General features: G+C 41.8%; 20 protein-coding genes and 1 long non-coding RNA gene across 37 annotated transcripts; 10 read left to right on the forward strand and 11 right to left on the reverse strand.

Moving 5' to 3' along the window:
- Positions 1-287: 287 nt before the first annotated feature.
- On the forward strand, positions 288-1,701 carry alkbh6 (alkB homolog 6, nucleotide demethylase). The gene is made up of 2 exons (XM_086091883.1): positions 288-384; positions 574-1,701. Exon 2 carries the CDS (start codon positions 579-581, stop codon positions 1,293-1,295), a length of 717 nt encoding a protein of 238 aa, XP_085948009.1. The 5' UTR covers positions 288-384; positions 574-578; the 3' UTR covers positions 1,296-1,701.
- On the forward strand, positions 305-3,183 carry adat3 (adenosine deaminase tRNA specific 3). The gene is made up of 2 exons (XM_086091882.1): positions 305-384; positions 2,043-3,183. The coding sequence occupies exon 2, from the start codon at positions 2,078-2,080 to the stop codon at positions 3,056-3,058; it is 981 nt and encodes a 326-aa protein (XP_085948008.1). The 5' UTR covers positions 305-384; positions 2,043-2,077; the 3' UTR covers positions 3,059-3,183.
- Positions 325-25,203, forward strand: pms1 (PMS1 homolog 1, mismatch repair system component). Of its 5 annotated transcripts, none has more exons than XM_086091879.1 (13): positions 325-384; positions 10,443-10,581; positions 10,867-11,049; positions 11,719-11,821; positions 12,097-12,260; positions 14,937-15,053; positions 17,453-17,575; positions 17,682-17,828; positions 17,903-18,621; positions 19,482-19,946; positions 21,141-21,271; positions 22,029-22,189; positions 23,892-25,203. In XM_086091879.1, exons 2-13 carry the CDS (start codon positions 10,450-10,452, stop codon positions 24,090-24,092), a joined length of 2,646 nt encoding a protein of 881 aa, XP_085948005.1. In that variant the 5' UTR covers positions 325-384; positions 10,443-10,449; the 3' UTR covers positions 24,093-25,203. The 5 variants fall into 5 exon arrangements, with proteins under 5 accessions (XP_085948005.1, XP_085948007.1, XP_085948006.1 ...); XM_086091881.1 differs by lacking the exon at positions 325-384 and adding an exon at positions 1,706-1,719; XM_086091880.1 differs by lacking the exon at positions 325-384 and adding an exon at positions 3,839-3,855.
- Positions 4,664-9,871, reverse strand: ormdl1 (ORMDL sphingolipid biosynthesis regulator 1). Its single transcript, XM_086092062.1, has 4 exons — positions 9,741-9,871; positions 7,942-8,121; positions 6,156-6,307; positions 4,664-6,021 (listed from the first exon to the last, which is right to left on the reverse strand). The coding sequence occupies exons 2-4, from the start codon at positions 8,113-8,115 to the stop codon at positions 5,886-5,888; spliced, it is 462 nt and encodes a 153-aa protein (XP_085948188.1). The 5' UTR covers positions 8,116-8,121; positions 9,741-9,871; the 3' UTR covers positions 4,664-5,885.
- An 11,023-nt stretch (positions 25,204-36,226) lies between the features above and the next one.
- mstnb (myostatin b) lies at positions 36,227-42,307 on the reverse strand. The gene is made up of 3 exons (XM_086092136.1): positions 41,809-42,307; positions 39,355-39,728; positions 36,227-36,743 (listed from the first exon to the last, which is right to left on the reverse strand). The coding sequence occupies exons 1-3, from the start codon at positions 42,215-42,217 to the stop codon at positions 36,363-36,365; spliced, it is 1,164 nt and encodes a 387-aa protein (XP_085948262.1). The 5' UTR covers positions 42,218-42,307; the 3' UTR covers positions 36,227-36,362.
- Positions 42,308-43,732: 1,425 nt separating this feature from the next.
- akap19 (A-kinase anchoring protein 19) lies at positions 43,733-46,438 on the forward strand. The gene is made up of 2 exons (XM_086092140.1): positions 43,733-43,949; positions 45,786-46,438. The coding sequence occupies exon 2, from the start codon at positions 45,917-45,919 to the stop codon at positions 46,151-46,153; it is 237 nt and encodes a 78-aa protein (XP_085948266.1). The 5' UTR covers positions 43,733-43,949; positions 45,786-45,916; the 3' UTR covers positions 46,154-46,438.
- A 2,321-nt stretch (positions 46,439-48,759) lies between these two features.
- hibch (3-hydroxyisobutyryl-CoA hydrolase) lies at positions 48,760-58,167 on the reverse strand. 2 transcript variants are annotated; one of them, XM_086092138.1, is made up of 15 exons: positions 58,047-58,167; positions 57,800-57,842; positions 57,310-57,441; positions 57,143-57,227; positions 56,858-56,938; positions 56,744-56,796; positions 55,127-55,205; positions 53,976-54,121; positions 53,499-53,585; positions 53,362-53,420; positions 53,160-53,241; positions 51,615-51,734; positions 51,490-51,523; positions 51,253-51,416; positions 48,760-49,775 (listed from the first exon to the last, which is right to left on the reverse strand). In XM_086092138.1, the coding sequence occupies exons 1-14, from the start codon at positions 58,076-58,078 to the stop codon at positions 51,301-51,303; spliced, it is 1,149 nt and encodes a 382-aa protein (XP_085948264.1). In that variant the 5' UTR covers positions 58,079-58,167; the 3' UTR covers positions 48,760-49,775; positions 51,253-51,300. The 2 variants fall into 2 exon arrangements, with proteins under 2 accessions (XP_085948264.1, XP_085948263.1); XM_086092137.1 differs by having other exon boundaries at positions 48,760-51,416.
- A 709-nt stretch (positions 58,168-58,876) lies between these two features.
- Positions 58,877-60,699, reverse strand: LOC147165031 (uncharacterized). 2 transcript variants are annotated; one of them, XM_086091616.1, is made up of 5 exons: positions 60,629-60,699; positions 60,484-60,513; positions 59,633-59,749; positions 59,277-59,596; positions 58,877-59,192 (listed from the first exon to the last, which is right to left on the reverse strand). In XM_086091616.1, exons 2-5 carry the CDS (start codon positions 60,500-60,502, stop codon positions 59,157-59,159), a joined length of 492 nt encoding a protein of 163 aa, XP_085947742.1. In that variant the 5' UTR covers positions 60,503-60,513; positions 60,629-60,699; the 3' UTR covers positions 58,877-59,156. The 2 variants fall into 2 exon arrangements, with proteins under 2 accessions (XP_085947742.1, XP_085947741.1); XM_086091615.1 differs by having other exon boundaries at positions 59,277-59,749.
- Positions 60,700-62,245: 1,546 nt separating this feature from the next.
- On the reverse strand, positions 62,246-64,278 carry LOC147165032 (uncharacterized). 2 transcript variants are annotated; one of them, XR_015096765.1, is made up of 3 exons: positions 64,185-64,278; positions 64,002-64,042; positions 62,246-62,591 (listed from the first exon to the last, which is right to left on the reverse strand). It is a non-coding gene; the product is annotated as an uncharacterized LOC147165032 (long non-coding RNA). The 2 variants fall into 2 exon arrangements; XR_015096764.1 differs by having other exon boundaries at positions 64,157-64,233.
- Positions 64,279-65,851: 1,573 nt separating this feature from the next.
- Positions 65,852-68,068, reverse strand: LOC147165033 (uncharacterized). The gene is made up of 4 exons (XM_086092095.1): positions 67,929-68,068; positions 67,815-67,839; positions 67,542-67,741; positions 65,852-66,014 (listed from the first exon to the last, which is right to left on the reverse strand). Exons 1-4 carry the CDS (start codon positions 67,959-67,961, stop codon positions 65,940-65,942), a joined length of 333 nt encoding a protein of 110 aa, XP_085948221.1. The 5' UTR covers positions 67,962-68,068; the 3' UTR covers positions 65,852-65,939.
- Positions 68,069-71,561: 3,493 nt separating this feature from the next.
- On the reverse strand, positions 71,562-82,291 carry lss (lanosterol synthase (2,3-oxidosqualene-lanosterol cyclase)). Of its 2 annotated transcripts, none has more exons than XM_086091040.1 (22): positions 82,221-82,291; positions 81,498-81,666; positions 80,217-80,355; positions 80,034-80,142; positions 79,818-79,939; positions 79,515-79,611; positions 78,997-79,132; positions 78,348-78,456; positions 78,156-78,274; positions 77,901-77,998; positions 77,697-77,724; positions 77,561-77,617; positions 76,804-76,875; positions 76,591-76,641; positions 76,360-76,509; positions 76,152-76,248; positions 75,620-75,725; positions 73,765-73,830; positions 73,625-73,702; positions 73,393-73,563; positions 72,333-72,411; positions 71,562-72,223 (listed from the first exon to the last, which is right to left on the reverse strand). In XM_086091040.1, the coding sequence occupies exons 1-22, from the start codon at positions 82,232-82,234 to the stop codon at positions 72,086-72,088; spliced, it is 2,205 nt and encodes a 734-aa protein (XP_085947166.1). In that variant the 5' UTR covers positions 82,235-82,291; the 3' UTR covers positions 71,562-72,085. The 2 variants fall into 2 exon arrangements, with proteins under 2 accessions (XP_085947166.1, XP_085947167.1); XM_086091041.1 differs by having other exon boundaries at positions 72,079-72,223; positions 73,393-73,559.
- A 609-nt stretch (positions 82,292-82,900) lies between these two features.
- ybey (ybeY metalloendoribonuclease) lies at positions 82,901-84,790 on the forward strand. The gene is made up of 4 exons (XM_086091042.1): positions 82,901-83,602; positions 84,046-84,177; positions 84,257-84,325; positions 84,655-84,790. Exons 1-4 carry the CDS (start codon positions 83,393-83,395, stop codon positions 84,748-84,750), a joined length of 507 nt encoding a protein of 168 aa, XP_085947168.1. The 5' UTR covers positions 82,901-83,392; the 3' UTR covers positions 84,751-84,790.
- A 2-nt stretch (positions 84,791-84,792) lies between these two features.
- LOC147165036 (ubiquitin carboxyl-terminal hydrolase 37-like) lies at positions 84,793-92,749 on the reverse strand. Of its 6 annotated transcripts, none has more exons than XR_015096674.1 (7): positions 92,589-92,749; positions 91,758-91,981; positions 91,005-91,143; positions 88,105-90,223; positions 87,270-87,493; positions 86,512-86,718; positions 84,793-85,736 (listed from the first exon to the last, which is right to left on the reverse strand). XR_015096674.1 is itself a non-coding variant. In XM_086091044.1 (7 exons), exons 5-7 carry the CDS (start codon positions 87,310-87,312, stop codon positions 85,652-85,654), a joined length of 267 nt encoding a protein of 88 aa, XP_085947170.1. In that variant the 5' UTR covers positions 87,313-87,493; positions 88,105-90,223; positions 91,005-91,143; positions 91,758-91,981; positions 92,589-92,749; the 3' UTR covers positions 84,793-85,651. The 6 variants fall into 6 exon arrangements, 2 of the variants coding, with proteins under 2 accessions (XP_085947170.1, XP_085947169.1); XR_015096673.1 differs by having other exon boundaries at positions 86,512-86,650; positions 91,005-91,211; XM_086091044.1 differs by having other exon boundaries at positions 86,512-86,650.
- A 1,011-nt stretch (positions 92,750-93,760) lies between these two features.
- On the reverse strand, positions 93,761-107,542 carry usp37 (ubiquitin specific peptidase 37). The gene is made up of 24 exons (XM_086091541.1): positions 107,195-107,542; positions 106,358-106,581; positions 105,151-105,301; positions 104,885-104,976; positions 104,150-104,262; positions 103,938-104,015; positions 103,651-103,739; positions 103,434-103,530; positions 102,347-102,502; positions 102,126-102,257; positions 101,215-101,338; positions 100,873-101,129; positions 100,674-100,791; positions 100,248-100,327; positions 99,966-100,124; positions 99,818-99,871; positions 99,049-99,202; positions 98,751-98,970; positions 97,174-97,343; positions 97,021-97,081; positions 96,206-96,321; positions 96,057-96,126; positions 95,477-95,615; positions 93,761-94,702 (listed from the first exon to the last, which is right to left on the reverse strand). The coding sequence occupies exons 2-24, from the start codon at positions 106,529-106,531 to the stop codon at positions 94,618-94,620; spliced, it is 2,889 nt and encodes a 962-aa protein (XP_085947667.1). The 5' UTR covers positions 106,532-106,581; positions 107,195-107,542; the 3' UTR covers positions 93,761-94,617.
- On the forward strand, positions 107,399-111,620 carry cnot9 (CCR4-NOT transcription complex subunit 9). The gene is made up of 8 exons (XM_086091542.1): positions 107,399-107,760; positions 108,313-108,498; positions 108,577-108,692; positions 109,107-109,216; positions 109,296-109,405; positions 109,657-109,755; positions 109,832-109,923; positions 110,737-111,620. The coding sequence occupies exons 1-8, from the start codon at positions 107,743-107,745 to the stop codon at positions 110,903-110,905; spliced, it is 900 nt and encodes a 299-aa protein (XP_085947668.1). The 5' UTR covers positions 107,399-107,742; the 3' UTR covers positions 110,906-111,620.
- A 1,909-nt stretch (positions 111,621-113,529) lies between these two features.
- Positions 113,530-125,403, forward strand: LOC147165039 (1-phosphatidylinositol 4,5-bisphosphate phosphodiesterase delta-4-like). 4 transcript variants are annotated; one of them, XM_086090568.1, is made up of 16 exons: positions 113,530-113,861; positions 118,031-118,086; positions 118,164-118,322; positions 119,155-119,383; positions 119,682-119,811; positions 119,888-120,119; positions 120,202-120,403; positions 121,053-121,197; positions 121,276-121,431; positions 122,176-122,334; positions 122,698-122,860; positions 122,940-123,056; positions 123,150-123,328; positions 123,589-123,721; positions 123,802-123,951; positions 124,029-125,403. In XM_086090568.1, exons 2-16 carry the CDS (start codon positions 118,068-118,070, stop codon positions 124,118-124,120), a joined length of 2,265 nt encoding a protein of 754 aa, XP_085946694.1. In that variant the 5' UTR covers positions 113,530-113,861; positions 118,031-118,067; the 3' UTR covers positions 124,121-125,403. The 4 variants fall into 4 exon arrangements, with proteins under 4 accessions (XP_085946694.1, XP_085946695.1, XP_085946693.1 ...); XM_086090569.1 differs by having other exon boundaries at positions 118,034-118,086; XM_086090567.1 differs by lacking the exons at positions 113,530-113,861; positions 118,031-118,086 and having other exon boundaries at positions 118,142-118,322.
- znf142 (zinc finger protein 142) lies at positions 125,078-137,926 on the reverse strand. Its single transcript, XM_086090566.1, has 9 exons — positions 137,672-137,926; positions 137,069-137,243; positions 136,861-136,966; positions 136,181-136,429; positions 134,793-135,617; positions 133,322-133,499; positions 127,186-129,475; positions 126,921-127,026; positions 125,078-126,147 (listed from the first exon to the last, which is right to left on the reverse strand). The coding sequence occupies exons 2-9, from the start codon at positions 137,240-137,242 to the stop codon at positions 125,660-125,662; spliced, it is 4,416 nt and encodes a 1,471-aa protein (XP_085946692.1). The 5' UTR covers position 137,243; positions 137,672-137,926; the 3' UTR covers positions 125,078-125,659.
- A 384-nt stretch (positions 137,927-138,310) lies between these two features.
- bcs1l (BCS1 ubiquinol-cytochrome c reductase complex chaperone) lies at positions 138,311-142,195 on the forward strand. Its single transcript, XM_086090571.1, has 7 exons — positions 138,311-138,831; positions 139,187-139,326; positions 139,395-139,589; positions 140,465-140,528; positions 140,601-140,773; positions 140,893-141,010; positions 141,092-142,195. The coding sequence occupies exons 1-7, from the start codon at positions 138,512-138,514 to the stop codon at positions 141,342-141,344; spliced, it is 1,263 nt and encodes a 420-aa protein (XP_085946697.1). The 5' UTR covers positions 138,311-138,511; the 3' UTR covers positions 141,345-142,195.
- Positions 142,196-142,700: 505 nt separating this feature from the next.
- cyp27a1.1 (cytochrome P450, family 27, subfamily A, polypeptide 1.1) lies at positions 142,701-149,388 on the forward strand. The gene is made up of 9 exons (XM_086091362.1): positions 142,701-142,898; positions 143,445-143,626; positions 143,924-144,123; positions 145,742-145,939; positions 146,414-146,577; positions 147,413-147,585; positions 147,823-147,904; positions 148,751-148,951; positions 149,078-149,388. The coding sequence occupies exons 1-9, from the start codon at positions 142,701-142,703 to the stop codon at positions 149,189-149,191; spliced, it is 1,512 nt and encodes a 503-aa protein (XP_085947488.1). The 3' UTR covers positions 149,192-149,388.
- Positions 149,389-150,608: 1,220 nt separating this feature from the next.
- dnah7 (dynein, axonemal, heavy chain 7) lies at positions 150,609-211,907 on the forward strand. The gene is made up of 67 exons (XM_086090513.1): positions 150,609-150,705; positions 151,412-151,484; positions 151,553-151,682; positions 151,988-152,051; positions 152,252-152,435; positions 152,663-152,735; positions 152,820-152,945; positions 153,016-153,135; positions 153,267-153,450; positions 153,534-153,719; positions 155,178-155,447; positions 155,936-156,063; positions 156,870-156,948; positions 157,111-157,335; positions 158,226-158,372; positions 159,937-160,116; positions 160,196-160,336; positions 161,798-162,168; positions 163,382-163,568; positions 166,972-167,165; positions 167,708-167,906; positions 168,011-168,151; positions 168,636-168,848; positions 168,938-169,047; positions 170,054-170,222; positions 171,066-171,168; positions 171,342-171,469; positions 171,999-172,211; positions 173,014-173,112; positions 174,146-174,394; positions 178,181-178,330; positions 180,212-180,394; positions 180,517-180,693; positions 180,909-181,040; positions 182,760-182,981; positions 183,210-183,407; positions 183,591-183,746; positions 183,829-183,997; positions 184,844-184,970; positions 185,714-185,933; positions 186,038-186,664; positions 186,792-187,037; positions 188,521-188,750; positions 188,930-189,260; positions 189,825-190,168; positions 190,475-190,655; positions 190,741-190,926; positions 192,092-192,255; positions 192,373-192,527; positions 193,878-194,068; positions 194,420-194,553; positions 195,180-195,515; positions 195,638-195,764; positions 196,550-196,744; positions 198,960-199,052; positions 199,165-199,341; positions 199,542-199,703; positions 200,386-200,586; positions 201,375-201,536; positions 202,951-203,136; positions 203,479-203,616; positions 207,497-207,727; positions 207,799-207,951; positions 208,994-209,171; positions 209,422-209,525; positions 211,187-211,414; positions 211,684-211,907. Exons 2-66 carry the CDS (start codon positions 151,427-151,429, stop codon positions 211,391-211,393), a joined length of 11,844 nt encoding a protein of 3,947 aa, XP_085946639.1. The 5' UTR covers positions 150,609-150,705; positions 151,412-151,426; the 3' UTR covers positions 211,394-211,414; positions 211,684-211,907.
- A 1,948-nt stretch (positions 211,908-213,855) lies between these two features.
- slc39a10 (solute carrier family 39 member 10) lies at positions 213,856-242,178 on the reverse strand. Its single transcript, XM_086090514.1, has 11 exons — positions 242,115-242,178; positions 234,728-234,813; positions 229,999-231,023; positions 229,229-229,406; positions 222,158-222,333; positions 220,949-221,107; positions 220,764-220,872; positions 220,394-220,687; positions 219,329-219,409; positions 216,224-216,414; positions 213,856-214,158 (listed from the first exon to the last, which is right to left on the reverse strand). Exons 3-11 carry the CDS (start codon positions 231,001-231,003, stop codon positions 214,006-214,008), a joined length of 2,346 nt encoding a protein of 781 aa, XP_085946640.1. The 5' UTR covers positions 231,004-231,023; positions 234,728-234,813; positions 242,115-242,178; the 3' UTR covers positions 213,856-214,005.
- Between the last annotated feature and the right edge of the window lie 29,796 nt (positions 242,179-271,974).

Consider the following 271,974-nt stretch of genomic DNA (forward strand, 5'->3'; position numbering starts at 1 on the left):
ATGTTAGTTGTTATAACCTAGGAAAGCAATTATTAGAAATACGATATATTTGTTTACCTTAAATTAATTATATTTGTTTGAGGCCCCAATGTTGTCACGTGTAAATAATTCCGTGTATCCCCAAAAAATATACTAAATATTTTAAACAAGAAAGAATACAAAAAAAAGCAATCTATCGTTGCACACCACACATCTAAAATATATCTATCGGTTATAACATTAAAACATTTAGAGAAGTAATCGTTCAAGAGTGACGGGTCACAATAAAGTTATTTCCGTTTTTGGGGGGACACTTTAGTCAGCTGCACTAAGCTGTCACCACAAGAGCCACCTTTTAATTGGCTCTTTTTTACACCGAAGGAGCCCAGTTTTGTCCAAAAGAAGGTAAAGCTGCATATCAGTGACTTTTTTCATTTTATATATCGATGCAATGTTATGATTATATTTTGTGCAGTGTTGTTGGCTTGTTTCAACGTGGTGTTTAAGTCTTGGGTTTGTGCTTCCTGCTCACTCGTGTGACACCGTACGCTCGTTTTTAAATCCCCACACTTTTCCATATAATTTCTCCTCAAGGAGACATGGAACACCCGCCATGTATTTCCGAGGAATTGAGGCAATTTGTCGTGCGTGGCGCTTCCCCGACAGTCTATTACGTCCCAGCGTTCATATCTGAAGAAGAGGAGGCCCACCTCCTGCAGCAGGTCTATCAGTCCCCCAAACCTAAGTGGACCCAGTTGTCCGGCAGGAGGCTGCAGAACTGGGGAGGCTTGCCGCATCCCAAAGGCATGCTGGAGGAGAAGATGCCCGCCTGGCTTCACGCATACTGCCAGAAAGTTTCATCTCACGGGGCGTTCAGTGGCAAAACGGCCAACCACGTGCTGGTGAACGAGTACAAACCAGGAGAGGGGATCATGCCCCACGAGGACGGACCCCTGTACCACCCGACCGTAACCACAATCACCCTGGGCTCCTACACGCTCCTGGACTTTTACACGCCCGTCGGCCGGCCGGCGGGCGATGATGACGTCGCGGTTTCGTCGTCGGAAGACGATCGTCATCTTTTCTCGCTGCTCCTGAGGCCGCGCAGCTTGTTGGTGCTGCAGGACGACTCGTACCGGAACCTTCTCCACGGCATCGGAGCACGCGAGTTGGACCTTTTGACAGACCAGGTGGTGAACCTGGACGCCGCCGGGGCCCGGCCGGGCGAGACGCTCACCCGAGGGACCAGAGTGTCGTTGACCATTCGACACGTGCCCAAAGTCTTGAAGACCAAACTTCTTTTCGGGAGGAAGTGATTCGGGGGACGAGTCCAGTGTTTCACAACCTTAATTGAGTCATATAGTATAATCTATTTTGATGATTAAACATGAAACTTATTTTGAAGATGTAAAAGAAACAATACAAACGGAACTGTCAATGTGCACATCAAAGTCTTTATGCGCAAAATGACAGATAAAGAGATCCATTGTCTTTTTGAACACAAGGATTAAATGTGCACGCAAGTGTGAAATAAAGCAAGCAAGTCTTGGAGTTGCCTATTTCTGTAAATGTGTCTGAGCGAGGCATTCTGATTTTGGCGAAATTGTATGACATGCAAATATAAATAAGACTGGAAGCGAGACTGGGCAAAGGTCCTCCATTTTTAAGCAACTGAGATGTTTTTACCCTGCACAAATTCAAGACTTCCCTGTACCAGATGTAGCAAAGCAGCCCCGGAAGGTAAGCGCACCTCTCGTTAGTGTTCTTTTGTGTACGTGCAGCACAGGCAATAAATATTTGGGGTATCTTGAAATTTCATAAAGTCCAAGAAAATTGGCGTATTAGAGAAAAATTTGCTGGTCAGTGTCAGAAAGCTTGGTATCGATTATGTTCTGGGGCTGCTCTGCTACATCCGGACACGTGTTGTTGTTTTTTTGCTCTCCCCTGAAAATGTCACGTAGCATTTTTATATCAATGAATTTGGGAGAATAGAATTTGGCCACTCTGACTGCCGTGCACAGACATTAACTTTGCCCCAATTTGGTGTGAATCCCATCCGACAGGAGTGCTGTAAAAAAACAAAAAACAAAAAACAAAAATGGAGCCAGCGAGCAAGCGACGGAAAGACGCGCCACGCGACCCCGACTCCTGGGCGGCGTACCCTGTCCTGTCGGACGAGCAGACGCACGCCATAGAGCTGATCGACGTCTTCGCCGCGCCCGTCCTCGACAAGCGGGCGACGTCCCGACTGCTCCAAGAGCTCAACGAACTTTACCCCTTGACGGGCCTTCAGCACATCAAGAGGGTTCGGGCGACCAAGACGGAGGACGGCCGCCCTCGCGCTCTGGAGGTCCTCCTGTGTCCGGTCAGTAAAGTCCCAGACTCAGAATTGGACTTGAGCGTTGGTTGCGACGGGTTGGGGAAACCCTTCGTGGTCAAGGTCCCCGTTCGCCCCCCTTTGACAAGACCCCAATTTGAGCTGGCGAGCAAGCACTGGCCCACCTCCTTCCACGAAGACAAGCAGGTGACCGACGCCCTCCGAGGAGAATCCTTCAGCCCGGCTCAGAAAGCCCGAATGCACGCGTACATGTCGGCGGCGTTGGCTGCCGCCCAAGAAGGGAAGGCCTTGGGGATGGAGGCCGTGGGGGCTGTGGTGGTGAACCCGGTCTCCGAGAGGATGGTCGCAGTGGGCCACGACTGTCGAGGACGACACCCGCTGTGCCACGCCGTCATGGTGTGCATCGACTTGGTGGCCCGAGGGCAAGGTGGCGGCTGCTACCACTCGGACGCGTACGCCGCCTGCCGCTCCATTCGGACACCCGTCTCGGACTCGGCGCAGCAGCCGTACATCTGCACTGGGTACGACCTGTACGTGACCAGAGAGCCGTGCGTCATGTGCGCCATGGCGCTGGTCCATTCGCGGATCGCTCGCGTTTTCTACGGGGCGGCCTTTTCTGACGGCGCCCTGGGGACGAAGTACAAGATCCATACGCAGAAAGACCTGAATCATCGCTTTGAAGTTTACAAAGGAGTCATGAGGCAACGGTGCGAGGACGAGCTCAACAGTGTGTCGCTTTGAAACGGATTTGATCACTTTTATACTATATTCGTTTTAATTAAATGATGTTTAAAATCACCATTGCAGATTTCTTATTAATATGAAGTTTGAAAATACTGGTTCATATAATTGTGAATTTAATATACATGTAGGAGGCTCTGCTCTAGCAAAGCGGCCCCAGAACGTAACCAAGTGTTCTGACACCAGATTGGTCTTGAGATTTCAAATGGCAAATTTAAGACATCCTGTACCAAGAATTCTGCCTGAGAAATGGAGCCTTGTAGCACCCTATTGTGTAATCGTTTTCTGAAAATGTCATAACGCCTGAAAATGTCATAACATTTGCATTTAACTCGGTCAAAAAATTAAATTAAATCATAGATTGATTAAAGCCCAACTGATTATAATCAGCTGATTGCCCTTCAAACATCGGCCAAAACGATAATTTTGAAGTTTCCGACGCTGTGAAAGTACCCTGAATGCACCATTTTGTTTGCGTAGCATGAGCAACTAGCAAGTGTGTAGCATATGTTATTTTGGTTATTCTCTTGTCCTTAAGCATCCTTTCAGATGTTTAATGACACCACAGTTGGAGTTAACTGTAAAACTAAACAAACGACGCTAAGAATTACACCCACTGCATATTTAAATACGAAACATTCTTCCTTTTAAAAATATCGCTAGCCTAGCGCTCATGCTAAAAGCAAAGAGAGGATCCCATTCAAATGCTAACAGGAAGTTAGCATCGACTTCGGGAGTGTTTTTCCTTCAAATAACCAATACTCACACACAAATGCTGTGGGAACACATACCCACAGGTAAGATAACACTACACAAAGGCACATATTCTAACTAATGTGTGAAAATTTTGTTATTTTAATATAATTAAATCGCAACGCTCTTCTGTACTGTGTACACCATGGATGCATTAAATCAATTTTATGCATTAAATATATATTTTTTTTAATCGGCAATCAGTATAAATGCATATCGGTCGGCCTAATATTTTTTTGTCATATCCAGAAGTCTTTGCGACAGAGCATTTCTAATCATGTGGGCGGAGTTTACTTTAACTCTGCAGAGTTGGTTTAGCGCTAAAAAATGTCAAATAACTCCCAACACTGATTTCCATCTAAATCAGACTGTTAAAAATACACTTAACTACTTTTAACATCGACATTTTATGACTGCCATTTCTGTGAATTTATATAATTAGTCTTTGATTCTAAAAACACAAAATGTAGAACGTTTGACTGAAAATGAACATATTTCACATTATATGTCAAGTTTTACATGATCAGTTTTGAGATGAAGAAAAAAAGACCCACTGAAATAATAAATACCCTGTAATATAATAAGGTATTACCTTATTGTTAAAAATGTGTTTACAATTTTTGATCAAGTTAAATGCAAATTTGACGACATTTTCAGCAAATTATGAGATTACAGGCTGCTACGAGGCTCGATTATGTTCTGGGGCTGCTCTGCTACATCTGACGCGGTGTGACAAATCAGTGCAGGGTAAAATGAGTCCTCCGACAGGAGAATGACCCAAAACAAGATGTTTGTATACTTTAAATAATTCTGTTGGACAACAACATCAAATAGAGCCACACATAGCACCAGTTTTGGATCACATGGAAAGGCAAAAACAATTTAATAGGACACAATAAACTTGACTTTCCTCAATCAATATTAACATTTCACTCACATCCACAAGACCATTTTTTTACACCACTAAAATATTTCACATTCACAAAAGAAATGCACAAAATACCTGCCCAGTGATTGACTTATAAAGTATTCATAGAATATATACAGATGTAGATTTTATTTGTAAATAAGGGAGGGTTCCATTCAATTACTCGATGGTGAAACTATTTGACAGCCTTTCGGAAATCAGTGTACCGATAACAGAGACACAGGCTCCTAAGGAAGTAAACATTTTTTGTTTGTTCGGGGGGGAAAAAAGTATAGATTTTGGGCATCGCCGTGGCTAAAAAAACAAACATCATAGCCATTAGTGTCACCATGTGAATTAATTCAAGTCGGATAATAAAGACAAAACAAACAAACAATCAAAAGCCTCACTGATACCCGGGCCAGCCCGGGTCAGACCAAACTGAAACTCATCATTTACCCTCCAGTTATGTACAGCAATAATGTTCCTTGGGTCAATTTGACCCAAGGAACGTTTCATTATATTGGAACGTCTACACTATGTTGATTACATAGATTGAACTTTTTGTGAAACTTTCAAATGCAATGTCATTTATTGAGAACAGCAATAATGCTTCTGGGTCCGTTTGAACCGAGGCGTGTTTAATTATCCAGAAAAGTGTCAGAAATGTGTGTGTGTTTTATTTTTTAACTAACAATTTAAAACGGGTCCATTTTGTGTCTTGGTTAATTTGATATGGGGAATGTTTAGTCAACTGCAAAAGTTGAGCTAAATTTTAAATATTACATGAACTCGACTCGCAAATATGTGAAGTCAAATATATTCATTGCAGATGTTGATTCTTGGGTCAATTTGACCCAGTGCAAGAAAAGTGTTTGAACCCTCTCAATATCATCTCATTATTAATAGCTCACCTTGCAAATATGTGAACAGAAACACAGATTCAGATGTTTTTTCCGATGATAATTTTTTTGAAACTTCAAAACGGGTCAATTTGACCCGGCGCCATAACAGGAGGGTTCAACATTCACACAAGTTAGAAATGCACATGGCATCCAGTCTGCTACAAAAGTTTCTTCTGCCACTAATTGCACCACGTACTGCATTTCACACAAGAGAAAACACGACAAGTGGACGTGGTGGCGGCGGCGGGCGTTCGAGAACAATTTAGTACTTGTTAATCCCAAAGATTCTCACGCCGTGCAGTTGCGGTAATTTGGGGATGAGCACGCTGAGAAGCGAGGCTGTGTTTATGAAGAAGTGCGTTGCGTCGTATTTGGTGTAGAAACTCGCCAAGAAATATCTGGAACAAAACAAAAAAAGACAGTCGGGTATGTTTGAAGTACGACAACTCGCTATAAATTCAACTTGATGCCAATAATTCATTCTCAGCATTCACTGAATGCGCAAAACAAAAAAAGGACGTCCGTGACTTACAGGATGATGGGGGAAATGGTGAAGAACTTTCGCGAGGACGTGAACTGTATGCCGTAATCGAGCTGTTCCCAATGCGTGAGAAGTCTGGCCTTGCCCTGGTCGGGGGTCTCGAAAGGCGTCCCTTTCACCGCATGCATGAACACGTACATTCCCTGGAGAGACAAAATGGCGTTTCACAATCATGTACATTCCGTAGTATTTCCGTTTGTTTCGTTTTCGACTGAAGATGACGTCAAATATCGCTCAGGTCTCACAGCTCAGCTTCGGGAAAACAGGTGAGCTGTGATTGGTCGTTGCCTGAGCCCTGAGTGACATTGATGTCATCTTCAAGTCGACAGCAAGTGGCAAAATGGCCGCCCCCCTGACATGGATAAAAATGGCTGGATTTTGCTTCATAACTCAATAGTCCACAAATGTAAGATTAATCAGAATACCATATTTAGACTAGTCAGGCCACATATAACATATTATTGTCAAGAAATGTTTAAGGTTGACTTCCTCTTTAAAATAAGCATTAAAAAATACTACACAGTATGGTTTATTTTTCTTTAAAAAAAATTGCATTGTCATATTTTTTTGATAATTAAATCAAGCGTTTCACACTGAGCCATGAATATTGTTTGTTTTATTTTATTTCTCAACTCTATTTTGAACATTTAAAATGACAATAAAACAAAAAAAAGGCATCATTTGACAATTGTGTCAAAAACAAATAAGAAACAGAGACATTTAAGTTATTCCACAAAACAAGAATGAAATATAACTGTTTTCCTTCCCCCTTAAATAAAAATGACTTCCAAAGAAACTCATTTACAAAAGTAAAAAAAGAAAAGACGCACTGTTCGAAATGGTCAAGGATGAAGCAACTGCTTGTCTAGTCCTATCCTGATTTTTCCTCACTTATTACTTTAACTCTTTATTCGTACATGCCTTAACAAAAATTGTACTTTCAACCACTGATTTATTATTCTTCCCTAGTTAGTATATTTAGCAAAAATGATTTTTGTATACAATTTCTTAAATTGACAAATACTTTTACTTCTTTTAATGTTTTCCTCAAGCCCATTCCACAGATTGAAATGCACGTTTCAATTTCAATTCCTCTCTCAAATAATAACCCCCCCCCCCACACCACCTTTCTGTAAATTTTTGTTAGTAAAAAAATTAATAAAAAAATGCCGCATGTCAAATTGACTCACTTAAAAATATTTTTTAAATATTTAAAATAATAATACATGTATTTTGATGGCCTGATTAATGTTTTTTTTTTGTGACTTTAATTTGTTCCATAACCACGGTCATACCTCAAATCATCTTTACCCATTGAAATGAATGTAAATGCAATTAATATGTTCCAGCCTCCAACCACAAACGTGAACTGTCCGCTTCTCTTGCCCAAAGTCAGTTAGGGTTCGGCTCCATTTCATCCACGCCCTAAAGCAGACTTGTACTATAGAAAATGGCGGATGTCTGTGGAGCCTGTTTTGTCTACAGGCTCTTATCAGTAACAAGAACAGGCTGGCGTCCTAAACAAAAGAGGTCAGACTACTGAAGATAGACGAATGCCTCCATGTCAGTCGTTCTCATTGGGTAATCTCCACAGACCCTGCATCAAAATGGCTTCCTTGGTTATTGCTTGTACAGAGATACGTGGTCTTCGAATTTCCAGTTCTGTGACCAAATTCATTTTCCCCATTTAAAAGGAACCCCCACCCCTAAAAACACCACAATTATTTCCCTCCGAATTTGAGAACAGCCGGTGAACAGGCATCTGTGTTGTACTTACCAAATTGTGTATGACGTTGGTGAGCGTCCACACCACCGGCACGCTGAAGAAGGGAATGCTCAGCAGCACAATGTGAAGGATTCCCACGCCGAGCGCGTAGGTCAGCCAGATGCCTCGACTGTTCATAACACGGGTGTTGGGGTTCACCTCGCTGTGTGCCACACCCACGTTCATTCTGGTCTGGAAGATATCAAAATACAAAATCACGACGCGACGCGACAAGGGCCGAAGAACGGGGGCCTTCACAGTCGTGGCAAATTCACAACATGATCAAACTTTGAGGTCCAAATTAAATGATGTAGGCAAAAAAATAATAATTGGGCAAATGAGTTGGACGAATTCCTTAGTAGGAGTTCATGTCGATTGAAACTGGTACCGGGCACTGATCCGATGCAAGTTTTATGACATGTTGAGGCACCCAAAAAAGGTGATTCATTCACCCAAACGCAGTGATTCAAGATGTGTTGGTTTTAAATACAAATGTTTTGAATTCGACATAGACGACACTAAGAATTCCCTTCCATGACTCTACCTTTGCCCAATGGACCTAAATGTGATACCAAGAAAATATATTACTCAATCTTGTTGAACTTTGTTCCCCTGGCGCACTTTCAGCTTCCAGCTTGGAGGAATGCTTGCACTGTTTAAAAGGCCACAAAGTACAAGAGTGCTCTTCTTCCCTTAGGACATTAACAATGTAGAAATCTTTTTTTCCCCCTGTTTTCTTTACATTCCTATTGTTTGTTTATTTTGTATCCCAAAAAAATGCTAATGGTCCATATGACTTGCTACATGCTTAGAAATTAAATAAATAAAAATTATATAGGTAGAATAAATTAAAAACCAAACCAAAAATGAGATCAGCTGAAGAAGTTTCCCCCTCAAAACATTTATTTTATTTTTGGTTCATTTTGACCTAAAATATAAAATATTTAATGCTCACAGTGTTTAAAAACAGAAAAATAGAAGCATGATCTCCTCCTTTATAGCTTTGTTTGTTTCTTTGGTAAAGCTGAAATGTTATTGGGAGAGTGTAATCCACTGTATGTTTACTCTTCTTTTTTTTTTAAAGTCATGTAAAAAGATGTAAATAACGAAATAAATAAAGTGCAAGGATGCTATTATTTTATAATGCAAAAATAAAGAAAAAAAACAATATAATTAACAACCTTGTATGTGGTTAACAGACGACACCAGTTGCTGATGCTCTTCAGTCGCTTTATTCCCACAAGCAATAAGAGAATGCGCGTTCATTTACGAGCTGCTATCGACCACAGCTCACGCCAAGTCACTTCGCACACGGATTGCCTTAAATCAACTTTCACGCTTACTATACTGCAGCACTCCAATACATCACAGACACACTTGTGACAAAGAAAATAATGAGCAAATACAAATAAGAGAAAATAATACAACTTTTTAAACGCATACCGGGAGGTGCGTGGTTTCTCCATCGCTACAAGAAAAAAAAAAAAGAAGGTCCACAACATTCTTGTGGACAAACTCATCGGGGCAACAGATGTTAGATAAGATCAGAAGAATCTCTGATGTGCACCACCACCGTGTCACTTATACTGACACAACTAGAAAGGCAACTGCTGAAACCGAACCCCATTACAGTTACTTTTCATTGATTATTACTGATTGGAAAGTGTTGCGCTGTGAAGTGTGTTTCATATCTAACAGTGCACACAATCTTGATGGAGTTGTGTAGCAGATGGCGCAGAATATGCGTGAAAATGATCTACTTTACATTCGGTTAGTTGGGAGCTGGACATCAGAAGGCCCCGGAGACTTACAGCTTATAGCAGCGAGTCGTTGAAGTGCCCGGAGAGCCGATCTGCTGCAATGAGAAAGAGAAAATAACCTTGTTGTTGTTGATGTGCTTCACTTAGCCGACGGGCGCAGTGAGACACAAAGCGGAAGTAGGTGAAAGCCGAATGTGTGACGTCACTAAGCCCTTTTGAATACGCTTCACCTATGTAAGGTGTTATCTAAGGGCAATACTTTAATATTGCATTGAATTTATGTGTACTGTACAGTATTTTGTACTGCAAAAAATTGTGTTTTGAGATGAATTCAGTTTTAACGCCGAGAGAGGTTGAATATGTAATGATGATGTGCCTGGCAGTTTGCAATCAGGGCGAAGAATTAGACATTGTAATGCGTACTTCTCACTTCCAGCCAATCAGCGCTTAGTAGACAGGGCGGGAATTTCCCTATTTGTTTACGACGTAGTCGCAGACGAGACATTGAGACAAGATTAGACAGTTTTCTTTACGTAACATTCAGCGTTGGTATGAACGAGTAAATCTTTTTGTAAGTATTTATTAATTCTCTAGTCGGTTTCAAACAGACTCGCTATTTAACGTTACCAGTCGACATTTAGCGTCGAAATGGCAACAATATTTGACGTCATCTTTTTGCGACTCTGCGAGTCCCCCTCCACTCACAATTCTTTTCATGGTATTTCCTTCTTTTGTTTTAGATTTTTTTTTTAGATCCGTCATGAAGCAGCTGCCCGCAGACACCGTGCGGCTGTTGTCCAGCTCACAGGTCATCACTTCAATGACGAATGTTGTGAAAGAGCTGCTTGAAAACGCACTCGATGCAGGGGCTTCAACCATCGACGTCAAACTGGTACTGTTGACAACTTGACATCATTTTTCACTCCTATCTTTTGTCTCGATTAGACCCACAGACGTGTGAAATTGCACAACCAAGTAAATCTTCAGTGAACCTTTTGTTTCCCCCTAAATTAAGTCAAGTGTATGAAGTTCTGCTTTCACAAGTGAAAATACTTTATTGCCTTCTTCCGCATGTAGAAACAGCTTGTCTCTTTGCAACCCAGTAGCTCCATCCCTGGTCAGCACGATAACAGAAGCCATGCAAAAAACTCAGCTTTCCTTTGATTTGCCACTGCAGGAGAACTACGGTCTGGATCGGATAGAAGTACGCGACAACGGCTGCGGAATCAAAGCCGCTGATGCGCCAGTAATGGCTGTACGCCATTTCACCTCCAAGATCCACAGCCACGAGGACCTGGAGCGCCTCCAGACGTACGGCTTCAGGGGCGAGGCGCTTGGCTCCGTTTGCGCCATGGCGGAGGTCAGTCCATCTCTTAGCTGCCAGAAAGTCACAGGGCTTCAATTTAAATATTATTGGTTGTGATAAGGGCAATTTTATTTTACATTTAAGTGTATTACAAAGTCATGTTTGACTTACAGTAATTTCTGGACTACAAGACGCACCTGACTATAAGCCACGCTAGCTAAATTTGGGCAATACTCGAGTTTGTTAGACATATAATCCGCACCCGACAGTAAACAGCAGGTGTTTGAATGTTACCGCACCGGGTTCACGCTACTTTATTTTCCATAATGAGGGCGCAAATTGTCTCGCTCTCGTTCTCACTTGGTTTGGTTTGCTCTGCCTGACTCTCTTGCACTTCTTTCATAGTGTGCCCCCTTGTGATTTGATGGATAAGCCGCACCTTTGCATTAGCCGCAGGTTCGAATGCAAGTGAAAGAAGTAGCGTCTTATAGTCCAGAAATTACTGTAATTACTTTTTATTAAACAATTATTGTTACCTTTTTTAGTAAACAACAATTAAGCTATATCACACTTGGCGTTGTACTCACAAATCTTTTTGAAACTGTTTCAGTTACTCGTTGGGTCACGTTCACGAAGACCCAAAAATTACTCATAAGTGTGTATATCAGTGTGTATGTTTGTTTGTAATACAGTATGTGTTTTGTGTTTATTGTTCCTCTGCAGGTGGCCATCACCACCAAGACCGAGGACGATGACATCAGCACCCAGTACACGCTCAACGCCCAAGGGAGCATCGTAGCCCAGAAGCCGACTCACTTGGGCCAAGGCAAGGCCTCATCAAATATTGCCGTAAGCGGCAAAATCAAAGAATAGCGTTTTGCTAGCATAATGAATACATGTTTACATTTGCCAACCGCAACATGCGATGCAAAACCTAAACTATAAAGGACACATACAGTATTATGCATTTTTATCACATTTCCAAAGTGTTTAAATAATTTGAATAGACACCCAGCTGTTTGTTTGAAAGCTATTAAAATGTCATTTTTTTTGATGATGCGTTTTTAAATTAATTAAAAATGTGCTTGGCGTATCTTACAGGTACAACAGTTTGCGTACTGAAGCTTTTCAAGACTCTTCCCGTGAGACGACAATACTACGCGTCGGCTAAGAGGTGCAAAGAAGAGGTGAAAAAAATCCAGGACTTGCTGGTGGCCTACGCCATCATAAAACCCCAATTGAGACTCACACTTACTCACAATAAGGTAAGCCTTCCTCTTTTATTACCTTTTAACATTGTGTTCATAGAACGATTGGCATACCTCTGTCATTTGTATGCCCAGTTTTTTTAAAACGTTTTTTTTTTTTATCGTCAATGTTTAGTGTAACCCAGCTGGTAGAAAGTTTAAAAGTCTAGCAAAAATACATTTGAAAGATTCACTCCATATTCAATATTCATAAAACACACATAATGGATATTTTTTGGTGTACCAAAAAACAAGCACAAGCTTAACGGCAATAATTCATGTTGCAACCGAGTACAGCCACAAGGTGTCCTCAGCAGCCTTCTCATGGTTTTGATTGTGTTCACTGAGGATGTCAATATTGGTCATTTACTATGTGTAACAAAATATTCGTCATACACTGAATTTCTTTAATCCCCTCATTTTATTGAGCATCCCGATGATTTGAAAATTTATAAAAAAGAAAAAAAAAGAAATAAATATAAAGACTATATTTTTTAAGCTTAGGATGTGGGTCAAACGGAGCCGTTTTAAAAGTTGTAGTGAAGTGCAACATACAATGCAAATGGTTGATGTCACATATTTGCAACTAAGTTGAGTTATGAGATATAAAGACTTTTATTTATTTATTTTTGTCTTCATGTTTTTTCTTATTTTTTCCCCCCACTTTTGGATTATCAAACATGCCCCGGGATCATACTGACCCGGTAACATTATTTCTGTTTCCGAAAAGCGATTGTAACAGAGAAAGATGAAATTCTTCCCCAATTGCTTTTTTTTTTTTTAATGTTTTTAATTAAATTAAAAAAAAAAAAAATTTTTTACTGTCCAATATCCTACTGACTATAAAGAACTAGATTTGTATAGAATACAACTAATAATACAACTATTCAATTGAGTTAACTCTCCTGTTAGCTTTGTTTGTTACCAAATGTTCATGGGTCAATTTGACCCATTCTACATCTATTCATCAAAAAACATGTACCGGTAATAGCACAATGCAAATTCTATTTTGTTTAGTTTTGTTAGATTTTCACGTGTGACCAACTTAACAGAAGGGCCAAATTAGCCGTACTGTATTTTGTTGAGTGCAAAATCTTTTATTAATTTTTTTAAATAAAAATTTCAAACAGGTTAGTTTCACCCACTATTTAACAGCAAAGATTAATCAGCTGTATTTTGGTTGGTTGCAAATTCTCTCTCTTTTTTTTTCCCCCAAATAACCGAATGTTAACTTATCCATATTTTCCTTCATTTGTTTTTAAACATCTGTTCATTTGCATAGGAGTAGTTTTACTTTTGTAATGACCACTAAAAATAAAAGTCAATAATTTGAGTCCATTTGAAATCTTTATATAAGATTATCGCAATCAGCCGTGCAAGTATTGAGCAACTCGACATTTCCATCACAGCCGTCAGGTGCTCCAAACCCAAATGTGACTGACTGTGAACTCGGATTTAGCTGATTATGATGCTTGAGTAAGTTGCTGAACTCAGCTGCAGTTTCAATTTCAGGCGGCGGAACGCGTTGCGTGCGTGCGTGTGCGTGCGCGCGTGTGCGTGTATGTAGGCTATGTGGGTCAGGGAGAGGGCGCACCACCACTGCGCCACTGTATATGACGTTCCTAGAAATCAGTTTCAAGGTTGTTAACGGTGAGTAATGAATGCCCCCATTTTGTACATTCAGCTCTCGCTTGCCCCTATCCTTTACAACGGGCGCTGCTATTCGGGCCCGTGTGTCGCGTTTCACAGCTTCTTTACGAGCTGTTTACAGGAGCGATCCGTTTTCATGCGCTAACTGTACGTCAAATAACTGCAAAAAAAAAGAAGCAATAGAAATATTACAGTGATTAAAAAAACAAAAAAAATTTTCACATGTGATTTCTGGCATGGGTTATTGTACTTAATACATTTTTGCGCTTGGTAGAGGTATTGATTTGATCATTGTTTAACACTGCTTGCTGTTCCATTCGTTACTGGGTCAATTTGACCCCGGCCTCTTTAATCATCCAAAAGTGTCAAAAAACAAAAAAGTAGCGATATAATCAATCCACATTGAGGAAATATTTCCACTAAGGGGTCGATTTGAATAGGAAAATTTATGTCGCTGGTCAAATTGACATAATCAATTTAATATGGCTAACCCCCCCCTCACTTTTGTTTCTCAGGAACAGCAATAATGTTACTCGGTCACTTTGACCCTTTCCATGTTTAATAATCTAAACGTTCCAGAAAATAAAAAGGTCAGGAATTATTATTACTAATCTAATGAGTAAATCTTGCAACAAATTATTGTATTTGCCTGGGAAAACTCATTTTGTGAATCAAATTGACTGGTATTTGTATTTTTAAATTGCAAAAAAGAAGAACGAAAGACCTAGTGTTAGTATTTCTAAATTGCAAAACAAAACAAAAAAAAACCTTCTGAATTTGCATGTTTCATTGCCCAAAAGTGTCAGAAAATGAAATAATCACAATATTAAATTTCAATTCAGCTGACTAATATGTGGAATAAAATGTCTTCAACTTGAACTAACCGCCGCTGAAGAAGAGGCTTCAAGCTGAATGAGTTTTAGACGAATGATGACTCGAGTTGTTACCCAGAAAAATTTGTATTGGCAGAATAGTTGGTTGATCCATCTTACTGTCTTGACATTAACGTGGACATAAACTGTGTACGGTGTCACATTGTTCCAGGCGGCGGTCTGGCAGAAGGCCAAGGCGGCCGACCACAGGAGCGCCCTCCTTGCTACGTTGGGGTCCAGTACGCTTGCTAATCTACTCCCGTGTCATCATCATCAAGAGCAAGAAGAGGTTTGTTCCGTAATATGAGATTGTCTTGTTAAAGCAAGGCTTTTAATGATCCAAAATGGCATTGCAATGGTTACTGAAATAACCTGAACGTGACAAGACAGGAACGTTCAAAATTCTGCAAGAATTTCTTTTGGACGCATTAAAGTCATTCTGACTTTAAAGTCAGAATTCTGAGATTAAAATGAGAATCCTGCCAAACTTTTTTTTCCTCTCTCTCTCTTCACTGGCCCTAATCCTCTTCCGTAGAAGTACGAAAACAAGCACCACTGTTTAATAAACAGTAATCGTGGAAAATGCTTTTGCAATACACTTCAATGCGAAATTTAAATGAGTCAGATTAATCGATTGTATAATATTTGATAGTGACAGCACTAGTTGTTTCCTTTTAAGAGAATCCACTTTATACTTGACCGTGAGCTAATTAAGCCAAGAAGTGTTGGTCTCAAGCCAGTTAATGTGGTCAGTTGGTCGCTTGCCAACTTTTTTCTTTTTTTTTTCTCGGTTAGCTAAGCTTTTTTGTGCCGATCGTAATTGAATTATCGTTTGAGACGTAACTTTTCTGCTCAGTCACGGTAGGTAGCATGTGGCTTGGTACCACACGACTAATCCGCCCTGACACATATGGAGCAGCACCTTTTTGCCTTTTCATCTTGTTTCTAATTTTTTTTCTTCTTTTGGTTGTTGTTGATTTGTCATTGCGCCCAGTTATGAGCTCGACCTTTCGTCTTGTCCTTCGAGTCCGACTCGCCGTAGCGATCGAAGCGCTTTTTTCTCCCGAAGACCAAAACTTGACGATCAAGGGGAGCAAAGTTGACATTTTGCGGCAGAATTGGAGCCACCAAACGCGACAGCCGCTTTTCAGCGTGTTTACCTTACACTTTGAGCGCCTGGAGGGCAAGGAGTCGCCGTTTGCGTTGCCATAAAGTGACGGTAATGAGCAGAAACGGGGAGAAAACACATGTGCCCCCCAAACGCAAGGGTGGCTCCTTTTATTGACGTCTTTTAAATAGTGAGCCTCGAGCCATGCGGAGGGGGCAAAAAGCAGCGCTCTTCGCCACCTGGAATCGATACAACATTAATGGCGCTCGTAATGTCTTACAAGCTTACGTCCATAATGGACTTTTTAGCAGGATTGTTCGCTTTTATATCCGCTCATCATTTTTAGCTGGCGAGAACAGCTGCAAGGCAAAAATTGTCAGTGTTTTCTTCGGAAGAGGATTCGGGCCAGTGAAGAGAGTGTGTTGTCAAGTAACATATTGCTGGCAGCGTGCCCCGAAAACCATGTCCAAATGTTGGTAGTAGCTTTTTCACATATCGATACTATGGGTCATCTCCCACGCGGGTCTGTCATTTTTAGAAATTATTGGCCACTTCTAAAATGCGGAAAAAAGTTTTTGTCTGTTTTGTGATACGACTCACACAAGCGTAGCGATATTTGACGAATGATAATTGTTAATTTCACATTTTTGCATGTTGAGTTAAACATTTTCATTCATTCCAAAAACTTTTGGATGCTAGAACATGCTGTGCATCAAATTAGACCAGTAACATGTCTGCTGTTTCTTGGAAATAAATGTAACAAGAAAGTTAGCCATTAAAAAAAAAAAAAAAATTTTGCCCCTTTTTAATACTTAATGTCACAGCTGTATTAACTCATTCACTGGCAGCCATTTTCACTGAAGCAACCGCCTTTGCTCCCGGCTGTTTTACAGGATTTTGACTGATTTTGCAAGGCCCACAGAATATTGTGTTATATTGTTATAAAAACATGGAACCCACCAAAAGAAAGATTAGAGTGTCTTCTTTCATCAGGAAAAAAAGGATATTTCTGTTTCCGTTTTGCAGCAATTAGCATTAGAATATAGCTAAGTTTCATCATTATTCACAAACCTGTTGAAAACACTGGGGAAAAGAGCTTGTTTCAACATGGCCCTGGCTGATCTCTTATACTCTGCTGTTATCTGCTGGCCGTTTTTTTGTAATAACTACTTTAAGCGACTTATTCATGTCAGAAGCTGTATCAAAGCCTTCTGTATGCTATAGCATAAAAAACGTATAAACACGTTTTTGGGTTTGAATGAGTTAAATAAGATTGCATTTGTAGATTGGAATTTTTAGCATGTGCCTATATGACCAATGACGTAAACTTGATTGATTGGTAAAGTCAAGTAAAGTCATTCTTTGTGGACACAGGTCCATCCAAAGTAAACCTGTACAATTAATCATTTACAATATTTTGTATCTCCTCATATTTTTTGTGAGACCGCCCCACCCCCAAAGTCATTTTAAGGAATTAAAAAAAAAAAACGTACACATATTTACTAGTCACTTTAAGTCCTTTGTAGTAACCTTTACAGTATTTGTTTTTGTGTTGTTAATGCCATTTGTATGTTTCTAAGATTTTCCTGGAGGGTTTTTTCCCGAAGGCAGGAGCGGATTTTTTTTCTACCAGCACTTCTGTTCCAGACAAAACATTCATATTTGTCAACAATCGGCCCGTCCACCATAAGGACATCATTAAGGTACGCGTCTGCATCCAACGCACTCTGCTTTGAGTCCTTCTCGGTTTAATAGTATTCTTTTTGGGGTTTTTTCAATCTCCTGTTTGAATTTACGATCCGTCATCAGTTACTTCGTCAACGTTATGCTGCGCAGTATGCGGACGAGTCGGCGCCAAACCGCTACCCCATCCTAATGCTTCAAATCACCGTTTCGCCCTCTGCGGTGGACGTCAATCTGACACCTGACAAGACTCAGGTTCTTCTCCACAACAAGGTATTTTGGGAAGCTTGGACACCGACACATACAGTAAGAACGTCCTCATTGTCACTTCTCCGTTTTGGTTTTAGGAAGCCTTGTTTACCGCATTGGAAGCTCTGCTGGTGTCTCTCTACGGGTACCGGCCCGGTTGCAACACTTCAACGGAACAGCTCGACCGCGACGCTTCGTTTCCGCCAACGTCGAAGACGATCTCTGGAGAACCCGAGGATGAGATCAACGCCGCCTTGCGCGATAATCCGCCAGCGAGCAGACAGACCTCAAACGGCAGCTCTTCGTCCTCGGTGTCACAGGACTGGATTGTCAACCAGGTGCCCAGCGGGTTCGAGTCTAACTTCTCTCTCGATGATGATGATGATGATGATGAAGATGATGAAACTGTACGCTTGCCAAGCGAGCTCCCGAAACAAGTCGACGACGACGACGATTCGAGCAGACCACGTATATCGTCGGAAGAATGGAGTAAGGGCACTGCTCTGACTGACCCGGTATCGCTGGAGCCCCTGCAGCCCGTCCAAATCCTTCGAACCTCCACGTCGAGTCGCCGCGCCGTCGACGAGATGGAGACGAACAAAAAGACAGTCAACGTCATCGCAGAAAAGCGTCCGGCTCTGACCGCCTTTGACCTAATCGGCAACCGGACCATGAGAGCGCCGCCGTCACCGGTCGCCCTGTTCGAGAAGGAAGCCCGCCTTGAGGTTCTCCGGGAGAAACCCACCGCCAGCGTACAGGAGATCAGTGACGCTGTTAAGGACAGGTGGAAAAATCTCGTGGAAGAAGACCGCAAGAAGTAAGATTTACAGCGGATGATCTCCTTAGAAGTTGTTTTTTCGTTTCTTGATACCTTAACCCCCAGATTCATAACGAGTCAGTCGGTTGATTTTGGCATGCCACCGTAGTATCACTTGAAAGACAAATATGCCGTTTCTTGGTTCTCACCGTTGTTTTCGTTCATCCGAAATCACATCCCCGCTTACTTTTGCGAGCGCTCGGGCGTGTGACACAAAAGTTGGCTAGTCAAAAACAGATTTGGCAGCAAACAGATGGAGGTAATGAGCGGCAGCAATTGACCCCTGCCCCCTGCTAGTCAAAGGATTTACATTAATGAAGGTAAGACAGGGATGGAGTCATTTAGCGGAGGGGGGAAAAAAATCAGGACAACATCGCTAGTCTCAAAATGTCTTCCCGTTGCTCTCATTCATCACAGTGAATTATTGTTATTTTTCATTTCTGATATTTTGTGGGGTCAGTGGCCACTTCCTGTTTGAAGCCGTGTACTGTTGTGTGACTGCTAAAACAAATTTGAATTGAACTGGGAGAAAATGGAAAGTAGTATTGTGCATTCAAAAGTATAGAGACGGTCAAATTAAGTTAGTTTTAGGTTGGAAGCCGAATACCAGTAACCTTTTGTGAGCAGTGTTATGATTTTCATCAACATTTCTTTTTTTTTTTTTTTTTTTTTTTTAAAGAGCTCAGTATTGTTCATTCGGAAATGTCATCATCATTGCTCTTTTTTTTTTTTTTTTTTAAATATATATATATATATATATATATATATAATTTTTTTTTTTTTTTGTGTGTGTGGGTGTGTATGTGCGTGCGTGCGTGCGTGCGTGTATTTGTTAACATCAACATTTCTGAACTTTACAGGTATGAGGAGAAGGCCCAAAAACACCTGGAGCATCATGACCGCACTTGCGCCGCCAAACTGGCCAATGGCGGCGGCGGCGGCAGTTGGAAAGAGCGGCGCGCGACCTCCGCTGCGGGCCAGAAGCGCAAGGCCCCCCTCTCCAACCAGCAGCTGCTGGACGAGCTCTTCTCGGCGCCGAAGACCCGAACCCCGACTCCAAAGCCCTCGCGGCCCCTCCGCTGCTGCATGTCGAGCCTCCGCGCCCGGCTCCGGCGCCTCTCGTCATCCCGGGACACGGCGCCACCGCGGGGCCTCCGTCTTATAAACCGGCTGGCCTCTCAGAGCATCTGGGTCATTTTATGTGGTCAGAGGCTCACGTTGTTAAATCCCTTCCGGGTGCAGGAGAGCTTGCTGCTTAAGAGACTTGTGGAGAATCACATACTTCCAGCAGTCACTCTGCAGAGCCCCGTACATGTAACAGATGGGTAACGTATCACTCGCTTCTCACTTGCAAACACAAAATGCTGGCCACTTATCAACAATGCTTTTAGTGCTAAATTTGAAATATTAGTGTTCCACCAACATTCGTACTGTTCATCCAGGGGTGGGCACTGATGGCCCCAGTGGTTCGCATTGAAGGCCTTTCTTTCTTTTTTTTCTTTTTTTTATTATTATTATTTTTTCTCTAAGAGCTCAGTATTGTTCATTCGGAAATGTCATCATCATTGCTCTTTTTTTTTAATTTTATTTTTTTATTATTTTTTTATATATATATATATATATATATATATATATTTTTTTTTTTTTTTGTGTGTGTGTGTGTGTGGGTGAGTATGTGTATGTGCGTGCGTGCGTGCGTGCCTTTCTTTCTGACGCAGATGAAGAGTTGCCGATGTGTCAAGACGACTGGCAACTCTTGCCTAAATAGAACTTACTCTGTTTTTTGTTTTGGTTTTTGTCTAAAGTAACGGTGGCTGGTATTGGCAGCCTCCATGAGTACCCACTATCTTAAAGTAAGGCCGATTAGCGGCCCGATATGAAACCGACTTGCTCATCCCTGTTTAATATTAGCAAAAGTCATGTAATATATGTTCGGCGTCAATTTTGCCATTTCTTACCCTAAAATTGGTTGTTTCATTTGTATTACATTTCTAAATGTATTTTTTTTAATTTGTTAATTAATTGGATTGATTGCAAATAATAAAAAAACTAAATGTTTGCAAAAAAATGTGCATGTACGGTTTTAACTTTAAAAAAGACAATAATAGAGGTTATGTAGTATTTTATTTTATTTATTTATTTATTTTTCTTCATGCCACAAATGCCCCAAACCATTTGTTGATTTTTTTTTCAAAGATTAAATGTCGCCCTGGACAACAAAAGTTTGCCCTCCTCTAGTTTGCAACATAAATTTCATTTCAGTAATTCAATGAAAAACTTCGACATAATAATAGGTTAATGAAACAAATAAGATAACATTTACAATTCCTACTTAATTTCAATATAAAATCGAATTTCTCGCATGCTATTCAAAACTTCTGAGCTATAATCATCAAATGATTTTTGAAATATTTTTGCTTGTGTGATTTGTAAATTTGTGTTCCACTTTTGGACTTGCGCTACTCAAATACGTTTCACACAATATTCAAATTGAATTTCCTACGTTGTCTCTTCTGCAGAAGTTTAGGGGGAAGCGACTCCATAGAGACTTTGTGCAACATGGAGAAGCAAAGCCCAGATGTGAATGGCAGGATGTTCATCTCTGACCCACGAATTGTGGCCAATGGATTTAAAGTCCGACTCACGCCAGGTGAACCAAATTGCTAATTTACTGACTGCGCTTAACTCGTTTAAGGTTCTTGTAAATGCATTCCACTCAATGATGGTCTGATAATATTACAGTAGATAGTTAACAAAACAAATGGTAAGAACCGAATAACCTAGTGTCAATATTTTTCATTCCTGTTTCATAACACAATAGCTGCTAAGTGACTGTTTGGCACGATTTCTCCTTCATTACCGGGATTATTTCTCAGCTTCCCGTGAATGTTGCTTGTTTTTGTTGCCGAACAGCTTGGCGGGAGTCGAGGTTGGCGTTTTGCCCGACTCTTTGACCTTTTCAGCGGGTCTGTAGCCCAGCTTGCAGGTGATTGCAATGGTTGCCCTTTGAAAGAATTCAAGGAATTTTCATTGGTGGCCGCCAGCCCCCCCAGTGGGTGCGTTGCCTCGGACTCGCACGGCGTGCGTGTAAGATCTTGGAATAGTCGCGCCTCTCTTCTTGGAATGCAAACTCAAACATTAGCGATGAAGTCCAAGCCTTGTGTCAGAAATATACATTTGCGTGATTTGCGATATTTCCTCTTTAAGTGACAGGCCGTATTTTTTTCCGACTTCCTTTCAGTCTTCTGGGGCTTCTATTAGTCATTTAACACTCCATTTGGCCCTCCATGGTTTGACTTGGTCACCGGCCAAACCGTAAATCACAATATTTATTTATTATTATTTCCTGGAGATCGAATCTTGCTCTGCAAGTCTATTAATCCTTGCTTTCTGCTTGTCTTGGCCAGGTAGCGCGTCGGCCCAGAGACATCTGGAAGTGACGGCGCTGGCCGACTGCGTGCCTTTCCTCGGCGTCGAGGACCTCGGGGAGATCATGACGGCGGTGCTTCGCAGGAAGGCCAAAACGGTGCAGGAGTGTCGGCCGCTCAAAGTGTCCAACTACCTGCAAGTGAGTGATGAAGCGGGGGAAAGCGCATCCCAAATAAAAGTACGCTGATCCCCCCCCCCGTTCATCGCAGGTAATACCTTGTGGCGATGAGATGAAAATCCGCCATAGAGAGAGACCATAATCGAGATGTGACTTTACATGACCGCACTCGCATCTCAAATCATCTTTTCACATTGAAATCAATGGAAATGCAATTGAAAAATGAATTTTTTTTTGAAAATATTTGTTAAGATTTTCCTTTTTTTCACACCGATACCATGTAGTACCATGAGTGAACTCATTGATTAATCACAAAAAAATCCTCGCATTAATCATGTACTAACACAGATTAATCACACTATTCATTTTGACCACAGATAGTTACATTAAAGATAGCGCAGGTTGTGTTTGAACAATAAACATAACAGCAATTATTGGGGTCTTTTTTTCTCCATTTTAAATGATGGAAGTAATTAACTGATTGGAATAAGAGGAGGACGAGAGTGCAACGGATCCAAAAATGTGGAAGACGTCCTCATAACATTAAATGTTGAAAGATTTAACAAATAACAGGTGCTCTTCAAATTTGTTGATAAAAAAACATTTTCATTCAGTCATTAATTGTAATTAATCAAAATTCTAAGGTGTGATTAATCTGATTTAAAACATTTAATCGTTTGACAGCTCTACTTTTGATACATAAAATTTCCCCCCCATAGAAGATGATGGATCATTTTGAAGAAAGACCTTTATTTCCCAATATAGCATTTTTAATTAAAATTGCATGAAATTGATGCCAATTTTCTATATATTGTTTTCCTCCGTTTGATTCATTAAATTTTTTTTTTTTTTATAGAACACAAAATACAATAAATTTAAATGAATAAATACATCAATGGGCCTCTGTCAGACATGTGTGCCTTTTATGTTCCTGATAACGGCCACAAGATGGCTGCTGTCGTGACTCTTAAGTACCGATACCTTGAAATAAGGCCGTGTCGTAGTCCGATACCCGCTACCTGGCATCGGTACTTGCCCATCCCTACTGCCAAACCGCTGCTTGTCACTTCACCGCCACCTCACACAGTGCTTGTATCTCAAAGCACACCCTGCGCAAGAGCTGCTGTTGGCCACAGCTCACGGCCGGAAACTCTCATGCAGACTTGCTGACGCCATCCCACGAGGCCGGTCATGCATGTATCGAACACACGGGCGCTACAATATAGGCAGTATTTAATAACTATACATTTAATGCTAGTATTCTTTTTTTTTTTTTTCTTCTTCTTCTTTTTTTTTTCTTAAGAGCTCAGTATTGTTCATTCAGAAATGTCATCATCATTGCTCTTTTTTTTTTTTTTTTTTTTTTTTTTTTTAATATATATATATATTCTAGTATTCTTTGTGTTCAAATACATTTTTGAAAGGTTGAAACTGTTTAAAGTGTGCGGGAGGGGTAAAAACACACATTCTATGGTCTCTCTATATCGCAGATTTTCCCTTGCAGTATTGCGGGGGCGGGTCTTGATCGTATCTCCCGCCATAAACTCATTAAACTGACGGCACGTGCAGCATTTTTTTTTTTGTAGGCTGATCATGAATAATCTGTATTATTCATTTGTCAAATGACATTCCTCGGTCAATTTGAGACAGGAAACAGAAGACCGACCCACGTAGAATTCCGCCGTTGCCAGTGACCACGAGCTGCTTTCTGCTCCTTCCGCAGAGCGAAGCCGTGCGATTGGCCCGGCAGATGCCTGCGCATTTATCCCGGGAGGACGCGGACGACATCCTGAGTCGGATGCAGCAGCAACTTGGTGAGAGCGAGCGTACTTGTTTCCATGGGAGGCCTTTCCTGCAGCCGCTGTGCGACGTCCCTCGGACGGACCGCGAGGCCAAGGCTCTCTTTAAACCTTTGGGACTATGAAAGGCCAACTTGAATGCTACCGATTTGCTTTTTGCACTTGACTTTAAACAGTAGCGTGTGAAAGTGAACACGGCCAACTTTAAAATACCTTTGGGGGTTTTTTTTTCTAAACCTTTTACCCTTACATTAGTTGCTCAGGAACAGCAAATATTATTCTCTCGTCAATTTGACCCAGTTTAACCACCATAGAGTATCGCACGTCAAATTTGCAGTTCTGCAGTTATTTGGTACTTCTGTGGTGGCTGGGAAACGCGTATCGGCAATACTGTAAGGCTGATCATGAATAATCTGTATTATTTATTTGTCAAATGACATTCCTTGGTCAATTTGACACAGGCATGTTTAATTATCCAAAAGTGTTAGAAACAGTGTGACAAATTCCTATAAATGTTGTTTTTATCGCATTATTAGCTTGCCATTTTTGTCAATATTTCAGTCTGACCCAGGATTTATTGTACTGAGCAAGTGAGCTAGTCGACGTTACGTTTCCGCTTCTGGGGCAGTTTGGATATTGCTGAGGTGCCGTCACAAACTCAAACGTCAGCCGCAGGTGTCAAACTCAGGTCCCGGGGCCAGATCTGGCCTGCATATCGTTTGATGTGGCACGTGCAGCATTTAATTTTATTTTTTAATCAAATCCCCTTTTTACAGTAACATAGACAATTATTATCTTTGCTCATTTTAAAATGAGTTATTCATGAATTTGTTGTGTAATAATATGATGACAAATTCCGAATTAATTGCTTGGCTGGAAAACATGCATCAGCTGTACTGAGGACTTGAACTCATTTTGAAATAGCAAATTATTTTTGTGAAACGTCTACCGTTACAGTTTCAAAGCAACAGGGGAGATTGGTTTAGTTTTTTTCTTAAAAAAAAAAAAACCTGGCATTTTAACTTGTTGTGTTCATTTTCTACTGTACATCGATTTGAGGGTGCACAAAATTCCTACCAACTGCGATTCGCATACGAACGAATGTGACTCTTGCTTGACGACTTTTGCAGATGGATGCGAAAAAATGTAACGTACTCAAAGACCAAAGAATATTGTTACATGCTAAATTTAATAAAGCTATGTTAAGTAGCAATAATGTTCTCCCTTTATATACGTGTGCATTTGCAGGACACTTTATTAGGTACACCTGTTCTTTCTAGTTAGCCAATGACATGGCAGCACGATTAATATGGAATCGTGCAGATATCGACACAGACAAGTCAATCTTCTGACAAGTCTTGCTGGCAACGTTTAGCTCACTAACCTTTTTGAAATTGAGAGCTACTAATTGCCTGCTTGATTGATTCACGCTTCTGAAATAACACATTTGCTCATAATAGTGTTATTAGTTCACGTTTTCAAATGATAACTTCTACGACATTCTCAGGAAATCACAAGCTATTTTTAGAATGAAGCGGGACGTCCTGCTGCAAAGATCGTCATGGAGATGACTTGAAAATGCCCGTCCCGAAATCATCTCCGCTTGTGTCGCGGCGTATACGGGCCGAGTGGATTTCCACTCATTGTGAAAAAAGTGCAATCCGATGGCTTATCTTACGATAACATTATAGTACGGCCAGCGAAAGGTCAAAGCGCACAACGTGTCTTGTTTTACATGAGAGGAGCCTCCTTCCATATGGCTTCAGCATTGCTGCAGGCGGTGGAAGGGCCGCCTCGTCCCCCCCGTCCGGTGTGAATCTCTTGTAAAGGCGCGCCAGAGTTTCTCGTGTCACCAAATGTATGCAGCAGCAGCGGAATCTGCTCCGCGCTCGCGCTCGCGCTCGCGCGCGCGCTCGCGCTACCCTTATCGCCCAAGGGCCGTATCAGAGTAATTGGGGAGGATTAAAAGGTCAGCTGCCTTTTTTGCCAGCTGTCTTTTAACGCCACCTGTTGCATCCCTTTGCCTGCCACTGAAACGAATCATTTAGCAGATTCGGATTTTTGGGTGCATACGGAAAAGTCTCCAAAGGTGTACTGTATCTTCGAGATGGTCTCCTGTTTCGGTGCATCCGTAAGATTGGCTTTCGCGAGGCTTTTTAAAATTGACTCCAGTCATCAAGTCTAAAATTAAGACGCGCGATCTATATTTAACCGCTTTTGCCGTCTATTTTTGGAGATGTGGTGGAACAGTGCCGTAAAAAACAGGAGCTTGCTTATATTTGCGCACCTATTTGTGTTTACAAATGGGACACTTGAGAACGTGTGAATACACTGACGCGCATGATATCACATTAAGTAACACAAGTCCAATAATTCTTATCCGAAAAAATGAGAATAACCTCCCCGAAATGGTTGTAATCGTCCATATTAATAGTTGAAACCGCAAATATACCACAAACAATGGTCCCAAATCACTTTATTTTCATTTCAAAATCATTACCTTTAAAATTAAAATCAATGGCGTGATGTACTCCCTGACAAAGATTCTTGAGATTCATCACTTCAACATACTTCTTTGACACCAATTACTACTTTCCTATTAGCCAGGGAGTTTGTGCCGTTGTGTGGCATTTCAAGTGTTGCAGAAAGAACACAGTGACTTATTGAGGATAAAATAAAATGCAATTAGTCAAATTTGTTAATAGCAAATTGTGAAAAAGTGGGCTGAACCTTTGCTTTGCTAGGGAGTTGGGGAACGAGGCCTCATGCAAATAGCGAAAATTCATAAGAAGTCATTCATGACCCTACAAGACATATTGCAAAGTGTATGAATAGTTAATAGTCATTTTAAATGCACCTTATATCATTCATTACCTTTTATATATAAATGGTTACATATATTTTTTTAATTTTGCAGTTCAACAGGTTGATGATGAAGTGCTGCTTCACTCAGTGAAAATACTCTTTCCGCTTTTACTGCGTGCATTTAATTTTAGGCTGCGGGGCTGCTTGAGAGCAAATATTGGCTTGCCGAGTTGAAGCATTCATCGGTAGCATGACTTTATTTTTTTCCCCACAGATCATTTCAATTACGTTTGCTACTGTCGGTTCTAACAAACATGACAAGTGATTTTTTTTTTTGTATAAAATTGTGAAACTCCCGCTTTTAGTTATTTCATTTTTGGAGCGCATCGGTTGCATCTCTTTCAAAAAAAACACAGTATACCATGAACGCTATTTGCGCGATGTGGGAATCCTTCCGGCCCGCTTGACACAAAGCTGACACTCCAGCACATCCGTCTGCGTTACCGTCACATATCATCTCCAGACAGCAGCTTTTCCATAATCTGCCCCCCCTTGGCCTCTTTTTCAGGAACATTTAATTCTTCACTACTGTCAGGTGTCTTCCCGGAGAGACCGAGCGGGTCGCGGCCTCGGACCCGGGGGTGGCTCGAGAGTTTTTTTTTTTCGAAGGCTCCTTTTTTTTAACCCCTGCGTGGAAAACCCAGCGTCGACAGTGATTCATATTGTCAACATTTCTGGAGTGGACAGCAAATTTGTGTCCAAACTTCCAGTGGCTGTACAAAGTCATAAATCATGCGATGGCTTCCCCGAGGCGACTGTCAGTGTTCAGCTCGGAATCGCGGTTCCTTCTCCCTAAGCGAAAAAGCAAACGCAGTGCAGACGGAAAGGATAAATCACCGGTTCAGGAGAAGACAGGTAGCGTTCAACAGCTGGCCATCTGGCCGTGATCATGTCCTGCGTTGCTTTTTATGACTTTTCATTGCCTTCCGTAGACCCGGGAGGGATCGAAAACAAAACAAGCCGGGCTTGTTTAAGTGATTACGATGTGCGCCCTCGTCAACACGCGGCCCCCACATGGCATTCCCAGCCAATTGCGGCAAACCCATTCAAATGCAAAGCTCTCGGTGAGGAAGAATTCCGATATGTAGAACGGCACGAATATGATTTGGTTTGAGGCAGCGCGGCAGAGGAGACCTTTTAGCGTTTCTTTCCTCTTTCCATCTTTCTCTCCATGCTTGTTTGATATCTCTCCTCCCGACATATCAATAACGTGCGTCTTCGCTTCATGTAGACGTGACATTGTCCAGGATTGAGAGCGGGTTGCGCAGCCTCCGTAATCACTATGTTCTTTAGCCAAATTCAAAATAATAATCGATTCAATCCAACCTTTTATTTCAAGTGCATTAATTCAGAAAGACGTTCTTTTGCATCAAATCAGGTGAGCCACAATTATTTTGCAGCCCTGATGTTAATACTGCAAAACAGCACCCGATCTTTGACCATTCCTCTTTGCGCAATCTCTGAATCATTCAGTGACCCCGGCTCAAGTTTTCAATGGGGTTGAGGTCTGGGGTCTGAGGTGGCCATGGGAGGAGCTTGATTCTGTGTCTGCTCAACTATTTCTACATTTTTCAGTAGCAAAGTATTCTTCTGCTATAAATAATACATTTATTTTAAAAGGGAAGTCAACCCCCAAATTTGTTTTAACCATAATATGTTCTATGCAACTCCACTAGTCTAAATATGGTATTCTGGTTGATATTGTGTTAGTGGAATATAAATTAAGCCTTCTGTATGCTCTAGCATAAAAAAAAACGTATACATATGTTTTTTTTGGGGGGGGGGCATGGCAATATTAAAAATAGAACGTTCGTACACGTTTTTTTGGAGCAAATTAGATAAAGTGGAAGTCAAATTTAAACATTAATATGTTATACGTGATCGCACATATCAAAGGGTCAAAGGGTGCTTTGATTTCAAAGTGGGAGCGTATGAGGATCAAAACATGACATTTTTATAAATTATTATATTTGTGGAATATGAGTTATGAAGCAAAATCCAGCCTTTTTTATTCATCTCAGGGGGCGGCCATTTTGCCATTTGCTGTCGACTCAAGATGACAGCAAAGTTGCTCAGGTAACGACCAATCACAGCTCAGCTTCAGAAAACAGGCGAGCTGTTTTAACCAAATAGAATTTTACCAAAAATGTCACGTTTAGACTAGTGAGGTCGCTTATAACATATTATTGTCAAGACATGTTTAAGGTTGACTTCCACTTTCAGGCTTTTAAAACATCTTAACCAGGGTTGGCAATCATTTTGTAAGTAATTGGAAAAAAATTACCTGAATTGTGTGTTAAATCTCGGTCTTCCCTAATAGAAATCTCAGTTGAGATCCATCACATTCACTATTACTACTGTACTCCTTTCCTATTTTAACAACGTGCACAGGATCTTTTTGCGCCATTGTTGTGTGACTAACTGAGTTTTTCACCAAATAGTTGCATATAAGTTTCACAGAAAATATGCAAATTGGTAAAATTGTGAATATTCGGGGTATGTCTGTATTGCCAACGAGCAAATGACTATTTAACGTCCTTAAAGATATTATTTGACATTCCTCAAGAGTCCCCCAAAAAAATCAAGTCCCGTTCGCATCCATTCCAGTTCTGTTAATGTTACACAACAAGAATGGAGTCCAATAACATAACAGGGTCTCCAGCTGTCTTGGAGCACTCGCATACCCCCTAACATCCTTCTTCCCCGTTCTCTCACTCTCACTTCCTCACCTGTCAAAGAGGTGGAATGTCACTGGCGGATGCAATCCTCCCGAGTCCCGCCGTCCAAACAGATGTCGCCGCGCTCAGGCAAAAGCCCTTCGGACAACCCAAACCAACGGCAATAAACGGCGCAGGGCGCTTCAACCCTGGCTGGAGGCGGATGCGCAATGTCACACCGACAAAATCCTTGCCGTATTCAAATACATTTGTAATATTATGAAGGGGGGGGGGGGGGGGTTGGCACATCGGACAGTGCGAGTAGTTTATTGTGATTGTGACAACATTTGTGAAGGGAAAACAAGACTGAAATTGTCAAGTGTTTTAGCAAATATATTCATCATCATAAAAATTGCCGTTCTCTAGAGAAAGCAGGTGCTCGTCTCAGACTGTTGTGTTTGGGCTGTATGTTTAATCATAACACAATGAAAAAATTTTTTTTAAATACCTGTACTACTTTTAAAAATACAGTAATATAATATAAAATATTGTCTCATATTTTGGTAACTAAAATAAATATATATTATCTTGGTCTCATCAGACTGCAAAGACATGGTTGCAACAATCCATATCCTTTGTGTCTTGGTCTCATCAGACCGCAAGACATGGTTGCCGCAATCCATGTCCTTTGTGTCTTGGTCTCATCAGACCGCAAAGACATGGTTGCAGCAATCCATGTCCTTTGTGTCTTGGTCTCATCAGACCGCAGGACATGGTTGCAGCAATCCATGTCCTTTGTGTCTTGGTCTCATCAGACCGCAGGACATGGTTGCAGCAATCCATGTCCTTTGTGTCTTGGTCTCATCAGACCGCAGGATATGGTTCCTGCAATCCATGTCCTTTGTGTCTTTGTCTCATCAGACCGCAGGACATGGTTGCAGCAATCCATGTCCTTTGTGTCTTGGTCTCATCAGACCGCAGGATATGGTTCCTGCAATCCATGTCCTTTGTGTCTTGGTCTCATCAGACCGCAGGACATGGTTGCAGCAATCCATGTCCTTTGTGTCTTGGTCTCATCAGACCGCAGGATATGGTTCCTGCAATCCATGTCCTTTGTGTCTTGGTCTCATCAGACCGCAAGACATGGTTGCGGCAATCCATGTCCTTTGTGTCTTGGTCTCATCAGACCGCAGGATATGGTTCCTGCAATCCATGTCCTTTGTGTCTTGGTCTCATCAGACCGCAGGACATGGTTGCAGCAATCCATATCCTTTGTGTCTTAGTCTCATCAGACCGCAGGATATGGTTCCTGCAATCCATGTCCTTTGTGTCTTTGTCTCATCAGACCGCAGGACATGGTTCCCGCAATCCATGTCCTTTGTGTCTTGGTCTCATCAGACCGCAGGATATGGTTCCCGCAATCCATGTCCTTTGTGTCTTGGTCTCATCAGACCGCAGGACATGGTTGCAGCAATCCATGTCCTTTGTGTCTTGGTCTCATCAGACCGCAGGACATGGTTCCTGCAATCCATGTCCTTTGTGTCTTGGTCTCATCAGACCGCAGGACATGGTTGCAGCAATCCATGTCCTTTGTGTCTTGGTCTCATCAGACCGCAGGACATGGTTGCAGCAATCCATGTCCTTTGTGTCTTGGTCTCATCAGACCGCAGGACATGGTTGCAGCAATCCATGTCCTTTGTGTCTTGGTCTCATCAGACCGCAAGGCATGGTTCCAGGCGTCCATGTCCGCAGTCTGCTTGTGTTCAGCAAACTGCAGGCTGTCTTGCGCGTCATCTTTCGAAGAGGCTTCCTTCTGGGATGACAGCCACGCAGGCCAGTTTGATGTCGTGTGCGGCATACGGGCTGAGCACTGACTGGCTGACGCGACAACAACCCCTTCAACTTCTGCAGCAATGCTGGCAGCACTTTTATTTTCACTTTGCAGGGACTTTAAACAAGGTCATGGTTGGGGAGTATCTTGCATGTTAATAACTCCCCGTACGTAGTCTGAAGTACAGATATGTGTATTTAAATGTTGGAGTGAAACTCAAAACAACTTCTCAAGTTTGGCAACTTAACACAAACCTTTACATTCCTCCAGTTTGCTGCACTCTTGCATCACAGGAGGAGGATGAGGCTCGAATGTAAAAAAATATATGAAAAAGAGGGTTTTGTGACCGGGCTCCGGTCCAGCTCTCAGCGGGGCAAGGAAGTGGCTCTCTAGGGGCGAGTCTCAATTCGGCCTGCACTGGGCGGAAGTCAAGCGAGAGGTCACGCTGTCACTTCACATCCTCTCATTAGGCGGCCGTACTTGCAGCACGAATTTCAACAGCTGACTCATGGAAATGAAAGTATATGTGCAGCTTTGCCATCAGGTACAGTTGATAGAATGTGTGTGTGCGTGCGTGTGCGTGCGCGAGCGCGCGTGTGTTGCCATTTGACCCCCTGCTTACTCACACCGCGTGTGCTATCCGTTTACAGCATGTGTTGAAGACATACAGATTCTCAGCTGCTGAGGCGAAGCTCTTAAAGTCTGTCAAGCCTCGCGTCGGTTGTTGTAAATCAACAAGAATATGGAATCGCATGCTTATTATGATGAAGTTTGAAATATTGATTAAATGTCCTCCTGTTGGGTTGTGGGTCAAACTGGGGTTTAAATCTTGAAGAAAATTATGTATTTTTGTATTTGCATGGCATATACAGAACATATTGACCCATAAGTGACACGATGCTAAGAAAAGATGGACAGAACAATCTAATTTTTTACATTAAAATTTATATTTTATTGGACTTAAATGCAGTATGTCAAATTGCTTGACTCTTTAGTGACGTCGTGGGTCAAACGGACCCACTTTAAAATAATGTGGAAAATAAATGTCTTCTAAATTTGTTACACCACACACCTGACAAATGTGACAGATTAAAAAAGTGGCCAAATCTATGAAAAATGGATGTCAGACTTCTATTTTATATTCACTCTCGGCCGGCCAACAACGAGGCACTCTAAAGTGTGGGCTATCCGAGGGGAAAGCGCATTTTCAGGCGTGGGCCACAGTGCATAACATTTGAGTCACTGGGCCCGATTTTAGCCACGCCCCCAAAAATCTGGCCATCTGAAATGGCGAGAAGCTGTTTAACGCTGAATCTCTGCAACGCAGACCGACATAGTTCAGTCTCTGCATATTTTCAGCAATTATCTTCAAGCTTGTAAAATGTATTTCCAAAAACCTCTGAATTCACTTGAAGGGATTTCAAGATGGTGCGTCATTTTTCCTAGCTAAAAGCAAAGACCCAAAACTCAAGCTACAAACTTTATTTGGTAAAATAAGTACAATATATAGAGTTGCTGCATTACATCTGCTATCTTGTTAAAATGCAGTTTGCTTCATGTGTACCAAAAAGCGGTCAAGAAAAACAAAACAAGAAAAATGCATATGTATCAAATACAAACATATCAAAATCACTTTTTACAACTTTAGTAGCCACCAATTGTTTCCTGCTGGTGCGCCGTAGTGCAAACTGCGTTTTACAGAGTACACGCGTTCTGTATGACGTCAACATTCACACGAGCGCCACAATCCGCTTTTGTCTCAAACGTTGCATTCTTTGTGCCTTCAAACTTCAACTTCTTTTGACTCTTGGCAGTGATTTTTCAGAAGCATTTTGTCTTCAGTGGGACCCCACAGTGTTGTTAAAAAAAAATGGAGTCGAAAAGCACAAATCATTCGAGTCCATCAAAGTCCATACGTCGAAGGAATATGTGAGGAGCGACCGTAACCATTTTAGCGTATCTGAACAAGTCTTGTCGACCGCAATCTTAAACATGTTTGATCGTGAGTTAATTAGATCCGACAAATTCAATCAGTCCTTCCCAAACGATGCTGCCAAAGCCGTGTTGTGTTTTTTTGGACATTTCCTCATTAAAATGAATATAAAAATATGACTTCATTTTTAGAATGTTGCAACTTTTTTTTTGAAATTGTTAAATGTCACGGGAATTAAAAAGTTTGTTTTTAAGATTTTAGGCTTAATTGGCATTAGAATTATGGTTAATTTAAAAAAAAAAAAAAAAAATTTTATTATGGTTAATTAATGAGCCCTTTTTTTGGAGAGCCAAAAGATTTGCTAAAAACCCGTATCACAAATTTTCGAGTTTTCGAGGGTAGCGAACGTCGATTTTTCAGCAGGGTTCATTCAAAGACGCTGATTTAAAAAAAAAAAAAAAAAAAACGCTACGTTCGCAGACGCTCTCAAACCTTCGCCGCTCAGTGGGAAGCGAGCTTTCGGGTGCCGGGAAACTGTCGGACAAGGCAACTTTCCACGCTACAAAATATTTCACTTGTGGGTATGAATTGACCTGTGAAGGTTCTCAAGTCATCGGCAAAACGTTGCTTGGCGAAAAACTGGACTCTCGCTGCTTGTTGAAGTGTTTCCAAACGGATTGCCATATTTATATCTGGCGGCTTCGTTGTCGCAATACAATTTTGTGACGACGAAAGCGAGAGAAAGTTCATGTGATGCCTTTTTTCTTTTTTCTTTTTTTTTACTTGATCAGCATCGATGGGTGGGGGTCTTTTTGTCAAATTTTCTTCATTAATAAAAACTAAAAACAGATTTTTACGTAATGACAGAAATGCACGTTCTTCACTTCCTTGTTGTTGTAGTTGTATATATCATCATTTGGAACACTATTGTGAGTAGTTGTATTATTATTGAAGCAAATATAATTGATCATCAAAAAAATGTATGAACTGTCCTATGAAAATGCGTTAATCATTTGGAACACAGTGTATTCTACTCGTATGCGTGTTGATTTTAAACAGAGTGTGAAGTAAAAAAAAAAAAAAAAATCCTTTCTGTCGACATTCATTGTGTGTGCGCGTGTGTGCGTGCGCGTGTGCCATCACGCGTTGTTGATGCTTGATGAGCCTTCGACAAATTCCTCAACAACAACAAAATATTTTCTGTGTGTTCCTGCATCCATCTTTGGAAAATGACTTTTGATTGACTCCATAAAATATATTCTCGCGATGTCATGTGACAGGCAGAACAATGAAATGCTCTTCCACTAGATGGCGCAAGACACACAATGAGCCCACGTGTCACCGCTTGTTGCCATTCAAGTCATTCGGGGCACGCACACTCTTGAGTCCCCCAAAAATTCAAGAGTGAATCGACACCAGATTGAGATTATTTAAAATAATTAGTCATCTTATTGGGTTTTCGCCAAATTGCTCTTCACTGAAGAACAAAAGGGTACCACAAGTAATCTAGTAATTGGTGTCAAGGAAGTCATTGAATGATGTATTTTGACTGAGACAAATGTTTGCATGTGTGGGAGGAGCTAATTTAGGTTGGGTCTTTCTCTGTATTTTAAAGTCTAATTCTGCTGCATTTTCTCCAAACGAATCCTCTTGTAAGGCATTTATTTTTAACGGGAATGTTTTATGGTGAGTTTGAAATGAGATAAAAGTGTCCATTGTGTGTTTATTGTTTAAACTATAAATATAGGCACTCTTTAATTTTTTTTTTTACCTCTCAATTATTTGCAGATTTTCCGTGGCTCCGTTTGTTTCCTGTCACGGTTGCGAAATGATTGCGTCGCCGGCATCAGGCCGGACGCTCCTTTTGTCTAAATTTGCTCAGTTTCATATTTTGTCACTTGCAAATTGCTGATCAATCAAAAGTTGGCCGGCTGGCTTTTGATGATGCTGGTTTGAAGATTCCACCCGTTGCCATCGATTATGTTCCTTTGCTTATTAAAGTTTGGGAAACACGAGCGCTCGGTTTTTTTTCCTCGCGGCCACTTTTGAAAGCCACCACGACAGTGTTCCCTCGCTATAACGTGGTTCACTTATCACGGATTTTGGTGTGTGCAATTTTGTATGTTTTTTTTTTTTTTTTTACAGTAATGTACCTATTATATAAAATGTATGAAAGTGTGAACATTGAGAACGTTTAAACAAGAGCGAAATGTGAGAAAAGTGGATAAACGGTGTGGTGAGACGTTTTAGAGCCTTAAAACATTTATAATAAATGTCGATCAGAAAGCTAACGACTTCGCGGATTTCATTTATTGCGAGTACTTTTTGGCATCTTAACGGCAGCAAAAAACAACGAGGGAACACTGTATTCACATTTTTTTTGTAACTAAAGATGGCTCCAATATGCCAATTGGAAAATAGGAATTGGTATCAAGGAAGTGCAGTGGAGATAGGGACGTGAAAATCTGCATATAATTGACATCCATTGAAATGTATTGGGGATGTTTTTTTTGGTTTTTGTAAACCCCAAAAACTAAAATCAAATAAAAAAAATTGGATGAATGTGTTTTTCATGGAAAATGGGAATTGGGGGAGGGGGGGGGGCACATACCACTAGTATATTAAAGTGATAGTGGACCGAGACAAACTTTGTATATTGGGGAGGAGTTAAGTTTAGCCTGGGTTGTGAAGTTAGTTGTGGAGAGTCTTTGTCTTTTTTTTTTTGTCAGTCAAAACTTCTTAAAGGCATTTCTTTTTAAGGATAATAAAAGAGCTTGAAGTGGCTCATAGTTACAAGCTCGGTCCTTTGGAGACAACTTTTTTTGTGTGTTTGTGTGTGTGCGTGTGTGTGTGCGGCGATGCGCCGCGCCATTTTTCGAACGTCAAAATATGTGCCCGGGGCTCGGTAAAGATGAAGAAGCACTTGTTGTCTATGGCCAACGTCTCCTCCCGGAGGAGCGAAAGAAAGCGACGGTAAGCGGTGTGAACGCTTTGGGCTTATCGGGGCCTCTGCTGCGGGTTCTGTTGCACCAGGAAAAATACCGGAATTGGGAAAAGTCCCCCTTCAAACAGCTCCCCCAAACGACGCTGTGCTCCGCCAACGGACGGCTCAGGAGCAGCCGCAGCGGTCCACCACCATGGACGGGATCTTGCCGTAGATGATCTGCTCCTTGCGGTTGAAGTAGAGCATGTTGATGGGCGACATCTTGGTGGGGGTGCAGCAGGGCCCGGCGTTGCCCCGGGGGTTGGCCTTGTTCACCAGGTGGGTGTGCGGGTACTTCTGCAGGTGCATGTACTCGCACTCGCCCGAGCAGTAGTTGGCCTTGTAGCGCTTGGGCGCGATAATCCAGTCCCAGCCGAAGTCCTCGAAGTCCACGGTGAGCGGGTAGCGGCAGCAGCGCGACTCGGGCGAGTTCTCGTCGCAGTCCAGGCCCGCGTCCCTGCGCAGGCGCCGCGGGCCCTCGCTCAGCTTCACCTCCATGAACGGTTGCTGCCGCCGCACAAGGGGGGGGGGGGAAACAAAATGGAGACCACGGGTCCACATAACTCGAAATCGGGACTCACGACCATCAGACTGAATTGGCGTGACACCAAAAAATAAGTTGCTAAATTATGTAACAAAAAACTAAAGAAAAAAAAAAACTTAAAAAATTTTAAGTTTTTTTTTTTATTTATAAAAAGCGTAATTGTTTAACTCCTTTGCCATTTTGACTCAAGTAACCCCCTTCGCTCCCAGCTGTTTTACTGATTTTGAAAGGTTCACAGAATATTGTGTTCTATTGCCATAAAAACATTAAACCTGCCTTGGGTCTCTTCTTTCATCTGAAAAAAAAAAAGTAGATTTCTGTTTCTGTTTTGCAGCAATTAGCATTAGAATATAGCTAAGTTTCATCATCATTCACAAATCTATTTAGAAATGTGAGTAAATGTAGCTCTTTTTTTTCTTTCTTTTTTTACATGGCCCTGGTTGATGTCTTTCATTCTTTCATTCCGTTTGTGTAATAACTACTATTTCTTCAACCGTTCTTTGCAGGTGAGAGGCTGCATCAAAGCCTTCTGTATGCTCTTGTATTAAAAACGTATAAATATGTCTTTGGGACACTTAATACATTTAAACTAAAACATGATACGTTTTTGGGAGCAAATGGGTTCAATAAAACGTTGACGTTTAGAGCCGTCAATGGCAGTGAATGAGTTGGTCACAATCATAGGACTATGGACCAATTTTGACCGATTGTTTTTTTTTCAGGACTGATGCTGATAATTTGTAGTCAAGGACATTTGAAGCCGATATTCATTTTTAGTGAAAAGGGGGGGATATTGGCGTAAATATAAAAAAGAAAAAAAAATTTATCGGCCGTCAGATTTTTTTTGTAAAAAGATACCAATATTTGTCCAAATGCTCAATATCGCCGCTGATTACGGCCAGGCCGATTATCGGTCCGTCCCAACACGTTTGACCCCGTAAAATATGAATATATTATAACTAATCACATTTGAAAACATGCTCATTTCTATTCTAACGAGTCAATATTTAGCACAATTTAAGTAGGAAACAATTGTTTCTTTTTTTCTCCCATTGTCCAACATTTTGAAAGTTGAACAACTCTCAAGTCAACCAGCGTCCACAAGTGATGGCGTCCAACTTCGGAGGTTCTCTGAGCACGTTTGGCAAACGCGGCGCAGTCATAATATTATGAAAGGTTCTGGCCTTGAAATAGAATCAAGCGCGAGGTCTTGCCATTGCCATCGTTTGCCATCTGGACGCGATGTCGCCAATTAGTCGCTTGATTTGCGCTTCGTGGAATGCGGCGCCGGTGGGCCAATTGGATCTTTTGATTTTGGCACGAGGCCAAATGAAGGCGAGCGCCTCCAAGCTTAACCGTCTCATTAATGTTCATTTCTCAGGAACGGCAATCATGTGACTTGGATTTGATATGTGCCATGTGATTGGCTGCCGACCAGGCCAGAGGAGGTACTGCACAACATATTGATTGGAAAGCTCAATGATGGAATGAATAATATTAGACCCCCCCCCCCCCACCACCACCCCCCATGAGCCATTTGCTGGCCTTTTTTTTTAAACTTGTTTGTTTAAAGCTCAAAGTTTCAGTCATCTACAAATGAGGTAAAAAAACAACAACCTCAAATTGGGTCAAAAAGGGAGTGACCCAACATTTTGTTTTGTATTTAAACCAAAAAGTTGGGCCAAATGAATAACATGCAAAAAGCCCATTTTTGGGGACCAACTCAATGTTTTGGGTTATTTATTGAAGCCAAAAGGTTGGGTCAAATGAATAATCCACAAAACAACACATTTTTTATTCATCAATTTATTTAGTTTTTTTTTTTTTTTTTTTACAAAATAACTCAATTTCTTTGGACCGACACAACTTTTTGGATTATGCATTTAAGTCAAAAAGTTGAGGTAACTGAATAACCCAAAATCCTTTTTTTTAAATTGTTTTGTGGGTTACATTTTGACAAAAACGAGAAGAAAAAAAGACCAATTCTTTGTTTTGTTTTGTTTTCAATTTTCTGGGTTGCTTCGTGCTTGTGAATTATTCATTTGACCCAACGTTTTGGTCCCTTTTTTCGAGTGTATAATTAGAAGAAAAAACTAAGAAATGAGCACATATTCTTTACATATTGTTTTGCCTAATAGTATAATAGTTGACTAAGTCATAAGTGAACATTTTAGACTCTAAAAACAGTTGGGTTTAAAAGTAAGCCGATTATGGATCAAAAATGGACTTTATGGGGTCAATTTGACCCAACTTTCTGGGTTGTTTTATACAGAATGACCCAATTTTGTGAGCCAAGTAACGAATCTGACCAAATATTTATGAGTTGTTTTACGCTGAAAGACCCATTTCTTAACTCAAAGTAGAGGATCGTCCATTTTTGACCCACAGTTGGGTCAAAAATGACCCAACTGTGTTTCGAGTGTAGGAAACCCATTTTTTGCTACTTGAGTGAATTTGAGCCAACGTTCTGGGTTGTGATGAGTTTGGGTGAAAGTGACCCGCCATTTTTTAAGATCCATACATTTTGAAGCGCTCAATTTTTGTCAATAAGAAAGAGTTTGAAGTGAATCTCACCAGTCCTTCATCGCCCGGCTCGGCGGAGGTGACGGCCAAGTCGTTGCCGGCGTTGTCGTAGGCGTTGATGTGGATGCCCCAGTTGGTGTCGGGCTGGCGCAGCCACACGCTCAGAACCTGCTTGACGTCGATGCTCTGCCAGGACGCCGCCCCGGCCTTCACGTCCAGCTTGAGCGAGCGCACGCGCGCGTGCCGCCCGCCGTCCGGCGCCGGCGTCAGGCGGGAGATCTGCAGGAAGACGGCGGTGGCCTCCTCGGACGCCCGCAGGTGCACCCACAGTTGCGCCCGCAACACGCGGCTGGCCTGGAACTTGGGGGTCAGCGAGAACAGGCAGCATTTGGGCGAACCGTCGGCCTGTCGCACCGCCGGATCGGCTGAGGGAGACCGGGGAACACATTCTCAGCAAGCGGCCATCGAAAGCCGTCGTCGAAGCAATCGATTATTAGTCACCAGCGGCGCGATTGAAAGATGAACATTTTTGTCATTTAAGTCACTTAACTCGTTCACTGCCATTGACGGCTATAGACGTCAAAATTTTTAACGATTTCTTTTAGTTTAACTTTTTTTTTTTCCACTTTTGTTAACAAGAGTATGAAAACCTAGGAAAAAATATTGTACATTTAGAACAGATAGGACATTTTTGATTAATTGTGAGTTAACTATTGAAGTAATGCGATTAATTACTATTTCAAAAATGTAACCGCCTGACGCGATAAAAAAAAAAAAAGATTTTAAAAAATTTGGGGCGTCAGGCGATTAATTACAAATTGTATATCTGTTCTAAATGTACAATAAAAAAATTATAGGTTTTCATACTCTTGTTAACAAAAGTGTGAAAAAAATGTTCAACTAAAATAAATCGTTTTTTGACGTCTATAGCCGTCAATGGCAGTGAATGAGTTAAAAGGAATCCGACTGCCGTGACAAGTTTACTCGATAGTATTTATTTGGTTGTTACTAACATAACTATGAGATTAATTTTTACAAAAATCATTTCCAGTTGAATACATTTTGTAAAAACTTTATTTGGACGTACGCCGCCATTGTTATTTACGTCGCAACGCATTCCGTAATGACGTAAAATGGCGGCTGGCTCTGACACGTTCCTAAGGAAACCACATGCGATCTGCGTCACCCTCCTCCACCAGACACAGTCAAGACTTTTGATCGTCCCTTTAGGAACGCTACGGAGGCTTAGCTTACTTCACATCACAGCCGCCATTCGACGTCACAACGCACTGAATGCGTCGCAACGTAAATAACAATGGCGGCGGCGTACGTCCAAAAACAAAATGTATTCAATTGGAAATGATTTTTTTTTTTAATGAATCTCATAGTCATGTTGGTAACAAGCAAATCAATAATAATAGCGCAAACGTGTCAGTCAGGCTTCTTTTTAAGTGTGTAACTTTTTTTTTTTTTTGTTGCCACCATTCGAGCACTAATTCCAAGGATGTGTCCTGCATCCGCTAGTTGATATCTTCATGGACTGTTTGGACAATTGGACTGAATGAATTCCCACCGACGTCCGTCCAAAGGGATCTTACTTGAATTTCTATCAGGTTCAACTTTGAAAAATGAAGTTGAACTCGTATTTTTAACTCTGCAGGTGTCAACAATTTGTCTTGCTAACGAGACACACACGATGAGTGACATTCCGATCGAAACAAGAAAATAGAAACGTATCGTCAACTTCCTCAACGGCTGAATTATAAGCACGTGCGAAATAAAGTTGTAAATATCTCGAACTGGAAGTACGACGAGCCAAAAATCAAATTGTCGAATCTGCCGCGTGCGTGACTTACAAATATTGACAACATAATTGTGGATGTCTGTAACTCCAGTTAATGACATTTACAATTTGATTCTGATTATAGTAGTGATATGCAATATTGGTGTTGAATATTGCAATATCGATATTATTGGGACAGGTAAAGAAATAACATTTTTATTATCTAACCGGGGGGAAAAAAATCATGCAGCCAAATAAGCAAGTTCAACGTCTTTTTTTTTTAGATACATTTATATATCAAATGTATATTCAAATATACTAATAGATACTGTTTTGAGAGGTTGCATTTGATTCATCGCATATTATTACCGAGTTTGACCGAAGCCGGTTGAAATTGTATACGTCTGTAAATTCCGTCATTCCGTTTGAACGTGACAAAAGTCACGTTCGCGGATATCTTGGAACGAAAACCACAACTTTGCCACGACAGCCAGAAAGACGTTGCAGACATATTGAAAATGCTCATTCCGGACAGTCGACGCAAAAATAAACAGTGGCCAAGTGGAAAGGGAGGCTGCGAAGGAAACGCGCGCTTCGCATCCGATGCTTCCAAAAATGGAAGGTTCAAGTCCGTGCGTAAAAGTGAGCTTCACGTCCGTGCGTAAAAAGTGACTTTGACGCGGCCTTTTTTTTTTGCAAACGGAAAAATCCAAGGGACTTACGTTCCGTGGCCATCATCATGATGGTCTCGGCGACGGCGTGCTCGTCGTCCTCGTCCACCACCACCACCGCGTCCCGCCCGTCGTCCCCCAGGACGTCGTACTGGTCCAGCAGCTGCTGCAGCGGGGGCGCCCTGGGCAGGAGCTGCTTGACCACGTCGCGGCTGATGTTGGGCGCCTCCTTCATGCGCAGCTTGCTGAGGATTTGAGACTTGATGGCGTTCAGGCGCATGCTTTTGATGTGCTGGCGCATGTCGCAGGTGGAGCACGGCGGCTCCGGCGGATCCTCCGGGCCGGCGGAGGCGGAGGCGGACCAGGACGACTGCGCGTGGTGCGTGTGCGTCTGCGTGTCGCACGGGCTCAGTGCGGCCAAAAGCGTCAGCAAAGTCAAGCCGATGTGAGAGGAACGCATAGTGCGCACCCAACGACGACAAACCCCCTCAACAACAACAACAAAAAACAACACACACACACGCACACACACACCAAAAAAAACAATCCAATAGAGTGCTTTCGGATTCAAGTCCAAACACTGATTGGCATCACTTGATTAGCGCGCGCCTTTTTATCCTCACACTTTTTTTAAAAGTGGCGTCCAAAACGATCATTGGCTGGGCAGGCCAACAATGACTTTGAACCATGACAACTTTTTTTTTTTTTCTTCCTCTGTCACACCATAAAGGGGTTGGGGTGGAGGGGCGGAGGGGTGGAGGGGTCACGAGCAGATTGCGGATAGATTGACTTTTCGCGCGGCGATTGCGCAACCGGCGGAAGCAAACTTGACCTTCTTCGCGCATGCGCCTGATTAGAAACCTCATTTTCCATAACGGTAAAACAAAATTTTTTAAATGATGGCGATGAACTGTTTTTGTTAACTGCATGTAATTTTAAAAAAAAAATAGCAAGACAATTTCAGCAACAACTTCATTTTACGTCATCATGAATAAGAAAAAAGTGCTGATGAAATAGATTTGTTTTAAACTGGGCACATTAAAAATGTCAAAAATAATTTGGCCACAACTTTATTGTACATAGCAATCAACACAAAAGTCTGATATTTTTATAACTGCGCACAATAAAAGAGCAAAACAATTTGGCAACTAGTTTATTTTGCATAACAAATAACACAAATAAAAAAAAGTCCTCACATTTGGATAATGTACAATAAAATTGACAAGACAACGTGTCAACAGCTTCATTTTACATAATCAAAATATTATGCAATATTTTTCTGATGGCAAAATGTGTATTTTTAAGTAGAAAAGATATTCCCTCCTGCTTAATAAGTGGTTAGCGATATTTTTTTATCCACCTAAAAACTACATTAACACCAACATTAAATTACATTACAAATTGTAGGCCTGAGTATGCAACAAAAACAATTACTATTATTAAAAATATATATATTAATGTAAGCCACTGTGACTTTATAAACTGTGTGAACATTAACACACTACTCAAATATGGGGAAAATAATAAAGAAAAATATTTATGACATAATTAAACTTTCCAGAGATCCATTTTCTGGCTAGAGGTGGAATACATGTACGGAACTTTGAAGTTAACTACAATCCCAAAAAACTACTTAGGGAGTGATGCTTTTTCTTACCACTAGAGGGAGTCCTTTTTTTTTAACCTCACTAACGCAAATTAAATTTCTTACCAACAGAATTTGTTCTTTCATTTTGGAAGAGACAGTTCCTTTATTTCTGCGGTTGAGTAATTCCACATTCGCGAGAATTCGCGTGTCGCCATCATCCAAACCATTCCAAATAATTACAACTAAGGAAAATGCACTTTTAATGGCAACTGTGCCATCTAGTGGACATTTGTAGACGTGCAGTGCAACGGCGCCGAATGACGTCCGTCAAACTGCACTTCTGCGAGTGTCCACCAGACAGTGCTGCCGCTCCAGCCAATTGCCATCTCTCGCTCCCGCGCGCGTGCACGTCGTCTGCTGGTCTGAGATCAGTCAAGATGATCATCGAGTGAGAACCCGAAGCGGCACCAGTGCCAATTCTTCTCTCCCGGCGAGCGCGATCCTCTTTGGATGAGGAGGATTGTTGAGCGTGTTTATTTGCACGAGTCAACCTGAACGTCCCCGGGCCCGGAGGAGACCAGGATGACGTCACACGCCTTTCAAAGTATGTCACGCTCTTCTTTTTGCTCACACGCCGCACGTGTGCTCGCCTCCCGTGTTGAGATTGAAGCAAACATCTGTATTCGATTCAGTGCAGTGGTGCGGCGTACTGGGGGGGGGGGGTCGATCCTCGCTCTCCGACTGAGCTGCGTGGCCGTGTACGTAAGTCGGATAGCGCCGTTGTCTATCAATCCAATCGGGTGAAAAGAGGACGATAAAGCGAGCAAGCATTGCCTTACGGTTCGTTACGGTATCTGGAAACGTTGTATATCGCGTCGGTCGTAAAGCGAGGAACCTTCATCCCCACACCCTTTTATCAGACAGGCAAGTCATAAACATTTTATTTCTCGGTATAATTCACAAAACGAAATAACTGCTTCGAACAAGCACTTCTCAAAGATTACATGCAAAAAATATTTAACTATTCTGTACTTATTGTTTTGAGTCCCACTGCTATAGCGCACTTTGAGGATCGCTATTTTAGTTAATTACTTAGCAGAAAAAAAAAGAAAGGAGGTGGAAAAAAACGAATAAACGACTTGAACAGGACATTAGTACTCTGTTCTTTAAGTAGCTCATGGAAATAGAAGTGAAACCCCTGCCGTGTTTACAATGCATCATGCCACATCTGTGACCCGCATGAACCCAGTGGTGACGTCATGATAACATTCAACATTCGTATGACAAAGAGCAAAATGGCCCAATGTGGTGTTTACGGTCTGTGGATGAATCGGAGCCGCCAAACGAGCTCGTTGAGGCGAGCAGATGGGAAGTAGGCGGCCTTTGGTGCCGCCTAAAAAGGCCAAAAGGACTCAAAGCCCGTAAAACACTCGCAGCGCAAGCGAGACGCGCTTTTCAATAAAGTGACACGCCCCCCCCGTCCCATAACCGCACAATGATTTCACTCGGGTCGCGCAGATGTCAGCACTCATTAATTACTCTTCAGCCCACGACACTAAATTGACAATACGGCAGCTTGGTGATGAAGTGCTACCGCCATCAGGGAAAATGATCTACGCTTTCACTGTAACTTCCAATTCGACTGTTAAATTAAAGACTGTAACGAACCTTGGAACTGTATTTCATCATATATATATATATATAAAAAAAATAATAATAATTCTTGTTTTCTTTTGTTTACATTATTTTCTTCATTATTATTAATTTTTTACGGAAGCATGTTCAGCAAACATTTTTCACTGGCGAGTAGAGTATGTTTGATTGTATTTGTAGGCTAAACGCTAGAAACACTGCATATTTTCCCACAATGCCACGGGGTATTACATGCGCATGTGCAAATCAATAATCTGTTGTATTATGGCAAAATATGCCAACCCTAAATTATGCGCTGCCGACATGATAAATTAAAAATGACAAATAATGTTGTTGTTGTTTTAACGTATTTTTTTTTGAACAATTTGGCTGTCAAATACGTTGACGGCCAAACGAAAAAGTGCTGCATAGGAACAAGAAAAACAAAGAGGCGCCACCTTGTGGCGCGGTGCCAAACTGCGGATTGAAGGTGACAGCGCAACCAATTGGTTTGCAGACTTGTATTTTTAAAACTATTAGTTTGTGCTAAGTGCCCGTCGTTTTCTTGCCCCGCTACAGAAGGACTGGCAAAAAATATTTATGGCGAACTGAATAAAAACAAAAAAGTCTAGTGTTGTAAATATTTACAGATGAGGGCTTCACTTTTAAATTTTTTAAAGAAAAGCGCCACTTGAATCCATTTTGGAGTACAAACTGTGATGTGAAAAATGAGGTCAAAGTAAAGCGTGGTGAAAACTTTCCAGCTGCAGCGTAACTCGCCAATTTCTCTTTTCTCACCTCGGACCAGCTCTCGCCGCGACCGGAGTCTCCCGACCATCTCCATCCTCCTCCTCGGTGCTCTAAATCCTCCCACGCACATGCGGCCTCCCGACCCGGCAGTCGATCGTCGCAGTCCATCCATGCCACATCCTCCCGACGATGGGTTGCGTCAAATCCAAGAAGAGCGCTTCCGGTGCCGACGGTGAAGCGGCGAGGGCGCGAGGCGACAAGGCCTACTTGGTCCTCTCGGAGGACGCTTCTGCTCGGGCCGACCCGGCGCTGCTGGAGTACGCCCAGAAACTCTCGGAGGAGATCATGGCCAGGGCCGTGCAGCAGTGGGCGGAGGTGGACCGGCGCTACGGCGACATCCCGTACATCGAGTGCGACGCGCCGTGACCTTCAACGACCCTCGCCAGTCAAATTGGCCCAAAGGAGGACAGGAGTGTCCGTATAGTTAGCGGCGTTGACCCATCATCCGTCCAGCCACGAGACGGTGATGTCAGAGTACGCTGCGGTTTTGAATCGTGGTTAGCACGTCTGCTTCACAGCCGTGAGGTTCTGGGTTCGAATCTCAGGCGCGTGCTCTGGCTTCTTCCCCACATTCCAAATACACGTCGTACGTTAGATTCATCAAAATTGTACAGGTGTGAATTAAATAAATAAAAACTACAAAGAAACTTGTTTTTGTTCGTATATTCTTGAAACATATTTTGAACGGGCGAATTGGGGAATTTTCTAATTCCCCTCACCAGTCAAATTGGCCCATTTAAAAACACAGCTTGATTATGATGTTCACTTTCTTGTTTTTAATGATATATCCTACACATTCGGCGGAACAAAAAAAAAAAACACAGGAAGAATTCGAACCATGCAGATCAATGAATTTGAGTCACCGTGTCCATCCACGGTCCAAAGTCTTGCTTCCATCGTTCTGTGTGAACCAGGAAGTCTGCGTGTCAAGGTTTTAGTGTGAGATGCGAGCAGTTTGGTTTGTGACCTACTTTCAGGATTGGATTACACGTGGATTGATTCTCCAAACTGGCCACCCAAAGCAATCCCTCGTATATTTTGGAATTATGCACATCAAAGACGAAAGAGCCAACGTCCTCATTTGTCCTCTTGGGCGGGCCTTCATTTGGTGGAGATTTCTCTTTTTTTTTTTTTAAACTGCTGTGTTGATTCTCCCTCTCGCCTTCATGACCTCCCCCAAGGCTCTGTATCGTTCCCACCACCATTAAAGAAGACAAATTATGGAAATTTGACTTGGCTGGGTGAAGCGTCGCCATTTCCAAGCAACGGCCAGAAAAAACTGAAACTGCCATGTCAAAAGTAAACAGCGTTATCAGACTTGGGTTCTGAAAAGCGGTGCATACTTGAGCGTTTTGTGTGTGTGTGTTGGGGGGGGGGGGGTGTATTTGCTCGTGAAATTTAGTGCTTTGGTAACACGTCTTCACCTGTGAAATTCAACTCATGTTTTTATTGTCTTCATGGGTGATCAAAATGAAAAAGAGGTGATTTTGACTTCTGTCTGGATTTAAGCCTGAACGGCTGCTTTTTGTGCAATCACTCGCTTCCGCTCGCCTCAGCGACTCCGCCCCTTGGTCGTCATGGTAATGCAAGCTCAACTGGGCATCGGTCCCCGCAGTGGGGGGGGGGGTGCAGAGCGAGCCGCGGCAAGTGGAATGAGTTGGTTTTGATTAAGTAGTGCACCTCGCTTGCCTTGTCGTAACGCCCTACCGCAACCCCGGTTGTCATGGTAACAAACATATTCATGGGTCACTGTGACCCGTCACGCCATTACGACCCAATCAGGCAGTATTTTAGTGCAACTGCTGGAATCGCTCATCTTATTTGTAAAATTTGATGCATAAAAATAATGTAATAAATAAATGTAAAAAATGATAGCTTTTTATTGGAATATTTTTATATTTGTAAGTAAATGAAATTTTTTTTTTTAATATACATGATTTGTGTTCCAAATCCTGTGATTGGCTGGCAACCAGTTCAGGGTGTACCCCGCCTACTGCCCGAAGCCAGCTGGGATAGGCTCCAGCAACCCCCGCGATCCTTGTGAGGACAAGCGGTACAGAAAATGGATGGATGATTTGTGTTCGATTTTAACATTGCTTCCCTTTTTTCTGTATCGATTATGCGTCATAATATTAAATAGTCTTTTTTTACATGAAACAAAATCTTTCAAATACATTTTTTAGTAAGTCAATTTGACCCACAAAATAATGTGAATTTTAAAGATTAGTATTCTTTTTTTTTTAAAAGATTTTGTGGAACAGCATTAATCGCTTTGCTTGTTGGATAAATCATTGGGATAAGGATCAATGGCGGGTTTGGAACTTGCAACCTTGGAGCTGCCGATGGTCCGCCCCAGCGCACGGCAAGCACGTGGACAATAAGAGAGGAAGCAGCGTGCTAATCTGTGGCGACGGGGTAATCCCAAACATATTGCTAACACACTAAAGATTAACGTCGACTCTGCAAGTCTTCTTAAGCGGATGTTGTTTGTTTTGCTGCAGGGGAAAAAAAAAAAAAAGCTTGCTGGAAAGTTCAAAGTTTACAAACAGAATGTTAAGTCATTTAATTTGACATTATTTTGATTGGAATCGACGCTTATGAAAAACAAGAGTTATGTTGCGGGTCAGATTGACCCAAAACTAAAAAGCAGTTTACAACCCAGAAGGGAGTTTATAAGATGCAGTCTGGCTTATTTTTTTTTTATAATTTATTCCTGGTTCAAAGTCACCCAGGGTTAAAAATACATAAAGAAAATAAAAATTAAAAAGGAGATCATGAGTTGTGTTCCAATATGCCATGTGGTCATTTAATCGAAGATACAGTGGGTCAAAAAAAAAAGAGAAGTGTTTTAAAAAATATTGAATGAAATGCAACATGTTTAAAAAAAATAAAATGTAAATTATTTTGAAAATCTACCTTACCAGATAGTTTAAATAAGCGCTTGTCAAAGGCTGCCAGTATGATTTTTTTGCCATTTGCTGAATGACAAGATTCAGATTTCAATTTGTGAGCGTTCCAATGAGTGCATTTAGTTTGTTTGCTGTACTTGTTTGACTTTATGACACGACGGGTCATAAAAAGAACCAAGAGAGGTTCTCACACACTCGCCGACCATAAAAATGTGCCGAGACACATCAACGACTTTACAGCACTGGATGTTCCACAAGTGAATGTCACATGAGGAAATTGTGTTTTTTTTTTTTCTGGAGGAAAACACTTCATAAGCGCATAATAAACAACACGCTAGAATAAAGGCACATTTTTTTTAAAGAACAAACGACATTTCTGTTACTTTGGCGTCCAAAAAAAAAAACATTGAAAAAATAAGATTACATTTCTACTGGCCTTAATTGTTTTGGTGTTTTTTTTTATATATAACTGGAAAAAAAATATTTTTAAAAAGTTGTAAAACTTAAAAGGGGGAGGGGTGATAAATGGATGACAATTTTTTATTGATATGTAATACAACATTTTATTGAAAGCTCAGTATGTATTAAATGTAATGTAAAACTCATTGCTATTATTTCTGGGAATTCCTTATTAATGACTTGCATACACTTCATTTAACACACAAACAAAGCTCCAATTTTCATTTTGTTTGTTACCCTTTTAGAGGGAAAAAAAACATAATTATAGAAATGTTAAATCATTGCTTTTTTAAAAAAATTTTTTTTTTTTAATTATAATAGTTAAACATGCAGCGGTTCCTGTTTTGACATTTTTGCTGTGCCAAAATCAACAAAGAGGAGATTTAACAGCCGCCATAAAGCGCCAGTCGATGCTGTTGGGCGGCCAGTGTGCGTTTATGGCGTTCGATTGCGCTGCTCTTCGAACGCCGTTTACACAAATCAAGTGTAAACGGGAAGATTAGGACATTGCATAATAGAAGGGAGGAGCGTTAAGAAGAGCAATAAAATGAAGGCAGCGTGGAGCAGGAAGTTGCACGTGTTCAAGTCCTAAAACGTCGCCTTCAGGAGCACTTCACGTCCTAAGATTGGAAATTGTTCTCATTGAGTGCCAGCCTCATCAACGACAAGCGATTTAGACCCAAATGTTGATTTGAAAGATTTCCTGTGGCTTCCTGTTTGGTCGTTTCAGCAATAATGTGCTGCGGGTCGATTTGACCCGCAGCATGTTTGAGTTTCACGGTGTCATTTATATCTCATTATGAACTCCATTACTAACCATTGATGATGCATTTGCCTACTTAGGGATGCATAATCAATAATGTAGGTTATTTAATTGATTATTTTCCAGGCACATCAAATGACCCAATAATGGCTGCATTCAATCAAAATGGCAGACTCTTTTTGGGCATGGCAACTTTTGTGGGTCGAATTCCTGATAAACGTGACGACCAAATTTCATGTTATTTAGTGAAAGTAGCTTCGGGGCCTCATTTTTATTGTTTTTAACTCTCAAAAATGTCAATGTTCTCCTGAATGGCGAAGCCTGCAAATGATCGGATCATCGTCACTCATTTGAAGCTTCATAAGGAATGAAAAGAAGAAATCAAACGGCCAATCCGTTGGCCGTTGGCTGACACCCCGAGGGAACAAAACGCATCGCTCAACGAAGCTGCAGTGTCGTTTGTTTAGTTGACGAGAACGCGACGCAGCGGCGCCGCGACGTCGCCGCAGCCACGTTGCCCATATAAGGGCGTGTGAGCATGCGAGCATGCGCTTGACGCTTCAGTGAAGCCTCAGAAAATGCAGTAAGGCATTTGCAATGCAAGTGGCACTTTTTGCACAGGAAATTTCTGCTGGGCTTAATCAGTGCTTCAATTCAACCCATTGACGGACAAAACTGTTTTGATGATGACTTTTATGGTTAGATTGATCTTTTTAATTTATAAACTGAGATAAAAGGTTGTTAAAAAAAAAGGGATTAAACTTCTTTTTTTGTTTTTTTTTTCCCCCCATTGACCCTTGAACATTGTCCGTGTATGTAAGAAATCTAACATAGTCGAAGGGTCAAATTGACCCACTCTTAAAAAAATGGCAACAAAGACAAATAAGAAAAAGAAAAGGACCAGAAAGGCTTTTATCCCAATTTTGTTCCTATTATAATTATCCTTTTTTTTTTTGGGTGGCATTCTAAACTTGCTGCGGGTCAATTTGACCCATAACATAAGACACATTAAGCTAATTGACACCAGGTGGCCAATCAATGGCGAGGGCGGCTCATTTTCACATTATTAGCTGTTGCCTGAAAATGGCTCTGGATCTTGGCCCAGCTTAGCCACCAGGTCTTGAGTGGAGAAAGGTGGCAATTATGTAAATGAGTAAAAATGGGCCGTGCCAAATTTGGTCAGATATGTCAGAAAAGAAAAAGATTGACTTGCTTGTTTAATTTCACATTTGATGAATAAACAACTTTATCCTAAACAAACAAAGGCCGCAAAGACGAGTGCAGTCGATGACATCATCAGTACGGTAAAGAAACGGGAGCCATTTCTTGATTACCTGCTGCAAAGTTCATTCGGTGCACATGCTGAAAATTGTCGGGTGACATCACAAGGTCAGATCCGCGTCGCCAAGCGCGGAGAAGCACTCCTCCACGCTGGCATCGGTGACCTCCTGCAGGGTGGGCGGCCTCCATTTTGGATTCTGGTCCTTGTCCACCAGAACTGGACACGCGCAACAAATGGAGTTGAGCGACATTCCCGGACGCGATGTACGCGGACGCGGCGGCCAACTCACCAGCTCGGACGCCCTCGTAGAAGTCGAAGCCTCGCTGCAAAGCACGTCACGTAAACGTTATGTGGAGTAATCGAACCCGAGTGTGGAGTAATCGAACCCGAGCGTGGAGTGTGGTGCTTCGGTACCATGCAGGCCTGACTCAAGCGATACTCCATGACCAGCACGTCCTGCAGGCCGAGCGCGGCGCCGAGCTGCAGCTGCTTGAAGGTGATCTTCAGGGACGTGGGAGACATCTTGGACAGCGTCTGCGGGAGGACGAGCGAGCCAAAGACGACAAGCTGACGCGAGTGCTTGTCCGCGACGTACTCACTAGCGCCCCCCCATGGAAGGTTTCACCAACGGACGGTCAATTTGTGGACATGTCTAATCGGGACTGGACGCAGGAAGACGTCTCCAAGAGCCAACATGGCAAATGCTCTTCATTTAGATTACAAGCGGCCATTTTTTCAGGTATTAGTGAATTTCCCTTGCTTGTGGTTTAATCCCGCCCACCCCTAAAATTCAGGTGGTAGAGAATTCCAAATCATTTCAAATCGATAATTAGTGCATATTGACCTCTCACATATAAAGTTCAATGAGGGCAGTTTTTTCCTAATTTTATTTTCAAATTATTCATTCAAATTTACTTGTTTTCATCCAAACTGTTTTAAATATACAAATATGACAAATGAAATATTTACATTTGATTTAAAAACAAAAACAAAAAAAGCTACATTGAAGTTTTTTTAATTCGATTTTTTCCCCCCCAACGTAAAATGGGTCAATTTCACCCACTATATAAAAGCAGGGTTTAGCAAAGTGCTTTTGCATGATTAATCCGCAGTGTGATGAGGATGACATAAGCAGCAAACAGTGGAGGTGTGGGCAGGGGAGGGGGAGGGGGCCTCTAATCTTGTTATTTTTTTGTCTTTTCTTTTTTTTATAATCCCTCCTCGGTCTGACCTCATTGGACGCTGCAAATGGATATTAGGTTGGAAAAACAGAATTAGGGAAATTAGTTATCGGGAAGCTACTTTGCTGTGAAAGGCGGCCGGCCTCTCCTCTCCCCTGGACAGCCCCCACGCGGGGGGGAAAAAAAAAGGGGGGGGGCAGCCGAGGGAGGCACAAAAACACCACTAACCCCATTAAGCGCTTAACGGCGCTAAATGCTAATTACCAAATACACTCAAATGGCTTCCAGCGTGGCTAACAGATGTTTAGCACGCGCTGAGGAAGCGCACGATCCCGGGACGAGGAAGCGCACGATCCCGGGACGAGGAAGCGCACGATCCCGGGGCGACGAGGCCTCGCCGACAGACTGCAAACATCAGCGCATCATTTTTTTTTTTTCTTCCAACAAAGGAATTGCCTTATTTGGGCGACTTACTTTTGAAAAGGTGCGTATCCTGGCGAAAATGTAGAGACGGATAAAAATGGCTGGATTTTGTTAACTCGTATTCCACTAACACAATATTCAACAGAATAACATATTTGGACATGGGGGGGGGGGGGGCTGCATAGAACATCACATTTGGGGGTTGATTTTAACATTAGAATGGGTTGACAACATAACGAGAGGCACTTTACAATATAGATTTTTTTTTTCTTCCTGGTAGAAGATCAAAAAAGGCACAATATATTTGGAATGACTGTTTTTTGCAGTGAATGTCGCGCGTGGCCGCGTCGCGTACCTTCACTTGTTTCTTGGCAAACTCGGAGCCGTCGGCCTTCAGGTTGCGCATGACGCCTTCCATACTGCTGGAGTTGAACAACCTGCGGGGACGGGGACGAGCACGACAGCGTTGACATGGCCCCCTCGCTCACGTCACGTACGTCAGAGAATCAGCAAGAGTGAACGAGGGCCGGCCGGATCCGGATTGTCCGTCTCGTTACCTGTCAATATCAGACAGGTGCTCGTCCAGGACAAACGGCTCGTCGCGATCGAGGCTGCTCTGAGACAAGCGACAAACGGGAGAATAAACGCAAAAAAACAGATCATCCCGGCTCGCTTCACTTCAGGCTCTCCTCACCTCGTTCTGGAAGGAATCCAACACTCTGGAGACATCGTCAGCAGACGGAGACTTCAGGCTCACCAGTTCCTTCTCCAAGTCTGACATCTGAAAAAAAAAAAAAAGACAAAACCAGCAAACTGAAAACTAATTTACAGCTGCTGAAACACTTTCACACCTTGAAGTTGGGAACAAAGTGATACATGGTGACCTTATTAATACAAGAGATGATTCATGTGCTCACTGCATGCACCACATACACCAATCTGCACAGTCAATTGGTTGAAGTGCTGCCTCTGCCAGTGAAAATTCAATCAGTGCTGTGATTTTTCTCAACTCTGCCCCTTAATTGTCATGGTAACAAAAGCCTTTCTCGCCATGTCACATTGCACTCCCTCAAAACAGGCTAATTTCAGCAGTGCTATAAAAAAAATTGTGATGGAGAAAAAAAAAAACTTCGATATATCTCAGATAATATCTTAGAATGAGCGCGCGTACCTTGTTGGAGTGGACAAAGTGAGTTGCAACTCCCGCGGTGTGCACGTCGCGGCCTCGGAGGCGGAAGCCCGTCAGCGCCAGAAACAGGCCCAACTTCCCCTGAAGCCTCGGGAGGAAATAACCGCCTCCCACGTCGGGGAACAGGCCTGTCGCCGAAACGCAAGAGGTCACAGGTCACAGGTCACAAAGCAACCACAGCAGCAGACGAGACCGCCTCCTCAAAACGGGCTCATTTCAGCCGGGATGGCAGAAGCATGTCACACGCGTTATCAACTCATTCACTGGCAGCCATTTTCACTGAAGCAACCCCCTTCACTCCCTGTTTTGACTGATTTTGCAAGGTCCACAGAATATTGTGTTCTATTGCATTAGAACTTAGCTAAGTTTCTTCATTATTTAAATTTGTTGAAAACACGGGGGGGGGGCTCGTTGCAACATGGCCCTGGTTGATCTCTTATACTCTGCTGCCACCTGCTGGCCGTTTTTTGGTAATGACTACCAAGCGTTCTCTTCAGGTCAGAAGCTGCATCAAAGCCTTCTGTATGCTCTAGCAAATGAGTTCAGAAACATGAAACCGGTGTTCAATTGTGAAGAACAAAATAGTATAAAACGACATTTATGTCACAGCAAGAAGCAAAAAGTGAAACGTTTCATCATCTTGGAACGTGGACGAAATAAAATGTTTGTTTTGATTTGACTTTTGCATTTGTAAAGGTGAACTGAAGCTTTGTCGTTCCGTTGGTTGTTTGTTTGTTTGTTGGACGCGTCGGCGGCGGGATTACAGACCAGATGACCTCATTCAGATATCAGAAAGCGTGACGGATGACGATTTAATCTGTCCTGGTTGGCACGGCGGTATTAACGGTTCAGCAAGAGTACAAGGCAAAAAATATTAGCAAGTGATCATTGTTAATAATGAAAAAAATGTTTTGCATTTTTATTTTCCATGGCCGGCCGAGCAGAGGCCATCTGCCAGCAAGTCATCTCATTCGTGATCAAAACGACATTCCAGCTTGTGAACGTGTCCATTTGCAGCATTTTGGCCACGTCGTCGACTGATGTCCATTTATTAATTTTTTTCTGTACGTGATCTCACACACACACACACACACACGAGTATGATGAGTGTTGACGCCCACGTTGCGGCTTACCGAGGGCGGTCTCAGGCATGGCGAACAGAGTTCTCTCGGTGGCCACTCGGAAACGTCCGTGAACCGACAGACCAACTCCCTGAAAAAAAAACAAAAAAAAGATACCAGTTGAAAATATCAATTAAAAGGTAACAAATATGCTATCGCTATCTCAGCTATTGATTTTCGATAGCATTTGCCCTCAATATGGTCTCAGGGGTTGCTGGAGCCTATTCCGGACGAACCCGGTGATGCCCGGGACGAGTCGCCAGCCAATCACAAGGCATAATACACACACAAATAAGCATTTATGCACACGCACACGTTACACTCGACAGACAATTTAGAGTCTTCAGTGATCCTAACATGCATGTTTTCAAATGTGAGAAGAAGTCATAAATGTCAGGAAAAGACTACTAAAACAGATGCATTTGATTCAGTTTTTTTTTTGTTTGTTTTTTTGGTGGCAGTAGTGCTTACTTTATTTAACATGTGTTTGAATGCGATTGGTCAATCCTGAACAGAGCCACATGCCCAGTTATAAAAGAGGGCGTGCACACTTGTGCAATCAGATTATCTCAATTGTTTATTTTTACAACCCCTTGGGAAAAAAAATTGTTTTTCATTTAAGTTGTACAATCCAGTCCAAAAAGATGGAAAAAAGGTTTTCAAATGATTCATCTGGCCTTTGAACTGGGTGTGTAAACTTTTTTTATATCAACTGTGGTTATGTTTTGTTTTGTTTTGTTTTAATCCAAAAACAGCTTTTTCACATTGTCATAATGTACAATTCTAAGGGCAAAAAAATATTTAAGCAATTTTGTAACAAAGATGTCATATAAAATGGTGAACGCGTTGTGAATACTTTTTGGATGCAATGATTTTTTTCATTTTCAAGTATAAAAATCAGTCAATTTGACCCACAACACAACAAGCAGGTCACTCCCGTGTGAACATTTGCAGCATCCCAAAGAAATCAACAAGCGGAAGGTTAAGGGCAGCAGTAATGATTCATGTTGGTTATTTTTGGTGAGGGGGTGGGCGAGGTCATCATTTCAATTCAAGCTATATCGGACTTGTGCAGGGTGGCAACAATGCTGCGTCATCCAGTCGGGCCCACAATGAACTCTGAGCAGTCCTCTGCTGCCACCTTCTGACGAAACTCCATATTGCACCTCATTTTTGCAAAACGCGTTTTGGTTACCTTGTCTCTTTACATCATCCTCTGACTTCAAACCCATTAAGAAGCAATGTGTGTGTGTGTGTGTATGTGTGTGTGTGTGTGGGGGGGGGGGGGGCATAACATGGCTCCAATCAGCGAGAAGCAGAAACTATCCATGTACTTACAAGTCACTATATATAATCAGCAGATAAATGAAGTGTAAAAAAACATCACAGAGAAGCCTTCATTTATATTCAAATCAGAATCAGATTTCAGAATTTGAATCAGATTTATTGGCCAAGTATGCGAAAACACACAAGGAATTTTTCTTCACAGTCACTTTTTTGTGTGTGCATATTATTGAAACTGATAATGGGTTTGTTCGCCACTTGATGGCACTAAATGCTACAATACTGTCTGAAAAGGGGACCACGGTTTGGACCTGGGGGGGAAAAAACAACAACATTTTGACTCACCCCTCCCATTGTTATTCCATCGATTAAGGCAACAAAAGGTTTCCTGCATGTTCCTGAAAAGATCAGACAAGTGAGACGCTGGACAGTACAACAAAATTTGTTCTCAGAGCTCACCTATGGCGTTGTTCAGAATGTATTCCTCGCGGAAAAAAACCTGCGCAAGGGGATCACCAACTTTCCCCGCTTCAGTAATTGCTGAAAGTAAAACACGTATGTGACAACAGTCAGTATTATTCCATTTGGAAAACTCATCTCGCACGCATCAGTCCAACATTGGCGTCGGCTTTCTGCGCGCACAGCATTTTTCCCAAATTGCAATCGTTTGTTTTTACGCAACGAGTACAACGTCTCGTACGTACCCCGGACGTCTCATACGTACCCCGAACGTCTCATACGTACCCCGGACGTCTCCACCAGCGCAAAAGGCTTTCCCGCCTTCCCCTTTGATGATCACAAGGTCGGTGTCGCTGTCACTCTCCCATTTCTAACAAGGCAACATTTTAAAGACGCACCATGAAATTGAGGTTGACGAGCTAGGAATTTATGAAGAGCGCTTGAGCTCGTACCTTGAGCTGAGGGTAGATGGATCGGATCATGGTCAAGTTGAGGGCGTTTAGCACTTTGGGCCTGTTCATGGTGATCACACCGGTGCGTCCCACTTTTTCCAGGAGAACCTCCGGCACCACTGAACTGGACATCTACAGTCACGAGGAAGCAATTTCAGTTCATACGTAAAATATTGAACACAGTCATTGTCAATCATCCAACGGAAACTACGCAGGAGGTTCTCTGTTTACGACCGTCGAAGTCTCTCACTCACTTATGAAGCAGTGACGTCACAACTAGAGCAAATATCTGCATGTAAATCTTTCCTAGGCTATAAATATAAAACAATATAATGGGAACTACATAGCGGCAACTGAGCGCGCATTCTTGTGTTGTGACGTGTGTGCATATTAGCTCATTGTGCGTCGTTCGTAATCTTAAAACATCTTATGTCGTAAATCGAGAACTCCTCGTACTTTCTGTTGTAACGTCCTCCCGAAAACCCCTCACCATGTGCCCTTGGATTCGATGAAGTCTCCAGATGGCTCTGAGTCTGAAAGAAGTAACAACATGTTGACGTGTTAAAGTTATTTATCAACGGTATGCCGATCGATCGATCGGCGTGTGGCACTGATTATTTGTTTCCCACAGTTGTCAGAAACGGTCAGTGAGTGTGACTGGGCCTTTATAACATACTTCCAGCATTTCGTAATGGCAGCAAAAGAAACACCTTGTGGCAAGAACAAAAGACAAATACCTGTGTTTAGACGTCACTATTGTGAGTGACATGACTTTGAATCGCTTAGTTAGCTCTTAGCGTGTGTTTTTCTTCGGACGCGGCACCTCCTCCAAGTTTACTTCCTGAAAGAGGCCCGAGCTATTCCTTATTGGTTATTATTACTTTACGTCATAAGCACCCGGATGTGTGGTGGAGACGTTCTACTCCTCCCTCGGCCGGGTATGTGTGAGGCTACACCGCCACCGAGTGGCGACACGGTGGTACCGCAACCAGAGAACACAAGTGGGCGCAGAAGTAGAAAATACAATAAAAAAAATAAAAAAAACTATTAATGCCATGGCGTGACTTTGACTTCCTAGCCCGTAGCATAGCTTTTATTGTGTTTAATTACACTGCCAGCTACTCCGAATTGCTCAGCGCGATTGACGTCACAGGATGCGTTTGGAACAAGACGGAAATTTTCAGTCTCTACAGATTGCGTTGTGTAACCTGTTTGTTGTTTGAATTCAATAAAGTGCATTGTTAAAAATCAATCAATCTCAAATCTGACACGCAGACGTCCTGAGCTGCAGAAAGATGAAACAGACGTTAAGTCTCAAATTGTACATGAGCTTTTTCAGCAAGCAGGATGAGGTCATTGTCTTTGTGTTTAATACAACTAAAGGGTTAGGGGCGTGGCGGGGTTAGGGGCGTGGCCGGGTCCACCCCAAGGCAAAGGAGTGATACTTATATTTATACAGACTATCAAAACAGGATAAGATATGAGATTCCAAGACGGCAGTTGGGAAAAGGCGCGGCTTGAGCACAGGCCGGCCTCTCCCATAGCAAACGCAGGAGGTCACTTTGTCACGGAGACAACTTTCTTTTATTTTCCGCAATCAAGTCACGACAACGTTGCAAAAGGTAGCCGTTTGCTTCAAAAGACAAGAAACTCTATAAGTGAAGGCAGCAAAGTTTTAGCGTGCATGTGCAAAGAATTGCATTTTTTTAATGGTCCAACATACATTTTTTTGTTGTACATGGTCATTTTTTTGGGGTGTCGCAAAGAAGCAAATATAACTGGAAGGTTGAGCGCACACTCGTTCGATGGCGTCTTCACATTTGCGCCGCCGTCTCGGCTCATTTGGCCTAATCGGAGTCGCTGCTGCAGGAGCTGCTGGAAGACTGAAGACAAAACAACAACATGGATTAGATGGACGTTAGGCAAGTTGCTGATCATAAATGATAACATCGAGCAGCAAGTCGTACCCCGTGACAGTCCTTCCCTTTTTTGTGGCACTTGACATGCTTGTGGCCGTGCTTGTGCTTGTGCTTGCCATGGCAATGTCCATGTCCATGTCCATGTCCATGATCATGTCCATGTCCATGTCCATGTCCATGATCATGTCCATGTCCATGTCCATGTCCATGTCCATGATCATGTCCATGTCCATGATCATGTCCATGATCATGTCCATGTCCATGTCCATGATCATGTCCATGTCCCTGATCATGTCCATGATCATGTCCACGATCATGTCCATGTCCATGTCCATGTCCATGATCATGTCCATGTCCATGTCCATGATCATGTCCATGTCCCTGATCATGTCCATGATCATGTCCATGTCCATGTCCATGCTCCTGACCCGGTACGCAGCCGCCCGGTGGATACTGTCCCCCAGGAGGACATTGCGGGTACCCCCCAGGTTGGTTGGGGTTGCCTTGGGGGTACTGCTTCCCTTTTCACGCAGAGGAAAAACAAGAAGCGGGATGAGTCGAGACCTCCTGTTATGCTGCAGGGCAGTTTGACACATTTGAATGTAATAGAAATTGCATTTTTTTTTTTTCGTTAGCCTGCGGGTCAAATGTATTGATTATTTCCTGGTACGCTAGGTCAAAATGGCTACGGGTCAAATTGACCCATTTGAAAGTAATGCAATGGGAAACATCTGACACTCCTCTAATTGTATGTTGCAGGTCAAAATGGACTCATTTCATCAATAAATCCACCTGTAATGCTCCGGGTCAAACCGACCCATGTAATAGAAATACAATTAACCCCTCTTTTGTTGCAGCTCAAATGAACCTATTTAAATATTTATTTAGTTTTTAAATTTTCAAAGTTTTTTCCCCCCCTGTATCTGAACAACATGACTACGGGTCAAATTGACCCAGGAAATGTTATTCTTGAGAAACAAGATAACTTCAAGGTTGTAATAAGACTTTGGGTCAATTTGACCCGCAACATACAAGATGAATAAGTGGAATCAACATGTTTCTGTCCGTCACGTAAATTCATAATGCGATAACAATACTTGAATGTTTTCATTTCATGGTTCATGTCATTATTATGATTATTATTATTATCATTATTATCATCATTATCATTATGGCTTTTCCTGATCCTAACAGGAGGATTCAAAACAGTAATCAAAAGCCCTAAAAACGTTTTCAGAGTGGCCATGTTGTTTACCTCGGTTGTTGCCGTACATTTTTCAACGAGCTGCGGGGATGAAGAAGAAGAAGAAGAAGAAGAAGAAAAAAAAATAATCAGAAGAAAGTTCCGAATCAGCACAATCGTCCGTAAATCACAAACAAGCCAAAAGAGAACAACTTACTGCGCGCCGGAGAGTCGAGTTGCAAATGCAGCCGCCGCCTTTTTTTGATGCTCCTTTTATAAGAAGACACTCCTCGACTTGCCTCTCGACACGCCCACTGCGATCCGTGTGTGTGTGCGTGCGTGTGTGATCATTAACGGGTGATCAAACGTCCTCGCAAGTGATCAAACCTTTTTTTATGAAGATTGTCTACCATATTAATTATTTTATTGATTGCATTGACTTTCCTTTAAGGGTGTTTTAATGCTAATGTTGTCGCAACTTATGTCCCAAGTGTCTTGATTGTTATGTCGATACGGAGCTATAAGAAGGATTGTTTAGCCATCCACGTGTGCCCCTTTTTTTTTTCTCCAGCCTCAGAACTCACAAGGTGACATAATAGTACGTAAGTGTGTCATTGTTATGCCAATATATGAAATTAAGACGGATCCTTTGAGTGCTGCGTTCCATCCTGGAGACCCACAAGGCCACATAGTCGATGTGTCTGTTTCCGTCCACGTCACTGTCCTGTGTCCCAGGAACTGGCAAGATGACCTTGGTGTCTGGTTGTTATGCCAACGTGTCGCTCTTTAGAGGGCCTGTTTTGTTGTACTGTGTAAATGTGTCCTGTGTCCCAGTGTCAAAACTCACAAGGTGGGCATACGTTCAAGTACCTTGGTGTCTGGTTGTTATGCCAACGTGTCGCTCTTTCGAGGGCCTGTTTTGTTGTACTGTCAAATGTGTCCTGTGTCCCAGTGTCAAAACTCACAAGGTGGGCATACGTTCAAGTACCTAGGTGTCTGGTTGTTATGCCCGCCAACATGTAGCTTTAAGAAGGGTTGTTAAACTGTCCTGTCCCCATGGTTCCCCACTTTGAAACTCACAAGGTGCATGCTTGTTATGTCAACACGTGTCTGCCTCAAGATCCACACGGCCACAAAGCCAGGAGGTGTCCGCTTGTTTTGCCAATCCATACATATAAGCTTTACGAAGGATTGTTTTGACTCGCATGAACCGTTCGGTGGTCACTATAGCACATAGGTTCAAATAGATCTCGTACGGCCTTGGCATTGCATAAAAAGACATGATTTGTTACTTGAACTACAACTTTTCGTATCCATTTGTTTTGCCCTTTGGAATAAAGACAAAGAGTTTGCAGCAATTCCGCAACACAAGTCAAGTAAACAGCAAAAAGTAAGCAGCGTGATGTGTCACGCTCATAAAAGTCACATGGCAGCGGACACAAAGGTCTTCATTCAGACCCCCTCCAGACACAGATGTAATAATAATAATAACAACACAGGAGGCCGATCACATCCATCCATCTTCCATAGAACGTGTACAATATCGCTTGCCAGTTATAAATCATTCGATTCGTTCAACAAAGTCGTAAGAAAGGGCAAAGTCATTATGAACTGTTTCCATACCCGTTTAATTGCCACTTGAGTCAGGCTTTACTTGGTGAAGGGGGGGGGGGGGGGGGGGTCTTGAGATATGTTGTTAAGACAACAGTTTTTCACAATGGTAAAGTTTTTTAGGGATTTGTTTCCATTTGGGATACTTTTGAATATGTAAACATAACCCGGGTCCAACCGACCCATTAAGATTTTTGCTGCTCTTGAGAAACAAACGTAACAATTTTCCGTTGACACAACTTTTTATTTCAACGACCGATCTGCACAACGGTCATGATTTGCATTTGTTGCTGTTGACCTTAGATTGAGACATTTGTTATTGTATTGAACATCCTCTGTGGCCGTGGCCGTAGCGGTGCCCGTGGTGTCCGTATCTGCCGTGTCCGTACCCGTGTCCGTACCCGTAGCCGTGCCCGTAGCCGTGCCCGTAGCCGTGCCCGTAGCCGTAGCCGTAGCCGAACCCCGGCCTAATCCCTCCGTAGGGGCCGCAAGCCGGGGACGGGGGATAGCACACCTGTGGGGGAACATACGGGCTGTTGCAACCGTACGGCATCTTCACTCAGACGATCCTGAAGAAAGACAAACGATTCTCGTTACAACCCAACGGTGGCTTTAGCGGCGAGAGGTGAGAAAGTTGCTCTCTGGTATTCATGCGGCTTCATTCATGACAGAAAATTCACACAAGTATTTCTGTTCAAAATGTATTTTAGGGGTCCCAAACAGTCAAGATGCGCCGTTTATATAGCGCCCCCCCCCCCCAGTTGCTTTACCCATGACGGTGAAATGTGAATTATTTTAGGGGTCCCATGTCCACCATAAGAGGACACACACACACACACACAAAAAAAAAAAGTCTCAAGATTGAACAGTCGGCCATTTTGGGGGAAATTCCAGCCCTTGTCATTTGATATCAAGTCAGACAAAAAAAATAAAAAATAAATCAGGCCCAGGTGGACATGTCTCTCATTACAGGACGCACGAAAAAGTCTCAAGGATCCATGCCCAAACCTGAACAGGAAGTCGGCCATAATAGCTTGAATCCGCCATTTTGGGCGAATTCCAGGCTCGTGCTGTCACTATTGAATATTTTTAGAATTGATTCATCTATCGATTATTTAAATGTATTACAAAAGCAGTTCCACCCCTCCAATGACTGTTTATTAACCGGCGATAGGTGTTTATTGCGTACCTCGTATTTGTATAGTGATTAAATAAAAGGATAAAAGTAAAAACAGGTGTTTGCAAATGTCTTATTTTGATTAAAACACAGAAGATAATCAGTCTTCTTTCATGAAGGACGACAGAAATCAGTCAACAATTACAGTTGAAAGGCTGAAAATCAGAGGATTTGGACAATTTCAAATTAAGAAATGGCTCCAAACGATTACTCGATTATTAAAATAGTTGTCGATTAATCTGATAATCGATGACTTGTCGATTAATCGCTTGATTTTGACAGCTCTATTCCGGGCAGGGATGGTGCAACATGGCGGCTATAGTTCCGTCTGAAATCTGTGTCGCTCCAGTTAAGCCCCTCAAGCATTTCATTTGTTATGCTAAGATATATTTATAAATTATTTTCTCAGCTCTGTATCGGTTTAGCCCCGAAGAGAAGAAAAATCGGATTCTGAGGTTGAGGAACAAGTCCGAATGAGGCCCAACCGGAAGATGCAGGCATCCCAGACGTCAACATTTACTGATGAATTTGACAATTCCATGTGAAAAGGTGGACGTGAAGGCTTAATTATCACCTCTTGCAACTTTTTTTGTAGATTTCAATTTGGAAAACGCAAGATAAAATAGACATGCATTACAAACAAGGAAGTACTCAAACAGGAAATGTGAGAAACTTCCCTTCTATGAAACAGGTGCGGTTTTGGTTTTAAATAGTTACACAAAGGTTCTCTAGTGAGAAAACAGACAATAATGCCAATTTTTTTTTTTTTAAATACTAAAAACTGTGAAGAAACAGAACTTACCTAGATTTGTCTTGTGCTTGTCAAAATATCCGTTCCACGCTCTGAAATGAAACAAAAAAAGAAAAGTTGTCAAATACATCAAATCTCCGTCATGACAAAACAGGCACGAGCGGTTACATTTATTCAAGCTTCCCAAAATATGTTTGCAAAATTACATTCTCGAGGTGGAGCTGCTGAATTTACCCTGCGCTGGAGTTGAGATCCTCAATTGCTCACCTGCTTACGGGCTCCACTTTTAAAAGATGTACGGGGAAGAAAGAAAAAAAACATTCCACCTCTAACTCCACCCACACAATTAAGGGCAGAGCCTAATAAGGACTTTTGTGGTTGCAAATTGCTTCGTTTGGACCGAATGACTCAACATTTGGGGGATTTCCAATCCTCAAAAAATCTCTTATTTGAAAAGTCAGTCCGAAACATGAAATTTGGTAGGCACGTGCATCATGAGTAGGCCCACAAAAAAGTCTCAAGAAGACTTCGTCAAAATAACACAGGAAGTCTGCCATTTGTGTTTGAAGTGGCCATTTTGTTCCATTCGGTTGCTTTTTACAAATTCAACACTCTAAGCCAGTAATTGAGCAAAATGAATTGCAATACAAACATTTATCATGAAAAACCCCACAAATAAGTCTCAAGAAGATATGACCAAAGAGACACAGGAAGTCTGCCATTTAGATTTGTAGCGGCCATTTCTGAGCTTTTTCATGCCAAGCTTTTCAATGTAGGGAGCTTTAAATAAAATCAATCAGCCCCCAAAGAGGGTCTTCTGCCCACATTTAGCCATAACTGTTTTAATTTCCTTATTTCCTCAGTAGAGCTTTGCGAGTGTTATCGCAATTTCTGCCAGGTGCCGTCATGACTGGGACCTCCTCTATTTGCACAACAATGGGCCATTGTCGCTGGTTGAAGTCAATGTGTATTGAATGATGTCTTTAAAAGTCTTATCTCGTGTCTGGCGAACTCCGGGTGGGCTGTTGGCTGGGGGGGGGGGGGGGGGGGCTTTGTGGTACCGCCCTTCAAGATAGTATAAGAATGTTGTAAGTGTCTGAAATCTTGGCACTTGTGAGAAGCTGCAGCCATTTTCTGGAACTCACTTGTGCCCGGAATATTCTGTAAATAAAAAGCTTCGAAGAAACTGTTCATTGATCCGTATTCAGATCATCAACATTCTCTCTACCCGAAAGAAAACGAACACGTGGAGGAAGGATCTGCCTCCTAACAAGTTCTACTGAGCCAATATGAAATTTGGAAATCACGCTTATCGTGACGAGACACACCAAAAAAAGGTTTCGAGATGCCATGCTCAAAATAACACGTGAAGTCGGCTATTTTGATTCAAAGAGGCCAATTTAGGGTCATTTGGACATTTCTAGGCTTTTTAATCCAGCAGAGAAAAAAAAATACTTTCCTTAGTTTTTAAAAAATTCCGTTAGTTGAAATGAACGGCATGAATTTTGGTCGGCATGTTTATCATGAGTAACACCCAAAAAAGTGTCAAGGAAAAATGTTCCAAGAGATAAAACAAGGCTTGCATTTTAGGGCCTTTTTTTTTTTTTTAAATACATAAAGTAACATTGACATTTTTGAGAGTTTTGATCCCCACTTGCTCACTTCCGGACTGGCTGTGCTTTCCATGTGATGTCAAACATTTCCTCCTCCAGGGAAATTTGCCCCTACCCAGTAATAATATATATTTTTTAAATGGACACACCCTCTGATCCAAAAATAGTGCGACCAAACCTTTTTGACGAGTGCTGTAAACAATCAGTTGCGTAAACGCACCACTCCAGTGCGGATTTCTTTTTATAATCCATTTGACTGCTTCAGCACAAAAAATGCATACAAAGCTGTTCAATGTTTTCAACATGCATATTTATTTAGGGTGTGATTGTTATGCAAGGCGGATGCTTGATGCCCTCGGGGACTTTTCTTCTTCTTCTAGTCGGAGTCGCTGCTGCTGCTGCTGCTGCTGCTGCTGCTGCTGCTGCTGCTGCTGCAGGAGCTGCTGGAGTACTGACAAAAAAGCGGCCATAACAGAACATTAAAAACATGGCAACATTTATTTGAGATTTTATTTGAATAAAAAAATTAATAAATCACGGCCCCCTTGTTGAACACGCATTAAATCTGTGACATAATGTATCACTGAAATCATATTTAAAACTAAGACAATGAGAAAATTTAAATGAAGACATATATATATATTCTTTAACCTCTAAAATATGCAACTATCTCGGAATATCACAAATTTCAAATAAAATATAGTTTAAATATGAACATCTACAAAGTAAAATATCGATATCGCGACCATAGACTACAATATGATTTTGACTTATTCCTGTTAATATCACAACTATAATCAAAATAGTAAATTAAGTTTTTCTAAAACTTCCTTCTCGTAAAACAAACATTTTTTGACTCCTCCAGAAAAGATCACAACCTTAATCTCTGAAAATATTACTTTTCTCATACTATCACAACTCGAATCTAAAATGTATCTTGAAAATGTACAACTTTACAGTATTCTTGCAAAATTATGGCTTTAATTGACTGCATTGTAATCGCAAAATATAAATTCCTTCCCTATTTCTGACTCTGGCCACGACTGCTTTTCCCGATAAAGCGAGTTTGTCCTTCGTGCCGCTTACCCCGTGACAGTCTCGTCCTTTCTTTTTTTTTTTCTTTTTTTAAGAGCTCAGTATTGTTCATTCGGAAATGTCATCATCATTGCTTTTTTTTTTTTTAATATATATATATATATATATATATATTTTTTTTGTGTGTGGGTGAAATTTTTTTGCAAAATTATGGCTTTAATTGACTGCATTGTAATCGCAAAATATAAATTCCTTCCCTATTTCTGACTCTGGCCACGACTGCTTTTCCCGATAAAGCGAGTTTGTCCTTCGTGCCGCTTACCCCGTGACAGTCTCGTCCTTTCTTTTTTTTTTTATTGTTTTTTTTTTTTCTTTTTTTAAGAGCTCAGTATTGTTCATTCGGAAATGTCATCATCATTGCTTTTTTTTTTTTTTTTTTTAATATATATATATATATATATATATTTTTTTTTTTTGTTTTGTTTGTGGGTGAATTTTTTTTGCAAAATTATGGCTTTAATTGACTGCATTGTAATCGCAAAATATAAATTCCTTCCCTATTTCTGACTCCGGCCACGACTGCTTTTCCCGATAAAGCGAGTTTGTCCTTCGTGCCGCTTACCCCGTGACAGTCTCGTCCTTTCTTTTTTTTTTTTATTGTTTTTTTTTTTCTTCTTCTTTTTTTAAGAGCTCAGTATTGTTCATTCGGAAATGTCATCATCATTGCTTTTTTTTTTTTTTTTTTTAATATATATATATATATATATATATATATATATATATATATTTTTTTTTTTTTTGTGTGTGTGGGTGAAATTTTTTTGCAAAATTATGGCTTTAATTGACTGCATTGTAATCGCAAAATATAAATTCCTTCCCTATTTCTGACTCTGGCCACGACTGCTTTTCCCGATAAAGCGAGTTTGTCCTTCGTGCCGCTTACCCCGTGACAGTCTCGTCCTTTCTTGTGGCACTTGAGATGCTTGTGTCCTAACTTGTGCCGGCGCCTGCAACACTTTTTACATTCCGGTGCACATTTGTGCCCGTGCCCGTGTCCGTGCCCGTGTCCATGTCCGTGTCCATGTCCATGTCCGTGTTTGTGTCTGTGTCTGTGCTTGCCACCTCCTCGACCACAGCCTCCTCCTGGAAACAAAAACATTTGTTACACTGTCGAAAGAAGGTTATCGGGTTAAAAAAGCGATGACCGATTCCTCACCGCGCTTGTTGTGATGCATCGATACCTGAAACAAATCCAACAAGAATATCTGTAAATGTATTATTAAAAACAACACATATGAAATGTCTACTAAAAGAAAATGGATGCACTTACCCGCGTGCGCTCAACGCGAAGTTTGGAAGTCATCTAACTTGGCGCAGGTTCTCCGGACATTTATTTACCCGCGGGCACGCCCACAGCGGCTCACGGTGCCTCAACTCTAATCTCTCATCGGTATTTTTGCTGTTTGTTTGATATGCAGGCTGCTGAATCTGAACTATCCGGACAATGTGCATGCAGACGTCAACGACTGCTTTTTGCATCAGCGCATGTGAAGAATGTTGAAGAAGAACTTTTTAAATCACAGTAACACAAAAGAAGGACAATGTCCCAAAAGGAATGAATGAAATGCATTTGTTACACTCTTGAAAGAAAGAGCAGAGGATGAAGAGGTGGCGACGGATTCCTCACCGTGTTTGTTGTGATGCATCAATACGGGGGGTCCTCGAGTTACGACCCCGTTTTCATTGATTTCCCACATTAATCACACCATTTTATTAAAGTTATTTCAAGTTGTGTTGTTGTCACCCCCAGCAACGGACGTCCACCGTCGCCTTCCTGAGAAGTGATCGAACCGACAGATTTTAGGACATCTCAACTTGTCAGTTCGACAGCTTCTGAGGAAGGCGACGGTGGACGCCGAAACCAGTCGAGGTAAAACGAAACCCTTTTTTTTTTTTGTCTTAACCCTGGAAAAGCCAAGAACTCTTTTCTTCTCTGGAAAATTATGAATTATACATTAAATGACTGCTATAAGTTCACTGAACACCAAAATATATGTTTTTTCAATTTTAACCCTTTTTTTTTTTAAACTAGCTCAGAGTTGCTAATTTATCAAAATATATATATATAAAACATACTCCTAGGCATTCTGCAACGTGATATGAAATAGATTAACAAAAAAAACACAATTTTACCATCTGATGGTTTGCTGAGAAGATGGTTTTGTTTGGATTGATTTCCAGCTCAACAAAATTGGCATGTTGCCAGCCATCTTGTCACCACCACTCTGGCTCATGTAAGTGCAATATTCATCCACTAGATGACCCCATGCAGGGGTCAGAAGTGGCATTCTGGACTTTTGAAGTTAAATTTGTAAAAAAAAAAAAAAAAGAAAAGAAAAAGGTCTTTGTTATTTGAGTAGCAGAATTTATAGGGGCCAAATTTGACCCCGTGGGTTCTCCAGGGTTAAAAAACAACAACAACATATGACTATACAGATTTGAAGACAAGATGACATTTTTTTAGCCGCCCATCCAGCGGGTCGGCTCGCCATCAGGCGCGTCACATTTCCGTATTTAAGCTTGAATTCGCTTCGCACTCACTGACTTCCGTCAGCAATGAACGTCCGTGCGGAAACGTATTGTTTCCGACTCTTCTTGGTCGCACAAATATGTTTTTTTTAATTACTGCACAAAGTATTTTGATGTAAATATTGGACTGTAACAGTGAAATCAGACTAAAGTCGAAATTCGGTTTACATTGCCAGCGTAGGAACGGAACGGAACGGAACGCCGCCGTAACTCGAGGACTAAATAATCAGGACATGTTTTTCATAAGGACAACAAATACAAAGTGTGTAATAAAAGGAATGCATGCACTTACTGTGTGCGCTGAATATTGTTAACATTTTTACTGTTTTACTTTATATTTTAACCATTTTGAATTTAGTTATAGCTGTGTAGATGTAGGTATAATTATGTTAACTCAGTATGGCTCAATGAATAGTATTGTATTCTTATCTGTCTCTTTCGCCTGAGAAGAAAAGGGCGACGGGTTTTTCTTCCACTGTTATCTAGAAGGGAGTGTAGCCTGGTACCGGTCTCAGTCGGAAGAGGGGAGGGACAGGCTGATGTATTATTGTTTTTCTCTAATCTGATTTATACCTATGGGAACTTGCTGATGGGAACAGAAGGGGGGATTTTCTTGTATTCACTGAGTTGCAAATAAATGTACTGTGGGCTGATGGGAGGAGACTTTTCGTATTCACCCACTTTTCAATAAATAATGATGTGCCGGAGTAGAGAGGACACACAATCTGAACAGACCACTGTTTGAGTGAGTTCAATTGTTGTCATCAAAAGCTTTTGATACCTTTGCAAAGGGACTTCTTCACCAGAATCTCACCATTCAGTTAATTGAACACGCAAAGAGTATAATACAAATATTGTCTACTCTAACAATATAAATGCAACAGCTCACGGGAGACAACTGGTTCCAATCATTTGCATTTGTTGAGGGCAAAAATTTTCGTTTTGGCACGTAGACCCGAAAGGATGCCAACATGGAAGAACATGTTCATTAGAGACTGGACGAGAATTGTGCTTGAATAGCGTCAACCATACAGTAAAAGTTGTGCTCTACACTCTAAAAAACAGTTGGGTCAAAAGTAACGCAACTGTGGATCAAAAATGGACCAATCCACTTTATGGGTTAATTTGACCCAACTTTCTGGGTTGTTTTATACAAAATGACCCAAGTAAAGGATCTAATCAATATTTACGAGTTGTTTTACGCGGAAAGGCCCATTTCTTGACTCAAAGTTGGGTCAAATCGATCCAAGTAGAGGATCGGTCCATCCGCTTCACTTTGTCCACATTCTTAATTGTTACGGCAAATGTCAACAACCCAGAACAACGACATGAAAAAAAAAAAAGTCATTAAGGAATGTTATTTCTCTTTGGAATAATAAAATGTTGAACAACTGAAACAATATGAAAACTGTACTTTCCAGATGCACCCCATACCAAAAATGTAGTAAAGAAAAACTAGCGACTGCATGTCAATGTCATTTCAATAATACCTTTTTTTAAATACAAACCAACATAAGCATGTGACTTTCAGAAGTTTAGTGCAAATACGATCCGATTACGTTGCTGGTCAAACGGAAGCGAAGGCTAAAAAGTCAAAGTTAAATGTCGTTTTTAAGTTGAAAAAGTCCTCCACTTGGCTGCTTGCTGAGCGTAATCAACAATGACCGTTTCACACATTTTACAGGAAATGCTCAATGAAAACGTGGAATACGTCTTCATTGAAATGCTCACTAATGGAAATAATAACAATGTTGCGGAGGATTGGTAGGATTTTCTTAGGATTTCGTACGCCCGATTCTTACAATTTTGGACAAACAGGCCCCCGGGTCAAAATGACCCGTGAGCATTCGAACAAAGAAACGCAACAGGAGAGTGGAAGAAAAACGTCCGGACAGGATAAACCTGCTGGCTCGTCGTTATCCTCGTGAAAGATCTGCTTGCCGGCGCCAGCAAATCGTTCGCTTTGATTGGCCCTCACCTTGAAACCAAACCCAGTGTCCAAAACAAAAACCCACAATGTGGTTGCACGGAAAAGTTCAGGTGTGTCAAAGACAGGAACAACACCAACAATTGCTCTGTGCAATAATTGACGGAAGAATGTGCTCAACACGCTGCAATTGAAAATGAGCCAAAAAATACAAACACAAATCAACACACATTAAAAATTTTATGTCGGTCATAAATATATATATATATATATATATATATATATGTATTATGCATTTTTTTAAGGCAGTTTCTCGGTGTCTTAACATGTCAAAATATCTTAGTGATGTAACACGGTCACACTTTCCAATTGTTTTCTTTTGTTTCTTTCATGCTCATGCGTTGGTAAAAAAAAAATTAAATAAAATAAAAAAGACAACATCACAAGTGACTCAGTACGTGTTTACTTTTTTTCCACTGCTTGCTTACACTTTACTCAAGTAATAATTATTTCAATGAGTGTTTGCTACTTTTGCTTGAGTTATATAGTTTCTAAATTAAGAGTAGTCTTACTTGAGAACATTTTGGGGCGATTCCAACCGCCTGTGCTACTACGCCAGAATGTAAAGAAGGTAAAAAGTGTATTTTCACTTGCAGAGGCAGTACTTCATCATTGAGCTTGACCTAAATTAACCAAATTGTGATCTGAAAATACGGCAAAAGTCAGAGCGGCTTGCGTGCATTTGAGTAAAAAGGGATCTTGCAAAAGACCGACTCGGCTTGTGTCATTTCACATTTGACTCCTTGTAAATTTCAAAAGTCAAATCTTCATGCTGGGTCCGCTTTCATAAGCACAAATGAATATTAAGGCACTGCGGAATATCGCGTAGGGACACGCTCGCGCTCATCTCGGAAATTCATAGTTGAAATGTACCAGGTGGGTTTTATTGTTTTGACGACAGGGTCCGAAGTTCACGGCTTGATCTTTCCGGTCAGAGAACTGCGAGGGTTGAGCGATGCGAAGCGGCCCAGGGTCCAAATGGGGAAGACGTTCCTGTAGGAGGTGTAGCTGATGGCGCAGCTCTTGTTGAACACGCCCGAAATATTCTCCTGAACGAGGGTTACATCGCAAAGTCAACCGTCTTCTAACTACTCCCCTGAGCTTGACGGTCGGTTGGTTCGTGAGTTGCTCGTGTGAGGACGGTGGGCGGAACCTCACCTGAGGCCAGTCTCCATTGGGCAGCTGCTTGTCAATCAGCAGCTTGACGCCTCTCTCGATGGCCTGCTGCTCGGGATGCCTGCAGATGAGACGCGTCGTCAACACGATATTCAGCAGTAAAAAAAAAAAAGTTCATATTTTGACCAATCACGGCTCAGTTTGCTGACCAAAACCCCAAAAAACAGGTGAGCCGTGATTGGTCGTTACCTGCTTGCTCAGCACAGGTGATGTCATCTTTAGTCGACAGCAAGTGGAAAAATTCTTTTTTGAAGGTTTTAATTTGTTCATGAAAAATAATGAACTTATCACATTCATTATAGACAAAATATTATCTTTTTACTGCCGAAAATCCCATTCATTTTTTCATCTATATATGCTTCCCAACATTATTAAACCGTCTACAAATGTTTCGTTTTTTAGTTGACCCGCACCAAAAGAGGGTGTTTAATGTTATGTTGTGGTTCAATATGACAAATATTTCCCCCCCCCAAAAATCATATCCAAAAAGGTCAACATTTTTATGGGTCAATTTGAATGGAAGCATAATAGGAAGGTAACCATATTGTGTTAAACTAACCATAAAAATATATATATATATATAAAAAAAAATTATTACGCATATTTAACAATAAAACCTGATTTCATTCAATTACATATTTTTCTAACAATTCTATATTTTTACAGGTAAATTAACCCACAATACAACAGGCGGGTTACCATTATATAGCCCGTCAAATTGATCCATAATTTATTACATTAAATAAAATCTTGATTTTTAAAAGACACAAGATTTTTTAGCCCACAATATAACAGGAGAGCTACTTACATAATTGTGGGTCAACTAGTAAAAATCTAGATTTTTTTCCTTTTGTCTGTCTAAAGCAATTAATAATAATAATACGTTTGTTCACATTAATAAATGAAAAAAACATATTTGAAAAAAAAAAAAAAAAAAGCCTTCTTACTGAATCAATAGAAAATTCGCAAAAATGCAAAGCGTTTTAGCTTCTCCGCTTAGCAACAACCTGTTTGCAAGGACTACATCTCCGAGTTTCTTCACCTGACCGCCATGAGCCCCAACAGAGCCCAGCAGGTGTTGTGGATCTGCGCCGAGCCGCTCTGAACGTAGCGCCGTTGCTCGCACGACTCAAAATCTTCCCCCCAGCCGCCGTCCGCCATCTGTCGCTCCAACAGGAAGCGGCAGGCGTCTCGTACCTCCGCACATGCCTTCCTAGGGAAGGAAGAGGCGCCAGTTTGGGTCTGTGACTCGAACAAATGTGACTTGCTCCCACCTCTGATAGCCGCGTCCCATGCAAGCGAAGGCTTCCAGGCCGAACCACGTCCCGTAGGTGAAACACACTCCCCAGGACCTGAGGACGAAACCAAAGAGTTAGCAAAGAGTCGAACCTTGCCACGGAACGGGTGAGCTCACCCTTCCCAGGATCCGTCGGGCTTCTGAACCCTGCGACAGTAATCGAGCCCGTCCGCTAGAGTGTTCCTGGGGTGCAGAAACAGCAACGTAGTGATGGCAAAATGAAGCTTCATGAAGCACTTGCGATACTTTTTGACTCCTCAAGATGGCAGTCATGATTCAAAGATGCAATGCAAATGTAATCCATTTTCATTGCACTTGCCTTTATCTTTAAACCAAGAGCACCATCTAGAGGAGTCAAAAAGTATCGCAAATGCTTCATGAAGCTTCATTTTGCCATCACTACAGCAACGCACATCATTTGTTGTTTCTCAGGGAAAGCAATAATATTGTTGTCGGGGGAAAAAATGGCACACGTCTTTCTTTTTTTATTAACTCATTCACTCGCAGCCAATTTGACTGATGCAACCCCTTTCGCTCCCGGCTGTTTTACTGGATTTTGACTGACTTTGCGAGGCCCACAGAATATTGTGTTCCATTGTTATAAAAAGAAGAAGTAATTTCATAATAATTCATAAAATTTAGTTAAAATTAAAAATATATACTGCACTGTAAAAATTAAGTGTGATATTGATTTGTCTTGGTCATTTTTCTGCCACTAGATGGCATTGGTGACAGCTCAGTGCATTTTTCTTTTCATATTAAGAGCTGTCGAATCTTTAACATGAAGCAATTTTTGCACATTTTTAAAATTGTAAAATACAACTTGATGCCAGTCTCCACAAATATATGCATTATTATTAAATTCATTACTGCATTTTGATGTGGACGTGTCATTGCGATTAGAATTCCCCCGGTACAGGCTTTCCAAGTGAGGGGCGGTCATTAATCGCGCGTTAAAAAAAACGAGTGGCGTTAAAGAAATTTTAAATTAGCTCAAAATTAACGCACTCATTTTGACACGCGATTTAAAATAGAACGTATTTATACGTTTTTGGGAGCAAATTAGTTAATATAGTCAAAAGTAGATTTCCAGTTTGAAATCAGCGATAAAGGATGTTCTGACACATTTGGATAATTATTAAAATTTGAGAAATACATTTTGCCCTTTTTAAGCAGTCAACACACAAACTCAACATAATCACTTCCTGGAGATTTACATTTCAGTGGTCAGACTGAATCCAAGGATAAAATATCTTAACATTCACCGCCGTTGATGAATATACTTGTTCATGAATTTTTTTTTTTTATGGGGATAGGTGGGGGAGCGTGTGATGCCACTCCAATTTTGTAAATTTCCAAAACTTGGAAACAACTTTATTGCTGCACAACCACCAGTAGATGGCATCAGTTTCCTATTTTAGATATGAGATCAGCACAGTTTGTGAGCATCTTGCGAAACCTTTGTTTTAAAAACAGGGGGGAAAAAGCAGAATCAAACTTTTTCTTTCATTTGGTAGATTTTGTGTATATAAAAATCACTAAACACAATAATATGGTCTGGGTCTTGAAAATGTCAAAATGCTCTAAAATGGCCGGCAACGAATGAGTGTTCATATTGTCCATTTGAAGGTAAGAGAAGGTTTAGCGTAACTATCAGAAATGATCAAAAACAAAACAAACAACATCCCAACTCATTATTAATTGACACTTGCTAATGTGTGAAATGAAACATTACAATGTGTATTTGGATATGTTTGGTTACACGCTCCTGTTCTGTTTGTTTCTCACAAACCGTATTCTCGTTCCTCTGTCAATTTGCATAACTTTTCAAAAGCATCACAAAATAAAAAAGGCAAAAAAAAAAATCAAACACTGTCATGTATTTGTTGACGACACATTTTAAGCCGAGCAGACGAAAAGTACCAACTTTCAAATCTGTCAATTTGACCCGCAACATTTTGTGTGTGTGTACCTAATTTCCTCTGCGCGGTGTTCAGGATAGATGGTGTGGAAATGGCTGAGAGCCTGCATCACTGCTGACGTACACTCCACATAGGTGTAATCGATCATGATGTCACCTGTTTGCGAAAGGGAGATGAGGATCGTTTTGCAAACACGCACCGCATCTTCTTTCAAAGAGGAAACGTCTCAATATTGAGCTCGGAACGACTGAGTCAGACGGCAGCAATGTTGCAAGGCAAATGTCACGTTTGGATTTGGCTTCTCGTTTTCAGATGTGACCTTTTGTTGCTCGTGTATATTTCCACCGCTTGAGCAACGTGTCGAGGGTGTAACTCGCACGTCCGCTTCCCCGTGTGGGGATTCGGTTTGGATATACTTGGGTTAGAATCGAACACAACCCGCCTGAAATGCTTTTTAGGTCAACTGAAATGAGAACAACAAACTCTGTGACTGTGTGTTTATAGAGTATGCGTATCCTACTTCCTCAATGCAACACATCAAGTGAAGCGCAAGTATGTTACAGCATCTGGCAAGAAACTCACCAAACACCTCGGACGGGTTTAGCAGCTCAAGGAGTCTCCCCCCTCTCTTGGTTTCATATGTGGCAAACCCACCGTCTGAGTTTCTCATGCTCAGCAACTACGGAAAAAAAAAGATGGAAAAACGGCCGCATCACATTGAGAGACCAAAAAATAAAAATAAAAAATAAATAAAAAAGTATTCAAGCGGTATCCTCTGCCAGTAACTGACCACGTTGACGGCGTCATACAGGCGCTGCGGCGCGACAGGCTCGCCGACGGACGGGCACAGCTCCCGCAGCAGCATCGTGGACTTGAGGCCCTCGGCCGTGCAGTCGGCGACGATCCAGCCGCAGTCGCGGGTGCTGAAGGGGAAGCCTCCCTGGCCAAAGCGGTGAAAAGGGGGTGACGTTGAAAATTTTGATATCAAGTCAAGAGGCTTGCAAGGCGACACGACGTGCACCTTGTTCATTTGCCGGTAGTACTTTTGGTAATCAGGAGGATTCTCCGGGATCTGCGGGAGGGGAAACAAGTTTAGCGGAGGCATACACGGTATAACACAAAAAAAAAATGTATGTTCACATTCTACAGTGTTTTTTCCTGACATTATTTTCTTCCTGATGGGCTCTGTCAGATTTCCAGAAATAGGCAGCTAACAATGTTTTAATTGTCTCACCTGCGTGATTGTCAGAAACTGGTGGGCGCGTCGGAGACACTCGGCGAGTTCGGGGTTGTCTTGGGCTCCTGCCTGAAAGACCCCATTGGGAAAATGTGTTTAAACAACTGCATGATAAAAACCAACCAATATGGATCCTCTAAACTCAACACCGGTCTTCTTAGTCTTCTTGTTATGTGAACAATAATGTCCCTCAGCATGTTTTAAATAATGAAAAAAATTGAAACAAACATGTTTTATTGTGCTCAAACTTCTTGTGAAATGAACCATTAGAAAAGTAAAAAAATAAATAAAGAGAATTAAATAAAAAATATTAAGACAGAAGGGTAGGAAGAAGACTTTAATTTATGAAAATAAAGTTGTAAGCCAAAATATTGAGGAATGAAAAAATTTAGTTTTATGAGAAATCTTTTCATTATTGAATATAGACCTCAAATATTAAGAGAATGAAATAAAAAAAATTTAGCAAAAAGTTGAAATCCTATGAGAACAAAGTCCAAATCTTTAGACATCAACGCAATACAGTAATGTGAAAATGCAAGTACAAAATAAAAAATAGAGTACAGCATTAATAACGTCATATGCACAATAGAGAAAAATTCGATTGTTGTCCGTCTTTATGTGGAAAACTAATCAAGGCAAAATTCTTGTTAGTGTTGCTCGACATCTACAGTACGCGAGTAAAACTGTCCTAAAATCTCATGAGAAGTCAAACGCGAAGAAAAAGAAGGGGAAAAAAAAAGTCCGAGTGAATTACCTCAAGGAAAGCCTGAACAGCAAAGCAAGTATCCCACAGCTGGGATCCGTTGGTGCCCTGCACAAAAAGACAGAATGGATTTTTGCACCATTTCCCAGTAAAACAAGTCAATCTGACATGGAAGAAATCCGCTCACCTGCATTTTCATACCATCAAGCCCCAGCCTGGAATGCACAAATACACTATAATCAGTCAGATTGCATTATACATGTTTGTTTTTTAATCACCAAATGGGGGGGGGGGGGGGGCAACGATTGACTTCAGTTCCTCCATACGGTGTCAACGTAAGCACAATTTGAGCTGATTTAGCTTCATGAGTAGCTAAGCGGCTTGGACTGACCAGAGATAGTCGGGGATTCTGGACACATGCTCCTGGAAGGCTGCCGACGAGGGTCCGTCCATGTACCAGCGGACCAGCATGTTGATCGTCTTGGAGATCTGCAGCAAACATGCGCAGCCACCGTTACGTCGCTTGACGTCAGCCGACTTGCAAATTTGCTTTTCAAAAAAATGCCGTTTGTTGTTTCTGAAAGTTACGCAGAGTCATTTTTTTTTTGTACAATACAAACGCAAGCAGAATGTCTCCACTACCGACCGGCCCAATGCTGATGCATTTGGTGAAGCGGTCGTCGGCCTGGATGTGCTCGTACAGTTCTTTGACGGCCATCGCTCTCAGCGCGGCACTGTGGTGGGCCTCGTACACGTTGAGCGCGGCTGCGGAGAGGGCAAAGGGCAACCCGTGGTGAGTCGCAGACCAAGCGTGAGGGAAACAAAATGCTTCGCTTACTGTAGGCGACAGTCAGCAGTGTGCTGTGTGGCGTGTACATGTCACACGCTGCCACATTGTTTCTCTGAGCTGGCCAGTCGATGCGGGCATAGTCTTGGACATAAAGCTCCTACGTGGGGAAAAGCAGCGATGAATCCACTTTACATGGTATATGCAAAAAATCTGGAATTCATTCTCTACTGGAATTTTGTCCAAAAAAGAAGATTGGAATTTTGTCAAAAAAAGAAGATTGGAATTTTGTCAAAAAAAGAAGATTGGAATTTTGTCAAAAAAAGAAGATTGGAATTTTGTCAAAAAAAGAAGATTGGAATTTGAGCAAAACGGCAGACCTCCTGTTTCAATTTCAGACTGGGCCACTTACAAAACAAACAACAATAAAAAAAATGAGCGGTTTCAGCCAAAACGAGCAATTTTCACATTTTTTCCAATTGGCTCTTTTAGGCAAGTTTTCAAACATGTTGAGGCCTCTTAAAAGGTGATTCATTCATCTAGTAGTTAAGCACTGTTATTACAAAGCAAACAAGAAAAACACACGCAAAAGGAAAAACAACTCCAGTATCCGAAAATGCGGCTTGGCTTGAGTTCTGCCAGACGTTTTTGAAGGCGTAACGCCACACCGCCCCCTTGTGGCCAAAGTAGGTCAGGGCACCTGTCTGAGGCTGAGGACCAGGGCGTCCTCGTCAGCCACCAGTCGGACCGCGTAACAGAAGCTCATGGGGAGGTACACCTGACGACAGTGGCACCACAGTGACGACGGGTGGGCTGGCAGCCAGCTGGGGAACAGCCTGTCCACAAAAAGCAAGCAATAAAACAGCATGAAAACACAAACATGCAACAAAAGACAGCAAAACACAATTTCCCGCGGGTTTATTTTTTAGGGGTGTGTTCAACACCCGTAAAAAAAAAAAAAAATCTATTCTAATATCTGTGACAGTCTTTTTTTTTTACAACCACAAACAGCAATGATGTTCCTGTGTCAATTTGACCCAAGGCATGTTTAATTATCCGTGTCAGAAAAGGAAAATAAACCTAACAAAACCAAACACAAATCGCAATTAAAACGGTGTATATTTCATTAAGTCCATTACTAAACAACAACAAAATATCTGTCACTGAAGCGCTGATAAGGATGTATTTGATGTGTTTGATGGGACGTTTGGACCTTACCACATCTCTGGTAGAAGCGTGTTCATTCCTTCCCAGCCGTAGACATTTAAAATAGCCAGCCAGAATTTACCCCAGGACGGGATGCCCACCGCACCGCCTGCAGAAAATGTTCACCATTTGCTGATATTACAGCTGTGCTGAAATGATTGCGTCAACCCTCCTTTTATGTGATGGGTCAAATTTACCCTTTGGAAAATCTAGAAAATAATATTTGTAATCAAAATAAAAATACAAAAGTTTCTTGTAACTGACCCGCAATATAACAGGAGCGTTAATAAAGTAGCATGAGAATTTCCTTTGAACCTTTGCTATGCAGGTTGCCCCTCGCTCGAACCAAGTCGGGATCATCCGGATCCACGCCCAGAATTCTGAGCGAGGTGTAACTCAGAGCCGTGCCAAACACCGTCGACTTGTCTTCGATATGCCTGCCGACAAATAACGCACACGGGCGCAGATGTCATTCCCGCGCCGAAAGTTGCGCGACGTGTGCAAACCACAAAAGCACGACGGTTGCCTCACAGGCCCCAGCCTCCATCCGGCAGCTGAACAGAGCGCAGGTATCGCACCATCTCCTTCTTCCAGGCCTCCTCCAGACGGATCTTGGCAATATGGCAAGTAATCAGCAGACCTGCGATCATATTTTTACAATACTGTTTTCATGACAAACTATAAAACTAGTCCGCACTTTCAGACATGTCGTACCGGGTAGCAGGAAGAGCGGTCCGCCGTAGTCGCCTGCCCAGTGGCCGTCCTCGGCTTGAAGGTGGGCGTAGAAGTTCATGCCTTTCAGGGCGGCATCCGCGGCTGTGCGAGCCGCCGGGGAGTCGCGCACAAATTTAGTCTGTGGCCACAAATTGGAATTCTTATTCATCCATAAGGCTTGTTAGATTAGTTGGGGTTCATTTGGGTATAAACTTCCTAGTTTGAGGCCTGGAATTCACCTTAAAATGTCTGTTTCAGACCAAAATGGCAGACTTGCTGTTCAATTTCAAACAAGAGTTAGACTACGGCCCACACATATCAAGAACCTTGCTCAGCACACCCGTAACACAAGCAGGATCAAGTCTAAGTAAAAAAAAAAAAAAAGCAACGTTTTGCTGCGCTTAATTTACTGGACAATGCCATTTTATTTGCCATTTATTTGCCAGCGGATAACCAATCAGAGCCAACACTGTTTTGCAGTCTGCAATAAATGGCCCATTCATTCAAATCATATCTAAAAAGCACAATGACACAAAAATGTCTTAATTCTTCCCAATCTTAAATGCTGCTTTTTGCGATGACCTGGATATGTGTGAATTTCTAGCCATGTTGTAAATGTTGGATTATTAACATTGTTTTTCAGTTTCAATTTATATTATAACCGTTTTGGATATTAGTTATAAAGATATAAATATAAGACAACAGTTAATTCATGTTAAGCCAATCTATAGTCCTTTGTTCTCTTTTGCCTGGGATAAGGGTAACAAGTTTATTTTCTATATTATCTGGAGGGAGTAGAGTTTGTACCAGTCTGTGTCCGGTCGAAGAGAGTCCAAGGACAGGCTGATTTACTATTGTTTAAGTCTAATCTGATTTTGTACTCATGGGAACTTGATGCCTTTTTGTGCTGATGGGAGGGGAGAGGAGACTTTTCGTATTCACCCACTTTTCAATAAATAATGATGTGCGAGGGGAGGAGAGACACGCAATCTGAACGGAACACGGCTTGAGTGTCTTCATTTTGTGTGATCAGAAGCTTCTGAATAATTATACCTTTGCAAAGGGACTTCTTCACCAGAATCTCACCATTCAGTTAATTGAACACGCAAAGAGTACAATAATAATATTGTCTACTCTATCATAACCAACATGAAAACTACAGAGCAGTCTATTGTTGAAAAAATAAGTAATTTTCTCAACTTTCTAGGGGGTTCTACAGTGTGTGTGTGTTTTTTTTAAACATTATTTTAGGAAGCACACAATATGTTCTCTGACACCTACCGTGTCCAAGCCTAAAGAATGGGCCTCTAGCATGGTCTGATCCCTTTTTGGGGCGTCCACATCCTCCACGTATGACCAGGTCTGCCTGCCATTGACATTAGAAAGCCTCCAGCGCCTCAGGTCTGTAACCGCCTCCGTCTTGTACGGTCCCCCTCGCCTCCGCAAGTGCCTGGGAAAACACACCAAAGGAAGTCAACGTACTACATGTACAGTATCTCGACTGTACAGTTGGTGGGTGACCCGAGTCACGCACCCAGACTTGAAGTTACCCAATTTTAGGACTTGATTGCCTAAAACGTTGGAAAAACTTGTTAATCAAATAGGGCAAGTACAGATACTGAGTACAAAGGGGCTCACTGAGCAAGATTGTAAGATTTAGTTATGTCTCTTGTTTAACACAAGTAATGATTTGACTTGTTGCAATTTAGTGGGGACTCGACTTGACATGCTTGTTTTTTGCCACAGTAATTTGGGACTTGCTTGAAAGTAAGTAAGATTCGGTACTATTCCAATCAAAATTCAGTGCATGTGCATCTGCCCAGGCTGGTCATTTCAATGTTGCTACCTCAACAATATTTTGACAGGGATAAATACATGTTATAACACAAAAATGTGCACACAAAAAAGGTCAAGTCAAATCTTCACATATTTAAACTGAAATTAGCCATAGCAACCGACTTTTCATAAGTTTCATGGTGGAGTTTAGGCGAGCTCAATACTTACATTTTGTCAGCCATGCCCGGCAAACAGGAGTCCTCCACTGATTGAATGAACGTCTACAGGTACCACCGAAGGTTCCCGCCTCTTATAGTGTATTCATGGTACATGTAGTGCTTCAGGGAACTTATAGCGTTAAAAGTAACTAGTTTAGACTACCTCTCCCAGCAAGCCTAGCGGCAACGTTCGAGAACCACTTCACCATGGAGAGACATGAGCAGAGACCGATTGACCAATCAGACAGCGAAGAGAATATAGCGTGGGCGGAACTGGACGTAAATTCCACCAATCGGAGCGCTCGCAGGATGATAACTACACGTGCTCGCCTGCTGCTTCTGTTGATGAAATCACGAGTGACACGTTCACATCATTTTAAAACACAAAAGCAAAGACAAAACAACAAATGAGTTTAGCCTTGGGCTACAGTTTTTATTTTGATCCCCCCCACCCCCTACGGACAGTACAGTAATCATATCAACAGCGGATATACTTTGGCGGATATAACAAATGTAAGGATATTTTTTACCGTACAAAATACGTAAAATTTAATTGCAAACAATAACAAATATAATAACAAATAAATATATACTAACAATATATATTGTTATAATGTTCTAAGATAATAATATATAAATGTTATAATACGCAATCGTTACAAGCAACTGTATATCCGGTTTCCGGTGTGACGACGCAAATGACGTTGCATTTGAGGCTGCTGGTGCTACTTGGATACATACGACGCGGTTGAACATCAAAACGTTACGGCCAAACGTGTCTGACGATCTCAATAAAGGGTGCTTGCTTCGTTGGAGGTTACAGTTTGACGGACGACAACGCTGATCTTTTTTTACCCCCGCGTTTTGTGAAACTGTCGGCCGATTTCAGTTTCGGTGAATGCAACACCAGCTAAACCAGTGTTCCGCCATTGCTGAACGTTTCATTGACCGAAACTGTGTTAAAACGGAAAGTAAATACAACTGTGAAAGGAGTTTTTTTTTTTAACGATTCAGAAATGGTCCACAATTCTCAACCCGCTTCGTTACTTTATACACTACAACCAGCGCGTGTCACCTTGATTTCAGAAATGGCCGCTGTCGTACCGATAGTGTGACTGGCAATTACCCTCATGTCTCATAAAGCGATATTAAATTATATGGTTAAAGATCAGCTATTTTGAAATGGGTGTAGTGGTCAGGAATCTCCAAAAGGTGGTGCCTCTTCGCCGCGCCCGGCTGCGCAAGGACGTGAACACGCTCAGACACATCTTGGGCATCCAAAAGTTCGACTTGGGCGTCGTTTGTGTGGACAACCGCAGGATTCAGCAAATCAACAACATTTACAGGAAGAAAGACGAACCCACTGATGTCCTCTCGTTTCCATTCCATGAGGTACTTTAAATCTCGTATCGCTGCTGTAATGTTTATGGATGGACTTGTGTTTTGCTATTGCCCTTTCATTTCCACCAGGACAGATTCAGGAAACGGCATTTTTTTCTGGGTCAGTTTGACCCAAATGTGACAAGCCAACAAATCCCAAAATGTATCAGTAATCAACTCCCACTACCTGGCATTTCAATCAGCATTTCTAGTTGGTTAGTTAGCCTTTACACAGACTAGAAAAGATACACTACAATGGGTCCCTCTGACCCAAAAGTGCTTATTGTACTTTCATTTTCATCAGGATTAAAAAAATTCTCAGGTTACACGTAATAAGCCACTTCCCTAAGGGTCAGTTTGACAATAACATAAAACTAGGGTTGCGTCTATCCATACAGGCCGTTTTCTTTGCATCTTGAGAAATGACAATTGAGTCTATTGCGTTGGCTTTCCAGGGCCTGAGACCCGGTAAAATGCCGTGTCCCATCCACAGAGACGAGCTGAACCTGGGTGACATTTTCCTGGGTGTGGAGTTTGTCATGAAACAGTGTCAGGAGGATTCTCAGGATCTGCACGAAGCGCTCACGGTGAGGGGCCGCACTAAAATGACAGCCCAATTCTCACTGCGACAATGGCTTTGTTGACAACCACTGCTTGTGTCTTAAGGTGGTGACGGCCCACGGTATTTGCCACTTGCTTGGCTACAGACACGAGACAGAGGAGGAATGGAGTGAGGTATGTGTGCAGATGGTCGTGGTAAGTAGAAGCGGCCCACATGGGTTTTAACACTCCCGTTATCTTGTGGGTCAAATTGACCCAATCCAAAATGGATTTTAAAAGTAGCAAGTGTTGTGGATTAGTAACATTTCCTTCTGCATTTAAATGGGCCAATTTGACTCGCAACATAAAAAGAGGGTTCAACACACACCAGGCCAGACCCAAGAGCAGGTTTGCTGTTCCTGAGAAACAGATGTAACGAGTTAAAATGCAACATCTGCTGTATTTTGGAGACATTTTGTATTGAGATGGCATTTTGGTGTGGGTGCGTTTTTGTGCTTCTGCAGATGCTGCAGAAGGAAAGCTACATTCTTGGCGAGTACAACAGACTAACGGGGCAACATTTGCTGCCCATGATGAAGCCATGTCATCAGGGCAGGTGACGCCAACTTGTGACCAGTTCATTAAACACTTGAAAACCCATTTCTATGCTCATTGTATTTTATTGTCAAAGTCTGCTGTAATAATTATGCCAGGTTGAGCATGGAGGCTGGACAGGAAACGGAACCAATTCCAGGATGGTGCCATGTTGAAAACACGAGCTATTTTCTTTGCAAAAAAAAAGAAGATGGTTTGACTTAAATGTAACAGATTTCACTTCACTGGTGTTCCGCATCTTCACTGTTCAATCAGGAAAGATAACACCAAGTTGCAATAAATAGAAAAAACTCAAGACTATAAAAATTGTTACATTTGACAAAAATTTTGGATGGTTGGGGACAAAAGTAGAGATCATACATAACATTTATAAAATACTTCTCGAGGCACACGATCAAAACGTAACACAAAGAGGGATTTTGTTTTGTTTTGCTGGAGCTTGTTAACAGGGATAAAGCACAAACAGCAGCTCGAGAAAAACGAGGGGGGGGTCCACAAAAAGCTTGAATTGTGCCAAACAGGATATTGCACCAACTGTACCCGCTAAATACAGCAACCCTCTACACTCTAAATAATAGCTTATCATCCAACATAGTCATTTTTGTATTTACTTTATAAAACAAACAGAGGGAGAAAAACATATCATTTATGAAGCCCCCAGTGGTGTTTCGGTGAGTTTACAAAACAGTTAATAAAACCGTAGCAAAGAAGAACCGGAGACCCCAAAACACCAAGGCAAATGTGTTCAACCGAACATTTAACTGCGTCCGCCACAGGATGGTTGCGTGTCTGTTCCGTTTTGTAGAAAACAAGTGCCAAAATTGAAAGTGGAGGAGAAGAAGGGCAATCAGTAGTAAATAAGACACAAGTCTAGTTACGTTCAGGCTGCTTTGTGGACGGTGGAGCTCAGAGGGGCTGCAAGACATTTCTGCCCAAGTCTGAGACACCGCCGGGCGCCTTCTCCATTTCGGACAGCTGCTCAAACACGTCCCTGAGGAGAAGAATACAATTAATTGATGCATGTAAACGCCTCAATCTAAGGGATCTGCACATGTTCGAGCCGCTGTGGTTGACGGCAACACAAATGGATGCTACGTCAGCTTTAAGGTGTCTAGTTTAAAATACAGCGTGACCTTAACTTACAAGTCAAGTGAGAATTAAAAGAAAAACAAAAAGGAGCAATTAAGCTACTGTAATGCCCTTGCGTGTGACAGCCCCAGTCGCCGATGCACTTCCAGTTGTTTTTTGAATGTAACAGTCAAATACACAATGAATTTTTTCTTCATTAAAATCAAGCTACCACTGTATATTGGTGGACGGAATAGAAAACATGTTGAGAAAGTGGCGGAATATATACGAAACTTGAGTTTAGCTGACAGAAGACGACGCAAATCCGCGTTTTTTATCCCCAGCAGACGATTGTCTCATCACTGATTGAGACGGCAGAAACGGGTTTGAACTGCCATCTCACCCACAGTGGCGAAGTCGATATCCTCTTGCGCGACAACTCGCCTGTGCCACTAATCAGACAAGGCAAGTGCTTTTTGCAAGAGGGTGAAAGAACTGCGCTTTTGCTATTCACTCTTAAAAATATATATTGAAATGATGTATCCTACAAGTCTAACGCTAGTAAACAAAACATGCACGAGTCTTCAACTGTGCTTGTTTTCATAGGGAAAATCCGTGAATGCTTGTAAACGGTCAGCTCGCAAAAAAGCTCAAAACTGCTCGACAGCAGCAAGAAATGTTCAAACACGCCGACTCACTTGTGCATGTAGAAGAAGATGTATCCGCTGCGGTCGCGCTCTCGCTGGACGGACGCCTCCTGCGTGCGCGACACATCCAGGTCGTTGTACGTCAGCCACGACTGCTTCTTCATGTCGTACACGTCGCTGATGTAATGTCCTGACCAGACCGGACACGCTCGTTAAGTCTCCTCTTAAGAGACAAATAAATAGATCTCTGCAGTGCCCCTGTACATTTTTTTAGTCATTCTGGGTATTCATACATTGTGTGTCACTATACATTTGGGCTAATTTACATAGGAGCGACATGACAAAGCAAATCCACTTTTCTTTTTTTTTTTTCCAGCAGACGATTGTCTCATCACTGATTGAGACAGCAGAAACGGGTTTGAACTGCCATCTCACCCACAGTGGCGAAGTCGATATCCTCTTGCGCGACAACTCACCTGTGCCACTAATCAGACAAGGCAAGTGCTTTTTGCAAGAGGGTGAAAGAACTGTCAATATCTAAAATCAACACTAAGGGTCAGACGAAGAGGAACGTAATATGCTTGTGAATCGAGTCCATATGTGGAGGAACTCAATGTGTTGTGCTTGCATTAGGAAGTAAGTGCCTCAATATTAAGTGTTATTAGAGACTGTAGGTTGTTTATATACATTGCTGTAATGTACAAAATTGTACAGATTGTGCCCTCCCCACAATATACGTGATGTTTGGATATCGCTAATCCCCAATTAACATGGTTGGTGGGAAACACTGAAAGTTGTTTCAATATTACCTGGAAGGTTTTGCCTGCCCCGCCAGAGTTGAATCTCAGGCATAGACTAACTTTGTTGTCCTTTTCCAGTATCTCAAAAGTTCCTTCCTTCCATCGCGAGACGCCGATTTCTATGCTGGTGTAGCGCATTTTCACAACACCGCCACTGGATAATTTGGGCACGAGGGTGGCCATGGCTTAACGATCCCGTCGGTGCACTTTGGAGGTTAAAGATCAATCGAAGCCTATGTGGGGAGAAAACAAATCAAAAAACACATTTTAAGGACGCTTGCTCAACTCGTGCAAAATTAAGCCACCATACAAATCAATGGAAGCCGCAGTTCAAGTCACAACGAGGTAGCATAGCCGCTAACACATTCGAACATGTGACATACTTCCGAAAAATAAAAACCAATAAATAAATGCCACGGGATTCGAAGTGAATGTCAAATTAACAAGAAGATACTCTTAACAAGTCTCATAACGGTTTTTTGTTTTTTTAACTAGCATGACGGCTGGCCACGCGCTCCACTCTGACCGCGGCACGAAAGCTGAGCTAAAAGACGAACGAATCGCTAATCAAGCTCTCGCTTAGCTTATTTTGTACCAATAGACACTTATTACTAAAAAGCATTTCAATTCATAATAACTGGGCAGAGTTATCCATTTGGGGGGAAATGTCGTTCTCTCGGCGACAAGCGACGACGAATGGATGGACGGAGGAAGGCCGACATTACATTAGCGGGTCGGCTAGTAAAGCTAACGTGGCAAGCAGGCTAATTTGCCTGCTCGTCATTTTGGCGAGGTGAAAAAACACGGACATGATTTTACACTGCATAACTTGAAATGTTCTTACCTGCTTTTGGTCTACGCTCGCCGTGGAACGTTCGGTATCAAAACGTCGTTGTTGCGAGGCCAAAGTTTATTTTGCCGGCATTTGCCGCCGGCTCCTTCTATGGAATCTTCTTGACACTTGAGGTGAGGACTCGCAGCAGCGCAGTGCGATGATGGCAGGAACCTGAAATTTTACTCCGGAAGTGACGTATTGGAACGATGTTCGCGCACGACATCTCGCGATATTTAACTTGCTGCTACCAGCATCAAATTGCAGAACTCGAAAGTGCATTCCTCGTTTTTCTTTTGCGACGATAACGCAAAATCTAAAGTCTTGTGGGTGTTTGCGGTGTGTACAAACCAGGACTTCGGATTTTTTATTTTAGTTGTTAAGACATGAGTTGCTAGCGGCTAACGTTAGCGGTAACAGTTTCCTCAACTTGAACCGCACTCGCCATTGATTATTATTTTTTTTTTTTGGACTGCTGTATTCCCACTGAGACTGTGAGAATGCTGGCTACGGGAGCCATACATCTATATTTTGTGGAATTATTAAACTGTTGTGCTAAATGAATGTCCCCATTTGTAACCAATCATTAAGCCCGTGGTAGTGTTCACGCATGCAATGTCACATTTCCAACATTCAACCAAAATCCGTCAATTGTAGTCTTTGCCAATCGTTATTAGTCAAATGCAAATATATGACATTATATAGGTATAGTATATGTTTCAAACGCCAAAGTTCAATTTTAAAGTTTAAAATTTTTGAGACGCTTGCAAGTGGCATAAGTATCATTTGACTATATATATTAACCATTATTTAACTAGGAAAATCCCATTGAGATCCGCATATATTTTTCAAAGGAGTCCTGGCCAAGAGAAAGTTATGACCCATAATAAGGGACTTGTGGGTCAAATTGACCCAATCCAAAATGGATTTTAAAAGTAGCAAGTGTTGTGGATTAGTAACATTTCCTTCTGCCTCTACACATTTCTTTTGCATTTAAATGGGCCAATTTGACTCGCAACATAAAAAGAGGGTTCAACACACACCAGGCCAGACCCAAGAGCAGGTTTGCTGTTCCTGAGAAACAGATGTAACGAGTTAAAATGCAACATCTGCTGTATTTTGGAGACATTTTGTATTGAGATTGCATTTTGGTGTGTGTTCAGTTCATTAAACACTTGAAAACCCATTTCTATGCTCATTGTATTTTATTGTCAAAGTCTGCTGTAATAATTATGCCAGGTTGAGCATGGAGGCTGGACAGGAAACTGAACCAATTCCAGGATGGTGCCATGTTGAAAACACGAGCTATTTTCTTTGCAAAAAAAAAAAAAAGATGGTTTGACTTAAATGTAACAGATTTCACTTCACTGGTGTTCCGCATCTTCACTGTTCAATCAGGAAAGATAACACCAAGTTGCAATAAATAGAAAAAACTCAGACTATAAAAATTGTTACATTTGACAAAAATTTTGGATGGTTGGGGACAAAAGTAGAGATCATACATAACATTTATAAAATACTTCTCGAGGCACACGATCAAAACGTAACACAAAGAGGGATTTTGTTTTGTTTTGCTGGAGCTTGTTAACAGGGATAAAGCACAAACAGCAGCTCGAGAAAAACGAGGGAGGGGGTCACAAAAAGCTTGAATTGTGCCAAACAGGATATTGCACCAACTGTACCCGCTAAATACAGCAACCCTCTACACTCTAAATAATAGCTTATCATCCAACATAGTCATTTTTGTATTTACTTTATAAAACAAACAGACGGAGAAAAACATATCATTTATGAAGCGCCCAGTGGTGTTTCGGTGAGTTTACAAAACAGTTAATAAAAACCGTAGCAAAGAAGAACCGGAGACCCCAAAACACCAAGGCAAATGTGTTCAACCGAACATTTAACTGCGTCCGCCACAGGATGGTTGCGTGTCTGTTCCGTTTTGTAGAAAACAAGTGCCAGAATTGAAAGTGGAGGAGAAGGGCAATCAGTAGTAAATAAGACACAAGTCTAGTTACGTTCAGGCTGCTTTGTGGACGGTGGAGCTCAGAGGGGCTGCAAGACATTTCTGCCCAAGTCTGAGACACCGCCGGGCGCCTTCTCCATTTCGGACAGCTGCTCAAACACGTCCCTGAGGAGAAGAAGACAATTAATTGATGCATGTAAACGCCTCAATCTAAGGGATCTGCACATGTTCGAGCCGCTGTGGTTGACGGCAACACAAATGGATGCTACGTCAGCTTTAAGGTGTCTAGTTTAAAATCCAGCGTGACCTTAACTTACAAGTCAAGTGAGAATTAAAAGAAAAACAAAAAGGAGCAATTAAGCTACTGTAATGCCCTTGCGTGTGACAGCCCCAGTCGCCGATGCACTTCCAGTTGTTTTTTGAATGTAACAGTCAAATACACAATGAATTAATTTTTTCTTTATTAAAATCAAGCTACCACTGTATATTGGTGGACGGAATAGAAAACATGTTGAGAAAGTGGCGGAATAAATACGAAACTTGAGTTTAGCTGACAGAAGACGACGCAAATCCGCGTTTTTTATCCCCAGCAGACGATTGTCTCATCACTGATTGAGACAGCAGAAACGGGTTTGAACTGCCATCTCACCCACACAGTGGCGAAGTCGATATCCTCTTGCGCGACAACTCGCCTGTGCCACGAATCAGACAAGGCAAGTGCTTTTTGCAAGAGGGTGAAAGAACTGCACTTTTGCCATTCACTCTTAAAAATATATATTGAAATGATGTATTCTACAAGTCTACCGCTAGTAAACAAAACATGCACGAGTCTTCAACTGTGCTTGTTTTCCTAGGGAAAATCCGCGAATGCTTGTAAACGGTCAGCTCGCAAAAAAGCTCAAAACTGCTCGACAGCAGCAAGAAATGTTCAAACACGCCGACTCACTTGTGCATGTAGAAGAAGATGTATCCGCTGCGGTCGCGCTCCCGCTGGACGGACGCCTCCTGCGTGCGCGACACATCCAGGTCGTTGTACGTCAGCCACGACTGCTTCTTCATGTCGTACACGTCGCTGATGTAATGTCCTGACCAGACCGGACACGCTCGTTAAGTCTCCTCTTAAGAGACAAATAAATAGATCTCTGCAGTGCCCCTGTAAATTTTTTTAGTCATTCTGGGTATTCATACATTGTGTGTCACTATACATTTGGGCTAATTTACATAGGAGCGACATGACAAAGCAAATCCACTTTTTTTTTGTCCCCAGCAGACGATTGTCTCATCACTGATTGAGACGGCAGAAACGGGTTTGAACTGCCATCTCACCCACAGTGGCGAAGTCGATATCCTCTTGCGCGACAACTCACCTGTGCCACTAATCAGACAAGGCAAGTGCTTTTTGCAAGAGGGTGAAAGAACTGTCAATATCTAAAATCAACGCTAAGGGTCAGACGAAGAGGAACGTAATATGCTTGTGAATCGAGTCAATATGTGGAGGAACTCAATGTGTTGTGCTTGCATTAGGAAGTAAGTGCCTCAATATTAAGTGTTATTAGAGACTGTAGGTTGTTTATATACATTGCTGTAATGTACAAAATTGTACAGATTGTGCCCTCCCCACAATATCGTGATGTTTGGATATCGCTAATCCCTAATTAACATGGTTGGTGGGAAACACTGAAAGTTGTTTCAATATTACCTGGAAGGTTTTGCCTGCCCCGCCAGAGTTGAATCTCAGGCATAGACTAACTTTGTTGTCCTTTTCCAGTATCTCAAAAGTTCCTTCCTTCCATCGCGAGACGCCGATTTCTATGCTGGTGTAGCGCATCTTCACAACACCGCCACTGGATAATTTGGGCACGAGGGTGGCCATGGCTTAACGATCCCGTCGGTGCACTTTGGAGGTTAAAGATCAATCGAAGCCTATGTGGGGAGAAAACGCATCAAAAACCACATTTTAAGGACGCTTGCTTAACTCGTGCAAAATTAAGTCACCATACAAATAAATGGAAGCCGCAGTTCAAGTCACAACGAGGTAGCATAGCCGCTAACACATTCGAACATGTGACATACTTCCGAAAAATAAAAACCAATAAATAAATGCCACGGGATTCGAAGTGAATGTCAAATTAACAAGAATATTCTCTAAACAAGTCTCATAACGTTTTTTTTTTTTTAACTAGCATGACGGCTGGCCACACGCTCCACTCTGACCGCAGCACGAAAGCTGAGCTAAAAGACGAACGAACCGCTAATCAAGCTCTCGCTTAGCTTATTTTGTACCAATAGACACGTATTACTAGAAAGCATTTCAATTCATAATAACTGGGCAGTTATCCATTTGGGGGGAAATGTCGTTCTCTCGGCGACAAGCGACGACGAATGGATGGACGGAGGAAGGCCGACATTACATTAGCGGTTCGGCTAGTAAAGCTAACGTGGCAAGCAGGCTAATTTGCCTGCTCGTCATTTTGGCGAGGTGAAAAAACACGGACGTGATTTTACACTGCATAACTTGAAATGTTCTTACCTGCTTTTGGTCTACGCTCGCCGTGGAACGTTCGGTATCAAAACGTCGTTGTTGCGAGGCCAAAGTTTCTTTTGCCGGCATTTACCGCCGGCTCCTTCTATGGAATCTTCTTGACACTTGAGGTGAGGACTCGCAGCAGCGCAGTGCGATGATGGCAGGAACCTGAAATTTTACTCCGGAAGTGACGCAATGGAACGATGTTCGCGCACGACATCTCGCGATATTTAACTTGCTGCTACCAGCATCAAATTGCAGAACTCGAAAGTGCATTCCTCGTTTTTCTTTTGCGACGATAACGCAAAATCTAAAGTCTTGTGGGTGTTTGCGGTGTGTACAAACCAGGACTTCGGATTTTTTCTTTTAGTTGTGAAGACATGAGTTGCTAGCGGCTAACGTTAGCTGTAACAGTTTCCTCAACTTGAACCGCACTCGCCATTGATTTTTTATTTTTTTTTGGACTGCTGTATTCCCACTGAGACTGTGAGAATGCTGGCTACGGGAGCCATACATCTATATTTTGTGGAATTATTAAACTGTTGTGCTAAATGAATGTCCCCATTTGTAACCAATCATTAAGCCCGTGGTAGTGTTCACGCATGCAATGTCACATTTCCAACATTCAACCAAAATCCGTCAATTGTAGTCTTTGCCAATCGTTATTAGTCAAATGCAAATATATGACATTATATAGGTATAGTATATGTTTCAAACGCCAAAGTTCAATTTTAAAGTTTAAAATTTTTAAGACGCTTGCAAGTGGCATAAGTATCATTTGACTATATATATTAACCATTATTTAACCAGGAAAATCCCATTGAGATCCGCATATATTTTTCAAAGGAGTCCTGGCCAAGAGAAAGTTATGACCCATAATAAGGGACTTGTGGGTCAAATTGACCCAATCCAAAATGGATTTTAAAAGTAGCAAGTGTTGTGGATTAGTAACATTTCCTTCTGCCTCTACACATTTCTTTTGCATTTAAATGGGCCAATTTGACTCGCAACATAAAAAGAGGGTTCAACACACACCAGGCCAGACCCAAGAGCAGGTTTGCTGTTCCTGAGAAACAGATGTAACGAGTTAAAATGCAACATCTGCTGTATTTTGGAGACATTTTGTATTGAGATTGCATTTTGGTGTGTGTTCAGTTCATTAAACACTTGAAAACCCATTTCTATGCTCATTGTATTTTATTGTCAAAGTCTGCTGTAATAATTATGCCAGGTTGAGCATGGAGGCTGGACAGGAAACTGAACCAATTCCAGGATGGTGCCATGTTGAAAACACGAGCTATTTTCTTAGCAAAAAAAAAAAGATGGTTTGACTTAAATGTAACAGATTTCACTTCACTGGTGTTCCGCATCTTCACTGTTCAGTCAGGAAAGATAACACCAAGTTGCAATAAATAGAAAAAACTCAGACTATAAAAATTGTTACATTTGACAAAAATTTTGGATGGTTGGGGACAAAAGTAGAGATCATACATAACATTTATAAAATACTTCTCGAGGCACACGATCAAAACGTAACACAAAAAGGGATTTTGTTTTGTTTTGCTGGAGCTTGTTAACAGGGATAAAGCACAAACAGCAGCTCGAGAAAAACGAGGGAGGGGGTCACAAAAAGCTTGAATTGTGCCAAACAGGATATTGCACCAACTGTACCCGCTAAATACAGCAACCCTCTACACTCTAAATAATAGCTTATCATCCAACATAGTCATTTTTGTATTTACTTTATAAAACAAACAAAGGGAGAAAAACATATCATTTATGAAGCGCCCAGTGGTGTTTCGGTGAGTTTACAAAACAGTTAATAAAAACCGTAGCAAAGAAGAACCGGAGACCCCAAAACACCAAGGCAAATGTGTTCAACCGAACATTTAACTGCGTCCGCCACAGGATGGTTGCGTGTCTGTTCCGTTTTGTAGAAAACAAGTGCCAAAATTGAAAGTGGAGGAGAAGGGCAATCAGTAGTAAATAAGACACAAGTCTAGTTACGTTCAGGCTGCTTTGTGGACGGTGGAGCTCAGAGGGGCTGCAAGACATTTCTGCCCAAGTCTGAGACACCGCCGGGCGCCTTCTCCATTTCGGACAGCTGCTCAAACACGTCCCTGAGGAGAAGAAGACAATTAATTGATGCAAGTAAACGCCTCAATCTAAGGCACATGTTCGAGCCGCTGTGGTTGACGGCAACACAAATGGATGCTACGTCAGCTTTAAGGTGTCTAGTTTTAAAATCCAGCGTGACCTTAACTTACAAGTCAAGTGAGAATTAAAAGAAAAACAAAAAGGAGCAATTAAGCTACTGTAATGCCCTTGCGTGTGACAGCCCCAGTCGGCGATGCACTTCCAGTTGTTTTTTGAATGTAACAGTCAAATACACGACAAATTAATTTTTTCTTTATTAAAATCAAGCTACCACTGTATATTGGTGGACAGAATAGAAAACATGTTGAGAAAGTGGCGGAATATATACGAAACTTGAGTTTAGCTGACAGAAGACGACGCAAATCCGCGTTTTTTATCCCCAGCAGACGATTGTCTCATCACTGATTGAGACGGCAGAAACGGGTTTGAACTGCCATCTCACCCACAGTGGCGAAGTCGATATCCTCTTGCGCGACAACTCGCCTGTGCCACTAATCAGACAAGGCAAGTGCTTTTTGCAAGAGGGTGAAAGAACTGCGCTTTTGCTATTCACTCTTAAAAATATATATTGAAATGATGTATTCTACAAGTCTAACGCTAGTAAACAAAACATGCACGAGTCTTCAACTGTGCTTGTTTTCCTAGGGAAAATCCGCGAATGCTTGTAAACGGTCAGCTCGCAAAAAAGCTCAAAACTGCTCGACAGCAGCAAGAAATGTTCAAACACGCCGACTCACTTGTGCATGTAGAAGAAGATGTATCCGCTGCGGTCGCGCTCTCGCTGGACGGACGCCTCCTGCGTGCGCGACACATCCAGGTCGTTGTACGTCAGCCACGACTGCTTCTTCATGTCGTACACGTCGCTGATGTAATGTCCTGACCAGACCGGACACGCTCGTTAAGTCTCCTCTTAAGAGTGCATCTCTAATGTCATCACAGCACTGCCCCCCCCCCAATCGAAATTCTATGTTATCGCTTTAAATGATTCTTTTCAAATGCCGAGCTTGTTGCATCAGGGGAGATAATCACAAAAGGGCTTGGGGGGAAATTAGTTGCAAGTGACAATAGTGCTGCTATGTATGAAAGTAACACTAAATATTGATTGAAATGGTTATGTATATTTTGAATGATCATAATGGCCGCCTTACTGCTTTTTTGCTTCAAATTTAGGCTAAAAATGCATTCCAAGTGAGGCGGACCACTTTTTTTGTGGCGAAATCATTGAGCATCCATCTCACTGGCACTGGTGTTTTCAAGTTTGGACCAGACAATCCAAAATAACATTTGGGGCAACATCAAACCCAGTGAGGCTCTCACCAGAGGAGGAGCTGCTCCCGATGTGGCTGACGACACTGATGAGCCGAAAAGAATTGGCCAAGTCTCCGCACTGTGGATGAGAGGTGACGGCGTCTTCAGAAATCATATCCCTCATGTTGTTAAGAAGACGACAGAAAGGTGCGAGCTACCTCAGCGTTCCTCTTGAGGTTCTCGGCTTCAGCTTCTGTGTACTCCATGTCGAGCACATCTTCGTTGCCGGAATCGTCATCCGAACACATGAGCTCAGGCAAAGAGTTGTTGAACTCTGGGACATAACGGAAAATAGACTATTAGATGGCTTGTTTACAAATAAATAGATCTCTGCAGTGCCCCTGTACATTTTTTTAGTCATTCTGGATATTCATACATTGTGTGTCACTATACATTTGGTCTAATTTACATAGGAGCGACATGACAAAGCAAATCCACTTCTTTTTTTTAATCCCCAGCAGACGATTATCTCATCACTGATTGAGACGGCAGAAACGGGTTCTAACTGCCATCTCACCCACAGTGGCGAAGTCGATATCCTCTTGCGCGACAACTCGCCTGTGCCACTAATCAGACAAGGTAAGTGCTTTTTGCAAGAGGGTGAAAGAACTGCACTTTTGCCATTCACTCTTAAAAATATATATTGAAATGATGTATTCTACAAGTCTAACGCTAGTAAACAAAACATGCACGAGTCTTCAACTGTGCTTGTACATTTGGGCTAATTTACATAATAGCGCCATGTGAAGTTTCTCCACCCAAGACTTGTCAGCTAGACTGGGTAAAGGTCCGCCATTTTGTAGATCAAAGGCTAAGGAGGCCACAGAGGAAGAGGTCCACCTGCAACCTCCACATAGGTCTCTTCTAAGAACTCTCACCTTGAGCATTACACGTTTTATGCCCTTATTTTGTAGTTGTTATGCAAGTGTCAGGCGCGCGCACGCACCCACCGAAATGAATCGACAGTTCCCACCTTGCAAGCTGAGCTCCGTGGCCCTCTTCAGATCATCCGCTTCTCTCATCTCTTGGGCTTCCTGGATGCAAATGTGGCACAAACAAGACAACAGATTAGCAGTCCACTTGCATAAACAGTAGAAACAATCATTCAACGTTAAAAAAGACGTACATGCTCCTTGAGGCTTTGGGCCAGCGCCTGCTGCAACTCCTGATCTTCTCTCTCCTGATCCAGGCTGTACTGCTGGACCCAATCGATTTCCCCCTGTTGCCCCTGCGAGCTCTCCGGGGTTTGGTTCTCCTTGTTCTCGTCCATGGTCAAGTCCAAGGAATCCAACGCGTCTAAATACAGGTAAGTGATACACGACGTAAGCCTCTCCAGTCAAAAACACTGAATGAACCTTCTTGTTACATTATGTTGAGGCTCAAATGCTTTTTTCCTTTCAAAACAGGTATTGATTAATGGCACACAAATTAAATTAAATTTGTCAAGCAACCGCTATTATATTGGTGGACGGAAAAGAAAACATGTTGAAAAAGTGGCGGAATATATGCAAAAAGTTGAGTTTAACTGTGACATGACAAAGCAAATCCACTTCTTTTTTTTAATCCCCAGCAGACGATTGTCTCATCACTGATTGAGACGGCAGAAACGGGTTTGAACTGCCATCTCACCCACAGTGGCGAAGTCGATATCCTCTTGCGCGACAACTCGCCTGTGCCACTAATCAGACAAGGCAAGTGCTTTTTGCAAGAGGGTGAAAGAACTGCACTTTTGCTATTCACTAGTAAAAATATATATTGAAATTATGTAAGAATGTGGCAAAAACAAAAGTAAATAAAACATGCATGAATTTTCAACTGTGCTTGTTATATGAGGGGAAAATCTGTTTATGCTAGTAAACATTGTGGCAAATAAGCTCAAAATGACTCGAAAGCAACAAATGTTGCAGGTCAAATTGACCCTACTCCAGTTTAAACTCAAAAAAAAAATCTAATGTGTAACAAATATCAAACTTACGGTGACCTTGTACGTGAAATCCTTTGACTATATTAACTCATTTGCTCACAAAAACATATGAATATGTTCTATTTTAAATGTTTTAAGTGTCCCAAAGACGGTTTTAAAGAAATGGTAGTTATTACACAAACGGCCAGCAGGTGGCAGCAGAGCATAGGAAATGAACCAGGACCACGTTGAACCCTCCCTTCCTCATTTACTCTTATTTCTAAATACATTTGTGAATAATGATGAAACTTAGCTATATTCTAATTTATGCAAAACGGAAACAGTTAGAAATATACTATTTTTTTTGATGAAAATAAATACTTCAATCTTTCTTTGGGTGGGTTTCATGTTTTGATAGCAATAGAACACAATATTATGTGGGCCGCGCAAAATCAGTCAAAATCCAGTAAAACAGCCAGGAGTGAAGGGGATTGTTTTAGTGAAAATGGCTGGGAGTGAATGAGTTAAATATATTTAAACATGTTTATACTTCTATTATATATATATATATATTATATCAAATATGGACCCAACAGTGACACAAGAAGCTAAAAAAAAAAACGGTGCAGAAATGTATATTTTATAAAATTTTACAATATCCACACCCAAAATATATTTTCATAGAAAATAAGTAGTTACATAACATATTGTGAGCAGTGGTGGGTCTGTGAGTTTGCACGATCTGCAATCCTGTATTGCATTGAGAAAAAAATAAGTGTTTTTTTTACGCTCACGCATACCTGCAGGCTGTTTACTGTCTGTATTCATCATCTCCGTGTGGTAGGCCAGTTCATGGGCATCAGTGTCCCCGAAGCCCGTGTCCGGACTGCTCGTCGGCTCGTCATCCAGGGCCGACGGAGTGGTGAGGCTGGCCTCCTGCCGACTGATCTCCAGCACGGCCTCTAACATTTCATCGTCATTTATCCCGCTGAAGTCTGCCGGATCCATAGGCACGACCCGCTAAAAACATCAAAAACTGCATTGAAGGTGGGAAAAAAACAAAAGAAAAAAAAAACAAAATGAGTATTTCCAGGAAACCTTCACGTCTTCTGGTCGTTCGTCTTCTTCCGGCAGAGAGGTGCTGATTCGTTGTCTGCTGCCGGCGCTCAACCTTCCGATTAGCTCCTCTTCGCTATCCGAGTCCACTAGCGCAGATGTGTTGTTGGAATTGACAGACTTCCCTCCGACCTTCCTATAACGCACAGCCATCAGGTTCTAATTACATTTAACATGGCACACGCAGAGAACAACGTTACAAACAGAAAATCTGCTATAATATATATATATATATATTAAATCAATACGACATTGATACTAGAGTACAGGAGGTCTTCGAGTTACGTCGTACGCGACCTACGTCGTTTCGACTTCACGGTGGCCGTGCATCCTCCGTAGCGCCTTCTTTTTTGTTAATTTCCCACAGTAATTACGCCATGTTAAATTTATTCAAAGTTGTGTTGTTACCTCCAGCAACGGACGTCCATCGAGCAGGTCGGCTCACATTTCCGAGTTTAAGTTTGAAATAGCGCCGCTCTGCAGTCCGTCAGCAATTAATGTCCGTGCGGCAACATTAAATGATTGGTTCTCGGTTATTGGCTCTTCCAGGTCGCACAAATACGTTTTTAAAAATTATTGTGCAAAGTATTTTTGATGTAAATATCGACTTTACCAGTGAAATCTGACTTAAGTCAAAATTCAGGTTACATCGCCAGTGTAGGAACGGAACTCGGACGTAACTTGAGGACTCCCTCTATCTAAAAACTGTATATAAAGAGAAAGGGGGTTACAACTTATGATCATAATTTACCGGAGAGGTGTTGTGGACGCATTGAGTGACTGTAAGGTTTTGAGTGCTCTGGACCTTCAAAAACAAAAGAGAAGAAAACAAAAAAAAAAAACATTATTTTTCATTTAAATAGGGAGGTAGAAAAACAAAAAGGATCTGGTGGTCTTACGCTTGGGAACTCCAGCCAAGAGCGATGGGGGGCCGAGTGGAGTCAGTGCAATGTGACAGTAGGGTCAGGTAGCGGGGTATCACCACCTGTTGGCCAAGCTTGCTGTTCAGAGACAGCTGAGCATTGAAACTGTACCTTTTCAGGTGGAGGATGAGCACTCTGCAGGGGGAAATAAATAAAACATCTATTAGAGAAAAAAAAACTTTTGACTTTTGTGTTGACTATATTTTTATACTAATTATAACACAAGATTCCAAGTCTTTGGTGTGTACTGCCAGTTACCTGGGTAATTTGCTGAATTTGTGTGTAACCGTAGCCGCTTTTCCGTTGCATTTCTCACACGAATATTCAATTTCCTCCAACTGCAAAAGGAAAACATTCTTTTACACTTGTGTTTCAAATGATTACGTGGGATTTAAGATGAGTTTTTATCTTTTGGGGAGGTTTTCGTCCATCTCCGTGTTTTGTATTGAAAACCATCACATCATCACTTTGCCTTTAAGTCTACTAGCTTCACGCTAACACACAATAGGAAATGCCACAGGCAGGTTAATGAATAGCATTTATCAGACTGCTCGCACCAACAACAAGAGGTGGTGTTTCCATAATAATATTTTTTTTTTATACACGCATACCACAGGATTGTTATGATGGAAAATTTCAAGTGTTTTTGAAACAGAGTACAGAAATGTGTCAAAGTTGAATCACCCTGAAAAAAAGATCGAGGGAATCCTGGATTGATCGAAGCGGGAGGGTCTTCTTTCTGCGAGGTAGGTCGATGGACAGGTCGTTGAACTGCTCACGTTTGGTCACCACTTCGCCGCACCTGCAAAAATTGACTTGTTACCATGGGCTTCCTCAATTTTTTAGCAGCATCCATATGATCAGCCAAGCGACGGGGCCTCGCCATTTGCAGGTGATGGTGTGCTGCACTTCGAACTCCATGTTAACAGCCACGGGGCAGGTGTAGATGCGAGAGGTGTCGGCTTCTTCGCTGGGGTCCGTCTTGGACACCGGCGAGTGTTCCGTCGTCTCGTGGCTACTCTCACACATTGCCGATGAAGATGACGAGGACGCAGATGTTTCACTGGTGCAGCTTTTGTTCATTTTCTCTACGTCGTCTTTCAGCTGGTCCAGACACTGGCTGAGGAACTCGTGAGCGTCCTGGTGATGAAGCGACACGATTTTGTTCAAACAAAACTGACTTGCGAAAATCATTTGTTTATCTTTTATGGTTTCCGCATCTTACATTCTGCATATTTCCAGAAAAGCGCTCGGCAGTAGACGAGATGGCACTTTTCACTTTCCTCAACAGGTCCTTTTGCGTTTCCGGGCAGCCCACGTCCTTCTTGGTCAGAAGATGAGCGAAACGCCTGGACGTACCAATACGGGCACATCACAACCAGTTAGGGTTGGGCATCGATTCTAATTTTCTCAATCAATTCCATTTTGATTCACAAGAGTTCACTTCAATTCAATCCGAGATCAATTATGGAACAGCATTTTTTATAAATATCAAGGACATGATAAAAACTCCACAAACATTAAATTCCAAATTAAATTTTTAGGGAGGCAGTAAGTGGTTAAATTAATTTTTCTTCAAAAACGGTGTTTTGGGGGCCTGGAATTGATTAATGGCACAAAAATTTAATTCAAGTTTTCAAGCAGACGATTGTCTCATCACTGATTGAGACAGCAGAAACGGGGTTGAACTGCCATCTCACCCACAGTGGCGAAGTCGATATCCTCTTGCACGACAACTCACCTGTGCCACTGATCAGACAAGGCAAGTGCTTTTTGCAAGAGGGTAAAATAACTGTACTTTTCTTATCCACAATTTTTTTTTTAAACATGAAATTATGTCGTATTCTATTAGTCTGTGGCAAAATGTGGGAAGTTTGCACAATCTGTGATCTCATTTAATAAACTCCTTGTAAGATATCTTAAAATGTAATGTTATAGTGTAATTACCCTATGTTTTTTTTTTCTTTTCTTTCTCAGTGTGGCCCTACTTCTACATATTGCAGGGCCCGCCAACTCATCAAGTGTGAAATTATCAGGCAGTGTAAATCCAGTCATAGAATTCCATCCTACTGGCTTGTAAGACGATCGAGACAACATAAAAATTAGCCCAGTTGACGAAGCGTGTTGTTTGACTACCTGAGCAACGCATTGACGGGCACCTTCTTCCAAGGGATGCTCTGCCTCAGCATGTCATTGGAGAAGGACGGGAGGCTGAAGAGCGACTGCAGAATAGCGTTCATGTAGCAAGTGTTGCCCAAATTTGAAAATCTGTCAACCAATTACAGATCGGACAGCACTTTGTCAGAAAAACTCACCAGCAAGGGTGGCCTCTCATTGACAAGAAACTAAACTGTTACCCTTGCAAGGGAGGCTGCGACTGGGCCGGAGCCGAGGGCCTCTGCTTGTTCCAACCGCCGTAATCCACGGAGGGTCGGACTTTCTTGGAAGGAGTTGAGTGGTAAGGCTGCAGGAGGCTGCGTTTGGCTGCGGGTGTCATCGAAGTACTTGATGGCCTGAGATGTGGGGAATGTCACCGCTTTTACTGCATTCAAGTTTTAAAGGACACATTGTGCTTGATTTGATTTTTTTCACTATTTAACAGTCACCAGCAGCAATATGTGACACACTTTTGTCCAAAATACCACACGGATCAAGAATGACAGTACACTTCTGTACTAAAGCATGCCTTTGCACTTATTAAATCTACGATGTTAATTATAACCACATCCTCTTTTGTTTGTTTTGTTTTAGTGTTCCTCACTCACTCTATTATCAAGTTATCCGTGGCTTGGTGGCACCAGTTGCATGGGACGAATAATAACTGCCTGTTGGTGTGTGTGTGTTTTTTTTTTTTTATATATACACAGTATGAGCTCGCCTAAGTAGCATATATTAACATAAGTTTATACTGTACTGTGGACTTTTCCCTTCTTGTACATGAAGCAATACTTAAGTGACCTTGACTGATAAGCCTGCTGGGAACAGATTGCTTGCTTTCCTGTCTAGCTGACCATCCCCCTTTCTCCTCCCAAAACCTAACCGGGCATCAATAAAGAATCTTCCCATGAGATCTTACTGAGCACTCTCTTGTAGACTGCTCTGTTAGACGTGTGTTTATTTGAAGCTACAAATGTAAAGAAACCCAAAAGACAAATTGTTTTCCAGACCTAATCTCTCATTATTCTCAAAGTGCTTATCCTGCCTCCTGTTTACTTAATAAAAGGACAATGACAATTTCACAAACTCTTTTCTTATCATTTGTGAAGCTATGCAAAATTAAGTGCTAAAATCGATTTTGGAATTTTTGATCAATCAAAATAAAATTTCGGGGGGGGGGGGGGGGGGGTAAGTTTTCAACATTAAACCCATTCAATCTAATTTGCTGAACTGCAATGTCAAATTAATGGAGACACTTTATTTCAGCACGACACACGCAGAGCTGACCTGTCTGAAAAGGAGTGGCTCTGGCTGTAGTCCTTGCTCATAGCTCGACTGCCGTAGAATGAAGTTGGTTGGAGGGGAGTAGTTGAACCAAGAGGAGCTGAGAGGAAGGGATAAAAAAAAAAAAATGCTGCTGAAAAATATTGTACAACAGCAGCATTGAAATACTTCACATGACACTGAATAGATTATATCAAGATGGCAGTGCTGGGGGTTTTACCTAAACTGCGGTTGTCCTCTGCCTGCTTCAGTTTGTCTTTGCAACTCAGTAAAAACTTCCTAGATGGGTCTGAAGTGGCTTTGTTGTTGCTGGGAAGAAAACAAATAAATAAAAATACAGTTGAACACAGATTGCTTTAACCCTCCTGTCATGTTTGTACGATTGCTAGCTTTATGGTAACACATAATGGGAAATGCCATAGACTATTGTATAGCATAAAAAAGGCTTCTTTTTTGTTGTTGTTGCAATGGATAGTTAAGACTCAATCTAATGTGGATGAGTTTTACCTGGAGGAATCATTTTCCTTGGGGTAGTCCTCAGTCAAGTCATTTTCAGAGGTAAGGAGTCGCTTTCTCTTTTCACTCCTGGAAAAAGAGTGCCGAAAAGAAGATTCTGAAATGATTCAAATTAATATTTGGGTTCTTATTTTCGACACAAAGAAAACAGTTGGTTCCATCCCAAGAGCCAACATCCAAAGCTAAGCAAATGTCCATCATACCGGTTCTCGGAAAGTCCGGTTCGAGTAGGCGTGGAGGCCGCTCTGCTCGGGCTGCCCAGAGGCTTACGCGACGTAGGGTCCTCCCGTCCCTCGGCACTCTGACGCCTTGTTGTCTGCAAGAGGTGCAAAGTCTGGATCTTCAGCTTGAACCCTCTCTTTACATTGTGGGTCAAACTGACCCATTTTAAACATCAAAAGTATATATATATTTATTTTTTACAGCGTGAAGCGTAATCAACATGTGCAACATAAACAAATCATGTACTCCAAAAGTATATTTGCAAGTTGAGTTAATAATAATAAAAAACAAAGATGGTCACCAAAATGGTGCCTGCGGGAAGCAGATAGCCACAAGACAGCGGCCCTGTTCTATAAGTAGCTCAGCAGTGATGGGACATTGTTTTCTCCTGAGAATTTTGTTTAAGTTACCACGTGGAAACGTAAATGCAGAGATTTATAGAAACAGGATTGCATAAAGATATTTATCATTGTTGATAATTAGTGTGAGAAATCATCAACACGGGCAAATATATAAGTCCAGAAATGTGTATCAATATGGCAGCCCTTCGTATGGATCAATACACGAAAAGTGGCTCTCGGTTTCAAAAGGTTGCTAACCCCCTGTGCTAAAAAATATCCACCACTGCAAAAAGTCCTGTAGGAAACACTGGGAGTACAACAGATTTCAATTACTACCAAAATTTAATTGCTTATATTTGAAATGCTATTGCTCACCTGTCTTTCTCCAGAAGGATGGATTTCATTTTTCAGTGATCGTCGAGTCGGCAGACTGAAGTTTACACTTCCATGGGATGATTTTAAAACACCTTAGAACGATAAGAAGAATCTTAGCAGAAGCACATTTTGCAGATTTAACAAGACACCGCCGAATTCCTTGACACCTCAGCTACTGCTTTCATTCCAATAATGTTTTAGTGATTGATTATGATAGACACACCAGGTATCGGAACGGTAACGTATATCAAAAAGGAGGCAATTACTTGTTTTTCCTTGCATCAGCTTCTCCAGGTAGTCATTAGTCTTCCTGGCCAAAGTGGAAGACATCTGGTCCAATGTGATCACGTTTTTGTCTTTCAAAAGCAGTATGATTCGGTTCACGCTGAATGTGACTTTCTTCACGTTCTGATTCAGCTGCGGGTGAGAAAACAATGTTTCCATTTCAGTTTTACATTTTCATTAATTGCAATTAATAAGTAATTTCCTGTTGGGTGATAAGAGCCTATTATTTTATTGCATTTAACGATTCCTTGTTTATGACATGGTTTAAACTACACAATCTGGACCATAATAAAGATTGATTAAACAAACTGTTACACAATTTGGCTTTTAGTAGACAGTCTGCAGTCAATCCAGGGTGAACCCCAAGTCTCTCGCCTAAAGTCATTAGGGATATAACGATAACGGCAATATTGTGATATTAAAACTGCTACAATGTATCATCGCCATCATGTCACGTTATTAAAAGCAGCACGTTACAAAAGTCAGCTTGATTTCTACTTGTGCAGTTGTAGCACCCTCTGGTGGCTACTTTTATAGTGCAGTTTAATTTTCACAAGGCATGTTTTGGCCCTTCAATATCTAAAATCAACGCTAAGGGTCAGATGAAGAGGAACGTAATATGCTTGTGAATCGAGTCAATGTGTGGAGGAACTCAATGTGTTGTGCTTGCATTAGGAAGTAAGTGCCTCAATATTAAGCGACACGACAAAGCAAATCCACTTTTTTTTTTAATCCCCATCAGACGATTGTCTCATCACTGATTGAGACAGCAGAAACGGGTTTGAACTGCCATCTCACCCACAGTGGCGAAGTCGATATCCTCTTGCGCGACAACTCACCTGTGCCACTAATCAGACAAGGCAAGTGCTTTTTGCAAGAGGGTGAAAGAACTGTCAATATCTAAAATCAACACTAAGGGTCAGACGAAGAGGAACGTAATATGCTTGTGAATCGAGTCAATATGTGGAGGAACTCAATGTGTTGTGCTTGCATTAGGAAGTAAGTGCCTCAATATTAAGTGTTATTAGAGACTGTAGGTTGTTTATATGCATTCCTGTAATGTACAAAATTGTACAGATTCTGCCCTCCCCACAATATCGTGATAAGTTTTGTATCGTGATGTTTGGATATCGCTAATCTCTAGTTAACATGGTTGGTGGGAAACACCGAAAGTTGTTTCAATATTACCTGGAAGGTTTTGCCTGCCCCGCCAGAGTTGAATCTCAGGCATAGACTAACTTTGTTGTCCTTTTCCAGTATCTCAAAAGTTCCTTCCTTCCATCGCGAGACGCCGATTTCTATGCTGGTGTAGCGCATCTTCACAACACCGCCACTGGATAATTTGGGCACGAGGGTGGCCATGGCTTAACGATCCCGTCGTTGCACTTTGGAGGTTAAAGATCAATCGAAGCCTATGTGGGGAGAAAACACATCAAAAACCACATTTTAAGGACGCTTGCTCAACTCGTGCAAAATTAAGTCACCATACAAATCAATGGAAGCCGCAGTTCAAGTCACAACGAGGTAGCATAGCCGCTAACACATTCGAACATGTGACATACTTCCGAAAAATAAAAACCAATAAATAAATGCCACGGGATTCGAAGTGAATGTCAAATTAACAAGAATATACTCTTAACAAGTCTCACAACGTTTTTTTGTTTTTTTTTAACTAGCATGACGGCTGGCCACACGCTCCACTCTGACCGCTGCACGAAAGCTGAGCGAAAAGACGACCGAACCGCTAATCAAGCTCTCGCTTAGCTTATTTTGTACCAATAGACACTTATTACTAGAAAGCATTTCAATTCATGAGAACTGGGCAGAGTTGTCCATTTGGGGGGAAATGTCGTTCTCTCGGCGACAAGCGACGACGAATGGATGGACGGAGGAAGGCCGACATTACATTAGCGGGTCGGCTAGTAAAGCTAACGTGGCTAGCAGGCTAATTTGCCTGCTTGTCATTTTGGCGAGGTGAAAAAACACGGACATGATTTTACACTGCATAACTTGAAATGTTCTTACCGGCTTTCGGTCTACGCTCGCCGTGGAACGTTCTGTATCAAAACGTCGATGTTGCGAGGCCAAAGTTTCTTTTGCCGGCATTTGCCGCCGGCTCCTTCTATGGAATCTTGTTGACAGAGAGGTGAGGACTCGCAGCAGCGCAGTGCGATGATGGCGGGAACGTGAAAATTTACCCGGGAAGTGACGCATAGGAACGATGTTCGCGTACGACATCTCGCGATATTTAACTTGCTGCTACCTGCTACTAGCATCAAATTGCAGAACTCGAAAGTGCATTCCGCGTTTTTCTTTTGCGACGATAACGCAAAATCTAAAGTCTTGTTGGTGTTTGCGGTGCGTACAAACCAGGACTTCGGATTTTTTCCTTTTAGTTGTGCCACGTTTAACTGTTTGTAGTTTTCGCCACTCCGTTCCAGTGTGTGAAGACATGAGTTGCTAGCGGCTAGCTGCGGCTAACGTTAGCTGTAACAGTTTCCTCAACTTGAACCGCACTTGCCATTGAATTATTATTTTTTTGGGACTACTGTATTCCCACTGAGACTGTGAGAATGCTGGCTACGGGAGCCGTAAGTATATATTTTGTGGAATTATTCAACTGTTGTGCTAAATGAATGTCCCCATTTGTAACCAGACAATCATTAAGCCCGTGGTAGTGTTCACGCACGCAATGTCACATATTCCAACAAGATGTATTTCTCCTAGTATTTGTGAACAAATACCGCGAGAATTCAGCTTGCAGGCAAGATTACTCTAGAACTTGATGTAATAAAGGTGTAAATTCTTCCTTTGTGCTTCCATGAAGCACGACAAAGTAAAAACAGTTAAATGTTGATCTTAAACTCATAATTATGGTAATTTTTTGTATTTTCTTTGGGGTAAAAAACTATCATCAAGCTTCAGTTTTACATAAATGGCGTTCCATTGTCTACTGTACCGGACACAACAGTGTTTTCAGCATTCCAATCACATTACAAAGATTGGAAAGTAAAAAAAACAAAAACAAAAATGATTGGACTATATTTTTTCGCCCTCTGGTAGTCAGGAGGTTGTTTTTTGGCCAGTCAAATTGTAAACGGCGAAAACCAAAACTTAATTGTTGGCATCTCACCTTTTGACAGGCTGTCACCAACGTCACAGCCTTGGCTCAGGTAGACCGGGAGAAGATTTACCAGTGGATCAATGAGTTGTCCAGCCCTGAGACCCGAGAGAACGCCTTGCTGGAACTCAGCAAGAAACGGGAATCTGTGCCCGACCTGGCACCCATGCTCTGGCACTCCTGTGGCACCATCGCTGCCCTTTTGCAGGTATCCATCGAGCTACATGTCACGGAAGGCTTATTCATCTATTGTGTTTACTCACTTAAGTTTCTTGTCTCGTATTAGGAAATTGTGAACATCTATCCCTCGATAAATCCGCCCACGCTGACGGCTCACCAGTCCAACAGAGTGTGCAATGCCTTGGCGCTTCTTCAGTGTGTCGCCTCCCACCCGGAAACGAGGTAACTCTTGGAAAATGCCATGCTCATGATCCTTCCAACCAATTAATTGTCTTTGTTGGCAGCCTTAGCATACCTGAAAATATTTTTTGCAAGCATGTGTATCAGAGTGAAAACGCATGTAGTCCCAAACACAACTCCTAAATCTAGAAAGGCTCAGCTTGCGGGCGTCACATGACCAAACTCAGGAAACGGGTGAGCCATGATTGGTCATAACCTGAGCGAAAGTGATATTTTCAGTCAAAAGCAAGTAGCAAAATGGCCGCCCCTTGAGATGGGTGGAAAGTTAACGTGGGTGGATTTTGCTGCGTAATTCATATTCCACAAACTCAATATTAATCAGCATATGTTGTGTTATGTGAATAAAATTATGCAACACTTAATTTGAATCCTTTCACCATTATCACCCTCCTATAGGTCGGCCTTTCTCGCAGCTCACATTCCCCTTTTCCTCTATCCGTTTCTACACACCGTCAGCAAAACGCGCCCGTTCGAATACCTGCGGCTTACCAGCCTGGGAGTCATAGGTACGTGCATTTACAGCCCTCATAATTTGTCTGGCGGCGCACAGTGCATCTTAAGGAGCCTCCTTTGTCATTGCCACAGGTGCTTTGGTCAAAACGGATGAGCAGGAAGTGATCAACTTCCTCCTCACGACTGAAATCATCCCGCTGTGTCTCCGTATTATGGAATCTGGGAGTGAACTCTCCAAGACGGTATTGAACTATTGAGACATTTGCATGCACCAGATGATTTGTCAAAGGGGATATGTAGTGGAATATGGATGTGTTAATTGTTGTATTCAAACAGTTTGGTGTCTAGGGTGCCAAACAATTTGCCAATTAGTTGAAAATGTGTCTGAGTTCAACTGTTTAAAAAAAAAAAAAAAAAAAGCATAATATCTCCTTACATGTCTTTTGGGCTTCAGGTCGTGTCTGGTCTTTCATTTCTCCATTCTTTCCAATAGGTTGCTACTTTCATCCTGCAAAAGATCCTGTTGGACGACACAGGGCTGGCCTACATCTGCCAGACGTACGAGCGTTTCTCCCACGTGGCCATGATCCTCGTGAGTGGCACTCCGTGTAACCGTCTGAAGCTACGGGACGTGCCGCCTCTCACAATGTTGACACTTGCGTCCGCAGGGAAAGATGGTGTTGCAGTTGTCCAAAGAGCCTTCGGCGCGTCTGCTGAAGCACGTGGTTCGATGCTACCTCCGCCTCTCCGATAATCTCAGGTGCGTACCGGAAGACGGGCTGCTTGCTTTTCCCGGTACGGTTTCACGGTGTTCACATCCTAGTTTGGACACAGCACAGCACTACTGAGTTAGTCAAGATGATTTTTATTTTATTTTTTAGAATTAAGAAAGGGTTAAGATGTTAAGATGTGGGTTAAGGATGTTGATTGGACCAGTTCGAAAATTTTGGCAAAAAAAACAAACAAAAAATTGGAATGAAGATTAAAATAATCCGCTTGTTTTATGTTTTCACTTTAAAAAGAATAATATAGAAATAACATAAAATCTATTTTTTTATTCTGTTAATTTATACTGTACAAAATGTACATTTTATTTAACAATAGGACAAACAAACCCATAAGAATAAGTTAAATCCTTTGAGATTTCCAAATGGGTGAGTTTGACCTGGCAACATAACTGCAGGTTTAGCTCTATTTCAAAGTGAATAACCCTCCTGTTATGTTGCAGGTCAAAATGACCGTCTTGCTGCAGGTCAGATTGAGATTTTAGAAAGAACGTATTTAAAAACAATTGCACTGTAACTCATTCTATTTTTTTTTTTTAACTAAAATCAACAAATCTGAATTTGCATTGAAATTATATTTTGATCATAGAACAATTGACCCATGAGCACTGTTGCTAAGAAACAAATACAACTGGGTGGTTTAGAAATGTGGACAAAGAACATTGAAATAACGTTAAACCTTTTGGGTCATTTTGCTGAGTTTATCATTGAAGATGATATGACCGCTACCTGCCAGTAGGAGGAGCCATCACATCAATAGTACAATGTCATCATTTTTGTATGTTCAGAGCCAGAGAAGCGCTACGTCAGTGTCTGCCCGACCAGCTGAAGGACAGCACCTTCGCGCAGGTGCTGAAGGACGACACCACCACCAAGCGTTGGCTGGCCCAGTTGGTGAAAAACCTCCAGGAGGGCCAGGTGACCGACGCCCGTGGCATCCCGTTGGCCCCGCAGTGATGCCGCTCGAGTTGCTTGCGCTTTGGCCAAATATGGTGCTAAGACTGTTTGCCTAGTGAAGAGCTCCATTACAGTTGATTCCATTTGATTTGGTGAGCTCACATTTGTGGGCTCTTCATCTCCATTTTTTTTTTTCAAGCTGAAATGTACAAACAACAGTTTTATATAAAAAAATTAAAATAAAAATAAAAAATAAAGTGAGAATACAGTATGTGAATCTGCGGGTGCTGTCCCGCGAGTATGTGGGTGTCAACTACTGTGGCCACAATATAGATTTAATGTGCATAGAAATGCTCAATTATGGCTGTGAAATAAGTGGAACATGCACACAAAATACACATTTGTAGCCAGGAAATTGGTATAATGTGTCTTGGTTGGGGCGCTGTATATATTAATGGGTAGGTATCCTGTGCATATTTTTGGCCACCTCACTTTTAGCACTCTGAAGTAAGATTTACGGTTGAATGATCAAAAGATGACTATACGTTTTGTACTAAAGTTATGTTGAAAACTGTACATACTGTACTTTCAGTACTGGTGTAAATAGCAAATATCAACATTCAGGTAAATCCTAGCACATCAATAACTGCCAGCCCTTGCAAAATGTTTTTGGCCATTTTTTCCCCTTGCAATTTTCAGTATGTAACACATACACACTTTAAATTATAGAAGTGTTCATTTTGGATTAATAAAACTTCAGGATTTTCTCTTTTTATGTCAAAGGTCCGATGTGTGAACTAACGTGTGCACTGTGCAGACATGGTGTCAACATTTGATGACCATTTTAAAGATTCGCCATGAAAAAGGAGTGTGAGGGCTCTTCGACTGCTTCTCAAATACAAAAATGTTGTACATTTCAAAAGTTGATTACATCTCGAGTGGATATACGTTCCCGCCCGAATCCTCCCAAACAGGATATGTTATAGCTTCCATCATCCTGCAGATGCATTTCAAGGCATAAGTGTGCTCTCCGTACAAACTAGTCCTAAGTACGCATGCTGCATTCTTGCCAAATCCCCTTTTACGAGCAGCAAGTCAATATTGCAGTGCATTAGCCAGATTGGACAGAGGAGCCTATGTTTAATGGCGTCCATAAACATATTTGGCTTTACTTATTTACATGACTAAAGGGAAAAAAAAAAATCACAATTCAAAACAAGTCACACAATGAATACATATTAAGCCCGCCAATTAAGCTGTAACAGCTGAACAATAAATGAAAAATTTTGTGTGTTTTCCTCAATCGAAAACGGTTCCAAGTGGTGCATGCAGCGCCTCCTTGTAGCTCCTCAAGCTAATGATTACATATTAAAGTTTGCCATCCCACAATGAAGATGTAAAACTATAAAGGAGACATATTGTGCATTTTTCTTCACACATCAAAACTGTTTTGTGTGGGGCCCCACAGCTCCTCCTTGGAGCTCACCTCGCTAGCACAACATTTTACAAGTCCGCCAAACGCATCTTGCCACGCAAAACCCAACGCTGCTAAACTATAATAGATAGACACACGTTTCTTTTGCCATTTTTTTCTTCCTGACCCCATGAAGTGAATTTGGAGATTTGTTTCGAAATACTTCATACATGCGCAAAGACAGAACTTTGTAGTACTCAATTGCAGAAAGTGTTAAATTGTTTTTCAACTTACTTACTTTTGTTGACATCAGCAGTTAGCCTATCTAGACATTGCTAGCAATGAACTCGAAAATGCATCTTCTGCTGGCATGGCTGCTTTAGAGCGCCTCGTTGTTGGCCGTGAGTGCACGCACGTCATAGAGAGAAAGTGGAAGTGCGATGTATTTTCTTTTCTTTCCAAATGTCCGACCAGACAGTCAATGTGTGGATCGGGCTTTGTGTTGGCGTGGCTGCTTTAGAGTACCACGTTGCTGCATTGTGAAGAAGTCGTGATGTCCTAACTTGTCAAAATGAATATTGCATGTAAATGAAATTATTTTTAATTTTTATACTCATTCACTGCCATTGACGACTATAGACGTCACAAATTCATGTGAACTATTTCTATTAGTTTAAAAAAAAATTTACATTTCATAATTTTTTTTATGAAAACCTAGAAAAATATGTATTGTAAATGTATAACATATATAAAATTTGTGATTAATCGTGAGTCAACTATTGAAGTCAAGTGATTAATTACGATTACAAATTTTAATCGTCTTTTCAGGGGGCGTCAGGCGATTCATTTTTTTAATGGTAACTAATCACATGACTTCACTAGTTAACTCACGATTAATCACACATTTTATATCTGTTCTAAATTCACAATAAAAAAAAGGTCTAGGTTTTCATACTCTTGTTAGCAAAAAAAATTTTTTTTAACTAATATTAATAGTTCAAATGAATTTTTTATGTCTGTAGCCGTCAATGGCAGTGAATGAGTTAATTGCATATTTGACAAGTTGGCATACAATCCAGGGACCCAACTATTTGTTTATAAGCAATTGGGAGGAGGGGGGGGGGGGGGCAAGAAAAGCCACATTTCCCTGCTATATCCCCTTTGAATAGTCACCGTTTTTATTGACAACATTTGGCAGTGGCACATGATGCCCACAGATGAGGTAAATGCAGCAGAAGGAAAGCAAGCTGCAGTGGGAAGAGGGAGTGGCTGCAAAAGGAAGGAAGGAAAGCTGAAGAGGAGGAGGAGGAGGAGGAGGAGCGCACACAGGCGGTCGCGGTCGCGGGAAATCTGTGTCCGACACAGATTTCTCCTCAGACACTCCCGAGTGCTTAAACACTCCCCAGACCCTCCGAGTGTCTGGATCCAGACAGCCAAGGACGTGTCATCCCTGATTCTCTGGACAATCTCTCAGGCTGCCCACAATGCATCAAGCCCAGCCCCCCTGCAGCCCCCCAGGACGCGAGGCCTTTAGTGGGAGAGACGCTTTAAGTCGAGCGCATCTGGACGTCTGACTCATCTCCACGGAAATCTGCACTCTTGGTAAATCAAACTATTCGTTCTCATTAATTAATATATTAATATAGGCTGCTCTTGTATCTCCAGTGTATGTATACATTTTCTTGGTGGGAGGGGCTATGATGATGTCACATATTTATAGTGTCTGGTTCTAATTTCCAGTCTGCAGCAGTGACTTTGGTTAGTATTCCGCGAGCAGGCTCCCTGTTTACTTACGTGAGGCAAGAGACAAATTATTAATCCTCTTGTTAATGTTTCCCAGTCTTGAGTGAATGTAACATGCTTTTGTTTTTAGCTCAACTGAAATGAGGATCTCACCTTTAACCCTTCTGTTAAATTGTTTTTTAACGGTTAATTTGACCCGAGCATGTTTCATGACGCAAGTGTCAGAAATGACCCCAAAAATTGCATCTCACTAACACCATTACTATTTCAACATTTTAGTGTAATGTATTACCTTTCAACTGATAACTGATTAATTGTCCTGTTATGTTTGTTTATGGAAAGAACAGCAATAATGCTGAGGGGTCATTCTGATCCAGAGCGTGATATGAAAGTGAAATTTGGCAAGCATTCCCAATCGCGAATTACCTTTCAATAGGTCAGTGATAAACCATCCTGTTTCCTTTATTTTCAGCAATAATTTTCCCCGCCACATTGCTTAATGATCCAAATGTGTCATAAATGACACAAAACGGAAAAAAAACGTTTGTGTCATGATTAACTCAATTACAAACCATTTTTTCAAATGGGCCTTCATTCAAGGTACTCAAAGCACTTGAACACCGTTTCCTCATTCAGCATCAGCAGTAACTGACAGTTGAGTATCTTGCTCAAGGGCACATGAGCAATGCTGTTGCAGTTACTTTGGTTTAGATTTGGGGATCAATAATCAACATTCAAGTTCATGTTTGATTGTGGAATGAACCATTTCAATTAAGATGGAGTGCATTACCTCTTAGCAGCTCATGCTTCAATAACAATTAATTTATCATTTTAAAATGATAATACTCATGAGTTCATGTTAGGACAGCATTTGCCCATGAACTGATGAATTCAAATATCTTTGAAGACAACCAGAACATTCCAGTTGCCAACGATTTAATACCCTGAGGACTAATGTCGTGTCCCACTCGATGATACATCATCCCTAAAAAAAAAAATAGAAGAGATTTGTCCAACTCGCAACCTAACAAGATTACTACTCAAAGTAATAATGTCACCAGAACTGGGGCAGTACGAAGAGCCAACAAGAAACAGAGGACGTTTGTGTTCCTGGCCGAGTAGTTAATTCCCTAATTCCATCCGGCCAGACATCTGGGTGACGTTGCGCGTGTGGTCAGTGAACTTCCCCGAGGGCTTCGGCTTCGCAATGACTCATCTCGCCTCGGAAGAGCCGTGATCAAAAACACGCTTCACTGCGACGGGCCTAAAAATAAAATTGCACACTTGTGACCTAATTTAACACTCACGGGAGGCGGGCGGCTTGTGACTGCAGGACTGTGAATAATTGAGTTGTGTGAGATGTTCAAATCCAACTGTCCTGTTATGTTGTGGGTCACGTTGACCCGTTAACCCTTCCACACACACGAGTAGTGTTTTGGTATGAAATGTGAAGGGTAATCAAGCAGTGTATATGTATCTCCTATGACAATGGGTTCATTCTACAGTTTTGCCAATTCATGATATAAACAATGTTTATTGGGATTTGTGTTTGTGACACATTATCATACAATGGCTAGTAACGGTGTTACTGAGATTTAAACAAAACTGGAACTTTTGCATTTGTTGCGAGTCAAACTGGCCCAGGAACTAGAGTTGCCACCCGTCCTGTTTTTCCCAGAATTGTTCTATGTTTTTACCAGCTGTCCTGGGAAAATAAAAATATCTCCCAGGACACAATTTGTCCCGTTTTTTGTTTTATTTAGGAAGAATGCCAAAAGCTAATTTGATGTCCTTAATTCTGTAGCCTAAAAATTTCCCCTGTGCTACTGTGGAAATCTTTGTTACCGAGCGTGCCGGCGGCGGTACATTTACGTAGCTGCACTTTGGATTACCCTAACTCTGGCACCGTTTATGCCATCTGAAAAATTCCAATGGTATCTGAAAGCTAAGCCCTTGCACTTCACATAAGACATTACGGTAATTTCAGTCCTCTCACGGCAGCCAGTGAGTCAGTGAGTCACGATCAAAGAGTGCAGAGAAAAACAGCGGGGTTTGTCAGGCATTTCTACATCAATTTGAACAAAGATAGAACCTACCAAGTTCGTGACTTTGAAGCACATACGTAATTGTGGGTGATGTTTTCCTAGAATAGTTACACGTTGCCACGTCGTGTTATTGTTTTTTAGCGTGTATGCCTTGTTTGTAGTTTACAGTGCATGTGACTAGCTGAATAATGAATGTTCCACTAAGTTCAGACATTTGAACAAAAAGTGGCACATCCAAAATTATTCATACCTTTCTCCTGAAAATCAATAGTAAAGCCTTTATTGGCTATTACAGCAAATAAAACGCATCCTATCGTTGCTGATCAGCTTTTTGCTAGACTCGTCAGATATTTTTGCCCATTCATCTTTAGTGATGAGCTCTTTTTGTCATCACCCTGATCTTTGGTTCCCTCCACAGATTTTCAACTGAATTCAAGTCTGGACTGTCTAGGCCAATGCAAAACGTTAATATTTTCACCCGCGAACAATTTCTTAACCACTTATGCTGTGTGTTTTGGTATTTTGTCATGCTAAAATGTCCACATATTCAAAATTTGCCAGGCCCAGCGGTATGAATAATTTCGGGCTTGACTGTTAAGTGCCAGAGCTTGGTCAGGTGTCTCTTTTTCTCACAAATCCAAGGTGGCAACCCTTTCGTTTCCTGCTTGGTCAAACGGACCCATTTTAGATGTAAGTTGTTTCTTATAGTTCGAGACACGTTTTGAGTTACAGAAGTTTTTTTTTTATTTTTTTTTAAACTCATGAAGAACAATTTGTTGGCTGAATGGACATGCCTGGGTCAAACCGACTCAGGGACATTACTGCTGTTCCTGAGGATTAAACTTGAGGTTGTGGGAGTGCTTTTGAAAGCAAAGATAAATCTGTGTTGTTTCAGGACACAGTTAAAGAGGATACGATATCTCGGAGGTGCCAACTCAGGATCAGGAGGAAAACATTGTCTTTCCGAAGTGTATCATCTACATTTAGCAGTGAACAAAAAGGATAGGAGAACAAAACTTTAAAAAAATACTTTCAATGGGTCAATCTGACCCACAACATAACAGGTGTTACAAATTATTTGTTAAAATTGACATTTTTTGATTAACGTCTCATGCATACATGCCACGCATGTGCTTATAAGACACCAACCAATCAAACATTATCAAGTAACCATCCTGTGATGGTCATTTCTTATTAACGGCAATAATGTCTCGGAGTCAATCTGACCCAGGCTGTGTTTAATTCTTGATTTGGGTCCACCCTCTGGCAACCATTCACACTTATCATGACAGCAACTATGTGAACTTAATTGTATTTTCTTTGTGTATGTTAATTACACTTCCCAAAATTTGGCTTCCAACATAACATGAGTGTGTGTATCTAGGCATTTTAAATGTTACAAAAACAAAAACAAGCTGTATTTGTCATGGTGGGGTTTGCAACCACAGTAGTTTGTCACTGCATAGCGGGATGGTGTCACTTGATTTGATGACTTACATACAAATTTAGGTCTGTCCGGACTGCAGTGCCAAATGTACCAAATAGGTTGAAGCACAATGACTGAAAAGTTAAAAATACAAATATGTCAGTTGGAATAATAACAACTGCTGGCCACATTTTATTGGTGTGGTTACTTTCCACTGTACCGGTTGTACTCCGAAACAAGCTGGTTCCACCCTCTCTGGTTGCTTTTCCATTACTGTTGATACTACCCCAATCGCTCCAACTTTTGATTGTTGGCTGTTTTTTTAGTAAAAAAATACTGGATGCAAGTGAAATGCTCTCGGTAAGAAGCAAATCTGGCCGACAAAAAAAACAAGCATATATTGCCTTGACTTTTAATTCGGGTTACTCTTTGCAATGTGGAAACAGCATCTGTATTATGATAAAGAAATATTACAATACATATACTGAAAATTCAGTGAATAGCTGCAATTTCTTCAAACAACTGGAATCCATCCACTAACATCTGCTTCATTTTAGCAGCAACTTTCCATTGGCGTGATTGAGGGCTAACAAAATGGAGTCTCAGGGTTCACGTGAGTACATGTGAATGATTCATATGATAAATTTTTCTTTCATGATGGAGCAGTTATGATATTGTATGGGCCTTCAGGTCTTCAGGATGACCCTGACGTCAGAGTGATGATGGCAGGGTCCACTTTGAGGAAGGTGAAGTCCCGTACGTGGAAGAAGCAAAGGCATTTCCGACTTCTGGAGGACGGTCTGAGTATCTGGTACAAGTCCAGATGGCTGGGAAAAGGCCACTCCACCTGTAAGTTCCCAATGATCCCCGAAGTTCACTCAGTAACATTTTAGTAGTCTTAAGCACCACCCCTAAACTAACTTACCCCACCACAGTCACCAGTTTCACCAATGGAGACAAAATTAGGCGAATGTGCTAGACATAACACCAGCCTAAAACAGGGACAATGAGGCACTCTAAACCAGCCACGCCAGCGCAACGCTCCTGACCACACACTGGCTGTCACATTGGACAATTTTTATACCTCAAGCTTTTGCCTTTTCTCTGTGACATGGACCCATGGCCAACAACAAAGTACTCTAAAGCCACCACACCAGTTCTAAGCTCCAGTGCACACACTGACTGTCAAAAATTAAATCAATATTAGACAATTTTCCTTATCATCGCTCATCTGCTTTTCTCTGTGTGACTTGCACACACTCACGGCCGACAGCGAGGCACTCTAAAGGAGCCACGCCTGCAGAATTTCCTAAGTGAAGATTCAATTTTGTCATGTAAGCATAGCTAGCCAGCTACAAATGCGCCGGAAAAATTGCTGATGCAAACAAAGTACAGTAGCTCGAAGGGTGGGAAACTAATGCCAGACCCGAAGTGTGTCCCATGGCGCTGTTTTAGCCATGCCAAAAAATAAATAAATCAGGAAACCCGAAAACAGTTTTCCTCTACTCAGTACCTGCACAGCAGGTTTTCAGAAATAATCGTCAAACATGTATAACGTATATAGAGTATTTAAAAAAAAAAAACTCAAAATTTACTTTATAGGGTCTTTATGAATATTGCTATCATTTTGGTTCCTGGTAAAAGTTTGAGTTGGTAATGAATCAAACTGATTTCTTTCCAGTCTCAGTGATCGAGGTGGAGGTGGTGCGCGAAGGCCACCACTCAGAGGTCTTGCAGAGCATCACGGACGAATTCTCGGCTGACCTTTGTTTCACCTTGGTGTTTCACGGTCGGCAAGGAAACCTGGATCTCGTGGCTGAGTCCCCAGAGGAAGCTCAGGCCTGGATCCGCGGATTGCGCAAGCTCATTCACAGGGCTCAAACCATGGATGAGAAGCAGAGACTGGATCAGTATCCTTAATATTTTGGCATATACAGTCCAGGTATCCATTTTCTCTAGCGCATGTCCTTTTTAAGTCGCATGTGAGTTGGAGTCTATCACGTGACTTTGGGCAAGACATCTACAGGAGTGAATGAGTTAAAATGATAAGACATATATTATTACTAATTACAATATTTTCTGGAGCCCCATGTTATGGCTTGTGGCCCCATGGAGGTTCCTGGACTTCAGTTTGTCAATCAGTGTTTCAATAACATGAATCACAACTAGTTTTAATCCCATTCCAAGTTTCCCTGAGCATCCTCTCAGGTGGGTCCAAGACTGGTTTCACAAGGCCGACAAAAACAAAGATGGGAAAATGACCTTCAAAGAAGTGCGGAAGTTGTTGAAGATGATGAACGTGGAGATGAATGAAGAACATGCGCTCTATCTCTTCACAGTATGAGTTGGAAAGTGTTTGTTGGTCCTCAAACGCGTTGACAACAAGAGTAAGGCATTTACTGTTTGGTTTCCAGATGGCTGACCGATCAGAGAGCGGCTCTCTGGAACTTGAGCAGTTTGTCCTCTTCTACAAGATGCTGACCCAGAGAGATGAAGTGTGGAGAGTGTTCCAGGACTACTCTGGAGACGGGGAAACGTTAATGCTGGAGGAACTGGAGAACTTCCTGAACGTAGAGCAGCAGGAGGGAGAAGGCAGTGCCCAACATGCCAGGGAGCTGATGGAGCGCTATGAACCATCGGGACCAGGTCTGTTAAGAGGCGGACCTATGTATTTACTATTTACTATTCTAACAAGAGGGACTAAGAGGAATCTAATCTCTTTGTGCAGCCAAGAAGCAAAGCACCATGTCCTTCGATGGCTTCCAGAGGTACCTGTGCTCCCCGGAGGGCTCCATATTCAAACCCGACCAACTGGGTCTCTACCAGGACATGAGCCAGCCGCTCAGCCACTACTTCATCTCCTCCTCGCACAATACCTACCTGATGGAGGACCAGCTGCGAGGCCAGAGCAGCCTGGAGGCCTATATCCAGTAAGACCTGCTGGTCATACCGCACACAAAAAATGATTTATCCCCATGGCATGCAGTAGTGCCTTGACATACGAGTTTAATTTGTTCCGTAACCATGCTTGTAATGCTTAACACTCAAATGATCTTTCGCCATTGAAAATGTTCGCAATTTAGCGTGATCTACAGTATCTGTCCTCAGATTGGGGCTCAGTTGAGCAATTTCCCGAAAAGGATTTTGTGAAAGTACAAGCCCTGGAATTCCCCCAAAATGGTTGCACTTATACTTACACCATAACGGCTGGCTTCCTCTTGAAGTTTGAGCTTGGGTCCGTGAAACGTGCATTATGTTTTGGCAGACGTCCACCAAATTTTGTGCCATTGATTGAAACTTGAGTATCACTGAGGAACTCATCGTCATGCACCGCAAATGGCCGTTTCAAACCAAAATGGTAGACTTCCTGTTCAATTCCAGGCATTAATCTTTGACACTTTTTGGCGCATCCTAATTTGATAGGCGTCTGACACCAAATTAAAATTTCATATCGATCGATAACTTGTCTCCATGGCTGTTTTTTTTGTATCACTTCCCAATGTCAATTCTAGTCCTACCTTCTACTTGTTTTTTTTAATGTAGAAATGAAGACTTATTTCAAAAGTGTGTGCAACACAGGGCCCTTAAGAGAGGCTGTCGCTGCGTGGAGGTGGACTGCTGGGATGGCGGCGATGGGGAGCCAGTGGTGTATCACGGCCACACTCTCACCTCCAAGATCCTCTTCAAGGACATCATTGCAACACTGAAAGAATACGCCTTCACGGTGGGTAGCATGTACAACACATAACCCCCAAAAAATATACGACGGAATATGATGTGCAATTCTGACTTTTCTTGATAGACATCCGATTTCCCGGTAATCTTGTCTCTTGAGAATCACTGCAGTGTGGAGCAGCAGACGGTCATGGCCCATCACCTTAGCAAGATCTTGGGTGACACGTTGCTAAGGAACGTTTTAGACGGACACACCACCCCTCAATGTCTTCCCTCACCACAGGTCAGTCCAAACTCAGTTATTGTAATTGTCGGTCAGTAGCTCCTAACACCAGCTTCACCCATAGCCATAAGCATAAAATTAGGTGGACATGTGAATCATAACAGGACTCACAAAAAAGGCTCAAGAACCTATGGCTGAAATTGAACAGGAAGTCAGCCTTCCACCAATCGACATGAAATTAGGTGGACTATTATAAACGGATGCATGAAAAAGTCTCAAGGACCCATGCCTGAGATTGAACAGGAAGTCTGCTAATTTGCTTTGATGCAGCCATTTTACTTCTTCCAATTTTTTTCTTTTTAGGGCAACTAGCGAAGCATGGAATCAAAGTTTGATCATTTTGAAGCTTCAGCATGAAATACTGCATGCAAGGACAAGTAATTGCTGATCTTAACTTTAATTCTCATTAAAAAAATTACCATGCATTACATTTAAACCTGAATATATTTGTGGATTAATTGATTCCATGTTAAAAAATGAACTGCCTCTTTCAGAAAAGTGTATCTTTAAGCAAATCCCGAGATTTGTGAATAGCCAGTAAAATTTTCTGAGTGGAATAAGTTCTCACAATCCTGTTTGTAGATGACTTGCCATTAGCACTTAGCAGATCAATGTTAAAGTAAGAGCACGGCAATGCAGGAGACAGTAAAGTGCAAGATCAGGTGTCCTCAAGAGAGTACGTACTCAAATATACTCACATTTCACAGTCCTGCACTAATGATACCGTCTTGTCCACAAATGAAGGAGCTGAAAGGAAAGGTTTTGCTTAAAGCCAAGAAAATTGGTGGTTCGGAAGGATCCCTGGATGGAACACTCACAGATGACATTAGCGAGGAGGAGGAGTTGGCCAACGGTGAAGTTGTAGAAGAGCTACATGCTGAGAGTTTGAACCAACACGAGAAGGTAGAAGTGTGTTCCTAACACTCACAGATTAATTGGCAAGGTATGAAGACAATGCAATGGTCATACCTGAGGTCAATGGTACCTTGAAAAAAGTTTACTTTGTTCCTTGACCACACTTGTAACTTAAAACATCAAATCATCTTTCCATTTCGAACTTAATGGAAATCCCATTAATCTTTTCCAGCTCCCAACAAAACCCCCAAATTAACTAAAACTTGCAGCTTTCCTCTCCTTAGTGTTGATAATCGCTCGAGCGGTTCGATGTGTATTATTTCCCCCAATTACATTTGGCAGATTAGATGATTGTCAAGACAAGGTTTTTTGCCTAACTAACTTTACTAATTGTACATGTTTTCTTGTTAGGCTCAGAAACCCAAGTCCAAACTTTCGCGGGAGCTATCCGATCTGGTGGTTTACTGCAAGAGCGTCCACTTCCGTGGTTTTAAAGGCACCCCTTTGCACACCAAATGCAATGAGATGTCCTCATTTTCCGAGTCCAAGGCCAAGAGACTCGCTAAGGAAGCAGGTAGTAGGAGACAATGAATGAGTCGTGAATTTGAAGTGGATGTGCGTAGATGCACTACATTTGTCATACGTTTCTACAGGAGCAGACTTTGTGCGACATAATGTAAAACAGCTAAGCAGGATTTACCCGAGCGGCCTCAGGACTGATTCCTCAAACTATAACCCTCAGGAATTGTGGAATGTGGGATGCCAGATAGGTGAGGAGAAACGTTTTGGTAACTTCCAATTGTGTTCATGCAATCCAGATGACAAACTCTTGAATGACGTCATGTTTCACTCTTTCCCCAAAGTGGCTCTGAACTTCCAGACAGCGGGTCTGGAGATGGACCTCAACGATGGATTGTTCGGACAGAATGGTCGCTGCGGTTATGTGCTCAAACCAAGCTTCTTGAGAGACAACCACACAACGTTCAACCCAGAGAAACCCCAAGAGCAGCCGGCCTACAAACCGATGCGCTTATCCATCCAGGTGAATACGTCTTCTCAAACAACCAATAAAAGAAGTATCCAGACCACCGGCTCTCGAAATACAAGACGTCCTCCGTTTAGGATATAATTCTGTTCCTATAATAGCGTAACCAATATGTATGTCAGACTAAGCTACGCTAGCTAGCGCATAATTACAGTAAATATAAATTTACACTATTCCATTACAGGGGATTGCAGCACTGTAGTTAATCACCAATACTCAATGATGTGAATTTTTAATGACTTTACGTCATCATTCAGGTGATAAGTGGGCAGCAGCTACCAAAGGTGAACCAGAAAGAGGGCTCCATTGTCGATCCCTTGGTCAGGGTGGAGGTCTACGGAGTACCGCAGGACCAGGCTAGGGAGGAGACCAGTTACATCAACAACAACGGTACAAGAAGGTTGTGTGAAGTGATGGTTTCGATTTGAATCAGACCCTAAAAGAAAGTAAAATGATCACTCTTCCTGCAGGATTTAACCCCGTGTGGAATCAAACTTTGAATTTTGTCATCCACACTCCCGATCTGGCCTTGATTCGCTTTGAAGCGGAAGATTACGACAAGACATCCAAAAACGACTTCATCGGACAGTACACGCTGCCGTTTACGTGCATCCAACCGGGTAAGCAGCGAGTGATAGTTGTTTTAAAAATAAATTCCCAGCGGGACGTTTAACTCAAAGCTTGATTTCTGTTGCAGGATATCGTCACATTCATCTCCTTTCAAAAGACGGGACGGCCATCCCACCTGCATCACTGTTTGTTAATATCAGTATCTCCAAACTCACATGAACAGCTTAACTGTCCTGTTTACGTTCAGTTCCTAAGAACAGCGATATTGTTCCTGGGTCAATTTGATCCAAAAGCTTTTTTAATTATCGGAACTAAAAAATCCCAATAAACATTGTTCATATCTCAAGATTAACTCTATTACTAAACATTCCATCGTGTCTTACGTAATAGTGAATTTTAAGTTGGTTAGCTGTAAGCTTTTATCATCAAGTATTTTGAGCATGAAATAAGTCATTATTTCATGCTCTGTATTGAATTTAGTTTCACTTTTTAAATTGAACTACTGAAATTAAGTTTTCCATCATAGCTTGAGTTACTGCATTCCCAAAAAATTACTGTTGCAGTGTAACAGGAGTATGTGTGTTTCAACATTACAATTCCAACGTGTCCATGTATTAGGATATCATAATAGGCATTTTCCACAAAGATCGGCCAAGGGTTTTGATATTTGATACAAACGAAGACCATATCTGGAACTGGGTTTTGGTTCCATCGTAGGAAAATATACGAGTACAATCTGTGCAATATAAATACACATATAATATAATCTGTGTATTATCAATACACTCAGTATTGACCTTGAGTATGTAAAAAGGTAACAAAAAGAGTGACAAGCATCCTTATTATCCAGCCTTGTTATTCATGCTGATCTCTTCACTTCCTAAGCTACAATATGCAAGTTTGCATGAGTTGGTTTTATTTACTTACTCCATGCACACACAGCTTGTTGTGTACAATTTGGGTATATGCTAATGTTATTCTATGCATCAAAAATAAATGTCAGTGCGGTTTTATGACGACATACTGCTCATTTATTCACTGTAAAAAATATATGCAAAATTTTCAAATGATAATTGATTGACTTTTTTTGTACATACTCACATTTAACCCTTGTTTTGTTACAGGTCAAACTGGTCTGTTACACTATTGGAAAAATTAAACAAAAAAATATGAATGTCTAGTTCTTTTCTGCTTTTATTTGATATTTAAAAACAAAACATGGTGTACTTGACCCATGGGATGTAGACAAGGGCAGGAATGCAGCAGGTCACATAGACCCAGACCCAATGACTATTTTTGGTATACCCCACCAAGAAAAACCCCCATATTTAGGTTAATCCAATTATATCATCCTTACATAACTAAACAACTCAATTCAGTATGAAGCTGTTGCTTAATCCTCCCAAAAAAATTCATGGGTCACTGGGGCTCATGTGATTATTTTCAATACAGTATAGAATTTAAACTCAAAAATGCAATAAATAAATAAAATGGTAAATCCATAGTAGCATCAATTGTGTTTTTTCACGGTAGGGCTCGGTCCCGATATCACACAATTAGCTTGATTACCGTATATTAAAGAGAAAAGAACAAGACCAGCAGAATATTTGTTTTGGCATTTAAAAAATATTAACATGCATCAAATTAATCTGTGACATGAAAGGAGGGTTATAGTGACTTGGGAGACACAACGTGGCTAATTTCTGACTGCAATACTATGAAGTGATCAATTATTAACATTGTAACATTTGATGGCCTTCAACTCACAGTTTCTCTGCTCCTCAATGTTTCTTGATCTCGCTCCTCTTCCGTTCCTCTATTGTTGAGCGTTCCTTGCATAGCCTCTTTCAGGGTGAGACCACTGGAGTCCAAGTCCCGTACCACCCCCTGCTCTACCGGCATCCCCGGGTGGTGCCTCTGCAGATGTTTGACCACCTGAAACTTCTGCTTGGCCCTATATGAACAGTGACAACAGCGAAACGGCAGCTGCTCGGTGTGCGTCAGGAAGTGATGCCTGAGGCCGGCTGGCCAGCGGAAAGCCTTATGGCACACGCCGCAAGTGTACAGCCGCTGGTCGCCATGCTGCCGTTGGTGGGTCTTCAGGATGAAACTGGTCTTGAAGGCTTTCCCGCATTTCTCGCAGACGTAGGACCGCATGTCGCAGTGCCGCGTGGCCCGGTGGGCACGGAGGGCGTCTGCTCGGTTGGTGCGGTAGTCGCACTGGTCGCAGGCATATCGCTTCTCACCTATATCCAAATGATAAACATTTATTTTTATTTATTTAATCTTTGTTTATCCAGGTGAGACAATTGAGAACAAATTATCATTTGCAATGCCACCTACAAGTAGACATTAGAGTCAAATAAAGCAAAAAAAAAAACTAAACAAAAACATTGTCAGGGCATTGAATCGATTGCAAATGGACTGTTCTGGTCCTCTTAGAAGACATTTCTCCTCTCGTCCGAACATGCGTCATCAATTGACACAACTAGGCTTCGTTTGATGCAAACTCACATATTACCATTCCATTCAAAAAGGGAATGGAGCTTACTGAACAATTGTGTTTTTGTTCATTGTTGGCGGCAAAATCATTGACTCTCTTCATAAGCCACCTCATGTGTTTGGAGATGTACTAGGCCTCTCTCACTCCGGTTTCAAACCATCAATCTTCTTTGTCGAGAATATGTACAGTACATTTGTGTCCTCAAAAGAGTTATGCTTCTCTTTGAGGTGCATTAGAAAGCTCTGAGTCTTGACCAGAGGAGACAGCCCGGACCTCAGCAAACACCCAACATCCAAAAGAGTCAAATTGCCTCGATTCGACCTTTGTGAATTCCCATGACCTGGATGACTAAGAATCTACACAAACATTTTCACTTTTTACTTAAATACATTTCAGACTGTTTTTACTTTAGTACACTGAATCCATGCTTTTTGGTTTTACCATATTCTAGTAATTTTAGTAGCTGTACTTCTACTTAAGCTCAGTGTGAGTACTTTTGCCGTCTCTGGGTCTCACCTGTATGCTTGGTCATGTGGTACTTCAACTGAGTGGCCCACTTGCATTTGTAGCCGCACTCAGGACAAAGGTACTTTTTCTCTTCTCGGTGAACTCTCATATGAAGCTTGAAGAACAACAACGTGGAGAGAAATAGCTGAGAACATGCATAGTGATTCTGAACAGTTTTACAATCAATCCTATTTTAATTCTACATTTTACATGACAGGAGTGTTTTAAAATTTGTCTTTTTATTGAACTTTCATTTGAGCCACTTTGAACTTACCTTCAGTCTCGAAGGATCAACGCAAGCATAGCTACAATGCTCACACCTGTACGGCTTCTCCCCCGTATGAATGCGAACGTGCCAAGTGATCTTCTGCTTGTTGCCTGTCGAGTACTTGCAATCCATGCACTTGTACATGCGCTTGCCTCCGTGTGAGCGCAAGTGCTGTTCCAACACCAGTGGGTGCCGACAAGCAAATGCACAGCTTCCGCACTGGAGTGGTTTGTCTGAAGGGGAGCCTTCCTCATGCTCATCCAGAAGGTGCTGTGCGAGGAGCTGCTTGGTTTTGCCAGCAAAGGAGCAGAGCTGGCAATGGTGGGCTAAGTGGATCGTAAGAGGAGCCTCAAAGTTTCCTTTGCTCTCAAAAGACTCTGAGTGCTCGCTCCGTTGATGGTTCGTCAGTGTGGTGCCGCTGGTGCAAGTGTAGTCGCACCGCTCGCAGGTGAAACGCGCCGGTTGCCGGTGCGCTCGCATGCGGTGGTTTCTCAGAGCAGCTTCTGAACTGAAGCGAGCCTCGCAATCGGTGCAGTCATGATGAGAGTCCCCCGTGTGGCACCTGCGAGTATGTCGCCTGACGTCGTCCGCCGTGTAGCCACTGTACTCACAAAATGAGCAAGGCAGAGTGGGTCGCCTGTCGTGGACGCGGACTTTGTGCTGGCGCAGCTTGGTCGCCGCTCCGAAGGTTTTGTCACAGACATCGCAGGCGTGGCGTCCAGTTCCCGTGTGAAGTGACTGGTGCTCTTCTAAACGGTAGCGCCTGGTGGTGGTGAAAGGACAGTAGCGGCAAGTGTGAGGGGATGAAACACCTGTTTTCTTTCGTGCCTTGTGTCCTTTTTGCTTGACGGTAGAGTTTTGGTGTAAATGCTTTGGCTTACCAGCACACATGGAACTCTGGGCCACATTGGTCTCCTCCTGGTGGGCAAAAGCATTTCCCACTCTGCCTTCAGGCACATTGGAAGAAACATCTCCAGCTTGACTTGGATTACTTTCTGAGTCACTGGATGTCAAGGCAATATGAACAGACCCGTCATGATCAACTCCTTCTGCTGAAATGCGCTTTTGTTGAGAGATAAGTTTTGTTCCTCTGAGTTTTTTAAAAGTGTCCTGACTCGCAGTACAGATGTCCTCTTTTTGAGCGGCTGGTTTGCCAACAAAGGTTTGTGGGCACTTCTTGGCAAGGTGGCCATCAAGGCCCCGTCTCTGTTTGAACCGGGCACCACAGGCCGAGCACTTGTGGTATTGCGGTCTACTACGGCACAAAGACAGACGGTGGCGTTGAAGAGTCTTCTCCTTCTTGGTGACATAAGAGCACTGGTCACAGCGATAAACGTCTTGAGTTGGCACTGCAAGCATCCGGACTCTGCCGTCCAAAACCAGGGCTTCAGCTTGTGTTCTCAAAGGATTTAATTGGCTATCGACTTGATTTTTCTCAGGTGGAGATTCTAGAGTTTCATTCTCAGACTCATACGAGCTTTTTTCACCCTCATAATGAACAGTTATCTCATCTTCTGCCGAGTTGGTTGATAAAAAGACAACTTCTCTTTCTTTAGCTAAATCTGTGTTAGTGGACGTACTGTGACAAGCTGCGACCTCATTTGGCAGAAAAACTGTTTCAGATTCTGGGTTCAATGTTGTTAAAACAAGAGTGCAGTATTCTGGACTGGCACTAGATGGAGGACTATGCAATATTGCTTTACTGGTCCCCTCCTTGCTCACGACGTCATCAGCATCCAGTAAGGGAACATCTTCTGAACAAACTTCAGTAGCTTCACTGGGAAACTGATCTAGTGGAGCCCTGGGGTCAGACTGCTTTGTTGGAATGGGTTCTTCATTGGACACCGCAGATCTTCCTTTGCCAATTAGTGAGTTCTCTAGCATGCTATTCGAGTACCTCTCCCTCTCATTTGCTGCATAATTCTCCAACCAGGCTTTGTCACCAGGCACGTAACCATGGGATTTTCTCTTGTGCAGGAAGAGGCTGATGCTACTGAACGAGGAATAGGGACAAAGAGCGCAACTGTATTGTTTCAGTCTGGTGTGTTTACAGTTCTCGTGGTTTTGAAGGGCTTGTCTGAAACATGTTGTGTATGTGCAGTATTTGCACTTATGCACAGATGCTTGCGTTCCCTCTACCGAATGTTTGACTAACATGTGATTGCGAAGCTCACATTTCCGTTTGCAGGCGTAGGCACAGATTTCGCACATAAGCGATTTGGCCTGATGTCGTAGTTTGTGGCTGTTGAGCTGGTCCATCCGGTGACAACGGTAAAGACACTTATCACACTCATACCTAGAAGAAGAAGAAGGTAAGTTAGGTTGTGCACATTTTCTGTGAACACTGAAATTCTGGTTGTCGTTCATTAAGTGATCAGGAGAGCAAATGGTCTTGATTACCTCCACGGAATGAGGTTAGGGCCGTGAGTTTGTGGTTTGTTCATTTTTGTGCAATTTCCCGCCTTCTTCATTTTTGGTATGTCAACTCGGACTTTATACAGTACAGTATATACTCCCCTCCAAAAGTATTGGAAGAGTGAGGCAAATTTCTTTATTTTTGCTGTAAACTGAAAACAAACAAGATGAATATGAGACAAGGCTCAACAGTTCAACTTTTATTTCTAGGTATTTACATCTGGATTTGTTACACAACTTAAAATACACTAATCCATGGAAATAAACACATTACAGTGGAAACAACTAAATGTTTAGTTGTAAATCTTTCACTTGGAATAACTGTCTCAAGCCTGTGTTATTTTCTGACAAATTCCCAGACTATCAGCACAGGGCGGTTACTCCTTTCAATCTCCTCTTGAGCAGGTAAAATGCATCCTCTATAAGATTTAATATAAATATTGACGTGACTACTTTTTTATTTTAACAGGGAGTTTCTGGTTATTATTTTTCTGCATGATGAAGGATCTTGCAAGTACCGGTAGTTTGGTTGCATACTTACTGTAAATTGTCAGACAAAATATTTGCGTAGTGTTCTGGGTTCATTTGGATGTGTTTAAATATGCTTCTAACTTGTATCCGATCCAGATGTAAATACAACGAGCCTGCGAACAATGGACGCCAACCCTAACCCCCCCCCCCCCCCCCCAATTTAACCTAGAAATTACCCTTCCACACAAAAAGCTTAACAATATATTTGAGGTGAACTTTGTGTAAAAATCATGATATCGCAGCGAGTACAATGTGGAACCTATTTAGTATCGAACTGAATCCGTAAAAATAATGCCTATATATCATATGCTAGTTTATGTGTAGAAAATATATTGTAAATACATATGTGAATGGTACTATATATACATACATACGATAACTAATTTTAAAATCAGTGTACTTACCAGTAAAGAAATGAAACTTGAGTGAAGAGGATAATGTTGAAAAATCAGCTGTGCAGTACGATGAAGATGACGACGACTATTTGTAGTGTACTGCACAGTAAAGCCGAGCATTCACGGCTCTTCACAAGACGCCTCATCATCAGGCGCTTCAGGGGGTAGTAATGCAAGGAGTTCTTTATATTCAGGCGCTTCCTCTGAAGACGCTGACGGTGGCTCGACTTGAGTGACGGGCAATTTATGGCGCTGGTTCTTCATGGTGGTAAGCAGGGTCTTATACGTTTGCATTGCACCATCCATAGCATTCTTGAATTGCATTGCACGAACCATATAAGGATCCCATGCATCCGCCATGCCCTGGAGGTCCTTTGCCGTTTTTACCATCACTGACAGCCTTTCTAGTGTCAAGCCTTCATCTTCGTCGTCCTCCTGCGATGGATCAGCTTCTTGTTCTGCCTCCTCAAAATCTGGTTTTGTGAGATCTGCCAAACCATCATCAGCCATTTGATCAGAGTTGGTCTCCAGGAGGTCATTCAAGTCGTCAGGCATCATGTTGTAGAAACCTTCCCCACCTAAGCTCTCTGCCAGCTTGACTGCTTTATCCACCGTCAAACGTTGAATTTCTTCAGGAGAGAATTCCTCGCCCTCATGGACGCATTCCGGCCATAGCTTCTTCCAACATGCATTCGCGGTTTCTGGTTTTAACTCCTGTAGACAGATTTGAATGACCTGGAGAGCCGTCGCAATGTTGAACTTCTTCCACAGCTCTCCAACAGAAATATTCTCGTCAGTACTCCTGGCGTTGACAATGTGCTGCATGACGTTCTGAGTGTAAAGACCCTTGAATGTCCGAATCAGGCCTTGATCCAAAGGCTGAATATTATCTGGTACGATCTCAATATGCACTCCCTCGTAGGACAAATCCAGTGGGTGGCTGCTAACGTTATCCATCATCAAGCAAATATTAAAGTTTAATCCTTTTTCCGATAGGTACAACGTAGCCTGAGGAATGAAACTTTCGTAGAACCACTCGGCCACAAGAGGTTTCGATACAGTCACCTTTGGATTATGCATCCAGAAGACAGGCAGCAGGTCTTTATTCTTGCTCTTCAGGGACCTAGGGTTTGCAGATTTGTAGATTAGTGCTGGTTTCATCAGGAAGCCAGCTGCATTGCCACACATGATCAGCACCACACGATCGTTCTGCCCTTTAAATCCAGGGGCTTTGGCTTCTTCCTTCAGAAACATCCTCGTTGGCATCTTCTTCCAGAACAAGCCAGTCTCATCCATATTGAAGACTTGCTCTGGTTTGTACCCTTTCTCTTCGATGAGTGCCTTGAAAGTGTCTGGGTACTTCTTGGCTGCTGCCATGTCTGCCGATGCAGATTCCCAATGTGGTGACACACTCTTCAGCTGGTACCTCTTCCGGAAGCGATCAAACCAGCCCTTGCTAGCAAGAAATTCGACAGGTTCCTCCGATGATGTTGTTGATCCTGGTTGGGGGTTGTTGTTGGTGTCTTCTTTGTCACGTTGGACACTTCCATCTGCAAATTCCTGGTAAAGTTGTCTGGCCTTGTCCATCATGGCGTTGGTATTCAAAGGAATGTTCTTCTTCCTGCATTCGGTTATCCACAGAACCAATGCAGACTCCATCCTTACTATGTACTTATTACGTGTATTTACCACCCTCTTCAAGGTTTGCGAGCCATTAATGGCTACCGTGCTTCGAATGTTGGCTTCCTCCTTCTTGATGGAGCGGATCGTCGACTCGTTCAATCCATAACAGCGCGCTACAGCGGAAAATGTCTTCCCGTCACGGAGCATATTGAGGATCTTGACTTTCTCGTAGAGGGGCATGACCTTCCTCTTGCGCTTAAGCTTCGGGCCAAAAAACACCAAAGGTCCAGAACGTTTGGGCGACATCTTAGGGCTTGAAAATAAAGTGTAAAAAAACAAAACAAAACAAAAACACTTCACTAAAGCAACCAGGACAAATAATGATGCAAAACTAAAGGAATTGACTTCACTGTTGTAATACTTCTGGGAGGGAGTATGTTTCATATGCATACAGGTGGTCCTCAGTTTAGAGCGGCAAGCAATGAATGAGTTTGTGCAGCGGCGTAGGAGTACATCATCATGCGTCACAAGTGGCACACTCGGTTAGCGCAGTACCTTTTTCTGTTTGTTTGTTTTATTAGATTTTTTTCATAATTACGGCTTCAAAGTGTTAGACCAGTACTAATTTAGTGTAGTTTATTGATAGACTTGCATACAAATTCAGTCAGTCTGCCCCTGGGCAGCTGTGGCTACATAATATGTCGTTTCCTACCACCACCAGAGCGTGAATGTGTGAGTGCATGAATAATGTATCCATTGTGAAGCGTCTTTGAGTGTCCCAAAAAGCACTATATAAGATCTTGGTCTCTCAGTCTAGATTAATCATTTCAACAACGCAGGAATAGGAGTCAGTCTGCATGTGAGTATAGTGGACCTGTGTAGGTGGCCTCTAGCAACTCCTTATGAGTGTTTTGTATTTGTGCGTTAACCACTTCGTCCCATTCAATAAACGGCTGAAAGGATATTGGCGTCTGTGGATCTCCTTGCCAACATGCAAGGGCATTCTTATCGTAGCCTGATTGCTAAATTTGTCTTTTTTATTTCACTCGAGTTGTGGTTTATCTGAAGGTTGCTCGTACCTCAAATTTTGACCCGCAGAAAACTAAGGTACCACTGTAATATGTTGGGTACACGAGATTAGTTAGCAGCAAACGGACACAACAACAGCGTCACGCTACCTGAGGTCTCCTGTGTGCTTCCTCATGTGGATGTTCAGGTAGTGCTTCCACTTGGTGATGTATCCACACTCCTCACACATGAAGTTTCTGTCGCCTGAGTGTGTGATCATATGCTTGGAGAGGTACGACTCGTCTCTGCACCGGAAGTCACACAACTGACACTTGTGGGGCTTCTCACCTTGAAAGACAAAGAAAATGTGGACACACGTTTCAAACACACAACAATACTAGCACAGGGGTTTAAAACGCATATTTTACAAGGCCTATGAGTTTGGAGACTGGCTTGTACAAATGTGCAATCTCAAGCCTTCTACATTGTGCAATTAGAAGGATCTCCCCAGGATCCCACAATCCCCAATGTGCACCTAAATTTGAAACGCACAAGACCACAAGCAGTCATTTTCACTTGTCTTGTGAGGTTATCCCTTCAGTCTCTTTGGCAAGTAAAATGCATGCTCTATTGGGTTTAAGTCTGACAAAGTATTTTGTACACCGCAAAATCATGTTAAATCTAACACTAGAATAGTGTTTATATTTGTCCACACCAATGAGTGTAAATCTGACACTTTTCAAAGTGTTACTTTTCCCCCCCCACACTTAACCAGTGTTACTCCAACTGTATAGTGTTAAAAATATACACTGGTAAACACTGAGTAGTGTTGAAAGTACTCTACACAAGTGTCAGTGTTAAAAATGTAACTCAAACTACACTTTATTCTGCTAAATCGTACTTCATTTATACAGCATTTTTCTTCCTTACAAGGCCCTCAGACTGCTTTACATTTTGACTACTGATGACACGGCATCAGGAGAAACTGGGGATTAAGTATTTTGCTCAAGGATACTTTGACACACTGGCCTGGGATCAAACCCACGTTCTCAGGGTTGCAAGACAACCACTCTACCACTGATCCACGCCACCCTGACAACAACAACTGGATGTATCTCTATTGAATTGTCGACAGCGCGCTGGAAAATTGGAAAGTTTTTCCTTCACTGGAAATGAGGGAGTGGTCAATTTAACACTCAAGGTAATACTATTCTGGTTACACCAAACATCCACCCCAACAGTCAAGGAAATTTACTCTGAAAGTGTAACTTTTTATCCTAACAGTGTTAAGATAACACTGCTTACTGCACATTTGATCCAACACTGGAAATTTAACACTGACCGATTTGACCCTCGACTGGTCTTCAGCCAATCACAGGGCACTTTTAGATGAACAATTGAAAGTCTCATACAAATTTTGAGTCTTCAATGAAGCTAACATGCATGATTTTGGATTCTGGGAAGATCCTGGAGTATCCAGAGAAAAAACGCACAAGCAAAGGCAAATGAAAACTCCACTAGGGGACGCGAGCCGAGACATGAACCCGAGATCCCTCAACAGTGAGTCCGACATGTTAACCACTAGTCTGTCGCTGTGCCAAATTGGCACGTATCCCTAAAAAACAAGACAACAATCCTCACCGCTATGCGTTTGAATGTGTCGATTCAAGGCTCTCTTGTGTGATGTCACGTAGCTGCACTGCGAGCAACGGTGGATCTTCTCGCTGGCGTGCACGTGTCCAACGTGTCGTTTGAATTCCACTGGGTTGAATGTAGAAAAGTCACAAAATTCGCAGGAGAGCTTCTCGCTGCCCGCGTGGCCCTGCCGCTGATGCCGCAGGAAAGCGGCCTTGTTGGAACATGAGAAATCGCACTGTGAGCAGTGGTAAGCCAGGTGAGTCTTGAAATGAACCTCCATGTGCTCCTCACTGGGAAAGACGGCAACGCAGGCGTAATGGCGACATCCTACCGCCGTGATCCCGTGCTCCTCTGCCGAATGGCGCAGGTGAGCCCTGCGCAAATGACTCCGGAAAGGACAACCGTCGTGAAAGCACGCCACGGCCGTTTTGGGTGCTCGGGCGTGTTGAGTCTTCATGTGAGCCTTCAGCGTCCCGCTCTGGCCAAAGCTTTGACCGCAAGCGGGACACGGGTAGCGGTGGCACGTTGGATCCTCTTCCATTTCGTCAGCGTGGACGGTGACGAGGTGGCGGCGAATGGCGTTCGGCTCCACGGCCGAGTAGTCGCACAGCTGACAACGGTGGGCTTTTTCACCCGCCTCGCGGAGCTGGTGCACACGCAGTTTGCTCCTGCTGGTGAAGAAGCGCTTGCAGGTGGGACACTGCAGAGCCGGGTCAGGAAAATGCAAATGCAGGTGCTCTTCCAGATGGGAGCGCATCTTGAAACTGCGTTTGCACTTGTGGCAAATGTGGGTGTCATACATGTGCTCTGCCTCCTCTGCAATGCACTCTAAAAAGAACACCAGATAAGAAAAACGATGCTTCAACAACCCTGATTTATTCACTCACCAGTTCCTTACCAATAATGTTTCAATGTTCATTCATCCTAAAAATACATTATAATAAAAATATAATTTGCATTATTTCTTTTAAGGTGGGTGGCAATTCAATAAATTCAGACAACCCAAGGAGTTGGACCATCCATTCCCTTTCTTTAGCGGATGTTTGTCATTTGTTGGAATGCAGCCAATCGCAGAACCAATAAAGACAAGCATCCACACTCACAATCACATCGATGCAGAATTTGGAGTTTTTACTCAACCTAACATGAATATTTTTTGAAATGTGGGCGAAAACCAGTGCACCCGGGCAAAACCCACGCAAGCACTGGGAGAACATGCTAACTCCACACAGGGAAGGCCACTGCCGAGATTCGACCACCGAACCACTCAACTGTGATACAGCTGTGCTAACCCTCACACCCCTCTACTGCCTCACTTCAACTTTATTTATAGAGACCTTTAATAAGTTGTGTTTGACAGCACTTGAAAACCCTTGCGTGACTGAACGTACCTTTGGTTGGCAACACTGAATCCTCTCCATCCACTTTTCTCTGTTTGTTCACACTGTGACCTTCTGTGTTTGCTTCTTCATCTTCATTGTCGTTTTCTTCTTCGCCTTCCTCTTCGACTACTACTTCAACTTCTGCTTTCTCCCCATCTGATATCGCCGATGATGTGCAACCAGGGTTTGATTGCGCTTTTCTTTTTGGTCTTTCAGGGGAGACTTGCTTTTGGAGATCCGCATCTGTACATTTACTACCTGTGACAAAAAAACAAACAAAAAAAACAAAGATGTTGATCCATTCAGAATGAAGTTAACACTTAATTCATCAGTCAACCTTAAGGTTTTTGCTGGAAAAAAAAAACAATGCCAGTAAAACCCTCTTAGAATAGATTAAATTTATTCGCGGTTATTGAGAAGCACTTAAACTGTAGACAGGTGTGAGCTGACTGACATTTAACATGACTTGGAATGTGATTGGGCGCACACACTTGTGCACCACATTATCTCAGCTGTTTATTTTTTATTCTTCTCTGGAAAACATTTGGATCGTTTTCCCCCGCAACTGATTTAAACATTAATGGTGGAAAAAGTTTATCACTGATCTTGGTGTCATTTTATATCACAAAAATACGGCATTTGAACAGAGGTGTGTAGACTTTTTCTATCAACTGCAAGTTTGCACTTACTTTTGAAGCTGCGTAAACGTCTCTCTGAGAAGGTACAAGTGGGCCGGCCACCATCTGCAACATTCTGCCCGCTTGTTTCACATTTGTCAGGTCCCATCATCCCCAACTGTCCATGAAACAAAAATCAACAAAGTGTTGCCCCGTTGCCACCTTAACATTAGCCGAAAAAGATAAGTGATAACAAACAAGAGAAGTTTAAATGACGTACAGTTTGGGTCATCCTTATTTCAGTCTCTTTCTTCTTTATGTACCGTACGGTACTCTCGTTCAGGTCATAATGGCGGGCAACTTCGGCACAACTGTTCCCTCCTTGGAGCATATCTAGGAGGTTTAGTTTCTCGTGGTGCGGCAGAACCCTCTTCAGGCGGCGCACGGGTGGCATCCTAGGGTGACACGGAAACGGCACAACAAATGTGGATATTCCCGAATAGGTGTTTCGCTGAAAAGCTAATGTTATTACGCAGTGATTATTTTTGTCGTGACCGGAAACTCGCCACCTAGCGTTATTTTGCCGTGAATCGCGCGAGAACAACACAATTACATTTACAGAGCAGTTTAAAACTGCTGCACACAAAGTGCAGCACATGGAGCAAAAATACATCAACATGCAACAAGAGTTGCCGGTCACGGGAAAATAACCACTTCCTATGTTATATAGAAACGCAAATTCGCGAGTGGCGGGGGTTCGCCGAAAATCTCTTTTTATTATTGTAGCTGCTCCACGCAAGAGGCCGTAACTGTGTGACTATATATGTTGTATAATAGGTAACTTGACTAACACGAAGCGTAATATTTAGGACACGTTACTTACTTTTATACAATAATAATAACTTGACTCCAACGTCGGCGTTAGCTTTGCTATAGCATTAGCTTCTTGTGAATTTGGGGCAGCAAAATGTTGCAATTATTCCCCATAGTACAATAAAATTAGCACATGAAACGCTAAATGTACTCGGTATAATAAAAAGCTATTGTTTCTCACTAAATTTTAATGAAATGCGGAAATTCGTTGGAATAGCTTTCGATTAAAAGTAGAACAACATAACAGCACCCAGTCGGAAGGTTGTATACCGAACTCCGGAAATACTAGTGGACACGTGCGCGTGATCTAATATGTTTACCAATTGATACACGAAAATGCACTAAATATTTACATTTTAAAATGTCCAACAATTAGTAACATAAAATGTCCAACAAATAGTAACACAAAAATGTAATCATCAATTAAATAAATTAAAAGTTTAACTAACGGCACTATGGATCCAAAGTTTAAAGGAGTAAATGCCCAGTCGGAAGAATGTATAACAAACACAGAAATTATTTTATTTTTATTAAATTTATTTACACTAGCGCCGAAGAAATAAATATTTAGTGGGTAACTTAAAGCTTAAAAATTAAAGCATCCAAAACCGTCCACCTTTATATCCCAGAAACTAAACTAGAACGGGCTGCGCGTCGCATGCGTCACTTCCGGTTGTGTCGCAGCACTTCCGCATTAGGTGCCGACCAGTGTAAGGTTTGTTATCATGTTCTTGACTATTCGGTTAAAAACATAATCTATCCTCCCGGGTAGACGAGGGGAAGCATCCAAGTAACACTGTGCTATCCTAAAATAATGGTGGTGGGAGATTGATTGTGTACATAATACAACATGCCGTTCTCAGACATTCTGGACAGTCTGAAGGACAACCCCTACTTCGGGGCTGGCTTTGGTCTGGTAGGGGTCGGAACCGCCTTGGCGTTGGCCAGGAAAGGAGCCCAGGTGGGGATGGTGTTTTTCCGCAGGAACTACATGATCACCCTGGAGGTGCCCAGCAAGGACAAGAGCTACCACTGGCTCCTGAGTTGGATCACCAAGCACGCTACTCGAACCCAGCACCTGAGCGTGGAGACGTCATACATGGCGCACGAGAGCGGACGCGTTCAAACTCAGTTCGACTTCCATCCCAGCCCGGGGAATCACGTCATCTGGTCAGAAGCAAATAGTAATGCACATTTTGGGCTCCAAATTATTATCCATAAACACCCACTTGAACTTGTAAGGATGAAAGTACGTTCTAATCCTGAATGAAAGGCACAGCATAAAAAAATAAAATACATTATTATTATATTATTACACCCCGATGATATACATCTTTGTTCTTGTAAATACTTTATTATTTTAAACTATATGACTTTATTCTCTTAGTATTAAAAATGTATCTTTAAAAAAATACTTTGTTGTAGTAACATTATGACTTTTTTATTGAAAATTAAAAATTGTATCTTATATATTTCTCTCATGGTCAAGGCAGCAAAACTTTATATTTTCTTACGTGTTGTCCAGGTATGGCCGGAAGTGGATCAGGGTGGAGCGGACCAGAGAGAAACAAATGATTGACATGCACACTGGTACCCCATGGGAGTCCGTCACATTCACAGCGTTGGGCCGAGACCGAAAAGTCTTCTTCAATATTTTACAAGAAGGTAAGAAGGAGTCGTACGCTCGCACCGCAACTGCTCGAGGTTCAACAAGGCTTCCATCATGTTCGCAGCCAGGGAGCTGGCGCTGAAGCAGGAAGAAGGGCGCACGGTGATGTACTCGGCCATGGGCTCAGAGTGGCGGCCCTTTGGGTTTCCGCGGCGACGCAGACCCCTCAGCTCCGTGGTGCTGGAAGCGGGCGTGGCAGAAAGGATCGTGGATGACGTAAAGGAGTTTATTGGAAACCCCAAGTGGTACACAGATCGAGGTAAGTGATCATTGATTCACTGTCAAATTAAAGGGGGGGGGGCACCAGTTTCACTGATCAAAACGAAAATGGATAGACATGACATAAGAGTACACTAAAAGTCTCCAGGTCCCATGCCTGACATTGAACAACATTTTGGGTTGAAAGCAGCCATTTGGGGATGAATTACAAGTTAGAAAGCTGGTGGGAAAATGTAATCCGCAGACACCAGTTTCACCTATCGACACTAAATTAGTCATAGTCTGTCATACCAATACGTACTAAAGAGTCTCAAGTACCCATACTTGAAATTGAAAAGAAAAGCTAGGATCTCACGCGGCTTCGTCTGTCCTTCCTTCCTTTTCTCGGTCTCTCCTTTGGTCTCTTGAGGCCTCCCTGATTTTATGTTTTTTGGATTTGTCGGGGTCTGGATGTTTCTTGGGTTGGGGAGGAGTTCTGGTGGGGGGTGTCTGGTCGGTGCTGGATTTCACCTTCCTTGGTTTTCTTTGGTCCCCTCGGGTCTCCTGGTGTTCGGTTTAGGTGAACGGTATGAGATTTTTTCTAATAGGTTTTCTGGTGAGCTAACAAATACACGCACGCACGCACGCACATACACATACTCACCCACACACACACACACAAAAAAATAAAATAAAAAAATAAATAAATAAAAGAGCAATGATGATGACATTTCCGAATGAACAATACTGAGCACAAAAAAAAAAGAAAAAAGAAAAGAAAAGCTAGGCGGCCATTTTGCTTTGAAGCAGTTATTTTAGGATTTTTTAAATGTTTTTATTATTATTAAAAAAATATATATATTTTTTTACTTTTTATTATTTTTTTCAAGTAAAACACAAGGTTACTTGCTAAAATTTGACGTCTTTTCCCCACAGGCATCCCTTACAGGAGAGGATATCTGTTGTATGGACCCCCAGGATGTGGGAAAAGCAGCTTTATGTTAGTTTGCGACAAAATTGCATCCGCATTTCACATGATCTTTTTTTGGTAACACAACAATTTGTCTTTCAGCACAGCTTTGGCCGGCGAGCTGGGCTACAGCATCTGCTTGATGAGCCTGAGCGACCGCTCGCTCTCGGACGATCGTCTCAACCACCTGCTGAGTGTGGCGCCGCAGCAAAGTATCATTCTGTTGGAGGACGTGGACGCCGCCTTTGTTAGCCGAGAGCTGCTTCCAACAGAGAGTAAGCCCTTTTTACCCAAAACGTTCTCACTAACTCTCCATGATGGAAAAGTCACACATTTTTTTTGCAAGCATGTGAATCTTGATTGATCTGGTTTTATTTTTCCCCCTCTTTAACAGATCCTTTAGCCTATCAAGGAATGGGGAGGCTGACTTTCAGTGGGCTGCTGAACTCTCTGGACGGAGTGGCTTCATCCGAGGCCAGAATTGTCTTCATGACCACCAACTACATTGACAGGTACTATTGAAAAAAAAAAACACTTAATATATAATTGTGAATATATTTCCACACTGCATCAATTGTTTTGTGCGCACACAGGTTAGATTCAGCGCTAATCCGGCCCGGCCGCGTGGATCTCAAGCAGTATATCGGCCACTGTACGCATTGGCAGCTGAGCCAGATGTTTAGACGCTTCTATCCGGATCGGGCCGTCTCGGAGGGCGAACGTTTTGCCACGTGCGCGCTGGCGGCCCGCACGGAGATCAGCGCCGCTCAGGTGCAAGGACACTTTCTGCTGCACAAAATGGACCCTGTGGGATCGATAGAAAACGTCGCCCAAATAAAGGAATAACAGGACAATATTTGTTTTTGTTTTTATGACTGTAACTGAAGGAAGATTTTCAGTTTCTACTTTGGCAATTGATAAACACGACCGCTTGATCACGGAACAAAAGTGAGATTGGTCCTATAAGAACATTTTGTGCAGATATTTTTACGTATCATTCATTTTGTGTTTTCCAAGTGTAAACAAGCTTGTTTACTAGGGATGCACGATAATACTATTTTCAACCGATACCGATAAACCAATCATTTAGAAAGTGCCGATGACAATTACCGATTAGTAACCCGATTATTGTTTGCAAAATTTACTTAAATACAAAATATACTTTCGAGTCCTACTATAAGTCTAACATGTACAAATACATTGCAACATTGTGTAAAGCACCATAAAGCTGAATTATATTGATATGTCTGCTTCAAAGACAACCAGTAACTCATTTTGAGTTTGCCAAAACAAAATAGTCATGTTTTAAAAAAATGCTACAAAAAACTGCAAGGGTAACATTTTGGGGAGACAGTAAAGAAAGCCCACACCAGCGACCGCCATGATGCGTCTTCTGTCAACACGAAGTCGCACGCATTATGACATCACAAATATGCGACACTTCCATAGGAGAGGGGAGGGGTTGAGGAGTTGGGCACAACTTGAATCCACAATCCTAACCCTAACCTGTTCTGGCCCCCAGCTGGTCAAGGCTGGTACAGCAGAAGGAGCAGCACAAATGCCATTCAATTGATGCAATGTGACAAAAACTGTTCAATTCTCTTGACTTCTGTTTAATGATGTAATTAGGCTATGTTTTTATAAAGGACAACTTTATTGAGTGCTATTTTTCCTCATTAAAATACATACATACAGTATTCCAAGTTGTTGTTTTTATTTAATGAAGGCTGCAACAGATTCTGGCATTTACATAAATTTTGATGGAAAAGGATTTTGTGGTTTGCTCTTTTCTGAAACGCCCTAAGCTCTGTCTAAAAAAAAAAAAAAAACGGTGCCACGGAAATATGTTGAAATGATAGATCTCGACTGAGAAGCAAGCATTGTACTATAGGGGGAGGAGCTAAGTTTAGCCTGGGTTGTTTGTGCCCGTCTGGAGAATCTTGGCGCACGTGTATGTTTTGCAAAATCAAATATGTCATCTGTTAAGGATAAGTGGTCAGATGAGTTCATCGTTGTCAGCAGTACAGGCAAATAACCAATAACCAATTTAGAAACCTGTATTTGTTTCATGTGACCCTCTACTAGATCCTTTACATCTGTGCTCGCCAAGAAGGGTTACATTTTGTGTGGACCGGCCCCTCCCCATTTGAGCTCTCGGGTGTAATAGAAACTCCCCCATCATAAAGCTATTTTCTACCCACCATGGCCACTGCGCGGCTGCTGCAGAGGAGCCCGCTTGCCCTGGCTCGGATCGTCTCCGGAGGGTCGAGGAGTACGTCCTCGAACCCGAGCGCCCCGGAGAAGCCCCGGACGGTGAAAGATCTTCCGCGTGTCAGCCTTTTGGAGTTGCTCTACCGGATGGTGTTCCAGGGCTTCTACAGCCGGGCGCATGAGCTGCAGGTAGAATCCGCTGATTGTGTTGAAAGTAGAGAACATCTGAGTCTTCCTTTTGCCGAGTTGAGATGCTTTGAAGCAAAAAAATGACCCGACTTTTTTGTATAGATCGGTGAAAGTGACACGGTGGCTGACTGGTTAGCACGTCCGCCTCCCAGTGCAAAGGTTGTGAGATCAAGTCCGGGCTTCGGCCTTCCTGGGTGGAGTTTGCATGTTCTCCCCGTGCCTGCGTGGCTTTTCTCCGGGTACTCCGGTTTCCTCCCACATTCCAAAAACATGCATGGCAGGTGAATTGGACACTCCAAATTGTCCATAGGTGCGATTGAGTATGGTTGTTCGTCTCTGTGTGCCCTGCGATTGGCTGGCAACCGGTTCAGGGTGTACCCCGCCTACTGCCCGAAGCCAGCTGGGATAGGCTCCAGCAACCCCCTGCGACCCTTGTGAGGACAAGCGGTACAGAAAATGGATGGATGGATGGACGGTGAAAGCGATGTGGGCTATATATATATCTTTGCCCCAGATTGTTCTCTCACCCGTGTATTCACTCATCAGCTGTACGAAAAGCAGCTCTACGGGCCCATGTACAGAGACGCATTGAAGAGCGTGTCCCTCAACACCCCGAAGCTGCTGGAGCAAGTCTTGAGAAGCGACGAGAAGTTCCCCTGCAGAGGCGACATGTCGTTTTGGAAGGATTATCGTGACATGAAAGGATTCGGCTACGGACCTTTCACAGTGTAAGCGCACGCGGCAAGACGCAATGCGATCCCTTTCCCCCTTCTGTGTCCCAGCAGCAGCTTGTCATGTGAGAGCGTGCGGTAAATACAGGTAGAGAAATTGTGCCAAAAGAACAATCAACAAGGGGGGGGAAAAAAACAGCATTGTTCAATATTAATCCCAGGGCATGTATAGACAAACATTCACATGCTAAAAAACCTAAACAAACATTAATATGCTTACATGTTTTTGGCATGTTTTTCCTTCTTCTCTGTGACCTAACAGGCGACTTGACGCCATTTTGTTTGTATTCCAAGAGAGAGGGAGAGCTGGTACAAGCTGAGGGCGGCGTTGAACAAGCGCATGATGCACCCCAAAGACTCGGCCCTATATTGCGCAATTCTCAACGCCGTGGTCGCCGACTTCATGGCCAGGCTCCGCCATGTGCGTCGCTGCAGCCCCACTGGAGATTTGGTGATGAATTTGTCCAATGAGTTCTATCGTTTTTCACTCGAAGGTGAGTACAGAATTTTTTTCGTCTTATTTGCAAGTTTTGACATTCATGGAACGTATCCTGAAAAACTCCCTCATTTGCAGTTTTTAGTGCTCTTTCTAGAACACCCTAAAATGCCACAAGATGGCATCAAAAACCCCGTCTACAAATGAAACTTCTCTGCAGTTTTTGAGTTTCTCAGCACGTTTCTGGTCTTGAGTTGCAAGCAAAAATGTGAGTTTTGAGCGCTCGATGGTGGCAGCGGACGTCACAACAATCAGCAGTTTGTCAAACACAATTGAAAGTTCACTATGAAATGACACGTTGCCTAAGTAAAAAAACAAAGATGAAAAAACACAGCTTCACCTGAAGTCTACTAGCTTAATGCTACACATACCGGGAAACGCCAAAGACAGGCTAATAAAACTAGCATCAATATTGTGGTATGTTAATGATTTAAAGCAATACTAAGGAACTTGCATTTTATGTTGACTATGGCGGCGCCATATGGACAAAAGCGGTATTGTTATGTCTGTAGGAAGACCACATTTGCCATGAGGACAAGCGCATTGTGTCTTTTTTTTATTTTTATTAAGTTCACACCAGCGGGTGAAATCCGGGCCATTGTTGATCCTAAAAAAACAAAAATGAAAAAACACAGCTTCACCTGAAGTCTACTAGCTTAATGCTACACATACCGGGAAACGCCAAGACAGGCTAATAAAACTAGCATCAATATTGTGGTATGTTAATGATTTAAAGCAATACTAAGGAACTTGCAGTTTATGTTGACTATGGCGGCGCCATATGGACAAAAGCGGTATTGTTATGTCTGTAGGAAGACCACATTTGCCATGACGACAAGCGCATTGTGTCTTTTTTTAAATTTTTATTAAGCTCACACCAGCGGGTGAAATCCGGGCCATTGTTGATCCTAAAAAAACAAAAATGAAAAAACACAGCTTCATCTGAAGTCTACTAGCTTAATGCTACACATACCGGGAAACGCCAAAGACAGGCTAATAAAACTAGCATCAATATTGCGGTATGTTAATGATTTAAAGCAATACTAAGGAACTTGCAGTTTATGTTGACTATGGCGGCGCCATATGGACAAAAGCGGTATTGTTATGTCTGTAGGAAGACCACATTTGCCATGAGGACAAGCGCATTGTGTCTTTTTTTTAAATTTTTATTAAGCTCACACCAGCGGGTGAAATCCGGGCCATTGTTGATCCTAAAAAAACAAAAATGAAAAAACACAGCTTCACCTGAAGTCTACTAGCTTAATGCTACACATACCGGGAAACGCCAAAGACAGGCTAATAAAACTAGCATCAATATTGTGGTATGTTAATGATTTAAAGCAATACTAAGGACCTTGCAGTTTATGTTGACTATGGCGGCGCCATATGGACAAAAGCGGTATTGTTATGTCTGTAGGAAGACCACATTTGCCATGAGGACAAGCGCATTGTGTCTTTATTTTTATTTTTATTAAGTTCACACCAGCGGGTGGAATCCGGGCCATTGTTGATCCTGGTCCTTTTATCCGGGTAGCTTCCCTCTTTTTTTGAGAGGAAACTGAAATAATGCGGTTGGTTCAATAAAGGTTGAGAAAACACTGATTTATCCTTTGTAGGAATCGCCACGATATTGTTTGAGACCAGACTGGGCGCTCTGGAAAAGGACATTCCGGCGGGTACGCAGCAGTTTATCGACTCCATAGCCAAGATGTTTTCCAACAGCCTGGCCGTGGTGATGTTGCCCAAGTGGAGTCGGAATTTGCTTCCCTACTGGGGACGCTACATCGACGGATGGGAAGGCATCTTCAATTTTGGTAAGGTGTCAAGTGTGGCGTTAAAGTACGTCGTCATAAGATGACTTGCATGACAATGTTTTGTCAAGGAAAGTTGAGGCAATTGTGATTTTACTGTATGAGTCAACCGGGGTCCTTCCTCAGAGTTTAACAGGAAGTCAGCCATCTTGTTTTGAATCTCCCATTTTGGATATATTCACTGTCATATCCCCCCTGGACAGTTAGAAAAAAAATAAAAATAAAAATTGCACCTAAAAGCAGTTTCACTGGTCAACATGAAAGTTGGTCGTCACGTCATAAGCGCCCATGCCTGAAATTGGTTTGAAGCTGCCATTTTGAGCATCGCACATTGACCAAATCCTGTTAAGATGTCTAACGTATAGACAGGAGCATGACATCAACGTTTGATAACCATTTTGAGGCTTTGCCATGAAAAGCTTCATCGTTTCTGCTTATAAATAAAAAAAAAATTGTACATCTCTGCCTTTATTTTAGCCAAACCGTTGATTGACAAGAAGCTGGAGGACATTCAGCAGCGCATCGACCGCAAGCAGAATGTAGAAGGAGAGTACCTGACGTACTTGCTGTCAAACACCGAGATGGACACCAACGACGTGTATGGCAGCATAGCCGAGCTTCTCTTAGCCGGAGTGGACACGGTAATAAAAAATTTAAAAAATGGAATACTGTGATTCACAAACATGTGTTGTTGCCACTGGTGTATGGAGGCGCCCTCTAGTGGTGGTCAAACAATCACCAAATTCAAGTGTGCATAATGTTACAGTGGCACTAAATTTTCGTTGTACCGGTAATCTAGTATAGTGTGTTTAAGTACAATACAATTTAATTGAATCTTTTAGAAATGTTTGTTTTCTCACATTTGTATTGACAGACACATTTTTATTGTCTGCGCACTGTAGCTTTGGGGTTTGCGAAATAATTTGCCACAAATTGTCACATCATTTAAAAAAAAGAAAAGAAAAATAATCCACACTTAGAAGCTCCCTGTTTTAGCTTTGGGCCAATGAAAGCCTTTACTTTTAATTGAATTATAATGTAATGATTTATAAATAAATAATCCATCCATCCATCCATCCATTTACTGTACCGTTTGTCCTCACAAGGGTCGCGGGGTTGCTGGAGCCTATCCCAGCTGGCTTCGGGCAGTAGGCGGGGTACACCTAAATAAATAATATTTATTATTATTATTATTAATTATTATTATTATTCAAAAAAATCCAAAACATAATGTTACTTTGAAATAAAGCAACCTATAAAATGTCAAGCAAATAACATTGCAGTACTTAAACAAGGTGACAAAATGGTTTAAAAACAAATAAAACGTTGAATAATTAGGTGTTAAAACATATAAAAAAATATGCAAAATACTTAGTAATGTCTTTAGTTTACTAAAGTAAGTACTAAAAATAAGAACGAGTCATCATGTTATCATTATGTTATTGCTACATTGTTTTTTTATTTTCTTCGGTCCAGACCTCCAACACTCTGACGTGGACTTTGCACCTGCTGTCCCAGTACCCGCAAGTCCAGGAGAAGCTTCATAAAGAAGTATCCGAGTTGAAAACTCAGGCAGCAGGCGGGACCCCGTCTGCAGGGGACTTCACCCACTTGCCGTATTTAAGAGCTGTCATCAAGGAAGCGCTGAGGTACAGGTATTGATTTTCACACTTGGACAGCACAATAATATTTTAGAGTTCATCCAAATTAGTTACAACTGTAAACAGGTGTTCGAAACACTTTTTTTTTTGCCTCCGCTATCCAATGTGGGCTGAACATGGGATTCAATTTGGACCATTTGTTGCATTGGCCATAAAAAAAGGAGGTTTGAGGGGCCAGTTGGTCGTTGCTTGCAGTTTTAATTGTTTTTTTTTTCTTTCTTCCAGGATGTATCCAGTAGTACCTTTTAATGCAAGGGTCATGACTGAAAAGAGTATAAATGTTGGTGGATATCACTTTTCCCAAAATGTAGGTCTCATTCTCACTCTCCTCTCGTGCAGGTGTTCTCACACTTTTTTTTTCTTCTTTTAATACTAATGCAAATTAATTATCACGTGTACCCCTAGATGTCATATAGTGTATTTTTCATTTAAATATTTCAACCTACATCTTCTAGTTTACAGAGAAAGGAACTAGTTTACAAAAGCATGGTCAGTGTTGACTTCCGTTTGCTGTGTTAAGCAACTTTTCTCTCTGGTGACAAAAAAAGAAAAAAACGATTTGAATTCTCACTGCGAAAAAGACAGGAATGATTTTGTCATCATTTTGCATATGACCCATTTTCTGTCTACGTTGCAAAAGCAGTGATTTATCTACGTTGGGAACTTTCCACCTTCTTAAATTAAAACAACTTTTTTCTTCCCTTATTTCCTGTATAAATACAGTAGTTGTTTTATTCTTTGTACAATTGTGATTAAAAAAATTTTTTATCAGGATATTACCTTTTATTTTTGAAAATACAGCTTTATTTGCTACATTCTTGAAAAAAAAAAATACACATTTTGTTTTAAAAAAAAGATTTGACTTTATTCATGTATTATGCCTTTTGTGTCTAGAAAAAAAAATCTTGACTTTATTAATTTGAGAATGGTTGGGAATTAGTTTAATGGTTTTGTTTCATATTGTGTCCTGTCGGTATGCACTTTTTCCCCCCAATTATATTATGTCATTTTATGCAAATTTTACCGATACCCAAGTTATGGCTCACAGGACCCCAAGTTTGAGAACCCTGCACCCTGCATCATCTATTTCCTGTATTGATGCCAAGTATGGTATCTCCACTAATTTGCTCGTTTTTTCCCCCCCTTCCTCCAGACAGTTTTCACATTTTGCCAGTACGCCATCAGTCACGACGAGGAAACCTTCCCGGAGCCGTTCACCTTTAAGCCAGAGCGGTGGCTCCGCGACGGCCGAGAGAGGCCCAACGCTTTCGGTTCCATCCCGTTCGGCTTTGGCGTGAGAAGCTGCGTTGGGCGCAGGATTGCAGAGCTGGAGATGTATCTGGTCGTATTTCAAGTAAGAGACTTTAAGGGGCCATATTTGTCCATGAATGCGTAATTCTTTTATTTTATTGTATTTTTTTTTATAGGTTAAAGATATTAATGAGTGCAATTGTTTTTTTGTGCTTTGTTTGTCTTTCAGATTATCAGGACATATGAGATCAAATCAGACCCCAGCGTCGGCAAGGTGAAATGTCTCAACCGCACCGTTCTTGTTCCGGATCGACCCATCAGTCTCCATTTTGTGGACAGATGATACAAAAAGCTGTCCTATAATTGGGCTTGGCTGACGGAAAAAAAAAAGACTAAACGCTGCTATTTGCAGGGGAAAGGGACTGAGCACTGCTATGAAGGCCGAACAAATTTCCGCGAAAAAGGGGGTGCATTTGAATTCTACATTCAGCAGCTGAGGGTTCAAAGCATTGCTCGAGGGTACCTTCAAGTGAACTGGCACCTATTTTCAATGTAAAAAAAAATACAGATTCTGCTTCTTCTTCTTCATTTTTCTTTCTCATCCATTAATGTGTTTGTGTATAGGCATGTAGTAAACGTGTGTGTGTGTGTGTCATTACTTCCTCCGCACCCCCACACCTCCGCTTTAAAATAAACTTGGGTCGAGCGTGTGTGTTTGTGCTCCTCTATCCAACTTTTTGAGATACCGTACATGACTACCTCGATGAGCAGGTTATAATTGGAGAAGCCGAGCTTGGAATGAAAAACAGCCTTCCGTGATGACAAATAAGCATTTTCACACAAACATTTGTCAATTAATAACATTAATATCATACACTTAACAAGCACTGCATCGACAACTTCATGAAGCATTAAGTAGAACCCTAATCCAAATTTGAAACCTTACCCGGTCTTAAATCCTAAACTCAATGAGTCAATGCAAAACATACATTAGAGCAGTTTTTAGTTGAGTTATTAGTTGTATGTAAATATTAACATACATGTCAGTGAAGTGTTTTAAATCGTTTTCTCCGGAAAGTTGATGTGCGACCATAGCAACCACGAGCAATTGCTTTAGTTAAAGACTACAAACAATTTTTTGGGCATTCCCCGCCATTCTCGTCACGGAGACCACCACGCGTGAGTCAAACTAAGCTAACGTGTGCTTCCCTTTGTGTTCCGTCTGTGTTTATTTATTTGAACATTTCCAGTTTTAATTTGACTACGAGAGGCTCCAAATATGGCGTACGTCACTAAAGATACTGCCGTGATTCACTTAAATGCAACGTATACAACACAATGACCGCTTTTTTTTTTTTGCTGCTTTTGAAGCGTGTCTTTTTATATTGTGTCTCTTACGAACGTCACCGCGTATATAGTGTGTTTTATATAGTTTACCATTTCAAATGTGTCCACAATTTGAGTATTTTGTTGACTTTCGCGCGTGTGGGTAGAACGTCACAGATTTGGCTTGTTGCGACCTGTGGTGCGTTCAAATGCTCCTCAAATAGTCAGCCATGGTCATAATATAACCGCAAAGACACTCTTGTTTGGCTAATAAACACATATATACATTTGATTGTTTCTCGCGGATGTGTTGTCTTCGGAAGTGTTTTGATTTACCTTGCTACCATAGTAACTAGTTTGTTTTCCCGGCATGCAGACGAATGCATCTTCCACTTCAAACAGATTCGTCTGGTCATGTACGCATGCAAATTGACGTTTGTTCGTGGCTAAATGAACCCAAGTGTTGTCTTTTAAATCCTATTTATTTTTATTCAGTTTGAATGTGGTGGTGGTCGTGTTGTCTTCACACTGGTAAGCATTTGACCGCCTTTTAGATTTTTTTCCGGCTACCATAGTAACTGGTTTGTGTCGTTTTATTCGCCGGCTAGGTAAATACATTTTCCTCTTACGATAAACACATTCGTGCCATGGTGTTAGTCTTTTTTACAGTGTTTCACAGCACCCAAGGCTTCAATTTGACATTTGTAAAATCTCACGGCTCGTCACCAAACAAAAATGTCACAAAAAAAAAAGTGTATTTACTGAAATAATGTCTTTGTGCTCTGCCTGTCACTCTACATTGCGGTCATAGATAGATTAACATTACATAGCTGTACTAAATAAGATTACTACATTACATCTATCTTTAAAGCGGTTGTCAATTCTGTAGACTTTGGAGTTCATTTTTGCTGTTGCTAACATGAAGTTCTTGTAAAATAAAAATAAAAGTCTTGTAATTTTGACACACCAAAGAGAGTATTTATTAAACCTGCCAAATTTGGGTGGGAGAAAAAAATTAATCAGCAAGACTATAAGATGAGGCTTCAACATTGTGAAGCCCAAGCCATTGTCTTGCTGCGGACATGCTTGCAAAATGTGCTGTTTCCTGCATGCACGTCTTTGACAATTGCGCCATGTTTTTGTGGTTCAATAAAAAATAAAACTACAGCATATTTGCATGTGGAGCCTCAAACCCAAAACAGATGCATCATGCAGATGTTATTTTCCCTTCCCAAAGGTCCACTAAAAGGAGATGTGGATGGAATCGAGACCGTCATTTTCACCATCGCTCATGGGAACAGATGGAGAAAGTTAGTTCAACGTTACATGATGAGGGTTAGATGCGATTGTGACTGATGATTCTAATTTTGTTTTAAAGTGTGTGTCGACACTACGAGTGGAGAGGCGAGTGTAGGACGATGTCTCACGCAAAAGCCCTCAAAAAACGATCGCATGCTCCCGATTAAAAAACGCCGGAGCCTACGGAGAAGTCTGGTAAAATACATATGGTATGTTTTTTTTTTGAAAAATTGCTATTTCATCAAGCAATTATTTTTGCTATTCATCAAGATCTCAAGGAGAGTATATGCAGTATTTAGTATTTAAAAAAAAAAAAAAAAAAAAAAAAAGAGCAATGATGATGACATTTCCGAATGAACAATACTGAGCTCTTAAAAAAAAAGTAAAAAAAAGAAAAAAAAAAAGAAAAAAAAATATGCAGTATTTAGTGAATATTGTTTTCATAGAAAACAAGTGTACTCTTAACAAACTCGAAAATTCTTCTTTTTTGTGTGTGTTTTTTTTTAATTTAAAGTCAGCAGCAGCAACTGCCTATAGATGATGACATTGACGATACTCCGAAAAGTGATTTTGAAAAGGTGCGCGCACACACACGCACGCACGCACGCACGCACAGTCAAGTCATTTTTCACATTCGGGATTCACACACTCCAGCTTATTTTGAGGACATTAAGACCATGTTGAAAATTAATTGAGATCTTCCGTTAAGGACCTCATCCCTCACCATACAGCGGTTCATTTGACACTTTTCTCACTGTATTGTCACTTTCTGTGGCAGAAATATTACCATTACATTCAAAATGGCATCAACCTGGAGCATCTGACTCCTCTGCAAGACTCTTGGGTGAAGAACATCATGGGGAAGGTCCCCGGCCACCTGAAGAAGAGCCAGAATGAAACGCTGAACGTGCTGCTCGATGAAGTCAGGGAGGACTATTTGCTCAGCATCAAGACTGCAATCCGTAATTATTCGCTCAGTTAAACTTTGATGTACTCTTATAATAATATGACTTCATCTAAAAAAAAAAAAAAAAAGCAACAATTTTATTCTTGCAGGACTACACAACGTTTTATCCCCCAAAAATACATTGGATTAGATTACAGTACTAGAAAAAAAAAAACTTAATCTCATAACATGACAATGTTTCCCCCAAAAATCTGTACCCGCATCCATATTTCCTTGTTGCAGTGAACTACACATTCTGCGATCCGGTGGAAACAGACGAGGATTTGGTGAAAGATCTTCCTCTTCACAGACTTGAGTACATTCCTCGTAATCTTCCATTTTTCCATTGTGATTGGCTGTGAAAGGATCCAATTGAATCCATTCTTTTTGTTCATCTCAGGTTGGTGCGGGTGCCCAAAGCGTGGACGGACTCCTTCGTTCTTTCACGAAAGAAGATGAACAACTGGCTGCACTCTTTCAACCCCACCATGCAGCAGGTGCTCTACCTGTGGAACACTACCTACAGGTTCGAATTCTCGCAAATTCATTACCCCAGAGTTCGAGACCTGCAGTGTAAAATGGAGTCTTCCCCACAGAGGTTTGCGTTTGATCGATACGGCCGAACTCCGGAGCAAAATCGAGTCTATGGAGTTGTCAGCATTTCAGCAAAATGCCAACGGTCAGATTGGCAACGTTAGAGGAACCCTCCTTAACAAGTGAGCGAGACAATCCCAAACGAGGGAATGCCATTTGTGGCGCGTGAATACTTCAAACTAAAATGCATCGAGATCTGCCATCTCGCCTTGGTTCGTGAATTTCTTCTTTTTTTTGTCATTTGCTGACCCAGATGGCTTCCCGAAGTGCACAACATTTTCTACCACGGGGGTCGGCGTAAACTGGTGCCCCCTCAAAGCCAGATGGACAAGCTGCAGTCTTTCTTCAACTGCGCCTCGACACTAATGTCCATCCAGCTGCAGAACCTGGTCTTGGACTCCATGAGTGACTACACCAGTCTCATGTGTCCCACTCCTGTAAGCTGAAAATAATCTTTCTTCATTATCACAGGAGACGACAAATTCTCCCCGCGGATTTTGTATCCGCTCTTTTCTCGCAGGACTCAGAGGAGACCTTTGGGCACTCGGGGTTTGTGCTGTTTCTGGTTCTGGAGGATCGGGAGATCACATTGGAGCCAGACCTCAAATCCTTTGAAGACATTCTGCTGAATGTCTACGACTTCATGCTCAGGTCCGTCACCTTGTTGCCACGCGTGGAAACCAAACTCTACGCAGAATGGGCAGCGGTGAGTATGTGTTTCAATTGATCATCTTTTTTTTTTTCAGTATTTGTTGTTTAAAGTCAACCTTCAACATTTCTTGACAATAATATGTTATATGTGACCTCACTAGTCTAAACATGGCATTCTGATTAATATTACATTTGTGGACTATTAAGTTATGAAGCAAAATGCAGCCATTTTTTTTCCATCTCAGGGGGCGGCCATTTTGTCACTTGCGGTCGACTTGCTCAGGTCTCAGGTAATAACTAATCACAGCTCAGCTTCAGAAAACAGGTGAGCTGTGACTGGTCGTTGCCTGAGTCCTGAGCAACATTGATGTCATCTTCAGTCGGCAGCAAGTGGCAAAATGGCCGCCCCCCTGAGATTGATAAAAACAGCTGGATTTTGCTGCTTACCTCATATTCCACTTACGCAATATCAACCGGAATACCATATTTCGACATAGAACAAATTGCTGTCAAAAAAAGAAGAGTTGACTTCCCCTTTAACTGTCATCTGTTTATTTTGTTCACTCGTGAAATCACATTTTATTTTTCAATAAAAGGAAAGGTTCAGTGAATGTGAATAAGAAACTGTTGGGGTTCAGTGCCTCGAACCACTAACCTAAGTCTTGAGTGTTGACAGCATGACGCAGGTTCTCAGTCATAAACAGCAGTTTTTTTCATTTCCAGCAGTACGACCACTTCTCTTGCAAACTTTGCAATAAATAAAAGCCTGTCATCAGAATTCCAATTATGTATGCATTTTTGACATCATCGACAGAAAAGAATTGCTATCGTTTTAGGATCCTCTCGTTGTTCCAGGAGTCCAAAGTGTATGCGGCTGCAAATGTCCCGCCCTTACCCGATCTTCTCATCGAGAATATTAAGTCAATTACGTTGAAAGACCAGCCGATCAATTCCATATATTGTTTATTTTAAGAGTAAAATGCAGCTGGAGGCTCGGATGATTGCGTAGACGAAAGATTATAAGACAGAAAGCGAAAGATAAGCGACCACCTCCGTCGAGAGCCAAGAAGAGAATTCGAATTGTTTGAGTTTCTAATTCCAGGCCTCATGCTTTGCTATAAAGTTAAACAACAAATCAGCCCTGGACGCCAATCCACGCGAAATTGACGTGGACATGCCGATCACAACAAAACACACAAGAAAATCTGAAAGACCTATGCCTAAAATAGAACAGGAAGTCAGCCATTTTGTTTTGAAGCAGACATTTCAAAACTACTATCCACAAACAAGGCGCGATTGTGAGTATGGTTGTTCGTCTCTGTGTGCCCTGCGATTGGCTGGCAACCAGTTCAGGGTGTAACCCCGCCTACTGCCCCAAGCCAGCTGGGATAGGCTCCAGCAACCCCCGCGACCCTTGTGAGGACAAGCGGTACAGAAAATGGATGGATGGATACTCATTTATGGGAAGTCTACCTCATCGTACTCTTTTTTTTTTCTTTCCCTCGTCTCCCAGTCGAGCAGCTCCGGGGAGACCCTCAAACCGGTGATCCTCCCCGAGATCATCGAGGCCCAGGAGGAAGAGGTTCGCAAGGTGATCCACGGCGAGTACGTGAAGCCCGTGGCGCACATCCGCGAGTTCGACAAATACACCACCTTGGTGAACAAGGAGGCCGAGTTAACTATGGAGCGCTTCCTGGGGGAGGAGCACACCTTCCAGGAGCTCTTGATGGAGGTGAACAACTACCAGCAGCTGATCGACCAGATCCGCTACACCTCGCGTAAGGTACGGTCACATGACAACGACGGAGAGATTTTTCAATGAGGAAAGAATATAAACACGATAAACGAAAGAAGTGTCATGTTTTGGATCTGTGGGGTTTTTTTTGTTTGGTGTGGGTGTTCTTGTCGTCATGGTTATCTGCTCACCTTTTTCCCGATGATTAATTGAAATTCTACACAATGCACTTGATTCCCGTTTCCCTGCATTTTGGGTCCACCGTCCCTCAACCACTCACATTCCACCTTGACAAGAAGTACAGACTCTTGTATTTTACACCCGACTTGTAATTTTTTCAGATTAGACAGACTTTTTTTTTCAGATAAAAAGATGTTTTTCTTTTTCTTGTTGCCGATAGCACCATATAAATTCCTTCAATAAAGCTTATAAAAAAAATAAAATAAAAAAAAATAAAGCTGCGGAAGGCCTACAAAAATACCCGATTACTTCCCACCACTGATTGCAATATGGTGCCGATGTGCTGTTTTTTTCAGGTGGTCGATCTCGGCATGTTCGAGGTCCAGTGCCACAAGCTCATTCAGGCCCTGGTGAAGCGTGCGACGGACCTCCAGCAAAAACTGGTCACGCGGATGCTGGAGGGCCATCAAGCCATCAACACAGCGTCAGTTGGTTTGGCAAAATTCAATTTTTGGAATTGACCAGCGGTTAGCGCACCCGCCTCACAATTCTTCGGTTCGAATCCGGGCTGCAGCCTTCTTGTGTGGCGCGTGTTCTCCCTCCCTGTGTTCATGTTGAGTTTTTTTTGCCCATATTCCAGCTTTCTACCACATTTCAAAAACACACGTTAGCATCATTGAAAGCTCTAAATTGTCCATATGTGAGAATGAAGTCACAAGTTTGAGCATGAAGGCTTTTTTTTCTCTCGACTTGCACCCTTGCTCACCCATGACCTTAATTGTAGCGCCATCGAAAAGTGGATGGATGGATCAATTGTTTCATACAAAATGCAACTATTAAAAACTCATTCCCTGCCATTGACAGCGATAGACGTCAAAGGTCCCTGACAGCTATTTAAGTGAAAGATCCTTTATAAATAAGCTGGCAAGTTAAGTGAGTTTTAAAAATGATTTCTTTTCTTTTCCTTTTTTTCTTCTTTTTAAGAGCTCAGTATTGTTCATTCGGAAATGTCATCATCATTGCTCCTTTTTTTTTTTTTTTTAAATATATATATATATATATATATATATAAATATATATATATATATATATATATATATATATATTTTTTTTTTTGTGTGTGTGTGTGTGGGTGAGTATGTGTATGTGCGTGCGTGCGTGCGTGTATTTGTTAGCTCACCAGAAAACCTATTAGAAAAAATCTCATACCGTTCACCTAAACCGAACACCAGGAGACCCGAGGGGACCGATTTCTTTTCTCATGCCTAGTATGTTGTCTTGATTCCAAAGGCTCTGCAATGAATTTGAAAAGATCGCAGACAGGGCCGTGAGCACACCGCCTGACACGCATTCACTGATGGAGTTGAAGGTATCCACATTAAATATCCTACACAGCCTATTAGGATGTTGGGCCAAATTGTATGGTCACACTTAATTCAGAAGGATTTTATAGCCCACGCCATTTTACGCAGGTGGAAGATGGCATCAAAGTTTGCTGTGTGTGCGTGTGCGTGTGTGTGTGTGCGGTTAGGCCTTTGTGAATAAAGTGAAGACCACCGAGCTCCCGCAGCTGGAGCAAAGGTTGGCAAACTCCAACACGCAGCTGTGCTCCCTCATCGACTTTGTGTCGCTCTCGCCCGCCGACATGGAGCTCAACAGAAAAACCATCCAGTGGCTCAGGCGTCTGCCCAACATCTTTGAGGAGCACGAACAGATTGTCTTGGAAAAGAGCACGCAATATCAGAACAGCCTCAAGGTTAATCACTTTTCTCTACTAAAACGTTGGACTGGAATAGACGGAAAATGCGTAATAGTCGAAAAGAGGGATTGGCAACCTTTTTTGCGGCCCTGGATTTTTCAAAAAGCTGTAAAAATGTAAACTTTTTTATTTTACAATAATGCATCGGATAACAAATATAACAAATATAGGCAATGTGTGGGAAATAATTTAGTTAATGGACAAATTATGTAATACATGGTATTTTTAACTGTTTATTTGAGCAATATTTGTACAAATAACATGACATTTCCTGTTTTTTCATTAATTATATTTTTTGTAATCATATTAATTACATATAGGCCTAATTATTATATAATTATAAATCCAGTCATTTCACAACATAAATGCTAAATGTATTTTTATTTTCGCAATACCTTTGTAGTAACAGTTGATTTAAAACAAAAATTGCATGATATTTAAAAAAAATTAAAATGATAATTTAATTTTAATTAACAAATGAGGCAATAAGATGTGAAATTGTTTATCTTTTGACATTTTTGGGATTTTATAATATAGTATTTTTCAATATTTTTTTACATTAAATATTGTTTATTTTGCTATTCACAACAGTTATTTTAATAACAAAAGAACATTTCATGGTCATCTGTTAACGGTATGATAATTTTTTAAAATTTTGTATAAACCAGTTTAATTGCATTTTTATTTTATGTAAAATGGTTTATTAATGAAGTTATTATTGATAATTTAATTTAAATTAATATGAATATTTAATGTATTTTGTGTGTGTATTTGATCATAAAATAAAGCAATATGAATAAAGTAAAACTCAATAATAATATTTGAGTGAGCCAAAACATGTATTGGTGTTGTAAAAGTTTCCATGGATCTGTGTTTGATGTTTGCAGTTGTTCCGTGAGCTCTTTGAGGAGGAGCTGGAGACGCACAGCGTCCAAGTGGAGGAGTTTTTGTCTTTTGGCGACCTGGAGGATCTCGGCAAGTACCTGAAAAAGGCCCAGGCTCTCAATGCCAAACTGGAGGCTGGAATAGAACGGGTAATTTGCGAGCATCTTCAATTTTTGTGCACATTTTAGGCTATTTGGACCCCGTCATAATCCGAACATCAATTAAACATAACTACCATGTCTACCCCTGAAGTTAAGCTAATTTGGTCAGAGGTTGTTGTGATAAGTCCATCACACTTTGTCTGCTTCCAAGGGCTGGAAAACAGAATTCAAATGCATTAATAGTATTGCTCCATTTCTTGATGCGCTGTTGCGACATTTGGACCTGAAGAGGGCAGCATTGGCTCGAGAATGAGCTCACCTGCCTGCTTGGCGCTCCATGTGTATTATTACTACATTATTTCCCACCATTCATTGCCACCAAGCAGGCGCCTACTTTACATTAGAAAAAACTCATGGCACACAGGGGGAAACAAAAAAATGTCTCCAGAAGTCCATCCATCCATCCATCCATTTTCTGTACCGCTTGTCCTCACAAGGGTCGCGGGGGTTGCTGGAGCCTATCCCAGCTGGCTTCGGGCAGTAGGCGGGGTTACACCCTGAACTGGTTGCCAGCCAATCGCAGGGCACACAGAGACGAACAACCATACTCACAATCGCACCTATGGACAATTTGGAGTGTCCAATTCACCTGCCGTGCATGTTTTTGGAATGTGGGAGGAAACCGGAGTACCCGGAGAAAAGCCACGCAGGCACGGGGAGAACATGCAAACTCCACCCAGGAAGGCCGAAGCCCGGACTTGATCTCACAACCTTTGCACTGGGAGGCGGACGTGCTAACCAGTCAGCCACCGTTGTTATATGGAATTAATGATGATCTTGTCTCAATGTATTCACAAATTGACTTGCTCAGTGTGACATCTGAACACAAGTTGAACGCAAAACTATTATTACAGTCATGGGGTTTAGGGATAGGGCTGTCATTCTCAAAGTGTGCGCTTATTTTAAATGTCCCCGTATATTATGCTTAAACTGTGCATAATGTCGTAGTGGCTTATACAGTATTGTTTATCCTTCCATCCACCCATTTTTTTCTATCTATCCTCATCAGTGTCACCGGCGTACTGGAGCATATTGATGCCTTCTTAAAATAATTGCCTAAATATTTTTTTTCAGACTTCTCAGAAAACACAAAAAATTTAACCATTTGCATCATGAGGAGATGATTTAGGCAAAAAAAAAAAAATGCAAAAAAATGCAAAATTTTTAAGAGGGTGACGATATTCAAGCTGAAAACGAAAATGCACAACACAACACAGACTAACCTAAGATCCTCTCAGTTGAGCTGTGTAACTTAACCATACATTTGTGTGACCAATTACTTTACTACTTTCCCATTTAGACAGGGTTTTTCAGAAAGAGAAAAAAAGGAAATAGTTGAGATATTCAACATCAACATTGGATTAGTTTGGGAAATAGTCTACCACGAATCATTTTGTTTGGATGTACAAATTTGTACCTTCTGGACAAGCGTTTAATTGTCCCGCTTGTCACTCTGGCAAAGATAGCCGAAAAGATACATTCATTTCTTTGTTTTCTAGTCGATGGCATACTGCCCTATGATGTCATAAAAAAAAAAAAATCTCGTCAACAGATTAACGAATTCAACCTGGAAGAGGAAGCGTTCGACTGGCCCGCCTCGCAGTACCCGCTGCGCAAAAAGACTCAGGACAAGCTCACGCCCTTCCTGCGCCTGTACGAAATCTCCAACGACTTCCTGACCAATTACGATCTGTGGCTCTACGGGCCGCTGTCCGGCGTCAACCCGGACAAGGTAAAGCCAGCATCCTTCTCTCAAGATGGCGTCAAAACCGCACCCTTTGTGAAATGTGGTCATTTGCTCCGCCTTTCAGATAGAAGGCGATGTCAGCAACTACTGGCGTTCTTTGTATAAGCTGGAGAAAAGCTTTTCGGAAGTGCCCAACGCGCTGGGCCTGGCCACCATCATGAAGGAGAAGGTGGACGTCTTCAAAAATGATGTGCCCATGGTGCAGGTGAGGCACCAACCAGGGTTAGAATACTTTTACAATTGTCCTTTATACAGTAGTTAATTTGTGAATTTTGGTTTTTAAATTGAGCTAGTTTTGATTAGTTTTTCAGAGCGGGTTTCTTAGTTTTGATTAGATTTTTTTTTTAAACAATGCTTTGCATAAGTTGAGTTTTTATTAGTGTTAGTTTTTTTAAAACAATTTTGTGTATTTCTTGTGTACAAAAAAACATTGCACTAAGTAGTGTGTAGTGAGAACTCAACAAAAACAATATTTTAAAAACATCTATCCGTTCCGTTCCGTTCCGTTCCGTCTTCAATTCCGCTTATCCGGGGTCGGGTCGCGGGGGCAGCAGCTTTAGCAGGGAAGCCCAGACTTCCCTCTCCCCAGCCACTTCAGCCAGCTCCTCCGATGGGATGCCAAGGCGTTCCCAGGCCAGCCGTGAGACGTAGTCTCTCCAGCGTGTCCTGGGTCGTCCCCGGGGCCTCCTGCCGGTAGGACATGCCCGGAACACCTCCCCAGGGAGGCGCCCAGGAGGCATCCGAACCAGATGCCCCAGCCACCTCAACTGGTTCCTCTCATCGTGGAGGAGTAGCGGCTCGACGCTGAGTCCCTCCCGAATGACCGAGCTTCTCACCCTATCTCGAAGGGAGAGCCCGACTACCCTGCGGAGGAAACTCATTTCGGCCGCTTGTATCCGGGATCCTGTTCTTTCGGTCACGACCCGCAGCTCGTGACCGCAGGTGAGGGCAGGAACGTAGATCGACCGGTAAATCGAGAGCTTTGCCTTTCGGCTCGGCTCCTTCTTCACCACAACGGACCGATACAGCGTCCGCATCACTGCAGACGCTGCACCGATCCGTCTGTCGATCTCCCGCTCGAACCTACCCTAAAAACAGCTATCCACAAATCAAATACGGGTACTGTACAGCTACATCGGCCTTTGAAGCACAACAAGTGCAGTGCTTCTAAGTTTCACATATCACAACCCTGACGTCTTAAGTAAAGCTACGGTTTCGCTTTCCATCCGATGTTTGCCAAGTTGGCAACTTCCAAATGTGGATTTGTGGCTTTGCAAGCCATTCCAAACACGCAAGCGCGGCTCGTCTCTTGGGGTGATGTCATCTGGTAGCATTTTTTTTTTAACGACTGCCGGCAATATGACTTCTAGGCGACAAACCGTTAAAGGAGCACGACCCCCAAGTGACCTTCCTTCTTTCGGCCAACGGCCGTGCTGTCATACAAAAATAAATGCATTTAAAACCAACCCCAAAAGCTCATTAATTAATTGGCAAATTAAGGACATTTTTTTAAGTTAGTTTTCTAAATGTAAAATGTAGTTTCAGTTAGTTTTTAAAAGCATTTGAGTTCATGGACAAAAGTCGAGGTCGTGGTTTGAGTCAACGGTGAGAAGCGGGGTACGCCGTGGACCGGCTGCCACTCAACAGTTGATCCTTTTCTGCACAGGTGCTCTGTAATCCAGGACTGCGTCCGCGCCACTGGGAGATCCTGAGCGAAATCTCGGGCAAACCCCTCACCACCACCGACGAGGAGTCCGTCTGCATGTCCCACTTCCTGTCCCTGAAAATGGAGGAGTTCCTGCCCGACTTTGAAACCATCAGCGAGTCGGCCAGCAAGGAGTACTCCCTGGAGAAGGCCCTGGAGAAGATGACCACCGAGTGGGCCGACATCACCTTCAAGCTTCTGCCCTACCGCGAGACGGGGACCAGCATCCTGTCGTCGGTGGACGAGATACAGATGCTGCTGGACGACCACATCGTTAAGACGCAGACCATGAAGGGCTCGCCGTACATCAAGCCTTTCGAGGTGGAGATACGGTAAGGCCGCATCCGCGCCGTGAATCTCTTCAATGGAAGCGAGGGAGGCAGGAGGGAAGGAAGGAAGGAAGGAAAGAATGGGCACGAACGAGGGATTGAAGCTAGCATGGGAGGGTTGATTGAAGGAAGGAAGGAAGGAAGGATGGAAGGAAGGAAAGAATGGGCACAAACGAGGGATTGAAGCTAGCATGGGAGGATTGATTGAAGGAAGGAAGGAAGGAAGGAAGGAAAGAATGGGCACGAACGAGGGAATGAAGCTAGCATGGGAGGATTGATTGAAGGAAGGAAGGAAGGAAGGAAGGAAGGAAGGAAAGAATGGGCACGAACGAGGGATTGAAGCTAGCATGGGAGGTATGATTGAAGGAAGGAAGGAAGGAAGGAAGGATGGAAGGAAGGAAAGAATGGGCACGAACGAGGGATTGAAGCTAGCATGGGAGGATTGATTGAAGGAAGGAAGGAAGGAAGGATGGAAGGAAGGAAAGAATGGGCACGAACGAGGGATTGAAGCTAGCATGGGAGGGTTGATTGAAGGAAGGAAGGAAGGAAGGATGGAAGGAAGGAAAGAATGGGCACGAACGAGGGATTGAAGCTTGCATGGGAGGATTGATTGAAGGAAGGAAAGGACGAAGGGTGAATGAAGACTAATTGAAGGCTGTAAGGAAGGAAAGAAGAACAATGGAAGGTAAGGGAGGATGGGAGTAGTAGGAAAGGACTTTATGGAGTGATAGAAGGAAAGAAGAAAGGGAATAAGGAAGGATGAAGGGAGGTCAGAAGGATGCATGGAAGCAATGATGGTATTAAAGGACGGAAAGTTGAAGGAAGAAAATAAGACATCTCAGGTTGAAGGCATGAAAGGAGGAAGGAAGCAAACTAGGTTATGAAATGAAGGAAAGAAAGGAGGAAGTAAGGTTGAAGGAAAGAAGGAACGACACCCAACAGCTAACTCTAATCCGTTGCCGCCAATGAAACTCATTGCAGCTCTGCTTACCTTTTATAGCTTTGGCATGATAGTGTCTGAAGACGGTATAGACGGGCAATTGCTTGAAAGTGCTGGATCTTCACCCAGCTTATATACAAAGTCATGGGCGAAGAAACTCATTGTGGGGTCAGACTTCTGGAAATTGGGCAGAAATTCTTCTTTTTGTAGAATTAGCCAGAGAACAAAAGATTGTCTATAATAAGCCAGCTTTCCACGATTGTTTTTCACTTGCAGCGATTGGGAGGGCACGTTAATGCTTCTCCAGGAGATCCTGGACGAGTGGCTGAAGGTTCAGTCCACGTGGCTTTACCTGGAGCCCATCTTCAGCTCGCCCGACATCATGGCTCAGATGCCCGAAGAGGGACGCCGCTTCACCAACGTGGACAAAACCTGGAAGGACACCATGAAGCAAGTCGCTACGGTGCGTACACGTCGTCTGCATTCAATCCGTCACTTTTCTAGACAGTCTTCTGTTAACGTGTTTGTTTTTTAATAACAATGGCAAAAGTGCGGGAGAATTTTTTTTTTTCCCCAATGCAGAAAGTGGAAAAAAAACGTTTTTAAAGGTATTAATTCTACCTGAAGTTATCAACTTCATTCTGGACAAAATGGCTCAATGAGTCAAGTATCCCTTTAACCAAGCTGATTTTGATTTGAATAAAACTTGGCGTACTTGTTTGGCAGCGATGACGCAACACCAAATCTCAATGGCAGTGAATGGCATCATTCCACTGTACTGAGTTTCTTTGACGAGGGAACGAGCGACTTGGGCCTTGGACTTCTCCAAGGTGACTTTTCACCCCCAAAAGAAAATATAAATAGAACCCTGAGCCCGGGCCAAAGCAGATACACATGCAAAAACGTGATTGGGCCGTACAGTTCGATCTACGATGGCCATCTGATAAAGACAAATTTATTCCAATTGTTGTTGGGGACAATTGGAAAAAGGTTCTTTTTTTTATGCATTTGGTCAGCGTAAAGCTAAATGATAACAATACTCCAATGCAAGCATTATGTATCATAATGACGTTTTATGCAGTATGCAGATGGTCTCAATGGGGGGGGGGGGGGGGGGGACAGACAAAGTCCTCAGCTGATTGGGCAGTTTGACAGTCTTGGTCTTTTTCATTGTGCTTCACTTCACACTATATTGTCCACGAGTAGAAAGCTGGCAATTCATCATGGGCTCTTATTGGAGCCTTATTGCGGGAGCCCCATCACTCTTTTAGCAAACAATATGGCAGTCAGCGTCTCATTAGGGTGGTGGGGTGCTGCATTGTTAAAGCTAAACAGTTTCATGGAAAAAAAAAAAATGGGATGTGCTCCTATTATTACTTGTGATTGTCTAGGCAGCAGTGAAGAAATGACATATTAGGGGAAAAACAAAATGGTGGACACATTGGCGCCTCGTTATCACATCCTAGCATAGCGTACTTATGGGAAAAAATCATCAACAAAGATAAATTGAGTTTTTCTAAGAAATCCTACATCCATCCATTTTCTGTACCGCTTGTCCTCACAAGGGTCGCGGGGGTTGCTGGAGCCTATCCCAGCTGGCTACGGGCAGTAGGCGGGGTACACCCTGAACTGGTTGCCAGCCAATCGCAGGGCAGAAATCCTACAGTATGGAGCTATTTTTCGGTCATGCCAACGCTAGAATTCAATCAGATTCGAGTCCGGACTTTGATGAGGCCACGACCAAAACGTTGAACAGCTGTTGTGTTTTGCATCATTGCATCGAACTCAAGTGCGCTTCAGCTTGAGGTCACCTACTGATGGCCGAAACTGTTCTCACGAAGAGCAGAGTTCATGCTTCCATTAATCGCATCAAGTTGTCCGGGTCCTGAAGTAACAAAGCAGCCCCAAACCCAAACCCTGCGACCATCAAGTTTGACTTGAATCACATACACCTTCCAAAAAGGTCAACTTTCATTCATCTTGTCAGTCCATAAAGTTTTGGGAATCACTCGGATGTTGTTTTTGTTTGTTTTGTGAAAGTAAGATGAATATATTTGTTCTTTTTGGTTTGCAGTGGTTTTTCAACTTGGAACTCTATATTTCGGTTATGAACATTGACCTTAACTGAGGCAGTAGTGGCCTGGCAGTTCTTTAAGATGTTGTCCTGGGTTTCCTTTGTGACCTCCTGAATGATTCATTTTTTTGTAGGCCGGCCACTTCTGGGACGGTTCACCACTGTTCCATGTTTCCTCCATTTTGCACGGAATGGCTCTCGGCATGTTTGGCTGGAAAATTAAAAAGCATTAGGAACGGCTTTGAAAGCCTTTTATTTTATTTATTTATTTTTATTTATTTATTTTTTTTTTTTTAATTTTATTATTATTTTTTAAAAAATTTTTTTTTACTATTATTATTATTTTTTATATATATTTTTTTTATATATATATTTTTATTTTTATTTATTTTTTATTTTTTATATATTTTTTTATTTTTTATTATTTTTTATTTTATTTTATTTAATTTTTTTTAATTTTTTTATATTTTTATTTTATTTTTTATTTTTTTTTAAAGCCTTTTAGACATCAACTTCATTTTGTCAGACAGGTTCAATTGGAAGTGATTTTTCCCCCCGATTGGACAGGTGAGGAGGTAATCAGGTACCGATAATTGGGTGTGAGTAAAGAGTAACTCAGCTTTTTCAAAAAATGTCTTTAGCCACAGTTTTAATTCATGATTTAACAAGTGCAAAGTACGTTTTCCACACAAGGCTAAGTTGCTCTGAATATTTGTTTTCCTTCATAAATAAATTCACACATTAAAACCGGCATTTTATGTTTTGTTGGTTTATCGTCTGATATTTACATTTGTTCAAAAAACATAAGATAGAGTTAGAAAGGAAAGCAAGCAAACGCACAATAGGAACAACAATAAAACTTGGCACAAAAGAACAAGGGTGAGAAAAGAAAAGAAACAAGAACCGAGACGTGAATATCGAGACGTCGAAAGCAAAAGAGCTTTAAGGGGACCGGAACGCGACCGCTGCGCCGGGCTGCCGCCCTCAAAGAGTTTGCAAAGGGTAACAACGTGCTCAGCGGACCTGAAACCAGACGCATCAATTTCAGGCGAAAGCTCGGGCCTGAGCGTCAAATAGAAATTATAGATTTTGTCTGGAAGGGGCCCCGTTATCTCCAGTTGCAAAGAAAATGAGGCCACCGAGGGACAGGCAGACCGCGCGCAACGCATCCGCGCTCTGATTTGTCATCGAGCCGCCTGACAAAATGAAAGAGATGCTTTCTTTTTTTTTACTCACTTGAATACTTTCTTTGTGCAGGACATTTTGTGCGATTTTCCCCCTCACAAATTAAAAGAGCTCCCAGGTGTCTTAATCACAATTCGGTGACACGTTTGCCTGATGAAAAGGTACAGGAAGGGCATCACTATTCTGTGGGCATCACACCAGAGAATGAAGTAGAGAAATGACGCACATTTTCAACTCAACAATTTGAGTGGTTTCTACGTAGGGACGTGGAGCTCAAGAGTGTGGGAAAAAAAAAAGAATAGAATTTTCACTGATGGATGCAGCACTTTATACATTTCACAAACTTTAAATCAGTGTTGCAAATCAGCATGTGGCGCATTCAGCGGACACACGCCTGGAATGAAGTCATTATTCTTCCATTCGTTTGGGTGAAGGAAAGATGATTTGAGATGCGAGCGTTTTTGAGTGACATCGCATAATGAATTCAACTCGTATGTCCGGTTTATCGCCTTTCATTTTAGTTGGCAGATTTACAAAAATCTCAATTTTTTTGGATTTCCCATTGTTGCCATGTCCAAAGTATTTTTTCTGTTTTTCCACTTGGCAGGACAAGCGCGTGTTGGCCGTGATTGAAATCAGTCAAATGCTGGACAGGCAAAAGAAGTCCAACGAGCATCTGGAGATGATCCTCAAAGGGCTCAACAATTACCTGGAGAAGAAACGTCTCTACTTCCCTCGCTTTTTCTTCCTGTCCAATGAAGAGTTGCTGGAAATTCTCTCCGAGACCAAAGACCCAACAAGGTAAACGGGCCGCAATGTATTGCAACACCAATTCAAACAATTCCATTGTGAAAATGTTCAGCTCATTTTTTGGGGGGAGTGGACTCATTTTTGCCAATTTCCAAGAATCCACTTTTATTTCCCTTGCACTTTTCGCAACCGATTCAAACCATTCGCATGCCGAATTGTTCAGTTCATTCAGGACATGGCTTTTCCACACTCGGGTTGCTACCTTGCTACATGGTTAGCCTAATAGCATGATTTCCCAAGTCAATAATAAGTAAAAAGGCAACCTTTGCCGATTACCACATGACTGAGAAACGACACAGAAAAGAAAAAAAATAAAACTTTTTTTGGGCGGGCAATACATTGGTATTTTTTTTAGTTAAAAACAACAGTGTATGAAGATAGACAAAAAAATGCTATCTTGCAAAATGTTAGCATACCAACTGGTGTTAGCATCTGATAAATTCTCTTGCGTTTTTGCCATATTTTTCCAAATCGACATTTCCTACAGAATTCAACTCTCCAGTAAATTACGCCTTTCCTTTGCGTCTTTTCAGAGTGCAGCCTTTCTTGAAAAAGTGTTTCGAGGGCATCGCCCGCGTGACGTTCACCGAAGAACTTGACATCACTCACATGAAGAGCAGCGAGGGCGAAGAAGTCCAGCTCGTCGACATCATTTGCACCCCGAACGCCCGCGGCCAGGTGGAAAAATGGCTTCTGGAACTGGAGAACGACATGATTGCGTCCCTGCATAAGGTGTCCCCTTTTTGTTGTTGTCGTCTATTTCACACCTTGAGCTGTACTGTTTTGTTTCACCCCCGCTAACTTGAAGTCCCATCTCGGGGGGGGGTCCATCGCAGGTGGTCGGGGAATCTATCGTCGCGTACCCCAAAGCCCTGCGTATCAACTGGGTGCGCTCATGGCCCGGTCAGGCAGTCCTGTGCGTCTCACAAGTCTACTGGACCAAAGATATCCACGACGCCATTAAATCAGGACAGAAGGTGATCATGTGGAGAAAGGTTGCTAACCGCTAGCCAATACGCGGGAGCCATAATTCTTGCTAAGCGATAAAAGAATGACTTGACTCAGTAAAATGCACATTTGATTTTGTGCTGTTTTTATGCGTCCAATGATCTGTCTGTAATTGGTACCAATAAGCAAAGATTGCAACTGGAGATTTCTTTGTAAGTGAGCAGAAGATGATTTCTCCCTTTGCAACTGGCTAAATTGTTTGATTTGAATGCAATGCTTGCTATTCCGCCCTCGCAGCATGTCCTCAAGCTTTGTGCCGCACTTCACAGGTAGTGAACATAATGAAGAAAAGGAAGCTCCAGATGTTTTACCGATTGATGTTGCTTTTTATTTATCGCAAATGTATTGGATCCTTCACAAGAATATTGTGGCAATTATGGACAATTATGGACTGCTGGACTTTTTGAAAATGTAATTTTCACCCACGTTGACATCATATCTCGACCAACTCAGGCCCTGGACGACTACCTGGCTCAAAATAACCGACAGATTGACGACATCGTGGAGCTGGTGCGGGGCAAGCTGTCCAAACAGAACCGGGTCACCCTGGGCGCTCTCGTGGTACTGGACGTCCACGGCCGCGATGTGCTGGCCTTGCTGGTGAAAAAGGGAATAAGCGATGAGCACGACTTTTTGTGGCAAAGCCAGCTGCGCTACTACTGGGTGGTATGTAACATATCTGCCCCCCCCCCCAACTTTTTTTTTTTTAAATGTTAAGAAATATACAGTTGGCTAACTTGTGATGTGTCGTGCAGGAAGATGATCTCCAGACAAAGATGATCAATGCAGGTTTGCCGTACGGTTATGAGTACCTGGGCAACACCCTGCGTCTGGTCATCACCCCACTGACCGATCGCTGCTACCGGTAAAGCCACCTTCTTCCTTTTTTTTTTCTTTTCTTTTTTTAATTTTTTTTTATTTTATTTTTATTTTTAAATATATATATATATATATATATATATATATATATATATATATATATATACATACATATATATATATATATATATATATAAAAAAAAAATATATATATATATATATATATACATTTTTTTTTTTGTATGTGCGCGTGTGCGTGCGTGCGTGCGTGTATTTGTTAGCTCACCAAAAACCTATTAGAAAAAAATCCCATACCGTTCACCTAAACCGAACACCGCCGTCAGGAGACCCGAGGAAGGACCAAAGAAAACCAAGGAAGGTGAAATCCAGCACCGACCAGACACCACCCACCGGGCCACCCACCAGAATTCTTCCCCAACCCAAGAAACATCTAAATTCCAACAAATCCAAAAAAAATCCAAAAAAAATCAGGGAGACCTCAAGAGACCGAAGGAAGGAAGGAAGGACAGACGAAGCCGAGTGAGATCCACAGACACCAGCCTGAAAACGTTTCCCTTACAGACGTAACATTTGGTAGGCATCTCTAGCTACCAAAAAGACACAGGGAGGCAGCCATTTTGATTTAAAAAATTTAGTAGGAGTTGCAAGCATGACCCACCATAATTGGCTCAGTAGCCTCTGAAGCAAGTTTCCCTTAACACCAAGACATTTGGTGCGCACGGCTGTCGTGAATAGACCCACAAAAATTGCCTCAAGAAGCCATGACTTGAAAAAAAAGTTAGCCATTTTGGTTGGAAACAGCCATAATTGGGTCATTTTGGCCATTTCTTAGTCATGCTTATGCTAATTTCAACTTCATACTCTGGACAGCCGGACAATGCTAAATTGCCCAAAATGTCCGTTTTCATTATTGTGTGGGCGGGTTTAGCATTAGCGGTTTAAGCCTCGCAGCGAAACTCGTGTCAGTGTCAACAGCACAAAGGGCAGAGCATATTACGTATTGATCACATTGAATTCACTTTGTCCTTCAGCACCTTGTTTGGCGCTCTCCATCTCCATTTGGGTGGCGCTCCTGAGGGTCCTGCAGGCACAGGTAAAACAGAAACCACCAAAGACTTGGCCAAAGCTGTGGCCAAGCAGTGTGTGGTCTTCAACTGCTCCGATGGACTCGACTACCTCGCCCTGGGAAAATTCTTTAAAGTGAGTACGGGTTCTGACGTGTTCTATGTATTTAACTCATTCACTCCCAGCCATTTTCACGGAAGCAATCCCCTTCACTCCCGGCTGTTTGACTGGATTTTGACTGATTTTTGCAAGGCCCACAGAATATTGGGTTCGATTGCTATAAAAACATGAAACCTACCAAAAGAAAGATTAAAGTCTCTTCTTTAAAAAAAAATAAAAAAGTAAATTTCTATCTGTTTCCGTTTTGCAGCAATTAGCATTAGAATATAGCTATTTTTTTTATCATTATTCACAAATCTATTTAGAATTCTGAGTAAATGAGTTTTTTTTCCAACATGATCCTGGTTCATTTCCTATGCTCTGCTGGCCGTTTGTGTAATAACTACCATTTCTTCAACCGTTCTTTGCAGTTGAGAGGCTGCATCAAAGCCTTCTTCTGTATGCTCTAGCATAAAAAACAAAATAAAATAAATAGATAAATAAAAACGTATTTATACGTCTTTGGGGGCAGATGAGTTCAAGAGGACATATTGTGTAAAATGCACTCATGGCATGCATGGATTCAAACCAAATACTATCGTTGCGTTCCCTGCAGTGCCTCGACACCTATTAAACAATAAAGACCCCCACCTGTGAACGAACCATTCTGCTTTGAAGTCAAGTGTAATGTTAGTTTCCTAATTTGCATTTGCATAATGCCACTCCAAAACGAGCTCATTTCAGAAAGACAAGAAATAGGAAGACATATGGGAAGTGTTGCGAATTGTGACGAAAGAGACACCATACTGTACGTCTCCTTTACTTAACTATACTGAAACTGGTCTTGCATTGTATGATAACGAGTGCACGTGTGACCAGGGCCTTTTGTCCTGCGGAGCCTGGGCCTGCTTCGACGAGTTCAACAGAATCGACTTGGAAGTGCTGTCCGTGGTGGCTCAGCAGATCCTCACCATACAGAGAGGTTCGGTTTGTTGCATAAATCATTGTAAAAGTCCAAGCGCTGTCAATACTTTGTGCATCCGCAAAGTGTTCCCAGAGCTTCGCTTTTCCCCACAGTTTTTAACGAAACAGCCGTACTTCAAAAATGGAAGCGAATAACGGAGGTTGGTCCGCTCTGTGCCGCCGCGACTTTAGGAATCGCCGCCCATGCCACGCTGCTGATGTTCGAAGGAACGGAACTGTCCCTGAACCCGTCCTGTGCCGTGTTCATCACCATGAACCCCGGTTACGCCGGACGTTCTGAGCTTCCGGACAACCTTAAGGTATTTGCCGCTACCCTGACTTGCGAGGGCCCCAACGTATTGAGTTTTTCAAAATTACGAAATCATAAACACGGCACGGTGGCTGACTGGTTAGCACGTCCGTCTCCCAGTGCAAAGGTTGTGAGATCAAGTCCGGGCTTCGGCCTTCCTGGGTGGAGTTTGCATGTTCTCCCCGTGCCTGCGTGGCTTTTCTCCGGGTACTCCGGTTTCCTCCCGCATTCCAAAAACATGCATGGCAGGTGAATTGGACACTCCAAATTGTCCATAGGTGCGATTGTGAGTATGGTTGTTCGTCTCTGTGTGCCCTGCGATTGGCTGGCAACCAGTTCAGGGTGTACCCCGCCTACTGCCCCGAAGCCAGCTGGGATAGGCTCCAGCAACCCCCGCGACCCTTGTGAGGACAAGCGGTACAGAAAATGGATGGATGGAAATCATAAACAGATTCATACATTTGAATCCTTTCACACGTCATGTTATATATATAAATGAAATTTATATATAAAGGACACTAAGTCGAGGTACGCCACAGGCACTGTTCAGGACCGTGGCCATGATGGTGCCGGACTACGCGTTGATCGCGGAGATCGTGCTGTACTCGTGCGGCTTTGTGACGGCGCGGCCCCTCTCGGTGAAGATCGTGGCGACCTATCGCCTGTGCTCGGAGCAGCTTTCCATGCAGCATCATTACGACTACGGGATGAGGGCCGTCAAGTCTGTGCTGACCGCCGCGGGAAACCTCAAGGTAGGCGTGGTCACGCTGAACGTTTTTGTCCCGGTCAACGCTAAGAGAAAAGCAATTTGATTGACAAGTTTGTAAAAGAGCTTGAAATGGGCTTTTCATGTGAAATCCTCAGAATGTGCATCATATTAAAGAAAAATGGTTGGCAATTTATTGTATGTAGGATCTGATTCTGGCTCATCTGGGTGAAGTAAGAAAGTCAAAATAGGAGCCCCCAAATTTCCTGTTCAGTTTTGGGCATAGGTCCTTGAAACTTTTGCGCATCTTGTTTTGATGATGATGAGGCCCGCTAGCTTAATGCTAACATGAATGTAAAACATGGCAAAACATTAGCATCGATTGTCACAAGTTTTCCTACCTTTACGCAACAGAGAGGACAAGCGGTGAAGAAAATGGATGGATATTTTGAATACATATAGTATGGTGGAACATATTGACAGATAACAATATTAAATATTAGAAGATGAAGTCTATTGTGTGTTATTTACTCTCTTTTTTTTATAAAGCACAAAATTATCCAATTCTATTTTTACTCATTAAAAAAAAACATATATTTTTTTAAATGTCATTTTAGTACATTTCAATGGAGATGATTTGAATTGTTACGTTTTGAGTTGTAAGCGTGATCACGAAGGAAATTCGGCTCGTATCTCAAAGTCAGCCGTCTTCGGCTGCAGGTCACTCACAAACCTAATGAGGATAAATGATGTAGAAAATGGAGAGACAGATTTGTGACATAAATGATGTTGTGTGGAGAGCAATTGTCATAATCTGACATGTCCTCTTCATGTCTGTTGGATTGCAGCTTGCTTTTCCAGACGAGAACGAAGACACTTTGCTCCTGAGATCCATCATTGACGTCAATCTGCCAAAATTTCTGGCCCAGGACTTGCAACTGTTTGGGGTACGTACGAATAAAACGCCATAAGTTGCGCCCTCCCAAAAGTAGGACTTCATTCTTAACTCGTTTGCTCCCAAATATGTATAAATACATTCTATTTTAAATATTATATTACCAGTGTCCCAAAGACCTATTTATACATGATGGGTTTTTTTTATGCTAGAGCTTTGATGCAGCCTCTAAACTGCAGAGAACGGTTGAAGCAAGGGTAGTTATTACAGAAACGGCCAGCAGGTGGCAGCAGAGTATAAGAGATCAACAAGGCCCATGTTGCAAACAAGCTGTATTCCCCGCAGTTCTAAACAGAAATGTGAATAATGATGAAACTTAGCTATATTCTGATGGTAATTGCTGCAAAACGGAAACAGATAGAAATTTACTTTTGTTCCTGCTGAAACAAGAGACTCTAATCTTGATTTTGGTAGGTTGTTGTCATGTTTTTTTTTTTATAACAATAGAACATAATATTCTGTGGGCCTTGCAAAATCAGTCAAAATCCAGTAAAACAGCCGGGAGCGAAGGGGGTTGCGTCCGTGAAAATGAGTTACAACATGCCTTTTGTCCTAAAAAACAACTTTATTCTTATTGTAATCTCCCTCTTATAAGAAAAAAAAGCTTTAGTCTTGTAGAGATATCAGATTGATGGGATATGTGCTTAATGCTAATGCTAACACATAATTGGAAAACATAGACATGGGGGGGGGGGGGGGGGCTTGTGGGGGTGCCATCGGTTGGGGGCCGCGGTATAAAGCAGTGCTGCGGTCCCCCGTCCATTTGTTGGGGTCTGGATGTTTCTTGGGCTGGGGAGGAGTTCTGGTGGGGGGTGTCTGGTCGGTGCTGGATTTCAAAAAAAAAAAAAGGAAAACATAGACATGTTAATAAATAGCATGTGGTGGCATTAATGTCTCATTTAATGTATTTGGTTCATTTTATTGTGGCACCAGCCGCCATAACATGCAAAAAATGACATGCTGCAAAAGAGCTTGTGTGTGTTGTGTCTTTCAAATGCAATATTCTCCCATTGTCTTCCCGTCAGGGCATCACGTCGGACCTTTTCCCCGGCGTCACGCTCCCCAACCGAGACTACAGCACTTTGCTGGACGCCGTCAAGGAGAACTGCAACGAAATGAACCTGCAAGTTACCGACTTCTTCATCGAGAAGATCCTGCAAGTGTTCGAGATGATGATCGTGAGGCACGGATTCATGTTGGTGGGCGATCCCTTCGGAGGAAAGACCTCCGCCTACCGCGTGCTCTCGGCGGCCCTTCATGATGTCTGTGTGAAGGTAGGGCAGGAAAAAAAAGTATTCACGTCGCGTACTTCAGTAGAAGTACATGCATTTGTGTAACAAACAACAAATGGCTGACTGGTGATTTATAGGATTGTCAGTAGAAAAGTGCAAGTGAGGGCATACGTCTTTCTTTTTTTCAGGGGGGGGGGGGGGGGACTCCACATGTCTCCAAGTGTTGATCAATAGCTGATGTAAATCCCTTTACTGCTCGCTTGGTTGCTTTCCCGTCTCGTTCTCAGGGTTCGACTCATCTATTCTGCTGCCGTAACTCAGCCAATTTGTCAAGATCATCTTAACAAATAGTTTTTGATTGCATTTTTTCGCCGGAAAACCCTGAACGCTTGCTCAGCCCCCCCAAATACAAGTCAAATTGTTTTGTGCTGAAATACCTTAGTAAATATGTCTTATCCGATTTGTGTTTGCCGTCACTATCAATCTGGCCCAACTGGCAAGTTGTGTTTACATGGCTGAGATGCCGCCCGGCCGGCGAGGAGACACACGAAGGCCTGCTGATAGAACGTCGGGGAAAGCCACATTCATCACGGTCTTCCTCCGCGCTGCGCAATCCACTCATCACGTCAAAAACAAGCCTGCTTTTTCTTCTCTTTGAGAAACTTTTTCCATCATTGTTCTGAAGTCTGGTCTTGAAATGTTATCTTTTTGCTTGTGTCAAGCAGATGGTCATCTTAACGACAAATGTACGACAAAAGTAAGGAACTAAATACTTTGTACTACAGTGAAACAAGGTTATTTCAGTTAACTAAAACTAACGGAAACACTAAAACAAAAATTCAAAAAACAATTTCGTTAACAAAATAAAATAAAAACAAAAATGCTTAAAAAAAAAAAAAATAACTGAAACTACATTTTATGTTTACAAAACTGACTAAAACTTACTATAATTATAGCAAAAATGTCCTTGTTTTTGTCTTTGGTAATTAATTTAACGCATGAGCCTTCAAAAAGTAAGGAACTAAATACTTTGTACTACAGTGAAACAAGGTTATTTCAGTTAACTAAAACTAACGGAAACACTAAAACAAAATTTCTAAAAACAATTTCGTTAACGGAATAAAATAAAAACAAAAATGCTTAAAAAAAATAAAAATAAACTAACTGAAACTACATTTTATGTTTACAAAACTGACTAAAACTTACTATAAGTATAGCAAAAATGTCCTTGTTTTTGTCTTTGGTAATTAATTTAATGCATGAGCCTTCAAAAAGTAAGGAACTAAATACTTTGTACTACAGTGAAACAAGGTTATTTCAGTTAACTAAAACTAACGGAAACACTAAAACAAAAATTTAAAAAACAATTTCGTTAACGAAATAAAATAAAAACAAAAATGCTTAAAAAAAAATAAAAATAAACTAACTGAAACTACATTTTATGTTTACAAAACTGACTAAAACTTACTATAATTATAGCAAAAATGTCCTTGTTTTTGTCTTTGGTAATTAATTTAATGCATGAGCCTTCAAAAAGTAAGGAACTAAATACTTTGTACTACAGTGAAACAAGGTTATTTCAGTTAACTAAAACTAACGGAAACACTAAAACAAAAATTAAAAAAAACAATTTCGTTAACGAAATAAAATAAAAACAAAAATGCTTAAAAATAAATAAAAATAAACTGAAACTACATTTTATGTTTACAAAACTGACTAAAACTTACTATAATTATAGCAAAAATGTCCTTGTTTTTGTCTTTGGTAATTAATTTAATGCATGATCCTTCAAAAAGTAAGGAACTAAATACTTTGTACTACAGTGAAACAAGGTTATTTCAGTTAACTAAAACTAACGGAAACACTAAAACAAAAATTTAAAAAACAATTTCGTTAACGAAATAAAATAAAAACAAAAATGCTTAAAAAAAAATAAAAATAAACTAACTGAAACTACATTTTATGTTTACAAAACTGACTAAAACTTACTATAATTATAGCAAAAATGTCCTTGTTTTTGTCTTTGGTAATTAATTTAACGCATGAGCCTTCGGGAATCATTTTGAATGTGATTTTAAGTAGATTTATTTTGATATTAACCGGAATAAGGACGTCACACAAAAGTGACGTCATCAATCAGCGGCCAATAATGATACAATGAGGAGTAACACAAGCGCCGGGAGTAGGTTGGCCTCAACGGCAGCAGTTTATTCACAAAGTCAAAATCACCTCTAGCACAGTGGCAAAAAACACTGAACACGAATTGCTCAAAACTGGAGAAAAAAACAGGGTACTCAAAAAAAAAGGGACAACTAAAGGCGCTCCACTCAGGAGGGAAAAAAGCAAGTTAAGGGCTGTGCGAACGCTTCCATGCACGACATGTGACACTTCAGCACTTGAATGTGGCTGATGCCGTCTATTTATTAGGTGGGTAATTGGAGACAGGTGGAAGCAATCAGGAACCGGAACTGAGCATGGCAAGGAGGAAAAGCAAGTGACCTGCAGTCAGAGTGGGGTTAGTTCTTTCAAAATAAAATCAGAAAAGGATGTCCCAAAATAAGAGCAACACAGGCCCGCTTACTGCTGCGTGACAAATAGAAAAGCACCTTCAGATGACGTTGCTCCTATGGTGTTTTTTTTTTTTAAATATTGCGCACAAGTAATACACTTTAAAAAAACAAAACAACTAAAACTATAACTGAAACTAACTAAAACTAAGCATTTATGAAATAACTCAAACTAATAAAAACAGAACCACCCTGAAAACTAATTAAAACTAACTACATTTAAAAACCAAAACTCAAAACGAAATAAAAACAAACTAAAATGAAAAATTCCCAAACTATAATAACCCTGCAGTAAAACCCCCAACATATTTTTGGTTTGTGACTCACAAGTTCATGTTCAATCATTTTCCACCCACTCTTTTTTTCCTCATAAAAAGGTTAGTCAAGTCAATATAAATATATTTTACAATAATATGTTCTGCCGGCCCCCACAAGTCTTAACACGGCATCCTGATTAAAATTGTGTTTGTGGAATATGAATTAAGCAGCAAAATCCACCCGTTTTTAATCCATGTTGGGTGGTGGCCATTTTGCCATTTTCCACTTGCTGTCAACTGAAAATGACATCACTGTTGCTCATGGCTGGCTGAGCCGTGATCGATTGTTACCCGAGCCCTGCACAACTCTGATGTCGTTTTCAGTCGACAGCAAGTGGAAAAATGGCCGCCCACTTAGATTTAAAAAAAAAAAAAACGGTGAATTTTGCTGCTTAATTCATATTCCACAAACTCAATATTTGTCAGAATATCGTTTTAGGCTAGTGGGGTGCATAGAACATATAATTGTAAGGAATATTTTTTTTACCTGACTTTAATGGGGTTTTTTTTTTAGAGTTAAAAAATTGTAACGTAAAGTCATATTTTGTACAGGAAAAAAAGTTGTAATCTTTACAAGAACAAATATGTGTTTTCTTAGGATAAAACATGAGAATAAAATCTTCTTTTTCCAACCTATCAACATATTTGGACCAAAGAAAACTACATGAGGAAAAAAAATAATAAATAATCTTGTATACCTGAAAAGACTGCTACTGTGCAAAAAGTGAAAAGTGTTGTCGATTTGTATTTATTTATTTGTGCAGTAACCACAAAACAAAACTGATGCATTCATGCCATTTTTTTTTTTTTGCTTTACATTTATTTTTGGTACATGACATTCTCATACCTTTTCCGCCCCAAGTGAAGATTTTTTTGTATGGGATTTCATTCGATTCTGCTGGTAGAAGTTGTGAGTGCGTATTTGTTTGCATTTCTCTCCTCAGGGCCTGATGGAGGAAAACGAAGTGCAGATCACAGTTATCAATCCCAAATCCATCACCATGGGGCAGCTGTACGGTCAGTTTGACCCCGTTTCCCACGAATGGTCCGACGGCATCCTGGCTGTCAGCTACAGAAACTTTGCTTCTTCCCAGGTGACGACGCCATTTCCTACATCTGGTCCGACTTAACTGTTTCAATTGTGACGCTTGCCCGTTTAAATGCAGTTTATAAAATAGATTTGATGAACACGTAAAGCAGGGGAACTCCATGGATGGCCGGCATAAGACGAGATCAGCTTTAGCATACGGAATTATCAAATCGCAAATTGATATTATTGGTCAGTCGCCAGGTGGAAAATATTGATAAATTATGACAGAGTGCCACAAAAATAGGATAGCAAGGCCTTATTTTTTCCCTCCCTTTTTGCCAGCCAATTTGAATCGAGCAGCAGTGTGCGCGTTGTTGTTTGTTATGACGAAACATTTCCTCCACCCCCCCCCCCCCCCCCACACACACACAGAAGATGGTTTCAGGTCAGGAGTCTCGCATGAGTTTTTTGATGATCGACAATTCAAGTCGTTGCCTGCCAGTCAAGTTAGCCGCTACCTCGTGTTAAGACCGCTTAGGGCTTGATGAACGGCATCTTCTTCCGCCGCCGCCGCCACTTGCGACTCTATCCCGTCTTTCTTTTGTGACCTTCAAACAATGGAAAGACGTCGATTCAATATGGCCGTAAGGATGAAAGGATTTAGTCGCAAATACACTTGAGCTCTTTGAGTCTCTTTTTGGAAACTTTAAATCTCCATTAATACTTATTAAAAAAAATCGGTATATTTTACTACCGTGGCTCCTAAAATAAAATTTCTATTGGTAGCTAATCCAGTGTATTTGGGGGATTTATGTAGAAATCATCAATACTACACAAAAGCGCAATATAACATCACACAACTGTGCCACATATCGACAACGGCTCAAAATCAATGTTTATTAAAATACGTGACAAAACCATGATTTAAAAATCAAATCAAATGCATCCTAACTCCCCAGTGATGCTTCGTATTAACTGCTACAGATGTTTTACTGTGGTGCAGACTTGGGAAGAAACGATATAAAAGCAACCAATAAACCGGTTAAGGTTACATTTGCAGTTTGTTATGATTATTAATATACTGTATTGAGTATTTTTGAAAGTGCTCAAACTGTGAAAATATTTCAAACAGTTAAAGTTGCCGTTTCACTTTGTGATAATAGTAGAGCTGTCAAATGATTAAATTTTTTAATCAGATTAATCACGATTAATCGCTTAATTTAAAAAGGTTTTTTTCAAAAAAATTTGCCTGCCAAATTTAAAGAGCACCTGTTATGTGTTAATTATTTTGACGTTTAATGTTATGAGGACGTCTTCATCATTTTTTTGATCCATTCTACGTCCTCATCCTCCTGATTTTCTAATCAGTTAATTATTTGCATAATTTAAAATAGGAAAAAATGACCCCGATAGTTTGACATAATTGCAAATATTCAGAATGTAAACATTTATTAAATGCATGTAGTTATGTTTATTGCTACCTTGAACGTAACCATCCGCTGTCACCTTAAAAGGATCATCACCTGCGTCCAAATTAATAGTGTGATTAATCTGTGTTAATACATGATTAATACGATCATTTTTTTGTGATTAATCAATTAGTTAACGCTTTAAATTTGACAGCTCTAGATTATAGTTCATATCCTATTTCAATGTTTATGAGCGTAAAGGGTGCTAATATTTCAAACAGTTATCGTAACAATTTGTTTCAATTTGTAGTTCTCGTTAATACGGGCTCACGCTGCATTTTAACTCCTTAAAAGAGTTACTTGTGGCATTTAGTACTTGAACACATGCTATTGTAATGGCCATAAATACTTTATTTAGCATCTTAGAGGGTTGAGGAAGCAATTCAGCAAACACAATCAGGCCAGTCATAACTGCTGGCTCACAAAAGCCAGTAGACACGACATCCATTTGATGGCGCTTGTGTGTCTTTTTCAAGACCCCTGACAGAAAGTGGCTGATCTTCGACGGTCCGGTGGATGCTGTGTGGATCGAAAACATGAACACGGTGCTGGACGACAACAAGAAGCTGTGTCTGATGAGCGGCGAGATCATTCAGATGTCCCCTCAGATGAGCCTCATCTTCGAACCCATGGACTTGGAAGTGGCGTCCCCGGCTACTGTGAGAGATTGCTGCACATGATTTTTTTTTTTTTGCCTTTATATTCCTGCGACACATTCGCAAAAAAAAAAAAAAAAAACAATGAGAAAGAGGTCAAATATATTTTTTTGTTTTTCTTGCAGGTGTCTCGTTGTGGAATGATCTACATGGAGCCGCACATGCTGGGCTGGCATCCTCTCATGTTGTCGTGGTTCAACGTCCTGCCCGCCACGGTCACCGCGGCACACAAAGAGCTCATCGGAGGCCTTTTCGAACGCATCCTGCCAGCCTGCCTGGAGCTCATTCGCAAAGCCACAACGGTGCCGTAAAATGGGACCTTGGGCCCAATTTTTGTAGACAGGCGCACAAGCGCTTGGCATTTTCGTGCCGGGGCAAGTCCGGTTTACCGTGTTTGGCAATTTGGCAAACCGCGAGTGCGTCCTCTATTACGCACCTGATAGCTTGGTGACAGAAAGTAGACTTGAATTTAGAGTAGCATAAAAAAGTAAAGCCTCTCTTGCTTGCATTCTTTCAGGAGTTGTCGCCTACCTCGGACAGCAATCTGGTCAAGGCTCTGATGAATTTGATGGACTGCATGATGGAAGAGTTTCACGACGCAAACGTGATGAAGCGCATGAGTGACAATGACATCTGCTCTTGGTTGGAGGTTTGTATGGCCGGGATTAACACACCTATGAGCAGCTATTCAAAGGATGTAGCCGTAAAGGACATATAGTTTGCCAAGTTGATTTTTATAGCCCAGTTTTAAAGGACATCCATCACAGGGCCACAGTTGTTGCACTTTTGCTGACATTTTCATGCGCTTGGGACCCCTAAAATACATTCATTGTCACCAGGTTACACACGCTTGCGAAAACTGCAGTTTTCAAGCAAGGAGATACATTTTGTTGGAATAATAGCAGACCGCAGTGCATCTGTGGCCCCGCCCCACCACTACGTAGCCACCCCCCCTTTTTTTGTTTTCAGTCGGTGAGCTGGCGAACTCAGTAACAGGATTAGTTCTCACTAGGCACGCTGGCGTGACTACCGGGACCTTTCCCTGCCGGGCCTGGGGTTCATGGGTGCCGCCCATCCCCCGGTCCTTCCTTCTCTCCTTCCCTCCCCAGTGTTCTGCCCTACCACGCAGCTGGAGGTGGGGTGGGCGCGGGTGCCCTCAAAAAGAAAAAAGGAAAATCAGGAATAATAATAATAAAAAAACTGCGATTCCAAGCTTTTCTTTTTAACGCAGTGTTGTATTCATTTTCAGTCCAGTCGCACTTGGAGTTACTATTTTGGGAGCTGAGCCTTTCCTTCCATTCCCTGCGTGATACACAATTATATATGTTTTTTGCCACACTCTCATGTCTTTCAATCATTGCTGTTGTCCCCCCACGGAGCATGTCAGGGTAAAAAGCCGATCAGCGTTCTCTCCCGTGATCCCCAGCCGGTCATTGTCATTACAAGCGTACAATTAATCAACCTTTTAACAGCAGGATCTAACACGGGACTCCAAAGTCATTTGCAATTCCCGCAGAATTCCTGCTGTTCTTTTCCCTCTGCACAACAAAGACGTCTCCGCTGCTCGTAAGTTCTAATGACTGTGTACTGCTCGGAACATTTTTCCTTTGTAATACCTCAATACAGTCATTTGCACAAAGATAGTCAACTTTTGCTGTATTATAGCAATTTGGAAATTACTTCTGCTGCTTTTGGTTGTTTCGTGCTTGGTCATTTATTTGCGTAATAGTCTTAAACATGGCGATAACACTACGATTTCTTTTATCTGAAATGGAGCGGTACTCACAGCACACAATTATGCTTTTTTTTTCTCCTCACAATGTAAAACAGTTCCAAAGGCTTTTATTACCTGATAATCTCACGTGGCGAGAAATGGCTCAAAGGACCCTAAAATACCAGCTTTAAACCAAAGTGACTGACTTCTTGTGTGTTTTCGGGCATGGGTTCTTGAGACATTATTTTGCGTCTACTCATGATAGACAAGTCTACCAAATTTAACCAAAGTTAAACTAGCTGAATTTTATTTTAATGACGCCTGTAAATTTATTAAATCATGTTCAAATTCTTGCTCATATCAACATGACGTGCATTTTTGAGACTTTTTTTTGTGGGTCTACTTGTGATAGGCAAGTCTACCAAATTGCGTGAAAAGTGAAACTGGTCCTGGGGCTGAGTTTTCTAAGGATTTCAGAAGTGCCCCCCCCCCCCCCCCCCCACTTCCCCATCTTGTGATTTAGTGGCTTTTTGAAAATGTCAAAAGCCCTCAAAAATGTCCAAAATAGATCAATTGGGTATAAAGACATTTTATGCATTTTTGTCCTCACAATTTAAAAGTGGCGTGAGTGGTCTTGCTCGACATCTCCTACAGGGCATCTTCGTCTTCTGCCTGGTTTGGTCGGTGGGCGCCAGCTGCAACGATGTGGGCCGCCTCAAATTCGACCACATGGTCAGGGAGATTCTGAGCGGTCCGCTTAGCGAAGAGACTCGCTTGTCCCACGCCATCCTGACCAAGGTGGGACCGCCCACAAAGCCGCTGTTGGTGCCGCTGCCTCAAGAGGACACGGTGTACCAGTACCGATTCATTAAAGAGGTTGGTCTGCTCTTGTTTGAGACGCTTGACAGAAATGTATATATATATACTTATTAATCAATAAAGTAAATACAATTAAAAAAAGATTCATATACTACATTTTGCTATATTCTTGTTCTGGATTACAGATGAAATTAGCTTTGTGCTAAATATGGCGTGAGCATCTTTGCATGTCTTGTCTGCAAGCGTAATGACGAATGCGACAAATTCCCCAAACTCCTCCTTCAGGGCTCGGGTAGATGGGAGCTATGGACGGAGGAGTTGAAGGAAGCCCCGCCTCTCTCCAGGGACATGCAGTTTAACGAGATCATCGTGCCCACGGAGAACACGGTGCGCTACACGGCGCTCATGAAGCTCCTGGTCACCAACCAAAAGCCCACCATCTTCATCGGCCCCACCGGGACTGGCAAAAGTGTTTACATTACCGTAAGCGCTGCCTCAATTACGTTACCGCTCATGCTAATCCACCAATGTATTATTTATATATTTTTTTTAATGTATAACATAGTGGTTGTCAAACATTGTACACCAGGTACCACCTAAGAAAACACGTTATCATTTGTCTATCTATACTGTGTATGCTAATGCCCCCCCCCCCCCCCCCCCAAGGACTTCCTGCTGAATCATGTCGACAAGGAGGTGTACAACCCGTTGTTTATCAACTTCTCAGCCCAGACCACAGCTGCCCAGACTCAGAATATTATCATGTCCAAGCTGGACAAGCGGCGCAAAGGAGTATATGGTCCTCCCATGGGGCAGAAAATGGTACCAGTCGACATGTTGTCATTGCAAGTAAACCCAGTTCTGTGATTTACTTTTCACTGTATGTACAAATGTATTTGATCAGGTGATATTCGTGGACGACGTGAACATGCCTGCCAGGGAAGTATACGGCGCGCAGCCCCCCGTGGAGCTGCTGCGCCAGTGGCTGGACCACTGGAACTGGTACGACCTGAAGGACTGTTCCATGATTAAACTGGTGGATATTCAGGTCATGTGTGCCATGGGGCCGCCTGGTGAGTAGTAAATGTGAAAGCCGTTGAGAAGTGCGGGAGGAGGGGGGGGCATTGATTTGGGAACATTGTCATGGAAATACGTGGAATACTTTTCTAAGCAATTTTGAAAAATGAAAAAAAGTTTGAAGGATGTCCTTCCTGTTTGAAGTTCAGAATGACTTCAATCGGACATGAAATTGTGGTCGACTGAGGTAAATGTAAAATATTTCTTAATTCTGGAAAGTTTTTGAGAATTATGGAAATTTGGTGAATTTGAGAAATAGTTTCCGAGTTGACCTGAATTTGAAATTCAAGTGGCATGAGGAGGTATTTAAAATCTCTCTTAAATGGGGGATTTTTTCAGGGAGATGCAAAATACTGAAAAATGTGAGAATTTGTAAAAACGTGAAAGAAAAGGTTCTGTATGTGTCCTGAAGTGATTGAATTGAATCGGTTAAGAAATGTAGGAGAACTTCAATTTGTAAAATGTCTGCATTGATTTGGGAACGTTGACATCCATCCATTTTCTGAACCGCTTATTCCTCAAAAGGGTCGCGGGGGTGCTGGAGCCTATCCCAGCTGGCTTCGGGCAGTAGGCGGGGTACACCCGAAACTAGTTGCCAGCCAATCCAGGGAACGTTGTCTTTTAAATGCTAAAAAATGTGGACATTTTTGGGGGGGAATGTGAAAGACCGTTCCAAGGATGTCCTGGATGAGCTTAACAGTTTGAAATTGGAATGCTTTGAAGTGGTTGAGAAAGAAATGTAAAAGGATTAGAATGTCGGAAAATTGGCAAAATCTTGAAAATGAATGATCATTCATGTAGAAGCTTTCAATCCTTCTCATCTTGTCCGTCTTGTTCTCCAGGCGGAGGGCGAAACCCGGTGACGCCGCGTTACCTGCGCCACTTCAACATGCTTACCATTAACGATTTTGACGAGAAGACCATGTATACCATATTCTCCAGGATCATACACTGGCATTTTACTATACGGTAACGACACAATTACATGATCATACCCCGTCATAAAATTAGACACTTTTTTTTGGCAGTGTGCAGCAACACTCTAGATCAGTGGTTCTCAACCTTTTTCAAGTGACATACCCCCTGTGAAATATTTATATCAGCCAAGTACCCCCTAACCATCACAAAGCATTTCTGGTTGAAAATGAAAAAAAAAAAAAAAGAGTGCTTTTGCCATCAATGTCTGATTTATTAAACTGTGGAACTCTGTTTGCATTCACGTGGTCTCTCTTTAACTATTTAGAAGGAAATCAATTCATTATAAATAATGATTTGCGCACATAAATCAACAAAGTGTGTTCTTGTTTGGGATCATAGTAAAGCTCCGTTCCGTTCCGTTCCGTTCCGTTCCGTTCCGTTCCGTCACAGTAAAGCTCTGTTCTCAAAAAATATACAATTAACTGAATTTTAAAAAAGTGTCAACTTGGGTCGAACCATTCAGGTATGGGAGAGGCTACTGAATATAAAATGTCTATTTTTCTGAAATATTTACATATACTGTACTTTCTCACGTACCCCCTTCATGTACCCCGAGGGGTACACGTACCCCTATTTGAGAACCACTGCTCTAGATCATCGCATCTGTAAAGGTGAAGTTTAAGTACTAAAGCCTTTCGGACTGGACGAATATGTTCTGATTTCTTTTGTTTTGCGCAAGCAAGCGACACGCAATTAAAATCCTCCAGCAGTTTTATAATTTTTTGCCTTTTCAGGTTTTCTTTCCCAAAACCTTTTGCGTCCTTGACCCCTCCGATTGTGAAAGGTACCATGTGCGTGTACAAGGAGGCCACCAAAAACCTTCTGCCCACCCCCCAAAAGTCCCACTACTTGTTCAACCTACGTGACATTTCCCGCGTCATTCAGGGCATCTGCCTGTCGCGCCCCGAAACCGCCCCGGATCCGAACATCATCAAACGACTGTGGGTGCACGAGGTAAGACATCGCCGGAAAATGGAAGATCAGAAGTAAGCCCGTCCGGTCCGGTCCGGTCCTTTTGCAAGCCGCCGTATCCGTCTCATCTTTTTTTCCGCCTTCAGGTCTTGAGAGTGTACTACGATCGTCTGGTCCAAGACTCGGATCGCTCGTGGCTCGTGAGCTACCTGCACGAGGTGTTTAAAGCTCACATGGAAGTGAACTTCCATCAGCTCTTCCAGAATCTGGACCAGGACCAGGATGGCGTGGTCACCGAGGACGACCTGCGCAGCCTGATGTTCTGCGACTTCCACGATCCCAAGGGCGACGACCGCAGCTACCGCGAGGTGCTGGATCTGGACCAGCTCCGCCAAGTGGTGGAGTCGCACCTGGACGAGTACAACACCATCAGCAAGGCGCCCATGAAGCTGGTGCTGTTCCGCTTCGCCATCGAGCACGTCTCCCGCATCTCCCGCATCCTCAAGCAGCCCAGCGGACACGCCCTTTTGGTGGGCGTGGGCGGCAGCGGGCGGCAGTCCCTGACCCGCTTGGCGGCCCACATGGCCGAGGCGGAGCTCTTCCAGGTGGAGATCTCCAAGACTTACGGCATGGTGGAGTGGCACGACGACCTGAAGGTGATCATGACCAGGTCCACGTCGGGCGAAGCTCACGGCGTCTTCCTCTTCACCGACACCCAGATCAAAATGGAGTCCTTCCTGGAGGATATTGGTAACATGCTGAACACGGGTGAGGTAAGTGGAAGGGTGAAGGTTCGAGTGGAATACGCTACCAGGTAGTTTTCATCCAGACATCCAATCTTGTAGACATTTGCAAAAAAAAAAGTTGCTGTCGTCTGATTCCGTTGGTCACTTTTTCCAGGTGCCGAACCTGTTTGCGGTTGACGAGAAGCAAGAAGTGATCGAGAAAATGCGAGTGCTGGACCGCCAGCGCGAACGCGACAAGCAGACGGACGGCAGCAACTTGGCGCTCTTCAACATGTTTGTGGAGCGCTGCCGCTCGCAGATGCACATCGTTCTGGCCATGAGTCCCATCGGGGACGCCTTCAGGAACAGGCTCAGGCGCTTCCCGGCACTCATCAACTGCTGCACCATTAACTGGTTCCAGGTTGGCACTCCTGTGTTCGATAGACCTTCATTTGCATGCGCTTTAGTGGAGTCAACAATTGCTTAATTGTCGTTTAATTTGACAAATACAGTTCAAATAAGAATTCGTTGTTATTATTAATTACCGGTAATATTGTATTTTTATACATACAAACATTTTTACAGTATTTGGTTATTTTTAAGATATAATAAAAATACAATTAAAAACGAGATTGAATTATTTTATTTTAAAATGACTTATTTTACATATATATGTATTTTCGAAATCTATTTGATGGAACAGTTGGTTAGTTATGATTTAGTTACGTAACAATAACTACGGAAGCATGGAGCTGCCAACTTGGAGTAAACATTTTTGACTAATACGTTCAAACATATTTGCAAGTATGTTCGAACGTACTTGCAGGCTAAATACTAAAAACACAGTGCCACAGTGTTTAAACAAAAAAAAAAATTTTTTTTGACCTACGTACATTGTACCAGTACGTTTGCTATTGAAGTAAACATTTGTTGGGGTCTGGATGTTTCTTGGGCTGGTGAGGAGTTCTGGTGGGGGGTGTCTGGTCAGTGCTGGATTTCGCCTTCCTTGGTTTTCTTCGGTCCCCTCGGGTCTCCTGGTGTTCGGTTTAGGTGAACGGTATGAGATTTTTTCTAATAGGTTTTCTGGTGAGCTAACAAATACACGCACGCACGCACGCACGCACGCACATACACATACTCACCCACACACACACACACAAAAAAAAATAAAAAATAATATGTATATATATATATATATATATATATATTAAAAAAAAAGAAAAAGAAAAAAAAAAGAGCAATGATGATGACATTTCCGAATGAACAATACTGAGCTCTTAAAAGAAAAAAAAAGAAAAAAGAAAAAAAAAGAAGTAAACATTGTTTATTCATCATATCATATATAATTTGTTTCTGTCATTTCCCCCCCCATAATGCCACGGGGTATGTGCATGCGAAAGTCAATCCCCTGTGGTATGATGATGGAAAAAAAAAGCCACGTTTTTAGCATTTAGCCTACAGGTACTTTAGAATGTATTTGCAAATATGCTTAAAAAAGTATTTGGAAGTACATTAAAATTTTTCCCAAATACATTCAATCGTATTTGCAAATACGTTACATTTGAACGTATGCACGCGCAGATAAGTTTATTTGCCAGTCAAAAATGTCCACACTTCCGTAAATAGCAACAATGACAATAATTAAGATAAACAAAATGCGAATTTTATAAAATAAATAAAAGAATAAGAATATAATTTGAAAATATGAGCAAGGAGTTTTAAATGTAAATGTACCCCGCCTACTGCCCGAAGCCAGCTGGGATAGGCTCCAGCAACCCCCGCGACCCTTGTGAGGACAAGCGGTACAGAAAATGGATGGATGGATGGAGTTTTAAATGACGTATTTTGCATTTACATGAGAAGTTCTTTCAAACGAATGAATGTATTTTTTCCCCCGCATCCAGACGTGGCCGGAGGACGCGCTGCAGGCGGTGGCGTGTCGCTTTTTGGAGGACGTGGAGATGTCGGACGAACACCGCTACGGCTGCATCGACATGTGCAAAACCTTCCACACCTCCACCATCGAGCTGTCCTCTCGCTTCATGGACGAGCTGCAACGCCACAACTACGTCACCCCGACCTCCTACTTGGAGCTCATCTCCACCTTCAAGACTTTACTGCAGGCCAAACGAGCGTAAGATTGCAATCTTGCCGTTTTTAGCAAGTGTGACGTTTACCGTTTAAATTTTATGCCAAATATGAACAAATCAGTTCTGTTCACTGTTGACTAATTTATGACTTTTGACGACTTTTGACGACTTTTGACGACTTTTGACGACTTTTCAAACTGATTTTTCCCCCCCCCCATCCCAGTGAAGTGATGACGCAGAAAAGTCGCTACGTGGTGGGACTGGAGAAACTGGAGTCGGCGGCGTCCCAGGTGGCCACCATGCAGGTGCAGCTGGAGGCGCTGCAGCCCGAGTTGATCGAGACGTGCAAGATGGTGGACAAGATGGTGATCCAAGTGGAGCGCGAGTCGGCCGAGGCGGCCGAGACGGAGAAGGTGGTGATGATGGACGAGGCCGTGACCAACGAGCAGGCCATGGCCGCCAAGGCCATCAAAGACGAGTGCGAAGCCGACCTGGCCGTGGCCATGCCCATTTTGGCGTCGGCGCTGTCGGCGCTCGATACGCTCACGCAGAACGTGAGCGCGAGAAAAATTGGCATCCGTCGCATGAAATTAGTTCATTCCAATTATTGTTGTCTATAAATTTGGTTGAGTGGATTTATTGTAAAATAAACATTTGTAAATGAACTGGGTAAGAGTAAAATACAAATAAAGGGAAGAAAAAAATCCATGTTACAATGCAACATTTTGCACAAAATACAAATATTAAGTCAAATCAATCATTTAAAAAAAAAATGAAATTGGGCTGATTGTATTAAATACAACATGAGCTTAAATGATCATTTTATTATTGAAAGATTTTTTTTTTTTTTACATTTACCCTTTTTATTATTTACTAATAATGAAATAAATTAGCATTAATTTGTTTTCTTAAGTACTAGTAACTATAAATACCTCTGATGTTGGTATAATTATCCATTTTAAATGGTATTCTATACGATATTTAGCCGCTTTATTAACCAGAGCTGCAAAATTGTGAATGAGTTGCAGTTTTTTGATGCTCTTTTGAGGGATTCCAGTCTGAAACGTTTGTTGTTTTCCGTCCTAGTCAAATGCCTGACATCACGTTTTTGTCTTCAGGACATCACTTTGGTCAAGTCCATGAAAAGCCCGCCCAGCGGCGTCAAGCTGGTCATGGAGGCGATCTGCATTCTGAAAAAGATCAAGCCCGACCGTGTGGTCGACCCGGCGAGCGGCAAAAAAGTGGAAGAGTACTGGGGTCCCGCCAAAAAGCTCTTGGGCGACCTCAAGTTCCTGCAGAGCTTGCGCGAGTTCGACAAGGACAACATCGCCGCCAACATCATGGTCGTCATCCGAGACAGGTACATCAGCAACCCGGACTTCGTACCCGAGAAGATTCGGACGGCCTCCACCGCCGCCGAGGGCCTGTGCAAGTGGGTCTGCGCCATGGACAAGTATGACGGGTGCGTTCAAGACACAAAAAGCGGCCGGCCGGGGGCGGGGCTACCTTGGAATCATTGTTTCATCCTTCAGCTTTCGAAAATCATTGTTTTTAACATGCTAAGCTGGGCTTGCTGTAAAGAAGCACCGCGGGCTCATCATCTCACCTTTGCTGATTTGTATCAGAAACCAGACCCGGGCTTAGAAATCGTCCCGATGTGTACCTCGCCTTTGCTGTCCATGTTTTTGCACACGCTTGTCTCGTCATTGTAGGACTAACGTGAACTCCAAAGTGAGAAAATGACACGTCACGTGTGTGTGTCCTGCAGTGTGGCCAAGGTGGTGGCGCCCAAGAAGGAGAAGTTGGCCATGGCCGAGTCGGAGCTCGGGGTTGCCATGAAGGTTCTGCAGAAGAAGCAAGCCGCCCTCAAAGAAGTGCAAGACGAAGTCTTCAACCTCAATCAGATTCTGAACGAACAGAAAAAGAAGAAAGTTGAACTGGAGGATGAGGTTGTTCATTTGTAGACCTCCTACGAAATGCGATGGCTTTTGCCGCTCGATGACTGGTCCCAACGCCGACCTTACGTTTCTCCAGGTGGATATGTGCAAAAAGAAACTGGAGCGCGCTACGCAACTGATCGGCGGCCTGGGCGGAGAGAAGACGCGCTGGAACGAAATGGCGCTCAACCTGGGAAAACTCTACAACAACTTGACCGGCGATATCCTCATCTCGGCGGGCACCGTGGCTTACCTGGGAGCGTTCACCTCCAGCTTCAGACAGGTAGGTGGGTGGCCACGGCTTTTTCAGGGTCTAGCATAAAAAAATAAAATAAAAAGTATAAATACGTCTTTGGGACACTGGTAATATTTAAAATAGAACGTTTTTATACTTTTTTTTTCCCGTTCCGTTCCGTTCCGTCTTCAATTCCGCTTATCCGGGGTCGGGTCGCGGGGGCAGCAGCTTTAGCAGGGAAGCCCAGACTTCCCTCTCCCTAGCCACTTCAACCACTCTCCTCCGATGGGATCCCAAGGCGTTCCCAAGCCAGCCGTGAGACGCAGTCTCTCCAGCGTGTCCTGGGTCGTCCCCGGGGCCTCCTGCCGGTAGGACATGCCCGGAACACCTCCCCAGGGAGGCGCCCAGGAGGCATCCGAACCAGATGCCCCAGCCACCTCAACTGGTTCCTCTCAATGTGGAGGAGGTACTTTTTTTTTTAGGGGCAAATGAGTAAATGGCTTATAATAAAAACCCTGTAAGGTAAATTTAGAGATCTGTTTCTTTTTTTCTTTTTTTTTTTTTCCTTTTCTTTTTCTAAGAGCTCAGTATTGTTCATTCGGAAATGTCATCATCATTGCTCTTTTTTTTATTTATTTTTATATATATATATATATATATATATATATATATATATATATATTTTTTTTTTTTTTGTGTGTGTGTGTGTGGGTGAGTATGTGTATGTGCGTGCGTGCGTGCGTGCGTGCGTGCGTGCGTGTATTTGTTAGCTCACCAGAGATCTGTTTCTCAATACATTATAAATGTTTGAATATGCAAACCTGCAAAGACTGGGACTTGTGTACAGCGTTAAAGTTTTTCCTCATTTCAGTTGTCCATATATTTAGCACTTCTGGCCCTCCTCCACCTTTCGTGCGCTATTACGAGGTAAATCGTTTTTATTACTGCCCATCCCCAAGAATGATGAATTGCTTTGTTTCATTTTTGTTTCATAAACAACCTTAACTCATATTAATCAGCACACCTTGTTTTACTCGTGCAACGTTTTCTTGCCCCGCCAAAAAAATGTGTGTTGTCGTTGCACTTTGACACTTTCCTCTGTTGTGTGTACAATTTATAAGACACTTTTTATTTTCACTTTATGGGAACTTTTAACAGTTGACTGACAATAACAACTAATGCACAAACGCGGTGTACATTTGATGTTATCCAGGAGCAGATTGAAGAGTGGTCAAGTCAATGTAAGGAAAAAGAGATCCCCTCCTCAGCCAACATGACCCTAACCACTTCTCTGGGGGAGCTCGTCAAAATCCGGGCCTGGACCATCGCTGGCCTCCCGACAGACAGCTTCTCCATCGATAACGGCATCATCATCTCGTGAGGGATAAACGGAAGGCGTCGGCAATTGAGTTTGCTGTGAAGCTAACAAGATGTTTAGCATTTCGCATGTGTGTGTCTGTGTGTGTCTGTGTGCGTCTGCGCGCGGTTCTATAGCAACGCCAGGCGGTGGCCTCTGATGATCGATCCGCAGGGCCAGGCCAACAAATGGATCAAAAACATGGAGAAGGCGAACAGCCTGGCAATCATTAAGCTGAGTGATTCCGGCTTTGTTCGCACCCTGGAGAACTGCATCCAGTTTGGAACGCCAGGTGAGCCGGCGTGACGTGACGCGACGGACGCCCTTTTCGCCGTCGGCAACCCGCCGCTCCGCTTTCATGCTTCGGCCGCCGTGGCTCTTTGTGTGTCAGTTGGAATTTATTTCTGCACGTTTTCGCCAAATGTGAGTTTAAATTTGAAGATTATTGCTCTGCATTTTTATTTTTGTGATCATTCAAAAGATGCCCCCGGAGCTATTTGACCCCCAGTTGGTAAACATGAATAAATCCAAGACAAGAAGACTTTTTTAATGCAACGTGTTAGATGACCTGCATGAAAAACAAAAGACTCTTAAATTGTCAACTTTTTTTTTTAACCAGTTTGACGTTTTGCTCCTGTTTGTGCGACGGCCGACGAAGTCTTTTTACAGATATTTTCCAGCATTCATAAGCGAGGCATGCATTTATTAAAAAAAAAAACACATGAAATATTAAGAGTAGCGACGTGCTGACCTAGTTCATCCAATGAAGCAAAGCTCGTCGTCACGTCTTTGAATGCCACTTAAAAAGCTTTGCGGGCGTTCTGTCATTTATAGATAGTGTTAATGTTCCCAACATGAGAACAGCATTATCATACTTAATAGGGATCCGCATAAATATTCATGTCAGGGCAAGCAATTGTAATCATTTATTTTTGCCTCGCTGATTTCTCATTATTGCGCACGAATGTGAATGCAGGCAACGGGAAAGTGGCAAGACTTTGGTAATACAAGTTACATCATTGAGACAAAGGATACAGAGAAGCAACAATAGTGATGACAGAAGCTTTATTATGTAAGGCAAGTGTATTTAAAGAAGAACAAATTAAAATGAGATTATGCTTTTATGCAATTTTTTCCAAAATGTTAAAACCGTTTCAGGTGTCTATAAAAACAAGGGAAATCTAGGGCGTTGCGACTAGATGAGCAACTCCGAACTGTGGAAGCAAATACTAAAGAGCAAAAAGAGTTATGCAAAACAAGTTATTTTATCCATTACATATATTTTATTTTATTATTATTTTATATTATTTATATTTTATTATTTTATAAACTTATTTTATTTAAGTCAGAAAACTGATTTTAACGGCAATCACGAATTTCAATTTAGTGTGGTTGTTGCTTGAACATGGCTATGGATCTTCAGCCAGCCCAGCTGGCAAGTCTTGGTCCCAAAAGCAATTTTAACGTCGCAATTTGGCCAAATTCAGAGCCGCTCGCTCACAGATGCATTTTCCAAAATGTGCACATAACAAACGATTGCCTCGGCGGGAATTCCAGAGAGCCAACTATTTGTATGCAAGCAGTTAAAAGGTCCTTTTAAATTCAATCGGGTCTTTTTAATTGTGAAAATGTTCTCCTGTAGTCCTACTGGAGAATGTCGGCGAAGAGTTGGACCCCATCCTGGAGCCTCTGCTGCTCCGTCAGACTTTTAAACAGGGCGGCGCCATTTGCATCCGCCTGGGAGACAGCACCTTTGAATACGCACCCAACTTTCGCTTTTATATCACCACCAAGCTACGCAACCCGCACTACCTGCCCGAGACCTCCGTCAAGGTAAGCGGGCGGGACGGACGTCACGTGACGGCTTTTGTTCACTTGTTTGGAAAGCCTGGTGGAATAGACTTGATGTTATATACTCATTGGCCAAAGTCTACAGTACAAACATTCCATAAAATATTTGTGTTCATTTAGTCATTTTCAATTCCAAGAACGACTTAACTCGTTTGTTAGAATCAAAACATTCAGTGCCAAGGACGAGTTTTATCGTATGGTATGTTTTTTTTTTTCTTTTGGGAGGGGTAAAGAAGAGGCTGATGCGGTTTTAATTGCAAGCTATGACAAGTCACTCTCAGGATTTGCAACTGATGAGCACCGATCCTATCTTGGTCCATCCTTGCGCTGTAGGTGACTCTGCTCAACTTCATGATCACCCCAGAGGGCATTCAGGACCAGCTGCTGGGCATTGTGGTGGCCCGCGAGAGGCCCGACCTTGAGGAAGAGAAGCAGGCTCTCATCCTGCAAGGAGCTGAGAACAAAAGGTACATACGTTTTTATTAGGGGTGCCAGGCAATTGAAATGTTTAATCATAATTAATTGCATGACTTCAATACTTAACTCCCGATTAATCGCAAATGTTATATCTGTTCTAGATGTACAATAACATATTAAGTTTTCATACTCTTGTTAACATAAAAGGGGGAAAATGTTAAACTAATAGAAATATGGCTGCATGTTTTAGTCATTGATACAGTAATTTCATAATAATTGATAAAATGGAGTTCAAATTTAAAAGATGTACTGTACTGTAAAAAACGAATGTGATATTGATTTGTTTTGGTCATTATTCTGCCACTAGAGGGCATAATTGCATTTGTAAAATGATGCTATCTAATCTTTAACATGAAGTAACTTCTGCACATTTTTAAAATTGTAAATTACAACTTGACCCCATTTCCACAAATATATTCATTATTATTAAATGTATTACTGCTAAATTTGGACACGGACGTGTCTGATGCGTTGCGACTGGAAGTTCCCCAGTACAGGCTTTCCAAGTAAACAAATTAGTGGCGTTAAAGGAACTTTAAATGAACTCCAAATAAACAGCCCTAGTTTTTCTATACATTGTTTTCAAAATCAAATAATACTGCACTTTTTTTTTCAGGCAACTGAAGGAAATTGAGGACAAAATTCTGCAGGTGCTGTCGTCCTCGGAGGGCAACATCCTGGAGGACGAAACGGCGGTGACCATCCTGTCGCAGTCCAAGGTATTGGCCAACGAAATCACCGAGAAGCAGGCGGTGGCCGAGGTGACGGAGGTGAAGATCGACGAGACCCGCCTGGGCTACAAACCCATCGCCATTCACTCGGCCATCCTCTTCTTCGCCATCGCCGACCTGGCCAACATCGAGCCCATGTACCAGTACTCCCTCACCTGGTTCATCAACCTCTTCATCCTCTCCATCGACAACTCGGACAAGTGCGACGACTTGGAGGAGAGGTGAGCCGCCGCGCGCCACGAAACTTGCTTCGGCTGACCCGAGACTTGGAATTGTCCGGAGGTGGACTTTTGTTGGTGCCTCTGTGCTTCCCTTGACCAAAGTCATGTGGCGTGTTGTCCAGGCTCAGGATCCTGAGAGATCACTTCACCTACTCGCTCTACGTCAACGTCTGTCGCTCGCTCTTTGAGAAAGACAAGCTGCTCTTCTCCTTCTGCCTCTGCGTCAGCCTGCTGGTGCACAGGAAGCTGGTAGGAAAACGCAACTTGATTTATAGAGCACTTAAAAGTCCAAATCAGACATATCAAAACCAAGACATGTACAAGAGCCACTGGAATCCCATGTTTTCTTCAGATAGAACCCAGAGACAGCAAATACAATGAAAACAGCACGGGTGCTAAAATTGAACCCTGTGGAACACCATACGACAATTAAGCAGAGTGGGCTACCAAAACATTTGACTTGCCACCACACAGGACACAAAATTTTGCCTCAGTCACCTACAGCTCGCAAAAACTTAACAGATTTTGGAGCAGAATTTCAGGGTGAACCTAAAATGCACTAAAACCTTTACAGGTGAACTTAACTTTTGACTTTATGTGAAAGTTTGTAATGCCATCAACTGAGATACAGAGAGACTGGAAGAGTCACAGAAAGGCATAAAAGTGGACATCCTTGTTTTTTTGGGGTCAATTTTGCTGTTCTGCTCTTTCTTAGAACAGCAAGTTGGTCGGAAAATAAAAGTTTGTTAGGAAAACTGGGTAAACCGTACTGAGTGATCTTCCGTGACCCACCGATTATTGTGTCCTCTAAACATCAAACTTAGGTGAGACCCCCCCCCCCCCCCCCTCCAGTCCCGTACTCGACAAATATATTCGTTGGTGGCAGTCAACAGCTGAGTTCCAGTTGACAAGTAGTTAAATGAGTAAAGTTTACCTGTAAAGATGAAAGTGCATCTTGGGTCCATTTTGCAATTTCACCGCAAAGCCTCGTCAATCTCTCGTGACTTTTTGTAAGAGGTGTGAGTGTGTCGTAGGTGAACGAGGACGACTGGAACTTCCTGTTGACGGGCGGCGTGGGGCTGGACAACCCCTACTCCAACCCCTGCACGTGGCTTCCCAAGAAGTCCTGGGACGAGTTTTGCCGCCTGGATGCCGTTGAGCAGTTCAAAGGCTTGCGGAGGGACATGGCGCAAAACAGGAATATATGGAAGGATGTCTACGACAGCGCGGTGAGCCGATGACTTTTATCCGCCTGTTTTGATGGGCTGGCAAGTCAGGGAATATTTTAATACAAATGTTAAACCCCGCCCTGACACGGCCCATCCCTGCCTATTAGTGCTGCACCATTTGTGAAAAACAGTATTAAGTACCATCTTCACGATTGCCAATAATAGTTTATATTTGAAATATACCACAAAAAGACTAATTGCTAACCTTAAAAACAAGCATCTAAAAGGTGAGTTTATATTTGAAAAAAAAGACAAAGACACTCCTGTCACATCCACTAACAACCCATTAAGAAGTGCTTAAAAAATGGTCTAACCAAAGTTGCTTAAGAGACACAAAAAAAAAGGTTTGCGTATGAGATTTTGCACTCTGCCTTTTTAAAGGAAGTGCAACTTTATCTAATGAAATCTCTTCATTCCCTCTTTTGCTCGAAGCGTCCGCGCTATCTGGATGCTCCAACAGCTGTTAAATCGATATGTGGCGCACATATTCTGCAGCTCACACACACACACGCACACACACACACACACACACTCAGCTGCCACACTTCTATCTAATTAAATCCAGTTTGTTCCAGTTGCAGATTTTACATGTGTTGGGTCTCCGCTGCCAGAACAGCTGTTCAGTCAAGTTCACAGCAAACACGCACACGCATGCACACGTTTCGGGCAAATCCCGCCCCAGGAGAGCCGAAAGAGGTGTTTTGGTCTCGCGGAAAACTTGCAGCTAAGCATTGATCGCTACCTCCAGTCTTCTTGTTCAGATAAATGTTGTGGCTCCGGCCCAGTTGCCAGTGGCTTCACCCCCCCCCCCCCTATTTGGCTTCATCGTTTTCCCGCCCTCCCCAACATATTTATTCACCTCTACCCGTGTTCTGCCTGCACACATGACAAATGACTTCCCCTATTTTTGGCTTAATTGCAATGATTCGTCATGTAGCCGCTCAATAAAATAGCCAACCGCACACCAAAAGTTGACAAATAGCGTGAAAATAAATATTGATCTCATTTGCATGTTAGGTTGCGCAACAAGGACCGTGGTGTCTTTCTCGCTTCTTTTTTTTTTACGTGCCGGTGGGCTTGTGCATTATTAAGATATGTGGATTCTCTCGTGATCATTTTTGGCCCCCAACGTGGTACTTAAGTGCCGAATGCGCACGTCTTGAGGCTGCCTGTACATCATCATGGAGCATGGAATTTTCCCCAGACATTTGAATGCCATAGAAATCCATTGAAAAGTACCAGCGACAGTGTGGGAAAGTGTGCAAGTTGAAACTATGCAGAAATGAGTTGCCAATGACTCGAAAAAGAAAAAAGGCGGGTATGAATCCTTTCCTTGGGAAAATGTGAGTAATGTGGGACACACACGCTCATATTTTCAGACCGGTCGGCAAACAACAGTACACCTACGTGTCTCAGTGAAAAGGTTCGACACCCACACCATTTTTGATCAACCAAAATTATTACAATAAAACTATAAACTATAACTATTAGGGATTCACCAAAATGACATTTTTTTGGCCAGAACCGAAAATGAGAAATGCTTGGCCGAAAACGCCCCAAAAAATTATGCTTATTTTTTACTATCACTGCATTTATTATAAGTAATTAAAGATATAACATTATGATTTAATTTTATTTCGGCTGAATGCCGGGTTTTTTTGTTGCCATTTCCGGCCAAATATTTTCGGTGGCCGAAAATTTGGTGCATCCATTTTTTCACCACTTTTAGGAACCCCTTCTCGATGAGAAACGGTGTAACATACCAGACTGGTCTTTACGGGGACCCAAATATAAACAAACAAAAGAGTCCGCTGGGATGGGCTGTGCCTTCCTGCAAGCCTGAACAGGATAAGTGGATCAAATATAGCAGGAACACCAACATGGTGCCCGCTGGCCCACAAGGACCAAATGGAAAAAACTCTTATGCAAAACTTTGCATAAAACAAAACAACAACACAGAAAACGTGTAAATACGTTTTTGGGAGTGAAAGACATAGTTTAAAAAAACGTGTTTACACGTTGTTGGGTTTCAATGAGTTAATAGCATTTTGAGCACATTTCAGAATTGTGTATGAAAATAGTTGCAAAGTAGCTCTCAATTTGAAAAAGGTTGGCGACCTCTTTCAAAAATAGGCAGCAGATGGAATTGCTTGTTTTGAAGAAAAGCTGACTGGAGACGACGAATGAGTTTCTTGTCATGTGTCCCGCCTTGTAGAACCCCCACCAGACTCCGCTCCCCAACGAATGGCAGGAGAAGCTGACTCAGTTTCAGAGGATGCTGGTGATCCGATGTCTGCGGCCGGATAAGGTTCGCGTTTCGATTGCAGTCTACACCGACTCGTTGAAGAGATGAGATTGTTAATGTTTCATGGATTCATTTCCTCCTTGCCGTGTCCCCCCCCCCCCCGCCCCCGCCCCAGATTATTCCGATGGTGCAGGAGTTTGTTTCCGACAGTCTGGGCCGGCCCTTCATCGAGGCGCCGCCCTTCAACCTGAGCAACGCCTTCGGCGACAGCAACTGTTGCGCACCTCTCATCTTCATCCTGTCGCCCGGCTCGGACCCAATGGCCGCCCTGCTCAAGTTTGGACATGAAAAGGTAACGAGAGTTTTTTGGGGCTGCATGAGATCTGTTGCAGGAAGTAAAGCTTGATGTTGTAGACCAAAATTCATCGGCTTGATGAAGCCTTTCCTCTACTAATATTTTGTCCTGGACTTGATTAAGAGTGAGCCGACTGGAGTTCTCAAGAGTTGAAGACACATTTCCCACGCTGAAGTCTTCTGCCGCTTGCGTTTTAGGGTTTTACAGGGGACAAGCTGACGTCGCTTTCTCTGGGCCAGGGCCAGGGTCCCATCGCCATGAAAATGATTGAGACGGGTATTGCGGACGGCACCTGGGTGGTCCTGCAGAATTGTCACTTGGCCACCTCGTGGATGTCCTCGTTGGAACGAGTCTGCGAGGTTCGAATGCGCCGCAAACGCCACCAAATACATGATATCCACTGCAAATCCGTGCACTGATACGTTCTTCGTCCTCACCCGTAAGACAATTCCTCATATAAGAGGGCGCACTAGTAGAATGATAGTGTCGGAAAAGCCTTTTTAATAAGGCACACTCATTTTTGTCCATCTTCTAATCTGTCTCGCATTTCTGCGTTCAATCGGGGGCCTTATTTGACCGAGTTGATCAAAGTTCGACTCTTGTAATTAGCCGCTTCACACCAAAATGGCTGACTTCCTGTTCAATTTCTACCATGGGTACTTGAGACTTTTTTTTAACGCATTCACTCGCAGCCATGTTCACTGAAGCAACCCCCTTCGCTCCCAGCTGTTTTACTGGATTTGGACTGATTTTGCATTTTGAATTTACCAAAAGAAAGATTAGAGTCTCTCTGTGAGTAAATTAGCTTTTTTTTCAACAAGGCCCTGGTTGCTCTCTTTTGCTCTTCTGCCACCTGTTGGCCGTTAGTGTAATAACTACCATTTCTTCAACCGTTCTTTGCAGTTGAGAGGCTGCATCAAATCCTTCTGTATGCTCGAGCATAAAAAAAAACAACATAAAAAGTCAAGAATTTATTATTCAAATTTTTCCTTTCAAGTGCCGTCAAATCTGTTGCTTTGACTGTGTTTTGCCGTTGCGCAGGAGTTGAACCCGGAGTCCACGCACCCGGAATTCCGGTTGTGGCTGACCAGCTACCCGTCGCCCACCTTCCCGGTGGCCGTGCTCCAGAACGGCGTGAAGATGACCAACGAGGCTCCCAAAGGCCTCAGGCCCAACGTCGTTCGTTGCTTCTTGATGGACCCCATCTCGGACCCCAATTGGTTCGACAACTCCAGCAAGCCGGTCAGTGGATGTGTGTGTGTGTGTGTGTGTGTGTGTGTGTGTCTTTATGAGGATTTCAACTGATTAACTGAGCGGAGGTTGAGATGTCTTCAATGAACATGTCGTTAGAACACTGTCGGTTGGCTTCTTACTGCCCCCTGGTGGCCAAGGTGGGCGCACCAGTCAGAGCAGCACATTCAATCGATGCAGTGTGAAAACAAATGTTTCATTCTTTTTTATGTCATGAGTGTATGTTTCTTTTTTTTTTTTTTCTTTTTTTTTTTTTTTTTTCTATTTAAGAGCTCAGTATTGTTCATTCGGAAATGTCGTCATCATTGCTCTTTTTTTATTTTTATTTTTTATTATTATTATTTTTAATTTTTTTAATTTTTTTGTGTGTGTGTGTGTGGGTGAGTATGTGTATGTGCGTGCGTGCGTGCGTGCGTGCGTGCGTGCGTGTATTTGTTAGCTCACCAGAAAACCTATTAGAAAAAATCTCATACCGTTCACCTAAACTGAACACCAGGAGACCCGAGGGGACCAAAGAAAACCAAGGAAGGTGAAATGGTGTATGTTTGTAAACGGTTCAAATATTGCGTTGTGTTATTTCCCCTCATTACAATACGCATTACAAATCCCACTGCTGCTGTTCCGTGGGCGTTGGATGCTTTTTCAACCTCCGCCGCGTGCGTTTCTGCCGTTTGCTTCAGCTGTGGAAACATTCCCCGCCTGTTCATCCGAGGCCACACCTTCCGCTCGGCCTTCACCTTTTTTGTGTACATTGTGCATGTGCGTGCGTGTGTTTCCAGGGTGTGTTCAAGAAGCTCCTCTACGGCTTGTGTTTCTTCCACGCGCTCACCCAGGAGAGGCGAAAGTTCGGACCTCTGGGATGGAACATTCCGTACGAGTTCAACGAGACCGACCTTCGGATCTCCGTGCAGCAGTTGCAGATGTTCCTTGAGCAACATCAGGTAGATTTCATGGCAAGATGTTGGGACATTTTCCTGAACAGCTGAAAACAAATGCCGTTTGATTGATCGTTCAAAACAAACAGACGATGGCTTTTTTTGTGACAGCAGAAGCGGCAAAACGATGTCAAGAAAGGCTGGACTGGTTTTGTTTGTTTGTTTCCAGCTTTTTTTCTGATCTTCTTGTTGAATTGAGCCATTTCTGGCTTTTTGCTGGCACGAGATCGCGGCGTAGTTCGGACATCGCGACGAGACGAGCGGTTTTCCAATCGTTTGAAACGAAAAAGTGTCACGTCAACATAAGCATTTTCACTCACAAAGGCGGCACTTCATGCCCCCAATACAATTCTTCTCTGGTGCTTTTCTGTGGTCATTTTCCCACCTGTGATTGTTCGTCTATATCCACCCAGCTTGTATGCTAATAAGCGAAATTCCAAAACACCTTTTGACATTTTTACGCACTTAGCGCTCGAAAACCTCCATCGTTGCCATGGTGACGTAAATGTATTTTTTGTTAATGACGTGACATTTTCATCCTCAAGTCCTGCTGAATTCTTAAGCGCGAGTCTGCAGAAAATGCCAAAGCTGCAGCCTTTGCTCGCCCTTTTGTTATGTAGAGCAGACTTTGAGAATAATACGTGCGCTATGTCAGCCTTATCTCGTTTCCCGCATTAGGACACCATGAGACGAAAGAGAACTTCATGGCCGCTAGTAACCCAGCAGCCGCTACTTTTTTAAAGACCTTAAACAATAAAATAATAAATGTAAAATAATACCTTCCGAACCTGGGCAACATCGTAAACCATTTTGCTTCTTGTGAATCAGTAAATCTGCAAATGAGTAATGATGGGAAAATGAAGCTTCATGAAGCACTTGCGATACCTTTTGACTCCTCTAAGATGGTGCTCTTGGTTTAAAGATAAAGACGAGCGCAATGAAAATTCTTTCATTTCTTTTTTTCATGAGATTTTATTTGAAAGGGACAACGCACTTTAATGAACAACAGTTGCAAATATGCCAGATTCTAGCAGCGGTTGCTAATTTGCAACTGTAGGGCCTTATACATAAATACATCACAAAGTCAATATAAAACAAATGAGAACGTTACAATAAGACAACAGAATGTCACAGTAAGACGACAAGATAAAAACAAAACAATATAAAAATTGCATCTTTTGAACTATGAGTGCCATCGAGAGGAGTAAAAAAAAATATCGCAAGTGCTTCATGAAGCTTCATTTTCCCATCACTACAAATTAGCCGATGCTAAGCAGCATAGTTAAAAAAAAAAAAATAATCCCCAGTGGGGCCGTTTTGGAATCACCTCTGACCCCGCATGAAAGGAACCGACCGTTTCCAGAGCATTTGAACTGATCTTCAGAATATTCTTTTTGTGTCGTGCAACGAATTCCACCAGGAAGTGCCGTTTGACGCCTTGCGTTACATGACGGGCGAGTGCAACTACGGCGGTCGCGTGACGGACGACTGGGACAGACGGACGCTGCGCACCATCCTCGCCATCTTCTACGACCAGAAGATGGTGGAAGATCCCAACTACAAGTTTGATCCCAGCGGGATCTACTATGCGCCGCCCGAAGGGGACGTAAGTACACAAAATTTGTGTCCTTCTGATTGCATTTGTGCCCAAAAAAGTCATCCGGGACGGACTTTCGGCTCACCTGCAACCTCATGAGGATCAAGCGGAATTCGGGATTCGTGTCGATGTGTGTGAACAAAAGTACTGCGCTGACAATAAGGACAAACAATAAGCGCCAAATGTGTTCCGATCCATTGGGCGCTTTGTTCCCAAGTGTGACGGCCCCCTCCGAGCGCAGATCTTTTATTCATGGGCTCACATTAGCATAGTCATTATAACAAAATGTCAGCCGTCCAACTTGTTGTGTTACCGCCAGTCTTTTTTTTTTTTTTTTTTTTTTTTTTTCAGTACGAAAGTTACATCGAATACACCAAGTCGCTGCCCCTCAACCCCTCGCCGGAAATCTTCGGCATGAACGCCAACGCCGACATCACCAAGGACCAGTCGGAGACGCAGTTGCTGTTTGATAGCATCTTGCTAACGCAGGTACATCTTCTTTTTTTTTCTTTTTTTTTTTTTTTCCCGTCCGCTACCTGCCGGAAAACTCTGCAATTTTTATGTCAAGCCAAGATGGCCACTTGAAACCAAAATGGCTGCTTTTGTCTTGAATTTCCGTTCTGGGTCCTCAAGACACCCAATTTTGTGTATTGATGAAACTGGTGTGGGGGCCCGAACAACGAAACAAGAAGCAAATGTACCCTTTCGGAGATTCGTATTTGTCCTCCCGCCACATCAGGTGAAATCCAAACTTTTTGGTTTGACGGCGGCATACGGACAAAAGGAAGGACGCGAGGGACACTTTTGAAATACTTCAACCGAACATGCCAAAATCAATCAATCAATCAATCATATATTGTTTGTATTGTCTAGTAGTTCATTTGATGAACTTTCTGCGAAAGGTGATAATGCAAATACTGTAGTTTAACAGGAAGTCGGCCATTTTGTTTTGAAGGAACCAGTATGTGTCAAATCCAGGCCTCAATCAACTTGACAGGTCAGCGTCAATGTTTGTCCGGAGCGTTTTTTTCTGGAACCTCCACCACAAACTGCTCATGTATTTTACAATGCATTTCCTGAAATAATGTCAATATTTATCTGTAGAAATGGCGCGCAAATGCTAAAGAAAATTGTTGAAAGTCGTAGTGTAGCAAATCCAATCGCAAGCTAGAAGGTCAACACACGTGGAAGTAGGAAGTCAAATTGTAACATATTCCATCATTTGGGAACTTTGATGTGAATTGTTTTGTTTTTTTAGAGATTTATGAATTTTACTTTAAAAGTTTGAGAAGTTTTGGAACGTTTTAAGAAGCTGTAAAGATGACCAGAATGAGATGAACAGTTTTGAAGTTGGAATGTTTTGAATCAGTGGAAAAATGTCAATAATTCTCAAAATCTCCTCATTTTATAAAGTTTTTGTGAAAATATGATCATTTTGAGAATGTGATCTTTTTCAAAAAGATGTCCTGAATGGGCTGAAAATAATTGAAGTTGGAATCATTTGAAGAAATGTGGAGATCAACATGTAAAATGTTCTAATATTAATTTTGGAGTCATGAAATACGGCACGGGAATTTGGGGAATGTGAAAGTTGGAATGGTTATGACAAAAAAAAGTGGAAAGAGAACGAATAATTAATAAATCTTTTTTTTTTCATGGAAAATGTGGAATTTGGGAATAAATTGAAATGAGTTGACGATTGTAGCCAGGAATTCCTGAATGAGGTGAACATTTCCATCTTTTAAAAGTTTAACACACGTGGAAGTCTTCAAGTTGTTGTTGTTAATGGCAAAATAAAAAATGTGAAATCATGAAAATATGATTTGGTGAATTGTGAAAATGAAATCGTAGCCAGCGTTTCCTGAACAAGGTGAATCATTTGAATTGGTTGAAAACTGCCCCGGACATCATTTTGACCAATCAACATGAAACTGAAAGAACGCGTCGATCATTTTCCGACGCGCAAAAATCTCTCAAGCACCCACGGCTCAACTTTAAACAGAAAGTCGGCCATTTTGTTTGAAGACTGAGCTGGTCCGCTGACTGTGTCGAAAAACGCGAGCATCAAGCAAATGACGAGCGACCCTGCAAACATGTAAATGAGCCGTTTTTTTTGGCCCGCTGGTGCCGAACGCGGCGTGCGCCAACGAGCTTCTTGGACGGCGTCCCGCACGCTTTACGCTCCAGCTTGGCCAACATCCCGCATGGCTCACTTTTCATTCCAAGGGAAAACTGGCATATGTGCAGATGATGCCCACAAAACTCACACACCCGCAATCAGATCCACCGCCGTCCCCCCGGGAGTTCCCGTCCGCCTTTTTATATGTGAACTCGCCAGCCTTCAATATTTGATTGCGCGCTGTGTTGAAATATGCCATGCAGCATTCATTAAAGGCAAAAGTACAAATGCATTTTTCAGCTGTTTGTTGCGAGAGCTCCGAAAAGTACGTCCAAAAAAATTTCTCCTTAAGAGGCTCATCTTGCCTTTTGCCGTTGCCAAGCGAGACCCCCGCCGTGCGATGCCGCATCATTATCACGCGCCGCTGGAAAAATAAACCTGTCAGATTATGTCTTATTCTGTCAGATTTACAGCTTGCCTCATATACATATATATAAATATATATATATATATATTATATAAACAGATCAAATCCAGGACATTTCTTGTTGCTCCGGCGCTTGAGCTCCAACTTCTTATCGTGTCAACGCGTTGATTTTATTCTCTGCATTTTTTGGCTCTTTGAAAAACCGTCACCTTTTTCCGACCAATTCAAATGATTCACCTTGTTCAGGAAACGCTGGCTACGATTTCATTTTCACAATTCACCAAATCATATTTTCATGATTTCGCATTTTTTTATTTTGCCTTTAACAACGACAACTTGAAGACTTCCACGTGTGTTAAACTTTTAAAAGATGGAAATGATTCACCTCATTCAGGAATTCCTGGCTACAATCGTCAACTCATTTCAATTTATTCCCAAATTCCACATTTTCCATGAAAAAAAAGGATTTACAATTATTCGTTCTCTTTCCACTTTTTTTTGTCATAACCATTCCAACTTTCACATTCCTCAAATTCCCGTGCCAAATTTCATGACTCCAAAATTAATATTAGAACATTTTACATGTTGATCTCCACATTTCTTCAAATGATTCCAACTTCAATTGTTTGCAGCCCATTCAGGACATCTTTTTGAAATAGATCACGTTCTCAAAATGATCATATTTTCACAAAAACTTTATAAAATGAGATTTTGAGAATTATTGACATTTTTCCACTGATTCAAAACATTCCAACTTCAAAACTGTTCATCTCATTCTGGTCATCTTTACAGCTTCTTAAAACGTTCCAAAACTTCTCAAACTTTTAAAGTAAAATTCATAAATCTCTAAAAAAACAAAACAATTCACATCAAAGTTCTCAAATGATGGAATATGTTACAATTTGACTTCCTACTTCCACGTGTGCTACACTACGACTTTCAACAATTTTCTTTAGCATTTGCGCGCCATTTCTACAGATAAATATTGACATTATTTCAGGAAATGCATTGTAAAATACATGAGCAGTTTGTAGTGGAGGTTCCAGAAAAAAAACGCTCCGGACAAACATTGACGCTGACCTGTCAAGTTGATTGATTTCCGGACTCCATTGAACAAAATGACTTTTGAATATGTTGACTTTGTTTGCACACCCTTTCAGCAGCGCCGCACTTCAGGTGAAATTAACTCATTGACTCGCAGCCATTTTCACTGAAGCAACCCCCTTCGCTCCCGGCTATATTTTGACTGATTTTTCAAAGGCCCACAGAATATTGTGTTCTATTGCTATAAAAACTTGGAACCTACCAAAATAAATATTCAAGTCTCTCCTTTCTATCAGGGGAAAACATTTATATATGTTTCCGTTTTGCAGGAATTAGCAAAATGAGTGAGAAGTTTCATCGCTATCCACAAACCTGTCGAAAACACTGTCAAAAAGAGCTTGTTGCAACATGGCCTGGTTGATCTCTTATACTCTGCCGCCACCTGCTGGCCGTTTTTTTTGTGTGTGTAATAACTACCATTGCTTTAAGCCACCTCTTTGCGTCAGAAGCTGCATCAAAGCCTCCTGTATGCTCTAGTTTAAAAAAAACGTATAAATACGTTTTTGGAAGTGAAGGGCAACTTTTTGGGTTTGAATGAGTTAAAGGACGAGATTCACGGATGAGCGCGAATAAGAGTCAGAAAAGGCCAAGTGTATGGCTAATTTGACAGAAGTTGAAGCCGGCGAGGCGCCGAGCCCGCGTTGGGGGGTCCTTCTCATGTCAGCCACCGGCGTGACTCCGCCTCCTCCCTCCCTCCCTCCCTCCCTCCCTCCCATCAGTCGCGCTCGTCGGGCGGCGACTCCAAGTCGTCGGACGACATGGTGTTCGAGGTGGCGGCCGACGTCCTGAGCAAGCTGCCGCCCGACTTCGACCTGGAGCTGGTCATGCTGGAATTCCCCACCAGCTACAACGAGAGCATGAACACCGTCCTGGTGCAGGAGATGGGACGCTTCAACAACCTGCTCTCCATCATCCGAGACTCCTGCGCCGACCTCCAGAAGGCCATCAAGGTGCGAGGGATTGCGGGCTGCGCTGGGATTGACAAAAGGATCCGTGATGGCGGCGTTTTTGTCGCGCGCAGGGCCTGGTGGTGATGTCGTCCGAGCTGGAGGAAGTTGTGAGCAGCATCCTGAAGGGCAAAATCCCCGGCATGTGGATGAAGAGGTCGTACCCGAGCCTCAAGCCGCTGGGGAGCTACATCAACGACTTCTTGGAGCGACTTCAGTTCTTACAGGTACGTAAGCAAGTACCAAAACGAATGGTTAAAAAAAAAAAAAACTAATACTAAAACTAATAAAAGCTCAACTAAAAGGATAAAACAAAAAAAAAGAAGAAGATCTAAAACAAAATCAAAACAACAGTTTAGCCGCTGGGGAGCTACATCAACGACTTCTTGGAGCGACTTCAGTTCTTACAGGTACGTAAGCAAGTACCAAAACTAATGGTTAAAAAAAAAAAAACTAATACTAAAACTAATAAAAGCTCAACTAAAAGGATAAAACAAAAAAAAAGAAGAAGATCTAAAACAAAATCAAAACAACAGTTTAGCCGCTGGGGAGCTACATCAACGACTTCTTGGAGCGACTTCAGTTCTTACAGGTACGTAAGCAAGTACCAAAACGAATGGTTAAAAAAAAAAAAAAACTAATACTAAAACTAATAAAAGCTCAACTAAAAGGATAAAACAAAAAAAAAGAAGATCTAAAACAAAATCAAAACAACAGTTTAGCCGCTGGGGAGCTACATCAACGACTTCTTGGAGCGATTTCAGTTCTTACAGGTACGTAAGCAAGTACCAAAACTAATGGTTAAAAAAAAAAAAAAACTAATACTAAAACTAATAAAAGCTCAACTAAAAGGATAAAACAAAAAAAAAGAAGAAGATCTAAAACAAAATCAAAACAACAGTTTAGCCGCTGGGGAGCTACATCAACGACTTCTTGGAGCGACTTCAGTTCTTACAGGTACGTAAGCAAGTACCAAAACTAATGGTTAAAAAAAAAAAAAAACTAATACTAAAACTAATAAAAGCTCAACTAAAAGGATAAAACATAAAAAAAAAGATCTGAAACTAAATCAAAACAACAGTTTAATGAAAAAGACAAAGCTGACCATGACCAGTACCAAAACTAATGGTTTAAAAAAAACTAATACTAAAACTAATAAAAGCTCAACTAAACGGATAAAACATAAAAAAAAAGGTCTGAAACTAAATCAAAACAACAGTTTAATGAAAAAGCTGACCATGACCAGTGGAACCCGTCGCCTTTTTCCAGGACTGGTTCGATCAGGGCACGCCGGCCATATTCTGGGTGTCGGGCTTCTTCTTCACGCAGGCCTTCCTGACGGGAAGCCAGCAGAACTACGCCAGGAAGCACACCGTCCCCATCGACCTGCTGGGCTTCGATTTCGAGGTCCTGGAAGACGTCAAGTACAAGCGAGCTCCCGACGACGGTAAGAAAAGAGATCAAATAGTTCGTAAACGGGAAAAAATGGATAAGTACACACACAATGTCCACATTTATTTTCGTCATAAAAAAACACTGTTATACATCAAATTTATTACAAGTCGATATGTTTATATGTCCCAAGTTTATTTTAATGACTCATAGTCCCAGAAATACGGTACAGGAATGAAATGTATTGTAAGTATTAATGTAATATTACATAGCAAATATCATATTTGTGCGTGTGTGACTTTCAGGCGTGTACATCCGCGGCCTGTTCTTGGATGGCGCCCGCTGGGACAGGAAAACAAAACTTCTGGCCGAGTCGTACCCCAAAGTGCTTCATGACACCATGCCCGTGGTGAGTCGGACACGCTGTCGGTGGGATGATTACCTCCGCCAAGCTCAAAAATGGGGTATACGCCACAGAGGAGGCGGGACTTCCGACTTCCTGGTTTTCACACATCAGCTTTGTTTCCGTTTCCTGTTTTGCGCCACGTCCCAAGTTTGTGCGCTTCCGCCTTTGTGACCCTCGATTGCGCGTTCCCGTCGACGGGTGCGAGTGTGTCCAAAGCATTTTTAGAGAGTTGAGACGCACCGGGAGCGCGTGATTGGGGAGGGCAGGGGTGGGGGGGGGTGCGAGGGTTGGAACGCGGCCATCAGTGGCCGGAAACGACGCTGGTGTGTGAAACCTGGAAGTCGGAAGTCCGTGGCTGCGTGGCATCGACCCAATACAAGCTAAGTGTTGTGTTTACCAGCAGCATTTAATTAGCATTAGCGCCACCTCAAGGCTGGAATGGAACTGCAACTAGGGATGAACAGTTGACCATTTCCTGTGAATAATACGTCCCTTTATATATCACTGTCCCCCCAAAATGATCTTTGAAACGCATCTTTTTTTCCTCTGTAGGCAGTGGTTTGACAATCATTTGGTTTATCAGTGATACAATTTTATCTCTAACGTTGGGTTTTCATACTAAAATAAAACTGAATGGAAACGCTAGAAATTCGAAAAAATAAAAAGTGTTTACGCTTCGATTGGGTGGATTTTGAAGCGTATCGAAAAAAGGAAAACGTGAATTGAATGCTGACGAGACCGGATACACGTCACGCGTTTTGACCGGATATGACATCACACGTACGTTTGTAGTCCGAAAGCAATGTCGAACGATAAAGTAAGGCACGTTAAAGGAGACGACGAAACAGAAATGTTTTTGGAATCAATTAAAGAAGCAAATATTAATGATATTTTAGATGCAAAACAGCAAAGAAACGATACGGTTGATCGAGAATGGCAAAAGAAAACTCATAAGACGTAATCACACGGCGCAGTCACTTCCTGGTCTTCTTTTAAATTACGGGTGCATTACATCTCTTTGGTGTATAGCGCCACCTACAGCGGCGGAGTGCCCTCTCAATATTTGCAAAAGAAGAACAAATGGAAATGGCAAGAAGTCGCATGTCCGTTTTGCGCGTTTTCAGTCAATTCGCTTTCAAAATGTGAAGCAATTGGATAAAAACCTGACTTAAATGTTTTTTTTTTTTTTTAAGAAGAAGAAAAAAGCGCTGTTGTGATAATACTGAAAATCGCGAGCTGGCCACTTTGCGCTGATGAATTAGCCGAGCTAGCGTGAAGCAAATGCAAGTAGTCAGGAGATTTAAAATGCCGGCAGCAAGTCATCCACTTTTTTCACTGATTGTTTTTCTACCTCGTTGTCGCCCCGAGTGCTGATGAATAATGCACATTCAATAATTAAAAATGTGTTTATTATTCGCAGGGAGTGGAAAACAACAGAGGCGGCTTTGAAATGCAAAATAGCGATGACGTTCGTTCCGATTATTTATTTTTTTGTTGTTGTTTTGAGTGGCCCACTTGATGTTTTGCTTTTTTTGTCAGACTTGTTGAAAGGTCTTAAGGGACCCAACACCTTGTTACCGCCGTCCTTTCATGTTTGCGTCCGGCAAAGTTTCACTTTTCGCGCAACCGTCTTTTCTCGTGTGGTTCTTCCCCGTCCGACTCAGATGTGGCTGAAGCCGATCAAGCGTCTGGACATCCCCGAGCGGATGTGCTACTTGTCGCCCGTCTACAAGACGAGCGAGCGACGGGGCACTCTTTCCACCACCGGACACTCCACCAACTACGTCATCGCCATGACGCTCAACTCGGACGTGGATGACCAGCACTGGATCAGGCGCGGCGTGGCGCTCCTTTGCCAGCTCAGCGCATAAACAACACGTTTGGATTTGGAGGTCGGTATTTATTGCTTTTCAGCATTGGAAAATTCACCTGCCGCTGGAGATTTCGGGGGGGGGGACGACACTTGCACACCTGGTTGCATATTTGTATTTTCTTCTTGTATTTAAAAAAAAAAAAGTCACCTGAGAACCGTTTTAAAATATTTCCCATTTGATAGCTTTGAGGGTTAGAACTCAAAAAGTTTCATTTAAAGAACAACAAAATGTCGATGAGAAATCTTTTTTATTTTTGACTGTCCTTTTTTTTTTTTTTTTTTTTTTAGGACAGCATAACAGCAAAGACATAACAGCGTACAACATAGCAACAACAACAAGAACAAAAAGAGCTGATCTTCATTTTACAGGAGATTTGAAGCGAACCTTCATCTTCGTGTGCTCGACTTCCTCAATGGAAACGAACGATTCAACTGAAAATGATTGACAGCAAACGACAGCTCCAGCGACTGAAAGGTCGTCACAATAAAGACGAGAATGGAAAAGGACATGACTTGAAAAGCCTCCTGCTAACGTTGGTTTCTCAGGAGCTTCTGGGTCCGTTTGTATAATCCACGAGTGTCAGAAACCGACACCAAAAAAAACTCCAATTCGAACCATCACAGGCAGAACTGCTTTTGCTTTCTGCTGTATTGACCTTTTTCCTTTTTTGGATCCGCACACGAGGGTTAAACAAACGTGACCACCTTTTCCCGATGTGTCTTTCCGCTGATGGGAGGTTTGTCCTTATTGGAACTTGGCAGAACAAATCCGTTTTTTTACCAATCACGCTACAATCGGGTCATCGACAGGAGTGGCGAACCAAATAATACAACAACAACAAAAATACAGTATGTCACATGGTGACGTGTAAAACAGTCGACCACAAACAAACAAACGTATTCTAGCAGCTGCAACTTGGCAATGGAATGTTGATGGAAAGGAGGCGACTTTTGGGGGGGGGGGGGGGGGCGTTTTTTTTTTTTGTGTGGAGGGGCTGGGGGGGGGGTGTCAAGCACCAGCCACAGTGGGCTCATCAAGATTGGACACTGTTGCCCCCCCCCCTCGTGGTAGATTCACTTCATGGTCTGACATCGCCGGGCTTGGATGAAGACGATCAAAAAAAAAAAAAAAAAAGAGGATTTCGTTTGGTCTGCAGTGAGATTTCATCCCACTCGCTCAGAAAGACTCATTGGTGCCTTGAGATACGAGTGGAATTTGCTCCTAACTCAAAACACGTCGGAATGAATGGAAATCAAATTGATCCATTCCAAAAAATATATACATCTTTTTGTAATGCGTAAAAAAAAATAAAAAAAAATAGTGTACTTCATAAATAAATAAAAAAGCAATGATTTGGAATGTAAAGAAAGTCTTTTTTTTTTTTTGCCACTTTTCTTTTTGTTGCTTCAATTGAATGCGCTGCTGCTCCTATAATGACATTTTGCATTGTTTGTTAGCATGAAGCTAACAGAGTCTTAAGGCAAGTTTTAAATTCACGTTTAGTTTGACACAAGTTGAAGTGAGAGAAGTTGTTAGTTTTTTTAGTTGCTGACAAGTTTGCCGAGTTCGCTGTCACCGTACGATGCTCAAATCTCAGCACGCGTCTCGAAAAAACTTAAATGGGGCTACTCGTATCTCAAGGCGCCAGTGTAGTTTCTGTGGAAAATATTCTGTTAGCTGCTCATCAAATTTACAGTACAGGGTGACAAAACTGGCTCGTACAAGTTTTTGGAAATGGAAAGCTTTTTGTGTCTTTTCAAGCGTGACCTCCAAACTTTTTTTTGTGGGTCGACTCATGACAGACTTAAAGTCTGAATGTTCTTTTTTTAATGATTTTTTTTTTTAAATGAGCAACATGACGGCAGATTTCCTCAACGTTTTCATGCACGGCTTTTTTTTTTTTTTTGGTAGGTCTTCTCATGATAGACATGCTGACCAAATTTGACTTTGCTCTGAATTTTGGGAAACTATTTGAGGTCACAAATGAGTTTTTTGGTGACGGGAAATCCCGTACAAACTACGTGATGAAAATGCGGTCAATTGCTTGTTTACACTGAACAAGACATGCAAGAAATCTTACACCGAAACGGACGCTTTTCACTGGACAGCAATGATTAGACTTCCCCCAAAACATTTTTTTTTTTCACATTTAAACTCCAAATGAGCCGAACTTCATTGACGAGTTGCACGTTTTGTTATGTCATTTATGCTAAAGTAAAAACTTTGCTAAAGGTGTAAAACTAAAGTCAACTTTCTGCAACTAAACGAGAAAAACAAACAAACGAGACGTCATCTCGTTGAAGGCCCCTAAAATCTATTTTCGCGCGTGAGATGCGAATTGTTGAGTTTTTCCGGCACCTTGAATCCTCCAAAACTGAATTTCCCGCGTGGCAGTTTAAGCGCCGCCACGACACGTTTTCACAGCAGCGAAACGCTTTTTGTTTTGTTTTTTTTCATCCTAAGCCTGCTTGGCGGCTTTCCGGGAAAAATGCGTCGACGGGATGACGAGCGGTCGTAAAATGGGCGGCGGCGTAAACACCGCGAATGACGACGACGACGACGACTACTGAAAAGCTCCACGCTTGCTTTTTTTTGCCGTCGCCGTCGCTTTAAAAGCCAAAGTCGAAGACGATGCGGTCCTCGAAGATGGCGATGAGCAGCATGATGCCGAAGCCGCTCAGCAATCCCAGATTCTGCAGGAGGAAGTGGCACAGCTGGCAGCGCTTGTGCTCCTCGCTGTCGCCGTGCAGCAACTCGGGCAGCTGGCGAGACAAGACGGCAATTAGCGGCGGCGCGCGTCCGCAAAAGTCAAAGACACGACGGCTGCCAACAAAACTCAGTACAACGTCTTCAAAAACGGGTCCAGTGACGACAGAATGCAATTTGGGTCTCGCGGCCGGTAGAAAAAGGAGGTCTCGTGATCGGTGAGAATCTTTGACCGTCTCACGATTTGGTGCCGATTTTTGGGTCTGCAGTTCGATTCAGAATCGATTTTGGATTCAAAATGATTTGATTGACAATTTCTGCTTCAATTTATAGATGTGCAAAAGAATGCTCAAAATGGACACCAGTCTGACTCGCTAATGCTAATTAGCGCGCTACTCGCGGCATTTGACGCTTCTAGAATGTTAACCTCCAGCAAATGCTCTTCCTACGCGGCAAAAAACGACTTTTATCGGAATAACTTGATGGTGACTTTTTCCTTCCACTCTCTAATGTGGCTACAACTTAACGCCACACTGCCCCAAAGTGGCCAAATCGTGTATAACATGAACAGCGCTCCCAATAAAGGCACACACAAGCAAGGGCAAGAGAGTATAAAGTGATTGAAATAAAATCGATTCAGAATCGATTTCGGATTCAAAATGATTTGATTAACAATTTCTGCTTCAATTTATAGATGTGCAAAGAATGCTCAAAAATCGACACCAGTCTGACTCGCTAATGCTAATTAGCGCGCTACTCGCGGCATTTGACGCTTCTAGAATGTTATGCTCTTCCTACGCGGCAAAAAACGACTTTTATCGGAATAACTTGATGGTGACTTTTTCCTTCTACTCTCTAATGTGGCTACAACTTAACGCCACACTGCCCCAGAGTGGCCAAATCGTGTATAACATGAACAGCGCTCCCAATAAAGGCGCACACAGGCAAGGGCAAGAGAGTATAAAGTGATTGAAATAAAATCGATTCAGAATCGATTTTGGATTCAAAATGATTTGATTGACAATTTCTGCTTCAATTTATAGATGTGCAAAAGAATGCTCAAAATGGACACCAGTCTGACTCGCTAATGCTAATTAGCGCGCTACTCGCGGCATTTGACGCTTCTAGAATGTTAACCTCCAGCAAATGCTCTTCCTACGCGGCAAAAAACGACTTTTATCGGAATAACTTGATGGTGACTTTTTCCTTCCACTCTCTAATGTGGCTACAACTTAACGCCACACTGCCCCAAAGTGGCCAAATCGTGTATAACATGAACAGCGCTCCCAATAAAGGCACACACAAGCAAGGGCAAGAGAGTATAAAGTGATTGAAATAAAATCGATTCAGAATCGATTTCGGATTCAAAATGATTTGATTAACAATTTCTGCTTCAATTTATAGATGTGCAAAGAATGCTCAAAAATCGACACCAGTCTGACTCGCTAATGCTAATTAGCGAGCTACTCGCGGCATTTGACGCTTCTAGAATGTTATGCTCTTCCTACGCGGCAAAAAAACGACTTTTATCGGAATAACTTGATGGTGACTTTTTCCTTCTACTCTCTAATGTGGCTACAACTTAACGCCACACTGCCCCAAAGTGGCCAAATCGTGTATAACATGAACAGCGCTCCCAATAAAAGGCACACACAAGCAAGGGCAAGAGAGTATAAAGTGATTGAAATAAAATCGATTCAGAATCGATTTTGGATTCAAAATGATTTGATTGGCAATTTCTGCTTCAATTTATAGATGTGCAAAGAACGCTCAAAAATCGACACCAGTCTGACTCGCTAATGCTAATTAGCGCGCTACTCGCGGCATTTGACGCTTCTAGAATGTTATGCTCTTCCTACGCGGCAAAAAAACGACTTTTATCGGAATAACTTGATGGTGACTTTTTCCTTCTACTCTCTAATGTGGCTACAACTTAATGCCACACTGCCCCAAAGTGGCCAAATCGTGTATAACATGAACAGCGCTCCCAATAAAAGGCGCACACAAGCAAGGGCAAGAGAGTATAAAGTGATTGAAATAAAATCGATTCAGAATCGTACTAAATCTCACGACGACATATTCTTTTGGGCACACCCCTGGTGGGGGGGGGGGGGGTCTCACCATATCCACCAGGGCCACGTAGAGGAACATTCCGGCGGTGACGGCGAAGATCCAGCTGGTGACGCTGTGCGTGAACTGGCCCACGGCCGTGCCGATCACCATGCCCACGTAGGCCATCAGGGCCGACAGCAGGTTGTACACGATGGCCTGTTTCACCGACATGCCCGCTTTCAGCAGCACGGCAAAATCACCTGAACACACGCACACACACACGCGCGCGCACGCACGTTCAAATGTTTGATAAGGAAAAAAAAAATGCAATTAAGCAATACTGACAGCATTTGTTAGCTCGAAGCTTTTTAAAAGCGGACAAAAACTAAACACATGCAATGAAGGCAACACAAAACAAATCTTCAGTCAGCATACTTCCTTGACACCAATGACTACTTTGCTATTAGTCAGCCTTTGGGCGCCATCTTGTGACGTCTTAGGGTGTTTAAAAAAAACAGCATTATATTTAATCAAATAGTAAATGAGAATAGAAATAAATGAGTATCATAAAGTGTAATGAAACGTACGAGCAAGGCACGAGCCGATTATCGGTTTGACGGTTTAGCGTGATTTTGAAAAGTCAAGGTTTCAAGAACTGCCGTCTGAGTAAACAAACCGCCCTTTTGAAGTTATTTGCCTCCAGTTAACTTTTAGTTTTCTTCTCTGCGATCATTTCGGCACGGAAGAGGGAGATGAGACAAAAGAATCCATTTGTTGTACGGATGACTTGGCATTGCAATAAAACAAAAAAAAAAAGGGTTCATGTGTAGGTGCCAGCGTGTACTTGTTAGCCCCAAGGACAACACGAGTAGCACACGGGTCTTACCAGTGATGGGACACTGTGAATTACAGGAATAAAAACAAAAACGTTTTTTTTTTCTCACTGCATCACCTTGAAGGTTATTCGCGCACCTGAAGCGTGCGAATCCATCAAAAGGAGGCGACACAAACGCCTCCTCGTCTAATGCGCTCATGATGACACGCGTGAGCTTCTTGTGTCTCAGCGGAAACATCCTGAAGGGGGGTATGAATATGAAGGAGCCCCCCCCCCAACCCCCCCCCCTCCCGGCATGTGACTAGTGGCCTCTTTTCCTTGCTAATTAGCAGCGTGAATAAATGAGCCCCTCCGCAGTCAGCCGTCAATCAAAACGCGCAATGAACTCTCGCTCGGCTTTTCCCGCCCTCCTCATCCGCCGCAATTAAAAAGCAGCCCTCGCCCGCTAATTGGCTTCACCCCGGGTGGTTGAAGAAGAATCGTAATCGGCGCCAGTCGGGCACGCCTTTTGTTTTTGTAGCTCTGCGTTTGTCAAAACGTGGGCTCGCTTTGGCTGACGGGCGTCACGCTGGCTTCTTCTCCACACGCTGAATACGAGGGAAGAAAAAAAAAAAAAAAAAAAAAGAAGCTCGACACGCTGCTTGTGTTGAGACCGCCAAACATCTGGATTGACGAAGAGCGCCGTCTGTCAAAACATCGGGTCATCTTCATCATCATCATCTTATGTCAATTTTCTTGTTCTTGTTCGCAACCAACACTAATTTACAACTAGGGATGTTCGATCACCCCCCCCCCCAGATCGATACCAGCATGAGTATTCTCCGATACCTCGACCGCATAAAATAACATCAAGAGCAAACTTTGTGAACTTTTGTTGTGAAGCAGATGACGGTTCCTGCAGCACTGTAGCGCCAACTACTGCCGTGGAGGACTTCATGTCAGATTATTTTGACAAAAGTATTGATGGATTGTATCGGCAGCCGCTACAAGGCCAGCTCGATACCTGTCCCCATTTACAACAGTGCCGCAGGAATTCAAATGTTTCCTATTTTCAAAAAGTACAAAATTGTAGCGTTCAAAGAAAAAGAAAAAAAAGCCAACAAAGACATGATGAAGGCATAAAACAAACAATAAAAACAAAATGCAGCAGCAATCTACTCACAATTCAGATTTCTAAACAAGAATTTGACTTCATATTCAATATTCCGATGACGCCTCACATTTGAATGAGCGCCACGTCGTCCCTTTCATGTACTTGGAACGATTAAAGCGATTGCTTGCTGCAAGTCTTTACAAATATTTCTCGGCCCTTTACGACACTCAACGATAAGCAATGAAATTCTTTAGGGAAAGTAAACGTTTAACGGAAAGCATTTTTAGACAACAACAAGGTTGTATCGGACGCTAAATAATTCAATAGTCTTTACTAAGGATGTTATGATATCCAAACATCACGATACGATATCACGATATTTAGGGAGGTTGGCGATACACAAAGGGCACAGTATTGTAAAAAAAAAGAGCTCATACTAAAAAAAAAACACAAAATTGTGCTTTTGTACATTGCAGCAATGACAAATATTGTAAAAAATACTAAATATAAAAAATATCAATATAATATATAAATATTGAGGCCTTTACTTGCTAATGCAAACACACATTAAGTTCCACAAGCATATTATGTTCCCCTTCATCTGACCATTAGCCTGGATTTTAAATATAGAAGGGCCAAAACATGCCTTGTGAAAATTAAACTGCACAACAACAAAAAACTAGCCACCAGAGGGTGCTAGAACTGCACAAATGGAAATTAACCCAACTTTTTTTAACAGATGTTCTGCTATTAATATCGTGACATGAAGATGACGATATATTGTGGCAGTTTTCGTGATATCACGATATTTCCGTACAGGTCAAACATAATTATGACTATTTTTTACAAATCACTTTTGCTATTCACCTCATGTTTAACCCAATTAGGATTCAACAGATACTTAAACAAGACCACATCTCAAGTGTCCCTTTTCACGGAGCGCAGCTGCATTACTACTTACTGACTGACCTTTTCCAACTTTATTTCCGAGTCGAGTCCGATGAAGAGGCGGAAAAACGGTTGCCGAGTGAAAACGTTCCGTGGAGAGAACAAACGAAGGCGCCGGCACATTTTTCGCATTGAGCAAGAAGTTTGAACTTCATTTTGACAAACCACTTGATCGCTGTCAAGATGAAATTTGCGGTGCGAGCAGAAGAGTTGACATTTCAGGGTCAAAAAAAAAGAAAAAAAAGAAGCTTCACGGGACCCACTTTGGAGAGAAGCATTTTGTTGATTTTCCACTTACCGAGTTCATGAGGTAGTTCGTGGCAGAAAACCGCCACGGAAGTGCTGATGCCTCCCGTGAGGTTTGCGCTGAACGCCGCGCCTGAGGACGACAAAGTTCACAGGGTCAGCCGCACCCGCAAGGCACGTTTGACGCCGAGAGAGAACCAAAGAAAGGAATCTGTTGTTGACAAGAGTTCATAAAACGGCAAACTGTGCAAGCACTTTTAATCGTGACAGATCGGAATGTGACTTGTCGTCAAATGTCTCCGGGAGATTTGGAGGTTTTGTGGGTCGCGTCTGATTTCATCGCCGGCTGTTATTCGATGTTCTTGTACAATCCAAAACAATTGAATCGAAAAGGGGCAACTTGCCAAAAAAGTTTGGGATATTGAGAGCTTTTTTTTTTTTCCCATGATGAAGGTTGAACTGAATTGAACTTTCCAATGCACGCGTCCAACTGTTCAATGTTTGAGTATTTTGAACAGTTATTTTTTTGGGGGGGGGGGGGGGGGGGGTATTTTTCAGGCGGAATCTTCACATTCTCATGATCTGTCATTTTTAGGAATTAAAACACCAACCTTACATCATATTTAATTACTAATTAAATACAATTGAAAAATATAAAAAAAAAATATTACGCAGTCATTTATTAAAAAGGTCATCAATGTCCGCTTGTTTTCAAAATTCTAAAGTGTCATTACCGCAAAAATAAACAATAAGTCGTGAAATAGAAGGAAATAATCTGCACAAAACTTGACCTTCTGCACTAAAGCATTACAATAATCCATTTTGATAAAACACATTTAGTCAAATGTAACTAACCTATTTTCACTTGTTATTGTTTCAAACACATTGAAACTTTCAATCTTGAATGCTGCACATTTCAAGTGTCCAAAAGATTTCACCGATTTGTTCTCGGGCTTTTTTAGACACCGATGCCGTTATCGTTGTGTCAAAACAACAGAAGTTTCAATGAGGGGAAAAAATATATGCTCGTGACCATATTTGGACATGCAGGGCTTCCACCTGACAGCATTGATAAGCAGAAGGCGGACACGCTTATCAACGTGCATGAAAGTCGTACCGATGGCCAGCCCGTCGCTGAAGTTGTGCATGCCGTCGCCCATGATGACCATCCAGGCGATGCTGGCTATTCCGGCGTCTTTCATCTCCTGATCCGAGTGGCAGTTCCCGCCGTGGGAGTGGCCGTGGCCGTGCTGCTTGACCTTGTGCCCGTTGTTGACGTTCACGGGCGACCGGCGGGGGGCGTCGGCGGCTTTCAGCGGCGTCGTCTTGGTGGGGGAGTCGGGCGCGTGGAAGTCGGTGAGCTGCGTGTCGTTGTGGTCGTTGTCGCGGGAGACGGCGCCGCCCTCGGGGTCTAAACGCAACGGGGGGGGGGGCGTGACGGGTGGCGGTCGACAGGCGGGGAGGAAGGAAACGGGAGCGCTACTCACCGTCGCCCAGCGCCTTCAGGTGCACCCATTCCGCATCGGAGCGGCGATTTAATTTGTGATCCGACAACTTCCTGCCAATCTTGCCGTCTTCGTTGGCTTTTTTTGCAGCCTTCAAACAACAAACACGACAGTGGCAGCGATGCGGGCGTAATCACGTTAAGGCCAGACGGCGTTTTTTGTCGTACCCTGACATCCTTGTAGTGCTTAAACATGCCGATGCAATGCTCGAAAATGAAGAGGAGGTAAATGCCGGCCAGCGCCGTCAGGCCCTTCCACACGGCGTCGTAGTCGCTGGCCAGATCGCCGGCGTGGCCGGCGTCGCTGTGGTCGTGCTGCCCTTGGGACTGTCGGCAGAAAGCAAAACGGTGAGGACGGAGCGCGGCTGTCGAAAAGCAAGGCCGCTTGCACGGCCGCCTTTGCGACTTTTGCAACTTGCAGCGATTTATCGCAGTTGCCGTCTCTTTATCTTTGAGTTGCAAAGCTTTCATGTTGCCGTTCGTTTTTCTCTCACTTTTGATCAAACACAGTCTTTCAATTCAAATCGCGATACTCGCTTCAGAAAACGAGTGGCCCTCGACGCTCCGAATCGCGGCGCACTGGTAGGTTAGAAACATGAGCTCATTTTGCTCCCCATTTTAAATATTGCCATTTTCCACAAAAATGTATACGTTTTTTTTTTTTAATGTTTGGCTTTGATGCAGCCTTTGAACTGAAGAGAACGCTCGAAGCAATGATAGCTATTCCGGAAAACGGCCAGCAGGTGGCAGCCGAGTATAAGAGATCAATCAGGGCCATGCAAAAAAAGCTCTTTACCAGATTTGTGAATAATGATGAAACTTAGCTATATTCAAATGCTAATTGCTGCAAAACGGAAACAGACATAAATATCCTTTTTTTTTGTCCTGATGAAAGAAGAGACTAATCTTTCTTTTGGTAGGTTCCATGTTTTATAGCAATAGAACACAATATTCTGTGGGCCTTGCAAAATCAGTCCAAATCCAGTAAAACAGCCGGGAGCGAAGGGGGTTGCTTCAGTCAAAATGGCTGCTGGGAGTGAATGAGTCAGTGGCAAACGCACTCAAAAATACATTCTCATTCAGAAATCATTTGGGAACTTTTGGAGTCAGTTGGCTGCACTGAGAGAAAAGGGGGTGAATAATTTCGTACACCCAAACAACATTTTTTTTTAAATATCGTATAATTTACTTCACGATTGTGTCTCACTTGGTGTTGATACTTCACCCAAAAAAAAAAAAAAAAAATTTTTTTTATACCTTTATGTTTAAAGCCTGAAATGCGGCAAAAGGTCAACAAGATCACGGGGGGGGGGGGACTAACACTTTTGCAAGTCCCTGCATATTTTCCATTGCTTGACTATTGTATGGCCGACTCACGTGAGGCAGCAGGTGAAGGAGAGCGTCGCCGCTGAGGGTGCCCACAGCCAGCGCGACCAGGAAGGTGAGCAGGAACTTGAAGCAGGACTGGTTGAGGATCGGCACCAAAACCACTCCCAGCAGAGACAGCAGGCTGATGATGGTGATGGACACGAAGCCCCAAATCCACGTCCACACTAGAGACAATTTTTTATTTATTTTTTTAAAGAAGCTTCAACAGCCGACCCGAGTAGCTTTTCGGTTTCCTGCCGATTGCGCGAGTTTGCCTCATGATGCCCCGTTGAGGGTTTTTTCAGCATGAAAAACTTTCAAATGACATTTCAGCAGAATCACCACTTCATGTTTTTTGTGTGTGCGTGTTCAACGCCATTGATGGAAGACGCGAGGCAGTGCGGCGTGATAAAAAGGTACGCTATCATTTAAAGTGTCAAAACAGCGCAAGGCCAAAGTGAAAAAGTTGATGACTTTTTGGTCACAGAGGACAAAATGCTTAATGTCGTATGAAATTCAATGTCGCACCAGTGCCGGCGTGTTTGCTAAACCGAAGCCGGATCCTTCACCGCTGACATTTGGCAACGGGCTTTTATTGACTGAAACGCAGCGCGCATGTAATGGACACGCCTGCTGCCAGTAGACGTGAGCGAGCGGCAACAGAGACGAGCGGCGTTCGTTTGAAGAGGACTCAACTTACAAATGCTTAATGGTAGCCATTTTGTTTTCACGGTCCGAAGTTGACAGTGCAGGTTGTTTCCGGCTAAACTGGATCGTAATTTCGACTTGCAATGCTAACAAGTATCTACAGCGGGGATGGCCAACTTCGATGCTTTCATCAGTGCTACTCGGGCGGTCGCGTAGGAACACGTTCAACACACACTTCCGAGAAGATGGATGACAAAAAAGGCTATGGACAAAGTATGTGCATATACATGCTCTTAATAGATTTCATTTTTCATACATTTTATGATACGCAACAGCAAAATAACCACAGGTGCACATGTTTTCCCCAAGTGCTAAGGGCTGTCAAAAAAAATAAATAAAAAAAAAAGCAAAAAAGTGCAAAAATATTTTGTGCATTTCCCCCCCCACAAAAATCAACTCGATCAAAATTTTAATGTTACAGTAATGAACAGTTTGTCCTGCATATCATTCCAAATCCGCCCAAAATATGATTTAGGCCTACTCATGTGGTAGTATAGTGCAGTATAAGACCCTGTGTAAGCAACTAAGCTATGCCTGCCATCTAGTGGTGAATAGTGAGATTACAACTTGGCAGTTTGGTACCTGTGAATTTGCAGATTTGTATTTTTTCCTCTTAATTATTTTTCTGTATTTTTTAACCCCGATTTCCCCAAAAACCTTTGTCCACATTTATCCTTTTTTTGTGTGTGAGAACCTAAATGTTTATCAGTTATCTGAAGAATTATTTGGGTGTGTTAAAAAAAAAAATATATATATATTTTTTTAATTTATTTATTAATTAAATTAAATGAATAGAGGGATAACTTGTGGTCAGAGGTCGCATGTGGCCCATCCCCGATTTAGAGTAAGATACTTTTTATTACTGTTTTATAACATTTTGACAAATAAAGATTCTTATTCAATATCCTTGGGCACTAACAATTTACCCACCACACCAACGTGTTGAACGACGGGGCACTTGCAAGGTAGTGGTGGACGATTCCTTTTGTTTTACACTAAAGGTCCAAGTGCCTGTTTCTTATTTAAATTATTATTATTATTATTATTATTATTTTTAAATCCGTCACTTGAACCATGCCGTATAAATCCACGTGGCAAGAATGCAGTCCAGGTCGGATGGAAACGCGTTTGACATTTTGAAAACAAATGTGCCGCCTTCTCCTTGTCAAATGGACCCCCAGGTGGGGAAGTTTGCGAGCAGATGATGTGTCTTATGCCTGACGGAGTGGTCTTTAGAGAGAGACGCAATCAAGCTGTCACGGTCTCATTAACCAGCTGTAGGATTAAGAAACATTACGAAAAAAAAAAACGTTTCCCCTGGCAAAAGTTCTCGCTCCAGAAAACAGGCACAAGTTCCACTTGGCAGGCAGCAGCGGCGAGAACGTGTCGATCCCGCAGCCACTTGTCACTACAATGTGGCGAGCTGGCATCGGGATCATTCGCTACAGGTCAACAAAAGCCACTCGGAGACATCAAAAAGGCATTTCAGTGGTTTGTTAATGCGAGCTGAAAGCCCGCAGGTTGATGGGAGATTCACGAATGTAGCATTGATGAAAGAGACAAACGTTCTTTGCTCAAGTCTTGTGGCCTCAGTGGACTGAACGCAAATCGATAGTCGGGCGGAATTTTCAGTTGGACGTGCATTAAAAAGTTTCCAGAAGGTCAAATTAAGTTGGTCTGAAAAAGGTGCATTTTTTGGGTGCTTTGTGAGATTTCACTCGAAAGCAGAAATATTACAAGCATTTTGTATGTCAGACAATATTTGAATGATGAAACAAATTGCTATCAGTGGTATGAGATTTTTTATTATTATTTATCAGTGCTGGCAAAGGTAAAAGGCATTAATTAGTAAACAGCAACGGTTGAATCGAGGCAACTGGACTCCATCTTGTGACTGGAGCAAATATGCTATTAGGCTAACGGTACGCAAAATGTGTTTACAAGATGGAGGCAAGACTTCCAATAAATACGACATCACTTTTACTAGCGCGCCACCGACCACTCTCTAACAAATTCAAGCTAACGTTAAAATATTAATATACCGCTGCTGCCTTGAAATGAAGGTTTGCAGCCAGCTATGAGAGTTAGCGTAGCTCTAATTTTCACTGAGTCTGAATGCATATAGCTAACATGGCTAACATTAGCTCCTTTCCACTCACAACGCAGATAAGTACTATTATTGTTGTACTATATTTTGATTCCATTTAGACAAAATAAATTGTTTATTTTCTTTTTACATTTACTGGTCCATAGGTTGTTTAAAAATAAAATAGGCTGCATTCAGAGGTTGAAAAAAAGTTACCGTTATTGACCCAAATTATTGCCCAAAACATATTTTAGAGCTGTAATTGCAATAATGTGATAGAATGACATTTGACAAATTGTTGATGTCTAATGAGGAGCATTATAGCAAAGTGAACGGAGGCCTGCAGGCTCCAATACATCAAGTGGCCAACGATTAAGTAGCAAAACAACGGGCGGTGACATTACATGCCTCTTAAAACAATCATGCGCTTTTTATATGCCTTTTTTTTTATGTTGCAAAAGCAAACAAAAGTTGTGCTCGTCATAAACGTACGCTCGTCCCTTGAGAGGGCAGCAGAGCGTCGTCCATGTTTACCAGTGAGACTTATCGTTAGGGGGGGCAAAAGTGGACACACGTTTTGTATAAGCCTCGCTTTTCTCCTTTTATTGTTGCCGCTGTTTTTACTGCGCCTTGAACCAGCCAAGAGGTTACAGTTTTTTTTTGATTTGTTGCATCAGGCCAAAAGCAGTGAGACCGGGAGGCCAATGAAAAGCAGCCCGACAGTACGTAACCGCGGCGCCACACTCGATGCAGCTCATCTCCATCTCCATCTCATTACCCGCACGCGGACGCACTTTTATATCCTTCGCGTGTGCTAAGTGTGAATTTTATTTTTCCGCGGGAAGCGACGGGGTGTTAGTGGTTGCCGGCAAAAGAAGCAAACATGGAAGCAGACTCAGTGGTCCACACATCCTCTCTCCAATTATGACTCTCCTGTGAGCCTCGTCTGAGGAAAAATTGTGCGGGGTGTCACTTATGTGCTCCTAATTGGCACAGCACAAAAAAACCAGGGGCATTGTGGGAGCACACAGAAAACAAGCGCACATTTTCTCAGCTCCCCCACAGATGCCGGCAGGAGGTAAACGGAAGAAAGCTCCCGTGGCTTGTGGCGATGCCTACGGATGAATCTTGGTACGGCGTCCACTAACGAGACGCTATCTCTTGCCCTTTTCCACTCGTTCCTGTCCTTTTCCTTGTTACTATTTCCATATTTAGGCCCGTGACACAGCACTGCCGCCTCTGGCACATTTCATACAGGTACCTCCGAAGTAGAATCACCCTAATTATGGATCTTCAATAACACTTTTTTTTTTTTACATCACCGATACCCAGCACAGATACCACTAGTACTTTTGATACAAAACAATGACAAATTGTTGTGGTTTTGGTTTGGTTTAGTTTTGTGTTTTGTCATTATCTGTCTTTTGTTTGGTTTTGGTCCACAAGAAAGCCCGTTTCAATGCATGAGCACAAGTTTCCTACCGTTTGGGCAGTTCGTCCACACGGCGGCGCAGTTTCGGATCACTTTTGGAACCGAGCTCCGTAGCGGAAAGATTTCAAAAACGCGCCCCGTACGTTCCAATGTGGACACCCTATGCGGAATACTTCTCCAGTGATGATGTAATTCTTGTGTGACTGCGCACGAACCGCCAGACTGTCAACAACAATGGCGGATAGCCATTCTCACTGATCTGCATATATTACTAGCTAGGCGATAGCCCATACACGCCCGTGCAAGCCGTTAAAGCGACAGAGTGGACATCTTACTCCTCCCATCGCGCGAGCAGATTACTGTATAAACTATTTTGAAGACCCCCTTTTTCTTTTATCGCACCTTGACAAACAAATCATTTTAAAGAAACGCCTCTACAGTCCAGTATATCCCAATATAGCATTTTTCATTAAAATTACATGAAATTAATGTCAATTTTCTGTTATATTTTTCTATTTATATAAATATACTTATGCAAATTGAATCTTAAAGGGCATCTGTCAAACATGAGCGAAGGGGGTTGCTTCAGTGAAAATGGCTGCAAGTGAATGAGTTAATAATTTAAAAAAAAAATAGGGTTCATGGGGAAAAAAAGACTTAAGTGCTAAGAAATGTATACTACATTAGCCAGTTAATAGATTTTTGCATGTTTTTGTACTTGATAATTCATAGTCAAAGTATTGTAAAACCCGTCAAATGTTCTGCTTGTAACGCATTAAGGCAGCCAAAATTATTTTATTAATTAAAAAATAATAATTCGGGCTGATTAATTGGTTAACAGAATTATTTTCTGCTAAGTATTGGAATCGGCATGCCTTGTTTTGGTCATGACAAACAGTGACTACGTGTTCTTTAAATTTGCAGCAAACTTTATGGCTTGATGAACATTGTTCCACATCCCGTAACTAATTAACTCCAAACAGTGTCTCAACCTCTTCATTCTTAAAGGCCTCTCTGAGCAGTTTATAAGGAGCGAGCCACGGGGTATAAAAACATTCCCCAGACTGTAATGGCTGTTAACGGCTATTAGAAGGTCGTCAATAAATGCAACAAAAATGCACAAAATTTATGTTTTGTAATGCTCATGAATCGTCAATTGCTGAAATGTCATCTTTTATTAGAAAACTGACGACTGATCTCTCCATAAATAAGTAAAAATGACTCTCGAAATAGTATTCCTTCCCAAGTGATTTTCACTTCTCATGAATGTGTCAAAAATGTTGTTGTTTTTTTAATTTCTTGGTAGCATCTACTTGGTGGTTTATTATTTATTATTATTATTATATGGGATTGTGGGGTGATTCACATACAGTGTGATCAAATTCTTCAGCGCAGCCATATTGAATTTGTTGACTTCTCAGCTCCTATTCACATCACTCCTAATTTGTAATGTGAAATTTACAAGACATTAATAAGCCACACTGGAAATGTACTTAAACTAAAAAAATAAAGAAACAAGAGTAAGAATCCCCCCAAGAAAATAAAAATATTAAACAGGTTGAAGATCATTATTATTGTATTACAAATTTAATACAATGACAATTTTCACATTGGTATTAACTCATTTTTTTTATTTTTTATATTATTGTTTTTATTCAGTTTTGAGGGGGGGGGGGCACCCTATTAGTTCTGAATGTCGTTTGTGTGTGTTACGCAAATCTTTTTTTAAACAGTTGATTTTCAAATGATGCTCTGGTGAGTTTTCATCAGTGCTCAGTATAGCAGAAAATTAAGAGAAAAAAAAGATTATCCCGCACCCAGAGGGAGACAGCCCTTTCAATTTCGTGGAAACGAGAAGAACTTGGTTGGACATACTATCAGGGAACTATGGTTATCGTTCCTAATTCACAGAGTTTTCATGACTGTGTCAGGTTTGCTATAAAAAAAAGAAAAGATGCTCACAGTTTGCTTTAAAGGTCAACGTCAGCACAGTGTGAAGGCCCAGTTTATGTGCATTGGCGCTATTGGTTTTTTAGTTTGAGCAACGACTGCCTCCACAACACTAGGTGGCGATGTTGTTCCTTTGAGCTTATTGAGCTGTGGGGCTGCAACAAGGAAAATTGCTCCTGTTTCCAAGCCTATTCTGGGCGTGTTAAAAATGTCAACGTTTAAAATCCGTACATGTTCAGATTACAGTGTTTACGTGCTTTTTAAACGACTGGTTTCATTTTCTTCGTTTTGACTATCACCCGCGACTGCTAGTGACGACTCAAACGCAGGTTAATTGAATCACCATTGCAAGATTAAATAGTATTTGACCTGGTAAACTGATGAGTTCAATATGCTAGTATCTTCCCGTCTGTGTCGGAGCATTTACACGAGTGACGCGATCACTCAGGAGGATCACGTGGGGATCTAATCTCCTTTATGGTGCTGTTTTTAATTAGTAACAAGGCTTACTCGTGCCAACCTGCACTTGCGACATGCATTTTTTTTTTCTTAAGCAAAAAATGCAGTATAAAATTACAGAAAGTGAGAAGAAGAACTCAAAATGTAAAAAGAACACTGATTTACAGATCAAATGACTAAATCCTCTTGCGAGTTGAGAGGTTAAAATACTGATCGGGTCAAGTTGATACAACTTCAACTCATTCAAGTGTGTTTTTGAGAGTTGACTTCCCCTGCCCTTCCTATTCAGAGTAAGTGCACTCCAAAAGAAAGGGTTGTGTTATCCTGTCTGCTACCTCTTCGCGGTGCGACACTTAAGCTGGAATTCTTCAGACTGAGCTTAACCATTATTGTATTGACGTGTTTGCCTGAGTGAGGGCGGATCGATGAAGCTCTTCGCGCTTACCAGTGCTGACGTTCTCCAAGGCTTCCTGCTCCACGTCCATCTGGTGGTAATGGCGGATGCACAAGCGGCTGTCGATCTGGTACAGCAGGGCGGGGCACAGGTAGGTGAACTGGCTGGGAGAGATGAGGGAATCGGAACTCAGGCCGTAGTAGTTGAGGAGCTGCGTCAGGTTCAAACACTGCGACAGGAGAAAGGGAGACATTGGCGGGGCGGACTGACGTGTTATGGAAAATGGATTTTTAGTCTGCCCACATATCAAGTCTGAAATTAGACAACCGAGCAAATCTTTTGTCGGCTGGCCATTTCGGAAAATGTGTGTTATGCGACGGTAGGGCTAAATGGCATAAAGCCCGCCAACCCAAAGAGATTCTGCTTGATTTCAAATTACTGACTTTGTCATTCGCCGATTTCATCAAACAAGAACTATCCCCCAAACACAAAAACACTCTAATTCTAATCAGCCATTAGTCAGCATGGGCAAGCCATTTTTAACTTACTGTCACAAAGTCAATCAAAATAATCATACAACTCCGCAAAAGTTAAAGGCAAGTAAAGGCAACAGGACTAGACTTTACACAGACCTGATTGGCTGGATGGGATTGGCATATATTTTGCATTTTACGCAAAATTGGTAATAGGTTGTAATGTCGGTGCTGCCATCGTTAATGATCCAAAATTGGATTGTTTTGAGTTGTTTCCAATAGTTTAAGATAAATTGAGCATGCAAACAAACTCCATGCATCATTTGTGGAGTATTTTTGAAGTCCTACCTCCTCATGCTGGTGAGTTAAGCCACCTGCATGTCCAGACAGAACAGGGCCTGCAACTGTAGCGGTGTCGGACCCTTCCGGTGCTTCTCGTTTGTTTTTATGAGAATGGCCGTGACCGTGACCAAGTCCATTTTTGTGCTCGTGGTTATCAGACACGGCTGCGGAAGATGAGAGGGTTTTGTTTTGCTCTCGTTGCCCTCTGACCCTTCCTGGCTTTCTTGGCCTCTTGGGCTTCATGTCTGCCGGGGCAGGTGAAGACGGCGGGTCCGTTTGGGCAGAAGACGGACGCTGGTGGTCCTCGGGAGGCAAATCCGTGCTGCTTTGAGCATGTTCAGAACGGTGGCCGTCATCCTCGTCGGCGTGGTCGTGACTATGTTCTGCGTCGTGTGCATGATTGTGAGTATGGTTGTGATCATGGTGGTGTTTATGGTTATGGGCGTGTTCTCTCGATGTACCGGAGGGTGTGATGGCGGCGGCGGCGGCGGCGGCGGAGGTTTGCCGGCTGCACTGCGTGGGACCTTGTTCCGTGTGCGTATGATGAGAGCTGGGATCGTGATGCTCGTGGCCGTGGCCGTGAGCGTCGCCGTGCGTATGGAGGCCCGCCTGCACGTCCAGAATGTCCAGATGGGCCACGTGGTCATGCCCGAGATTGTCGTGATCCACGTCTACAACTTTGACTTGGCCAAGACCCAGGCTAACCAGGAGACTCTGAAATCCTTGGAAATCCAGTCGGTCCTTCTGGCCATAACGCCTGAACAACTGCTGAATGTAGAAGTCCTGCTCTTCCTCCAAGGAAGTCCCCTTAGGACGAGCAGACTCTGTGGTGGGAGGAGCTCTTCTCACATAGGGAGCCTGGGAAATCTGAAGGTCATTGTGGGTGTGGTTGGCGTGGTGACGACCGCGGCGCTGCTGGTGGTGGCCGTCACCGTGACAGTGGCAGGACTGATGGTAGAGGAAGGTGAGCACACACAGGAAACAAAATCTGGTGTGCACGTGGACTCGCATTGTGCCCAACTTCGGCTCCCCTGCCAAAACAACAATTCAATTATTTTTTTATTTGAGATAAATATGTCAATAATGCTTTCAAAACAGAGCATTAACAATCAAGCGATAGATCCTAACTTAAAAAATATATTATTTTTTTTGGTCCACTTGTGGTTAGGGTTGGGTATCGAAAGTCGATACCAGTATGGCACCGGATCTGACTTAAGTTAAGTTAAGTTAAGTTAGCAACCTGACCCAATGAAAATGGACGTTTCGGTGCCCGGTGTCAACTTGCGTGACCTGTGGCGCGCGACAGTAGAATCATGGCGCGGTACCAAAACTGAAAGTAAAACGGTCGAATGTTTGGATTCATTTTTCACCGAAGAACGATGACTTTGGGAGCGAAACGTGCAACAGATGTAGTAAAACGTTTGCACGCAAGGGAAGCAACGCCTCAAATTTAATGAAATACTTGGCAACTGAAATGGCAGCTGACGATGACACTGACAGGAGGCTTCTTCTTCTTCGGGTAAGTCTCATCATTTAATGCCAATCGCAAATCTGGCACATTAGTTAACTTCGGTTAGCAAACACCATTGCCATTCGACAGGTTGCGTGTAGCAAACGTGTACGTGGCTCTTTATACTTCCACTTGGTGCAAAACTCAAAAGTCATTCATTTTGTATGTCAAATGTTCACAGGGACACAACAGAAAGGTTAGCTAAAGATTGTTGGCTAGGTGACCTACCTGTCTTGAATATGCCTCCTGCCTTAGGCTGTGTTTTAAATAGTCAAAATGTAGAAGACTAAATGTTAAACATGTTGCACATAATAACACACTACCACATCGCATGGATGCAATATTCAAACTGTCTACATTGCTATCTTGCTCTGAGAATTACATATCTACTCGTCAAACACAAAAGCCTTGTGGAACACACAATACGGCCTTGAGAGAATTGAGCAGCAAATTGCTCCTTCTCCCCACTCTAAAAAGCCCGAAGCAACAATATCGTCTGAGTCAAATGATCCTCATAAGGTTTTCCTGTGAAGCCTCAGGGGTGGCGGAGGCAAGGCAAGAATGCTGGAAGTGAGGATCGGGACTAAATCGGATGTCAAGATGAGCATTACATTAGACATACAAGCACAGACCGGTGGCCGATACCCTCTCAGTCAACTTCTATACAGAATTCACAATAAGCATGGGCCAGTTTCATATGACAGGATGATAACTGAACACGATAACTGGCTAGGGAAAAAAAAACACTCATACTGCTGATGCTAAGATTTTGCGGTTTTGAAACCATGACTTTGAACCCTGGATATTGTTTGAAGCCGATAACCGGCTAGGGATGTGCGGTATAAATTTAGCATTCGGTTGGTTTTTGGACTTAACCCAACAATCGCAATAACTCTTGATGACTCGAGCGCTAACATCTTTTCAGGAGTCACAATTGTTGTTTGTGTATTTTCCCCACTGTCAAATTGAAATAATGTCCTGTTTTTGAATAAAGTGGATGGAAATCTAAACATGGTTTATTTATCTGATTCATTAACGAAATAATCAACAGATTAGTAAAATAATCGTTAGTTGCACTTGCAGCCCAAAAATATCAACAATGTTATTTGCATTCGTTTGCACTATTGACATATTGAATGTTTTCAAAATGACATTAAATTGTATCTTTTTTTGTTTAGTTTGACTTTTCCCGTTTTTATTTTTTTATTTAGTTTTGCTAAGAGACCATATTTGTTTTTGTAAATCCTTTTCAAAACATAAAAGTAGACATCTCAAAAACGTCTACTTTTTCTTTTGGGTTAGGGTTAGAAAAGGGAACGAAAAGGCCAAAATTTCAAAGCTTTGAACAGGAAATATTTACATCTCACCTTTAAGTACCGGTAACCCATTCAGATATGCTACTTGCATTACAATTTTTATGTTTATCTTGCAATATATACAGCTTTAACGTGAAGGGATTCCATTTATAGCGCTATGAATCTTAGGCCATAACAACCTTTCCTTTAACTAACTCACGTCTAGATTTACAAGGTGGCACATTTTTTAATCAGATTACATATATCAGATAAGCGCAACGATTTCATCAACCAGCAAACTACATCAACAGTTTAGCAGCTCCTGACTATTGTCCCCTTGTGGACTTCCTCCTCCCAATACGAGCGAGTGGAATAGTAGGAAATCAATACACATCTATTATGGTATGCTATGCTTTTATCAATTCACAATCTGTGTGACAAAATATGTCAATGTCAATTTCATTCTGTGTGCTGCAAATTGTTACCATTCTATAAGTTGTCTAGGTTATAAGAGTAGAGACAGTCAAATTAATTCCTGGATCCGAGACTTGGTTTCCATATGAAACTGCACCAAGGAAGAAAGAAAGTGAAGACGAACGACTTACCTTTTCATTTACTGTTGATTGAAAGGTGCGAAATTACAAGCGATGGCACTCCGACCGAAGGTTCCGCATTAAGCGTGGCAAGAAACCTACTTCATGGCTGTCGACAGTGTTTATAAACACGAGACGGCTGTGACCTATGAACCTCACTGCTGATAGGGTAGGGTAAAGCCAAGTCCCATTTTAAGATCACACCCTCTCGTCACAGAGCCCGATTGTGTTATCTTGATTACAACCGCCTTCTCAACTTATGGGAGGGAACACAAAAAAAAACCCCCGAAGCCGCCATTTGATTTAGATAATGGCAATTTGTGAACCGCAGATAGACGAGAGATTACTGTACGACGGGTCAGGGAAAAGCAAGTATTTTTATTTTTTTAAAGCATAACACCAGAGTCTCTAGTACGAGTTGTTTAAATAATAATGCCTGTTTAATTTCCGGCTTCAAGACTTTTTCCTGGGGCCTTTGATGATGGACACGTCCACCGTATTTCACGTTGATGGGTGCGCAACCTTCCCATGAATAAGGCACATTTTTTTCCCATATAAAATGATTCAAAAGCATCGCACCGTACTATACACGGAAGCATCAAAATAAATAAATAAAATGTCGACGTTTACCATTACCTAAAAGTTATAGAAAAGTGGTACTTACATTCCAACATGATATTTAATGTCTAATGTTACAAATGTATGTAATTCAGTAAATTGCTTCCAGAAATTGTTTGTGTGTAAAAATCGTGAGCAAAACTAATCAAGCTAAAAGCAGTAACAATTGTTCATGCTATCCATGATGGAACATGTGGTGAGGCCAATTCAGACTCTGTTATTTATTTTTAATCTTATTTACAATAATTTGACCCGTGCAGACCCACAAGTCGAAACATGGTATTCAGATTGATATTGCGTTCATGGAATAAGAATTAAGCAGCAAAATCCACCCATTTTTATCCACCTCAGGAGGTGGCCATTTTGCTGTCGACTGAAAATGACATCACAGTTGCTCGGGTCTCAGGTAACGACCAATCACTGCTCAGCTTGCGAACATTACATAATCAAACTCAGAAAAGAGGCGAGCTGTGATTAGACCTGAGCAACTGTGATGTCATTTTCAGTCAACAAGTGGCAAAATGGCCACCTTTCAGGTGGCCATTTTGCTGCTCAACTCATACTCCACAAATGCGATATTAATCAAAATGTCTTGTTTAGACGATTTGGGGGCGCATACAATATAGTTGGGTCGACTACCACTTTCAATGTAAAGCACAGGATATCATGTAAACTAAGTAAACAATGACGTCGCTAGGAAAATAATCTTGTCAACTCACGTGAATACGCTTCCTCCTGCCTGGGAACCCCTCAATACTGATGCTGCTCTTTGAGGGGCTTTTCCAGCTCTTCTGAAAACTGAGCTCTGGAAATAAAGAAGAAAAAAAAACTGCTATAAATGTCAAATAGAAAAAGTGTCAGATATGTCAATTCTGCTTTTGGTATTGCTGTTATTTCTAGACAGTCATAAGCTAACGTAGAAAAGGCGAACCTCTCAAATAGCTGTCTTATGGAAAATAATTATTTTACATGTACTAACATAACATTGTTTATACATTATTGTCGACATCTGTATTTTCTTTAACAATGGGCTTTTAACTTTTTGTACATGAAGCAATAACGGTGACCTTGACTGATAAGCCTGCTTTCCTGTCTAGCTGACCCCCCTTTCTCCTCCCAAATCCTAACCAGGCTGCATAAAAATCTTCCCATGATAATTTACTGCGCACACCCTCACAGATCACTTCTTGTACAATGCTCTTTAAGACTTGTGTATATTTCAAGCTTCAAATATAAAGAAACCCGAAAGACAACATTTATTTCCAGATTGTTTTATTCGTCTCGCCTAACTACTGAAAATTCCACCACATAGCCAAACTGGATGTCAAATGAGTGTCCAAGACGCGGCTGAAGCTTCTTTCCTCTGAGGGACGCTAACAGGCCGACTGCCCAAGGAGCGAGAGCGGCACCTCCAAATGAACCCGCAGCTCATTTGCTGGACAAAATGAGAGGGTCTTTCAGCCAGTTAACACTTGCGAAAGGGCGAAAGGGTAACACGCGGTAACCGCATGGAGGCAATTCATTACAAAACCAAATAAATCATCGGAGCCGACGGCAAACCGTTGCATAATGCCCATTAGTCAAAGAAAGACTCGAGGCTGCAGTATGTTTCTAATTACGATTCCACAATAAACACATCAAAACAACTTATTTTATAATAAAAAAATCTGTCCAATGACACAACTGTGTGGCTGTTTGACACATTTAAAAGTGTCCCATTAATGGATCTGTGGGGGGGTACTCAGGATGTTAAATAAAAATGTATGGACCGTTTACCCTTTGATTTAACACATCTTCAGGTGGTTAAACGTATAGCAATAAAAGAAAGCCGTTTGCAACGCTACTTAACACTCGCAGTGCCCATGCCCGCGTCAATTCCAGGTCACTGATGACAGCAGGATTCCAGTTCGTTGCTCCCATGAGGGAATAGCTGATGTTCAAACCCTAAGCTGCTTCATATGATTCTCACATGACCATATCAGTTGTTTCTCATGTCAGTGTCTAGCATGAGACTGAAAGAAAATGGGGAGGGGAAATCTACAATATAGAGATCTCACAATTACTCCTAAGGAAAACACAATAAGCATTTAATAACACGCATAAATGAATACAAGACAGACCACATTTTGTTCGGATCAACCACTTGCCTTGCACTTCAAAAAGTGCAGCTCGGTTTAGCATGTGCCCCTCAATAAATTTGAGCAATGAGGAAAACTTATTTTAGCAACGCAGTTCATAAAGTGAAACCGATATATAGTAGCTACACTGACAAGAGTGATATTTACATTTTTATCCATTTTGATGATACGCGAAAAACCTCATGAAATTACTTAATTAAATATGTAAGAAACAAAGTGACTTTCAATGCATTTTGAGTCGAAATAAATCAACTTTTCTATGGTATTCTAATTTATTGAGATGCGCTGGTCTGGTAGTAATGTTTTCTCAAACATGATTAGCACAATGAGCTTCACTTTCGCAATCATACCAAAATACAAAATTAACAAAGTAAAGACATTTAAAATATATTCAGTATACAGAGAGATTTGTTTTGTTTTATATAGCTAAGCAGTTAGCGACAATGAGAGAAAAACTGAATCGGATCAACTTCAAACGCGGTCATAAAGTTTCAAAGGTTGTGCATTGTCCAAGAATTGTTTTGAAAGTCAGATACATGTGGGGGGGGGGGGGGGGGGGGGAATGGAAAATCAGCAGGCAAGTACTTCCCAAAACATTTCCCTTCCTACCCCTTTATTCTTTCTACAACCATTAAACTTGCATTTCGCCGCCTCACCCATTTGATGATTCACGTTAATATGTTAAAACCAAAAACCTTACCTCTGGTCAAAAACACTGCAACCAAATCCAAATGCACACCCCTCGAGCCCAAGGTAAGACCACTAAAAGCTTTGAAGTCCAGAGGCTCAACTTATTTGTCCAGAACGTAGGGAGGCAGGGTGTGTGTGTGTGTGTGTGCGTGTGTGCGAGAGGTATGACCAGCTACATGTGCAACTCAAAGCAAATACATTCCATTTGACCTGCAATATGGAGACAATGTTTACACATGAGAACAACCATAACATAATTAAAAAAAAAATACAAATAAAAAAATCTTTATATTTATGTCATGTTTAATGTATAGATGCCAGCACTGGTGAAGCCTTGTGAAAACAATCCTAATTTGCATGCCACATAAGGGTCTTGCCCACAAGCATATACTTGGATTGTTTTGAGTACGAGTCCCAGTATACGTACTTGTAGGAGGAGCGTTTGCCAAGCTGAGAAATATGATCAGAATGGCGCGACAACAATCCTATATGTGTGCTATGCCATTACGTATTTCCGATGTGATGGACTCTGACAACACGGTCGGGTGTTTTCAAACATTTGGTGCCAGGAACCAAATCCTTGAAGGGACCCGTTGTTGGAGGGCTGTCGTCGTATTACGCTGAATTAGTTTGATCAAAGAGTCGCAAAGTGTGGGAAAGGTTGAGACGTGGAGCAGATTGCGGACGGCGTGCGAAAGACAATGTTTACCCGATAGCGTAATCGCAACAGTGACCTTGAATGAGGCAAGGCAGCGATATAGCTGCTGGCAATGTGGTGATAATTGGACTTACAGGTAGAATGTACCCTCTCTGATTATCATTCTTAAAGAGTTACAATGCAGCAAGATCGCTGATACTTCTTGTCAAGAATAAGAACAACCTATCTCTCCAGAACCTCGCAAGTCGGGTCACTCATGAAACGAGGAGCCGCTGCATGTTCTTTGAGCAACTTTGAGCGGCGGCGTCATCAACAACATCATGAGTGCCGCGCCAAACAAAAACAAAAACAATCAAAACTAAAAGCGATCATTTCCAGCTCAGAGAATAACTATTAAAAATTATTCTGTGTCTTATTTATTCAACTTGTATCAGTCGGCTGTTGCCAAGGACATTGAAGACACGGAGGGAAAGCTGAAGGACTGGACTGCGAGATGGGGACACCCTGGATTGGTCACCAGTCAATCAAATGCATATAGCCCCCCCCCCCCCCCCCAAAAAAAAAAGTTGGCCAATGTCATGAGGATGAATCCTACAAAAAACACCAAATTCCAGCACAAATAGTCTTCATTTATGATTTAAAACTAAAAACAACAACAACAACAACAACACTCGCAACCATTGGACTAGCGGTACATGCATCGACTCCACAAAGACAACAAGCAGTCCACAGCTCACAAAGAGCCAATGTCCCAGTTTCGATAGTAAATCTGCACTGGTATGTAAAATCTGCAAATAGGGCCTGGAATCACACTTTATATCTTTATTGCTGGAAACCGTTCGAGCCGTATAACTCTCAACAACATTTTGGATGCAAGTCAGGATTCACACTTTTTTTTTTTTTTTTTTTACATTTTCACAAATCTCTCATAAGTGGACGCACAAAAACATCTTAAGGACTTCAAGACAAGTATTGGACAGGAAGTCAACCATTGTGTACAAATTTCCTTTGACAAGCTCCCCCGCTATGCAATTTCCCCAAAACGAGCCACAAATTGGAGCTGACATCGTAAAAGGATGCGCCGCAACAAGTGAGCTTTGGGCTCTACGCTATTGTAGACTTTTTGCTCAAATTGAGCCAACAGAAGGTGGAAAATGATTACTCGCATCTTACGAAGCACTTTAGATGTTTTCACAACATGCTTTTGAAGTAGCAGCTTGAATACGACGTGGTATTGACTTTCGATCAGGTTGTGTGCTGGTTCGGGGGGCAAAGGGCTTTTTTTTTATTTAAAGGCGCCAAAGCAACTGTTGTTTTATGTTGCACATTTAAAGACCGTTTGCAGAGCGTGAGGATCATAACAGTAAAGTCAATTGCGTTGTTGGGAAACATCGCTTCGCTGTGGAGCGTGTTTATGCTTTTGTTGAACACACATGGTCAGATGACTTTTTCTTTACTGCACTCCTCGGGTGTGGGAGCTATTTGTGTCTTATGTCGCTCACCTGCAGGGCCTCAGCGGTGAGCAAACATCACGAGTGGCTGCAAGTACAGAAACACAGGCAAAGTATAGTCAATATGCCCGTTTGTTACTCTTATATATCATTGCAAAGTGCCGCGGCCGTTGAATATTTCCAGAATCGGTGATTCTATCAATGATTCGAGCAATGGGATCAAAATGTATTTTGCCCTGTGATTGGCTGGCAACCAGTTCAGGGTGTACCCCGCTTACTGCCCGAAGCCAGCTGAGATAGGCTCCAGCAACCCCCGCGACCCTTGTGAGGACAAGCGGTACAGAAAATGGATGGATGGATGGATGTATTTTGCATTAAAACACCGGAACAAAATATGCACGTGAGGTGCAGGTTTGACTTTTTGTCCACTTTGGGTCGCAATCTTCATGTTCTGCACCGTAGTATCTGTGATTTTGAACGCGTGTGGCTTTTAAGAACGGGACCTCGCCTGGTGAGCGGCGTGCGTGGGAGCTGCAATTAATTAATTAATTATGATGCACAAAACTGTTTAAATATTAATATTCTATTTCATCATCTTATTGGTATGATTTTATAAAGCAATCACACTCGGAATTCAAGGCATTAATGTATTAATAGTTTGAACAGTAAATGACCACAAACTAAATTGATATTATCCTTGAAAATATTGATGAGTCGCCGTGCTTTTCAGAGAATCTGGAAATAAAAAAAAGTGGGGGATTACGGTATGCCACTTGCTGAATTACATTCAGGCGCTTAAACCTGGACTGGCACAAACAAAACAAAAGTTCATTTCAACCAATGGAAACAAAACAATAAACAGGACTTATGTGTTGTGTCCTGTAACCACATTACAATACATTTAAGCATACTTTTTTTTTTTTTTTATTCTCCATAACCGGTCTAGCGCTAATCCGGGATTTCATTCCTGTATTGTTTGTTTATATACCGGTAAACTCTAGCAGCGCAGACAGACGACAAGCATCGGAATTTGGCAAAAACTGACCCGACCTTTTTAGCAGCTTTATTATCCTACAACTAAAACGTTGGATCAGATGTTTGACTTTGTTACAATGCCAAAAACTTTAAAAAGGAGGTTTGTTTTTGAGTCATGTGAATGAGAAGCAGAGCGGCTTAGCATTGATGTTTAGCTTGATATAATTGTACCACTATGTTCTTCTGAACTAAATTGTGTTGCTAATTATGAGTTTGTAAAAGCGTTGAATGCACACACACACACTCAACATTTAGTGTGCTGTTTTTTTTTTTTTTGTATTAATGTATTGCATTTTGATCACGTGGTTCAGTGAACTCAATTGCTTATACTGGGAATAATACTGCAGTAAAGCCACTTGATGTTTGAAAAGAAATACGATTCATGGAGAAATAGTGTTTTGAAAATGAACTTTATGACTGGATTTATTTTATGGCAGGATACAATCCATGTTTTTAAAAACTTCCATATCTGGGTAAATATAATTTCTCTCAGAAGAAATCAAAATGGACTTTTAACATTTTGGAAAGAGCTATTCAATCACCTATTGTAGATTAGTTTAGTAATATGATCAGCAATAATAATAATAATAAAATCATTAAAAAAAAATTGCCATACGTTTTTTTTCCACTTCACATTTGTTTGAGTTCATGCTTGTGTACTCCAATCATAAAAGTTGGATTCCTTTAAAAGGAATTGTTTGATGTGTTCGCTCCTATTACTAGTCATAGCTTCATACAAACAAAAAACAAAAAAAAACTATTGCTCCATTGTCTTGAAAACATTCCGATGTGACGGTATCTCAGTTGATCGTAACGCGTCCATTTTAGGAAACAGTTCTTGCTGCGGTGTACAAACTACATATTTTACGATCGGCCTGCATGCCTACTGATGAACTCGTGCTCCAGGATCGAAGCGGGAATGTAGCTTTGGCAATCCCAATGTTGTTAATTTTTATGCGGGGGAGAAAACGTGGTTTTATGAAGAAATACTTCACATTATATACATAGAATGTTGAAGCCCGCTCACATTGTCGGAGCATAAGTAGAAAAGATGTAGACCCTGCGCACATCACCCTCCCTTTCTTTTTCATTCAGAAATAATAACATGTAAATTTGAAAGCAATCATAAAAATGTAAATAACTCTCTGTATTTAATATAGAGACAAATGATTGAGGTGAACGGGGAAAAAAATAAACCAAACTGCTGTAATGTTACATCGTTGGAAGGCGCGCAGGAACCGGTACAATCTTGCAAGCCGATCACAACTGGTACCGACACTGGACCTCACTAGGACTAGGACTCTTCATGTAATCACATTTGTTGAGTTGCTTCAATATTAAAAATAAATGCAAAAGCCCATTTATGGAAACTTACAGGGCACCCTTTACTCTTTCTTCGTTGTAATTACTAAAGAATAGAAAAAGCCAGAAACAGACCTAAAAAAAATAAGCAAGTTCAGTTCATAAATGTAGTTTTAGTTTGTCATATTAGTTTCACGAGTTAGTGAATTGGCCGCTTGAACCAATGCGGTGTAAATCCAAGCCTCGGTGCGGCCCCTAAATAGACCAGCTCGGCTTAGTTGGCGTGCCAGACGAATGACTACTTCCCACCCGAGAAAGCAAGTTGCGCCATTTGCTTTCTTTGTCCATGAATCATCAGACAAAATTTGCAATTCACCGAAATATCCAATAAGACGCTCGCAATTCATTACACGTCCGCTCAGTTCGCTGCACGTGGCGAGGATAAACACGCTAGACGCTTCCGGCAAAAAAATAATCACGCTTATTAAGTGTTCACATTAGCTATACGATAAAACAAAAAATAATTAGAATATAGTCGGAACGGCAGAGAAAGGGGAACTCAAAGCAGCCGCTTTGTTTACGTTGGCGAGGAGCAGCTTGTTAGCTCGGCTAAAGTAGCTCGTAAAAAGCCAAGCCACAAGAGCTAGCAAGCAGACGACCACACAGGAAATGAGTCCGGCAAAGAACAGCCCCAAAACGACATGCTTGCTAGTCGAAATGTTCACGAACTTCGCTTCAACAAGTGGCGAATATTCGCGCAGAAGCCGGCTGAAGCGCTCGTGCCCATGTTGTGGGAGTGAATGAAGAGTAAATGCGTTTTTGATGTCGTTACCTCACTCGAGTGCCGTGTGCATCTCCTCTCCGCTTGGTACGAAAAAAAAAAAATTCCGCGTAAGTGACGTCAGGCGGCTTGAAGGAACACTTATTCCCCAACGCGGTTTACGCACTATGTGTGAAGTCGCAAAATAGGCGGGGCAAATGTATACGTAGTTGGCGCAGGGAAGAAGAGGACGTTACTTTTTACTTTCACACTGCAGCAGGCCGGTGTACTGGCGGGACTAGTACATCAGAGATTTTTAACTGATTACTAATTTGACTTAACTGTCTCACGTATTCATCATTTGCGTCCACGAGGTAGGTATAATGTGCCCACAAAATAGCAATTCATTCAATAGTTGTTTAGGACAGTGGGGTATATAAATCAAGCGCACCCTGGTAGATAAGAAGCAGGGGAATCGTGGATTGTGGTTTATGGCATAGGTGCGCTCCATTTAGTCATACAGACGTCCAGGTTGTTCATGGGGATTATATTAAGACATTTAATTTCGTGCATACATTATGTCTATTCCCTGTCCTTAAGTATACTTTGACCAAACTGTAGTATTTTATGGTCACAACTACCTTTTGTGCAAGGTATATATCTATATTGCGGTCATAATTTCACTATGTGTAAATGGTACAAAAGTTGACGTTTATGCTTTTTGTGTGTCAAAAGTATGAAAGTCACATTACTCAAGTTTGTGTGCCATTATATGATTGCAGAAATGTCTATTTTTTCCACAATATTTTTAATCACAAAAAATTCAAAACAATCAAAACTGGGTGCATTACATTCACATTTGCATGTATAGTTAGCAAGACGTGGGAAAGACAACGGTAAAGCTGAATATGTAAAAAGAAAAAAAGCATATATATCCTCACATAACAAAAGAATGACTGAGCACAGTCTGCATCGATTTTCCCATCGGCATCGCCACTCGTGGTTCTTTTTGTTTACTTTGGACTCATGATGTGCCATATCCAAGTAATCAATGGATTGACACGCGCTGCACCGAGCAATTCGTCAGTTAATACGGCGTGAAATGATTTTGCGTTCCTTGTTAGGATGTGAACAACTGACTTTAGCTCTGAGCATCAAATACAGGTGGTGATGGTGGTTGTGTGTGCGAAGAGGAGTCATCTTCTCAGCAAATTAGTGTTTCAAGTTTGATCCCAGCAGACACTGGATAATACAGACAGCCAAGAGAGAACTACGGGGTTTGATTTCGTCCCGCAATACATGATGCGGCCGAGTTAATTGCCTAAAACCACAAGTCGAGTGTTAAGAATGGGGATTCACCATCTTTGGAAATTCACCAATCTTTGCAATCTTGGTAAAAATGTACGCAGTGAGCGTTTTCCCATTAGTGCACAGTTGCACAGGACGTACAAAAAAGTTTCAAGGATCTATGTCTGAAAATGAACAGAAGTCCGCCATTTTGGTTTGAAGTGCAGCCATTGTGAGCGAAATTCCAGACACTGTACATACTTCCCGCATCCACACGCAAAAAGGGTCTACGTCGTCCATCTTGTCTTGTTGCAGCCATCTTGATACATTGGAAGTAGAATGGTTTCATTTTTTAACCATTTAAGCATGCGATATGATTTGCTCAACATTTTCATACAATAATAATGAAACGGCATTTTTGGATCAATAAAAATCCAAGTTTCTTGCCTAATTATACAATTATCATGAAGAAAACAGTCCCAATGTGTTCAATGCAAAACATTTCACAAAGGCGCACAGGGTCCAAAGGAGTAATAAAAACAATGAGATTTGCATAATGGCCCAGAACAGCAGCTTATATGGTTTACGCTTCAGGCGAGTTTGCTTTGTCGCAATGAGAAGAAGTGGATAAAGGAAAGAAAAAGTCCTCAAGCACGACACTGTGCTTCAGAGTATCTTCTGATGTAGGATGACATTTAGAGAGTCGGGTTTGAGTTTTATTAGAACTAAGTTGACGGCACACGGTGACGGGGGGTGGGTGGGGGGTTTCTTTCAAAAGTTCAAGTGCTTCTCGTGCAAAAAAAAAGGTCCCCGTAAGAGCATGCCAGTGGTATCTACAGCTCCACTTTGCGAGAGAGCTCAGCAGTTGCTGTTTGCGCCCCCTGGCTATACAAAACACAAGAGACTTAAAGTTATATAAGAGTCGAAGCCTATTCACATGGAATAGCTGAGTTTATAGTGAGCCCAACCCCCCCCCCCCCCCCCACACAAGTTCTTGCTTTTATGCAGCAGCATATAAAACCATCAAACAAGGGCATCCATTTTCTATTATTCAATCAATCTGTTTTTCTTTTTAAAGATAATAAGGTTTTGTTTTACCTTGACTAGTTTTGCCGTCCACTGCCAAGATGAACATTTTCAACCTTTTTTCCTCATTAAGCGGAGCTCGAACCTACGCTTACCTGACTTTGGGGCAAGACTGCTCGTCGGCCAATCACAGGGCACATGGAAACAAACAATTGTTCACGTTCACATTTATACCTACAACTTAAAATTACAGTCGATGCATATGCATAGTTCGGTGCCCGCAAATTTGCATATTCTCAGATTTTGTTTACCAACATTTTTTGAATATAGATTCTACTTCTGGGATTCAAACAAATAAATGAATAAAGTTTTTAAAAAAATGACATTTGAATTACGATTCAAGGGGCCACTCACAGGGTGCGGTCGTGGCCACGCGGCCAGTTGCCCCAACGCTGACTTAAGGTCTTTAAATGAACATTTTTAATGAGTCTTTCATGAAAACCACGCGTGTATTTTGCATGAGAAAGTCCATCCGTGCAAGCACAGATGGACAGAAAATTGGGTGAACGCGTCTCCATAACGGGAGATATGAAAAAAGGCTCAAGGACCCATGCCCAAAATTGAACAGGAAGTCAGCCATTTTGCTTTTGAAGCAGCTATTTGGAATGAATTCCGAGGCTGAATTCTTATCGACCCCAGCTGTAAAATGAATACAGTAAACATTTAATGGAGAAGATGAGCTCTTTCCATCCTTCATGGAGTTTGTCCAAATGAATGGATGGATGGAATCAGAAACGTGCCAAATTAAAAAAATTTCCCCCAATGCCATCGCATGTAGGTGAAGCATGGTGTCAAATTTTGATGAGCATTTTGAGGATTTTGGGATGGGTTCAAGGGATCTGTTCTTTTGCTGTTGTAACTGTTATACCGAACTTTTTTTTAATGATTATTTTTGATTAAAAATGACGCACAGAAAAGTGAATGGAATTCAGGTGAAGTCCACAGTGTGAAAAAAAAAAAAAAATTCAGGCTGCGTTGTTTTTAATGCTGCGTCATGGATTATTAGGTCATATCGGACCGTCCCCCGCTTTATTAGTCATGTGAAAGAATAAGGAAACAAACATGTGGCTTGAGTTTGATAAATGAGACTTCCTGATAGAGATGTACTTTATTTATTATATATACAAACAAAGTTTGGCAAAGAATAGCTTGAGCGTGTCTCTGGTGAATAGAGCACGGCAGGAAAGATAGCGCCGCGCTAACCCACTTGCTTCGGGCCTTCAGGGGCTCGCTGCCTTCTGTGCAGATTGTAAGTCATGGAACCATTTCGGGCCTCGTGTGAATGAATAAATCATGCAACACGGGGAATACAACGAGACCAAGGTGGCTAAATATTTCATTCTCGCCGTCCGACTCGGCAACCTTAATTTCTGACGGCAACAAAAGATAAGAGGCTATTGTACAACACCGTAAAAGTTCATTCCATTCCCCCCCCCCCCCCCCCCCCTGTAAACATCACAAGAGTGTAAAACAGTACTGGGTGGCACATGCCTTAACTAAAAGGGCCATTAACTGTAAATTGTCATGGCAACGAACAGTGCTGGCAAAGAAGGAAGTACAATTACTTTGCTACTGTACTTTGAGTTTGCAATTTAAATAAGGAAAAAAAAACACTTCATCATTGCGGACATACGCAGCTGAGAGGATTCAGAAGTGAAGTCGGATTAACGGCATGTCTGCATTATTTGAATACAAAAAAATAATAATTCTGTTGTGCCAAGTCATCAAAACATTTATTGCATATACACGAATGAACAGTGAAAATATATTTTTTTAATTAAAAAAAAAAAAAAAAAAAAAAAAAATTGTACCACATTCCTGAGTTGAATGAGTGCTTTTCTATGACTCTCGTCTTTTGTACTTGGACTTCCTCCTTTGGTAATGACAGATATGTTTCTAAAGTAAGAGTCGAAAAAGTGGATACGTACAGTTTGTCAATCTCTGCAGTCACAATCCCACTATGCCAAATTCAGGACAAATAGGTTAATTAAATTAGCACATTTTAAGCACAAGCTAACTCAATGTGCTTTACATCATTCATTTATAACATGTAAAAACATTTAAGAACTAAAGACAAAAAAAAAAAGAACAGAAATAAAAAGTAGCTTACAGTACTACAATTACTAAAAGAACAAACAGTGCAAGTAATACATAAAAAAAAAGTATTTTTTTTTAAATTAACTGATGGAGTTGAACCGCCGTATAAAGCCCATCATGAAATGTTACCAGTCAATATACAAATCAAATTTAAAAACATTTAAAAAAGGAAAGTGACTACAAATTAAGAGGAGACATTTTTTCCAAACCTAAATAAAGAACAAAACAAAAAGAACGATGTATTTTCAACTGAAGGTGTCAGTTTGTGGAACAATCTGGATTGTAAAACAAAATCTTCTCAGCCTATCGGTATTTAAAAAAAAAAGAAGAAGTATAAAAGCACAATTACTGGGCAAATATATATAGCACAAGAACATGCTGTTGAATTATTTGATAGAATTGTTACACTGAAAGCATCTTGATCGCTCGCTGTCATTCATTTTGTGTTGATTTTTTTTTTTGGGGGGGGGGTTGTTGATTTTACTTCTTTCTGTCCCCTTTCATTTTTTTTTTAAAGAGTCAAAATCAAGTAATAAGTGAATAGTGACTTCCAAGTTTGTTTAGCGCTGAGATCCATCCTTTAATGAAGTTGCTTGCCGGGGAAATGCGGTTGCGAAGGCAATCGCGGAGATGCACGTTCAAACCATCAACTTTTATTATCGGGCCTTCCCAAGGCTCCTTTTGTCCTGCTGACATGATTGAAGGACCTCTTGAAACACTCCGGGAAAAAACATTAACGCTGATTTGATGTTGTTTGCACATATACACTTGCCCTTCCAAAAGTCTTGGAACACTAGATTCAAAGTCCATTATTTTATAAGAGACAAAAGCTCCAGCATGTGATCTTTTATTTTCCAGTTGTTGTTTTTTTTACCGACATTTACAGTTGGAGGCGTACCCAACAGAGGTGGGCGTGTCAATGAATTTTCACTCGTCAATCATCTACAGTCGGGACTTGGGGTGTCAAAATGAGTGCGTCAATTTTGTGTTCATTTAAAGTTCCTTTAACGCCACAAATTTTTGTAAATCACAATTAATGACCGCCCCTGTATTGGGGGAATTCCAGTCGCAACGCAGCAGACTTGACCACATCAAAATGGAGCAGCAATACATTTAATAATAATGCATAGAGTTGCGGAGACTGGGATCAATTTTAAAAATATGATATATTATTTCATGTTAAAGATTAGATAGCTCTTGAAAAAAAAAAATGCACTGAGCTGTCACCATCGTCTTACAGATTTTATGCCATCTAGTGGCAGAAAAATGACCTCAACACAAATCAATATCACTCATTTAAAAGTTTTTTTTTTTTTACATTTTTACAGTTCAGTACTTTTTTTTTTTTTACTAATTACTGCATCACTGACTAAAAGATGCAACCATATTTCGATTAGTTTAACATTTTGTTCCACTTTTATGTTAACAAGAGTAAAAACAAAAAACTTTGAAAAAATATTCTATTTTACATTTTATTGTACATTTAGATATATTATAATATAATATATCTAAATGTACAATAAAATAATATATATAATATAAAATTTGAGATGAATCGTGAGTTAACTATTGAAGTCATGCAATTAATTGCGATTACAATTTTGAATGACCTGACACCCCTCGTCGGGACACACTTCCGTCATTGTCAATCCGTCAATATTTTGCAATTTGTCATTCTTTATTCCTCAGCCAAATGCGCGTTTCCATCATTTGAAGCGGGCAATCAGTCATTACGTCCGTCATTTGTCAATGGCGGAATGCCCAGATCCGACCTACCCTGGTATCGATGAGGATTACATTGACGAACAAAAACCCGCTTTCGGCAAAGTTCCAAAGTCAGTCGTTAATCGTCAACAAAATGTGCGTCCGTCATTGACGGACCAATATTGATGGAATGCCCATCTCTGCTAACCCACATGAAAACCGGAGGCCTGTCTCGGGTTGAATAATGACATTTAACAGGGAGGGGAATAGTCATAATTTTAACATCCAATCAAGCCATCCATTTTGTGGACCACAAAGGAAAATAGTTCTTCATAGCCACTTCTCTGGGCAAAATGTCTGCCAAAACAAACCAACAAAACTCAGACACTTATTTTGGTGACGACAAACTGAAACTCCATAATATTGATCATTATATTCAAACACAATGAATAATTGTGAGCGTGGTATTGATTCCTTACAAACACAATATGAGTCCTAAACACACAAAATATGATCATTTGCGTCTCGTTTTTGTCAAAAGAAAAGTCCATTTGTTTGTGGATGTCGGCATTGCGCCATCAACATACACATTAAACACGTGTTACGCGCTCTTCCTAACACAAACACACTTCAATCCAATTCCTTCCACTAATGGAGCCATTATTTTTGCCAATATAAGATTTGGTGGTGTGAGGTTAATGGCTTCATTAGGCAACAAATCGCCACCCAGGGCCCGTGTAATGCGCTTTTGCTCGTCCCTGCCGCCGCAATATTTCATCATTTGCCGCCTATGAATGTATTAAATTACTGCAAAATAGATTATCCCCGGCAAACGTTGCGATGCTTTTATTGCGGAATGCCATTCGCCGCAAACGCTTTATAACCGCAAATGGGTTTCTGCCAATAAATTAGCACCCAACGGGGCGGCATTCCCGTACAGATATCGAAATGCGGATATGTTTTAAAAGAAGGGCACATATTGACGCGCTCTGTCTGGATTTAGAGTGGGAGTTGTTAAATCTGTTTTTGTTAGAGAATCATAAGGCTGATACAATTTCCCTCACAGGATGAATAAAGTGTCTTCCTACTGATGAGTTATTAACATTGTTTTTCAGTTTCAATTTATATTTTAGCCGTTTTGGCTCAATGAATAGAATTGTATTATCTGTCTCACTCTCAGAAGAAGGGCAACGGGTTTTTACATTTGCTATCTTGAAGGGAGTCTAGGACCGGTCTCAGCCGGTCGGAAGGGAGGCACAGGCTGATTATTATTGTTTTTCTCTAATCTGATTTATACCTATGGGAACTTGCTGATGGGAACAGAAGGGGGGATTTTCTTGTATTCACTGAGTTGTAAACAAATGTACTGTGGGCTGATGGGAGGAGACTTTTCGTATTCACCCACTTTTCAATAAATAATGATGTGCCGGAGTAGAGGACACACAATCTGAACAAGACCACTGTTTGAGAGAGTTCAATTGTTGTCATCAAAAGCTTTTGATACCTTTGCAAAGGGACTTCTTCACCAGAATCTCACCATTCAGTTAATTGAACACGCAAAGAGTACAATACTTAATATTGTCTACTCTAACACTACCTTTCTATGGACCTAGCTAGCTCGCGACCTACCTAGCTAGCTCGCGACCTACCTAGCTAGCTCGCCACCTACCTAGCTAGCTAGCCATCTACCTACTTAATGTAATCTAATCTATAATCCCCAGAACTAGAGTTGTCCATGTTTTTTGGCATTTCATCTACCAAAAGGAGGATTTTCAACTCACCCGACGGCTGTTTTTGTCAGACTGTAACAATCTATGGCACAGCCAAATAGCAGCTCGATCACATCTGGCACCGACACCGGCCAAAATAAGATGATCGTTACATAGCGGTTAGCCTTGCTAGCTGCGGCTATTCCGATTGTCGCTAGTCTTGAAATATTCTTACCTGCAAGGAATGATCGAACCCCCCCCCAATTATGTCATGGATTAATCGACTTGACCTTCAGCACATTATTACGAAAGCTCTTTAGTCGTCAAATGACCCATCTATTTAGGTGAAGCTATGTACTTCCTTATCAGGGTTTAGGAAAAAAATAAAATATAAAATCAGTCATGCCTATAGTGCCATCGACAAAATGTAAAATATTAAGGCACTGTGGTGTCCGTGGATTACTTTGTGGATTATTTGTTTTGTTGTATAGGACTGTGTTTTAAATTATGTTTAAAAGGAGTCTTATTGTTTGAGAATATTTCATCGCGTTATATACGGGTAGGAGGTAAAAAAAAAAGGTCTATACTCCTTTTTTTCGAACATGTGTACAGGTTATATTTTTATGTTTTACATGATTTGTAATATCTTTGAGTATATATATATATATATATAATTATTTTTTTAATATATATATGTGTGTTTGAGAAATAAAATTCATTCATTCATATGGCGCCGCGTATACCATCGCATCCGCTGCCGACACAGGTGCGGCCAAATTGTAACCTGTTCACTTCTGGAGCAGAGCGTTGCGATGACATGTCAACGCATCGAGTGATTTCCGAGCGCCGACTGTCAGAGATGGCTACGGCGGGGAAGGAAATGGAGGAATCAATAATTAAGTGTGGCGTCCCAGTGTGCTGAGCTGTGGGACTCAAGACACATGACGTACTGTGAGGTGGTAAATAAGTAAATAAATAAATAAATAAATAAATAAATAAATAAATAAATAAGAACCGCTGCCTGCTCAGCCCGAAGTAAATTCCTCGAGATCCAACTGTGCCTTTACAATCCGATGGAACCTTTTAGCTGCTTCTTCTCCTCCTGCTTATTATCAGCAAAGCAAGGACTTTATGTTAAGAAGGTGACATCATAACGGCCCACTTCACATAAAAACAAGGGCAAAATGCACCAGGCTACTTCCTCTTCGGTTTTTTTTCTTTCTTTTTTTTTTTTTTTACAACATTGCGCTGCTGCCTCGTCCTTGAGCGTGGAATTATACAAAAGGCTTTGGGAAAAGCAGCTATCATTTTGGCATTCCTTTATGTCATTTTGTTTGTCACGCTTGGCAATAATTCAAATGATATGCTGTAAACAGGGACAACCATGTGACTAAAAAAATGCAGCGTTTAGCCAGTGACTCAACATAAATGTTTAATTCATGCGTCCGACTCGCTCCTGCTCCTGTTCCTTGTTCCATGTGCGAATTTTTGGACTACTGCAGTCACTATAATGGAGTTGGTGGGAGGGCTGGTGGCAATAAAAATGATAATGAAACGTGAGGCGGGGGCTGCATTGTGTAAATATCTGTCAGCGGGAGTGAGGCTGAAGAGAGCGCGAGCCAAAAAAGCCAACGACGGCCTCCGGAGACCGGCTTTGTTCAAGTTCTGATCTGCTGTTAAATGAAAAACGTGCCGTAAGGGCCACGTTTATTTGACGTCCCCGGCGGCCACAGTTGCCTCGTTTGCCTGAAACGCAGAACGTCGCCAGAACGTCGCCAGATTCTCATCATGTCATACAAGGTTAGCTTCACACTGCAGGTCTTCATGCTCAATTTTGATTTTTGGAGGGGGGGGGGTGAAATCAGATTTTTTTAATTATGTTTTTTAAAATGATGTCCCCAAAGTGACGGGCATGCGCGAAATAAATTTTTACAGTAGAGGTGTTAGAAAAAATCGATCGGGCAATATATCGCGATATTACAGCGCGCAATTCTCGAATCGATTCGATATGCAACCGAATCGATTTTGAAACATCAATCTTTTATGGGAATATTCATCAAAACGTCTTACTTAGGGTTAGGGCTTACACATTAAGCGTGGGAGAATGTTATATTAATGGAACATTAAGCCTTAATATTTTATTTAAGTGCTGTTCAAACATGAAACAGACTGCAACCTGTTTGTTAAACGCCGTGGCTCAGTTATAAGCCTGAATTTTCACAGGCATTTTCATACAAATCTTACAGTGTACATGTACAAGTTCACTGATTTGTATTTTCAAAATTTGAGTAAAAAAAAAAAATCGCAATAATCAATCTTTAGATTTGTGTCGGGATTAATCGGTATCGATTCGAATCGTGATTCGAATCGAATCGCCAGGTACTAAGCAATTCACACCCCTCGTTTACAGATAATAATAATAATAATAATAATAATAATAATAGACCTATTTTTACAACTACAGTATTTCTAGGGGTGGGAATCTTTGACTCTCTCACGATTCGATTTAATTACGATTTTTGGGTCTGCCATTCAATTCACAATAAGTTGAACTTACTTCTTTAACTGCACACTTTTAACAAAACTTTCGATTTTCTGCATGTTATTGTGAAGGATCCGCGTCCCGTGATTTAGCTTTTGTTGTTTTATATTGTGAAATAAAAAGTCTTTCTAAAAAAAGCAAAACAAAAAAAAACTTCTCCCCTCCCTGGCGCCCCCTAGCGTCTAGTGATAGGAACACCACTGCGATTGACTGTATTTGGATGCAGGAATGCCAGATTTGTATACGATGACATCATCACAGTCACAGCAGAGCTTTTCATTGGCCCAAAGTTAAGGGAGGGAGGACTAATCGCATATCTTGATCAAGCGTTTGGTAATTAGAAGTCTTGGTTAATTAAATGAAAAATGCTTCCATGAAAGCGAGTTCATCAGGGTTGAATCTACAGAATCAATAAAACCGCAACAATTCCCAACGTAAATATATCGGCGTTACATCTTTATTAACCTCATTTATTTCCCGCAAGTGTACCTCGCAATATATCAGTGACAACTCATCCTCATTTTAAAAATAAATCATCCTTGCCTCATTTTCCCACAAAGCCAGTAAAAAAGAAAGAAAGAAAGAAAAAAAAAGCGTCTCCCACATTGTCACGCTTATTTGGACTGCAGCTGGCTCGCACCTCGAACGCCACGCAATTCAATTATGCATCCGATAGCGTGATCATTCATTTGATTGTGTGTCGGGTGTCCTGCGCGATGTAAGAAGACATTATCCTTGAGTGACGCTAGTTAATGTTGACACGGGAACTTTCATCACGACACTCGCGGGGAAGTCTTAATATTAGTTCCACATCTGTCTCTGTTTTCCTTCGAGTTACTATAATAAGGTGAAAATTCATCTTTTAGTAAAGCCACTTTGGAACAATCACTTTATTATGGGTGGATAAATGAAAGCATGCTCATTATTTATGCTACTTCCCTTAGCAGAGGTACTTTTTTTTTTTCTGCCTAGTGTACCACGCTGTAAAAGGTCATTTTGAAAAGACCCGCATGGGCGTCCCAAAACGTCCTTTCTTTTTGTGTTTGGCCTCAGGTACATCATTTGGACAAATGCGAGGTGATTGGCAAGTTTCAGGATCTCCTCTCGACACATTTTCCACAATCACCCACTTGACATGCGCAGCCGACGACATCATCCACAAGGGGAGGTCTCGCGGCTGGGATAGGCTCCAGCACACCCGCAACTGGAGCTGTCAAAATGAATCCGCGATGAAATGAATCGGTATGGCTGGATTTTAAAAAATGGAGTCCCGATTTTCCTTTTTGAGCGTGATATCGATTCATAAAACCATGAATCAATTATTTTAATATCTCTTTTTTTCCCATAACTTAACAACAAAATAGAATTTCAAAGGCCATTTTTGTAATCTTACGGTTTTCTTGAAATTTACCGTTCACGTGAATTTAAAACAATTTACATACATATATGAAAGAGCTGACTTATTGCACTTTATGACAATTCAGAATATTTTTAATTTATATTTACGATTATTGAATTGGAATTATGAAAATATTTAAATTTCATCCATGCTGTTGCTTGTGTAACACTTAAGTGATTATAACGTGTTATTCTCATTCATAAATAAATCATATAACCAGTTACCACCTCTGCAAAACTTAATTTGGGATTTAATTGTGAAAAAAATGTTGTTATCATGTCCATGTTATTTAAGAAGAACTGCTGTTCCATAATCAATATCGGATTGAACTAAGCGAATCAGGGAAAAAAAATCGAAATCGAATCGAACAGAACACTTGTGAATCGAAATCAAATCGATTGAGGAAATTCAAATCGATATCCAGCCCTATGAATCGACAACTATTTTAATAATCGAGTTATGGTTTGGAGCTATTTTTAATTTTTATTGAAAATGGTCCAAATACTGTGATTTCTCAACAGTAATTATTCATCGATTTCTGTCGCCCTTCATGAAAGAAGACTGATTCTCTTATCGTCTTAACTTCTGTTTTTACTTTGGAAAACAACGACTGAACCGCTAACATAATCAGTTCAACAATCAATCAATGCCCCTATTTTTAATCACTATGCAAATACGAAATAAAGAACAATCACTGGTTTATAAACAGTAATCAGGGAATAAATGCTTTTTTTTAACACACTCAAATGCAAAATAAAAATGTATCCGTTCTAAAACTCTTCAATAATGACAGCACTTCCCGCAACCCAAATGAATAAATGAATGGATGTCTCCCCTGAATAGGATTCCCCGACCCCAAGTTTGAGAAGCGCATCTCCACACAACGCCAATAACAGCTCGAACCCGCACTGGCGTCCAAATCAATCCCCAACGTCGTTAGCGCCTTCTAAAAAATGGGCCGAGCTGTAAAGGTAAATGATTTATTTGGGCAAGAATGAGCTAATGTTTTTGCAGTTGATCATCACCTTGGCCCTCTTCTGCTCCCGCCTCCAAATAATGATCTCCGGGGAGGCCCAGATATGACTGGAGACAGCCGATTACGGAGAAAAAGCTACAATCGATGGCTAATGAATGCCAATGAATCTCTTGCGCAGGAGGAGGGGGGGGGGGGGGTGTGAGACGCAGCGCTGCGGGGGCACGGAAGGCCGCCGGGCTTTGATTAATGCCTCGCGGTGCGTGGCAACCGGGACATCCCACAATGCATTGCACAGACTTGATTTTCGTCAGCTTCAAATCCCCCGACCAAACCCTCCCCTCTATCCTCTCATACCTTTCTTTTTTTTCCGCGCAACTTTTTTTGCGACGTCTCCCAGCTGACCGAGGCACTAATGGGACCCGTTACCAGTTCTGCCGTGGTCGTTAATCACCCGCTCTGACGCGGTCGGATCTCATTGTGCCGTCGTCGCAAATAATTAGCAAGGGAGTCTTTGTTTTGCCCTCGTTTCCGCTCGCACCGGCTGCGCACGTCGGGTGACTTTAAGCAGGAACTTGGACACGGTACCAGAAAATGAACACATTGGACTTTTACAGATGAAGAACCAACAAGGTTACATCATTTGGAATTATTTTCACTAGGGGTGTCAAAATGAGTGCGTTCATTTGGAGTGAATTTAAAGTTCCTTTAACGCCACTCGTTTTGTTGAACGTTGCCATTCATGTCCAGCCAAATGTAAATGTAATAATAATGCATATATTTATGGAGACCCGGGTCAGGCTGTATTTGACAATTGTAAAAATGTGTTAAAAAGTGACTTCATGTTAAAGATTCGATGAGATCATTTTAAGATGAAAAGAAATGCGCTGAGCTGCCACCAATGTCTTACAAAATGCAATGATGCCATCTAGTGGCACAAAAATGACCTCAACACAAATCAATATCACACTCATTTTTTTATAGTACAGCACATCTTTTTAATTTTAACTCAATTTTATGAATTCTTTTGAAATTACGGTATCACTAACTATTACTAGTAGTTTTTTTCCACTTTGATGTTAACACAAGTATGGACATTTAGAAAAAAATATTTTATTGTACATTTAGAATTAATTGTGAGTTAACTATTGAAGTCATGCGATTACTTTTCACAATTTAGTACATTTGTCAGGTTTCTTAACTCTCAAACTCACCCGTTTTTTTTTTTAAAAGAGTTATTTATTTCCCATGATCTTCAGAGGTAATGCATTAAATATTGTTATTGAGTTACTAATGGCAATTCTTTTCTTTCTTTCGTTTTCTCTTCCTTTCTGACGCTTTAGCTAATTCAACATTCTCCAGGTCAGATTGGCCCAGGAACACTTTGGCTGCCCCTGACAAACGAATGAAGCAGGAGGATTCATCAGCAATCCTTTGAGAGGTAAGGCACCAAATTGTATGCAATGGAGCTAATCATCTGAAATTGGTTGACTTCTGTTACTTTGGTTCATTCAACATGTGTCTCAAATTCATCCAGGAGCCATACTTTTTTTATTAAAAATTTTTTTTTTTATTATTATTATTATTTTTTTTCCTGGAGTCATACTGCCGTTGCTGAGAAAACACAACAGGAGCGTTAGACAACAAGGCATTGACAGGTAAGGCATTCATTCAACACCTAGAGAGTTAAATTGAACACTTCAAAAGTGTCGATATTGGTCCACACTACTGTTTTACACTGAGATTGAGTTAAAACAGTTCTGTTTGTAATTTAAATTTAACAATAGCCAACACTGGCCAGTGTTGATTTGACACTACACTTGAAAATGAGTTACTTATATCAACACTACACTACAACTAAATATTTAACTCTAACTCGTGTAAAATTAAATGTTGTGTTTTAACTCCGTCTCAGTGTAATTTTTTTTAACACTTTCAAAAGTGTTGTTTTAAATATATTGTGTGAAGTGTAAAATTCAAAATCTCTGTTGAATTAACATTGTCGGTTTTGCTGTTTTTAATGACAAAAGTCAATTTCTCATAAAAACAAAAGAGAGAATATCTGTATGGATATATTTCGATACATTTGCAGTCTTTTTTCTAAACTATTAAAACATATATTTTCTTCCAGCCTCACGAAAATTCTAATATCAACACCGTTTCTCCGGCTAATAGCGGACCTCAAGCGAAATGTGTTTAAAACCATATTTGATGGCCACATTACGTTTCCCTCCCGGGGCACCTAAAACGGTTAAATGTAAAATGGTTGAAATTGTGAGAATAGATCATTTCAAGTGGTCTTTATTGGGCCGGCTGCGCTTTTCGGAGGTCACGACGAGTGCACGTAAGCAACGGCGGGATGAATGCGGAGTGGCTGGCATCAATATGAGGCTAATGTCATTTGGTGACGCATCCCGGTCGTTACTGGGGCCGGCAAAGAGTGGCCCCCCCCGCTCGCTCTAATGACCGGCATGTCAGGAAAACTAATGTTATTACACGGCAATATTAGATAGAGCTGTTATTGCCGTGACGGACGGCCGAGACGAGACGAGACGAGAGCAGTCAACGTATTTCTCGTGGATCGCTTTCACTCGCCGGCTAACGGCAGTTTACTTGACTTATACTTCATTTTTTGTTGCACGTCAAAGTACACATCTGGTGGAACCGCGACTTATAAATGTCCAGGTTGGCAAACAATTCCTGCTTCACACAAAATGTTCAGAAAAAAAAAAATCCCATTTCTTTATCGTATTTTATTTTCACTTATTCCTCGACTGCATTATACTCTTTTTATGTTTTAACCACACAATGGTAAAAAAAAAAAAATTCAGATAAAATAGTTTTGAGGCTGGAACAGATGAATTACATTTACATGGATGCCAATTGAGAAACATGACCTTGATTTCTGAACGTTTCAGGTTTTCAACAGGCTAGTCTGTTCTAGCCCAGTCTCTAGTCTAGTTTAGACTATTCTGGTCATTAGTGCAGTTTCTATTCTAGCCTAGTCTCTAGGCTAGTCTATAGTCTAGATTATTATAGTCTAGTTCAGTTTCTAGTCTAGTCTAGACTATTTTAAATCTTGAGTATTCTAGTCTAGTCTAGTCTTCCAGAGCCTAGTCTAGTCTTCCAGAGCCTAGTCTAGTCTACTCCAGTCTAGTCTAATCTAGTCTAGTTTCATCCTGTCCCTAGTCTAGATTAGAGTATTCTGGTCATTAGTGCAGTTTCTATTCTAGCCTAGTCTCTAGTCTAGTCTATAGTCTAGATTATCTAGTCCAGTTCAGTCTCTAGTCTAGTCTAGACTATTTTAAAACTTGAGTATTCTAGTCTAGTCCAGAGCCTAGTCTAGTCTACTCCAGTCTAGTCTAATCTAGTCTAGTTTAGTCCTGTCCCTAGTCTAGATTAGAGTATTCCGGTCATTAGTGCTGTTTCTATTCTAGTCTAGCCCAGTCACTAGTCTAGTTTATAGTCTAGATTATTCTAGTCTAGTTCAGTCTCGAGTCTAGTCTCGTCTATTTTAAAGCTTGAGTATTCTAGTCTAGTTAAGTCTTCCAGAGCCTAGTCTAGTCTACTCCAGTTTAGTCTAATCTCGTCTAGTTTAGTCCTGTCCCTAGTCTAGATTAGCGTATTCTGGTCATTAGTGCTGTTTCTATGCTCGTCTAGCCCAGTCACTAGTCTAGTTTATAGTCTAGATTATTCTAGTCTAGTTCAGTCTCTAGTCTAGTCAAGACTATTTTAAAACTTGAGTATTCTAGTCTAGTCCACAGCCTAGTCTAGTCTACTCCAGTCTAGTCTAATCTAGTCTAGTTTAGTCCTGTCACTAGTCTAGATTAGAGTATTCTGGTCATTAGTGGTTTCTATCCTAGCCTAGTCCAGTCACTAGTCTAGTTCAGTCTCTAGTCTAGTCTAGACTATTTTAAAGCTTGAATATTCTAGTCTAGTCCAGAGCCTAGTCCAGTCTACTCCAGTCTAGTCTAATATAGTCTAGTCTAGCCCAGTCACTAGTCTAGTCTATAGTCTAGATTATCTAGTCTAGTTCAGTCTCTAGTCTAGTCTCGACTATTTTAAAGCTTGAGTATTCTTGTCTACTCCAGTCCAGTCTCTATTTGAGTCCAGTCCTGTCCAGCCCAGCCTATAGTCCAGTCTCGTCATCTCGGCTTCATTTCCTGGAGACTCCAAACGTCCCCGCGCGCGAACGTGCGTACGCGCGCTTGCTTGTCTTTTGGTGCACTTTCATCAAAAACGCTGCGAGGATCACAGGCAAAATGGCAGCCCGGCGTAATTCCCTCGACAAAAGTCAGCTCAGGTTAACTGAAGATTTGAAGTCGTCCCATCACTGACGACTGGTACATATTTGAACACACACACACACACACAGACCAGCCATCTTGGATTTGCAGTTGCATTGTAAATGCTTTGGGCCGCATGGCTTGTCATTATTTGACATTGAAGGATGAAAACTGCACAGAGTGCCCTTCTACTTGTCTTCCCGCCACTTCCCTTACGCCACTTTTTCACTAATGGTGCTTTTATTTGTGCCGAGTTGTACCACCTAAGGTCAGGAATCAACCCCCCCCCCCCCCCCCCCCCCCACCCACACCGCCTACAATCCATCATAATGGGCTTGCTTTTACTGCCATTTTTTTTTTTTTTAAAGCGGCCTCCCAACTTGTTTACGAAAGCGCATCGTGTTTCTTTCGAGCCGCGTCCGAATTTGCGAGACGACGGCGTCCTCCGGTTGAGCTCGTCCTCGATCAATGCCGCACGAGACGCTCGGCTCGGCGGGAAAAAGAGCAACGTGGGAGTGACAAGCGAGCTGAGTGGATTTGTCTTCAATGCGGTTAACGCGAAGGCAAGACCTCGTCCATGTACTTAAACTGTCGACTGTAATGGCGTCCGACAAGCAATTTGAAGGTGGAGGAATAACATGTTTTTCTAAACGAGAGCAAAGTCAACTCTTTGTGTTTTTTCGGATGTTAAACCAGCCACGTGAAAAGCACTTCTGCTCTGTCGCCTCATTTTCAAGATAAAACATGGATTCGCCCTTTGACTGCGCATTATTTCTACATTTTTTTTGTTTTGGTTTCAGGTACGGCGATCTCGAAATGGCAAGCAAATATTTCCAGCCATTTTGTGTGTCTCCAGAGCAATCCATCCTCATTTGTTCCCGTCCAATTAATAAAGATTCCGCAGACGCTCCCCCCCCCCTCCCTCCCCTCCTTTCTTTACTGACATTTAAAAAAAACCCTGCAGTAATTCTCTGAAGTCCCACAGAGCTTTTTCCATAATTTCCAACATTTTACCTCTCACAAGCAGAAGGAGAAAAGGGTGCGAAAAGGAGAAGGAACAAAGTCATTACGACCCCCCCCCCCCCCAGCGTTGTCCTTGCAGCTAATTACACACGGCAAGACGTTTCAAAGGGAGACGGGGTGTTGCTTGACGTCAAAAAAAGAAAACCTCGCTGGTCCTTCTTCCTCTTCTTTCCCTTTTTTTTGTTGATGAGGTGGATAATGAGCCACCTGTCTTTGCCGAGTCCTGCGATATTTCACTCAGCGTTTCATCTTTTTGGGAGCGCGGGGAATAAAAACGCTGAGTGGAACGGCGGCACGCAAAAAGTGGAAAAAGGAACACCGGGTTCTCTTGTTTTTTTTTTTTATCCATTCATCCATCCATTTTCTGTACCGCTTGTCCTCACAAGGGTCGCGGGGGTTGCTGGAGCCTATCCCAGCTGGCTTCGGGCAGTAGGCGGGGTACACCCCGAACTGGTTGCCAGCCAATCGCAGGGCACACAGAGACGAACAACCATACTCACAATCGCACCTCTGGACAATTTGGAGTGTCCAATTCACCTGCCATGCATGTTTTTGGAATGTGGGAGGAAACCGGAGTACCCGGAGAAAAGCCACGCAAGCACGGGGAGAACATGCAAACTCCACCCAGGAAGGCCGAAGCCCGGACTTGAGCTCACAACCTTTGCACTGGGAGGCAGACGTGCTAACCAGTCAGCCACCGTGCCGCCAAAATAAAAAATAAAAATAGCTAATTTATGATTAATTGCAAAGTTGTTATAAATGTACAATAACGTACAATAAAATATTTTTTTCCTAAGTTTTCATACTCTTGTTAAAATAAAATAAAAAAATAAAAATAAATAAATTAACACAGTCATTCTGATTTCCGTGCCGCCATTTTTTTTTTTAGTGTGAGAAAAACGCTCAACAGACAATGCAAGTTAGCGGCTTGGCTCGCGCCGATTGGAGATCGCATGTCGACTGATGGCTGACAAAATGGCTGCCAGTCGTTTCTTTCTGACTCACAGATCTCAAATTCAGCTGAGATCAATTGTCTTTTAAAACGACGTCCTACTGCGCAATTGCAGACGGTTTTCTGCCAGCCTTTTTTTTTTTTTTTGAGCGTCGACTGATGGAATTCAAGCGAATCAAAAACCTCCCAGGCCGGCTTTCCTGGGATATGACGACATTTGCGTCATTTGTCTGCTCGCGCATTTGGAAGGCGCCCCTTAAAGGATAACTTGACACAAAATTAACTTTTTTTTTCCCTGATGAAAGAAGAGACTCTAATCTTTCTTTTGGTAGGTTCCATGTTTTTATAGCAATAGAACACAATATTGATGATATAGAAGTCCCAATTACATTCAAACCCCAAAATGTATAAATACGTTTTTATTATTTTGTCCTGCACTCCCAAAAACGTATTTAGACGTATCTATTGTTAGGCTTTGATACAGCTTCTGACATGAAGAGGTGGCTTAAAGCAATGGCAGTTATTACAAAAAAACGGCCGCAGGTGGCAGCAGAGTAAAGAGATCAGCCAGGGCCATGTTGCAAAAAAGCTATTTTCCCCAGTGTTTTCACCAGGAATGTGAATAACGATGAAATTGAGCTGTATTCTAATAATGGTAATTGCTGCAAAACGGAAACAGATACAAATATATATTTTTTCCTGATGAAAGAAGAGACTCTAATCTTTCTTTTGGTAGGTTCCATTTTTTTTTATAGCAATATAACACAATATTCTGTGGGCCTTGCAAAATGAGGCAAAATCCAGTAAAACAGCCAGGAGCAAAGGGGGTTACTTCAGTGAAAATGGCTGGGAGTGAATGAGTTAAGAAATACCAAAAAGTTGTAAGACTGTGATTTTCTTCGAGACGCATATGAATATAAACACAGGATTATCCATCCATCCATCCATCCATCCGATTGGATGTATTTGTAAGTTGTCGAAAAAGCAAAATGGCAAAATTCGCAGTCGGTGCTTTTGCGACTCACCCATCTCTTGGTCTCATGATGTCCTCATTCAGATGAAGACAAAATGTACTGGTCCATTCATGGACAAACGCCTGTTCTGAATTTTGCCCTTCAGCTGCTTGTTAGAGAACAGAAGATTGTGCAAAAAGCACTGAAACATTGAAGAGTTGGACGTGTGCAGTCAGACATTCCGAGGAGGTCAAATTAAGTGCACTTGTAAAGGTTATGTGAATTTTCCACATCATCCTGAAATTCACGCCCAAAAGCCCATCACAAAGTTTTTGTAAGCAGTAATTTAACTTTCACATGCTACACTTTTCAGTAAAATAAAAACACATTTTGGCATTTGCCCGCAATGTAAATAAAGCCTTTGGTCTTTTTTCCAAATGGATAAAAGAGCATCTTCGAAAGCAGTTCCATCATCCGCAGTTGATGCCAGATAACAGACTTGTGTTACATACGACACGTCAAAAACACAATTGCAAGTTTTGCTGTGAAAAATCTCTCGCTATCGGTTGGCTGAAGGCAGACCTTGAGGGGAGGAAGCAATCGTTTTTTTCCTTCCTCCACCACCATTAAGGATAGTTACCTCACGTTGGCGAGCGGCGCACGCAGGTTCTCATCATTGGTCGCCGATTGCATTGATTGCAGTAAAACATTATTGATAGAAATCTCCTTGATTTTTCATTGTTGTGATTAATTTTTGCCAAATGACTTGCATTTTTGCTGATCTTTTCCGTAAACGGAACTGGCGGCATTCTACAAATAAATAACGCAGCACCTGAAAAGGATTTATTTTCAAGAACATGAAATCAGATCCAGCATGAAAAGACCCACCAAAAAAAGTCTCGGGAAGCCATGTTGTAAATTGTACAGGAAGTCGGCCATTTTGGTTAAAAGCTGCCTTTAAATTTGGGTGGACATGTCTATCAAACGGGTTGTCAATATCCATACCCGAAATCGAACAGGAAGTCAGCCATTTTGTGCAAATACCAGGCCTTTACATTGGACACAACAATCAACATGCAATCGGAAAATCACGTCTCCCATAACAGACAGACAGGTAAAAGTCTCCAGCACCAGTGCCAGAAATTGAACAGGAAGTCTGCCATTTTGTTTACAAACAGCCATTTTGGGTGAATTCCAAGCCTTGGGCTCCTTACGAGGGAATCTGCTCGAACCAAGCCCCAATGGGAAGCGTTATATCCTCGACAGATGGGCAATGCTTAATTGCGAAGCTTACAAAGACAAAAGTAAACAAAGACGTAACCTCCGACGAAGATCGTGAATGTATCAACATTTCTCGCCAACATATTAACTAATTAGAAGCGATTACGGAGGACCTTTTTGCTTGTCTGGTCTTATGACGTCATTCCAGGCATCCTCGCACCCTCCGAGGAGGGAAGCTGTGGCCTTCTGATATACAAAATGCAAATGTGAACTTTTCAGAGCGCCCGAGAAGTCGTTTGATGCCCGAGTCTCCTCGGCTGGACGAGGTGCGAGAAAACAATAGGAGCCGCCGGTGTGCCTCTGTGTCTGACAAAGTGCCCGTTTGTGGTTCCGGCGGGTGGTTAACAAGATCGCGGTGACGGCTGCACTTTCAGATAACAAAATGACGGCCATAATACGACGGTTTGATACTTTCTCTTATTTCACCAAGCACTTATTTTCCATTGTTGAAAAGGGTTCTCTACTCTACTTACTCTGTTGTTAACGTTTTTTTTTTTTCGAACTTACTAAGGCAAGATGAAAAATTTATTGTTAAATTGAGAGATGAAAAATATCTTCAGTGCACATCGGACATGTTTCCGTCAATATACCCGAAAGATCTTAGAAAAAAAAAAAAATATATATATATATATATATATACCCGAAAGATCAACAATTGCTGCCCAGGCTTCTCCTGCCAGAAGTGAGCTACGACAGGCTAACTTTCACAAATGTAGCGATTCTAATAGCATTTTCGATGCTGCTTAGCAATCGGATTCCTTTTCGAGTCTCTTTATTGATTCAAAGTGGATGTGGAAAATATATATATATATTTTTTTAAATAACTCTGCTCAGTGACTGGATGGCGGTGGCTCTTCCTGGATTGGCGTAGCCTACATAATACTAAGTGGAGGAAAAGGTATTCCACGATTCCGTCAGTCGTGGTGAGGAAATCAAAAATAACAATATAGCAAACAAAAGATTCCTTGAAATCCAATTACCGGTAACCGTTCTCAAACAGAACCAGTTATTGATTACTGTCTCTACTGGCGACCTTGACTCATTCACTCCCAGCCATCTTCACTGAAGCAACCCCCTTCGCTCCCGGCTGTTTAACTGGATTTTGCAAGGTCTACAGAATATTGTGTTCTATTGCTATAAAAACATGGAAACTCCCAAAATTAATTTTAGAGTCTCTTCTTTCATCAGGAAAAAATATATATTTGTATCTGTTTCCGTTTTGCAGCAATTACCATTATTAGAATACAGCTAAATTTCATCGTTATTCACATTCCTGGTGAAAACACTGGGGAAAATAGCTTTTTTGCAACATGGCCCTGGCTGATCTCTTTACTCTGCTGCCACCTGCGGCCGTTTTTTTTGTAATAACTGCCATTGCTTTAAGCCACCTCTTCATGTCAGAAGCTGTATCAAAGCCTAACAATAGATACGTCTAAATACGTTTTTGGGAGTGCAGGACAAAGTAATAAAAACGTATTTATACATTTTGGGGTTTGAATGTAATTGGGACTTCTATATCATCGATAGCTTTGAATGGTTGTTTGTCAATATGTGCCCTTCAATTGCAAGGTAGCAATCAAATGTAGGGTTAATCTTGCCTAAACTCACTTGCAACGGTCATTTTTGTAACATTTTTCAATTTGCCATCTGCTATTATATTCAGAACGAGTGAAAAGTGTGTGTTTATCATCCTCACTCGCCGCAGAAATGCGGAAGTTGAAATCGTCGCCCAGCAGGTTGCACCGTATATATAAGGGCCTCCGACAATTTGGTTAGCCGCCATATTGTGTCAGCACAAAAAAAAAAAAAAGCAGAACTCAAATCGTTGCGTTAACTTAAAGCAACAGCCTGAACATCATCTTGATGGCACACTGAGTTGTAATAGGCTTGAATTTCTGCTCATTTTATTCCCACGCAGCAGCCTGAAAGCCAGTTATGGCCCGATATAACTTAGGATGGCAGCAGCGATGCTGACGTGCGAGCAATGCAAAGCGTTTTGCTGCACGAGACGCTATCTCCGAATACAGATATCACGACAAGATGGGCGGGTGGGTGCGAAAAAAGAAAAAAAGCGGCAAAAAAACATTTAACACAAGCTGTTTACATTGGCAACAACAGATGTTGAGCTCAGATGGAGAAAAGAGAATTGGATTAGAATTTGAGACTTTGTCACACGTCACACGTCACTGTGTCAACGGCTGGTTGCAGTTTTAGCGCCGGGTTCCCATTACTTGTCTTGTCTTGGTTTTTACGGAGTTATGAGTCAAATAAGGTATGCTGGACTCCAGCACTGGTCACACATGAAACAACCATTCACATGTATGGATCATTTCCAGAGGGGATCGTCAACCGGAAGAATACGGTCCATGTCCAGATCAAGCGACTGTATAGGGTCGGCCTTGTTATGATCATGTGACCATAGTGAGCCAATCAACCAGTTTGGGTACCGAAAGCGATTTGGAGGATTGTTGATGATGTGGCTTGTTGCTAAGTTCCAAATGATCACTCAGACTTTTAAAAAAAAATGAATAGGAGTGCCGGTTCTTTTCAGAAGCCAGTGCAAAACCGCTTTGTCTCATCTTGTTGCGACATTGCAGCTTTAATAAAAAGCTAAGCGGGAACTCCAAACCAAACAAGGATCTTTCAAACAAATCTATCCACTGAACTCCATGGCCAGAACACTGAACGTGTCCGTTGTCCTTGGGTAGGCTGATAATAGCTTCAATGATGTGTTAGAGTAGACAATATTAAGTATTGTACTCTTTGCGTGTTCAATTAACTGAATGGTGAGATTCTGGTGAAGAAGTCCCTTTGCAAAGGTATTATAATTATCAGAAGCTTCTGATGACAAAAACCGATGACACTGAAGCCGTGTTCCATCAGATTGTGTGTCGTCTACTCCGGCACATCATTATTTATTTAAAAGTGGGTGAATACGAAAAGTCTCCTCCCTCAGCAAGTTCCCAGGAATACAAATCAGATTAGAGAAAAACAATACATCAGCCTGTGCCTCCCCTCTTCCGACCGGCAGAGACCGGCCCCAGACTAAAACTCCCTTCAAGATAGCAAATGGAATAAACCCGTTGCCCTTCTTCTGAGAGTGAGACAGATAATACAATTCTATTCATTGAGCCATACTGCTATAACTAAATCCAAAACGGCTAAAATATAAATTGAAACTGAAAAACAATGTTAATAACTTAACAGATGGTACAGGCATGGGTAAGAAAACATCCTACTTGCAAACCTAGAAACAAACGTTGTGAAAAGGAAAATGATATGTGCCACCTTGATTTGGTTTGACAGGCCAGTTGTGCAAATCTAAATATTTTTGAGCTTCGGTCCTCTCCATTTCTGGAGTTTTTCAGTGAACCTAGCATGGCCAACTTTGGAATGCGGAAGGAAGCTACACACAGAAAGGCCCAAGTCAATATGCCAAGTATAAGGCATACATGCTAACTGCTACATGCTAACCGCTACCCACTGTTAGAGTAGACAATATTAAGTATTGTACTCTTTGCGTGTTCAATTAACTGAATGGTGAGATTCTGGTGAAGAAGTCCCTTTGCAAAGGTATCAAAAGCTTTTGATGACAACAATTGAACTCTCTCAAACAGTGGTCTTGTTCAGATTGTGTGTCCGGCACATCATTATTTATTGAAAAGTGGGTGAATACGAAAAGTCTCCTCCCATCAGCCCACAGTACATTTGTTTACAACTCAGTGAATACAAGAAAATCCCCCCTTCTGTTCCCATAGGTATAAATCAGATTAGAGAAAAACAATAATCAGCCTGTGCCTCCCTTCCGACCGGCTGAGACCGGTCCTAGACTCCCTTCAAGATAGCAAATGTAAAAACCCGTTGCCCTTCTTCTGAGAGTGAGACAGATAATACAATTCTATTCATTGAGCCAAAACGGCTAAAATATAAATTGAAACTGAAAAACAATGTTAATAACTCATCACCACCATGCTGGGACGCTAACCTTTTGCCCCACAAAATACCAGTATCGCTCTATTTGTCAGACCAGATCGAGTACAAGCAAAGTCGCAAAAATGGCCTTTTAAGAATTACTACTTAAGGGTGAAACGGGACATTTGTTGTCCAGTTGTGATCAACTTTGCTATTATACTGAGTCTGAAAAACACCCGTCAAAGTGAGCTATTGTCCAACTTGCCTGCCGTGCCTCGTGGTGGATATCCGCAATGTTGCGATCAATCAAACGGCATTCTTCCCTCTTCCACTGGATCCATTACCTTTTCTTTTTTCCCCCCCCGTCTTCTTCTCTATCGTTTGCCGCTACCACATGTGACTCCCCGAAGGTTACTGCGGCCATTTCAATCTGCGAGTAAACCCCGCTGGCAAGTGTTGTGTTGTGATGAAAACGGTGGCTAGCCACAGCACGCGTTTGACGTTGCTGCATTACAAAGCATTAGGGCGGAACTAAAATCTGCTGCGGGGCGCTCATACTACTCCAAACGACGCAACACACTCAGGAAAGATAGTGTAAGGTTTAAGGGTAAGTGGTTCGGGTTAGAGGTTATGGTTAGGGTTCCGTGGCATTAGCAGTTAGCATAAGAGGTTGAGATTAGGGTTAGAGTGGGTGTCGTTTTTTTTTTTTTATAGATATAAGCTATTGTTTGGCCAATTCTTTTTTATTATTATTATTTTTTTTTATTACAAAAAACGAACTCAACTCGGCTCACTCCACAACAACCAGCAGTTTGGCAGAACAACTTCAATAAAGAGACTTCAAGATTTATGACCCTTAAATAAGCAATATTTAAACACAAATATAAACAGATAATGTAAAAATACTCACAGGTGTATTCTTTAGACTTTGTGAAGGACGACTACAAATACTTCTATGACACTAGAAGGTGAAGCGCAATGTCCATTGAATTAAAGCAAAAACTCATTAGCTTATTACTGTTTTTATAAAAATACGATATTATAGAGCGACATATTTATTGAAAAGGAGGCTGGAACAGATTGATGGTATTTCCGTTTATTTCATTAGGGAACGATGTTTTGACTTAATGAACTTATGACTTTATTATAAAAACATATTCATGACTATAAGCTCAATTTCACACACTTTCTTGATGTCAGTGAAAGATAATGAAATGTCTAATTAAAGACTGCAGGTGGGAAGAAATGTCAACGTTGAAGTAACGAAAGGAAGACTGTTTTGAAACAATAAAAAAAACAACCGACGATGCGACGGCGATACTTTTGGATCCGGCAAACTTTGAAAGTAGTGTGGGAGGTTGCGTGCTGCTGACGCGACGCTTCCATTAAACTTCAGATTCCTATGCACAAAATCGGTGCTGTGGGTAGCGCATATTCATTTCAAATAGACACGGGGGAGATATACAAAAATCACATCATTACAGCATGCAAATAAAAAAAAAAAAAGATGTGATGGCGAGGCGAGAGAGAAGATGACAAAAAAAGCGAAAACCAGTAAAATTGAACATACTTCATTTTATGTCGTTAGGGCAAAAGGAGCTCTTGTCGTGACTAATTTCAAGTTCCTTGAGTTGCAGAAATTACAAGTGAATGTCAGAGCTCTAAAGATAATTATTGGTAAATGTAAGAAGCATGTTTTTCCATTTCGTTGGACATGAAAGTTCATTTCAGCCATCTGTATTAATAAAGCAAAAATGAAAACCTTTTTGCAAATTGATGAATTGGGAGCGTCGAATCTTGTCATCTTCGACCATCAAAGCTAACGCTACAATCAACCCGCAGCATCAGATGGCCAAACTTCACATTCATAAACCATCGGCTCAAATGGTAAAGCACATATGACGACACGAATGCATTATTAAACGTGCAATGTAAAGCCATACCAAAAAAAAAAAGAAGAAGAAGATGCACAGCTCCTACCGACGCTCCAGTTGAGAGCATTACATCATCGTGCATCAACAATTGCTCTCAGAGCAGGTGTCATGCTCCCGTTCGCCTGTAGAGGGGGCAGCGGTTCTGTGTATTTCCCTCTCAATGGAGTGCTGGAGTGAATATGAAATAGTTGAACTCATCAAAGCATGACTACAGTTTATTGTTTGATATTTTGAAAATAATATACAGTATGGTTTTATTTCTTTATTTCTATTTTATGCCTGGGTTGGGTTTCTAAACACATCTTGGGGTTTTAAATTGGGGTTTTTGAGTCTGGGTTAGGGTTTATAAATAGTGTTGAAAGCAAGAGTTTTGTTTTCAAATGAGTGTTTCAAGACAGGCTTAGGATTTTAAATTGGGCTTTCAAGCCAAAGTTTTCAAGTCAAGGGTACGGGTTTCAAACAAGTATTAGGGTTTCAAATGAACATTTCAAGTTTTGGTTTGAAGGCAGGGGTTTCGATTTAAAGGCTAGCAAGTTGTTTAGTAAAGTTTTAAGATCAAGTTATGACTACAAGCAAATGACTGCATATCATTTCAAGCCTGTGTTAGGGTTTGTAAGCAGGTTTTAAAAGTAGGGCTTCAAGCTACGGGTTCGCCTTTCAAATTGGGATTGCAAGCAAACGTTCCAATTTTGTTTACATTGTCCTTGCTTTCGAATGAGGCGGTGAAAATGTTTGGAATGCTTGTGTTGTTTTATCACGACAGGCAAAACAACTCCAGCCAAACCCGCACGCACGCACACACGCGCGCGCGCACACACACCAGGCAAGAGCACTCACCTTTTCACTAATGCGTATCCATTTGTCTGTGTAAACGCAAGGTGAACAGTGCAACTGGAACTCAAAGTGCTTTTGTTGCGTCCAGGGACTCGTCGGCGTGTTTCTACCTTGCAGGACGTCCATATTTGCCCGTAACTCAATTGCTCTTTCATTCTCTTTCCACGTCTTCAAACCATGATGGGCTTTTTTTTTTTTTTCTACCTTTGGGAAGTACAAAAATAAACAAAAGTGCTCTCTCCGGTCTTCTGGGCCTTTTTTTTTTTATTATTATTATTTTTTTTTAAATCAACACACAAAACCAAATTTGCAGTGTGACATCCAATTCAGAAGATGCCGGAAAACGTGAATGCACTGCGGTGGAAAAATGTCAGCCAAGCCTCCCCCATTCATAAATTATTAGCACTTGTTTTTATACTGAGGAGAAGGCGCTTGACATTTCCAATTGCCAACAAGCCTATAGACTATAGGGAGAAAGGATATAGGTGAGGTTTTAGCACTTATCCTCAAGAGGGTCAGCCAGAGCTCACGAAAAACAACATAGGAGATTCGCACCCGCATCTCTCCTGGCTGAGTGGTATCATTACGCACAATCTTTTTCTCCCGGTTATTTTAAGCATTTTCAGTTCCAACCAGAAAATTGTCTGCGTTACGTGACACTCCGCATCTCCTCGCAATAACAATCAGTTTTCAAGCGCTTTGATATAAATTCATCCAAATGTGAACCCCCTGCAGCCGCACTCGGTCGGCTAATTATTATTATTATTTTTTTAATTTATTATTATTTTTTTTTTAAGAGCTCAGTATTGTTCATTCGAAAATGTCATCATTATTGCTCTTTTTATTTTATTTTTTTTTTAATATATATATATATATATATATATATATTTTTTTTTTTTGTGTGTGTGGGTGAGTATGTGTATGTGCGTGCGTGCGTGCGTGCGTGCGTGTATTTGTTAGCTCACCAGAAAACCTATTAGAAAAAATCTCATACCGTTCACCTAAACCGAACACCGCCGTCAGGAGACCCGAGGAAGGACCAAAGAAAACCAAGGAAGGTGAAATCCAGCACCGACCAGACACCCCCCACCAGAACTCCTCCCCAGCCCAAGAAACATCCAGACCCCAACAAATCCAAAAAACATAAAATCAGGGAGGCCTCAAGAGACCGAAGGAGAGACCGAGAAAAGGAAGGAAGGACAGACGAAGCCGCGTGAGATCCTTCGGCTAATTTAGGCAAACTTGCTCCCGCGTGAGGACGAAGTGAGAGCTTAACTTATCGGCGCTGTCAGTCCATCAAATCGTTTTTATTCCCGAGCCTCGACTGCACTGCAAAGGCCGCCTGTGGGGTGGGCTCAGGTTTCCGCGTCAACGTTGAGGCCTTCGGCTTGCCAATGCAACCTTGATGGCCTCAAACGTGGCGAGGCTGCATGCGTGTCGTCTGCGCGTCACCTCCGCACAACCGCCGCGTTCACGCAGACGCTGCATGACCGCGAGGCGTGAGCCAACTTGGGTGTTTTCCAAATAGAACTTTGCGTCTGTCTTAATATGCAATATTTCGTTCACCGTCGGCAAAATAAGCGTATGCATGTAAATTGACCTGCGATTGGCTGGCAACCAGTTCAGGGTGTAACCCCGCCTACTGCCCGAAGCCAGCTGGGATAGGCTCCAGCAACCCCCCGCGACCCTTGTGAGGACAAGCGGTACAGAAAATGGATGGATGGATGTAAATTGACATGTTCTGCCTCAGATGTTTGTTCTGCACATTTTTTTTTTTTTTACTGAAATCAGCCCACATTATTTAAAACAAGGCACGACGATTGTGCTAGCGCATCGCTAATATTCAACAGTTATCGTGGCCTAGCTAACATGCATACAAGAACAGCATTCTGTATCCCGGGAGATCTTTGAGATTCGTACTTTGTTTCATGAGTTCACAAAGATATAAGAAAGGACTCGC

Source organism: Leptonotus elevatus, chromosome 12, assembly GCF_054856555.1.
Source record: "Leptonotus elevatus isolate MCC_2025b chromosome 12, RoL_Lele_1.0, whole genome shotgun sequence".
Lineage (NCBI taxonomy): Eukaryota > Metazoa > Chordata > Actinopteri > Syngnathiformes > Syngnathidae > Leptonotus > Leptonotus elevatus.

Coding starts and splice junctions, on each gene's coding strand:
- alkbh6 (XM_086091883.1), top strand. CDS start 579: ATGGAACACCCGCCATGTATTTCCGAGGAATTGAGGCAATTTGTCGTG.
- adat3 (XM_086091882.1), top strand. CDS start 2,078: ATGGAGCCAGCGAGCAAGCGACGGAAAGACGCGCCACGCGACCCCGAC.
- ormdl1 (XM_086092062.1), bottom strand. CDS start 8,115: ATGAACGTGGGTGTGGCACACAGCGAGGTGAACCCCAACACCCGTGTT. Junction 6,308..7,941: donor CCAACGTCATACACAATTTG/GTAAGTACAACA, acceptor TTGTCTCTCCAG/GGAATGTACGTGTTCATGCA. Junction 6,022..6,155: donor ACCATTTCCCCCATCATCCT/GTAAGTCACGGA, acceptor GTTTTGTTCCAG/ATATTTCTTGGCGAGTTTCT.
- pms1 (XM_086091877.1), top strand. CDS start 10,405: ATGGTATTTCCTTCTTTTGTTTTAGATTTTTTTTTTAGATCCGTCATG. Junction 17,576..17,681: donor ACCATAAGGACATCATTAAG/GTACGCGTCTGC, acceptor ATCCGTCATCAG/TTACTTCGTCAACGTTATGC. Junction 17,829..17,902: donor AGGTTCTTCTCCACAACAAG/GTATTTTGGGAA, acceptor TTTTGGTTTTAG/GAAGCCTTGTTTACCGCATT.
- mstnb (XM_086092136.1), bottom strand. CDS start 42,217: ATGCGTTCCTCTCACATCGGCTTGACTTTGCTGACGCTTTTGGCCGCA. Junction 39,729..41,808: donor CATGATGATGGCCACGGAAC/GTAAGTCCCTTG, acceptor GGTCTCCCTCAG/CCGATCCGGCGGTGCGACAG. Junction 36,744..39,354: donor AGCCGGGCGATGAAGGACTG/GTGAGATTCACT, acceptor GTGCGGCGGCAG/CAACCGTTCATGGAGGTGAA.
- akap19 (XM_086092140.1), top strand. CDS start 45,917: ATGGGTTGCGTCAAATCCAAGAAGAGCGCTTCCGGTGCCGACGGTGAA.
- hibch (XM_086092138.1), bottom strand. CDS start 58,078: ATGTCACTCACAATAGTGACGTCTAAACACAG. Junction 55,206..56,743: donor ATGGAATAACAATGGGAGGG/GTGAGTCAAAAT, acceptor TTTTTTTTTCAG/GGAGTTGGTCTGTCGGTTCA. Junction 53,242..53,361: donor CACCTGTCTGATATTGACAG/GTAACGAGACGG, acceptor CCGTCCCCGCAG/GTTGTTCAACTCCAGCAGTA.
- LOC147165031 (XM_086091615.1), bottom strand. Junction 59,193..59,276: donor AAGGGAAGGACTGTCACGGG/GTACGACTTGCT, acceptor TTTTGTCTTCAG/TCTTCCAGCAGCTCCTGCAG.
- LOC147165033 (XM_086092095.1), bottom strand. CDS start 67,961: ATGACTTCCAAACTTCGCGTTGAGCGCACGCGG. Junction 67,840..67,928: donor TTCGCGTTGAGCGCACGCGG/GTAAGTGCATCC, acceptor GATTTGTTTCAG/GTATCGATGCATCACAACAA. Junction 67,742..67,814: donor GATGCATCACAACAAGCGCG/GTGAGGAATCGG, acceptor TTTTGTTTCCAG/GAGGAGGCTGTGGTCGAGGA.
- lss (XM_086091040.1), bottom strand. Junction 73,703..73,764: donor CCCGACGGATCCTGGGAAGG/GTGAGCTCACCC, acceptor TTTCGTCCTCAG/GTCCTGGGGAGTGTGTTTCA. Junction 72,224..72,332: donor CCAATGGAGACTGGCCTCAG/GTGAGGTTCCGC, acceptor ACCCTCGTTCAG/GAGAATATTTCGGGCGTGTT.
- ybey (XM_086091042.1), top strand. CDS start 83,393: ATGGGTGTAGTGGTCAGGAATCTCCAAAAGGTGGTGCCTCTTCGCCGC. Junction 83,603..84,045: donor TCTCGTTTCCATTCCATGAG/GTACTTTAAATC, acceptor TTGGCTTTCCAG/GGCCTGAGACCCGGTAAAAT. Junction 84,178..84,256: donor ATCTGCACGAAGCGCTCACG/GTGAGGGGCCGC, acceptor TTGTGTCTTAAG/GTGGTGACGGCCCACGGTAT.
- LOC147165036 (XM_086091044.1), bottom strand. CDS start 87,312: ATGCCTGAGATTCAACTCTGGCGGGGCAGGCAAAACCTTCCAG. Junction 86,651..87,269: donor GGGCAGGCAAAACCTTCCAG/GTAATATTGAAA, acceptor CGGTCTGGTCAG/GACATTACATCAGCGACGTG. Junction 85,737..86,511: donor ATCTTCTTCTACATGCACAA/GTGAGTCGGCGT, acceptor TCTTCTCCTCAG/GGACGTGTTTGAGCAGCTGT.
- usp37 (XM_086091541.1), bottom strand. CDS start 106,531: ATGGCCACCCTCGTGCCCAAATTATCCAGTGGCGGTGTTGTGAAGATG. Junction 103,740..103,937: donor AAGGAAAATGATTCCTCCAG/GTAAAACTCATC, acceptor TTTTCTTCCCAG/CAACAACAAAGCCACTTCAG. Junction 95,616..96,056: donor CGGGAGCAGCTCCTCCTCTG/GTGAGAGCCTCA, acceptor CGGTCTGGTCAG/GACATTACATCAGCGACGTG.
- cnot9 (XM_086091542.1), top strand. Junction 108,499..108,576: donor CCATCGCTGCCCTTTTGCAG/GTATCCATCGAG, acceptor GTCTCGTATTAG/GAAATTGTGAACATCTATCC. Junction 108,693..109,106: donor GCCTCCCACCCGGAAACGAG/GTAACTCTTGGA, acceptor ACCCTCCTATAG/GTCGGCCTTTCTCGCAGCTC.
- LOC147165039 (XM_086090567.1), top strand. CDS start 118,142: ATGATATTGTATGGGCCTTCAGGTCTTCAGGATGACCCTGACGTCAGA. Junction 119,384..119,681: donor GAGAAGCAGAGACTGGATCA/GTATCCTTAATA, acceptor GCATCCTCTCAG/GTGGGTCCAAGACTGGTTTC. Junction 123,329..123,588: donor CGATGCGCTTATCCATCCAG/GTGAATACGTCT, acceptor GTCATCATTCAG/GTGATAAGTGGGCAGCAGCT.
- znf142 (XM_086090566.1), bottom strand. CDS start 137,242: ATGCCACCCGTGCGCCGCCTGAAGAGGGTTCTGCCGCACCACGAGAAA. Junction 133,500..134,792: donor ACACATTCAAACGCATAGCG/GTGAGGATTGTT, acceptor TTGTCTTTCAAG/GTGAGAAGCCCCACAAGTGT. Junction 126,148..126,920: donor CCACATGACCAAGCATACAG/GTGAGACCCAGA, acceptor ATTTGGATATAG/GTGAGAAGCGATATGCCTGC.
- bcs1l (XM_086090571.1), top strand. CDS start 138,512: ATGCCGTTCTCAGACATTCTGGACAGTCTGAAGGACAACCCCTACTTC. Junction 139,327..139,394: donor CTTCAATATTTTACAAGAAG/GTAAGAAGGAGT, acceptor TCATGTTCGCAG/CCAGGGAGCTGGCGCTGAAG. Junction 139,590..140,464: donor CAAGTGGTACACAGATCGAG/GTAAGTGATCAT, acceptor TTTTCCCCACAG/GCATCCCTTACAGGAGAGGA.
- cyp27a1.1 (XM_086091362.1), top strand. CDS start 142,701: ATGGCCACTGCGCGGCTGCTGCAGAGGAGCCCGCTTGCCCTGGCTCGG. Junction 143,627..143,923: donor GGCTACGGACCTTTCACAGT/GTAAGCGCACGC, acceptor TTGTATTCCAAG/AGAGAGGGAGAGCTGGTACA. Junction 145,940..146,413: donor GGAAGGCATCTTCAATTTTG/GTAAGGTGTCAA, acceptor CCTTTATTTTAG/CCAAACCGTTGATTGACAAG.
- dnah7 (XM_086090513.1), top strand. CDS start 151,427: ATGTGGATGGAATCGAGACCGTCATTTTCACCATCGCTCATGGGAACA. Junction 157,336..158,225: donor AATATCAGAACAGCCTCAAG/GTTAATCACTTT, acceptor TGATGTTTGCAG/TTGTTCCGTGAGCTCTTTGA. Junction 183,998..184,843: donor GTGTGCCATGGGGCCGCCTG/GTGAGTAGTAAA, acceptor CTTGTTCTCCAG/GCGGAGGGCGAAACCCGGTG.
- slc39a10 (XM_086090514.1), bottom strand. CDS start 231,003: ATGCGAGTCCACGTGCACACCAGATTTTGTTTCCTGTGTGTGCTCACC. Junction 229,407..229,998: donor TAACTCACCAGCATGAGGAG/GTAGGACTTCAA, acceptor CTCCTGTCGCAG/TGTTTGAACCTGACGCAGCT. Junction 222,334..229,228: donor CTTGGAGAACGTCAGCACTG/GTAAGCGCGAAG, acceptor AATTGTCTCTAG/TGTGGACGTGGATTTGGGGC.